This window comes from Equus asinus, chromosome 5, assembly GCF_041296235.1.
Source record: "Equus asinus isolate D_3611 breed Donkey chromosome 5, EquAss-T2T_v2, whole genome shotgun sequence".
NCBI classification, from domain to species: Eukaryota; Metazoa; Chordata; class Mammalia; order Perissodactyla; family Equidae; genus Equus; species Equus asinus.
Window position 1 is genome coordinate 25,612,457 of NC_091794.1, and position 268,648 is coordinate 25,881,104.

Here is a 268,648-nt window from a genome sequence, read left to right on the forward strand (position 1 = left end):
ATCAGCTAATTAGGGGCGAGTGGAAATTATGTTTCATAGAGAATATCATAACCATAGCCTGGGAATAGTGACTAGTAGTGTGTGACTTCAACAAATTTAAAATAACATTCCACGAAGACTGTGCTAGAACCTATTAGCATTGGTTCACAGTCAGTTCTTCTACTTCCAGGAAAGCATCCTCCAGCATCCACTTCCAAACCCCCAGTGAGGTATAGGTGACCTTCTAGTGTATTTTTACCCTCAGTTTGTGAATCCCTATAAGCACTAATCTCCCACTCCTGTTATAGGTCAGTTCCTTCTGAATAAAGCCTACGGTCTCATTTCCACAGTCCAGGTTTGAATCCTCTTCCTAAGTTTGGTATTTTAATTAGGAAATAATATTTAACAATGTTCTCTATTTCCACTCTATTGGTCTGTATATATTTCCTATCTTCTGCAACCAATTTATTAAAATGATATTTTCTAGCAAACTATCCTAATATAAGAAATACTACTACTTACCCATTTGTTGAGGAATGACATGTAAATTACTCAGCACAGCACCTAACACATCTTAATACTCAACATTTGCTTTAATAATCTAAATACTGTATGCTGCAATTGATATTAGAAATACCCTTCAGATGCTCAAATAAAGATGCTAGCAGCCTCAACCATCTATTATTTGCATCTAGCACAATGCTTATTACTAAGTAGGTGATTAATGCTGAATGACTGCTACACCCCAGCAAGTAAGGATTTGAATCCATAAAAAACACAATTACTATCACAGGTAATACATTTCTTTGGCCCTCTTCGCCACCTTGACACAGGCATCATAGTTTCAGAATCTTACTAAGAATGGGAGAAGCTAGGGAAAATTAAGACAGTTACAATTTTAAAAGTTCATCTGCATAAATGGGTAAATATGCAAAGACTCTAACGTTCTCTACTTTACAACTCAAGTCCATTTCTAAACCTGAGTTCCTCCAGCAGTTTGAAACCACTTTGAAAATGTCATCCTCATTTACAGTGTCACATTTCACCTCCCAGCTCTTACACATATGGATATACATCTGCAGGAGTGTGTACGTAAAGTTTTACTATAAACGTCCTTTTGAAGGACATTTGAAAACGACAAAAAGAACTAAAACTATGAGACCCAAATTCTACCTTTAGTTCACTTAAACTTTCTGCTCCATTGATTTTTTATCCATCAAAGGGATACAACTTATCCTAATACCTTACTAGGTTCACCAAAGGAGAGGAAAACACACACATACACTCAAAAGCCAGCACTCTGAAAAAAACTTAAAACTCTATCCAAGCATATAATCATAAAAATCTCCATATTCCTTTTGTGCATGATAAATTGTCAAGACTCAAATGACACACATTAATCCAAGTGACTTCAATTTTATTTTTTCTTGTAGTCTGCAGAAGGTGGGAAAAGTATCATGTAGACTGTTTCCCCACCCATCTCCCTACCACTCCTAATCACTCAAGAAAAACTGGGATCTAGGAAATGGATTAGTAGACTATCAGTGGTATTATCACGTGTAATTATAATTGGTTAAAGCACTATGCTAATAAAGCTAGGGTCCTAGGATTAATCTCTGCAAAGGCCACTTACTTTCTATTTGTCCCAAGGACCCAGACTGCACTCCTAACTCCTTTCTTGCAATGGGTCCCACTGGTCACAAGACAGGGGACTGGCAAGGTGGTAAATGGATGAAACGAAACTATCTTCACCAAGGGAAAAAAGAAATTCGTTATGATGGGCTATACAGAATCTTATCTGTAAAAATAAAAAACATAGCACATATATCCTTAGCTCTGTTAAATATGTTTCAAGTCTAAAATATTGGACAACGGTAACATTTGACTCCTGCATCTTAGAACTGCCTATTAAATAACTTTCTACACAAAGCTACAATAAAGGCCCTGCTACTTGTTACCCAATTTGTGTAACAAACTGTTAATTCCACACAGACATCCTTTTCTTTTTAATATTAATCTACGTACCATGGTTTTAAAATTTTTACCATTAGTTATTTGGTTCAGAATACTGTGAAAAATTCAGCTAGTAAATTATTCATAAAACTGCATTCGGTATTTTTTTTATTTTTCAAACAGCCAGTGTCCACATTTAAAATGCAGAATTTGCAAATATAAATTAGTCTAATAATTCAATTAAAAATAAAACAAAACTTCCTTTAGTATCACAATACATAAAATGGTGTTATAAATTCAAAATGGCAAGGTTAACTACAGGACAATAATGCCAGCAGCTGTGAAACTCATTAAACCTCTTGGCGAACAGGTCAGTTTAAAGAACATTTCTGTTCCATGATTATGCATGAAACAAGCTTTCACTGCATGAGAAAGGCTCGGCAATTCATTCATGGCATAATATGGGGTCAAGCAAGATTTTATTTTTACAATGACAATAAAAAATGCATTTAAACAAACCAAAAAAATCCTCCCAATTGTTTAAAAACAATCCTATTTGGAGGGTAAAATATATTGACTTACCGAATTTCAATTGTCAGGCTGCTGACTACTGATGTAAAAGTTTATATTTAAAAATATCACAAATATCTTTTTACTTAACAGTGAAAATTTCAATGTGATAAGTTTCATTGCAAAGCAATTTTCACCTGAGTAGATTTTGAAATTTAGTGCTCATATACTTGAGGGGAGATGAGGAAGAAATACCACTTGTATCAGATACTGAGTTTGTCGTTGATTCTTTCGATATTGATTTCCCAGAGGTTTGAAGAAACATTTGCTGTGACCTTCCCAGGACACATGATGTCCCCCTTTCTTCTGCAAATTTGTTCTGGCATTTTATGAATCCTCAGTATCCATAATATTTCTTAGTTACCCATTCAAACATAGCAACTCAATTTATTCAGTTCTATACAACAGTGTCTATATTATGTACATGTTTAATTATCAATAGGAAATAGAAAATAAAAATTTACAGTGATTGAGAAAGGGTCATAAAGTGAGATAGGAAAAGTAATACTGTATAATCAGAATATCCTATTATCCTACCAGTTCAGTGACAGAGTTTTTCCTTTATTAGTTGAAATACAAAGAAGGCATAGGGGATCCCAGGAAAATAACACTATATGTCAGAAAAGTCAACGTGCTCCACCATCAGGATTTCCATCACACATTTAATTTCTTCTGTACAATTTTTATAAACTTGTTTTTCTTTTCAAAATCATCAGATTTCCAGATTAAATTCAGCACTACACAGTATGCCCTTGAAGTAAAATGAGGTTACCTGCTTTATTTGGATACCAAGTTCCCTTCCAGACAGCATTAAAATAAAGACGAGTAAGACTACACAGATAAAATCCAGTATAATTCAAATCCAACAATGAAAAATTTCCCCCATATTGTTGCAAAATTCTTTCTACTGAAATGCTTTGCTACAATAATAAAAAGCATACATTACATATAAAAGATACCAGTGTACTAAAAAGTGACAGAAGTGGACTAGCAAATCCTTCAAAGCACATTATATAAATGACTAGCATTTAAAAACATTTCTCCTATAAAATGTAGGTCATATACATTTATAAATTGGCGGTTTTATTTCTAAAGCAGTAATGTGTGTTTTCAAATAGTTAGCTGTTCTGTACAGTATAATATCTACTCAATTCAAACTACAATAGGTTTGTCTTTCTTTGTATTGAAGTTGAATAAATTCATCTGATCAGCTGAGAAATCAAGCTTGAAAAATAAGTATCTAAAAATCAAAGTAGAAAGTTTAGAATTATTGAAATGTAGCTATGAAATATGAAGAGAACTATCTATTTCACAATGGAGCTGAAGTCACTTCAAAACTTATGGGCTTGAATCTAAAACAGAAACACATATTAAAATCCAAAGCAAACCACAAAGTTAGGTAGCAGTACAGAAGCAGGAAAAACCCACACCCCTTCCTTCAGTGTGATGGGCACTAAGTTTTGCGGTCTTCCTCCATCTTGCAGAAGAGTGGTAAGGCCATTCAATGCTTAGTGAAAGTGAGTACAGATGAAGTCAGATTTAGCCTGTCTCCCCTGCAACTTCAATTATGCTGTGTAAACAGTGTTATGTTCCAATAGGAGGAACAATGGAATTTGCTTATAAAAACTGATTAAAGATAATCATTATTAAATGAAATAAGGATAATAACTCTGAAATGTTTTTAGAACTTTCCTGATGCTACTTGTAAAGTTAGCACTGCTATGTATTATTGCTTACATACAGTACAACATCATATGCCTTCTAACATAAAGCAGTACTGTGATTTGTTTGTACATATTTACAGATTCTTAAAAACAAGCTGTAAAAACATTACATACTTTCAGACAATACAAATTAGCACATTGGTACTCACTTCAAAACAAATGGAATGCATAACATTAATAAACATCATAAAGGAAGACTCACATAAAAGTCCTTGATTGTCAAGACACGTTTATATATAAACTCTAACTGTGCAGAATTAAAGATTCAATCATAGGTACATCCTTATTTGATGAACCGTATTTACAGCATGGTATTGCATAAAAAAATAAAATAATGTTTACAGGGTTTTACTTTTTTATCCATTGGATTAAAGAAAGCAACAAACACAACAAGAAATGTTTGTCTGCTTTAGTTTGTTTCCTATCAAAGTTTAAGTGAAAAAAGGAAACATACTGTTTTTATTTGCAGAATATAGCAAAAACAACTGGAAAATTATTTCCCTGAAATAAAGTAATTTGAAACGGAAAAAGTTTAAATTAAATTGCAGAGTCAAAAAGTTTCTCATTGATTATAATAGTGCTTCTTCAAGTAAATATACTGTGAAAAAACAAGTTCTACTTTAAAACGCTCTAAGTCTAAGAAATTTAGTACTACAGTAATGCCTACTTTTAAAGTTTCCCGGCTTTTTTTTTTTTTTAAACAGCCCTTTAAAAACTCAAATTAATAAAATGAAAGAAGTGGCAAAAGATCTAACCTAGCTGGCACTTTGCAAGTTTCTCTCACCTGTGGAAACGAAAGCCTACCCTGAGCTCAAGGCCTCTTCTACCTCTCCAAGAGAAAATCACCCAACCACGGACGGTTCTCGGCCAAAGCTAGAAGGATGGATTTCTATGGTATCAAGTCCAAAATTTGCAAGTAGATCCAAAAACTTTAAGAGCCACCCAAATATTCTGAACCAAATGAAACATGTGTGCAACAAGAAGTTTAAAAAAAACAAACAAAACACTTTTAGAAGATGCTCGAGAGAGATTACCTCAACTAATGTGATCTGTTTCCCATCCTCAAACGTAAGGGTAGGTCCTAAGTGGCAAGCCTCAATCACACTGCCCACAAGCCTAAGGGTGTAAGAGCATGTTTTAATCGAACAGTTTGCTCACTGAGAGAAATGAGAAACACAAATTGCAAAAGGATATCTCCTATCTTCAATATGCTGATCTAAAGCAGCAAAAAGGCTAGTTGCTTTCTCTATTAATGCCCAGGTAGAAATTCACCAACTTTCTGAACCAAACAGGGGAAACCCAAACTGATGAGATGTTTACCATATGATGATAATACAAGGTAACTCTGGTAGGCATTTAGAATTTCACAGTAAGAGAGCAATGACTATACTTAAATGATAAGTCAATAAGTTAGGTCAAAGTATCACTTATCTCAAAAATGCTTATAATGTGGTAGAAAAGTCTGCCATTATGTAGATTTAATGAAATGTGTTGAAGACACGAATGCAACACCTGAAATCCTGCTTGCATCACTACCATTTTCAAAGGTCTTCCTTCGCTTACCCTAACTGCTCAGAAATAGAGCCACATTCTAAAAACTGTGCTGGTGATGTTCAAACTAACACACACAAATCTTTATACTGTACCAACAACTGCATCAAGTTCTCAATAGAGCAAAATTTTTGATCAGGCTCAAGAAAAAACAACTCAGGAAATACATGCCTACTATCATCAAATAGTAGTATGAGAAAAATACAAATGCCTATCTAGGGTGAGCACAGTTCCATTCGTAACATCTCACCTGAATGAAGCTTTCTTGCAACTGGGTTGTGCAATGCAATACATGCCACTCTTAAGAGTCAATAATGGCAGAACTTAAATATTTACTTCAAAGAAGTCTAAAATTTTTGAAAAACTTGGCAGCAAAGAAAGCTGTCAAATGGTAAAATTAATATTTCAAGCAAAGCTTAGTAACCAAAGTGTAGAGGAAACCACATTAAACATAATTTATATTCCTTACCATAAAAACACCAATATATTCAAAATAAATGTAAAAGATGTTAAGGGTGGATATTTATTTGTTCCCTTTCTTTATGGGAACAGTCTTGGGATAACATTAAATAAAAGAAAAAAATAATTTAAATGTATAACATTCTATACTGAAACAAAGACTACAGATCTACAAGGCCAATATAAAAGTTAAAATGGAAATTCACAACAATAAAGTTTCATCTTCCAAGGGTACTAATTTTAGAGTATCACTGGTGCTGTATCAGTATGTGCATTGTGACAAAGATGGCGGAAATTTAAAATAAAAAAACTAAAAAGTTGGAACAAATTAAAGAGGATAATAAAATCAATATAACTAATGTTATTTTCAAAAAAATTGAAACTGTCCAACGTGTAACTCAGACCATCATTCTTTAGAAAAGTATATATATATAAGTATATATATAAAAGCACTATTTATTGTACCATGCTGTATTATTTTAAGACAAAGTATAAAAAAAAAAAACATTCGTGGTATAAGGATAAAGTCTGTAGTTTATTTAGATTTTGAAACGCAACAAAAAGTTTCCGATCACTCATCTAGCTGAAAAAGAAATTGTAGTTACTAGAATTAGTAAACACTTTTGGTTTGTAAAATTGTAATGAGCAGTGTTCATTAAAAAGTAACTCAAGATAAAATAAGCAATTAAAATGCCCATTTCTTTAGTTTCTCTGGATACTGTTTAATTATCCAATCTATCAAGATTCTAGAAAGAGAAGGATTAAACCAGGTTTTACAGTTCCAAAGATATCCAATTTCCTTTTATTGCCAAAAATTAAAATTGTCAATTATGAGATGATTATGACACAACCATATCAAACCTAAAAATCTAATTTCTTCTTACTTTGAGAAATCAAAAATACGAAATAGATTCTAAGTGCTCTATGTTAACTGAAGTGTATATGTAAAGTAAAATACAATTAAGCTTTTAAAACGTGGAATATACATTTTGTGTAAGCATTATGTTCTTGGGAATGTAATCTACAGAATATCTTTTTACTAAAACTTCAAAACCTTGATACCTGCACATGAAAAATCATAAAAAATATCTAGGTACAACTGTACAAAGAAACTGACACCAATATGCATACTTCCATAGAGAAGTGAATGCTTCAACAGTTACGTATTTTGGTAAAAGTTTTGAAAGTATGCATATTTTAAAAGTAATTAGCTTTTAAATAGTGGAGTCTTAGACTATCAGATTTTTATTACTTTTTTCTCAAAAAGAAAAAAAACCATGTCAATATAATGCAAAATGAAAATCAAGGGTATATGGCATATCATTCTTTTTAAAAGGTGGTTTCTGGGTTTCTTTTTATCCCCCTATAGGACGCACTAACTTATTTAAGCCATAATCTCTTAACAATTAAACTTTTAAGTTCACTCTGTCTGTAAAGTATACTCAGATTCCCTGCTGAAGTGCAATGACTATGCTGAAAAACTCAGAAACAGTATGAGTAAATTTCACACAATTACTAATCTCCTAAGAATGTACAATGTTATCAGTTAGGAAACAATTGTGCGAAAAGTCTTTTTTTTTTTTCTTTTAAACTTGGTGTAGGTGGAATAGCAAGTTTCTGATCTAAAACAAGTAATGCATTGCTTCTATAAAGGTGACAACATGTAAGGCAGTTCAAAGAATGCTGACTAACCAAACAAAATGCAGTTATTGGATTATCTTGCTATTCATATCAGCTTAACTTGTTATAACACATTGCTCTTAAATCTGTACAGCACTCCATTTTATGCAGAGTAACCCCACTCTTGATTAATCTGTTCTAAAGTGCCAGTATTATTTACATATTTTTTTTAGCCAAAAGTCTGGCCAGTTGTGGCATCAGGTGAAGATGTCATCCCAGCTCTATTATCATTTACATTCACCAAGGGAAATTCTGGAAATTCAGCACTTGTCCCTGGTCCCCGAAGGTTCACCTGTCCATTGGCAGTGCTAAACTGAGTAGCTATTCCAGCTCTCGAACCATGATATGGAGCACGGAAGGGCTGTTCAAAGGAGCTCATTTGGTAAGCTTGGTGGACAGGCTGAGCCTCAGCTTTCTTCTGAGAAGTCACTTGATCCAAAAAGTCTTGCGTTGATGTGGCAGAGGCATGGTTTGTCTCATCACCTGAAAAGGGAAATGAGTGCTGTGAATCACCAACTATTAGTCCAAAGTGGGACTTATCTGGAGTTGTTCTTAGTGGAGAATTCATTCCTGATCGAAAGCTATTGATGGGCATGGCTGCATAGACTTGCTTGTCTATGGAAGAGAATGCTGGCTGATTCGGAAGGGTCTGGTTATCAGTCACAAAGTTAAGGCTCGGGCTATTCAAATAGGCATCATTTTGGCTAGTTCTGTCCAAAGCCTGCTGTAGAAACTTTGAGTATTCCTGCAACATGTTGGCTTTATCTGATGAGGATGCTTGGGAGCTTGATCCAACATTCTCCGACTGGGTGACCTCAGGAACTTCCGAAGAATTTATTGATATGCTAGAAGTCACCTCAGTGTCCGCAACACTGAATGATATCTCATGCTGTCCATTAGCTTTATGGGAATAATGATCCAACAAAGTCTGCAGAACCTCATCTGGAATAACATTTTTGTCATGATTACTCTTTATCTCCACATTCAGTGCCTGTGAATCTAATATGGATGCTGTGGTACTTTCATCAATGACACTTGCCACAGCTGCTTGTGTTACAGAAGGCTGAGAAGCTATGGTACCCACATTCAGTGCATACTCCCTACTGTTGTTACTTGCTGCCTGAAGATATCGCTTCTTCTTCAAAAACTGCATGGCATCATCATAATTAGTACTGCTATGCACAGGTTTACTGGGCCCCTCTTGCAAATTATCAACCTGATCAATGTCAGCATTGCCTTCTGAGTCCAGTAAAGCTTGTTTATCCACAAGTTCAAAAGCGTATTTTGAAACTTTGCTCTCTTCATAGGTGGATAAAGGTGAAATTGTTTGATTTTGCTCCAGTGGCTGTTTCAGACTTCTCTTACTATTAATTTTTTTGAGAACCAACTTAGGTGGATGTATTTCTCCTGATGCATCTTCTAAATGCGATCCTCCAACCGAAGAATGTGGCATTTCAACAGCATACTCTGCTACCATATACTCATCTTTTACTTTAGTACTTGAAGAATAAAGAGGCAAGTAATCATTTTTGTCTTTCTTCAGGTCAGATTTGTCCAAAGCACTCTCTTTGTCCATCCCAGATGATTTTTTCTCAGTTTTCTGCCTTTTCTTTTTTGGCAGTGAGTTATCTTTTGGTGATGTAGAAAAGCCAGAATCTTCCTCAGATGTCAGAAGGCCACCTTTGATGGCACATCTGTTTAGTTTTTTGTCATGATTTTCATGGCACATACGTTTATGTTTCAATACACGATCTGTTCTGGAAAAATACTGTCGAATTCAGAGTTTGGTAGTGAATTTTTCGTTTTAGTTTGTGTTTTTGGCCAACCAAGAAAAGAAAAGAAAAGAAAAGAAAAGAAAAGAAAAAGAAAAATGTAATTAATATAAAGATAGATATAAGTACAATAATATAAGGAATTCTAATTTGCTGAGCCAATAGTCTATTATAAATCTGATCAACAGTTAAGTTCTTCAAATAGTTCTAGCAGTAAGATTTTTAATTTATTAGAATTATTTTATAACAATTTAGAAGAATTTCAATGTTAATCATACTTCAATAAAGTGGTTAAAAAAACAAAAAGAATTTCAAAACACCTCTTACCTGTAAACAGTATTCACACTGGTAAGGTTTTTCTCCACTATGAGTTCTCTTATGCCTTTCCATATGATATTTCTGTATGAATCTCATACCACATTCATCACAGCGAAATGGTTTTTCACCTAGTATGTGATATAGAAAGTTTAAAACAAAACAAATATTGTGAAATCATGAATCATTCTACCACAAGAATCTAAAAAAACAGCTTTTGAAAATTGCCATACTTTGCTCTTCTTAAATGACAAAAGTCTCTCCTATACTAAATACATCTTCCAATTTAATTTGTCAAGAATATTTTACATTATAAAAATCAAAGAGATTGGAGAAAGCTGAAAGCAGGCATACTCAATTTGCTGGCCTTTCTATCATGTGTGTACATAACGTTCTCTTTCCATAGAGACCTGCAGCACCAGGAACTCATAGCAATATCAACATTGTTTCAGTAGAGTAGCTGATGTTTCTAACCTTTTTTCAAATCATATAAAATAATATTTCAGAAAAATTTCTGAAAAAACAAAATGTTACCCATACATAATCCAACACAATTCTTGGGTACACCTTTTCAATTCTTCATTTCTTTTCAAAAATAGTTGTGGTTAAATGAAATCTGAATCCTATGAAAATATTCTTTAAAAATCTAATTTATTAAAGCATAAAAAGAGATTAAACTAGAGACTATGTTTCAAAAGTAAGGTTTGTTTATATCGATTCTCTTTTGCTCAACTCAAACCAACATCCCTCATGCCCTTTTGGGAACAAATTAAATTGAGTACTGTTAATAACCACCCCCCCTCCTTTTTTTTTTAATTTCCTAAGGACTTCTTAGCTATAAGGTACCATTACTATGGAGATCTAAAATAGTTTTTACTGATACAACTACAGTCTAAATAAAGATAAGGGTGTGATGAGAAGTCATCCTGAATAACGCTTGTTTGGAAAACTACTGTTTCTACCTTTCATACAGTCAACAAGGTTTTACTGAATACTTCTCCTCTACCCTTAACTCTACTGTAGGAGGTCAGAAGTATGACATACTATTTGTCTTCAAAGAGCTTATAACATAATTGGGAAAACAAGATACATACATTTTATAGAGACAGCTAATAAAACTATGTCCAGCTCTGGTTTACCTTTAAAACTTTATATCTCATTATTTTCTCCTCTTAACCTTTTCCTCCAGCCAAATAAAAATACCTACCATCTCACACCTTTCTACCTCTGCCTTGATTCACACTGCTCCTACCTTTGTGTGCTCAGGAACTACACTCCCTTCAAGACCCAACCCATCTCCTCTGGGATACTTGGACCTATTCTTCCAGAGGACAGGTATCTTTTTTAAATTTCCATAGAACTTCATCTGTACCTCTCCTATGGTACTCATTACTTTCCTCTCAATAATTATTTTGTACATCTCTATTCTTCTAATAGATTACATTTCTTTAAGTCAGAATCTAGAACTAAATATCTTTATGTAGCTAAAATACTTTGTGCAATTTTTAAGTGCCAAATGAATGGCACAAATGACTATTACAGTGGATTAGTAGAAAAAATGTTACTATGAGCTGGTATGATTTTGAAAAGCTTCTTGGAAGTATTAGAATCTAAGCTAAGTAGCACTTAGACTGTGTATGTGTTTAAATTCAAGGAAAGAAAATTTAGTGGGGAACAACAGAGCAACAAAAGGTTTAAACACTATAAAATGTCCAAGCAAAACAGTGCCTAGGAAGAGAATTTAATTTGTCAACAAGGAAATTATTTGAAACTTTCAAGGATGCAACTTCTGTAATTGCTATGGAGTTACCAAATTTTAGGGCCAGAGGGACTTTGCAGTGGCTTTCAAACTGTGCTCTTGGGGGTTCGAAAGGCTGATGCTGGTATGGCAAAGGGCTCTAAGCTCGCCACCCAGAATTCAGAAGAGAACAGCTCCACTTGTGTATACAGGGGCTCTGAGTAGGGACTCCAAGGGTTGAGAGGCTAGAATGAAAGCTGAATGCAACCAATCTAGACCAATTCACTTATTTGACAAAAAAGAAATACTGAAGTTCAGAAAAGTTAAGGCACTTGACCAGGGGGTTAGTGAGTGAATAACCAATGAAGCAATGAAAGCTGGGAGAGAAGACCACTTATTAAGCATGGAAGTGAAAGAAATGAGAAAAAGGAGATGACAAGTAATAGTTAAGAGGCAATCCATTTAAGAGTAAGTATTACAAAGGATGAGGAGACAGATTTATTTGAAGGCAGAGAGGAAGCAGCCAGTACAGGGAAACTGAATATGAATATTGAACTAAAATTGAATATTCGGTGAATAATCAAAAGAACAAGATTCCAGAGGAACTAGGATGAAAAGGGAAGGAGAATACAGGTAATGCTTTCGGAAGAAGTAAGAATAGGCGCATATTTTGAAACAGAGAATGTAGATGATAGAGCTCAGTAAGGTCGTAAGTTAAAGTCATTTCTCAAAAGTGAGAAACAAAAGAGAAAATTAGTGCAGTGATTAGAACTCAGTTAATTCTGCCTGATATTCATAGATTGGAAGACTTAATATTGTTAAGATGGTAATATTCCCCAAGTTGATCTACAGATTCAAAGGAGAAACTAACAACCTGATCCTAAAATTCATATGGAAATGCAAGGGATCCAGAAGAGGGAAAAACAATCTTGAAAAAGAAAACCTAAGTAGGAAGACTCACACTCCCCAATTTCAAAACTTTCTACAAAGCTACAATAGTAAGTAAGATAGTGTGGTAATGGCATAAGGATAGACATATATATCAAGGAATAGAATTCAGAGTCCAGAAATAAACTCTGACATTTATGGTCAACTGATTTTCAACATAGGTGCCAAGACACTTCAGTGGGGGAAAAAACCAGTCTTTTCAACAATGATGCTGGGCCAATTTGATACCCACATGCAAAAGCATGAAGCTGAAGCCCTACCTCACACCATACACAAAAATTATCTCAAAATGGATCAAAGGCCAAAATGTGGGAACTAAAACTAGAAAATTCTTAGAAGAAAAGATTGCAATAAATCTTGACCTTGGATTAGACAATGATTTCTCACATATGACTCCAAAAGCATAAGCAACGAAACAAGAAATAAATAAAATGTACTTCATCAAAATTAGAAACTTTTGTTCTTCAAAGAACACTATCAAGAAAATGAAGATAAAATGGTGTCACTGCTGTGGGAAATAGTTTGGCAGTTCCTCAAAATGTTAAATGTAGAATTACCATATGACCCAACAATTCTACGCCTAGGTACATCCAACAGAACTGAAAACAGGGACTCATTCAAACAGACACTTTTACACCAATGCTCAGAGCAGCATTATTCACAATAACCAAAAGACGGAAGCAACCCAAGTGCCCATCAACAGATGAATGGATAAACAAATGTGACACATACATACAATGGAATATTATTCAGTCCTAAAAGAATGAAATTCTGATACATGCTACAACAGTGTTGAACCTTGAAGAAATTATGCTAAGTGAAATAAGCCAGGCACAAAAAGAACAAACACTAAATGATCTCACTTATAAGACGTAACCTAGAGTAGGCAAAATTCATAGAGACAGAAGGTAGACTAGAGGTTACCAGGGACTAAGGGAAGGAGGGAGGAAAGGAGAGCTATTGCTTAATGGGTACAAGTTTTCATTTGGTCACACAATGTTGTAAATGTACTTCATGCCACTAAACAGTATGCTTAAAAATGATTAAAAGATAAACTTTAAGTTATGGTTTTCAAAAAAGTGAAAAGACAAACCACGGAATGGGATAAAATATTTGCAAATCATGTATCTGATAAGGGATATGTATAAGAACTCTTACAACTCAACAGCAAAAAGACAAATAATCTAACTTAAAAATAGGCAACGGATCTGAATGGACATTTCTCCAAAGAAAATACACAAATAACCAGTAAATACATGAAAAGATGCTCAACATCATTACTCATTAGGGAAATGCAAATCAAGATCACAATGAGGTACCACTTCACACCCAATAGGAGAGTTGAGTTAAAACAAAAAAGACAGACAACAAGTGTTAGGTGCTGGGGGCGGGGCGGGGGGGAAGTCATAGGATTTTAGGGTGATGAAAACATTCTAAAAATTAGATTATGGTGACAGTTGTACAACTCTGTGAATACACTATAAACTATTAAACTGTACACTTTAAAGGGGTAGGTTTTTGATATTGTGAATTATATCTCAATAAAGTAATTTTAAAAGTTTTGCATGATAACACAACTGACATCATGAAAAATGTGAATGAGAGGACTTCTTCCCTCAAGGAGCTAGCGATTAAACTCAAAATAAATTAACTGGAGAAAATTAATGATTAAGTTATCTGCTACACTCTGATAATCAAGAAGTAACAGCTTATTCAACTAGAAGCAACAAGAAAGTTCCTTTAACAAAAAAAGTATTAGAAACATTAACGCCTTAAAAGATATTTGTACAAATGTTCCTTTGTTGCTAAAAACAACCCTTCACAGCCCCCAAACTAAAGAGAACAATTATGACTGCTATGTCAGCCAGAAAGGAATATAAATGCAAATGCACCTTCCACGGACATTTACTTTTGGATTATCCTTATTTCTAATCCTTTCTGTCTTTTGTTCTTTAGAATGTATTTCTTCCCTTTTTTCACCCTACCATCTTCATATCTTCTTCTCTCGCACTTTTTTTTCCCTCTTCTTCATTTTTAACTAGCCATTCTAGAAATAAGACATTCTAAAATTTAAGTTTTGCCAGTTAAGGATTCTTCTTTGTTTATGGATTAGGTAATGTACTTATACGGTTCAAAAAAATCAAAACAATAGAAAAAACTATATAGGAAGCAGTCTTCTTTAGCCCTCCACAGGTACCTTTATTTGTGTGTGCTTCTTTCCAGAGTTTCCTGACAGAAGCCTAAGTTTCTTGACACAATAAATACATAATCTTTTTTATTTTTCCTTCTTTCTTATAAGAAGATATATTTATTCAGTACTATGCATTTTTTTTTTCCTTCAGTAGCTTGGAGATATTATCTGTAGAAAAAGAGCTACCTCATTCTCTCTAACAGCTGACACCTTTCACTGATAGATAGATATATACACTACAATTTACTTAACCAGTCCCCTATTATTTCTAAACATTTCCTACTATAAATAATATTGTAATGGATACCTTATAAATACATTATTCATATATTTGCAGGTATATTTGTAGGATAAATTCTCAAAACCAGATTTCTGGTCAAATAACAAATATATTTGTGATTTTGAAACACACTGCCAAATTGATCCCTACAGGAGATGTTCATGTGCACCCCTGGCAGCCATGCATGAGGATGTTTCCCTATAACTTTGCCACACCCTGCCATGTGGTTCCTGACGACTGCAAATCTAACAGGTGAAAAAACAGCATCTCAGTACGAGGCTGAGTCACTTTATATGTCACTTTCCGAGAACTGTCTGCACATATCTTTCATCTATTTTTTTTTTCTTTTTTACAAGTTTGCTTGTCTTTTTCTTGATGATTTATAAGAGCTTTATTAAAGAGACTGGTCATTTGCGTGAGTTCCAGGATTTTTTCCTGGCCTTTTTTTCCCCCTTAATAGTAGGGGTACTACTAATGGCTTTAATTTTCATGTAGTTGAATTTATCAATCTTTTCTTTTACAGATATTAGATTTTGAGTGTTATTTAGAAAGGACTTTCTCACTCTAATCTACCCATATTTTCAATGACACATTTACAGTTTTGTCTTTTACACGAAATCTGATACATTTGGCGTTCATCCTGAGGTAGAATGTGAGATACAGATAAAACTTCATTTTTCCAGATGGCTATCCAGTTTTCCCAACACCATTTACTGACAAGTTCAGTGTTTGTTATCACATTTTTTATCACTTCTTTATCATAATCATATTCTATTAGGTTCCACGGGTCTATTTCTAGACCTATTCTGTTCCATTGGTCTGACCCAAATGTTTTCATTATTAAGACTTTATAATACACTGTATCATCTGGTAGGGCTAATCCCCCCAATTGTTCTTCTTTTCCTTTGTTCCTCTGGTTTGTCTTGTTTGACCACTTTCTACATTACTTCAGAATCAGCTTGTCTAATATTGGGGGGGGGGGAGCTGCCTGATATGTTTGTCAATTTATGGAAAATTAATATCTTTTACGATGTTGATTCTTCTCACAGAAAAAAAAGGGACATGTCTCCCCACTTGATCAAATTTCATTTTGTGTCCTCAATGGTGTTTTAACGATTTCTTCTTATGGGATTTTCTACATTTCTTGTTGATACTGTAAAAAGGGTGTTTTCTTCTGTCATAGCTTCTACTGTGAGTGTGTACATGCAAAGTGTATGGATTTCTGCTATTTTTAATGAATTTGCTAGTCTGCAGTAATTTTTCAGCTGACTCTCATGGATTTTCTAAGTTTACAATAATAGTGCTTACAAAAATAGTTTTTTTAACTATAATATCTTTCTCGTCTACTTTTGCCGACTACTGTTCTCAAACATTTTATTAAAAAGTATTGGTGATAATGTGCTTTGTATCCTCTTCCTGACTTTGGTACTTTGATATGTTTCTTGAATGGAAATGAAAATAAAATGACTGACATATATTTCCCTAAGAAAAATAAAAACTTAAATGAAATTTCTTTAGAAGAAAATTCCTTTATTGTTTTTCCCCTTGAGGGCCAAAACCCCTCTACTGGAAAAAGGAAGCCAATCTGTACGACATTTGAGTGATTTTATGATTAACAGAAAAAGCTTACTTGAAAAATACCAAGAACCTTGTAAATACTGTTTACAATTCAAGAAAGCAGTAACATGGTGAGAACAAAACAATCTTAAGGTGTTCCACTAATGGTAATTTTCCAATACCCAAGGGGCCTGGAGATTCTCTTCTAATGGTCATCTACTGAGATCACAAATTTTCCCCACTGTGGTATTTCTCTCTGGTAACCCTGACACTGCACACTCTGAGCTGTTTATGGATAAGAATTCTTACCATACATGGGCAATTATCAGGGGAAATTATATACAAAAAAGTGATAAGGGCATAAGCTTTATGCACAAATTAGCTCACTATGGCTTGACATATTAATCTGATTTTGGGCAGTTTCAACTAACCCTCCTCTTCTTCAAACCATTCCAATCTGGCTTCTGCACCTACTTCATCAAAATAGTTTGTGCAAATCACCTTAAGGTTAGCAAACACAACCAAATCTCTTCAGTTATCTTGGTAGACCTCTCAACAGCACTGAACTCAAGTGATCCTTTTCTTTTTCTTTAAATTCACTTTTCCCTTGGTTTCTATGATATCCATGCTCCTTCAATCTCTGTGACTGCTCCTCAGTGTTCTTTCCAGCTCATCCTCCTCCCTCCAACAATGAAATGTCTTAGTTCTTCAAAGCTTCTTCCTAAGTGTTTTGCTTTTCTCATTCTATATTATTTTCTTTGGCAAGAAGGGAAATATCTTTTTCCATAGCTTTAATTACTCTCAAATTTGAGCTCCAGACCCATACATCCAAACTGCCTACTCAACATATCCACTTCTATGACACTTAGGGATCTCAAACACATCATATCTCACACTAAACTCGAGCTTAGTCCTTCTCCAGAATCCCTATTTACATGAATGGCACTCCCATCCACCTAGTCTTGCAAGCCAGAGGCTTGCATAACTTTTCTCTTCTTTATCCCCTCCCTTTCCATACTCAACCAATAAACAAGTCCTACTGATTCTACCTACTAAATACTTGTCAAATCTGCCCACTTCTTTCTGTTTCCCATTGTTATCACGCAAGTTCAAGATACTATTATGCCCCAGCCTGGACTATTATATAACAGCATCCCAAGAGTAGTCTCTCTGGGATCCACTCCCATCTCCTTTCAATTCCACAACACTGCTAGATTTTCTTAACATAAGTAAATCTGATCATGTTTAAAGCCTATTGATGGCCTTCCACTGTTTTTAGGATAAGGAAAAAAACCCTGGGTCCTCTACTATCTGGCCCCTGCCTTTCGCTCATATCTGATACTTCTTCACAACTCCCCCCTTACTTTCTGAGCTCTAGTCAAAGTGGCCTCCGTTCAATTCCTAGAACTGCCACGCTTCTTCTCTCCTCTAAGATCATTTTCTCCTAAAATCCCTCCCCCAAACCAATTCTTTGTTATGAGAGTGAATGATAGGGCTTTACACTCAAGAAATGTTATCTACTGTTCTTATTAATCAGAATGAAAATGGCAATTTTTTAAGTAAAAATCTAGGCCAAAATATTTATGACGATACCCGTGACAAAGTTCACATGACCTAGTAACATATACTTGACAACAGAAGGGACCGTCCATCTTTAATAAGTCAGAACCAAATGTTAAATGAGATAATCTGTGTGAAGTAATTCAAGAACAAAGCCTAGCACATTTTAATAGCTCAATAAATGTTAGCTATTAAAAATACAAATGGAGAGGTTGATGATAAATGATTACCATTATATTTACCTATTGATTACAGTTATAACCCAGTAACTGGGCTATATATCCCAAATAAAAACATCCTTAACCTAGACAATAAATTCAGGAAAAGGGGAAACAAGGAGGATTATTGAAACAAATACATGGACACCCAGCAATATGCTTAAAACTTCAGAGAATATAAGAAATAGAAGAAGATCACTGGCATAAAGTCCTTCCAGGTTAGAAAGATAATTTATCAGTCTAAGAAGACCCCATACACTGTGTAGGAAACTGTATTCTATAGGAAATCATCTGAGACTAAATCATAACCAATGAAGTATAAATTAGGTTATTAAATAAAAACTGTGAAGCTGTACAGTAACATGAAGACACGTCAGTTAAATCAAACTGGCAAAAAAACCAAAAGGCCTTAAGTTAACTAATGAAAGAAGTAATTTTTCTGGGTAGTAAATTTTTTAAAACCCATCTTTCTAGTAACATAGAATGGTTTTCTTTCCCGAGAATAGAGGTCAGGGAGAAACTTCAGCTCCTGCATTTAAACTTTGGAAACACTGGTAACTTTTGCCCACTTTGAAAAATAACAGGTTGGGGTCACCACCTCCCCCCACAAAAGAAAATTAAGAAAGTTCTTTCATTTTTTCTGAGCTTCTTTTCTTTTGCTGAGCTATGCAATTATACATTTACACTGTAATTTTTCAAGTGGCCTAGTTTCCTTAGGATGAAACAGCGAATGGCAGGTGGGGCACTGTTCCTTGGCTTCTACAGACCAGCTTTTAGACTTCCACTTTATGAGACACACAACACTGAGAATGATAACCACCTCTTGTAAGAGCACCATGCCAGGCAAACCCTATTCAGAATTTTAAAGATTTGAGAGTTGGTCTAGGAATCATATGTGAAAAATAAACAAACAACATTGTCCTAATTCTGAAAATAAGTTGAACACCATATAATTATGGCAATTCCCACATCTCATTTTTCTACCAGCCAATATATGCAGACCATACACAACTGGTACTAATATCTAAGCATATTAACACTAAGTAATTCATGTCCCAACCATGGCACCTAGGCAATACAGGACCTAAATTAAAGTAATAGTAATTAATGGAAATACCATCTAAATGTGACATATGTAACTATTTTCTAATTATTTAAAAAAGTTAATTCAGAATATCTCATAGGTGTATCTTCTAGAGATGTGGATTTAAAATGTTTTTAAAATTAGTAAAATGACTGAATATATGGGTATCAGTGTGTCCCTACCAAAAATGTTAGAACCCCAAAATGTAAAACAGATTTAAACAGTGAGCTAAGTAAACACTCTCCTGACTTGTAAACATTGTTAGTCTATTTTTAACTTAATATAAACCCACAATTTCCAACTACCTCTTGAAAACAAGTGCTCTGAAATAAGAGATCCAAAGTGAAGACTACGCTAAGCACATAAGGGGGTTACCAAATCAAGTGACTCTACATCGAATCCCCTATACTGCATCCCATAAAAGGGAGGAACTTGGCATCAGTTTATTTTCTTTCTTATTTATGGTGTTGTCTTCATATAAGACTAGATAAATGGGGGGCCAGCCTGGTGGCACAGCGGTTAAGTGCGCATGTTCCACTTCAGCAGCCCGGGGTTCGCCGGTTCGGATCCCGGGTGCGGACACGGCACCACTTGACAAGCCATGCTGTGGTAGGCGTCCCACATATAAAGTAGAGGAAGATGGGCACGGATGTTAGCTCAGGGCCATGCTTCCTCAGCAAAAAGAGGAGGATTGGTAGCAGTTAGCTCAGGGTTAATCTTCCTCAAACCAAAAAAAAAAAAGACTAGATAAATGGACATCAGCTTTCCTTTTTTTTTTTTTTTTAATTAAACAGGGTATCAAAGGATGAAGGACCATTCTCTCAAAAACATACTCTTTTCGTCACTAAAATTCTTTTTCCTAATCAGGGTCCCTTGACTTTTTTCCCAGCCTCACAATTGTCTCTATTATCCTGTCACAATAAAATGATTTGTCTTTTTACATTAATTGCAACCTATCCTTTTATTTCATGCATAATGCAATCGAGAAATATGATGTAGACGCTCTAACATGAGCAAGGAGCTTAAAAGAACTTTTACATAAAGAATCCTGGTAGCCTGACTCAGAGTTAGTGACAATTTCAGCAGCTATCTTTTCTGAATTCAGCTGTCAATTAAATAGCTGAAGAGAATGAACAGGGAATACAAGTTCTAGGAACATGGCAAGAAGCAGTCGGCTATAAGCACTCTATTTTTCAAAGTGTCATCTTAAAAATGCAGGTGAAATATGCATTCCAACATAGAATACCTATCTTATTTATGTCTTTTAGCTTACAATTTTATTGAGCACCTACTACGTGTCAAGCACTTGGTGGGTACTCTTCCATTTAAATCAACTCTATTCTTGTCAATTAAATTATCCCCATTCACCAGGCTAGGAAACTCTTGCCCAAAGTCATGGTGCCAATAAATTAGGCCCAGGAATCAACCCTAGCGACCTTCTTTTATCTCCAGAAAAGCCACTTCAGCACCAAATTCATCTACCTCATGGTTTATCTCAAAGTGATCCCAAACTGTGGACCAAGAATATATCAAGTCATAACCCAGGCTTTCATTGATTTGTTTAGCAAATACTAAGTGTTTGTCAGTGTCTGGAAATGAGAGGAAATAACCTGGAAAATGACAGTAGTGGAATGGTTAAAACCTAGTTGTGTGTTTTTTTTTACACTATTTTACTATTTGATAAATTTTCACAAATGAATATACCTTTGAAAGCATCATCACAACCAAGATAATGAATTTATCTGAAACTACAAAGTTCCCTGTTACTCTATATAGTCCCATCCTCCCGCCGCCCTTCTGTCATTCCCTCCCCACTTCTCCAGGCAACCAATTGTCAGCTGTCTGTCCCTATAGTTTATCCTAATTATTATTATAAATATTTTCAGACACAAAAGTAGCAAGGAATATAAAGAGCCTTCATTTACCCATCACTCAGCTTTAATATTATGAAGATGAGGCAAATTTTATTTCATCTCTTTCCATTACTTCTTTCTTCTTTCCTTTCTTATTTTAATCAAGTAAACTTTTTACTGGAGTATAGCAGTGACAGAGAAAAGTAAACAAATCGTAATTACAGCTCACTGAATTTTCACAAAGTTCTCTGACTCATTCAACCAGCACCCACAATCAAGAAACAGAACATTACCAGCACCTCCTGAGTGCCTCTTGAGGCCTCACCTGGTCACTCATCCCTCAGAGAGAACCACCATCCAGACCTCCAACATCAGAGATGAGTTTTGCCTTCTAATGAACTGTTTATTACGGAAATTCTAAAGCACATAAAAAAGTACACAGAAGGTACCCTCGCCATATTTTTAAAACAACTATTGAAATGTAATATACCTACATAAAAGTATACAAAACATAATGTAGTCTGAGGAATTTTCTCAAAGTGAACAATCTCTGTAATCACTATCCCAACCAACCAACAGAGCATTGTGAGCACTGCAGACACACTTCCACTCGCTCTCTGTCAGGAACCACAATCCTGATTTTTAACACATAAGTCATTTTGTCTTGTTTATGAACTTCACATGAAGGAAGTCATATAGTACGTATTCTCTTGTGTCTGGCTTCTTTCACTCAATGTTATGCTTTTAAGATTTATCCACAACATGGTGTCTAGTATTCTATCATATGAATGTATTATAATTTATTCATTTAACTCTTGATGGAAATCTGGGTTGTTCCCAGTTTCTGGCTATTAATAACAATGCTGCTTTAACATTCTTGTACACATCTTTGGTGAATATATGTACACCACATAAGCATACAACTAGGAGTGAAAATGATAAATCATAGGGTTTATGTGTGTGCAGCCTTGGCAGAGAAAGTTTACTAAAGTGGATGTGCCAATTTACACACCCACCAGCAGTATACAAGAGTTCCAATCGTTCCACATCCTTGCAAGTACTTTGTATGACCTATATTTTTCATTTTAGCCATTCTGGGGTGTGTGCAAGTGGTATCAGATTGCAATCTTAAGTAATTTTCCTGATGACTAATTGAGTACCCTTCCACAGTTTACTAATCGTTTGGATATCCTTTTTGTTGTGTGTTAAGTATCTGTTCAAGCATCTGGCACACTTTTCTATTGGCTTGTCTTTTCCTAGATAGATTAGTAGGAATTCTGCACATATTTGCAAGGCTTAGTTTTCACTTTCTTAATGCTGTCTTTAATGAAGAGAATATCTGAAGGTTAATGTAACCCAATTTATCAATTTTTTTCTATTATGACTAGCACTTTCTACATCCCAGCTGAGAAAGGTTATATCTTTTTCTGTTTTCATATTTTTCTCTTGTGATATTTCTGATGTCTTCCATTTCACCAACTTTCTCTTTTACTGCCTCTGTTCTTCCATTAAATCTATATGTTATGCTCTTTATATCAGTTATCATATTTTTCAATTCTAGAATTTTTCATTTGCTTCTTTTTATAGATTGCAATTCTCTGGTAAATTCTCCACTTTTCATCTATTTTCTGTACCTTTTCTAATATTTTCTTAAGCATATTAGTTACACTTTAAATTTTAAAGCTCTTCTCTGCTAACTCTAATAGCTGGATTACCTGAGAAATTGTTTTTATTATCGATTTTTTTCTCTTACCTTTCTGTGATTCTGTCCTATCACTTGATATGATTATAATTTTTGACTGGATGCAAAACATTGTATATGAAAAATTATAGAGGCTCTGGAAGATGTTAAAGAGAGCTCACCCTTTCTTCTGAGCACGTAGTGTGGAGGCTGATAACCTAAATTCCCAAATGGGTTAAGCCCACTTGAGACTGAGTTATTTTATTGCAAGCCCAAGACTCTGGCTTTTTAAAATAAGAAATGTTTCTTTTCTTCCCCATTTCTTGTCTATTCGCAAAAAATGGGCAGTGAGGGGCTGGCCCCATGGCCTACTGGTTAAGTTCGGTGCGCTCTGCTTTGGAGGCCTGGGTTCAGTTCCCAGGTGTGGACCTACACCTCTCATCGGTGGCTATGCTGTGGTGGTGACCCATGTACAAGACAGAAGACTGGCACAGATACGAGCCCAGGGTGAACCTTCAAGTAAAAAGAGGAAGATTGGCAACAGACGTTGGCTCAGGGCAGATCTTCCTCAGGAAAAAAAAAAAAAGTCAGTGACAAGCTAACTGCCTTAGTGCTTTAATAGTGAATACTTAGTACCAACAACTATAATACTTTTACAATAGTATTTCTAAAATTTTATATAACCTGTTCTCTCTAATAGCATCAGGTCTCTACCAATTTCCTTATGTACTTTTAGATTACTCAATGTGAATGAGGCTGTTCTTACTGAGATTACACCATTAATTTAACACATAATGTGGTAACAGCATTTTACATGTTGCAAGCAAAGAATGAATCTGATAAATTATATTCTATATAATTAGAATATAAACACAAATAAGTCATGCTAAAACTATTTTCTAAAGGTAACTTATTTTTCATATGATAGGATGTAAGTTAAATTCTTTTAGTGCTTTAGTTTGGTACTAAACACTTATTTACGTGAAATATATAGTTTAACCAGGTTTTGTTTTGTTTTGGTGAGGAAGATTGTCCCTGAGCTAACATTCATGCCCATCCTCCTCTATTCTGTATGTGGGACACCACCACAGCATGGCTTGATGAGCAGTGTGTAGGTCTGTGCCTGGGACCCGAACCTGTGAACCCTGGCCTGCCAAAGCAGAGCACACAAACTTGACCACTACACTACCAGCCTGGCCCCTTTAACCAGTTTTTTAGATAATAGATGTTATGTAAGAATACTTACATTATGTACTGAATATAAAAAATTATTCATACTGTTCTTTGAAATATATAATAAAACTTATGCTCCATACTTAACAAGCAAAAAAACGAAGACTAATATTTTTGCCAAATTTTTGGTTTTGGACTTCTGCATATTTCAGAAAATACTTACATTAATATAAACTCATTACCATTTGATTTTTTTATTTTGCATTATGGTTAGAAATACAAAGTTAAGGGGCTAGCCCCGTGGCCGAGTGGTTAAGTTCGCGCGCTCCGCTGCAGGCGGCCCAGTGTTTCGTTGGTTCGAATCCTGGGCGCGGACATGGCACTGCTCATCAGACCACACTGAGGCAGCGTCCCACATGCCACAACTAGAAGAATCCACAACGAAGAATACACAACTATGTACCGGGGGGCTTTGGGGAGAAAAAGGAAAAAATAAAATCTTTAAAAAAAAAAAAAAAAAAAAAGAAATACAAAGTTAATATTATATAAAAATGAAATTAAATATGGCATTATCTTGGAAAATACCAAGAGGTCTTTCAAGAAAACAATGCTTTTTTTTTTTTTTTTTTTGCTTTATCTACCCAAACCCCTCCCTGTACACAGCTGTACATCTTAGTTGCAGGACCTTCTAGTTGTAGCATGTGGGACGCCGCCTCAACGTGGCCTGACAAGTGGTGCCATGTCCACGCCCAGGATCTGAACCCTGGGCCGCTGCAGCGGAGAGCGCGAACTTAACCACTTGGCCACAGAGCCAGCTCCGAAAACAATGCTTTTTTTATCAATTTGAAAAAACATGTCTATGGGGAAAAAATTGCAAATCATATCTGATACATAAATAAATATATAAAGAATACTCAAAACAATAAGAAACAATTCAATTTTTTTAAATGGACAAAAGAATTGAAGAGACACTTAACCACCCCCTCCCCAAATAATATATATACACACACACAGATGACAAACAAGCAAATGAAAAGATGCTCAACATTTTTGGTCCATAGGGAAATGCATATTACAACTGCAGTGAGATACTTGCATACACACCTATTAGAATGGCTAAAATAAGGAAATCTGACCACGTCAAGTGCTGTCGAGAACGCAGATCAAATGAAGTTCTCATAAGTTACTATGAGACTTCAAAATGATACAGTCACTTTGGAAAACAGTTTGGTAGTGTTTTTTTCTTTTCTTTTTTTTCTTTTGAGGAAGATTAGCCCTGGGCTAATATCCACCACCAATCCTCCTCTTGTTTGCTGAAGAAGACTGGCCCTGAGCCAACATCCATGCCCATCCTCCTCCACCTTATATGTGGGATGCCTGCCACCGTATGGTTGGACAAGTGGTATGCAGGTCTATAACCGGGATCCGAACTGGTGAACCCCAGGCTGCCAAAGCAGAATATGCAAACCCAACCATTGCACCACCGGGCCGGCCCCGGTGGGTTCTTATAAAGTTAAGCAAACACTTACTATATGACTCAGCAACTCCACTCCCAGGTAGTTTCCCAAATGAAGTGAAAATACGTTTAAAAAAGCTGCATGCAAATTTTTATAGCAAACATTTATACAAGCTTTATTCATAATCACCAAAAACTGGAAACAATCCAAATATGCCTCAACTGGAGAATGGATGAACCAACTGAGGTATATCCATACAGTAAAACACTGCTCAGCAATAAAAAAATAACAAATTACTGATGTATCAACAACATGGATGACTCTCAAATGCACTATAATAAGTAGAAGAAGCCAGACTCAAAAGGCTACGTACTGTAAGATTCAATTTATATGAAATTCTGGAAAAGGTAAAACTACAGAGACAGAAAAACATATCAGTGTCTGCACAGGATCGGGGTAGGCGAGGGGTTGACCTCAAAAAGACACGGGGGAACAAGAGAATTGTTCCATAGCTTGATTCTGCTGGTGGTTACACAAATGTGTATTTTTACATGTGTCCACACATTTGCGCACAGAGTGTGTATGTAGTACACATAGCGTATACACTAATTGTAAAGTTTGCTGCATGTAAATTATACCTTAATTTTAAAAAATTTTAAAAAATATCAAGTCAATAAAACATATTTCCCTTAAGATGAAAGAGATAATGAAAATTTAAGCTTTATGCATATCTATATAAAACAATGGAAAATCCTCAGCTATTTTACAAAATAAAATAAAGCACTACTAGCCCATCTTCCTCCAAAAGATCAACAGTCTCCACCTCATGGATGAACAGATATGGTACTAAGAACTTAATTCAAGTTCGCTTTTGATTATTTCGATTTTCTCTGTGAAACAAGCAAGCAGACAATCAGCTAAAAGTGAGAGGGTAGAAGGAAAGGTTGGAGGTTTATGGAAAGGAGGAAGTATGAAACATTTGGGAGAAAGGTTGGCAAGCTTTTTCAGTAAAAGATCAGGTAGTAAATATTTCAGACCTTGAGGGTCATACAATCTCTGTCACAGTTATTCAGCTCTGCTATTGTAGGGAGAAAAGAGCCATAGATATTATATAAAGGAATGGATATGGCTATGTTCCAATAAAATTTAATTACAATAATAGATAGCAGGTGCAAGTGGCCCATGGGCTGAACTATGGAACCTGTCTAGATGAATGGGAGACTGAATGGACTAAGGAATTAGATGATTTCTAGTAGGCACTCAAGGCCCACAAAGTTTAAACTGACCCTAACTCAGCACAGCTTTCTGTTTTATTCCAGAAATGGAAAGAGTTAAATTTCCCAAAGTTGTAATTTAGCCAAGTGAGTACTATGCATGAGAGAGAGCAACGGGTATGAGTGCAAGCACGGAAGTGATTATGATAGATGACAACAGAATTTAAACTGGGTAAGGAAAGTGAGGAAGATGCGAGAAAAACGAAGGATAGCAAAAAGGAGGTAGAATCAGTGGATTGTAGGTCCCATGGGATACACAAGATTGTTGAAACCTAAGTACTAAAGAGCGTGGGCGGGAATGTTAGGAGGCAGTGCCTGGAAAACGAGAGACTGAAATCATGAAGAGACTGAAGTTTGGTAACCATTAGTCTAAGGTACGACCAAGAGTGAGGTAAAATGAAGGACACGATCACTAACAAAGCAGAGGTCTAACAACTGAGAGACTACGACATTCAAAGAACAAACTTTGACAGGGGTTAGCACACTTTTTCTATAAATGGCTAGATAGTAAATATATTATGATTTGTGGGCCAAGAGGTAAAATCCAGAATATTGTATATATACTCAGATAATGAGAGGAGAAAACTCACAAGTTTTTATTGATGAAATTTAAAATATGATAATTTTCTTTTTTTTTTTTTTTTTTTTTGCTGAGGAAAAAAATTTGCCCTGAGCTAACATCTGTGCCAATCTCTCTCTATTCTATCTGTGAGTTGCCACCAGCATGGCGGCCACCAAGTGGTGTAGGTCTGCACCTGGGAACCGAACCCAGGCCACCAAAGTGGAGGGCGCCAACCTTAACCACTGGGCCATAGGGGTGGCCCCAAGAGAACATAATTTTTCACCATACAGATGTACTAATAAGAAGACTGGAATTATTTTTTTTTTATGAGAGGAGGGAACACTTCACTAAACTGGGGATCAAAGTTAGTGTTTCCTATCATCAAAGACAACTGCAGATGTTTATCTGCGAATGCTGATCTGCAATGAGATTTTACATACTCTCTCTGAAATCGTCTTGTCCCAAAGATAGGTACTGATATCAATCCATGAAAATATAATTTTAATTAAGAATTACCTACCACTTGGAAGGCATTTGTAGAATTCTATTAGATTCTTTTCTTGATATTTACTTTTTAGCATGCCATTACATTGCAGATTGATTACTTCCAACTAAAGATTAGGTGGAGTTAGTTTAATGGATTCTGAAATATGGAAATTGCCTTTGCACTTGCATCAATGTACAAAAACTGATGAAAGTACAGTTTGAGCTTGGAAAATATATCTACCCATATTTGTATGGAAATGGAGATTTTCCTTCTTGTTGTGACTTGTTAACAGGATGGGAAGTGTATAAAGCAGATTGTGTCATTCAACATCAGCAGCTGTCAAAATGACTTTACCACAAAAGTTTCACTATAAGCACTGTTGTCCCCTTGTAATATTAGGTCGAATTTATTATGAAGTGTTTTCAAGTCTTCAGCAAAAACTAATTTCCAAAGACATTCTTCAGTGTTCAATAAGAGTGGTTAAGAGTGGCTCCTCCTGGTCAGAAAAATTTTAACCTTGGCTCTATACTCAAAAACTCCCAATAAAACTCTAGTAATTCTAAGATATGAAATTGCTGTATCACGGGATAGGTCAGGATATTCAGCTTTTATATCAGACAAAAATTCACAGAACCCATGATGGTTAAATCCACTAAAGCAAACAAAGTTTGCTGTTGACACTACTGGTTCAATGACACACAATATACGGAAATGTTTTCCACAAAGTACTCTTCGTATAATATAATGAAATAGCCATAAGCTTTAAATGCTTTACATTTTTTCCAGCTTTGTTAATTAGTCCAACTAAACTTTGTTCTGCTTCACACATATTTCTCCCACCATCAGTTGTAACTTATCTTAGCAGAGTCCACTTCAGATTATACTGAAATAAGGCTTTCTCGTGTATTCTTTTTAAGAAAAGAAAAGAAAAACAGCTTTACTGAAATAAAATTCACATACCACTCAACTCAACCATTTAAAGTGTCTAATTCCACTTTGAAAATATTCTTACTTATAGTTGTTCTACAAAGGCTAATTCTTCAGTCACTTTAAACTTGGGATTGTCTCCTTCCATAAGTAACTGAGTAGTACTGGCAACATCTGTCAACTCAAGAGCCAAGGAACCCACCTGAAGTCATTTGCCTTGTTTTTTAACTGACTTCTGATATTGCTCCATTTAGGACTTCATTTGAAAAGCAGGTTCCACAATAAAAGCTTAAAAACCAGTACTTTATACTAGTTTCACTTCTTTAGTTCCCTCTGCTTAAACTATTATTAAATTTCATCTATATTTATTCTTCCTTTGAAATATCTTATCATATCCATTTCATTCAATTTCTAGTCTTTAATGTCCTATTCATAAGTTCAGGCCCTCCTCACTTAGCTAGAGTATAATAGTGGCATTCCTAAGAAATCTCATTATAAAAGCAATTGTTTCAATGAGGGAGGAAAAAAAGGAAGACTAGGATTAGTTTCAGAAATTGCTTTCCTGCAGTGGAAAAAAAATATTAATAGCTAATTAATTAATCTAAAACGCAAACACTACTGAGCAAACAAATCCAGACTGTTATAGAAATAGTAGCTTCAACTCTCAATACAGTACATAATGATCTAACGTAAACTTCGAGTTTAAACAAAATATTCAGTAACATATTTACCATTCAAGAACTGTCATTCAAAATGTAAAAACAATGGAAATGTAACAGCTTAGAAAAACAAAATATCACATGAACTACAAGGGGAGAAATGACCAAAAATAAAAAATGCTATTATTCTGCTAAAATAGTCTGTTACCATTGTCTATTTCTTGGCTGCAACAATCTTTTCCTTTTTTTTCTTTTTCCAAGGAGGATTAGCCCTGAGCTAACATCTGCCACCAACCCTCTTTTTTTTCTTTTGTGTGCTAAAGAAGATTTGCCCTCAGCTAACATCTGTGTCCATCTTCCTCTATTTTATATGTGGGATGCCTGCCACAACATGGCTTAATAAGCCATGCGTAGGTCTGCACCCAGAATCTGAAACCAGCGAACCTCAGGCCGCTTAAGTGGAGCACGTGAACTTAACCGCTGCACCACCAGACAGGCCCTCTTTTCCTTTTTAATATCATAAACAGCCTAGGTAAGATTAGTTAGCCATTGAGCAAATTCTCCTACTAAGTAGTAATCTAGAAGTCTTGGTAATTATGTAGAGCACCAAGCAACGTTTTTGGCAGGTAGCCTCTACCCCTCCCCGTAACAATCATTCTCCTCTTCTCTATCCTTGCTTCACATCTCATCCCCTTGATAACAGCCCCTCAAATGCCTCCTGTCCAGTCTCTAATATTTATGCCCATGGCTTATACATAAGGGAAACTCTTGCGTTTATCACTGAATCTTAACATTTTAAAATAATACCTTTCAGTTTCAGGTTCCCAAGAGTCCATTGTCCATTTTCCTCCAATTCTCATATAAAAAAATAAAATGTCTTAAGAAAAGGCAGATTTTTCTACAGGGATAAAGTTAGACCTTCTTAAGACTCTAGAGTTATAGCTGGTCAGAATACCACATCCCTCTCTATCCAATGACAAAGAACTAAGAGGCAGATGAAGCTAGCAAGAACATAACTGATTGATTTTGAAAAACAAAAAGAATTCCTCCATTACATAAGCACAACAGGCCTCTACAGAAGATGTGGCTTCAAACAATAGCAGTAAATAGGTTGCTCTTTTTGTGCTGGTATTCATTTTATTTTTTCACAATTACGTTTGCCTTTTTAAATTCTAAATAATCTACAATCTGGTCAATTTCCCAAGTAACTAAGAGTTGACTGAATATATTTTCTATAATAATTAAAAATGCACACTGAAGGTTCTTGCTCAGCAGCCATTCTTCAAGCATCCTTAGAAAGTCAAAATCAAAACAGATAATTAAATGAGGTAAAAAAGAATCAATTAAGTCCTGTAAAGAATTTACAGAAGGATAAAAATATATGGGGGAAAAAGTCAATAAACAGTTTGTCTATCAGCTTCCTTACACAGCTGTGAAGAGGAGGCAATGCAGAGTTCTACGGAAAATAAAAAGTAGGAAGTACTTGCATCAATGACCAATAACGTCAAACTGCAGAAACACAGCATGAGAGATGAAGCTGGACAGATAAATAACCATCCAGTACTACATTAAGATGCCAAGCCTATGACCTACATTTGCTTAACAGTATGAATGAAGCTAAACTCTTTCCAAAAGATCTACAGAACAGCAAAACAAGTTAAAAAAGAGGCAGAAGCTGTTATTATTACTGTGACTGCTTTCAAAGAATGTCCAGACGCTTTCATAAAATTCAAATGGGGGCTGAAAACAGTGACATTTAAGTACTTTCAAAACATAGAAACTCTTCAGGGATAACACCTAAAGATCTTAAAAGTATCCAGAAAAAACAAGAATGAATGACCTTGATAAGTAAGTAAATTTAGATTGCCCTAAATATTCTAAATTCTATTTCTTCATCATGACTGTGTTCAAATCAGACAGTACATTTTGTCAGCCACTCTTCTGCCAAAAGCCCAGATAAAATATATGAATTGTGAGCCTAAGTGTTATTAAAAGTCTGTCAGTCAAGTGAAAAACTTTACCAACAAATAAAAAATATTGTTGTCAGCTAGCCTAGATATCTGAAAACTTAATGAATTCAAGATTTGAAGGAGGATGAATGTTGGTCATCCACTCAACTGGGTTCTGGAACAATAAGTAGTAGCAGTTATCAAAAACGCAGCTTCAAATATTGGAGACTCCTGAAGGTCTTCAGGTGTTCAAATTCAAGTAATTGGGTACTTTTCCAAAAGAACAGGGTGTCAAACGTTGGTAAAACAAAGCATCAGATCTAGACTCAACTGACTTAATGCTTCATCTTCCGCAGAATGTAAAAAGGACGGGAGGGCGGGTGGTGCAGGAAAGAACCCACATTAAAGGAAGCCAAACTGACGAATGAAAGAGTAGAGAAATTTACCTTGTTCTAGACTACTCATGTTTTCTGAAGTAACTAAAAATGATTAAAAAAAGAAAAACAAAAACATCGAAAGTGAGAAACTACTGTGAAGCACCTTAAAAAAAACTAGGAACTGCTATGTGTTGAGATAAATTTGGGTATTCCTTTTTCAGCTCTTTTTCTGAACATTTGTGCATCCTATACTGTTCAAAAATGAAGAGGATCTGAAGTCCAGAAAATATAACTTTCTTTGTTTCACTGTAATATTCAGCAGTTTCCAAGTTTTGCCCACTTTTGATAAACTGGTCAAAACTGAAGTAACACTACATTCCTTGAAGTCGAACAATGTTGTTTCACTTGTTCAAAGAAATTTAATACCTAAAAGTAAACTTGATTAATAAATGTGCAATTATCTGAATAAATTATAATTTTTCATATCAGTTATAAACAGAACAGTTAAAAAAGTAATACATGGGCCAAACTTCCAGGTTTATTCACAAAACAATAATATCCTTCCAACATGGCAGTTACATGTCCTCGTATTTTAAAATGCTTACAGGATAAACCTGACACTCCTTAACTTGGCATCAAGCTATACTGACAAAATACTCCTAAAATCAAGCTTTATCGTCTTATCTCCTCATCCTCACTCTACCCATCCCTTTCTACCCTACTCAGGATGGTCATTTACATGCTGTCCATCTTGCCTTTGTTCACTCCATAGCAGCTGGAATTTGCTTTTACTCCTACATCCATAGACCTCATTTCAGGCAGGGATACCCAATTACCCACAAGCTCTAAGTAAGGCCAGGTCTGGGAATGGCTCTGCTCTTACTTGAACAAAATAAAAACCTCCACTCCATGTTTAAAACCAAGTTTTTTGTCAACTCAAAGTTTCCTTGGTGCATGAACTACCCTTTCAATTGCATGTGGTTAAGGGCACGAACTTTAAAGACCTGGACTGTGTCACTAACCAGCTGTGCACATTGGGACAGGTTACTTAATCATATTAACCCTTGTTCTTTATCTGTAAAAAAAGAATAATAGTACCCTCCTCGCAGGACTGCTGTGAGGATAAAATGAGATAATTTATGTACATTTATGTATTGTGTTTAACACAGTGCTTGGCAGAGAAGAGGTACTCAATAAATTCATTTGACAGTATTATTAGGTTATGATAATGATGAATTTTTAGGAGTTTCTAGCCTTTTTTTTTTTTAAGTTCTTTCTTTGCCAATTTTAAAGTATGCCTCTTTTTTTGGTGAGGAAGATTGGCCATGAGCTAACATCTGTTGCCAATTTTCTTCTCTTTTTTTTTCTCCCTAAAACCCCAATACACAGTTCTCTATCCTAGTTGAAAATCACTCTAGTTTTTCTATGTGGGATGCCACCACAGCATGGTTTGATGAGCTGTGTGTAGGTCTGTGCCTAGGATCCAAACTGGTGAACCCCAGGCCCCTGAAGCAGAGTGTGTGAACTCAACCACTCGGCCATGGGGCCAGCCCCAATTTCTAGTTTTTAACTATCATGAAGTACCTGCCTCCTTCTGGTTCTTTTAAACTAGCGTATCTGACACACTGCTTGTCCTGTTAGCCAGCATCTGCAACTGTCCTGAGATCTGCTTGTCTGATTTTTAACTTGCCAACTCTTTGTATGTTTCTGAATTGATTATTTACGTATCTGTTTATCTATCCTTGCCCAAAGATTCCCCATGTAGCGCACGCCCGATTTTTCTCCTGGTCCTGGCCTCCACCTTGTTTGTGCTCTACCACTTACGCTTCCTGTGATGACACTCGACTCTCACGTAACACACGGACTACAAAGGCTAAATCTAACTCACAGGGCCCTTGACGTTTCACCTCTTCCAGGAAGCCACCAACCTGAACCCTCACTGGTCTATTTCCTCTGAACTCCTACAGCGCAGGTTGTCTGTACTACCTGCACAGGATCTGTCAAATTGTGAGTCACATGATTTACACGTTCACTCATTCAATAATTATGCATAAACAAGAATGAGACCACTTTAAGAGATTCCCAATTTGTTAAACAAGAGACTTATCAAAACGAAAGGTAACCCACTTCTTTTCATTTTTACTATAGACACTACACTAACAGAGAACATTTTATGTGGATTTGACGGGGAGGGATACTCACAAACATATACAAAATATACACACAATTAAAAACTAGGCAATCATCATAAAGCCTCTGATTCTTCATATTCAGTTCTAAGGCATAATGTTAAAATGGAGCTTATTTTCTGGATGACTTCTCCTATCCCCACAAAACAAAAAACCTTTAAAAAGTACGGTATACTCTTTTATATATATGTATGTGTATACATATGTATGTGTGTATGATTTCTTTTATATCTTTACTGAAATGTTTTGTTAGCTAGCATTAAGCTTTTATATGTGTTATCAAATCTTTTAGTGTGAATTATTAACAGTTTTGCAGAGAGAAAAAAACGTGGTTTCTGAAAACTTCATTAAACCAGAGAATGTCAGTCACAGCAATCTGTACTTCCCTGCTGAATCTTTCTTGGCAAGCTCTGTCCATGCCAGCGCTGTCTGGCTTCAGCAATCATAATGCCAGGAGCTCACAGTGCAGGCAGCATTCTCAGGAGCACAAACATTATTCAGTTCCTTCATCTTCACAAGTAAGAATTAAACTCTAATTAGGTCTGTAACATTTTCTTTTAATACGACTGCTCTATTATACCTAATAAACTATAAACTAGGTCTTCAAAACAATGAGAAGAAAACTGAAATTTTTATCAATAACCAAAACATACTAAAGGAAATACGAATATTGAGCTATAACTTAGTCAAGGGTGAATCAACATTCTCTCTGACTCCACCCCACTAGAGCAACTGGTTTAAAAAAATAATAATGCTACTATTCAGCTATTTAATATGATTGTGAATAAAAGTCACGGTCAAGAAGAAAAGAAGATCAACGTATGTTTTCAGGCGTGAAGAATGCTAACTTAGAAGACAGGTTTTCCAAATCTGTTTCTTACTATATTCGTGTATACAGAATTGTATATTATCAAGAACTAAAGCTTTAAATCAAAAAAGAACTTTATGGAAAAAGAAACCTAATGAATATGCATAATTCTGAATGATTTGGTTTATTTTCAAAATCTCTTTTATTTTTGGGAGGAAAACCATTTGAAGTGAAAAATAAATTATGAAAACTACCACAACTATAACAAACAACCTTAATTTGCTATAAGAGAATATCAGGATAGGTATTCTGTGGCTTATTATTTAGAGGAATTTAAAAAATTAATATAAAGTTACAATTAAATATTGAAAATTGTACTTAAGTTCTTTACCTCTCAAATTGACACCCCCTCCTCATGGCAATCAGACTGGCTCCTTAGTTAGAGTAAGGGGTGACAAGGTGACGAGAAAACAACAAAACTGGACATATGCCATTCTAACATTTATTCTATACAAGCATTTGAAAATGCAAAGGAAAAGGCACCTTAGATAAAAGCATCTGATCACATAGTAAATGCAGATTTACTGAGACGATGAATGTTTAAGTTTAACCTTGCAATGTACCTGAGCAGTAATTCTGACCTAAACAAAATGATCGATTAGGATGATTATCTTTAACCTTGGCGTCAAGTCCTCACCTTCTCTCCCATATCCTCAAACACACCATAAGTAAGGGATCCATAACACATATACACAAAAAATATATAAATCTCCCCTAAGTGACAAAAATAGCAGTCCCAAGGATATTTGCATTTTCACAGTTTTCAATGCCTTAGGCTAAAGGAATAAAGCTTTAACCAGAATTTCAGAGATCAGCTTCTGGTGAAAAAGTACTCTCCACTAAAATGATATTTCACAGGCTAGCGCAAATTTAGGAAACAGAATTAAGTGACAGCCTGTCTAGGGTGAGTTCAAAGTTTTTCTATTTGAAAACCAAATCAAGCTAGGTTCTCGGTTTTTAAAAGCCACAGATTTCTTTATTGGTGGCAAGAACAGCCAAGCAGGTAATGATTTTTAACCATATTGCAAATAGAGCAAAGAATAGGCTTGGGGGCTGGGAGACTGGAGGAGACAGGACAATGAGACCTAAAAGGATGAGGGAAGGTAAAAGTAAAACAGAGCTGTAAGAACTGGTAGTTCTCCTCACCACACAGCCTTTAAGGATCACTCATTACCTTCTCGATAATTTAAAAATGGGTAAACATATGCAAAATCTTTTCTACTGCCATAACTATTTCCATGTACTCTTCTAAACAAAGAACCTACAGAGAGAAAGCCCTGACCTGGAAAAACTTTAAGGCACTACCCACCTCCAAAAGTAAAAGCCATTTAAAACACGAAACACAGAACCGTAAGGACTAAATAATAAATGATGGAGAATACATTTGTGGTTCTAAGTATATATTCCCAGATAAAGCTTATAGGTATAATGATTACAAGACAAAAATATCTTACTTTCTTCAAAGAGAGTTATAAAAAGAATTAAGAAAATGAAATAAAGAAGGAAAATCTATTCCCCTCTATCAGTTCCACCTGGGGGGGTGGGAATGAGGGAGACAATGGGGCAAAACTGAGGCTCTCTTCAGAAGAAACTTGACTGTTAAGGAACCACAGCGACTGTTTTGCCCTGGTTCCTCTCAATTCCTTATCTCCTTTTATGAGTATGTATTCTTTATAACATGAGAACTCCAGCCTTTGCTTCCATCCCTTTTAGACCCAGACTAAACCCATTTGAAGGTTAAGTCATAACCAGCTTAGTGGCAGAGCAAGAAAAACTCAAAAAGGCCAAAAGATATTGTTCTGCTCCTAGTCCCATTCTGCACAGTTAGCGATTTCACACGTGTACTGGAGTCACAGAGACCTGAGCTGGAATCTGGCTCCATCATACGCTAGATTATATAAATTTAGGAAAGTTTTTTAACCTTTGTGTGCTTCCTACTACTTTCTCATCTAAAAATTGGGGATAGTAATGCCTCCTCTTTCAAGATTAATGTGAGTACTAAATGAGATATTTAACAAAACACTAAGCACAATATCTGGTCTTAGTGAATTCTCAATAGATGCTAACTATCCATTATAACCTGTTTAAATCCAAGATAGCCCATGGTCGAGCATGGGTCTTTTTCCAAACAGTGAGATTACAAGATTGTGACCAGCACTTCAAAAAAGAATTTACTAGAAGAGAAGAGAAAATAGCAGAGTGCAGTAAGGGTAAATATTGTTTTGAAAATCTTTTTTCAGAAACACACACACACACACACTCTTAACTGCACCTCCTGTAGTTTCCGTGTTGCCTTCCCTATGTAACCTTCAACAGACAGCACTTCTGGCTCTTCCTCAGGGCATAACAGCATTTTCTATGAAATTCTACAAAACATATTACACTGTGCTCGTTTATATCTTGGTCTCTCCCATTAGAATGTAAACTCCAACGAAACAGCCTTACATTATCTCTCTATTCCCTGAAAAACACTAAAGGCTCAGTAAATTTTTGTTGAATGAATAAGTAAATCATCAAAATCTAATAGGTATTAAAAACACACAAAAATATTTAACTGCTTTTTTTTTCCCCCCCGAGGGAGATTAGCCCTGAGCTAACTGCTGCCAATCCTCCTCTTTTTGCTGAGGAAGACTGGCCCTGAGCTACCATCCATGCCCATCTTCCTCTACTTTATATGTGGAACGCCTACCACAGCATGGCTTTTGCCAAGTGGTGCCATATCCGCACCCGGGATCCAAACCGGCAAACCCAGGGGCACCGAAGTGGAACATGCTCACTTAACCGCTGCACCACCACGCCAGCCCCTTAACCACTTTTATTTATCATTATCTGATCAGGTTTTATTATTGTATAGAAATTTAAATTTAGCTATAAGTCGCATAAAATCGACAACGTTGCTCTTTCTCCCAAAGTGCCTATACTCCCTTCCATCTGGAAGAGATGAATAATATTTACTTAAAAAGTGGTGTGCATAATGATCTTTGAAAAGCAGAACATCAAAACATACAGATGTGCTGCACAGCTGAAGTTTTATTTAAGCAGACCAGCCACATTCATGCTTCTTTGTTAGGGGAAGAAAGTTAAGGAAAGTTATTAGGCAGGAAAGGTTGCTTCTTCTATAAGACAACACATCTAAGGATCTCCTTTCACAAGTACTGCAGGTACCACGAGAACATCTAAATAACAACACCGGGCAGGTATTTGCTTGAGTACTTAAATAGAGAAATATGAAGAACTTTTATTTTTTCAATATTCATATAATAAATTATCACCATCATCCTCAATTCTATTTAAATGTAAGACAGTTATGCAAATTCACCAACTCTGCTTTCTTCCATCACAAAAAGGCAAGACATTGGAAATAAATTCTAAAAAAAACCACTTTTCCCCATGCTTATAGACATCAAAAGTCAAAAAGTTGACAGTCTACTAAATCAAGGTTACATATAAAATTTGGTTTTACAATTTGCCAGAAAAGTAAAAAGAAATAAATGCAAATAAACGTTTGCTGTAAAATGAGACAACTTCTTAAGGTATAGGTTCCTTTATAGCGATCTTCCGAAGTATTTGTTTCTAAACCATTAACAACTTGACAGAAAAATTGGAAATGTCTAACTTAAGATTACAACTCTCTTGATATAGACTCTATATACATGAAATAGCAAGAAAGCAAAAACAGAGTATCACTATCTTGGGGCCCAGCATTTGCCTCCTTCCCCAGACTAATTAATGTGAACGAGAATTTTACCTACGCTAAACTTGTTAAACATCTAAGGAAACAGATAATTTCACAAAAACTTCCTTCCTTTTGTCACTTTAAACATATTTTAAGTTATTATGAAACTCTATTTCAAAGTAATTTATTGGGCTTGGACATTAAAGCCAAGTCCTAACAATTAACATTGATTTATTGAAGGAAGGAAAAAGATGAGCTGTGATACATACTCTTAAGAAACACAACTGATGAAAGTGGCAACAAGTTGTGGCTATTTATTAAAAATTCTCCCCTCTATTTGAAATAGTAATTTTAATAACCCTAGTATGGGTGGCAGCACTCACCAGTATGAATCTTCTCATGTCTCTGTAGCAGGTACTTCTGTATGAAACGCATGTCACATTGACTACATTGAAATGGTTTTTCGCCTTAAAATAATTTCACATCCACAAATTAGTTACTGGATAAAACACAGTTTATAGTTACTATTTCTGAGGAAAGATAAATCTTAGAAGCCCAAATTCTGGAAAATTCCAAATTATCCATAAAAATTTTTTATACGTATGTTCATTAACTTAACAGAATTCTATTTCCTCTCAATTTTTTCCCAAGATTTTACAATTTACATTCTCATAATCACACAAAAATGAGATTAAATCTGATCAATATCCTTCAAGGAAAACAAATAAATAAAACAACTTAAACTAGAATTTAAAAATGACGAGGTTAGAAGGGACGCCTCAGGTTATCGAGTGTGTCTTGAACATCTCTTCTTCCTTTCATGTGGAGGAAGATCCACCCACCTTGTTCTCCAGGGCTAACCATCACTTATGTCTTTTCTCTTATTTTCTCCAGAACCTGCAGAACTTTCTAAACATCCTTTTTTTTTAAAAAAAAAAAATTCTGTCTCTTAGACACTCCTTCTCTGCTGGAGCCTTTCCTTCTACGGAAAGTATTCTTTGGTCTTGCTACATGCAAAGAAACTTTCCAGAAATCCTGAAACCCTCCTGCCTTAGTATTTTCTCTCCTTCCTTTTACCACACCCTCTTAAAAGAGCAGTTGACCCTATGTCTCAAATTCTTCACCACCCCCATGTGCTGTAACCCTTATACTCTGCTTTCTTAAAAGGTACCCATGATCTCCTTGTTGTTTATTCTAACGGTTTTCTCTCAGTTCAGTTCTCTATCCCTTTCGGAAGGTTGTGTCATTGTTGGTCATCCCTCCTTGGAATTCTCGTTTATTTTAGCTTCTGGGACACTCTATTTTTCTAGTTCATTACACCCACCTCATTACTCCGTCCCCCACTCCCACCCCTTAATTCAACCTACATGTCTATGTCTAGTCTGTTTCCCCAAAGATTTGTAATCAGTCTTTAGTTCTCCTCTCTACAACTTCATGTTCTTAACCATCATTTTTCACACTTGATTTCCAAATTCAGATTTCAAACTCCATCTGGATGTCTTGCATTGAAAACTAAATGCCAGCAGGCTTTTTAAGTAGTACATTCTTTAACTGTTTCTCTAGCTTAAAGAACACATTAAGCCAAATAAGTGTCCAATTAAGACTAATTAATTTTCCACATCCATAGTAATTGTTTTCTCATTTAAATTTTTTTCTGGTTTCCTTCTGACATCCTGGCCTATGAAATCTTTGATTTGAAATGTCAGGTTAGCTACGGTCTTAGGAATGAATGACATTTACATAAAGATGAAATAGCAAAGAAAATAATTTTAATGGCCATAAGCCCATTTTAATTCAAGAAATACCTGTATGAATGAAGACATGTCTCTGTAAGTGATAGTTCGTTCTAAAGGCAGCATTGCAGTGCTCACAAACGTGAGATTTAGGGGTTTTCAAACCAAGTGATCCATCCTCATTTATGGTAAGGATCTAGTTAAAAAAAAAAAGCAAAAACAAAAGAAAGAAGTTTTAAAAAACGTAATACTAATTTATAAAAGAGATAACGCCTTTTAATGCAAACAATGGTCACCAGAGACTATGAAATATTTTTTCCTAAATAATCTTGAAAAGGCTATTAGAATAATGTTCTCATTAATTGTAGGAAGGTACAATGTGACTCAGAATGGGTAAAAAATCACTAATAAAACTTTGGAAGCTGGTTAAGTAAGATCTCAGCACTCTCCTCCCTCCTCTCCAAAGCTGATGCCGGTGGAGTCCCTCAGTGCTCTCCACCAGAGTGAGGACAGCTTACTTTCAATTTCAAGTTCTCACACACCCAGGACAAAAGTCTTATGTTTTAGACATGGAGTAAATATCAATCAGTATAGGACTGTTTAAATACATCACGGAAAATGAATACAATTTAATCTTATGTGGTTATAAAAATGAGAAAAAGCTCTCTATATACTTATATATAGATAAATACATTAGCGTGGGTATGGGAAAGGAAGATAGGTGAGAAAGAAATCAACCTTATCTTCCTGGGCTTCCTAAGGTTGAGAATATTGTGGGCCTGGTCTAGACAGTGCCAGAAAAAAGGTCACCTCTCGGCTTCACACATCCAAATTACCAACCATTTGTTCAACATGCAACATTAAACTGCCTCTCTCATCAGACACGTGGCTGAGTGAAAATAATACATGATCCGTTTTTTCAATATTGAGAAGAGAATAAAGATGGCAGAATACGATGGGAAGATAAGAAACAAAGAAAGCTAGCAGGTAAGATCAGGGGGAACATGGCAAGTGAGGAGGAAGTGGAGGCAGGGCACATGGAGCAGGAGCTAAGAAATCGTGTCCCCCACAGGGTGGAGCAATCCAGGAAACATCTTAAGAAACACAAAAGCCTGTGGAAACTGATTAGGCCCTGTAAATACACAGTTATAACCCCTTCTCAAACCAAGAAAAGGGAATTAGGCAAGAAAAAAAGGCTGTAATTTAAAAAAATTTTTTTACTTTAAATTCAGGAAGACAATTCAGCCTATACTGTATGTAAATCAATGGTAATTATTATGCAAATTATACAGGGTATTTGGATTCTGGGCAAACTGCCAAGGTGGTCAACAATGCTTCAAAGTCTATGCACCAAAGTCATAGAAGGAAACATTTGGCAGGAGAGTGGAAGTGGGTGTCACAGCTTCCTGAAGAGAGTCAGTGAAAGTGGAAAGTTTCATCTCTGGCCAGTCAGTTTAAAATTTTTTCAGTCCCTCCAAGTCACAAAATAATATTCAAGTTAACACTGTACAAAATGAAAAAACACAAAAGCTTTTAAAATATGATTTAAAATATTCTAACATAAAACAAATAACCAAAAGATATTAAACATTTTATATAAAACAGAACTAAAAGCAAGATAGCACCAGGTATTTTTTCACTATGTTGATAACAAATAAGAGGATCCAAGTGCCAAAGGACATGGCAGCTCAATAGCTTTCCGTGGCATGGCAACTTCAAGGAAAGGCTTTGTAAGGAGCAAATCTGGCCCAAGTTACTTAATGTGAAACGGATGTAATCCTTAACTGTACAAAGCGCTTTTATGAAGAGCTGGGGAGTTCTAGGTCATTGTTTTCTGGCACTGGAGGTAACGCTGCCTTTCATTGTGGATTCGAGCCTTAATTCAAGGCGGATTTTATGGATGAAACAGCTAACAGTGACTTGTGAATAAGCAGACTGAAAAATCTAGTGTAAGTTCAAAGACAGAAAAATCAAATTCTTGGACATTTTATATTTTTCTTTTTCAGGCCAGAGTAACAAACACCTTTGCATGAAGGACAGAATAAAATTCATCTTGTCTCAGAAGAGCAGTGGCTCTTCCAATTTGTAATCTGCTTTAAATATAAGCGCCTGGTATTGTCTGTTTCATTCACTACTATAACCCCAGTATCCAAAACAGTGTCTGGAACATAGTGAGACCCTATAATGTCTATTGACATGGCTGCCTGCTATCCATACCAAACATCCTCACAGCTTACCACTTTATCCTTTTTTAAAACTTTTGCAGAAAGCGATACTTTTCAATTTTTCAAAATTACTTAGTAGTGCCATAGAGATTAGGGCATGCAAAGAACAAAGTCCCTTAGTGGAACAGAAATGGCACATTAATACAGGCAAAATCTTCTTCCTTGGTATAGACTTGGCTTCTTTTCTTATTCACATTCTTTCAAGATTTTTTAGTAGAATGTGATCTACCAGTTAAGTGTGTGTGTCTTAGAGATTAGGAGACCTACTTGATACTAGTACCATAAAATATTTTAGCTTTTCTTTGGCCCTTCAACATATGAACACCATTACAATTAAAGAATTTGAAATTTCAAAGTTTAAGTCTTAAGGTGCCTGCTATAATATCTCCACATTTATCTTGCCTCCTGTCATTGCCACTTTTGGAGAAATACGGTATATTATAAAGACCAAGCAATCAAGTTTTATAAAGAGTGGAGAAATTAGTAAGTCTAAACAATACTCAACATATTTGATTTTTTTCTTAACTGTTTAATAAACTTAGAACTTTTCGGTAAAAAATTTCAATACCAAATGGAACACCTCAATTAATCTGTTTTCTTAATCTCATGGTCCATTAGGAGATATATTTTTCCAATCCTCAAGAGTCAGTGCCACTGAATAACTGAAACCCTACATCCCTCAGTGAGAAAAAGTTTTGCTCTCTTAAAAAGCAGACATGATTTTCCCCATCCTATACTATGTATACTGTCTACTATTTACTACCAAAATTATTAAAGCATAGTTTAAACTAATGATCACACATCTTACCATAATTCTTAAATCAATCTAAAGCAACTTCTAAACCACCAAAACCAAGACAATTTAGAGAAGATAGTTTAAATTTCTCACCTATTATGAGTTGTTTAATTGCAACTGGGGGTGGGGAATGAGATCTTCTAAAATTCTGTTCACTCTCCAAATCCAATTAGAAATGCAAGAATAGCGCAGCTCCAAAGACACACAACAAAATAACAAAGACACCCGGAGCAATAACGACCACCACATCTTGACCATCTTAGTTATCTCTAATATCCCACACTCACATTGTCACTTTCTTTCATTCTCCAGGATTTTTACTGTCTGTCAATACGAGATTTTACATGTTACCAAACTTCATTTTTAAATGGCAAGCTTTTGACAGTGCCAGAACACGAAATTCACTGTATCATAAGCATGGTACAATAACTGATGTTAAGTATAATAACCCTAAATTTTAGAAAAGGTTATTTCTCTTATGTTTCCTAAATATCAGGCACAGAAGTATGTGATATTTTTTAAAGAAAGATTTACATCAAAATATTTTTTAAAGTTAGGATTCAGTTCTATGGAAAAATCATTTACCCAGAATATATAATTCCCTGGGAAAGTTAGATAAATAAAATACTAATACATTCTTTTACTAATTTTTTTCTTCATTAAGTACTATTCCATATTTCCATCCCTTGTCATAATCAGTTCTTCATCTTTAAAGCCGCTTCTTCCACAATCAAGTTAACACGTAGCAGAAAGTATGACAAATGCCTAGTATTTCCGTTTCTATGCTTCTTTTAATGAAATTTTCCTCATATCACTTAATTTTAAATGTTTTGTTGTGTTTTTTTTTTTTTTTGAGGAAGATTGGCCCTCTGCTAACATCCACTACCAATCCTCCTCTTTTTGCTGAGAAAGATTGGCCCTGAGCTGAGGTCTCTGCCCGTCTTCCTCCACTTTATATGTGGGATGCCACCACAACATGGCTTGACAAGCAGTGCTAGGCACCCCCACCCAGGATCCGAACCAGCAAACCTCAGGTCACCGAAGCAGAGTACATGAACTTAACTGCTACACCACCAGGCCAGCCCCAATTTAAAATCTTTTTCATATCAAAATCACAAATCTTTACTCAGAACCAATGGTGTACAATAATTGCTGGGAAACGATTCTCTACATAATGTATAATCTATTTGACTTGTGGAATATGCTCTTCCTTCCAGAGTTCACCATAACTTTGAATAATCAATTTCTACTCAGACCACTTGAGGTGTTGTAACCAACAAACCCAGTTCCTTTCTTCAGCATCTGATAAGAGATCCTGGCACATAATAAGCACTCAAATTATTTGCTGAGAGAATGAAAAAGGAAATGCATTTCAGAATAAGAATTAAGTAATAAAACGTATGCTGTTCTATCTCATTTAATTACTAAGGAGTCTGAAAAGACCTATAAAATGTACAGTACTGGATTAAGATAACATTGCTATATTTTACTGAAAGGATTCTTAGAGATCATCAATGTTAACTCAACAACCCTCATAAAACCCTTCCATTTGGAAAACATTATTTCCTAATTCACGCAAGTCAACAGTAAAGTCATGCGGTAATACATCATTTATCCAAAAACTTCTAGTATCAAGACTTGAGATTCTCAAGCTTAAACATAAATCACAATCACCTTGGACTCTTAAAGTATAAACAGAAATCCCCTGAATAAGAATTTCCAGGGATGGGGCATGGGTGTTTATAACTGGAAAAGCCCTATAGATGACTAATGCAGAGCCAGGAGAGAGAACCACTGACATGAACGCACTTAAGCCTACTAAGACTTTTCATACATTACTAATAACTTTAGTTCTCTGTAGTCCTAATCCACAACAAAACAAAAAATTCAAAGGGGCAATGCAACACGGTATTAAATGGCCATATAGGTATAACACTGTAAAAATGAACAGCATGTCATTAAGGAATGAGACAGTGAAGCAACGGCAAGCGGTCAAAAACACTTAAAGTCTAGCTAGCAGTCAGGAGTTTACAGGGTGACGAAGGAAAAAAGCCCTAATATCTCACTCCATCCAGAGGACTTCATTACAATACATATGATTTTTCTTTAATGTTTACAACATCACCCCCAAGACATTAAAAGCTGAATCATGCTCAAATGCACTATATTTAAAAAGAAAACAACACATTAAAGATTTCCAACAGAGCAGTTAAAATTTGACATTTAAAAGGGACAAGCTCTTATTATGTAGAAAATTTACTTTCATAAAACAGCTTATTCCATGACAGTATCAAATAACTTGACCTAGATAAGCATTCCCTAACTTGATTACCTTCTTCTTCTTCAGACATGTTGCCAAATGTATTCTGGCAAAATCTACTTTAAGATGACTAGACTTTGCCATAGGACAAAGGCTCAGAAAGCAATTATTGCTTAAAATCCATGGCAGCTAAAGATGATAAAACAATACAGTACTTCTCACCACAAAGCTTAGCTTGAAGGGAACCACATTTATATAGATGTATAAACTCTGAGATTCTTAAAAAGTCTATCACATTACTTTAGTTTCATTTCCTGTACAGATCCCCAATCTAATATGACAAAATGGTGACACATACTCAAAATATTCATAACGGCAAAATTCAAGATTGGGGAAAGGTGTTGGGGGAGAGTGGAGTCCTCTAAGCATAATAAATTATAATTCTTTGAGAAATTTAAAGTTGCTTTTTAAGGAATTTAAAACAAGTAATGCATGGATTTATAAACGTGAGATAAGCTTTTCTTTCTTTTCATACAAAAGGGCCAAAAGAGTTACTTTAACGAAAAATCTGACACATGTCCAAGAGAATGCAAAATAACTCACTGGTCACACCACAAAGTTCTGACTCCAGACACAGACACCATTCATCTGGAGACTGCAGACCAGTGTTAACAACAGTCCACAACAAGCCCCTGTCCTGTCACATGTAATACGCCAGGACAAGTTAAAAATAATTGTTTTTGTTATTCTCAAACCCCTGTCTGTCATATATTATTTCTAGGCATTTTACCCTCCCAAGAATTCCCTAAAAAGATGGCCCCAAAACATTTTCTTATATACAATAACCTTAGAATAGAACAAATCTTTCATCTAGCAACTACACAGATATATAAATACTTAAATAATACTTAGAAATATTCTAATACATTACAAATGAGTTTAACTAATCAAATCAGACAAGCAAAAGAGCTTAAACCCTGTAAAAATGTGACCTGTATTAATAAACACCTAGAACATATCAGCAAATAAAGATTCCAAATAATACCCTACTAGAAGATTATAATCAGAGTTTTAGCCAAAAGTTTGGAATACATTACCCTCAAGAATAGAACCAGAAAAACATGGCAATAAAATATCAAGGAAAATGCAGAATTTATATATATTATGTTGTTTTTAAAGATATGAAATAGATTCCCCATAGACCAGCAGTGAACCCAAAGTAACATAATCAATCACTATGACAATTTTTTCAATAATTTTTTTCTGTAAAACCTGTTATTGTGCTATATATGAAGAATTTGATTTGTCAATATAAAAAACAAACAAAAAAGTATCATTTAAATCACTGAGAAAAACCTTAACCCCAAGAAAAGGGAGAAAAGGAGGGAGGGAGGAAGGGAGGAAGGGATTTCACAAAACACAAATAATTATGAAAAAAACCAAACAAGTTTAGTATGACCAGTAACTAAAGAAACTCAAATTTAAACTATAATCAGATGTCCATTTTAAGGTACAAAAAAGCAAAACCTCACACTCAAGGCTGGTGAGAGTGTGGACCTTAGGTCCACTGCAGGTAGCAATGTAACTGGTTCAACACTTCTGGAAAGAGTAACATTGTCAAGAAACCTTTTTAAAAGCTCATTCCCTTTGATTCAGTAATGCATGAAGATCTATATACAAATATTTTAAGAGTAGCATGATTTAAAATGAAGGCAAAGAGAATACAACTTCCAACAACATAGCAATCATTGAATATATCAAAATACAACATATTATGCAGCTAATAAAATCTTTATAAAAACTTTTAATAACAAACGTAAAAATAGCTTACACGTACTTTAAGTGTTAAAAATCAGGAAATTCAATCAATGTACCTATCCAAATATACAAATTTGAAGATAGAAAGGGAATATAGCAGAGGATTAAGGTAGTTGTCTCTAGGAAATGTGACTATGGGTTACTTTAGTCTTTACAGTTTTCAAAATTTTCTATATTAGGCATACTTACATATCCCAAAAGCAGTGGTGTGCTGGTGAATGCTAAACAACAGGTTAAGGCATCAGTGGCTTGCAAAGTGTTTGCTGATTTCCATGGTGCAAATATTCTCAGCATGGCTAATTTTAAGCTCTCAATGGTTTTAGTACTGGCTTGCAAAATTCCTGAAAACTTAGTTCTGGCAAGCCAGTACAAGCTGGCTCCAACACATCATTGAGTCCAAAAGTATCCAAAATATACAAATAATGATGATGATTATGATTACGATTTAAATCACAATGCAAATGCAAAGCAAGTAGCCATCAAAATAAAAAAGTCATAATATGATCTTTTTAAAAAAGCCGCCTTCACTATATGAGGGGAGAGAACAAAAGACGAAAAATAACTATAAAGATGTAAATACACTGCAAATGGTTCAGAGACCTCCTAGGAATAACCAAAATGCTACATATAGTCAACTATCACTGTACTGAAGGGGGGGAAACAGGAAATTCCTAATAGTATCTACTGGGTTACTTGACTATATCCTAATCCATTCATTCACTCATAAAGTATTTACTGAGAGTCTATTATGCTTACTATTCCAAGCTCCTGGGAAACAGCCATGAATAAAATGGGGTCCCTGTCCTCATGGACCTCATATTCTAGTACAGGTATCCCACAACCTTTTCTTGATGAATAAATGGTAGTGCATTTTCCTGAAACCATAATATTAAAATAAGTAAAACTAATAGAAATGAGAAGCAAGGGCACTACATACCATCTGTCAGTTTTTTAAAGAAAAGAGAGACATGGGGCAAGAAAAGTTTATTTTTAGAAAAAAGACACGGTAAAAGAGAAGTGGGAAAATTGAAAGCAATGGCCCACTAGCTCCCTGCAGGTATGCATCCTCTCCTTCCTTCTGGTGAAGCTGATCCAACATTCCAGCTTTACTAAACCAAGTGAGACTTTGATGTCTGCCTTACGGTCCAGCCAGGTCCCTGCCCTTAAGATTGACCAAGAGTTCGGGATTAACAGGTTAGGGACCACCACCTTAATATATTCTCTTACTTTTGCAGGAGAACGTTGTTTCCGTTTCTTCTTTTTCTGTAAGTCTACTGGCTCTCTGATTTGTTTTTTGTCTCTCATCAGTTGCTCAGATACATCAGTAAAAGTAATTTCCTGCTTTACACTTATCTGTTAAAAAAAAAAAGCCAATTTTAGAAATAAACAAAAAGTTCATTGTGACAAAAAGCCATTGCATGTTTAATCCTTTGCTAAAACTACATATAAGTGCTCCCAGAATGATTATGTGTGTGTGTGTGTGTGTGCACGAGCGTGCACGCACACCCAAGTCAGTAGTACGTGGAGAATTCATTAATAGGCAATTGAAAAATAAGAACCAAGAGCACATAAACTGAGGGATAAACTAAGATTTTACAAAAATCTATCTGGAAAAAAGACTAAAGATGTCCTTACAAAAGACAAACAAAAGACCTAATGGAATAAAGCAAAAGTCAGGACACAGTAACATCAATTTCATTCCCACATTTAAGGAAACTGATGTTGAAGTTAACAGCACAAAAAAACATTAAATTCCAAAAACCAACAAAACACTAAGGGATAAAAGGGGTATTCAGACTTCACAATGGGCTTTCCCTCTATTAACAAAATATCATGAAACAACACAAAATTCTAAAAGGTAATCACATCAAAAGAAAAGAAAGACAAACTAACAATGAAAATGTAATTATCTTTAAGCTCAACACTTTTGACAATATCTGAGCCAGCATTTTCCTGGCCTCTACAATAAACCATCACCAAACATGTGCTTACAGAATTGCACATGGTTTTAGGCTGCTGCTATGTATAACACACAATGGCAAGTGCACCATAAGTAGAGAAATACTATAAGAAACATTCAAATGTCAACAATTTAGACCTCAGTTCTCACAGATATGAAAAGAATTGTCTAGGACTCCTAAAAAAATACACCAAGGTTCTAAAGCCACTAATGGTAGTAGTGTCACTTCTCATCACAATTGATGGTGCTCAGTCAGTCATCCACTCCTCACTGCCACATTTTCAATCCATCCTTGAAAGGAAAACACAAGAATCTTAAAACTAAGAAACTTTCAACTGAACAGGCTATGAAATACATTAAAAATCCTTGACCCGTCTACCATATGAGGACACAATGAGAAGTCTGTAACCCAAAAGAGAGCCCTCACTCTACCATGCTGGCACCCTCATCTTGCACTTCTAGGCTCCAGAACTGAGAAATATTCTGTTGTTTACAAGCTTAAAAACAAAAATCCTTGATAATAATCCAGGAAGTACAATGTGCTAATGGCTACATTTTTAAAAATATACTAAAAAATATGGTGCAAAGATTATAAACATCTTATAGATTCATAGCATAACGTTGGAGGACACAGCTGTGTAGAAAGGGTTCATGAGGAAAACGCAACATAAGCCAGAGATTTCAGACTGACAAAATAAGGAATCAGAAGCTTTCATAAATTCCTGAAATGTATGCAGTGTGAGAATTGCAAATCAAGGAGACTCTTTGGCACAAAAGCATAATGTAAATGATTATTTAGCTAATACATAATTCTTTCTCTCAGGTTACAGAACAGCACTAGTGACCACTCTTATGGTTTCTTTTGGTATCATTATTTGGAACATAAAACAGAATGGTAAATCACCACCAAAAAGGCTTTGGAATGCAGACATGTTACCATCTCTGAAGTAATGTTTACTGGAATACAACACCTTGGGCTCGGTATGAGACAAAGAGAAATAACAGACTATCTTAGCAGCTGTTGAATTGCTCCGTCCTATATTTGCAGGGACACCAAAAAGTAGTTCCAACATTTCTGTCAGCTTATAAATTGCAAAGAAACCATGAAAATGTAGCATGCAGCAATAAGAAACAGAGGAACTCTTTTTAGCAAGTGTCAAGTAAAGTGTAAGACAGATTCACAAATAAGTTCTGCAATTAGCAGCTATTCAAAGTAAGGAAGAGCCTTTATGTGCAAACAGTGAAAAAGATTAATACATGTACCGAACCTTTTAGTTATTTCCACATACACGGAAAGTGGTCATATTAGCCCTAGCATTTTCCAATATAAGGCACTTTAAACATTATGAAAGCACAGACCCAAACTTAGAAGTATCAAGGAATTAAAGCATTGTGAAGGTCAATAAGCACACAGCAAGTTACCTTTTTAGAATGCCCCAATAGGCTGATCACTAATAAATGGAACACAGTAATCTCCTCTATAAATCACATGACCACACACTAACATATATGGTCCAGCCTAAGGTGCTTAGAAAAGATGTTGGTAAATCCAGACACTGTGAGATGGGTATGATGATGATAAGACAGCTATAAAGAATGAGTTGCCAAAAGTTTGGGAAAACTTAAGTCTCCTTTGGCCCAAGGAAAACTACAATAAACTATAAAAACATGAAAACTTCTTAAGCATAACTAAAGAGACAATACTTCATCCATAAGTTGTCTACTGTTTCCTTGAGGAATGATTAAAAGAAAATCAAGTTCTCAGTGTTACTTTTCACCTAAAATAAACCAAAGTATAATTAATCAAAGCAGGCATCTGCTGATGTGTGATATTTGAAAAGACTGGTTTGCTGGATTTTAAAACATATTCATGAGAGTATCAAGAAAACCAACAGACTAGGAAATACATCACATATTTAAAAAAAAAAAAAAAAAAACCTCTGGTTTCTTCTCCATCACTTAGGCTTTACCATTTCACCTAGGCCTACGTGTTACCTCATGCCTAAACTTGAGCGCCTAAATTTCAACACTACTCTCACTACCTACCCAGAAACACCATCAATACTGTCAATCACCCTACCCATCCTTCTGTCCTAAGATTTGACTAAACTGAGACATTTCTCTACTAAAACTCTCAGACCCCAGCTCATCCACCAATTGACGCTTCCTCTGGGCCTCTCACTCTGGGACTAGGGAAGCCATCAGGCCTGACTCCCTTGTCATATCTACCTTCTATACTCATCTAACTTCTTCCCCAACATCCTTAGAAGAGGCAGAATCCCATAGTGTCAAGCTTCCTCACCCCTTGCCACTGCCCAAGCTGGTTCCTTCTTGCTAGTTCTAAAATCTCTCTCTGAATTATCTTGATGTTTTTCTCATTTTTGATCTCTCTCTCTTTATTTTTCCAACCTTAAACACAAAGAAACCTCCCTATATTGTAAAACTCCTTCCCTCGATTCTAGTCACTAATAACTCAAGCCCAGAATCCAAAATGACTTTCTTTTTCAAGACTTATTTCATTTCTGGCCCCAAAATAAACCAACTATCCTACTTTCTTATTTGCCTATTTAATGTACCAGTATCTTATCTTGATATCTGAAAACAGGATATTCTTCTTTGGTGTTTTCCATAATAGCTTTCACTTATGTATCCATTCAATAGCTATTAATGCCTGCTATACGCTAAACTCCAGTCAGTCTAAAATAATACAACAAAAGGTTTAAATTTAGTGAGATTCTAATATGTGCAGAGCATAATTCTAGATACTGAGAATACATTCTAAATATAAGATGTCCTTTTAAAACGTAGATGGGGAGTTTTGATGTATTACCAAAAAACACCCTAATAATTCAAGATAGCACACGTCAGGCTCAGCCTAAATGAATGGTACAGGGACTAAGGGCAGGAATCAAACGGAGAAGTTAATGAGATTTGAAATAACTGCAAAAGGCTTCATGGATGAAACAAGGGACCTAATCAGAGCTGCAGGTTTATTGTATACCCCCCTTTTATTTCTTTCTTCCAAATCTGGAAGTGGTCTGGAACCAAAGTCACATTATGTCTAAGTATGCCTGTATTCTCATTCATCTTCCCACCCCAGTTTGAGTAACAAGAAGGTGTCCGTGTTCTCCTCTATTCTCTGTGCTACTGATTCCACTCCTACCCTTTCCCAAGGCTCTACTGCTTCACTGACTCTCCAAAATAAATCTCCCTCACTCCACCAGCTATTTCTTCTCTGCCTAAAAGCACACTTAAATTTCCCCATCAAACAAATTCTTAAGGATCAAAATTTTCCAACAACTTCCTTCTTCCTATGGCCAATCTTTTTGAAAGAATAATCTGTAGTAAGCGTATAGATAAAATAACAGCCCCCAAATTTAGAGAAATAGTTATTCTGAGAGTAAAAGTAGTATATAGCCACACAAAAAGGATCTGTTTAACTATCACTAGAAGGAAACTGTTCCAAAATATTGCCTAGGAAACAAGTTGAATCAAGGTGACCACAAGGCTAACAGGTGTTTGAATGTAAAAAGAAAGATATAACACAATTAACCGTAGTGCAAACGTACTGTCTAAAAAAAGACTGTCAGCACTATTTGCGAGTATTCAAGGAGTCCAGAAAAAGAGAAATTTAAGACTAAGTGTGTATCTGTGTATATCCAGGCTAGTTTGGCAAGAATAGTTAAATGTAACCAGTCAACGGGAAGATTTCTAATTCCAAGCTCAGCAAGCCACAGAATAGGGCAGGGAGCAGCAAGCATGCTGATGGACAGGCCTTTGAGTCAACGATGAACCATAACCCTCCCCGCTTCTGCCTGACCCGTGACTGCATGCAAAGTTTTGAAGGGAGCTACATTTGCTAGGGTTTGAGAAAGCCTATAGCTACTCTCTGATCTGGAAAAGGTTCAGGGATCCACAGTTCATAACAAACATTCTAGCCTACCTCCCTGTGGTATTCCTCACTATAAATCTGCATTTTGGTTGCTATATCAGCATCTTATAATTTACATCACTATAAGACCAGGTGGACAAAGTGATCAAATCAGGTTTTCTTAATTGAAATAGTGCTAACCACCCCCACCCTACCCATCCTACCTGGAAATTCTATTCTTTCAGACTTCCACAACATCATGATTTAAGTTCTCTCCTATTCCTCTTGGTAGTTCTTCTGGATCCAACCTTCTAGTAAACACATACCTTCATTTTGTAAGAGTTTATCAGTGGTTCTCAAAGTGTGGTCCAGGAACTCCTGAAAGTCCCTGATACTCTTTCAGGTAGTCCATGAGACCAAAAGTACTTTCATAATAATACCTGTTTTTGTCACCCTCCTCTCATGAGTATATAGCGGCCTTTTTCCAGAAGCTAACTAACATATGATGTTAACATACACTGAATGTATTAGCAAACATGAGAATTCAGTTTTCTTATATTAAGTCAGACAACAAACAGATCTGTAAAACTGTAAAACAAATTCTCAGTAAAGTTTTTGTTTTAGAAAATAGGGTCATATTTCATCAAAAATATGTTATGTGAGATTGGCCTGGTGGCATAATGGTTAAGCTTTCACGCTACGCTTCAGTGGCCCGGGGTTCACAGGTTTGGATCCTGGGCATGGACCTACACACCACTCATCAAGCCATGCTTTGGCAGCATCCCACATAAAATAGAGGAAGATTGGCACAGATGTTAGCTCAGTGACAATCTTCCTCAAAAGAAAAACAAAAAAGAGGAAGATTGGTAACAGACGTTCACTTAGGGCCAATCCTCCTCAAACACACACACACACACAAGTTATATGTTAACATGTAATGGAATTTGTTGTTACTTATAAATTAATAAACAAGTTTTTAAGTTTCTCAGTTTTAATTTCTAAAGTGGTAAATGATACATATAACCAAGAGCTACTGGGAGTCTGTAGTATTTTTTAAGAGTAAAGCGGTTCCAAGACTAGAAATTTTGAGAACCGCTGATCTCAATACATCTCCACCACACTTTTTGCATTCCCTTCCTCTTCTGCATTCACTCTCTTTTAGAACAGAGGCCTGGGCCCCACCAACATAAAGAAATTAGTGTGTGTGTACATGTGCAGGTTAGTAGACATTCATGTATTTCCTAGCTCTGTCTGCTGAGAGCACCAAAGAACAATGAGCACCCAGAACCTAGTTTCCAAATACTATTATCCAAATAAAAGGATCTGAGGCTCCTTGGAGAAATGACTGATTCCAGAGCTGGGGCAGGAGAAAACAGAAGATGACCCCAGAACATCTCGTGGTGCCAGAAGCTAAAGTGCCAGAAAAAGGATCAGTGCACGTCAAAAGAACTCAAGCACCAGTGTGAAAGAGCTCCTAATGGGCAAAGCTGGAATGATTTGAGCAACAAAATAAATAATGACAGTTGTAACTCACGGAATAAAACAAATATCCATACTCATATAAATTGCAATAATTGAAAAAAATAAAGGTGGGAGAAGAGAGAGCCACAATTAAATAAATACAGAAGGAATGGGGAAGATACAAAATCACAATTAGGCAAACACCACATTAATAACTACAGCCAGCAGAGTCCACCAATGGATGCTAAAATCAATAGGTAAAAATGTGAGGAGAAACAGGATATTTAACTAGACTCAAAGAATTTCCTCCAAGATAGGTTACAAAGGGAAAAACAGTGACTTTACCGAGGGGAAAACTGGCAGATACCACCTTAACAAAGGGTCAAGGTTAATATCACAAGTAGTAAGACATATCCACATTTTGTTCTCCCTGATATGATGCACTGAGAAGATGACAACATCACTTCTATGGGAGCGTCAAAAAACTCAGAGCTTCAATCTAATCATGAGAAAACATCAGACAAACTCAAACTGAGAGACACCATACGAAATAACTGACCAATACTCATCAAGTGTCAAGGTCATAAAAGAAGGAAAGACTGAGCAATTGCCACGGAATGGAGGAGACTTCAGAAGAAACAACAACTAAATGGAACAAAGGATTCTGAACTGAATCCTGGAACAGAAAAACAACATTAGGGGATAAACAGATGAAATTCAACTCAAGTTTATAGTTTAGTTAATAGCATTTTACCAACATTAAGTTCCTGGTTCTGATACCAACATTAAGTTCCTGGTCCTGATAACTGTACTACAGCTGAATGAGCTTTGATGTTGGAGGAAGCTGGGTGACGGGTTTATGTAAATTCTGTACTATTTCTGTAACTTTTTTATAAACCTAAAATTATTTCAAAATAAAAGTTAAAAAACTATTCTCAACTTTGACTTTTCTAACTACAAAAATACTTAGCATCCGAAACTTATCAAATTGTATACATTAAATATGTGCATATTTTTGTATATCAATTATACCTCAATAAAGCTGTGTTAAAAAAATACTTAGCATTTATATGGTGTTCTATAAATTTATGATTCCTCCTCCTGAGCACAGTAAACTAAGATTTAGGTAACATTTGCTATGTGCCAGGCACTGTCCTAGGTGCTGAGCGTACAATGGTGGGGGGGGGGGAGGGAGGTGTCACAAGGTCTCCAGACTGTATAGTCTGTTACATTTAATCCTACAAACACTGTGAGGTTAGTATTTTCATCTCATTTTTAAAATAAGAAAACTAAGGCCCAGAAAAGTTACTTGTCTAAAACCCCACTAATTAAGAGGGGAAACCAAAATTTAAACCCAAGTCTTCCAAATTCAGTAACTGAGAGCCTAGCTACTGTGATCTACAAATTATTTCTTATCCTCATGCCACTAATAAGGAAACTAAGACCTCAGAGAGGTAAGTGTCTCACCCAAGCTATTAAGCTTCAAGACTAGGACTTAAACCAAGATCTTGTCTTTTAGTACAGTGTTAATTCCATTACTATAACTGCTTCTTGATAAATCTAAATTTTTCAAACATTTAAAAATGATTTTTACATGAACACATTTTATTTTCCCATTTATGAACTACAGTTTGATTGCTGCCAGAATATGGAAAGAATTTCCAATGGTTCTAGAACAACTACCACTAAAGGGAAAGAAAATAATTTTAAAAATAACAAAGTGAACAAAATGCCAAGAATATCCAGGTGAGGCATAAGACTTGAGTTTTGATCCTATCTCTTCCAATTACTATCTGGGTAAACTTGGCTTCCAGAAGTAGTATGAAAAACAAGGAAAGCGTAGGTTAGGAGTTAGAAGAAATACAATCTAATTCCAAATAGTAATACTAGCAGTGTGAGACTGAACACCTAAAATTTAATCATTTGGAATTTTCTTCATCTGTAAAATGGAGGGAATAATCCTCAAGAATTTCTGTAGTTAAAAGAGATTATATATGTAAAGTATCAACTACAGTACAGAGCATTATATAGCAGATTCTTGATGCCACTCATTATCATAATCATTTCAACTGTTAGTTAATTAGTGCTAGTAATAATATCCAGCTTATACACATCAAATGAGATTACATAAAGAGCACCTTGAAAACATTCAAGTTCTAAACAAATATTTATGGCTATTAACTATTATTATACAATTACACATATGTAATTGCTTGGACAGAGAGTTACCAATTTCTACAGAACATCTCCACTTAGATAGCCTATTATCTAAAACTTAATATTGCTAAAAATAAATTAATCTTTCCTTTCACATCAGAACCTTGTTCCAAACTCCCTGCCTTTTAATATGCCATACAGTAGTCCCCCACTTATCCACAAGGGATATGTTCCAAGGCCACGAGTTGATGCCTGAAACCACGAATAGTACCAAACCCTATATATACTATGTTTTTTCCTATACACACTTATGGTAAAGTTTAATTTTTAAATTAGGCATAGTAAGAGATTAACAACAATAATAAAATAGAACAATTATAACAATATACTGTAATAAAAGTTACCTCGAGAACTTTCACCTTTTCATTTAAAGCAAGCACTTTACAACCTCTCTTTGGCATATCCAAACCGCCAGGATCACCACTGTTGAACTTCAGGGCCATCAGTAATTAAAATAAGGATTACTTGAACACAAGCACTGCAATACTGCAACCAAGACAGCTACTAAGTGACTACCAGGTGGGTAGCATATACAGCAAGGATATGCTGGACAAAGGGATGATTCACGTCCCAGGTGGAGGCAGAGCAAGACAGCTCAAGATTTCGTCGCACTACTCAGAACAGCACGCAATTTAAAACTCATGAATTGTTTATTTCTGGAATTTTCTATTTAATATTTTCAGACTGCAATTGACTGTGGGTAACAGAAACCACAGAAAATGAAACTGCAGATATGAGGGGACTACAGTATTCTCCTAGCCTCCCGTCTAAAGACATCTTTTAATTTTCTTCTCCATTTCCAACCCAAGACCAAGTCCAGGTGTCTTTTTCCCCACAACATCATATACAAATCTAGAAATTATATTTCACGAAGATTTCCTACTCTAGATCATCTATAAAGATATTAAGTTTGGAATCTCATACACTATTAGAGGGAGAACGAATTGGTCAAATTGGTCAACTTTTGTGGACTACAAATTGGCCAGTGTATATCAACGGCCTGAAGAAATCTATACTGAAGAAATAATTTCACATGACAACAATGTCTACATATAAGATCACAATATTAATTATAGTAAAAAAAAAGTGCAAGACTAATATCCAATAATAGAGAGAAATTATAATACAGCTATAAGATATTATACAATTATTAGAAATATTACTTTTGAATAATACTAATGACAAAGTGAAATGCTCATGTTTAAGGTTAAGTGATAAATATATATATAGATAAACATATTTTTACAATTTTACACAAACACAAATGCAAATGCAGCAAATGTTATACCAACACAAATACATACACAGAAAAACAAACAAAAAAGAAAACACTAAACTGCTAATGAAATGTTAGTAGTTATGATCCTGGAGTAGTAAGATTACAGCAATTTTTATCTTCTTTATAGTTTCAAATTTTTTACATTTTTCTCAACAAGTATGTGTTACTTTATAATCTTAAAAAGATATTAAATTCAGTCTTAATACAAATCCCTAGTATTAGTCACAGAAAAATCTATTTATCATTATCTTAATATACTAAAGTTGTTTGTGATCATGGTATCTCCCCTGCCAGGTTAAGTATAAAAGTTGTTATAAGAACTGAAAGATTAAGCCTGCAAAGTGAAACTGAAAAAATTTCTGAGTGAAAGAAAAAAAAAGAAAAAGCCCTCAAAGAAATCTTGATCCTCATCTCACATCATCAGCAAAAGATCAATTCCTAATGGATTGTTAATCTAAACGGGAGAAGAAAACCATAAAGCTTCTAGAAATTAACAAGAAAAATATCTTCATTACCTTGGGGTAGGCACAGAATTCTTAAACAGGATATACAAAACACTAACCAAAAGGAAAAGACTTAAAAATTGGACTTTATTAACATTAACTTCTGTTTATCAAAAGAGTAGAAAAGATAGTTGACATATATACACACACACACACATACATATATATATCCAACAACAGATAAAGAAATACAAATCTGTAAGAGAAAGAAACAACCAAACAGAAAACGGGAAAATGGACAAAAGGCAAAGGTGAATATGCACCTTACAAAAAAATATTCAAATTGCCGCTAAACATGAAAAGGTACTCAATTTCATTAGTCATCAGTGAAATGCAACCTAAAATCATGTTGCAATACTGCTACTGAACCACTAAAATGGGTAAAACTGAAAGAACTGACAATACCACATAACAAGGACATGGGGCAATCAGTATCAATGGGCAAAACCACTCAGAAAACCGTTTGACAGCATCTACTAAAGGTGAACATATGCATAGACAGCAAATTGAATCCTAAGTATACAACCAAAAGAAATGAGCATGTACATGCACCAAAAGACACATCCAAGAATATTCACAGCAGCACTTTTCATAATAGCCAACATCTTGAAACAATCTAAATGCCTATTATACTAGAATGAATAAATTTTGATATATTCACACAACTGACGATTATACAGAAATGATAATAAACTACTACTACGTGCAACAACATGGATATATCTCATGAACAATGTAAAATAAAGAAATCATGGGGGCTGGCCCAGTGGTGTAGCGGTTAAGTTCCCATGCTCCGCTTTGGCAGCACAGGGTTTCCCGGTTCAGATCAAGGGAACGGACCGACGCACCGCTTATCAAGCCATGCTGTGGCAGGCGTCCCACATATAAAGTAGAAGAAGATGGGCACGGTTGTTAGCTCAGGGACAATCTTCCCCAGCAAAAAGAGGAGGATTAGTGGCAGATGTTAGCTCAGGGCTAATCTTCCTCAAAAAAAGAAAAAAAAAGAAATCAGATAGTGCATGATTCTATTTATAGTGAATTCAAAATCAGGTAAGACTAACAGTCCATGATGAAAGTATCAGGGTAGTAGTTATCCTTAGGAATCAGAGGAGGGTTGTGACTAAGAGGAACAGAAGAGGCAGAGGGCCTCTGGGATACTAGCAATGTTCCATGTCTTGATCTGGGTAGTGGTTACACAAGTATGTTCACTTTTGAGGAAATTCATCACTTAGAATTTGTGCACTTTTCTCTATGAATGTTATATTCCAATAAAAAGATATACACCCAGAGAAACAGTGTTAGAAATGTATATAGATATAAGTAACATGCTTGCATATATAGACATCTAGATCTATATATAAATTTATCTATACATCTATAGATACAAGCATGATCTTTTCAACACTATTTCACTCAAACAAATCTAGCAATACTGTAGATATTCATCAATAGGGGAGTGGTTAAATAAAGTAAGGCACACCATTTAATCAATCATTAAAATAAATAAGCCAGTTTTATATGCAATAACATTGAAATTTCTACAAGATATGTTATTAAATGAATAATGCAAGTTTCAAAAGCATACAAATAACATCTAATTTACATAAAACAAAATATTTGTGTATTTTCATAAAATATATACATTTACAAAACATAGTATATAGAAATAAGTACACATACACTCTATATTTGTTTCTAAATTAAAAACTTCCAGAAAGATATCAATATCAGTAGTTATCTCTTTGGAATTAGAGTAGACAAGTGTTAGAAACAAGGAACTTTTACTTTTTACTTTGTTCTCTTCTGTAGTATTGTAATTTTTACAAAGACTATGTAGTCTTTTTTATAATAAACTACACCTACAATTATGAAAAAAACAAAGTAGCCATCTCTGAGACTGATCTAGCTAGAGTGATCCCATCACAGCCTTGTCCATAATGATTTCCAATTTGTGATCTACTGACCTAAGCGAGAGAGTATCAGTCTCATTCAGTACCACTGTCTCACAATTCCAGATCAATCAATTACACATCAAAGATCAGACAGCACTATATTAAAAAGTGTTAGGAGACTGGCTTTGTTATTAAAGTCATCTAGAAAGAAATCTTCTATTAACAATTTATGTTTACCTGAGGGGAAAAAAAGATAAATTCAGTCAAACAACTGTAAGAACATGGGAGGATACTGAAAAACAGATCATTCTAGGTTAGCTCCCTAAAACAATCCACTAGAAGAGATACCTTGATTCATCTATTTACCAGGTGAGCTGAAATCAATAATAATAAGCAATAACATGACTCTTACCAGGAAAAACTATGAAGCATGATTATTCACTCCATGTTTTCTGCTCAAATATTAATTCCTATTAAATAGGACACTTTCTAAGAGTGAGACGGCAGGTGAGTAAAATCTTGTTAAATAAAAAAAACAGGGCCGGCCTGGTGGCGAAGTGGTTGAGCTCATGTGCTCTGCTTTGGCGACCCAGGGTTCACGGGTTTGGATCCCAGGAGTGGAGCTACACAACACTCATCAAGCCACACTGTAGTGGCGTGCCACATACAAAATAGAGGAAGACTGGCACAGATGTTAGCTCAGGGCCAATCTTCCTCACAAACACACCAAAAAAAACTACAGAGTTGATATAAATTATCATCTATTCTCCTTAAAATGAGCTCAATTAATAAATCTACTTCTGAAAATGATATCCAAAGAGTAGACTGAAGTAAAAAGTATTTGAATCGGGCGGGGTGGGGAGGGACATTTCTTAAAATATACACCCCCAATAAAAACCAAAACAATCACCTCAAAAGATAAGGATCCAACGGTCAAGGAACAAAACAAGACTACTCCTGAATCTCTCAAATAAACCCTAAAACAAATGCAACGGTAATAAGAATTGGCCACAACCAATAAATGACTTTGTTGAAAAAGTATACAATGTAATGGGGATAACAAGTTGAAAGTTAGCCAGAAAGAAAGGAAGAAACATATCCTACCAATGACTATTTAAGCAAATAAATACAAAGGCAAACAGATTTGTCACCTTCCAAGACGATTGGGAAAGATCATCTGTCACCAATAAATGCAATCCAATTCTGCAATTAAACCAGAGCATAAAATATGTGGTAAAAATAAAAGTACCTTAAAAACATTGAAATGGGTAAAATGATTCCTTTCTTTTTTTAAAATAGGAGGGAAAAAGTTATCCATTGTAAGATGTATATTCAAATTCTTACCATCAGAATATTACGATTTTATTGACTGGAGCAAGAGGTATTTGGGAAAATATCTAAACAACCCTCCTTAAAGTAATGACAGGATTTAAGGATATTTAAAAACTAAAAAACAAAACAGAGGTCTTATAACAATGGCCAAATACCTTTTGAGTTTCCTAGGCCATTAAACAAAATAATCACAAATACAAAATGCATAGAAGCTGACAGTTTTATTCACACTGTTTTATAGCACAGAAATGTGTGACTAAGATAAAATGCTAAACGAATGATACAGTGTACTTTTTCAGGAATTATAAATATCTGAAATATTTTACAATTTATATCATTATATGACTAGAATATGATTTTTATAGCTAATTTATAAAATCTTGTTGTTCAAGTGATAAATCCAATAATTTTCCAGAAAACAAATGCGGCATATATCATTACGAATTACAATTTGTTCTATCTTGTCAACACATACATGTCTTGACTCTTCAACATGCTTACCAACAACGTGGAAAAATAAAGATATAAAGAGTTATGATTTCCCAACTCCTCTTGAATGGAAATAAGAATAAAAAAGATAAACCAAATACTATTTTCAAACTTCTGAAATAAATTCAGTTTCTGGGAGCTGAGAAGCTTTCTCACATAGTGCTATCCAGTGCTATCTAATAAAATTTTCTGCAATGATGGAAATGTTATTTACCTATGCTGCCCAATACAGAAGCCATTAACCACATGTGGCTACTGAGTACTTGAAATGTGGCAAAGGAGACTGAGGAACTAAAACATTAATTTTAATTCAAATTTCTACCGTACTAGAAAACAAAGTTCTAGCAAATAAACTACAGACATTCAAAAGCTGGTCTATAGATTGCCATTGAAAACGTAGGTCCACAGAGTTGAATTTGGGTGACTGATTTACAGTGGTAAGGTCAAGATAAATACTGGAAACTAGCAGTTATCACAAATGAAGAACTTTTACTTCAACTGTCACAAAACACTATTAAGTTTACATAGGTTACAGAACCTAAACGATTATTAACAATTTAAGAAACCTTGAAACTCAACCTTGTGTTTTGAATTAACAAAAAAAGTTAATATGGGGGCTGCCCTGGTGGCATAGTGGTAAAGTTCACATACTCCACTTCGGTGGCCCAGGTTTGGATCCACAGCACAGACCTACACACCACTCACCAAGCCACGCTGTGGAGGTGTCCCACATACAAAATAGAGGAAGATTGGCAAAGAAGTTAGCTCACAGACAATCTTCCTCAAGCAAAAAGAGGAAGACTGGCAATAGATGTTAGCTCAGGGCCAATCTTCCTCACAAAAAAAGAAAAAGTTAATATGAAATAAAGCTCTTTGTGACCTCCAAGCAAATGAGCAAATAAAAGGAGAAAACCATTAGTATGTTCAATATCTGGTTTTCAAAGGTTTTAAAAAAGCACACAGACTAGAAAGGGTGAAAGGCCTGGTAACTTAAGTTTTCACACTTTTGGGGACCTAGGGACATATATTCTAGATCAATGTCCTCCCTTTAATTCAAAAATACAGATTCATGATACCAAGACCTGCCCTTCACCACTCTGCTTTATCAGCAGGAATGCATAAGTAAGAAGTAAGGGATATAATTTCTCATGTCTATTATGTTCTACTATAAAGCAACGCTACACAAATCCTAAATTCTGCCCATTTGGTATAAAGTATGAGACAACTTTTCATTGATTCATTCTCAGAATGGACTCCCACTTATCATTATTTATTAGGAGTAACAGGACTCAATTATGGATTATCCACAAATATGGACTATCGAGCAGACGTTTAAGAAGGATTAGAAGAATAAGGAGTTGAGAAAAGTTCAAAATATGCTGGGAAGTGAAAAGAGTAGATAAAAAGCAACATGATCTGATGCATGGTATGTGTATCTAGAAAGCACAGAAGTACGTATACCAAAATGTTAGGTGTGATTATATCTGGTGGTATGGGTATGATAGGGTATTTATCTTGGAGATATATGCAACTATGTTCACACAAAACCCTACAGATGATATTCATCTGTAATCTGTAGCTTTATTTGTAATTGCCAAAACACGGAAACAACTAAAATGTCCCTCAATAAGTGAATGGTTAAACTGTGGTACATCCATACCATAGAATACTACTCTATAATAAAAAGGAACAACAATGTCGTGTGCATTATTGATATACACAACAATTCCTATGGCTCTCAAGGACATTATGTTATGCGAAAAAAGTCAATCTCAAAAGGTCACATACTGTATGATTCCATTGACGTAGCATTCTCAAAATGAAAGTTACAGAAATGGAAAACAGATCAGGGGTAAGATAGGCAGGGGTTAGGATTTGGGGTGGGGGGGAGAAAAGGTGTGACAACAAAGGAGTAGCACTAGAGAGATCTTTGTTATCACAGATTAATTCTGTATCTTGATTGTGGTGGTGGTTACACACATCTACATGTGCGATAAAGTATACAACATTGGACATACTGTAGCAATGTCAATTTCCTGATTTTGAGATTGCTCTATAGTTATATAAAATGTAACCACTGGTGCAAACTGGGTGAAGGGTACATGGGACCTCTCTGTACTATTTTTGCAACTTCCTATAATCTATATAATTTTTAAATTAAAAAAAAAGTAAAAGGATAAATCTTGTCCCTTCCCCTTCTCATTCCTCCCTATCCACTTACTCTCCATGAACCATTCACTCCTAGAGCCATAAGCCAGAGGAGAACAAGGTATCAAAACCCAGACAGGATAAAGAGGGCATCTGTATGGGGGGGGAGGGGCTGCCCAAAACAAGATGTCAGAGTCTAAACAGGGAAGGAGGTTCTCCACATAGAAGGGCAGCTCAGCATGAGGTGTTGGAACCCAAGTAGCCTAAGGAAGGGTCTATGTTGTGGGGGGTGGGCAGCCTGGAGTAAGGTGCAAGAAGCTAAGTGGGGTGAGGAAGGCATCAAATAGTGGGCGTGGACAAGCACACGGTATAAGGAGGGCTCCAAGTGGTGATGAGGGCCAGTACAAGTGGTCACAGTACATGCAGGGGGAGAAAGGCATCCATGTAGGGGACAGTGAGTGGCATGCACTGCCATGGAGTACAGAAACCTTGGTAGACTGAAGACAGTATCAGTCTGGGAAGGGGGTGGCATTGAAAGAAAAATGGTTACACATGGGAGGTAGGGGTGGAGGGTCTGATCAAGTAAGTAAATATATTAAGAATAATAGAAGCCAAGTTGCTCATTGTCTAACAAGGGAGTTATAAAACACAGAAGGGAGAAAACTAAGATGTACTCTGTGGTAACAGACTGTAATGGGAGGTATCAGTGGGAGCTCATGGTTTTCAATACTGATACATATAGAGATAATTATAGATGTAAATGTGTGTACACATATATATATAAATGTATATAATTACACATATACATATATTCTCTGGCTTTGTCCATTGACAGGTCTGGGAACAGCTATACCCAAACAGCAATGAGCAGCACAGTGAGCACCCAGATTTTGGCTTCTAAATACCACTCTCCACTAAAATGAACTAGGGCTCCTTAAAGAAATGGATGATTGCAGGGTTGAGGCAAGAAAACGTAAGATAAGCCTAAGATATCTTATGACAGAAGGCAAGAAAGTGCTCAAAGATTGATGGGGCATGTTAAAAGAACATAGAAGCCAGCTAAAAGAGGCTTCAATTTGGCCAAATCTTAAACCAAGCATTACAATAAGGATAGTAATAAATTTTAACCCAGTGAATAAAACTTCTAAGCACATATTAATACAAATAAATGAATTAATTAAAAAGTGTGATGAGGAATGAGATTAACTTTACAGTGGCAAAACCTGGCAGATATCGCCTCAATCAACTGATCAAAGAGAACCATCAGAATGGGGCAAAAAGAAATCACGTGCCACCTGTTAGAATGGAATGGGGAGAGAACAGAGCATTACTTTTTGCAATATCCCTGCCAAAGACAATAACTTAAATCTCATTAAGAGGAAAAATCAGATAAACCCAAACTGAGAGACAGTCTACAAAACTAAATGGTCTCTAACTTTCAAGTATTATGATCATAAAATTTTAAAAGTGTGAAACTAACCCAGACTAAAGAAAACTAAAGAGACACAACAATTAATGCAACATATAATTTTTGAACTGGGTCTTTCTGAAAAGAGACTTTAACTATTAAAGAACAAGTAGATCAGTAAGGACATAAAAGAGTTAAAGAACACAACTAGGCAATGACTTAACTGACACATACAAAATAACCCACTCAACAACAGCCAGAATACTCATGTGAATATAGAACATTCACAAACTAATCATTTGTTGGGCCCTAAAATAAGTCTCAATAAATTTAAAAGGACTGAAATCATACAATGTACATTCTCTATTAATGACAAAAAGATATCTGGAAAATTTCAAAATATTCAGATATTAAACAAAATACTTCTAATTGATTCACAGGCCAAAAAGAAATCACAAACGAACTTAAGAGACTTTTAGAGCTTCAAATGCTTACATTAAAAATGCAGAAAGGTCATCTAAACCTTGTACTTTAAAAAGCTAGGAAAAGAAGAGCTAATTAAAAACAAAGTAAAGTAGAAGGAAGGAAATAACAGAAAGTAAAGACGAATGAAATTTTAAAAGAATAGTGAAAATCAACAAACCAAAACTTGATTCTTCTAAAAGACCAGTAAAATTGATAAATCTCTACTCAGTCTAACCAAGAAAAAGACAAATTACCACTATCGGTAATGAGAAAGAAGAAATCATTATAGATCCTTTAGACAATAAAAGAATAAGAAAATATTATGAAACATTTTGTTCAATTAAACAAGAAGAAATGGACAAATTTCTTGAAAAATAGAATTTATCAAAACTGATTCAAGAAAAAAACTTAAAATCCGAGTAGCCTTATATATGTTTTAAAAATTAAATTTGGAATTAAAAACTTTCCCAACAAGAAAACTCAAGGTAGAAATAATACCAATCACAAACTTTTTCAGAAAAAAAGAAGAAGAAATACTTCCTAACTCACTTATAATGAGGCTAGTACAACTAAAACAAAGATACTACAAGAAATCTAATATCCCTCACAAACATATACATAAAAAATTTTTCTAAAAATTAGTAAACTGATTCCAGCAACATATAAATAGGATGACACATCATGATCAAGTGCAGTTTATCCCAGGAACACAAGGTTGGTTTAACATTTGAAAGTCAATCACTGTAATTCACTATATTAAGATAAGGGGGAAAAAATCATATGACCATCTAATCAATACAGAAAAAGCATTTGATGAAGTTACACACCCTTTCATAGTTAAAAAAAAAAAAAACCTTATCAAACTAGAAAGAAAACTCTTCAACCTAATAAAGATCATCTATAAAAAACCTACAGCTAAAACAATTCTAAATGGTGAAAAACTGAACACAGTCCCCTAAAGATCAGGAATAAGGCAAAGATATCTACTTCTATTCAGTATTGTACTGGAGGCCCTAGTTAGTGCAATAAGGAAGGAAAAAGAAGTAAAGGACATATAGAATGGAAAGGAAGATGTAAAATGTATGGACAATATGATCAGACAATACGACCATGAATAAACCTAAAGAATTTACAAAATAACTATTAGAATTAGTAAGTACAGGAAACAAGGACACAGGATGAATGGTCAATACAAGAAGAATCAACTGTATTTCTACATACCAATCATGCAAAATCAGACAATGAAATTCTTCAAAATACCATTTACAACGGTATCCAAAGCATGAAATACTTAGGGGTAAATTTAACAAATTACGTCCAATAACTTTATACGGAAAACCACAGAACTGTACTAAGATAAACTAAAGAAAACCTAAACAAATGTAGCAATACACTATGTTCATGGATTGGAAGCCACTATTGTTCAGATGTTGATTTTCATCAAGTCAATATATAGAATCAATGCAATCCCAATCAAAATCTAGCTGGCTCCTTTTATACAAACTGAAAGGTTGATTCTATATTTTATACCAAAATGCAAATGACCTAGAATAGTCACAATAGTCTCTCAAAAGAATAACAAAAGCGGAGGACTTATACTACCTGATTTCAAGATTTACTGTAACAGATACAACAATCAAGATACTGTGACACTAACACAAAGACAGACACTAGAGCAAACAAAATGAAAACACAAGAAAAAGTATTTAACTTCTATAAAAATGTACCCAAAAGAAAACAGACTTGTACAAGAATGTTCATAGCAGCTTTAATCATAAAGGTTAAAAACCAGAGATAACAGGGGCTGGTCCCGTGGCCGAGTGGTTAAGTTCGCGCGCTCCGCTGCAGGCGGCCCAGTGTTTCGTTGGTTCGAATCCTGGGCGCGGACATGGCACTGCTCATCAAACCACGCTGAGGCAGCGTCCCAGATACCACAACTAGAAGGACCCACAACGAAGAATATACAACTATGTACCAGAGGGGCTTTGGGGAGAAAAAGGAAAAAAATTTTAAAAAAATCTTTAAAAAAAAAAAAAAAGAAAAAAAACCAGAGATAACATAAATAACCATAAAAAAGGGAAATGAATAAACAAATTTTAGGATAATAAAACAACAGAATTTTAACCAACTATGAAAAGGAATGAACTACTTACTGATACACGCAACCAACACAGATAAGCTGCAAAAACGGCCAGACACAACAGTTACATATGATTCCAATTACATGAAGTTCTCAAGGGACAACACTAATCTATGATGGGGGAAAAAAAATCAGAACAAATTGTTGTGGAGGGGATTGACAGGGAAGAAACACAAAGAAACTTTCTAGGATGATGGAAATATTCTGTATCTTGATGGGCTGTGGGTTATACACATTTATGTAGTTGTCAAAACTCTGAAATAAAAGCTTAGGATTTGAGAGCATTTCACTTTAAACTTTTCCTAAATTTAAAAAAAAATGTATTTTCACTCAAAAAATACAAGTATTGCCTACTATATATAGCCCAGGTATTGAGAACACAAAGTTAAAAGGCAGGATCCAGAAAAGAGACTTTATAGTCTTTCAAGTAAAGAAGTGCAAAATAAGTTAGTTACCATAATCAAAATTACACAAAAGAGAAAGTTTTCAAGCAGAGAAGTGACAAACAGTAGATTCCCACAAAGAATATTACAGGTATAGATAACACATACAGAAGTAATAGAAAAAATCATAGTGGACCTGGGCAACTAAAGTAATTTGAATTGCTTAAAGGATGAAGCGGGGAGAGGGGCTTAGACTCCTGTGTTAAGGGGCTAGATACGAGGGGAGCTGATTAAGAAGGCTCTTCCAGCCCAGGCAAAAGAGCACATTTTAGTTGTTTGGCAACAAGGAACCTCTGAAGAGGTTTTAGTAGGGGAGTGAGAAGTACAAATCTCATTTGTGAAAGATCACCATAGAAACTATCTGAAATATAGATTGGACAAGGCTTACTACAGCCAGTCCAATAAAAAGGCTACTGCAATCTACAGACTGCTCATCCAACAGCAGAACACACATTCTTCTCAAGCTCACATGGAGCATTCACTAAGACAGATCACACTCATGGCCATAAAACACAGCTTAACAAATTTAAAAGAATAGAAATCATACAACATATGCTTTCAGACCACAACGAAATTAAACTAGAAATCAATAATGGAAAAATAGCTGGAAAATCCCAAAATGCTTGGAGATTAAACAATACACTTATAAATAACACATGAATCAAAGAAGAAATCTCAGGAGAAATTAAAAGATATATTGAACTAAATGAAAATAAAAATACAACATCAAAATTTGTGGGACACAACAAAAACAGTGCTTAGAGGGAAATTTATAGCACTGAATACATATATCAGAAAAGAAGAAAGATCTCAAATCAATCATCTCAACTTTCACCTTACAAAACTAGAAAAAAAGAAATTAAATCCAAAATAACAAAAGGAAAGAAATCATAAAATTTAGAGCAGACAGGCCAACCTAATGGCCTAGCACTTAGGTTTGCACGCTCCACTTTGGTGGCCTGGGGTCTGTGAGTTCAGATCCCTGGCACAGATCTACAGACCATTCAACAAGTCCTGCTGTGGCAGCATCCCACATACAAAACAGAGGAAGAATGGCACAAATGTTAGCTCAGGGACAATCTTCCTCACCAAAAAAAAAAAAAAAAAAAAAAGCATAAATGAATGAAATTGAAAATTGGAAATCAAGAGAGAAAATCAAAAGCTGGTTCCTTTAAAATATCAATAAAATTAGTAAGCCTCCACTGTGGGGAGGGTAAAATGGAGAACTGTTGTTCATTGGGTATAGAGATTCAGTTTTACAAGATGCAACAGTTCTAGAGAGCTTTTGTACAACAACATAAATATAGTTAACATTATTGAACTGTATGCTTAAAAGTTGTTAAGATGGTATTAAAAAAAAAAAGGTGGGGGAGCAAGCTTGCAGCCAGGCTAAGAAGACACAAATAATTAATATCAGAAATCAAAGTAGGGCCATCACTACAGACCCCCTGGATATTAAAGGGATAATAAAGGAATACTATGAACAACTCTATGCCCAGAAATTTGATAACCTAGATGAAACGGACCAATTTCTTGGAAGACAAAATCTGCCAAAACTCACTAAGAAGAAAGAGACAATCTAAATAGGCCTGTTATCTATTAAAGAAATTGAATCAGTAATTAATAACCTTCCAAAAAAGAAAGCACCAGGCCATATGGATTCACTGGTAAATTCTATCAAATACTTAAGGAAGAAATTATACCAATTCTCCACAATCTTCCAGAAAAGAGAAGCAGGGAGAGTACTCTTAACTCATTCTACGAAGTTAGGATCACTCTAATATCAAAATCAAACAAAGATACTAGAATAAAAGAAAGCTAGACCAATATATCTCATGAACACAGATGTAAACATCCTCAACAAAGTATCAGCAAATTGAATCCAACAACGTATAAAAAGAATTATATACCACAACCAAGTGGGATTTATTCCGGGTAAGTAAGGCTGGTTCAACATTCAAAAATCAATTAACATAATCCATCACATCAACAGGCTAAAAAAAAAAAAGACTACTGCAATGGGCTAGGTAAAAGTTGGTGAGAACACAACTATAAGTAGTTAACCATTCCTCCACAGCATGTGTCAACATCCGGGATAGAATGGAAACTAAGACACAATTTACGCTCTCACAGAGCCCACAATCTATCAGAGACATAGGACATGAACAAGTAATCACAAGTCTCTATTGCAAGGACTCAATCTAGACTGGACAGAAGTGGCAGGCTGACGATGATGTACTAACTAGGTTAAAAAAACAGGGAGGGGGGCTGGCCCCGTGGCCGAGTGGTTAAGTTCGCGCGCTCCGCTGCAGGCGGCCCAGTGTTTCGTTGGTTCGAATCCTGGGCGCGGACATGGCACTGCTCATCGAACCACACTGAGGCAGCGTCCCACATGCCACAACTAGAAGGACCCACAACAAAGAAGATACAACTATGTACCGGGGGGCTTTGGGGAGAAAAAGGAAAAAATAAAATCTTAAAAAAAAAAGGGTGAATTTAAAAAAAAAAAAAAAACAGGGAGGGAGTATGGCTGAGGAGAATATTACAGGCAGGATATATGAAGGTCCTGAAGCAAAAGAAAAAGTATAGTATATTGGATGTGCGGAAAGGAAGCCAGGTTTAACATCACAGAAAGAATAGAAAAGGATTACATAACAGTTACAATTTGACCGGTCATTAGGTAACAAAAAACAAACAAAAACAAGAAGCCAAAAAAGTTATAGGTGCCTACAAAAGAATACCTTAGGTGACGAACCATGATATGTCTAGGGTAAATAGGAAAGACTAAAGGGCTGGTATACTCTAGAAAGATACTGAAAAATATTAAGAAGGCAGGAATTGCCAAGAGTTACAGAATTTGAAGGAAAAACTATGGAATGTATGATCTTTTGCTAGTTATGCTCAAGGTTCAATCTTTCTACTCTTTAAGGAGAAACCCAGAAGTTAAAACAAAATATATTTTAAAATTAAGCACTTAAAATTTAATAAATAGTAATCTTGATAGAGAAATAAATGTTATCCTTGAAAAGATAAGCTTCTAAAATGTATGTAATACAAAAACTTAATTTTATCTTTTCAACTATGATTTCTGTCAATATTTAGAATATCTATTTAAGAACACCCATTTGAACTATTTAGCCTTTAAACATTTTCTAAAATCTTTTGAATGACTTGTAGTATTACTGAAAACAACATTAATTACATTTCTAACTATAAGTTTAATATCTTTAGAAAGAAATTACTTACAGGGACATTAAGTGCATACTGTAGTCCTTGAGGAAGTCTTTCATGTGTTTCCATCTGCTCTTCATCATTTTTCACTGTCTCCTCATGGACCATGAGTTCATCATGTGATATCATATCTTGTTGTCTCATTTCACTTTCCTGTAACACTTCATCTGCAGCAAGGATCTCCTGGTGAGGCATACTCCGATCTTGAAGTACTGAGTCCTGCAGTTCCCCAGACACGGTAGACTGGCCAGACACTCCACCCATTACAACCATTGCCCTGGAAGACTGCATTTCGTCTATGCCGCCACATTTAAGAAACAATCCTTCCAGTTTGTCGTCAATGTTCATGCTTAAGTATAACTGCCTAGAAAGACCAAGTTTGGCAACAAAGCATAATAAATTAGTTTTATGTATCTATTTGATATTTAAAATTTCAAATTATGAAAGGTACACACTTTAACAGAAAAATTTTATTCATGTAATTCAGTAGTGCCTCCAATTTAAAAAGTACCAAGATAGGTTTCCAAAGGCTGGTAGAGTAAAACAAAAATTTTCATTTTTGACATTAAGGCATAAAGTCCTGGTCAACTTCATTATGAAAAATAAAGCAAATTGGGGGAAAGAATTTATTACACCAGTCAAAGGATCCATATCCTTTAATATATTAAAATTTCTTAAAAATAAAAAATAAAAAGAGATGCATTTGTTAAGAAATAAACTGACAAAACCCTATCAGGCAAATCATAAAGAAAACTTAGTCACTAAATATATAAAATAATAGTCACTTACAGTAGTAATCAAAGAAATGAACGAGGTACCATATTTCATCCACCAAACTGGTAATGACTCTTTTAAAAATTACATCCAATGTTGAAGTGGTGGGGAAAAAAAAAAACACATACTTATCTACTGACAGTGGGAATATAAATTAGTTCAACTATTTACAAAGGTAATTTACTACTATGTACTGAAAGCCATAAAAATGCACATATTCCCTGAACCAGTGATTAGACTTTTAAGAACCTATCCTAACGAAATCAGAAACGTATACAGAGAAACATATGGAAAATCACTACAGTAGAGTTTACAACAGTGAAAACCTGGAAATACACTATGTATTCAATAAAAGAAAACTGGTTAAAATATATTCATACATATTTTTTAAAACTATAGTGATGGTTGTACAGCTCGGTAAATTTACTAAAAATCACTGAATTGTACACTTAAAATAGGTGAATTTTACTGCATGTAAATTCTATCTCTGTACAGTTTTTCTTAGAAATAGAATCAGAATAACGGCTCACTGGGAGCGGGACCAGGGGAGCGTCTGGAAGCTGGCAACGTTTCCTCCTGCCTTGAAGGCTGGCTGCACAGACGTGCTCACCTGGTAAAAGTTCAAGATGTGCATCTGTGATAGGTGCACATTTCTGTCACTTACTACAGTACTTCAACAAAAAGTTAAAGCATGGTGAAACTCAAAAAAAATCCATACGGTCCTAAGAAATATTCTTGAAATATATTTGAAAATTTGGGGAAATATTCCAACATATTAAAGGAAATATGTGAGTGTGTGTGTTTGAACGTACAAGGGTTTATCTAAAATATTAACAATATTAACACTAACACTGGGTGGTGAAATTACCAGGTTTTTTTCATATTTATATTTATCTCTAATTTGAAACTTTCTATGTTATTTATTTACAAATGTTTTTAAATTTGTTAAAATGAAATAAAAGTAGTATTTCCATTACTAATATATTAAGTAGTTGCACATGATTAAATAAATTTAATAGGTCATAAGAACCAAACACTATTAAATAGTTACATGATTTTATTTTCTCCATTATTATAGAAAAGACAGACAATATTAAATCTGCCCTTCTAACTTTGGTTGCTGTAAATTCATATTCCATTGTGTTACTCTAGGAATTATAACAAAAATCATGAATCAAAGAAACCATCTCAAAGAAGGTCAAAGTGCTGGTACCAAATTTGTTTTTTAAAACCAACTTCTATTATCAGACTGTGTGAAACAGACATACATATCCTACCCAATACGAAGGGCCCACAATTAGTAAATGCATTCACTGTGTCTCAGTTTAGTCACCTCTTTCCCAAATCAATCAGGTAGGTAATGGTTACTACCTTGATCACAGCTTTCAGAGGTAAAATAAACAATCAGTTAAATTCAAACACAATACTGAAATCTAAATACTCTCATTTACTAACATTATCATCCAGGGAGAAACCTTTACCTAGACAACAGCTCAAAAAAACAGCTTATATAAACAGCAAAGTAAACAAAATAAAATATAATTCATACTTGATAATCTGGTCTTCCCTGGTACCAGATATTATCAGTTTAGAATATATATAGGACAAAGGACCAAGAATCTGATTTCATTTTTCAAAATCTTTAAGTAGCAAACTTGAAATCTAAAGGACAAAGATTACAAATCTATCACCAAATAACTGTTGTCTTCAAATATTCTATTTATCACAGTTCTTACAGAATAAACTATCCTACAACTAAGTGAAACAAGTCTTTTAGGGCTACAATTTGCTTATTCTGGCCATTTCCTTGGAAATTCTTACCAAATCAATTACATTCTTCTCATCTATTTACTGTTTTCTTAAAGAACCTGGAAAGCCTCTAACTTAAAAGGGATTTATACATACACAAAGCCACCCTTTACTGCAATTCTTTGTTGCTACTAAAGCTGCTATTGCCACATAAGTCATTATTTTTTAAAAACAAAAAACTTGGGGCTTTTAAAGAATATGGAGGATGCAGAAGAAGTTATTAAAAGATCAACTTAGAGAAACTGACCTAGGACAGAACTTAGTTTTTAAAAAAAAAATAAAAAGTAGCAGGGCTGGCCCCATGGCCTAGCAGTTAAGTTAGGTGCACTCCGCTTCAGCAGCCTGGTTCCAGGCACAGATCTACACTACTTGTCAGCAGCCATGCTGTGGCAGCAACCCACATATGAAAAAGAGGAAGATTGGCACAGATGTTAGCTCAGGGCGAATCTTCCTCAGGAAAAAAAAAAAGAGTAGCTAAAGTTGAAGCTAACTTATTAACTCAACACAAGGTCTACATTCCCCTAAAGCAATGATCACCAACTCCAACATTTTTGATCATATACCTCATTAATTTTTTAAAAATTTAGCATATCCTAATATATGCATACTATTTAAAACTATACTCCTATAATATATTGTTAATATGTAAATTATAATTTTTTTTTACCAACCTTATACCTAACATCAGGCTGAAGTAATAAATAATGAGGAAGTCAAAGTCCTTTGGGGATTGAGAATATTTTGGGGGAAAAGGCAGGTTTGCATAAAGTGCCAGAGTGAGGAACTTGGAACGGGAAGAGAGTACACCTCAATACAGAGGTAGTAAATGGAAAGGAAGCAGAAATACTGTAAAGGGAAGACAAACTTGACTTCTTGGATAATTTTCTTGAAAACAGGCCATATACACACAAACAGGAGTCTTCCTTTCTTACATACAGTTTCTTATTCCTATCACCTCAAATTAAGCCATACATTTCAAGTTATTGTCTAGCCAGAAACTGTTTTTGAAACAATTTCCCTGAAATACCAGAAAATGCTAAGATACCAACACAGATTTTGCTATCAATGAACACTGTTCTTACAAGGTTTTTGGTGAGCCTTGGAAATACCTATCAAAATGAAAACTGCACATACCGTTGAGTCAGCAACCTCACTGCTAGGGATAAACACAATCCTGTGGGCTTATTCATAGAAATTAACCAAAGATACATGCACAAGGATGTTTGGTGCAACCCTTTAATGGGAAAAGATTGGAAACAACCTAAGCACCCACTAAGAGACTTGTCAAATTAATTACGATTCAACCACACAATGGAATCTACGCAGCTGTTAAAAGGAATGAGGTTGCTATGTGTGCTGGGTGAAAAGTTCTCCAACATATACTAAGTGGAAAAAATCAAGAAGACACACAGACAAAGTGAGCCATACTTGTATCACACACCTCAACTGGTGTCTGGGCAGGGTAAGCTGGACAGGAAACGAAACAAGCCTCTCAAACAAAAAGTTAATTTCATCAAGCCTATTACAAAAGGGAAAAGGGCAAAGCTACACTAAGAAAAACGATAAAGTAAAGAAACTACTTTTTTACTGTCCTTGAAGCTCTCTGATAAGTGCTTATCGTCTTCCACTCTGCCCCTTCTAACTCCTACACACTCTCAGTCAGAGCTCTCATAGGCCTCACTGCACTTTCACAGACCGAATACGACAAAAGGCCCGTGCTCAGAAGTTAACACAGGCTACTCCCCTTCGCTAACTTCACCATTTTCAGGGAGGATCAGCCAAGTGTAAGAAAGGAAACCGATGTAATCAATCCATACTAAGATGTGAACAGTTAAATGTCTCTTCCTGCTAAACCTTCCAAAAGCCAACTGCTTTTTGACCCAAATGTCTATACAATAAATGGAAATGCAGGAGTTAGATATATTACACAGCAGAGAGGAAGAAATAATGCTTCAAGTCATGTCAATTAAATGAAAGACTGCTCTGGAAGAAAAAAGAAATAAAAAGAAATAAAAGAAATATGCAAATTAATAAACGCAATTAATTTGCACTGCCAGGAGCCTGGGGTCCAAATTGGGAAAAAGAGGGACGAGGTGGAGTAACGAGCAATAAGCCACCCTGAGCTCCTTGTGGGGACCCATCATTTTGTAAGCAAAGGGACCCTGGGCAGTTGACAAAGGGTATAAAATAGCAGAGTTGTTAAGAGCCAAGAGAGGGCTGACAATGACGTCCTAGGGCTAATTCAGCTAAAGGTGGGATGGCACTCCTTCTGGAACTCAAGTTACCCAGAACAGAGATTGCTAAAAACTAGAACAGAGCCGGAGAGAGGAAGAAAAGGAAGGGGCCCAGCTCGGGCCAATTTCTCCTAAATCTCCCTTCAATGGATTACTTCAAACTGCATTCTTTTCCCTCTTCCAAGTTTTATTCTTCCTTCATCTCCAACCCTCTGCCAGAAAAGCTCAAAGTTACAACAGGGATATTTAGGAAGCCACAATTCCGCTTCCTGCCCCATTCAATTCCCTCTCTTGCACACACACCCCTACCCATCCTTTTCTATTGAAAAATGTTTGGTTCAGCTGTGTGAAAGTAATCCCAACTGTAGCCGATTAAGTAACCCCAGTCATTCAAGCCTAATGGCAATGACGTACTTAAAGAGAACATAAATTATCAGCCACTACTCTCTCCTGTCTTCCAGAAGAGACAGCTGACTCCTCTTATTGTCACCTTCTAATTTAATGCTTCTAATCAACTGTGTGCAAACAATTAGAAACTAAGCTTTATATATTTGCAAGTTGAAATAGAGTAAATAAGCTCTGAATCAGGGCTTTTAATACAAGTATTTGTGACAATTATTTCCTAAGCTGTGGAGACTGTTAGGGTTTGTTTTCAGAGGACAAAGTTAACAGAAGCATAACACATGGACAAGTTGGGCATTACTACTTATTTTTAATCAACTATACAAGGCACTTAGGATGCTTACTGAGTTTTTTTACGGAAATTCTATGCAATTAATGAGGAAACTATCTTTCTAAATTTATTAATAGGTTTGACTCTGTATTATAAAGTTCAGAGATTATCATAACCTGGAGAGGAAGGACAACTAACACGTGTTGAGGACCTACTAAATGCAAAACCCTGTGCTGGGCACATTTATACACGTTACTTCATTTAATATTTACAATAACACTCAAGACAGTAACAGTATATCCCCATTTACCAGATGAAGAAACCGGGTTTACCCAATGTCACATAGCTAGGAGGCAAGCTGGGATTTCAAACCAGGCTCACGTGGTTTAACACACTTTCTATGAGACCATACCATCTCCTACCTTGAAAAGGCCCTGGACACAATATAAGAACTCACTGAATTCTCTCCTCATCCACCTATCTGAGGCCACCTGTCACCACTACTTGGCTTGGTAAAGCAATCCAACACTCCTTAGCTGGCTACCCCCATCTCATTGCTACCACTGGAGAACTTTGTGACACAGAATCCCTTTTTCTCCTTCAGGAGGAATGGACACTTTCTACATTTCCTGTTTTCCCACTTCCATCTATTACTCACATCCGAATTTCTCCACATTCTTTTTTTCACAGGTTTAACATATACCCTCTTAATCCTTCCATTCTTCAAATCTTGAAGAACCTGAACTATATGAGTCAAAACAGATTATAGTGGGCAAGCTTAGGAACCTAAATATCATTCTTTTCTATAAAAAGAATAATTTCCAACTCAAAATATTCTCCCAAATCAACAATATCTGCCTTATACCAGAACCCATTCAACCTATAAAGAGACTTCACTTGTAGACAGAAGAGAAGTACTCAAAAGAACCTATTCTGAAACAGATAAAAACAAAAAGCTAGATTTCACAAATTACTTCCAATTCAAAGCATTTTCAGCAAACTCCTTGTTGTCTGGAGGACGCCAATTACATTAATTTGGATATTTCTAACCTATGTAGGAGTCAGTAAGAAATTACACCTTAAAAGTATCAGCATTAAGGGCCGGCCAGGTAGCTTAGTGGTTAAGTTCACGTGCTCTGCTTTGGTGGCCTGGGGTTCACAGGTTCAGATCCTGGGCATAGACCCACACGCTGCTCATTAAGCCATGCTGTGGCAGAGATCCACATACAAAATAGAGGAAGAATGGCAACAGATGTGAGCTCAGGGCCAATCTTCCGCACCAAAAAAAAAAAAAATCAGCACTAGAAATACAAGTATCAATCAGCCTCAAGATCAACTGGTCAGACAAAGCAAAAGACAAAACCACGATCAATACAGATTTAACAATCTGCAACTTGTCCATTCCTAAGAAATTTTCTATTCTCTCTCATTTTCCAAAAGTATAGTTTCGATCTAAGCAAAAAACTGCTTCATCTCTAATTTAAAAACAAAATCTACTTCTTATCTAGGCATATTCTACATTCAGAAACCCCTTCAGATATACCTTCGTATAACTACCATTTTGCATGTGTAACGCATATTTTGTAAACTATGCTCCTTGATGATTTTTAAATTTCTACTATTTCAAAACATCCTAATAGAAGCATCATTTACAATAATGGCAACTGGAGAAAATAGTCTTTCTGATTAGTGCTAGCAACAATAAAAGATGTTTAATAAGAGAATTTACAGGCTAAGATCAATCATGTTATACAATATAGTAACTAAAGAAAACCTGGGATCATTTTTTAACAACAGAAAGATAATTTATAAATATTTAAGCCCAAGTTAACAGGCATTTCTATATGCCTGAAGCCCCCCTCAAATAAAGCGGAATCTAAGCATAGTCTCCAAATATTTATCACCCAAGTCTTCTAAAATAACAACAAGAAAATAGTGGTATTTAGAAACATTAAAACATCAAATTTATGGCAATTCAAACTGTTAAGAAACAGCTATATTTTATCTTAAAAAAGAGAGGGAGAGGGAAAAGGCAAAAAAGGTCCAAAGAAAAGAGAACCCTACCTTCTGCTGGATCTAGTTGTTTCATCCATCACATTTTATGCCAATACCAACAATTCAAACATTAATATTATAAACACGCATTCTATTAGGAAACTATGAATTTTCTACAGTCTTGTGTAATAAAAAAGAATATCAAAAATACTTCTTAAAACTGACTTCCCTGTACATTATGTGAACAAACATTAAACACCTAAGTTATTTTTAATATGTAGTATATAGTATCCAAGACTCACTGAAGAATAGAAAAGCGTTAACTATTTAAATCAACATTTGATTTTTTCAACATCAGATAAATGCTCTCACTTGAATGGCACAAACCCGACTTGGGAAGTACAATAGAAATAAAAATGTGCTCATCACCTTCAACGCCAAAAACATCTATGATGTCTTATCACCATTTATTAATAAACTTAAATCAACAGGCCTAATATAAATATGTATACAAGTACACAAATTTATCAAAACTAATTGTTATCTCAAGTCTCTCAAAAATGGTACCAAGGTTTATACATGTTGAGGTTGACATAAACTATGGTGGAAAACTGACAACTAGTTTCCAATCCTTTAATAAATTCTCTAATGGAAACATACACTATTTGATAATTGTTTCAAAGTACAGGATTTACAAAAAGACAAGAACCATAAAATGTAATGTACAATGAAATACTTTTCATCTAAAAAGAACTACTTAAAGTATATAATGTCTTTGAGAATAAGTTGTTCTGATCATATCTAAACATTTAGAATAAACATTTGGAATTAGAAGGATCATTTAGCTTTATGAGTAGCTAACAAGATCCTCCCACCCAAACCCCTTAACCTTGCCTTAGAGTCTAAAACGTCACACAAATCACTTCAACCTAATGGCAGTGAAAATGTGGAATTATCTCAAGTCAATTTTAACTTTTAATATCTTACTCCATCTTATAACATCAAGACTAACAGTGTTTAGTCAAAGAACCATGATGACTAGTTACAAAATTAGAATTGTGTCAGAACTTAAATAAGCACAATTTCCAAAGTATTGTTCCAGGTCCAGAGTCAATATGTCTTGAACAATAAAAATTATATTTTAATTTTAGTCTAAACTAGAAAAGTGGAAAGTAAATCTGACACTAACTCTAATGTGATAGACAGCTAGCTGTACCCCCAGAATCTGTTCTCTCCTTCTTGCCCAATAATAAAATATTAAGTGAGACACGCCGCCACCTAGCTAAGACTCATTTCCCAATCTCCCTTGCAGCTGGTTGTAGTCATGTGACAAAGTTATAGCCACTGGGATGTGAGCAGAAGTGATATACACAACTCCCCTTAGGGGAAGGAGAGGAAAATGTTCTTCCCTTGTCTTTCCCCTTATTGGCAGACAGGATGGTAACCATCTTGGACCACAGAAGAGAAGCCACATATTAAGGATGGCAGAGCAAGACAGAGAAGCCTAGGCCATGGTGACTCTGGAGGACTCCATACAATCTCAAGATTGTTCACATGGACTTTGCAAATAAACAGACATATATTTCTACCTTTTTAAGCCTCTGTCACAGTAGTCAAGTCTATATTTTAACTAACATATCTAATATAAGTGATTACTGAATTATCTACATGACTGCTTCTTTATATCGGTGCAGGCAAACATACATTACATACCAATGTACAGTTAACAAGTACCCTTTTTCATTTTAAAAATTATATGCCAAACACCATTAAATTTGATTAATAGGTCTAATTTTCCCACATATGAAAACAGAGTTTTCCTGCAAATTCTGGAAAATTTAACGGGGTATGTATGTGTCAATGACAGGCAGGTGAAAAATGCAATAACTCTGCTGAGAAAAAGGATTAAAGAAGAAAATACCTTCCCACTGAAATTTCACTTCAGATTACATAATAAGCTAGACTTATTTTTCTGTGCTAAACCAAACTTAAAATCTAAAACAATATCATTATTCACTGATTTTCTTTTAACAATATTTTCTCAAGAAAAAGATTAAACCCCAAGTTTCTTCCAGATATAAATGCCAAAACATAAAGAAACTATTATATAAACTCAACATGAAATTCTAGCAGACAAAAAATGGTTTCATATCTGAAAAAGTTTACTTATTCATGATTATGAAATATAAGTATTGAAGTTACCTGAGACTAAAGTAAAAATGAAGACTTCAAGGAAGGAAATGCTGTAGAGTTGAAAAAGAAATCATGGTTGAGTTTCTACCTTTCATAAGCTTCAGAGACCCTCAATACCACCTTAATCACTTATGCCATCCAATTCCTACAAAAAGAAAAATGGAAAACAACAAACAAAACACATTACTCATGGAGGGAAAAATACTGTACAAATACAATATGGAGAAACTGGTATGAATAATGAAGTGATCACTTTTTGTAAACAGTTGACTATGCCTGAATGCTCAGTGCAATGACTTGTTTTTAAGTCTCAAACCGGAAAAACATAATAGTGGTAAGTAGTTACTGTGAAATAAACCTGGCCTTAAAAAGAACAATTTGCCTAGATCTGGAATCTATGGCTTCAGAGATATGAGACTTGGTAGGAAATTTAGATGGTTACAGACCTAAAAGTTTAGAAAAGAGAAAACAAAGATTAAGAAACCACTTAATAACACTATTCATATCTGCTTTTGTAAATTCTGTGAAGAGAGAAGCAAACACAGTACTAGGCCTCACAAATAATAGACAGAACTAGTCACGTACAGGCTACATTCTGTACAAGTCATGCACAGATTATGGACATACTATGGAAAAAGGATACACTATGGAAACAGTAACCATAAGAAAGCTGGAGTGGATATACAAATATCAGACCAAATAGACCTTAAGACAAACATTACTAGAGACACAGAAATGCATATGCATTCACAATAGAAAGGATTACAGCTATAAAATCATATTAAATACCTAGCTACACAAACATAATCAGCAAGGTCATCTCGGACAGGAAAAGCTGACAAAAAGATGAAAATAATCATAAGGAGACCATGTATCATATCCCAAAAAATAAAAACAAAGAACATATGCTATACATAAGGGGAAAACTTCCTGACATGAAGTATTTCTGAGCAAAGTAACAGACTAAAGAGTTTATGGAATTTCCTACCATGAAGGTCTTTAAAAATTCTAGACTCCTATCTAGCAAGAATAGCTCATACATACTCCTTTCACTGGAAGCTTGGAGACCAGATGATATATGAAACACCCTATGATTTTATATCAGTTTTCACAACGGTACAACGGTAGGAAGAATAGTCTTTCTCATCTAGAATAAACCAGTAATAATTCCACTTTTGAACTTCAGAAAGTATAATACTAATTCACTTTTTAAAATATTTCAACATTGTACCTATATTTTTAAAAAGTTTAAATTCTGATGGAGCTATTCACCCCTCAGTACCCTTTCATTTCAGAATTTTCCTGGATAATCATGCATGTCTATTTTTGCAGATAAACTTTTGTCCAAAATAAAATTTACTTTTTTCCAACAGGATTATATTATACATAAACAACAGTGAAATGACAACACTAACAATAACCTGGGGGGTGGGGGAGGCAATCACAATCCAGAGTTACTCCAATATATCATCTAAAATGCCTAATTGTCAACAATAAATTATGAGGTGTACAAAAAAAAAGAAAACGTAACCCATATTAATGAAAAATAGCAGTCACTACAGTTTCTGAGTATCCTCAGACACTGGTTTAAGCAACAAAGATTTTAAAACATCTATTATTAATACATTAAAAGAAAAGAATAACCCATCTTTTAAATTTTTTTAATTATGAAAATAATCAGCAAATAAGAGATTCTCAATAAAGGTACAGAAATTATGCAGAAGAACCACATGGAAATTCTGAAGTTGAAGAATATAGTAACTAAACAAAAAATTTAATAGAAGAGCTCAACAGCAGATTCAAGATGGCAGAAGAAAAATCAATGACCTTGAAGACACATCAGTAGAAATTATCTGATCTCAAGAATAGAGAGAAAAAAGGTTGAAGAAAATTGAACAGACCCTCAGAGACCAACTTACCAACATTTCTGGAGTCCCAGGAGAAGAGAGAGAGAGAGAGAGAGAGAGAGCAGGAAAAACTATTTTTTTAATAAAATACCAGCCAAAAACTTCCCAAATGTCATTTTTTTAAAAGAAATCAAATCTACAGATCTTAGTAGTTCAGTGAATCTCAAGTAGGATAAATACATAGAGACCCACACCTAGGCACATCACAGTCAAACTGCTGAAAGCAAACACAAAAAGAAAAATCTTGCGAGCATGAAAAGAAAAATTACTCAGTATGTGTAGGGAACCACCACCAAGATTAACAGTCAACTTTCAATCAGAAACAACAGAGGCCAGAACATGGTGGAATCACATATCCAAAGTGCTGAAAGAAAAAAGCTGTCAACTCAGAAGGCAGCAAAATTATCCTTCAAAAACGAAGGCATAATAAAGATAGTCTCAGATAAACAAAGACTGAAAGAAATTTTTGCTAGCAGACCTGCCTTACAAAAAGTACTAAAGGAAGTCCATGAAGCTGAAAGGAAATGACACCAGGCTCAAATACACAGCAAAAAGGGAAGAGCACCAGAAATGATAAATGTGGGAGTTAAACTAAAAAACTCTATAAATATATTTTTCTCATTTCTTCTCTTAATATCTTTAAAAGACATAAAGATGTACAAAGCAACGATTTTAACACTATATTGCTAGCTTTACAGCATATATAGATGTAATATTTCTAACAATACAGCACAACAGGGGAGGGAGAAAATGGAGCTATATTGGAGCAAAGTTTCTATGTTTTACTGATATTGAGTAGTGTTGATATTAAGCAGGTTGTTAAAATGCATAATTGTAAATCCTACAGCACCTACAAAGAAAATATGTTAAATTATATTTAGCAAAAAAAAAAAAAAAGGAGTAATTAATAGGGCACACTAAAAAATATTTAACACAAAAGGAGGTAGTAAAGGAGGCAGAGAGCAATATAAAACAGATGGCAAAATGGCAAACATAAATTCAACCATACCCATAATTAAATGTGAATGGTCTAAACAGCCCAACGGAAAGGCAGAGACTGTCAGACTGGACAAAAAAACAAGATTCAACCGTACACTGTCAACAAGAGATGCACTTTACACTCAAGATTGAAAGTAAAAAGGTGAAAAAGGATACACTATGGAAACAGTAACCATAAGAAAGCTGGAGTGGATATATGAATATCAGACCAAATAGACTTTAAGACAAATATTACTGGAGACACAGAAAGATATTTCATAACGATAAAGAGTCAATAAACCAGGGAGATATTATAACAATTATAAATGTTTATGTACCTAAAAACAGAGCCCTAAAATAACAAAGCAATAACTAACAATATTGAAAAGAAAATAGAAAATTTAACAATTATTGTTGGAGATTTTAATACTCAACTCTAAATAACTGATAGAGTAACTAGACAGAAAATTATAAAAGATATAGAAAACCTGAACCACACTCTATCAACCAGCTAGACCTAACTGGCACACACAGAAAATTCCAGCAAACAACAGAATACACATTGTTTTCAAGCACGCACAGAACATTCTCCAGGACAGACCAAATACTAGGCCATAAAACAAATCTCATAAATTTAAAAGGAGTGAAGTCATACAAAGTATATTCTCCAACCACAACAAAATTAAATTAGATCTCAAATAAATTAGAAACTGAAAAATCCTCAAGTGCTTGGAAATTAAACTTCACACTTCTAAATAATGTATGGGTCAAAAAAGAAATTAAAAGAGAATATTTTTAACTGAATGAAAACAAAAACAAACATAAAATTTATGGGATGCAGCTAAAGCAGTACCTAGAAGGAAAGTTATAACTTTAAATATATATTTGAAAAAAAGAAGAGTCTCAAATCAGTAACATGAGCCTCCACCTTAATAAGCCAGAAGAAGAGCAAACTAAACCCTGAAGCAAGCTGAAAAAAAGGGAATAAGGATTAGAGCAGAAATGAAATACAAAACAGAAAAATAGAGAAAAACCTAGTTCTTTTAAAAAGATCAACAAAATTAACAAACTTTTAGATAGACTGACCAAGAACAAAGAGAAAAAAACACAAATTATCAAAATCAGAAATGAAAGATGGGACATTACCACTGACCCCACAAAAATTAAGAGAATTATAAGGGAAGGAATATTATAAACAAATTAATGCCAACAAATCAGACAACTTTCATGAAATGGACAAATTCCTAAAAAGACAATAATATTATCAAAACTGACTAAACAGGAAATATAAAAATCTAAATATAACAAATAAACAAACTGAATTAGTATTTAAAAATCTCCCCACAAAGACCAGGCCCAAATGGCTTCATGGATGAATTCCATCAAACATTTAAGGAAGAAATACCAATCCTTCACAGACTCCTTCACAAAACAGGAAGAGAATATACTTTGCAACTCAATCTATGAAACTAGAGTTACTTTGATACCAAAGTCAGACAAAGAGATCACATGAAAACTACACACCAATGTTTCTCATAAACAGATGCAAAAATCCTTACAAAATATTAGCAAACTGAATGTACCAACATATAAAAAGGCCTATACACCATGACCAAGCAGGATTTATCCTATGAATGCAAAGGTGGTTTAACATCTGAAAATCAGTTAATATAATAATACATTATATGAAAACAATAAAGGACAAAGCCACATGGTTATCTCAATAAACACAAAAGACATACCTGACAAAATTCAACACCCATTCATGATAAAAACTCTCAACAAACCAAGATTAGAAGAGAACGTCCTCAATCTAATAAAAAGTATCAACAAAAACCCACAACTGACATGACACTTCATGGTTAAACACTGAACACTTTCCTCCTGAAAATCAGGATGTCCATTTTCACCACTTTCATTCAACATTGTACTGAAGGTTCTAGCTAGTAAAATAAAGCACGCATAAATAAATAAAGAAAGAAACTAAAGGCATCCAGATTAGAAAAGAAATAAAACTGTCTTTATTCTCTACCGATACGATCCCATATTAGAAATTTCCCAATGAATCCACAAAAACCTAGGAGAATAAACGACTTTAGCAAGGTCGCAGATATCAGATCAATAAACAAAAATCAACTGTATTTCCATAATGGAATGACAGCTTTACAGCATATCTTCCTATCAAAAATTTGAATTGATCCTAATTTTCTTTCTTATCCATCAGCAGTTTCAAAATTTTCCTCAAGTAGATTGCTACCAGATATTTTCTTTTTTAGTTGTTATTCTGAACGCATACCTTTTCTTCCTTTATTAGTCCAAATGTCTATTATTTGTATAAAAAAATTATTTATGTATATTAATTTTATAAGCAGTTCCTTTACTGAATTCTTTTAATACTGTTTGTTTTGTTAGTGCCATCGAGTCAATTCTGATTCCCAGCAACCCTGTGTACAGGAGATCGAACCCTACATGGCCTTTTTGTGCCATCCTCTCACTTTCTGGTGCTCTATCAGACAACACTCCACTGCTATTCATAGAGTTTTCATGGCCAATTTTTTCACAAGTGTGTGGCCAGGTTCTTCTTTCTAGTCCGTCTAGTCTGAAAGCTCCGCTGAAACCTGTCCACCATGGTGACCCCGCTGACGTTTGAAATCCCAGTGGCACAGCTTTCAGCATCACAGCAACATGCAGCTGCCACAATATGACAACCAACAGACGGGTGCTGGGATTCCCTGACCAGGAAACAAACCCGGGTCACAGTGGTGAGAATGCCAAATCTTAACCAGCAGACTACCATCTTGTAATACTATCAGTCCAAAAATAGTCAAGTAGATGAATTAAACAGAACTGATTTCAGAAACAGGCCCCCCCAAAACATGGAAATTTAGTATATGATAAATGTGACATTTCAAATACGTAAAAAAAAAAAAAAAAGAATCATTCAATAATTGGAATGAGGACAACTGGTTGGCTATCTGGAAAAAAGTAAAGCTGGATCTCTACATTTACTGCTTATACCAAATATATTCAATATAAATCAAGATTTTAAACAATTTAAACCATAAAAAGTAACAGAAAACCTGCATAAGATTTTTTAAGGTAGCACAGTTCACTGAATCTAAAACTACCAATCTTAAGATACGAAATTATTTTATGTATCACTAAGAAAGAAAATAACAATGTCAAACTATGACAAGCCAGCGATTCATGTCATTCAGAGATTTTATAATGTGGAGGAAAAAGTGAGTCCTACAATCAATGGCGAAGACCTTTCAAACCTCACAAAGAAATCCCACCCCCACTCTTAGCCATGAAGAAAAAGATCGCTAAACTCAACCATAAAAAGTGAAAACTTCTACTGCGGGCCCCATGGTCCAGTGGTTAAGTTTGCGCGCTCCACTTCGGTGGCCCAGGGTTTCGCCAGTTCAAATCAGGGGCATAGACATGGCACTGCTCATCAAGCCATGCTGAGGTGGCATCCCACATGCCACAACTAGAAGGACCCACAACTAAAAATACACAACTATGTACTGGGGGGCTTTGGGGAGAAAAAGGCAAAAATAAAATCTTTAAAAAAAAAAGTTAAAACTTCCATAAGGCAAAAACAGAATCAAAACATAAGCAAAAGTTGAGTGAAAATAATTTGCCTAACAAATGATAAGCACATGATCAAAGAGATCACTGAAAATATATACATGGCCAGTACTCATAGAAAAAATGCTCAAACTCACTCATAAGGAAATTTTGAAAAGTAATGCTAAACAACAAAAAACTGATAAATATTAAAAAGTGTGACACTAGCTACTGTTGTCAAAGAGATAAAGAAATCCCCATTTTCCTACACTACTGATATTGGGGCAATCTTTTTAGTTATGCAATTTATCCACCAAATTACTAAATATATACACTTTTTGGCACAACAATTTTTCCCTTCTGAATTTATACTGCAGATATATTTTAAAATATGTGCAAAGATGTATCCAAGAATATTCATTACATTGTCATTTATTACAGCAGAAAAACCCTAACAACCTAAATATCTGTAAATAGGTAGTTAGTTAAAATAATTACGTACATCCAAATATTGGAATACTACACAGAATGAAATAAGAAGGAACAATATGCAAAGACACAGAAGTTAACAACAAAAAGACGTTGCTAAACAATATGTATGGTGTGATCCCATTTGTGTAAAGATTATGTAAATACAGGTATACACACAAATGTTTGCATATGTATAGAAAATGTCTGGAAGGATACACACACACACACACACACACACAAATGTTAACAGTGAATGGGAATGGGGAGTCTTTTTTTTAACCTTATAACATTCTCTACTACTCATGTGTACTCCTCTTATAACAAACCTGGGTAAGGACTGAGAAATGTTAAACATGACAATTGCCAGAAAATGTGGAAAAAGAGGGAAATCTTGGAAAATGGCCACTAAAACTGCTAACAGTTTCACATTCTCACTTTAAAAGAATTCTCAAAACAAGTGAAGTTTACAAGAAATTTTAGAATTTTTATGATCATTAATTGATATGAGAATATGTGCCACTGACAGATACGTAAATACTCTGAAAATTGTTAAATATTTAATTTTCTTTCACTTTGTTTGAAAGATAAAAGCACAGGTCTCATATATGTACCAACATAGGCCAACAAGAAAGGATCACCTGTCTTCTTAAAATAAGGGAACTGTGGCCCAAAAAAGAGACATGCAAGTAACCTACTTAAGTGACAAGAAAATGGTCTTCATCCTATAAAACTAAAAACATTAATTCTTTTCAATGTACAGATGTTCATATCTACAGAGTGATATCATGTTACGTATATGTAATACTCATGGTATATACAAGTGAGAATTAAAAGGAAAAGGGATTGTCCAGTAAATGCAGAGTACCACCCAACACTTGTGATAGGTGTGCTCATGTTCAAGCACATGGGGATCTATTACAGGTAAAAATTAAAGATTGAATAAAACAGTGTTAAATTACCTCTATAAAATATGCCAGGCAAATGCCCATCCTGCCAGATCACTTGGCTGAATTTCCAAGCTGTTGATTCCTCTCTCTACCCTACAAAAGTACAAAAATACAAGTTATCCCCCCAAAAATCAAGATTAGACGTATTCTTAAAGTCAAGTAAAATAGCTCTATCTAAATATGCTAAATCTAACAAAATTATTTCCATGGTAGACACTGTTGGATTAAATAAAATTAGTAGCAACTAACACTCAGTTCAACCATAACGACCCATCAGTATGACAAAGATAAGAAATGATCCAGACACGAACCGGACTTTTCCAAATTTAACTTCTAGTTGAGAATTAAGACGTTTAAAATCAGGGCAATAACCTAGAATTATCTTAAACAACTTAAAATAGGAAACAGGGTACGAACTGTATTTCATTAAAATCATATGTTGATACTCTCTATTACTCAAATAATACTTGATGAATATTTCCTGATGAAATCCCACAGAACATTTCCCTCAGCTCAAAAGTCTAAATATATAAGAAGACAGTTACTGAAAACACAAAAATATTAAGTATTTAAAATTTTCAAGGTAAAGGTATTTATTTAATAAGACTAAAACGGTCCACAGATATTTTGTAAATGTCATGCTGTAATCAACCTTTCAGCAGAGACTAGTAGGGGACATTAACAGCCCATGTTGATATTGCATTGATATTGGACATACAACATTTTCTTCGTGTATCTAGGATACTTTTTCCTGGTATATGAAATAGAAGTAATGAAGACTCAAAGCTGAAATTTTATTAGAAACAAAGAATAGGCCAAATATAATTTTTTATTCAGAAATAACAAAGCATTTTATATAACAGCCCTGACACATTTTTAGGGCTCAATAAATAACTTACAAATCAATAAAAGCTATAAATGTAAAAGCAGAACAATTAATCTTTAGAAAATAACCAAATATATTAATTCAAATTTGTGTTTACATAATTTTATCAAGGAGTTACAAACAGTACCTTTCTGATAATTCAGCATTTTCTAGTCCTTAGCCAGTCAGTAGCTTTGTTACTAAACTAGTTACAAACAAAAAATCTCTTTTAAAATAACTTCCTTCTACTAAGCTCTTAACTGCCTCACAGTTTTGTTCCCAAACATTCTAAAGAGCAAATATGCCATTCCTTTCAATTACGTAAAAGCATTTTTAAATATCTACTTCTATTGCGATAGTATAAAAAAAGATAAAAGCTGTAAAACTCCACTATTATGGTAGACATTATTAAAAACGGGTAAAGTGAAACTGTATCTGCACTACACTACTATTCACTATTCTATGTTCTTTACTGTATTCAACTTTTAGAATTTGTAACAGATTTGCAGGAACAGAGTAAAGGTGAACAGAAAAAGCATGGCAAAGTCTATATACAGTACAGGAAATAAAAATGTCTTCAAATTAGACATTTTAGTATTACATTATGACTCTTCTTAAAAGTTGACTGGAAATACATAGTCCACAATCAAGACATTATTACAATATATCATCACATAATATGGTAACATCTACAGACTGGACAAATGTTTTTGAAATGTTAATATCCTGTTGAACACATTTTCACAAAAAGCCTACTCACCTTCTTGCATCACCTTTTATTGAAAGCCCTAAATTAAGCCTGTCATACTTCAAAGAATATAACTAGATACGTTCAAAGAGAAGGAAACAAAAATAAATAGTGAAGCAAGAAGGGAAAGGAAACATGCCTCTCTCCCACATACACACCCCCCACACACATGAAATCATAGAACCTCAAAGTCTCAATCTATAAACAGAAATTCTGGAATATCTTTCCCAGCACCACCTTTCCTCTACACCATGGCAACCCACAACTTCCCCTAACTCACCTGCCACATAACCTCTGTTTTTGGAACCCTAATTAATTTAACCTCATCTACCAATTTCATTCCTCCTTCCAAGTCTCTCTCCTTCTTTCTCCTCTCCCTCTCCTCTCCACCAAGAACCCACCGAGCTAGAAACTAAGATCCCATAAGCACAAAAAGAAAAGTATAAAGTTACCTGACAACCCAACCACCCAATGGTCAGTTAAGACGTTCTTCTTTCCCTGCCTGACTCTCCTACTTCAGGAGTTACTGAATATTTCTGCTTAGCAATTCCTCTGATTTAAGACTTTTGCTGGCTAATTAGTCCCTCATTATAATCACTTATGTAGACATAAACAGTCAGTTAAGACTAAAAATATATATTAAGAAAGGAAATAAATGAAATATTTTGTAGAGGCTATTAGCTACTGTCCTTCCATTATTTGGTTTTGATAGATTGGCAGTATTCCAATATATTTACCAGCAGGTGGTCTGATTCATTAAGTCAACATCTTTGATCACCTGTTATGTACATACAACACACTACCTAAGATTCCTAGACATGCATAGCATCTCTGTCCAGAGGAGCTCATAATTTCACAAGGATGGTTAAGTACACATACAACAATGTTTGTGATGATAATGTAATGTGATAGCTGCTCTAAGTTTAAGCAATTTATCATAGAAAAATCAAAAGCAGGGATCAATTAATTCTCCCTTTGCTACCTTTCCAAAAGAAAAGGAAGAAGTGATCTTTTAATACTGATTCTAGATTCAAGAATGCAATGAATATATGTTCTGGAGTTTGCTTAGTAGTGTTCCTAGGACTTTGCAGGTATTAATTCACTTAATACAAACAACAAACCTGAGAGATTGGTGCTATTATTATTCACATTTTACAGAAGAGAAAACTGAAGGGTTAAGCAACTTACCAAAGGCTATAAAACTACTAAGTGGCAGAACTAAAGTCCTTATAATGATCTACAAGGCCCTCTACAACCTATCATGCTATCCCTGTACCCCCACCCTCCCCCCATCTTTCGGATCTAATCCTCTATACTCTCCCCCTTGTTCATTTCACTCTGACATTCTGACACACTGACCTGACCTCCTTATCTTCCAGCATGCTACCGCCTCAGGGCCTACTGGACTGGTGGTTCCTGGGCCTGAACACTCTTCTCTCAGAGATCCTCATAACTAAATCCTTTACCCACTTAAAGTCTTTGCTCACTTATCAACTTGTTAAAGAGGCTCTTTCCTGCCATGGTATTTAAAACTATAACCTGCCCCTACACAGATTCACCCAATCCCCCTTTCATCTGTTATGCATTTTCCATTGTACTTACTACCTCTTAACATATTACATAACCTACTTATTTATGATGTTTACAGTTTTTCTGCCCCGAACTATAATCTCCAAGGGCAGGAATTTTTCTTTTGTTCACAGATACATCTCAAGTGCCTAAAACAGCGCTTGAACATAGTTGATACTTAATATTTTTTAAATAATTAAAGCTGAACTACAACCCAAAAAATCAAGCTCTAGAAGCATAACCACCACACAAGACTCTGTCTCAATTATAGAATCACAGATAACAAAACTAAGGCACCTAGAAACATCACATTATCCGAATGAAAGAGCAGAACCGGGTATCGAAACCAGCCTACCGGGGTTTTAGCAACATTACCCCTCAGCTTGGAAATTTTCCTAAAGCGGCTCAAAGGTCTCAACAATAAAGAGATCCAACCTACTGATGAGTCTACTATAAACTTTATGAAACATTGTTACCAAACAGAAAACAATAATTCTTAGCAATGTAAACACTAGTTTAACCCTACCTAACATAATTTCCAGTCTTTGTTTTAAAAGAATGCCAATAAATTTCAAGAGTACTCTTAGAAAAACTATAAAAACTGCATGCACTTTACAATAAATAGGAAGAGGTTCTTTAGTTTTTTTTTCCAAATATTTCATACTCTTCATGTTGGTTCTAAGAACCTAGATAACGTCTCCCTCATAAAGTATTTTCAAAGGATATCTTTATGTTATTTGCAGGGTGTACTTTCAGTCTACCAAATTGTTTCAAATGTCATCTTTGCCTAGAAAAGATTGCAAAAGATGAAGTTTTATGAATAATTGTCTCAATAATCCAGAAGAAACCCCCACAAAAATTGTCAAGAATATGAATTTCTAAGGCAATAAATAAAATTTAATATAAAAAGGAATCTAATCAAAACATAACCATTTTATAGTTATTTCATTATACCATGTACCTTAAGGTTACTTCCAAGTACAACCGTTCTAGAAAAGCCATGCATTGATAAAGAACACAATTCTCATTTAACTAAGATTACCTTTTTTAAAGCCCCATTTTTAAAGTTTCATTGAAATGTGTATGCTTACAAATGTTTGACTGTTTATGCTCCCATAGGCACTGCCTAATAAAAAGGCTACCTAAGCCCTTAAACGTAGTCAAGAAAAGCCCAAAGCAATGGAAGAATAAAACATAGCAAACATGAGGGCATAAAAATCTGAAATAAAAAATGCTTCAAGTCCTTTAGCATCTTTTAACTAGATCAGGCTTTCAGTAATTAGTCAAATCCAACTTTTACACTAGTTCTTCCTTTTGTGATTTAATGATGTTTTCTGAATGATGTTTAACTGCTTTGAAAATTAAAGTTACTAGAATTTTCTCTATCTAAATGATGGTCTAACGGTCTACTTTTCATGACCAGATCTATCCCAGGGAGGAATGACACCCCAACAAATTCAACCAACCACCCCAGAAACTGCACTATACAGGTCTTTCTAGAATATTTTTAGGCATTTCTAATTTCACCAAAAATCAAGCCAAAATCTTATAAACTTCGCTATTAATGTAGTTAATCCACTTAGTTGAGAAAGAAAATCCTACAAAGGAGTAATGAAATTCTTAAAAGATAGTTGACAAAAGTAAGTAAAATAAAGCCACCAAGTGAAAATTTCACCTGCCCTTGACCTTTTCAAATCACTTAACCAGTAAACATTTGTCAAACAAGAAACCGACCGCCTACCCACATTAGAAAACACAATAGTAAGTATTTTTATAAATTTCTTAAGACTATAAACCTCTAACGAGATAGAATTAACCTTTAAATCACCTGCCATGGGGAGACACCTTCCAAAAAATAACCTTATCACAGTGGGGATAACAAACTATCAAGCAACTATGTAATCCTTCCGCAAATTTACTAATAGAAATTAGTTTCTAATGTCAGTGAGCCACTAAAGGAAAAGCTGCTTTACTTTTACATGAATTTTTACTGAATACACATTAATTTTGTAAATAATCATAAAATATTTTGCACTATGATTATCAACATCACTCAGGCAAATTTTCAAATGATCTCCTCAAAGATGTCACAAGCATACTCTGATAAAGTACTTCAGTTTACAAATTGCTTTCACATGCCACATTTCATTTGACCTCCTACAATTACCTGGGCAGGTACTATTGTTTGCCTCTGTTCCATAGATGATGAAACTGAGGTTCAAGAGGTTAACTACCCAAGGCTACATAACACCTAAGTGTCAAGGCAAAGACTTGAACCAGATCCTCTGTCTCCTAACAAATGTCTATTCTAACTTAGAACCACAGGAAAAGGTCATTCCCAAGTTAAAATATATTTACTGTTACTCTCAGCAATGTCCTGGGAGTCAAAAAAAAAAAATCTTTGAAGTAAGTATAACATCAATGAACATAAAATCTGACATTAAAATGCTATCTACAATAATAGTTAACATGTAAATAAATAGAGAAAATTAAATTCAACTGATTTTTATAAGAAAAATTATTCTACCATGTTAACAAAGGGAACCCTAGGAAAGATTATAGGAATACCCATTTAAAAATTAAAGTTTATTTAAATTTGACTTTTTACAGTATCAATTCTTTGAGAACAAAAACATAGTGTTAAAAGATTATTAAAAAATAAGAGGGAATTGGAATTATTTTAATATGAAATATAAATACTCTCATTTAAGAACTTGTAAATGATCCATAAAAAGCCAGTTTATCTTTTGAGAGTTTTTACCTTATTCAACACTAGAGTCAATCATTCCTATCTCCTCTTCTAGAATACATGCCCAGAATTACACTAGGCACTAGACATAATGTAGAGATGTCGCCACACATAAAAGAAATCATTTTTAATCTGATTGGGAAACTGAGATTTGCCATCAGAGTCAATCTGAAAACACCTCAAGAAGTGGGTGCAAAGGAGTCCAGCAATTTCTCCATAACTGAACTAGCTGTATTAAGTTTGAACAATTCATGAAAAATGTTTGTAGTGAGATTATTTTTTTAAAAAGTAGAAGTCAATTTACCAAGTTAACTCAGTATTTAGAAACACCAGTTTCTACTAATGTAGAATGGACATTTTCTTATTTGAGGCCAATGTATTCTATTAGAAAACTAGAGAATGTAAAAGCAGGACATTTTATCTTATCTTTCCTTTTCAACCTATGAATTAGAAACAGATTAAATTGGCTGCATAATACAAAGATTTTCAATATTGTTTTGAAAAATGTTTATTAATATTAAAATACAATTATATATTACTGGAATTATTAAACATCTTAAATATAAATAATCTATTAAACAAAGAAATCTTTAAAGACAATACCCAGAATTCATAACCTCATTTTAATTAACTACACATCAAAATTCTGTTTATGTGATAAATGCCTAGTAAATAGAACGCATTTATTCCTTGATATCCTTTTCAACTGGTTATGACTGACCTCCCAAAAACTTCCTAGGTGTCCAACACTGTGGTTTATAACTGAAGCAGACATTTATATAGTGCTTAAAAGTGTATAAGCATATATCCATATACCACTATTTTCAAAGCTGAAATAACCCACAAGATGGAGATGATGCAGGTTCACAAAAACTAAGGGACTTGAACTTCCAGTCTAGATAAGATGACATAGGTCTGTTTTTCCCTACCCCTCCTTACTAAGCACAACTATAAACCATAGAAATAACATAGGAGACAACCAAAGGAAAATTCTGGAAAGTACTAAGAAGGCAGCAAACTAGTTTGGGACTCCAGTACTGGAAAAACAAAAGAGCAACAGGGTGTTTTTCGTCCCTACACCCAACAGAAGAAGGCAACCCAGACTGGCATTTCCCAACCATCAATTTAGCAAAAGAAAGCAGACCAGAGAGTCACATTCCTCCCTCAAATTAAATGGGAATCTCTCTGCAATATCAGGCAAGGCAGATCAACTGGAAGGCCGGCCAACAAAGACTAAGGGAAGCAACTCTCCCTTCCCTGCCTGACCTGAGACTCCTGTTTTCTACCTAGAGGTAAGTGGGCAAAACTAAGGGACCTAGACAGAGCAAGCAGCTCAGTCTGAGCCAAGACTCTCCTCCCTCACTCAGGGCTGTGAAGACAGAGAAGAATGGGGCAGGGGGGATACCAGTAGGAGGATCCCACCACAATCCTCTCCCAGTAAGAGAAACCCATAAGCTTGGCATGGAAAAATCCCTTCTGCTGCTTCAGGCAGCACCAGCAAGGACCAGTGGGAGTCTCAGCAGAATGAGATAAATCAAGCTGACCACAAAGGCTGTGAAAATTAAACCGCCACTGGAACCAGCCCACAAAAGTGGGCCAAGATTTGTATGCTAAACCTAAACAGGGTGACTGCTAAAACAAAAAATGTAAATAGGGCCCAGAGGCTCCCAACATAATAGGTAAAATGAAAATTACCCAAGAAAATAACAACATGATTGAGAAAAGATAATCAACTAAGGCCAACAGAGAGATGAATCTAACGTTAGAATCATTTGATAATGGAATCATTTGATAAAGCAACTATAACAAAAATGTTTCAGCAATCAATTTTACATTCTCTTGAAACAAGTGAAAAAGTAGAAAATCTCAGCAAAGAAACAGAAGTTTTAAAAAAAAGCAAAGAGCTAAAAAGTACAACAGAAAATTTTAAAACTTGCTGGATAGGCTCAATACAAACATGGAGATGACAGGGAAGTGAATCATTGAACTGACGACAGAAAAACAGAACTCACCCAATCTGAACAACAGAGAAAACAGACTGAAAAAAACTAACAGAGTCTTGGGAAGTGTGGAGCAATAACAAAAGAGCCAACATTCATATCACTGGAGCCCCAGAAAGAAAGGAGATAGAGAGGGGGCCTGAAATAGTGTTTCAAGAAATGATGGCTGAAAACTTCTCAAATGTGGTAAATGCAAACTTACAGATCCAAAAAACCGAACCAACTCAAAACAAAGTAAATCCAAAGAAATTCTACACCAAGACACATCATAATTAAATGTTCAAAAACTAAAGACAACGAAAAAACTTTGAAGGCAGCCAGATAGAAATAATATATCACCTATAATGGAACAACGATTCAAACAACACCAGATTTCTCACCTGAAATCAGAGACCAAAAAAAGCGGCAGAGTATTTTTTTAATACTAGAAAAAAAGAGAACTGCCAACCAAGAATTCTATACCCAATGTAATTATTCTTCTGGAATTCCTTAGTCGGTTCAGGCTGCTATAACAAAATACCACAGAATGAGTGGCTTATAAACAACAGAAATTAACTTCTCACAGTTCTAGAAGGCTGGAAGTCCAAGATCAGGGTGCCAGCATGGTCAGGTAAAGGCCCTCTTCCAGGCTGCAACTTCTCTTTGTATCCTCACATGGCAGAAAAGGGGCAAGTGAGCTTTCTCTGGCCTCTTTTATAACAGCACTAATCCCATTTGTGAGAGCTTCCCACTCATGACCTAATAACCTCCCAAAGACCTCAACTCCTAATGCCATCATATTGGGCATTAGGATTTCAACACATGAATTTTAGGGGAATACATTCAGACCTCAGCAAGGGACAAAGGGAAACTTTGTAAAAGCATTCTCAAAAGAAGAAAAACTAAAAGAATGTGTCACTAGCAGCCCAACACATAAAGACTGGCTGTAGAACATTTCCCAAACAACAGGAAGAACAGAAATATAGGTATACACAACATACTATCATTTCCATCATTAGTCTTATAGATCATACTTGATGATTGAAACAAAAATTGTAACACTGTCTGATACTCAAGACAATTATATTTAAAACTTGAGAAGGTAAAACAGAAGTTTCCACACTTCAGTCAAAGTAGTAAAATGTTGATATCAATACATTGTTTGAGTCACATATGCATTCTGTAATAACTACAACCACCACTACAAAAACTTTACCAAGACAGGGGGCCAGCCCCGTGGCCGAGTGCTTAAGTTCGAGGGCTCTGCTGCAGGTGGGCCAGTGTTTCATCGGTTCGAATCCTGGGTGCAGACATGGTACTGCTCATCAAGCCACGCTGAGGTGGCGTCCCACATGCCACAACTAGAAGGACCCACAACTAAGAATATACAACTATATAGCAGGGGGTTTTGGGGAGAAAAAGGAAAAAAGTAAAATCTTTAAAAAAAAAAAAAAAACTATACCAAGACAGACTCAAGAACATTATAAATAAATCTTTTACAAATTATAAAAGATGAAATCGTAGAAAATGTTCTAGTAATCTCCAAGAAGGTAAGAAAAGAGAAACAAAAATGAAAAGCAAAGAAAATAAACAAAAAAACAAATAATAAAATGGCAGACAAGTGCTAATTACCTTAAATGCAGATTGTCTAAATAAAATAATCAAAAGACAGACTAGCAGAGTAGATTTTTCTAAATGGCCCAACTATACATTGCTAACAAGAAATTCAATAACATGTTGAAAGTAAAAGAATGGAAAAGCTGTAACAATATTTTTATATATTTTTTTTTTTTAAAAAAAGCAAAGTGGCTATATTAATAACAGTAAACCAACAGGGTCTAATTGATCTATATAGAACACTCTACCCAACAACAGCAGAACACACATTTCTTTTCAAGCATCCATGGAACACTTGCCAAGACAGACCATATTCTGGGCCATAAAACAAACCTTAACAATTTAAAAGAACCAAAATAACACAGAGTGCATTCTCTGACAGTAATGGACTCAAACCAGAAATAAGAGAAAGACAACAGGAAAATCTCTAAATACACAGAAATAAAACAATACACCTTTAAAAAATTCCATGGATCAAAGAGAATCTCAAAGAAAAATTTTAAATATACACATAAAAATGAATGAAAATAAGAACATGACGTCAAAATATGTGGGATGCAGCTAAAGCAGTAGTTAGAAAGAAATTTATAGCACTAAGTGCTTACATTAGAAATGAGGAAAGATCTCAAACCAATAACCTAATTACCTGCCATAAGAAACTTAAAAAAAAAAAGAGAGCACAAATAAAAACCCAAAGCAAGCAGTAGGAAGGAAATAATAAAGAGCAGAAACCAATGAAATTAAAAATAGGAAAAAAATCAATGAAGCAAAAATTTTAAAGCTTCTAACATGACTAACAAAAATAAAGAGAGACACAAATCACCAATATCAGGATTGATATAGGGATATCACTACAGATCTTCCAGCAACTAAAAAGTTAATACAAGAATACTACAAAATAACTTTACACTTTTAAATTCTACACTTAAAAGAAAGACCAATTTCTCAAAATCATGCTACTGAAACTAAACCAAGATAAAATCAATAATCTAAATAGCTCTCTACTTGTTAAAGAAGAATGTATTCTTAATTTAAAAGCTCCCAAAAAAGAAACCTCCAGACTCAGCTTCACTGCAGAGTTCTACCAAAAATTTAATGAAGAATTAATACCAATTGTTCACAAACTCCTCCCCAAAATAGGAGTTTTTGGGGGAACATTTCTCAATTCATTTTATGAGGTCAGTATTACTGATACCAAAATGAGATAAAGACATCACAAGAAAAGAAAATGGCAAGCCATTAACTCTTACAAATACAGACACAAAAATCTTCAACAAAATACTAGCATACTGAATTCACTAACGCATAAAAACAACTATGCACCAGGACCAAATAAGACTTATCTCAGGAATGAGACATTGGTTTAACATTTGAAAATCAATTAATATACCATATCAATAAAGGACAAAAACCTTTTTAATAAATCATCTCAGTAGATGCAGAAAAACATGTGATGAGTTCCAACACCCTTACACAACAAAAACACCCAACAAATTATGAACAGAAGGAAATTTCCTCAACCGTGATCAACGAATAGAAGTGGGAGTCCAGAAATAAATATCTACATTTATGGTCACCTGATTTTTTTTTAAGATTTTATTTTTCCTTTTTCTCCCAAAGCAACACCCCCCCTCAATACATAGTTGTGTATTTTTAATTGTGGGTCCTTCTAGTTGTGGCATGTGGGACGCTGCCTCAGCATGGCTTGACAAGCAGTGCCATGTCCGCGCCCAGGATTCGAACTGGCAAAACCCTGGGCCGCCGAAGCAGAGTGCACGAACTTAACCACTCAGCCGCCAGGCCAGCCCCTATGGTCACCTGATTTTTGACAGGGTGCCCAAACAATGCAGCAGATAAAGAAAAGTCTCTTCAACAAATAGTGCTGAGATTAACAGATATCCACATGCAAAAGAATGAAGTTGGACCCCTTCCTAACCATATACAAAAATTAACCCTACATGCCCAGAAACTGATGATTGGATAAAGAAGATGTGGTATATATACACAATGGAATACTACTCAGCCATAAAAAAAGACGAAATTGGCCCATTCACAACAATGTGGATGGACCTCGAGGGCATTATGTTAAGCGAAATAAGTCAGTCAGAGAAAGACGAACTCTATATGACTCCACTCATAGGTGGAAATTAGTATATTGAGAAGGAGATCTGATCGGTGGTTACCAGGGAAAAGGGGGGGTGGGGGGAGGGCACGGAGGGGGAAGTGGTGTACCCACAACATGACTAATAAAAATGTACAACTGAAAAAAAAAAAAAAAAAAAAAAAAGCTTTGTATAATTTGTGTTTTTAATTTTGTAAACAGCATCTATGTTGTAATGAGAGGTACTTAGAAAAATCATTAAAAAATTGTTTATTAAAAAAAAAAAAAAAAAAAAAAAAAAAAAATGGGCAAAAGATATGAACAGACATTTTCCCAAAGAAGATGTACAGGTGGCCAACAGGCACATGAAAAGATGTTCAACATCACTAACTATCACGGAAATGCAAATCAAAACTACAATGAAATATCATCTCACTCTGGTCAGAATGGCTATAATTAACAAGACAGGAAACAGTAAGTTTTGGAGAGGACATGGAGAGAAGGGAACACTCATACACTGTTGGTAGGAGTGCAAACTGGTGCAGCCACTATGGAAAACAGTATGGAGATTCCTCAAAAAGTTAAAAATAGATCTACCATATGATCCAGCCATCCCACTGCTGTGTATTTATCCAAAGAACATGAAAATACAAATGAATAAAGATATATGCACCCGTATGTTCATCCCAGCATTATTCACAATAGCCAAGACTTGGAAGCAACCTAGGTGCCCATCAAGGAAAGAACGGATAAAGAAGATGTGGTATATATACATATGGAACACTACTCAGCTGTAAGAAATGATGACATCCAGACATTTGTGACAACATGGATGGATCTTAAGGGCATTATGCTAAGTGAAATAAGTCAGAGGGAGAAAATCAAATACCATACAATCTCACTCATAAGTAGAAGATTAAAAAAAACGACAAACACACACATAGAAATAGAGATTGGATTGGTGGTTACCAGAGGGGAAATAGAGAGGAGGGAGAAAGGAGTGATCAGGCACATGTGTGTGGTGATGGACTGTAATTAGTCTTTGGGTGGTGAACATGACGTAATCTACACAGAAATATATAATGATGTACACCTGAAATTTATATAATGTTATAACCCATTGTTACTGCAATAAAAAAAAGAGTTTAAAAAATCAAAAAAAAATTTCATATGGAAATTAAAAGGACCCTGAATAGTCGATCATGAAAAGAACAACAGAGTTGGGGGTGTCACACATCCTGGCTGTAATGTTACTTTGTCCTGACACCTCTTTGGAATTGTGGAAGAAGAGAATACATGAGAAACTTAGAGTTAAATTAATTCAGCTTTGGAGGTACAAAGGAGCTACTCATTTCAATGAAAGAAGTAACAGGCTGTTTGAGACTGCTAAAAAAGAAAACCTAGACTCTACTCAACCATCTATGCGAGACTCTCTGGGCTAAATCGGAACAGAATCATCAATTGAGATGAGACAACTTTCTATTTTAATTTCACTGACCTGTTAATTTCTTTCTGGGGAAAAGAAATTTTATTTTTCACCGTAAAAACAAAAACTACAAAACATCGATGAAATAAATTAAAATACAAATAAAGTGAAGGACATCTCATGTTCATGGACTGTTAAAATGTCCATACTACCCAAAGAAATCTACAGATTCAATGCAATCCCTATCAAAATCTCAAGGGTATTTTTTCAGAAATACAAAAAGCAACCTTAAAATTCATACGAAACCACAAAGAACCCCAAATAGCCAAAACAATCTTAAGAACAAAGCCGGAGGCCTCGCATTTACTAATTTCAAAACATATTACAAAGCTATAATAACTAAACAGTATAACACTAGCATAAAGACATACATACAGATCAATGGAACCAAATAGAGCCCAGAAATAAACCCACACATATACAGACAACAGATCTTCAACAAGGGTACCCAAAATACGCAATGGGGAGAAAATCAGCTGTTCCACAAATGGTGTTGGGAAAACTAAATATCCACATGCAAAAGAATGATTATACTACACACAAAAATCAACTCAAAATGGATTAAAGACTTGAACGTAAGACTTGAAACTCTAAAACTCCTAAAAGAAAACATAGAGGGAAAGGTTCATGACATTGGTTTTCACAATGAATTCTTGGATATGACTCAGCAATTCCACTCCTAGGTTTATACCCAAGAGAACTGAAAACGAATGTTCACATAAACACTTACATATGAATGTTCATAGCAGCAATATTCACAATAGCCAAAAAGTGGAAACAAACCAAGTGTCGGTCAACTGATGAATGGACAGACAAAATGTGATATATCCATACAATAGAATGCAAAGGAATAAAAAGGAATGAACTCCTGACACACACTACATCATGTAACATTATGCTAAGTGAAAGAAGTCAGACATAAAAGACCACCTATTATATGATTCCATTCATATGAAATGTCCAGAATAGGCAAATCCATACAGGCAGAAAGCAAATTAGTGGTTGCCAGGGGCTAGGATGAATAGGGAATGGAGAGTGACTTTTAATGGATAGAGTTTTTTTCAGAGTGATGAAAATGTTCTAAAATTGATTATGGTGATGGCTGCACAACTCTGTGAATACACTGAAAACCACTAAATTGCATACTCTGGATGCATACATCATATGGTACATAAGTTATATCTCAATACTGCTGTTTAAGAAAAACTACGATGCCTAGAATTTGCTTCAAAACAATATGGAAGACCTAAATAAATGGAGAGACATCCCAGGTTCATGGACTGAGAATCTCTATATAATAAAGAAATTCTCTCCAAACTGAATTATAGATTTATACAATTCTTATGAAAATTCCAGCAAGATTTATTTTTGCATAGCCAAGATTATTCTAAAATTTATAATGAAAAGACAAAGGAACTACAATAGCTAAACTAATCTTGACAAAGTGGAAAGAATACTCTATCCAATGTCAAGGCTTACTATACAGTTATAAAAATCAAGACACTGTGGTACTGACAGAGGGAAAGACACATATATCAATGGAACAGAACAGAGAACCCAAAAACAGACCAACACAAACATGCCCAACTGATTTCTGACAAAGGGGCAAAAACAATTCAATGGAGGAAGGATAGTCTTTTCAACAAATAGTGCTGCAACAATTGGACATCCATAGGCCAAAAGAAAAGTCTTAACCTGAACCTCACAACCATATGCAAAAATTAATTCGAAACAGATCGTGAATTTAAACATAAAACTACAGAACTTTTAGAAAGAAACACAGGAGAGATCTTTCGGTACCTAAAGAAAAGGGTTCCTGGACGTGGCACCAAAAGCATGCTCCACGAAAAAAATAAACCATGCTTCAACAAAGTGCAAAACATTTGTCCTGTGCAAGACAAATTGTTAAAAAGATGAAAAGATAAGCTACAGACAGAGAGAAAATGTTTGCAAACCATGTATCTAAAAAAGGTCTTATATATAGAATATATAAAGAACTCTAAAAACTCAACAGTTTTTACCAAATATTCTGATTAGAAAATTAGCAGGGGCCGGCCTGGTGGCACAGCAGTTAACTGTGCATGCTCTGCTTCGGCAGCCCGGGGTTCGCGGGTTCGGATCCCGGGTGCAGACACGGCACTGCTTGGCAGGCCATGCTGTGGTAGGCGTCCCACATATAAAGTAGAGGAAGATGGGCACGGATGTGAGCTCAGGACCAAGTCTTCCTCAGCAAAAAGAGGAGGATTGGCAGCAGATGTTGGCTCAGGGCTAATCTTCCACAAAAAATAAATAAATAAAATTAGCAAAAGACAAAAACAGACAGCAAATAAGTACAAATAAAGATATTCAATATCATTAGCCATTAAGGAAACACAAATTAAAGCTACAATAAGATATCACTATATACTTACTGGAACAGCTAAAATAAAAAATAGTGATAATAAATGCTGGCAGATGCAGAAAAAGTAGATCTCTCATACATTAATGACAGGTATGTAAAATGGTCCAGCCACACTGGAAAACAGTTTGGAATTTTCTTATAAAACTAAACATGCCCTTGCCATTCAACCCAGGAAGCTCACTCTTGGGCATTTATCTCAGAGAAAGGAAAACTTTCGTTTACACAGAATTCTTTACACGAATGTTCATAACTGCTTTATTCTTAACAGCAAAATACTGAATATATCAAAAGTCCTTCAACAGTTGAATGGTTAAACAAAGTATGTATTAATATATTATTATACATCATTTTTGAAATGATGAAACTACCGAGCTGGAGAATACGTTGCCGGGGACAGGGAGGGGTTCAGGGTAGAGTGCAAATATAAAGTAGTGGGCAAGACGGGTTTTCCTTGTGGTGATGGTACAGTTCTGTACTTTCGCTCTGGTAGTAGTTACATGAATTTATATATGGGAGAAAACTGCATAAAACTATGTATATATACCAATGAACGCAGGTTAAAAAAAAGTGATGAAAAATGAGTAAGTTCGGCAGTTTAGTTAACAGCAATATAGTAATGTCAATTTCCTGGTTTTGATGTCTTATGAAAGCTTTATAAGAAGTCATCATTGGGGAAAAGCTGGGTAAAGGATACAAAGGACCCTACTAATTTTGCACTTCTTCTGAGTCTATAACTATTTCAAAATAAAGTTAAAAAAATATATGAGAGGGGAGAAAAAGGGTAGAGGTAAAGATGAAATAAGCCTGGCCATTAACTGCTGACTTGAAGGTAGGTCATGAGTACATGGAGGTTCATAATACTATTCTAACTATTTTTTTATCTACTTAAATTTTTCCAAAATAAAAGGTTAACAAAAATATAAGGAAGCTACATATCAAAATATTAACAGCAATTTCTCCAGTTGATTTTTTCTTTTTGCTAATAATGGATTTTAAATTTTTCCTATAAATTTCTTACATAGAACAATTTTTTTTTAAAGATTTTATTTTTTCCTTTTTCTCTCCAAAGCCCCCCAGTACATAGTTGTATATTCTTCGTTGTGGGTCCTTCTAGTTGTGGCATGTGGGACGCTGCCTCAGCGTGGTTTGATGAACAGTGCCATGTCCGCACCCAGGATTCGAACCAACGGAACACTGGGCTGCCTGCAGCGGAGCGTGCGAACTTAAGCACTCGGCCACGGGGCCAGCCCCAATATAGAACAATTCTTAAAGAAACCTTTGCCCATATGGTCTTCTATCTTGTTTTACTCATTCTTAAAAAGTAGCACTACAGAAAAAAAAATTTTTTAAATAAAAAGAACCCCATTGATACTTCTTCCTTTAACAACTCACTGCTTAATTTGAAAATTATTTAATCTAAATACCCAATTTGTATTTCATCCAATTATATTTCACCTGAAAGTTCCAATATCTTTTTCTAAAATTAACCAAAAGGATCTTGCGAGAATAGATTTACAATCAGCACAATAACTCACCATTATAGTCATCCTCACACAACAGATGTCTATATTCAAGACACCCTAAGACATTTTAACTATTCCAGTTGGGTTTGAATTTGAAATGTTACTCAGGTTATCATAATTAACTTTAAACTGTTTTGTTTAAAAATTGTGTGTGATCATTTTAAATTTTTCAAACATTTTTTTAAAAAGCAGATGCTGGGGGCTGGCCCGGTGGCTGAGTGGTTCAGTTCCCGTGCTCCATTTCGGCGGCCCAGGGTTTCGCAGGTTCGGATCCTAGGCACGGACACGGCACCGCTCATCAGGCCATGCTGAGGCAGTGTCCCACATAGCACACCCAGAAGGACCTATCACTAGAAGATACAACTATGTACTGGGGGGATTTGGGGAGAAAAAGGAGAAAGAAAACAAAAAAAAGATTGGCAACAGTTGTTAGCTCAGGTGCCAATCTTAAAAAAAATAATAAAAATAAAAATAAATAAAAAGCAGATGCTGAAAAGTTTACAGTGGTTACAAAACCATGCTGAAGAATTCAACAAACACATGTGAACCTGAAAAAGTAACAATAATGCACTGAATACTGAAAAGAGATTCGCATGACAATTATTTTTTACTTTGATTATTTAAATTTATTTGTATATCAAGCAACAATATAATATCGTTCCCCTCAGTAATCATTAAAGTTAATTTTAATTAAATAAGTAAATTAAAATTAAATTATAACAGAAATAACAAGAGACCTGAGCTCTGCACTACCTGTGGGACCTTGGGTAAATCACAATCTCTCTGAAACTCCTTATCTACATACTGAAAGAGTCATACTTGTTAATCTTCCAACTCCAAAATCCTGTGTACTGATGCTCTAAAATATACTTCATAACCTTTGACCCATGATCATCGTATGACAACTTTGGAGAAAGATTTATAACAGATGTGAATAGAGATGCCAATTACATTATAAATAACTTTCATAGGTAGAATATTATTCTCACCAGATCAGATCAGGGTTTCTCAACATCAGCACTACTGACGCTGTGCACTGGATAAGTCTTTGTTGTGGGGGCTGATCATGTGCATTGTAGGATGTTTAGCATCTACCCACTAGAAACCAGTAAGATCTCCCAGACTGACAACCAAAAATATCTCCAGACATTGCTAAAATCACCTCTGGTGGAGAACCATTGTATTAGATTAAAAATTTCCAGGGTTCTTAGGAGATGGGAAGGAGAAAGAAGACGGATTATTTTTGTGATATAAGAGGAAAGGCTAGGAATGAACAAAACAAAAAGGTCCAATTTCAACTCAGGTACTATAAAAAGAAAAGGTACTCTTTTGTACTAGGCCTACTGAAAAACATGTTGACAAAACACTGTTGTGTATAACTAATGTAGTAATAATAATGAGAATAAGAGTACATAAAGCTGAGGAGAAAATCCACAGGTATTCCATCTGTACTTTTTTAGGCATGGTCAATAAAAAGAGCCAAAGGTTTTTTAATCAGAGATTAATGAAGTTAACATAATTCCTCTTCTCCCTAGCACTTGTGAGGACGCTAAACATTCTCAAGTTACCTGCTATTCTCTAACCACTGAGAATACTCACTGAAAAACACATCCACTAGCAGTTAAATATAATAAGCATCTATCAGTTTTAATCAAGTGTAAAGCGCTACAATTGCCGTGAAAAGTAACATTGAGGACTATCCTCAAATCCTCTAGTAGTTAAAGGCCAAAGACATTCAGTGTGGGGAAACCACATTTAAATGTTACAAAAGAAAATTAAACATTCACACATTCACTTTTTGGCTCTTTAATACTCACTATAAAATCAACTCAGCCATATTTTCCACCAAACAGACAAATACCCAGTTTCCTTAGTCTATTCTTGGATAGGTCACCAGACTGGGAATAAGAGACCCAGATCTATTCCCAGCTGCAAAACAGACTGGTAATCTCAAGCAAATTATTCACTCAGGTTAAGGTTCTACACCCGTTTCATGCTGACAACACTGAAAATCTGCCCAGAAACAAGCACAGAGAAACCCAGGACTTCCTCCTGCACCCAAAGGACAACTGCAAACGTATTTTTAGATTTATTAAATCTAAAAATCTGAATAGGATTTTATTTATAGCAACATTTAACATACTTGAAATTTCAAAACCGTGGTGCCTTTACCATTGCCCTCTATAAAATTAATAAGAAACGCTTTTTTCACATCACGCCCAATTTTGCAAAACTCCATATGCAAACTACACAAATCATAGTTATTATGTAAAACAAAAACAAAAAGCTCTTTTTAATTCAAGCTCTTGGGAAGGGCTTTAACTCTTGCATTTCCTAACTGTATCTTTTAGTCTACTACACGAGCAGCCTTTCCTGGCACTGTGAAAAGTGCTCCACAAAGTCTGGAGAGGAAAAGTTTGCCCCATAGCCTAATTCTGGAAAGGCCTTAGGACCGTTCTTACCACGCAGGTTTTACCAGTGTAACCTATGTCCGGGTACACGCGGACAGTTTTTGCTCTTGATACCAAGTGAAAAACTGTCTAGTAGACCAAGTTAGCCGTCTGACCTTTTCGCACACCACAAAACTGTAAACATAACGCAGTCCAATAGGAGATTTGGAGAAAACAGGGTTAGGAGGGAAAGGGGGTGTCAGTTGACGCTCGGCGGCCCCGCGGTCAGAAGACACTTGTTAGCGGCCGAGACCCACTCACAAAGTTTGCCATCGCGCTGGCGAAGGGGCCCGACTGCGCCGCGGCCCGGACCCGGAAGACGGGTGTCTGGGAGGCCCAGCACCCGCCAAGGCCGGGGCGCACCAGCCGCCCGGACAGGACCAGCCCCGGCTTCTCCACGCTCCGCCGCCGCCTCCCTGCACACGGGCGCACTCACGCACGCGCGCGCACACTCACACACGTACACACACAACAAAAGGAAGCCGCGCGAGCCGCGCGCGGAGCTCTGCTCCGGGCGCTCAGAAAGCCCCTCCTCCCGGCCCCCAGCGCGCGGCCCGGGCCTGCTCACTCGCTGGAGCGCCCCCCGAGGGCCCGTGGGTGCGCGGAGCCCGGAGGCCCGGGCCGGCTCTGCTCGGCCGCGCTCGCGGGCGGCGGCGGCGGGACCCTGGGCCCACCACCCGCGCAGCTCCGCCCGCCGCCGGCCGAGCGCCGGCAAATCCCGCCCGTGCGGCTGCCGGACCGGCCTGGGCTGCAAAAGCCCAGGGAACAGGCAGGCTGCTTGCTTCTTGGGGTCCTTGAGAAAGAAAACTATTACGCTTCGGTATCCGTGGTAACGTTCCCCACCCCTACAAACCAGGCGATGTTTAAGCCCCTTTCCTTACCGAACCACTAATCAAAAGTAGTATCCAACACAACACTCCTTACAGTAAGAAATCTTTCTGTAACCTCTTCCTTAATCCTTCCTCTCACTCAGACTTCTCCACACCTAAATGCACTCATTTCAGCTTGCCCTTGCCTTCTTGTTTTTAACCTAAGAGCTGCATTTTCCCAAAAGAATAATCTTCCCTAAACCATCTTTCCCATTTTACTCTTTTGAAATTTACTTTTCTAATAGTAACAAGCTTCCTCATAAATAAATCCCTTCCATTACATCTCCCACTCACCTATTCAAAACCTCTTACAACTAACTTTTATAATTTTTATCAGCTGCTACCAAATCACTTCATAAATAACTTTCTCGAACACTGCATCTTTTGTCTGTTCCCTCATTCCCTCAAAGCTAACATTCCCCACTTAACACACAAATTTGCCCCAAATTGCCCTCAAATTTTGTGAACCTATTCCAGAGTGGCCACCACAGTCACTGAAAAATCCATTTCCTAAGCATACCCCCAATAACTCGACGACCTTTTCGAATATTCTCTACCAATTCATATGAATCACTCATAATTCAAGACTACCATGCCCATGTCAATAAAGACTCTAATTGCAGAACCTAATCAAATTAATACATTATCTCTACCATTATATGTATCGATACATGCAGGTGTGTATGTGTTGACAAGCACACATATACAGGACCCTGCAAAACGTTAAGTGGGTATTTCTTTCTAACCCCTTGGATATTGGCTATTCTCGAGTTTATAAGGAAAACTCCTCCATGCCAACCAAGATTTTCAGGCAACCAACCCCTATCTTGTGAAGTCATTCATCTATGTTAAACTAATATAATCATCACTTAAAACATACTCTCTCCGTTTCTACTATAATCATTCCCAACACTTGCCTTAAGATAACCATCAGTAGTCTAACCTGCACAATGCACCCAAATAATCAGAACATACCCCCACTCGCCAAGGCCCAGCTATGTCTGAAGCAGGTCCTGGAAACAGTCCTAGATGAATCAGGCAGGTTAACAGCAAAGCTGTGAGTTAGGCAAAGTGACATCCTAGGGCCTCTTAGGCCTTCGAAGCTCTGGGTCTCCACAGGTTCTTCATCAGTAAATTTGGTGACTGACTAGATGTAGAAGGAAGGAAGGTGGAAAACAGTGACGAATGACCCAGGGCTAGGTTCTGAAACTAATCCTGAAGCAAAGCTGCACTGGGATGGAACATCAATACTATGTATTTTGAGCCATCATGTATTTCTTACTGCCACTTCACGTTTCTGCCCTAAATAGGCTCTCTGAAAGATGGAGTAACATCAAAATCCCTGATCTGAACAGGGAAGGTCAGAAAGTATTCTTTGCTCAGAGGCTGAAAGAGTTAGTTAATTATGTGAGGAATATAATGCAAATACGAAGGGTTGGGATGCATATAGCATTGGTCCCTTAATGGTTTAAAATGACAGTTACCAGAACCACAGCAAGGCACTGATGGATAATCGCAAAAACCACAGTTCAGCAAGCACTTGAGAGTCAAGACTTTGATAATACAAGGGAAAAGTTGACAGAAGACAAAGTCTGACAAAAATAACTACTACTGCAGAACTGGTCAAGCAAAAGTCTGAGAGCAGAGACACAAGCCAAAGAATAAGAGGCCTGGTCTAGGTGTTAAATATCATCAGTGGAAGATGATGAAGGTTTCAAGTCCTGAGGTCATAATGGTCAAGATTTCAAAACAAAAAAAGGAGCAATGTTTCAGTTTTAGCTGTATTTATGGAACTGGCAAGACAGCTCCTTTAGAGATATTCAATAAATGATAAACAACTAGAAATAAGACAAGAAAACATATTCAGAACTGTGTATCTGGGAGTAATAAATGAAATGAGAAGACAGAGCAAACCAGCCTCCTCAAAACACTAAGAAATATGAGATAAAAGTTATTACAATAGGTGCCAGCCCCGTGGCCGAGTGGTTAAGCTCACACGCTCTGCTTTGGTGGCCCAGGGTTTCACCAGTTCGGATCCTGGGCACGGACATGGCACCGCTCATCAAGCCTTGCTGAGGCGGCATCCCACATGCCACAACTAGAAGGACCCACAACTAAAAATACACAACTGTGTATCGGGGGCTTTGGGGAGAAAAAGGAAAAACAAAATCTTTAAAAAAAATTGTTTTTAAAAGTTATTACAATAAATGACAAACACATAGAAACAGAGATTGGATTAGTGGTTACCAGAGGGGAAGGGAGGAGGGTGAAGGGGGTGATTAGGCACGTGTGTGGTGATGGATTGTAATTAGTCTTTGGTGGTGAACATGATGTAATCCACACAGAAACTGAAATATAATGATGTGCACCTGAAATCTATATAATGTTAGAAACCAATGTTACCACAATAAAAATAATAATAAAATAAATAAATATTATTTCCTGCAAAAAAGGGAAAAATTATAGAGGCTATTTTGGATCCCTTGGGACACCTCCTTCCCACCATTCACCCCATTCTTTCCACTTTTTACTTGAACATCTTTACATACACAAATTATTAACACACAATTTTTGCAAAGTTTGATGTGGTTTCGAGGCATACAAATAGAGATCAAAGATCTCAATGTTTCCATCATTTATGCTATTTTTTTAAAAAAATAGTTATGCATGATGTACTATCACCTTTATAACATCATGGGTGGCAAGGACTATTCCTATATGCACAGAGAAAGAGTAGGCTCCTGGCATTAGTTATTTCCTAGGTAGCATTATGTTTTCTCCATATTTCCTCTGCTACAAGCTACTCGCTCTCCTCTGCATCTTACTCATTCCTTTTCAGGTCAACTCCAACTCCTCATTCATGTCCGTTCTACCCATTTACTAGCTTCTATCAGCTTGTCTATGTTCTGTTGTCATCCATTCTTTTGCCTTTCATCTTTTTTTTTCTTTCTTTGTCTCATTTCTAATCCACAAATATCTCTCAGTTGAATTTATATCAGTATATTACATATGAGTGGTTACGATTTTGCAAGTATAATTTAATTATAAAGAAATTTAAAGAACTGGTGAATGTAACAAAACCATCTATTTATCTCCATCCCTATGCCACAACAATTCAGATGACTGTCATCTCTTGCCTCGATTATTGTGACAAATTTCTCATCTTATCTCAAGCTTGGCCTTTCCCTGGACAACCTGCTTCTCTCATGACTTAGCCATCCCACTCTCCAACTCCTCCAGCTTGATAAAAGGACTGCTTCTCGCTCCCCAGGGCCACTCCCACTGTTCTCTTATCACTAAAAAATCTCTTCACAGTTCACATTACTCATTTAAACCATTCCATCTGCAACATCTATCAAGTTCCAGAATACCCTCCCTCACCTTCCTACCCCAAAATTTCAATTCTACTTTGTCCCATTTTCTGCCATTATTCTCAGCGACTCCAACAATGCTGAAGAACTTTCTATACCCTGTCTTCCCTCAACTCCTAAAATCTTCATTTGCACTTCAGCCACCACACAAATATACTAAAAACAGGTTATCAACTGAAAGGACTGTAATTTCGGAGTCCTTGTATTTTTTTTAACCACAACTACTTTATTTTCTAGTTCTACACCTGCTCTTCACCTCCTTTTCACTCTGCTTATCTCCCTACACAATTTAAATCTGTCCATCAGCCATTTAAGTACTGCCCTCTCCAGATATCACGACTTTCCATCATATTCACCATGTATCTCCCCAGTGATAGACAATCTTCACCATCTGTTTTCTCCACACCCACACACTGAGGGTTAGGCACCACCAGAAAGCTATGAAATCTTCCACAACTGATTTATTCTAAATACAAGTCTCCATCTCATTGACTAATCCAAATTATTTTCATATTTAAATTCTTAATCCCATCAAATACCTAATCTCTTCCATAAAATGCTCTCAAATCACACCTTCTCCACCTATAATCAAATCCTCTTTACAGCTTCTAAAATGCTGTATCTTCATCCATCTGTTACTTCTTGCCTCCAGTTTTGGAAAAAGAGTCATTCTTCCTTCCTGAAATAAACTTCTTAATACAACTCCTACAGTCAATGCTTCCATATTCTCCCAACCCACGCGGTCCTTTACCCCCATGCACTCTGGTCTCTGAACTGCTCTCTTGAAGACCAAAAAATTCCATATATCAAATCCTATGACCCACCACACCTGTCCTTATCCTTTCTTTGGCAATGACACTTGAACTACCTCCTTTGGTTTGTCACCATACCACTTGATTCTACTCTGGTCTCTTTAGTTGCTTCTTCTGTTTCCAATGACTCCTGGTCCTCTTCTTAGCCCAAATAAGTAGGTGTTTTCCCAAGTTCTGTCCTGGGGCTTTCTCTAATTCTCTCCCCCTCCGGGTCTCATCCCTTACCATTGCTTCTACATTTTCATTCCTCATATGGGTATCTTCCCTGAGCACCCCAAAATAAACTTTAAACCATCATCTTCTGCCACAATTTATTTACTCCTGAGGAATTAGAATATATAATTATTTCCTTTTAACTAGATTCTTCAACTATTGCTTCAATTAGCACCGCAATTATCAGTCCAAATAATTTCATAGCCACCAGCACCCTGTCAAATCCAGAATTAGTAGCTTCAATTATCAACTCTATGTACATATTCCCAAATCTCTAGTGGACCTCTTTCCTCAGCTGAATCCAGTATTTTTAACTCTAGCTAGGTAATTCCCCTTGGATTCTTCCACTGGTGTGTCACACACCGGTCAATGTGTCTCAAAACCAAAGTAGCCATTCTCCTCCACCAAAACAGTTCTACTAACTGATCCAATAATTTGCTAATGGTACCACCATTCTCACAGTCACCTAGGTTGAAAGTCCCACAGTTTCCCTGAACTTTTATGTTTCTGTTTCCCAAAAGCCCATTTGCCACCAAACCTTTCAATTCTTTCTTTGAAGTATTTCTTATATCTATCCCTTTCCTTTTATTCCTACTACCACCATCCCAACGTAGATTCTCAATACTTCGCACTTTTGTCATAGCCTTCTAACTTTGTCTCCTAATCACTGGGTTCTCTTCATTGCAAACGCCAACAACAAACAACAACAACAAAAACAAGTCACCAGATTAGTATTCTTGAATCCACTTTATTTCCCCACTCAAGAATCATCCATGGTTCCCCACTGGATATTGGGTCAAGTTAAAACTCCTTAGGTTTCCAAAAAATAGCAACTTCCCAATTTTCCAACATTTAGAATGGATAAATACACTGTGGTATATTCATAAGAATGAACTAGTGCTATATGTATCATGGATGAATCTCAGACACGTATTGAGTATACGAAAAGATACAAAAGTATGATTCCACTAATATGAAATTCAAAAACAAAACAACTCTGTTGCGACAGAGGTCAGAATAGTAGTTACTTTTGGTTGGAGGTGACATGAGGGAGCCTTCTGGGATGTTGGAAATGCTCTATGTATTGAACTGGGTAGTGGTTACATAAATGTATACCTAAAAAAATTCACTAATCTGTATCCTTAAGATTTGAGCACTTTATAAAAGTTATTTATAATTTTTTTTTTCAGTGAGGAAGATTGGCTCTGAGCTAACACCTGTGCCAGTCTTCCTCCATTTTTGTATGTGGGATGCCGCCACGGTATGGCTTGATGAGCAGTGCATAGGTCCGTGCCCGTGATCCAAACCAGTGAACCCCGGGCTGCCGAAGCAAAGCACAAACTTAACCACTACGCCACTGGGCTGGCCCCTAAATAAATTTTTTTTAACTAGTTTAGTCTGGATTTTCAGATGTTTTATATCTACTTTACAGCTTTATTTCCCTCCATTCATGAGCACGAGCCCCAAATTCCAGCTAATCTAGACCACTAACCCCTAAACATATCCAGAACTTTTCTCACTGTCAGCCAACCCTCATCATCTTACTACTATAATCCTATTTATCCTTCATGGTCTAAACTACACACCAATTCCTCCACAAAGTCAAGATGGTGATAGCACTTCCGTCATAGACAGATGTGTACACATTTTTGTCCCTGGATAAACTCCTGAAGAACATATCATATGTACACACGTATCCTTCACATTGCCTACCATGGAACCTTGCACGCAGTAGTAAGTACAGAAAAATATTCCCTGAGTTAACTAATTCTGGCAGTCCATCAAAAGCACCCTTCAATCTAACCCCTCCTTCTCAAACCCATCCATCACTGCCTCCACTCACAATTCATTCCTCAGTTTACATATTTAATCATTCAACAAATAACTGAGAGCTACTATATGCAAGACACTAGAACTACCTACTCTAACGTAGGTAAACTAAACTACCCAAAAACATAATTCAGTTTCAGCTGCTGCCATTTGAATCCTTCCACAACTCTACATTTCCAGTCATCTTTCCCTCCTCTCTCCATCCAATCACATTCCATCCCCTCATTTCTAATCCTGCTGCTATTAAACTAATTCAAGCCCTTCTTGGTTCCTCCAGCAGCCTCCTAACTGGCCTTCTCACCTCCGATCTTACTCCACACCACCACACTGCCCCCCATCTATTCCATATCGTATAGCTATTGTCAGATTAAGTTATCTAATATACAGTCTTTGATTCAATTCTCTACTCAAAAAAAATCCAATAGCTATAATGATATTTGTTAACTTATTTTAATCCTATGTTAACACACTTTAATCCTCAAATCTTTGCAACAACCTTGCAGGAAGGAATGATGATTATCAATTTCCTGATGAGAAAACTGAGTCTAAGAAAGGAAGCAATTCTCTCCATAATCATAGCGCTGGTAAACCGAAGGGCCAAGACTAAAACCTAGCTTCTGTTTGCTTACTAAGCACAACATTACGTTATATCAAATACAAACTACTTAGTTTTCAAGGCCGTCCATTTTCTACCCAACCCCAACTGACTCTTCCTACCTTATATCATATTATGCCCCATTCATGAACTATTTCTGTGTTCCAAACTACAGGTTGTGACCAATTACTTAGTTAATAGTGAAACCAGTTTAATAAGTGAAGCCATCTTTTTTCTTTTCAGCCAAACAGAATAGAACAGAAAACATCTGAGTGTATCCAATATGGTAAGGACAGTTACTGTAATTGAAACTTTCTGTTTTATACACACATACAACATTCACATATGCATATATTAGTTGAAGATGTGACATGCATTTCTTACTGTGGGTCACAGTAAAAAAAATTAAAAACTAACTCACTATTCCCCACATATCCTTGGCTTCTCACCTCCAAGCCTTTGCTTTTGCTAATGCCTCAGGTTGGAATGCTCTCTTTCCAGTAATTTCTGCCAGTCAGAATCCTATCCACCCCTTCAAAGACGAGCTAAAATGCCAGTTCCATGCCACTAAATGCAGTCCCAGGTTTTCCCCTGGTCAAATGTTTTTTCCTACCTTTTAACTTCAGTTACATTTGGTATTTTTCTTATGATACATTTGTGATCATGATGTAGTTACTTGTGCACAAGTCCAGCTCCTCTATTAGAAATCCCAAAGCATTTATTCTTGACTATATCTCACAATGCTTTCGCATATAACAAATGTGCGTTATCTGTTGAATAAAGAAAATTCATCTCATCATTTTCTGAAACCTTGGATATAAATCAACATAATTTCTACTACATTCCCAACTTCTGTTAACTCTCATCCTTCAAATAGTCTTACTATCTTCCTCCCCAAAACAGCCATTTCAAATAATCTTCTTTACCTTCAATCTTCTCTTGCTTTCCTCTAAACATAACCTGTCACATATCAATCTTTTTCGTCTTCCAGAATCATACTTTCCACCAGATAACACCTTTCCCTCTCCATCTGCTTATCTTCCACTTTATTTCTAGGTCTCTAACATCCATAATGATAGATCTTATATTCTTTAAACAAATTCTTCTCTTCAACTAGACTTCCTCAACCATTTCAATTCACTTATAGTGTATGTATTTTTGTCAGCCCCATTAAATCCTTTGTAGAAAAAGGCAGGTTATGAATAAATAAATTGAAACAAACAGAAAACATACAGATAATTTAAATCTCCTAAATTGTCTCAGATACTTTCTCATTCATTCATTTATTCAACAAGCATCTGTCTACTGGATATATGCCCTCAATTCTCTGTCTATTCTATTCTGTAATTCAGAAAGCAGCTTTGAGAAAAGCATGCAGGAAAATGCCAGGGTAACAGAGCCAAGTTGACTCATGCTTTTCACTCACAGAGACCAAGTAATTTGTGGGGTACAGGCGCAAAAAAGGAAAAACTAAAAGTTACACTAGACATATATAGAAATAGATCCCCTAGTTGCTCCAGGGGGCTCAAAACCTACTCAGCAAACGTGAATTTGAAAAAGGAACCAGTAGGGGTACCTAAAATGAAATAGACAGAAAGCATTCAGACAAAAATAGATCCAGACTCTAGGTTCACTCTAGGGCTGCAAGAGAAATTTGGAGCAATTTAGTTCCTCTCCTGAGATCCCTAAGGAATTCTTTCAAATATCTAAGCTGAAGAATGGTACACTTAAATCCTTTCCCTAAACCTTAGCCAATATTCATTTCTCCATTCTCTGAACTCTTTCAGTACTTACTGTCTGTAAAACTCATTTGGGAACTTAATCATAAACTATCTTGTTCACGGTAATGAAACAGTTAACAAACATACCCAGAATTTATCTACATATTAAAATCAGTGTGGTCCTCTTTAAAAGAGTTACCTTAGGAGGCTACTATTTACTCATTTATTCACTCCATCCATCCAATCATCTGACGCACTTAACCAATACTCCTCTAGTGCCTAACCAACTACAAGCAAAGCTATCACCACTGTCCAAAACATTTCCGACTGCCTCTTTGGGAGTGTTTTCCAAAGTCAGTTAATAAGTCAACCAAGAAAATCATTTCCATTTCTGTGACTAACTGAATTTAAACCAAAACTATTCTTCATTCACTCTACTTGATATCATTTCTAAAAACCAAATCTTTCAAATTGAAAAGATTTGTCACCAATGAGACTATTCAGAATAACATTACGCCTTGTATTATTTGTAACTGTGCCATTATGGAGGGATTTATGAACTCCTAGAGGAAAGGGACTATGATTTACTCACCTTTATAGGCATCCCCTCCCAACAGCACACAATAGGTACTCAATAAATAGGTAAACAGTTCAGAAGGTGCTAGAGGCTCAGAACGTGTTCCAAAAAAGTTCTGAACACTACTGCTAAAAATAAGTACCAAATACATAAATTCTCATCTGGAGGTATACTTTTGATATTTGTTTTAAAAAATCCACTTTCTGAATTCTTACACTGTTGCTGAATTACTTCACAACTGTCTTTCTCCCTCTAAAAGAATATAAATGAGGGAAGAAACTTCATCTAACACTTTTTGATTATCCTAAAAATGAATTAAATCAAATCAGACAGATTCTTAAAACAGCCAAAAACTTCTAACCAGTAATTTCAGCCTGAGATTAAGAAAATCCAAATTAAAGCAGCCCCCAGCTCCAGACCAGATTTACTCAGATTAAACTAGCCTCAGATTAGAAGAGAAGCTTTGGTCCCAGCCCTTTGATGTTTCTGCAGGAACGTTATAGTTCCATTTTAATCCATTCTGTCTTCTTCCTTTAAATCTAAAGGCCTTCCTCCATCAGATATCCCTTTTGTCCTTCACCCTCTCAAAAACATACACATACATACAATTTTGTCTATAATACCCCCAGAGTGCTCTCAGAAAGTTCACACAGTGCCACTATTATCACTAACAGTGAACACTACTTTCCATCAGTCATTCAACAGGTATTTAAATACTTAAGAATGAAGCTGTTGTGAGTTTCCCCCGAGATTACAGAAAGTCTCAGCTCCAGAGCAGGTTACAATCCAGCCACCATTTGCAAAACAGAGAGAGAATAATTCCCATAAGCAAATACAAGATTTAGCAGTACATAATCTACATGTGAATGCTGTTCTTATGCAAAGTAAGGAAGATTCTCAAGAGATGGGGCTACTTAAACAAGACTTCCGAAAAGAAGGGGAGCAAGATCTTTCTATTCGCCCCATATCTGTCATGCTGACTTGGTGATGTTGCGCCTCACACACAAACTCCAAAAGTGCCAATATCTTATGAATCTATCTTAATATATGAGCAGCACAGTTTTTTCTACCATATTCTCCACATACTAGTGGTTTAAATATGCTAATTTTCTTATAACTGCCACAAATCTCAGTCTCATCAGTGTAACTTAAATCTCCTTCTCATCAACTATATCCAAACGTCCCCAGAATTCTTTACCTTTTCTTCAGCCTCCTAAAAAATTGTCACCACCTCCATCATACCTTGTCCCTCACCCTCCTCCCTCGCTTTACCACATTTCCCCATCCCTCCCTCCCTCCTCCACAAAGAAGAAACACATAGCTACATCAATCCATTCCTTCCTAAAAACATAAGAATTGATATAGAAGCCTGGAAGGACAATCAAGGGTCATTTTAATCCATGCCCAGATTCCCCACACTAAAACTCTCCAGAAAACTGTCAAAGAATACTGCACAGTTGACCTGGTAACTAATTCCAAGATGAACAACTATCACTGCCAAGCAACAACTCCTCATCTCTAACTAGCAACCCTTATATTGCAAAGATGCTGTTTCCTATAACTTGGTCTTTCTTAGAGGTCCATCCATCTAACTCCCTTTTATCATCTCACTCGGTATTTCCAGTCTAATTTTAAAGACTTTCTCACTTCAAGAAAGCCGTTCCTAATCTAAAGCCTCATCTAACATAGTGGGGAAGTCAAGAGATACAGCCTAAGGTTGTTGGACTCTAAAATCAAGGTTTAAGTATATTACTTAAAGATACAAAGACATCGAATAAAAAAGCTAAAATAACTTTCAAAGCTTGGAAAGGAGAAAGAGGATAATGTCAGTGACACAAATACTTTCCATTCACAGTAAGAAGTCTTTCGACTCCTTCATAACGTCATTTTGATCAATTACGAAATAATACATACATATTACTTGGAGACCTGGAGAAAAGCATGATAAGAACTACTAAAATTAATGCTTAGAAGTAGTAGCGTCTGGAAAGTGGGACTGCAATGGACAGGTGAGACAGGGCTTACTGATTTTCATTATAAGTTCCCTCAGGACAATTTTATTTTTTAATTATGTGCATGTGTTATTTCATAACTTAAAGGGGGGGAAACAATAATGACATACTATATTTAAGTCCATTAACTTACAAAAATTAAAAGAACTGATAATATACAGTGCTTGTGAGGGGGAGGAAAAGAGGCTCTCACATACTACAATAACAAGAAAAATGGGTACGTCACACCAAGTAATATATTGAAGCCCTTAAAAAGAATGAGTAAATCTAAATGTACTGACACAGAAAGTTTTCCAAATGTTTTTAATAATCCTGAGTCATTTCTATAAGAAAAATTTTAATGAAAGCCCCTCTCCGATCTTATGTTAAATTATCCTCCTCCTTTAGAGATATTTGCTAAATGAATGAATGACTGAATTTCCCATCCCTCTCCCAAATTTCTTTCCATCTTCTCCATCATTAACCCCTCCACCCTCTAGTTCCATAGAAAGATTTTTCATACTACCCTCTCCTCAGATGAATGTAATATGTAGAGCCTGTCTTAATAACAAAAGGTGAATAATTTTCAGGTAAATTTTAAAAGCATGGTTCTAGCCCAGAGTTCCCTCTTGGAAATCAGGTCTGATGTGAGCTCAGCAAATCCAATAGGCCTTGGTTTATTTCCTGATATGGAAATGCTAATGCTCCCTCTAACCTGGCTCTAGAATCATCCAGTCTCTTCAGGTTCCCCTAGACCTCAAGATAAGCAGTGCTGACCTCCTTGCAACCTAAGACTAAAACAGATATTCCAGATCCTCCATTCTGCAGGCCCACACCTTGCAGGCTGATGCATTTTCTTCAATGCCATCATGTCTCAATGAGGGTGTATCAGGAACTGAGAAAGGCAAAAGGTCTCCCACCAGCCCGAGTTAACAGAATCAATCCAGTCAATTAGATTAATTTGAGCCACAACTGGAGCCTCCAAAGAAGGGCCACCATGAATGAACCCCCCCCACACACACCACTAATTATAACTGTGTACTGCAACCCAGGCTGAATAATACAGCATCAGCTCTCCTGGACCAGATAACTGGACAGTGAAGAAGCAAACCGCCAAGTCAAGTAATTTCCATCCCAGCATGTGCCAGTGTAGTGTTAGTCCGGCCTCTACTAAGTGCAAATTTGCTAAAATCGAAACTCCGTGGCATAAAGAATCCCTGTAGGCCAGGTCTTTTTCTTAAAGTCTATTACAGACGTTCTCGTATTCACTGGTGCACGTCTAAAATGCCTCAGACCAAACCACAGACTAAGGTCTAATTCTCAGTGACCCCAACCACTGCCGGGACCCCCACTTACCAGATGTCATCTACAGAAGAGCCCGAACAGGTTCAGAACTAGGCCATCCTGGCCCATCTGGAATAACTCTTTAGTCCTTGGGCCAACATTTATTAATTCTACTACATCTGTCTATTCTATCATGCATTCTCTTCATAGTCTCTAGTACTGAGCACTCCCTCTCGCTGCAAACGCTATCCCTTCTATTCACGGAAACTCCTCTCTTCTTTCCTTTCCTTAGAAACGCTTCAGTTCTTTCCATAACGAAATACCTCATGTATCTGCACAATGAACACCCCCCGGAATCCTCAAGACTCCTCCACAGCCACCCCCTGCATTCCTCCACCTATCCGGCATCTTTCCCTCCGGCCTCTCTCCCTGCACACACTCCCACTACGTTTCCTGCAAGGATTCCCTTTTCTCCAACCCCTGCCCTTCCCTCCTCTCAAAGAACACACTCCGGCAGCAACAGTAACTGAGGCCTGCGGTGCATAAAGCACTGCACCAGGCACGGTGGACAGAGCCCTGGAGTCTCCCCAGCCCTTTCACACCCACACCCAGCACCCTCTGGCCTCCCCGTGCAAACATCCCACCTCCTTCCCTGCCCCTGACACCCCCCCCTCAGGCCTCCGAGGCCGCCCGCTCGCCTCCGCCACCCCCGTCATTATCCTTTCTCAACCCCCCAACCCACCCTCCGCGCCCTGCTTCCTCCCGTCCCCAGCCCTCTCCCGCATTTCCCTCGGCCTCGGCCGGCCCCCGGGCCACCCCCCGCCTCGCCACGGCTCGCTCCCCCCGGGGTCAGGCCGTTACCGCCGCGCGCTCCCCCCGCGCGCCGCCCCCTCCCCCTCCCCCGCCCTCCCCCGGGCCCGGGCCTGCCAGGCCGAGCGCTTTACCGCGGGCGGGCACCGAGTCGCGCGGTCACCGACTGCAGGCGGCGGCAGCTCCAGCCTTTCTAGGGGCCTTGAGAGGAGGGGAAGGGGGGAGGGGGGAGAACTTTTGCTGTGGCAGCTTCGGCAACAGCTCCCACCCCTGCGCCTTTCTCCTCTTCCTCCCCCTCCTCCTCCTCCTCCTCTTCCTCCTTCTCTTCCTCCTCCCAGGGCAGTAGAGACGCAGACATGCCGCGGCTAGAGCGCCGCCGCGGTCGCCGCCACTGCCGGCGCGGTGCATTGTGGGAAGCCCCGCACACGGGAAGCGCTCGGCGGCGCCGGCCCTCCCTGGCGCGGACCCGGCTGGGAAGACCCAGCGTGGCTCCGATTCCGGCGCCTGCGTGTCACCAGCTCGGCGTGGCCGGGGAAGCTGGCCGCGAGCTGCGGGTCCCTCGGGCTGGGCCTGGGAGGAACGCAGGTTGAAAAAGATCGGAACTGAGGAAATCTCTTTGCGGGGGGGGGGGGGGTCCCTCTACAGCCTTAATCAGTGCCTAGCGCCCTGAGAGCGGCGGAGGACTCGGGGGTCGCGAGCGCTGCAGGCCCTGGGGAAAGGAAGGGGCGGGGACCTAGGTGAAAGGTTATCGGCCGGAATTTCTTGGTTTTTTTCGTTTCTCCTCTCTTACCTAGCCCCCTCCTCTCCACCTCCAGTTGTTGGCCTCTAGCACCCCAAATGCCACCTTTTCCGGAAGCGGCAGCCCCGCGCCCTTGAAACTAGCAAACCCTGTTAGTGTCTGCGGAGTGTGGGTATAGAGAACTATGAAGAGCTGCCGATCTGGACACTGTTGGGCAAGGTGTTACGTGGTATTTCCCCGCTCGCTTCACCTGAGGCCCAAACCTTCTCGGTCTACTGGGCAAAGACTTGGTAATGATCTCTGTAGAGCTGGAATTGCACACTTCTGTCTCATCCCTTGGAGTCCCTTTAAGTTACCTTAGCCAAGTTGTGCCTTCAGTCAACTGACATTAGGCGCCCTGAGGTGCTGGTGCATACTGCGATGGTTTACAATTACTCATCTTTGTGTCCCCACTCTAGCACAAAGTCTGCCGTGTAACCTAAAAGATGCTCAGTGAATGCTGAGTGATTAGGAGCATCAGAAATTTGCCATGGGATGAAACACCTTCATTAGGATTTCTTCCTAAGTGTCTGAAGATTTATTCAGCGTCTCTCAACAATACTTGAACATAACCTCTGAGAGGAGAGGAAAAGGAAAGGCGTTAAAATATCTATAGTATAAGCATTTCTAGAGTTCTTCCCTTGTCCACACCCGCCTTCCCACCCCTTGCCAATGGAATGTTCATTTGAATAGTGCTTTTTGGCGAAACTCCAAACCCTGGCATTATGCACTTGTGATGGCACTGAATTAGATTAGCGTCTGCAAGGTTAATGTTCCCCCAGGCATTAACCTTAGTAAATCGTGATGCCTGTTTAGAAATAGCTGAGGGCCAGAGGTTCAGCTTAATTTAGACACAGGTAACTAAAAAGAGCAAGGATGAGCCACAGCTCCAGGATCGACTCTCCATGTGTTTTCTCCATCAAAAAATATAAATTTTAATAGGTGACAGTGCATATTCTGAATGCTAATTGCAAAAAAACAGTGATACAAGCTAGAGCAAGAGACAGTTATCTGGAGGACAGCCTTCTGGCAGCTTCTAGCATCTGCAATGGCATCAAATTCAGATGTTAAAATAAAAAACACCTCTGACAGCAAAGAAGCAGACTCAATATTAAGTAATAGGAAAACTAATAACTGAAAAGGTTTGAGGTTCTGGAAATTACACCCAATGGGCTAAGATTGATTGGTTTGCCATTAGGAATAGATCTAGTTCTCTACTCAGCACCATAACTAAGAAGCAATGGAGAAACAAAATAAAGAGCAGAAGTGATGACAGGGAGCAAGTTTAAGCATTTTGTAGGTTAAACTCCTGGAAATATTTCTAAGCCGCGGGTTGCCTCTCCATGCTCTTTTTGCTCATCTTCCCAAACACCAGCCTACTTTCAGTACACTTTCAGCCTACTTTGCTTTCCTGTGTTTTATAATTTTTTATTTTGAAATAATTTAGACTCACAAGAGTTGCAAAAATAGCACAAAGAGTCTCATTTACCCTTCACCCAGTTTCCCCCAATGGTGACATCTTACAAGGTTCTAGTAAGACAGCAAAACCAGGAAATTGACAATGGTACATTACCCTTAACTAGAGTACAGAATTTACTTGGTTTTCACATTTTTTTTAAACCTGCATTTATGTGTGTATGTGAATGTGTGTGCAATTTTATTCCATGTATAGATTCGTGTAACCATCACTACAACCAAAATATAGAACTATTCCATCACCACGGAAGAACTCCCTCATGCTTCCTTTTTGTATTCACAGATCCACCTCTTCATCCCAGCCCCCTACTCCATCTCTGTCCCCTGGTAACCACTAACCTGTTTTCCATCTCTATAGTTTGTCATTTCAAGAATGTTATGTAAATGGAGTTACAGAGTTTGTAACCTTTTTGTTTTTTTGACTGGCACCTGAGCTAACATCTCCTTGCCAATCTTTTTCTCCTTCTCCTTCTCTTCTCTTTCTTCTCCTTCTCTCCTGCTCCTTCTCTCCTACTCCTTCTCATTTTCTCCTTCTCCTTCTCTCCTTCTTCTCTCCTTCTCCTTCTCCCCAAAGCCCCCCAGTACATAGTTGTATATTTCTAGTTTTAGGTCCTTCTGGTTCTGCTATATGGGATGCTACTTCAGCATGGCTTGATGAGCAGTGGAAATGATGCAGGGTCGGTGAACCAAGGAGTCGAAAGAAAGATTTCTTGGACTCTCAAGATCTGGCAGTAGTGCTCTTTTATTTAGAGAATGGTGTGGAATAGCATGGGGACAGGACTCATGGGCAGTCAGGCTGCTACGTGGGGACAGGGCTCACGGGCAGGAGGAGCCGCTGCTGCTGCTGCTGGCATGGGGAGCTGCTGCTGCCGCGGGCATGGGGACAGGACCCATGGGCAGGCAGAGCTGGTGCGTGGGGACAGGGCCCACGGGCAGGAGGAGCTGCTGCTGCTGCTTCTGCTGGCATGGGGAGCTGCTGCTGCCGCGGGCATGGGGACAGGACCCATAGGCAGGCAGAGCTGGTGCGTGGGGACAGGACCCACGGGCAGTCAGAGCTGCTGCTGCTCCTTCTGCTGCCCTGAGTTGAGGGTTAGGGCTAATTTTATAAGCCATGGGTATGTGAGTTATCTCTTTACGAGACAAATGAAAGAATATGAAAAAAGTTAAAATGGTATCAGTGCAGGTGGGGTCTGGTTATTGGGTGATCCCATGACTTTTAGACAAGAATCAAATCGGATTAAGAAAAGGTCAGAAGCCACCACCCTAAATCAGTTACATGAGATTGCCAGACAGCAACCAACTTAAGTTCTTGCCTTCCCCATTAAGAGTTTCTAGGGACAAGGTCATCTCTCTTCTTCTTCCTGATACAGAGAGAGAGGCACCTTTTACAGATAGAGATTTACCTTACAAATGTAAATGTGTCCCAACAAGGGCAAGTTCCATTCCCCAGAGCCTCCCTCCCTGTCCCAGTTTATCAAAAGCAATCAGCCCCAAACAGTCCCGATGCCAAAGAGACATATCCTGGGGTGGCCAATTTCAGGTCCCTACAAGGTCATCCCCCCTTCCTTCACAAATGCAAATATCTCTCAAAGAGCAAGCAAATTCCAGTCCTCAGAGCCTGCTTCTCATCTGCAGTTTTAAAAGTAACCAGCCTAAAATCCTCATCACTAGGTCTGTGCCCAGGATCCAAACTGGCGAAACCCTGGGCCACAGAAGCGGAGTGTGTGAACTTAAGCACTCAGCCATGGTGCCATCCCCAGTATGTAACCTTTTGAGATCAATGTTTTTACCTAAATATAATGCCTTGAGTTCCATCCAGGTTGTTGGAGGTATCAAACTTTCGTTCCTTTTTATTGCTGAGTAGTATTCCACTATATGGATGTACCCGGGTTTGTTCGTCCATTCCCCAGGTGAGGTACATTTGGACTGTTTCCAGTTTTTTTGCTGTTATGAATAGAACTATTATGAACATTTGTGTACAAGTTTTGTGTAAACTTAAGTTTTCATCTGTCTGGGATAAATGCCTAAGAGTATGATTGATGGGTCATATGGTAAGTGCATATTTAATTTTTTAAGAAAGTTCCAAACTGTTTTCCAGAGTGGCTGTATCATTTCACATTCCCACCAACAATATATGAGAGATCCAGTTTCCCCCCATCCTCACCAGCACTTGGTATTATCACTCTTTTTTATTTTAGCTATTTTAATAGGTATGCGGTGATATCTCATTGTGGTTCCTTCTCTTTTAAAAAGCGGTTCTCTCTCTACAAAACTGGCTCCTGAATAGGATGCATGCTATCTGTCTAACTCCTACTTTCCTTGATATTGTGGGGGAGGAAGACATTTGCTCTACTGGCTCTGGGTCCTTCTGGCCCGAAAGCTAGTTAAATTCACATGAGACAGAATAACAGGAGAAAATTAAACGAAGCTTTATAACATGTATACACAGGAGAAACTCAAGCAAACTGAGCAACTCAGCCAACTGGCTGAGGCTACCTGTTTAAGTATCTTCAGCTACAGACAAGGAGGACATTTAGGGTAGTAGTTTGGGTCTTCAAAGGGGAGGAAGGCAACCCACATCAAAATGGAAATGCAAATGTTTAGTAAATAGAACTTTGATAAGAGGGGCTTAGCAAGGATCCTCCCAGTCTACAGAACCCAAAGTTATCTATGGTGATGGCCTATCCTGGGGACAGGCCTTTATTTTAAATTTCTTCTAGGCAGTTAGGGGGGAAAGGTCGAATGTTCTTGCTGAGTCTGAGCCTTTATTGTCTTCAGCTGGAAACCATCTGCATACCAGAGTGGCACATCTTGGGGTGACCTGCCCTGAACCCCATCAGTATGCTTTTTAACAAGCTCACAGGCCCCTTTTGTTGAAGGATTTCACTACTTATCACTGTAGAGAAACACAACTCTCATGGGTAAGTTATGAAGTTTCTTGAAATGTTAAGTTTATATAGTTTATGTCTTTTTTTTACTCCCTTTTTGAGATGGCTCCAGGAAACATCTGTGAGTGAGCCTAGAAATTTCTTTTGGGAGATAATATACATTAAAACAAGCTGCTCAGGATGCAGTCCACAGTGGCAAACTTTAATGCCCAAAAAGTCAAACAGTTAACATGAGTAGGTGAAGCAGGTGAGATGTAAAGACAATTGCTAGTGGAAGGGGACTATGAAGAGCCAGAGAGCTCATGCCAGTCTAAAGGGCACAGCCACTACTCATTTTCAGCTGATGATTTCCAAATGGGAATGTGAAGACCAGGAAATCAAGAGAAATCAAGAATCTGAATTTTTGGGTGAACTCTCCCAAATATTAATGTTGGCAATGAATTCCATCTCTTTAAAACAGGAAATCATGTCAGACAAAACATGTCTGTGGGCCAGATTCAGCCTCCAGCTGTCTATCTTGTCTGGCGTCGCCTAATTCATAGAGGGCCAGCACCACCGCTCTGACTGGTGGAATTTTTGGTGCCTCCCAAGCCCTCTCTGCTCTGGCTCTGGAGTGAATTCTCTTCAGTTATGGTCTTCTGGCATCTTTAGGAGAGGGGTGTACTTCCATCTGTTGTCCCCAAAGACTTCTCCAGGCTTCAGAACCTCTTGTACTAACCATCTTTCAAGCTCCCTGGACTTCTCAACCTCAGGAGTAGGTGGAAGTACTATCTTCTCTACCCATGTAGTTGCCTGCAGCACAAGCCATTTGTCGAGGCTGCTTCTACCTTAAGGAGAAAGTTGGCTTCTTTTTACAAAGCTCTAAATTCATAGGCTTGTCAGAGATAGATCCACAGGAGCCTTTTCCACTACATCTTGTTGCTCCTACTGGACCCAGGAAAATAGGGCTATTCCTGTCCCCATGGGCCATCTTCTGGGACACTTACCCCTGAGTTCCTGCTTCAGATCTGAAGGACACTTCCAGATCATTGATAGATTCTAAAACTAATGACCAAGACAAGGAAACAACTCGTGTTCATAAACAGATGAATAGAGAGAGTTGGTGGTGTATGTTCATAAGGGAATATTATTCAGCTTTTAAAAGTTAGGAAATCTAGGCATTGGTAACAATATGGATGAACCTAGAAGACACTGTGCTAAGTGAGACAAGCCAGTCACAGAAGGACAAATACAGCATGATTCCACTTATATGAGGTATCTAAAATATTCAAACTCATAGAAGCAGAGAATGCAATAGTGGTTGCCAGGGGATGAGACGCAGGAGAAATGAGGAGTTGTTATTCAATGGGTATACAGTTTCAGTTATGCGAGATGAAGTATTTCTAGTGATCTGCTGTACAAGATAGTACCTATAGTTAACAATATGGTATTGTGCGCTTCAAAATTTGTTTTCTTAACAAATCTCATGTGACATGTTCTTACCACAAAAGAAAAAAAGAGAGAGAGAGACACACATACAAGCAAACTCCGGGAGGTGTTAGATGTATCTATTACCTTGATTGTGGCGATAATATCACCAAAATTTGCATATCTCCAAACCCATTATACACATTAAATATGTGTGGTTTTTGTATATCAATTATACTTCAATAAAGTTGATTTTAAAAAGACAACTAACATATGGCCTACTCTCTCCTACTTAGGATATAGAGTTAAGATAATAAACTCTTTAGTTTACGGGGGCCAGCCCTGTGGCCAAGTGGTTGGGTTCGTGGGCTCCGCTTCAGCGGCCCAGGGTTTCCCCGGTTCGGATCCTGGGTGCGGACATGGCACTGCTCTTCGGGCCATGCTGGGGCGGCATCCCGCATGACACGGCTGGAGGGACCCACAGCTAAAATACACAACTATATATCGGGGGGCTTTGGGAGAAAAAGGAAAAATAAAAAAATCTAAAAAAATAAAAAATGAAAAATAAATAAAGTCTTCAGTTTAGGAAGACAAATAGTCCTCGACCTCTTGGGAGCATCTAAGGGAAGTATGGGGTTGCACTAAAGGTCATCAGCGATGAGATGACTGTGGTTTGGAAGGATACAGAGGAAGACCTGAGTGAAAAGTCAAGTTCACAAGAGCACAAGACTGGATGAAAACAAGGTCTTGGACCAGGATGATATCAGTGGGAAAGGAAAAAATAAAATAAAATAAAATAAAGCACATTACAAGGATAATATCCTATTGGGACCTAGAGATTGGCCTGGTGCTTAAGTCCACAGACTGACTACAACTAAACCCTTTTGGGTCTGAATCCTGCCTCTACCACTTACTAGCTTTGCATCCTCAGTTACTTAACCTCTCTGTGCCGTCAAGTGCCTCATTCAGAAAATGGGGCTAATAATAACTTCCTCTTAGGGTTGTTAAGAATATTAAATATCAATACACAAAGTATTTAGAACAATATCTGGCACATAGTTAAATGTTCTATGTGTTGTGGATATTATTATTGTTGTTGTTGTTGCTGTTGTTATCGTTACTATTAAAAAAGACTTAGAGATGGTGCTGAACAAAATTTCCAAAAAATAGAATTCAATATGGAAAAGACATCAGTTCCTGCAAGTGAATTGAGGCAAGGGAAAAGATAGAAATTATACAAGTACAAAAAATGATTTAAGTGGAAAAATGTCTTAGAGAATGTTTAGCGTGGGGAATAAAAAGGGGATATCAGAGCTAGATGGAGCTAGGAAAAAATAAGCAATTAAGCTGCAGAAGAAATATGTAACATTATTCAGAGAATTTATTTCTGAGTATAATCTTTGCCTGAATACTTTTATTTATAAGGCTGATGAAACTGGTCTCTTGTAAAGATGCTTGCTATTTTCTACTCAGCAAATGCCAGTGAATCACGTTCCTACCTCTTCTTCCCCAAAGTTTAAGCAGAATGAAGACAAGTTAACTACTCTAATATATATATTTATGTATTAAAGCTGTGGGTTTCCATAAAACAGAAATAATGGCAATTGAAAATTTTTATCATTCTAGAGCTTTCAAAGATTTCATGTATTTGCTTATTGCCAGATAGTGCAACTTAATGCAGAGATGAATTTCTTCTTTCTTGTTTTTACTACCTTTTTACAATGTAAATAAAAAAGCGTGTCAGAATTCTAGACTTACTAGAGAATATTAAAACTACCCTGTTGATAAACAATTGTGTAGATCAACACAAAAAAGGAGTCAACTTCCCCCAAAATGACCATCTTCCTACCTGCCAGTGTTCAGTGTAAACATTTATTAAAAGCCAGTACAAGATTCAACAAAAGAGGTAAAAGAGATACTGTGTTGCACAAAAGTTCACCAGCTGTGAGATGACTATGGTTTGGATGGATTCAGGGAGCGACATGACTGAAGGGTCAAGATGCACAAGAACACAAGAATGAAGTGCTGGGGTGGGGGCTGTGTTACCTTTTCATTTGCTATTTGATTTTTCGTAAAAGCAACCATTTTACACTTTCCTGAAGATTACGCAGTTACATAAGAACATATTGCTGGGGTTCAAAGAAGGCAAGGATCTGGTCTAAGCTCATGAGAAGCTCTTAGACTAATGGAGGAAACAGATAAAAAGTGAGAGAATTTCAGCATAATAGGCTGTGATAACACAGAGGTGTGTAGAGGGTTCTCTCATTGATGGAGACTATGGACTGGCTTATCATTCTGATACCAAAAGAATACTTTCCACCTCGTTCGTACATCTAAAAACTTACACGTGAGGTTCTTGGCAAATATCAAACATTATGCAGGACTTTCTTTCACCTTTCAAGAAGCATTCATTGTCTGATAATTTAAAAATGTGTAAGCTCTGAAACAAGTCATTTCCATCACACACACACACACCTTGAAATAATTGCAGAATAATCCTCCATACTCCGTGAACAAAATGTGAACATGTGAGGCTGAAAAGCACATGCAAGTTGAAAATTAGGTGAAAGTGATCTACAGCAGTGGAAGCGAGGGGACATGACAGCATCAGTGATCAAGCAGATAATCGTCTGGTGGGAAGAAGCCGTTTTACCTCTTCATTCACTAATTGATATTTCATAAAGATAACCACTTTACACTTTCCTGAAGAAGATTATACGGTTATATAAGCTTCATTCTTCCCTCATAAAATAACCAGGAAGGGGGCACCCAAAAAATCAGCTGATTTGGCGTTTGATTTGGTTTGTAACAAATTTCAATGTCACAGCTAAGGTCATCACCCAGTTAGCCTCAGGCCTTGTATCATCTAAGTCTGCAGGTGTGCTCCCCAGACCACTAGCACAGACAGATGTCACATCCAATAGCTGATGTCCATAGGGAGAGCACCAACTCAGCATGGAACTGTTACTATTTGGGGCACTTTGCTTAAAAAGCCAGGGAAGTGTGCAGTATATTGGGAAAGTGCCCATCTTTTTCCTTTTTTAATGTTTTGGTGTTTATGCGATTAAACATCAGTTGTTCAGAAGTTCTATTCATACCAAACACCACATTCTCCAAGATTCCAGATAGTAGAGCTATTATAGAAAAGAAAAATAAAAGTCTTTAGTACAATTTAGTTACTGTAAAACCTTTATTATAAATCCCTATGGCACACACATTGTAAAAAACAGTGTTACCATCAGTCTTAAAAATCACATAGGTTGTGTTTTGAAACTCAGAAAATGAGGATAATGGCATAAAAATCTGGATATATAGTAAAATAACAAAATATACTGAAAACATTCATGAAGTACGGATTTTAATATTAATTCAAACATTTATTATTTACCTTAGGGGGTCAGCCCCGTGGCTGAGTGGTTAAGTTCTCGCACTCCGCTTTGGCGGCCCAGGGTTTCACTGATTTGGACCCTGGGCCCGGACATGGCACCACTCATCAGGCCATGCTGGGGCGGTGTCCCACATGCCACAATTAGAAGCACCCACAACTAAAATTTGCAACTATGTACTGGGTGAATTGGGGGAGAAAAAGCAGAAAAAAATATACTTTACATTGAGTAAGAAAAGAGTGTACAGATACACATCCCCACTGTGCTGTGGCTTTCCCGACAGACCCTGTCCTCTGTCGTGACAGGCTCATTTACCTAGAGACCGAAAGTCTCTTAGGCCACAGATAGACATTTTGACCTCTTTCTGGACAGAGAGGAAAGAATAATGTCACATGGAGCAAAGACCTTATGAGACCACCTCTCAAATAAAAAAAAAGGTAATGCCACTAGGGTGAGGAAAAGGCTTCATTTCCTTCAATCACTCATAAGCGTCTTTTGAATGCCTAGTATGTGTCAGGCTATGGGCTGAGTGTTAGTGAGAGTTAGTTAGGCTTAAGAAATCCATACATCTGTCCTTTTATTCATCAACCAAATCATTATTGAATGTCTGGCACTATCCTAAATGCTAGAAATACCATGGTAAATAAAACAGTGTTCCTCCCCCAAAGGAGCTTGCAGTCTTCAGTTGGAGTAAAACACATGAAAAAGCTGCCTGAAGTGAAGCAGGGTGATACGCTGTCAGACAGGAATAAGCAGGGATCCTGGGGGGCAGGACACAGCCCAGCCCACGGGCCAGGAAAGCTTCCCCCAGGCGACATTTGAGCTGAGACTGAAAAAGAGGTGGGTGGGCATTCTGGTAGAGTCCTGGGCAGAGGGAGGAGATGGTGCCACAGAGCCCTAGAGCCAGGGAGGGCTCCGTGTGTGCAGAGACCTGCTCGTTGTTCAGAATGAATGGGTGCAGGAAGTGGTAAAAAATGAGATGACAGCGGAAAGCACCAGCAAACTCGAGCGCCTCGTGGGCCAAGCTGAGGCATCTGAACTTTATCCCGAAATCATGTTTCCCCAAAGTGAGGCTGGGTGGTAAGCAAGAGGATTTTAGAGGGTCCACAGACCAACGTTCTTTATTTTGGTAGTTAATGACTTTAATATGCACTAGAAAATTATATAACTCATGCATCCAACATATTACTGCTCTTATATTATTGCTTAAAATGAAGCTGAGGAACAAAAGTGATTCAATTTAGAGACAAAATATTAAATATATTGTAGTTGATATATAAACAACCTAAAATGACTGATGTTTTGGAAAAACTGCCTGAGACCAACAGATTGCCATTGAAAGATTCTATGCAGGGAAGTAACGTGACAAGACTTCTGAGTTAGAAAGGACACTGTGGGGGCTGGCCCCGTGGCCGAGTGGTTAAGTTCGCGCGCTCCACTGCAGGCGGCCCAGTGTTTTCTTGGTTCGAATCCTGGGTGCAGACACGGCACTGCTCATCAAACCACGCTGAGACAGCGTCCCACATGCCACAACTAGAAGGACCCACAACAAAGAATATACAACTATGTACTGGGGGGCTTTGGGGAGAAAAAGGAAAAAAATAAAATCTTTAAAAAAAAAAAAGAAAGGACACTCTGGTTGTGGAGAATGCATTAGGGCTATATTTGTCAAACTTCTGGTTAAATTTCATTAGTGGATTCTGAAATCAAATTTAAAGTTGTAACTGGCAAGGGCTGGCCCAGTGGCGTAGCACTTAAGTTCACATGTTCCACTTCGGCGACCCGGGGTTCACTGGTTCAGATCCCGGGTGCGGACATGGCACTGCTTGGCAAGCCATGCTGTGGTAGGCGTCCCACATATAAAGTAGAGGAAGATGGGCACGGATGTTAGCTCAGGGCCAGTCTTCCTCAGCAAAAAGAAGAGAATTGGCAGCAGATGTTAGCTCAGGGCTAATCTTCCTCAAGAAAAAAAAATAAGCCACTGGAAATAGACCAGTTAGGAGGCTATTGCCATAGTTTTTTCATTCATTCAGCTAGTATTTATTGAGCACATATTATATGAAGGGTGCTGTTCTAGGCACTGAGAATACAGTTGGTGAACAAACTAGATAATGTCCCTGGTCTCACAAAGTTTCCACATTGGTGAGGAGAGGATACAATGAGCAAGTAACCAAGTAAATACATAAGACAATTAAAGAGATGGCGAGCTTTTATTTCTATTTATTTATTGCTGAGGAAGATTCACCCTGACCTAACATCTGTTGCCAATCTTCCTCTTTTTTGTATGTGAGCCACCACCACAGCATGTCCACTGACAGACGAGTGGTGTAGGTCTGCACCCAGGAACTGAACCCTAGGCTGCTGAAGTAGAGTGTGCTGAACTTAACCGCTAGGCTGGGGCTGGCCAAGATGGCAAGTTTTTAAAAGCAATAAATCCAAGAGAGAAAGGTAAGCTCTGCACAGACTGCCTGTTCACTACTGTGCCCCAAGCACTGAGACTAGAAATAGCACCTGGAACAGAGTAGCTGCTCAATAAGTATCAGTTGAACAAACGAATGAGGGATGTTGTTGTTTTGACTCAGGTAGTGACAATAGAAATTAAGAGAAGCAGATGGGTTCAAGATATGTTTAAGAGATAAAATAAACAGGGCTCAGTGAGAAAAAAAAATACCTGGGGCTGAGAGATAAAAAGAAGAGGAATGATTTTTCTACATTCTATTCTAAATATAGTAACCAGAGTGCTCACGTGATTTCTCCACTCCAAACCCTCCTGTGGCTCCCTATTGTACTGAGGGTAAAACTTTTAAATTCCTTGCAATGGCCAGTAAGGCTGCACATGATCTGGGCTTGGGTACCTCATTGACCTCATCTCTAATAATCTCTCCCTGGTTCTCTCTACTCCAACCACACTGAACCCCCAGTTAAGTTCCTGGTCAAGGCCTGAACTAGCTGTCCCCTCTTCCTGAAATGCTCTTCTCCCAAATATTCATGTAGCACAATCTATGCTTCCTTCAAGTGTGTCCCTCTTTGTGAGGTCTATTCTGACCACCCCTGTCTATTACTGCAATTCCCTCTCCATGACGTTCATTGTAATTTATTTATCTTTATTGTCTCTCTTCTCACAAGAGTCTAAACTCTCCTTGAGCCTAGAGCACTGCTTGGAACATTATAGGTACTCCATAAATATTTGTCGAATAAAGAATGAAAGATGACTCTCAGGTTTCTGGTTTGAGCAACTGGGTGAATGGTGGGTCATGAGGCAGAAAACACAGGAGGATGCAGCATTTGGTGGAAAATAACAAGTTCAGTTTCGGACATGCTGAGTCTAAGCGTCTGTGAGACTAAGATCCAGGTGGAAATGCCAGTTAGGCAATGGAATATATAGGCCTGGCACTCAAAAGAGCTGGAGATACAAATCTGAGGGTTACTGGACTACAGATGGCATTTGAATGGATGACATTGCCAAGGAAATGTATGTAGAAAAGAACTTTGAGAAACACCAGGAGGTGAGAGCAAAATCAGAAGAGCTTATGAAGGAGAGAGAAGGAGGAGACAGGGTGTTAGGAGCAAAACCAGGAGTTGTGGAAGTCCATAGGAAAGTAGTTTTAAAAAGGAAGATATTAAAAAAAAAAAAAAGAAAGAAACAGGGGCCAGCACCGTGGCTGACTGGTTAAGTTCGCACATTCCTCTTTGGCAGCCCAGGGTTTCACTGGTTTGGACCCTGGGCCCGGACATGGCACTGCTCATCAGGCCATGCTGAGGCAGCATCCCACATGCCACAACTAGAAGGACCCACGACTAAAAATACACAACTATGTACCTGGGGGCTTTGGGAGAAAACGGAAAAATAAGATCTTTAAAAAAAAAGCCAAAAAGAAAGAAGATTGGCAACAGTTGTTAGCTTAGCTGCCAATCTTTAAAGGGCTGGCCCAGTGGCTGAATGGTTAAGTTTGTGTGCTCCACTTCGGCAGCCTGGGGTTTTGCCAGTTCGGATCCTGGGCATGGACATGGCACCACTCATCAGGCCATGTTGAGGCGGCGTCCCACATGCCACAATTAGAAGGACCCACAACTAAAATATACAACTATGTTCTGGGGGGATTTGGGGAGACAAAGCAATTAAAAAACAAAAGAAGGAAGATCTATTAGTCATCTATTGCTGTGTAACAATTACCCCAAAACTTAGTGGCTTCAAACAAAGCACATTTGTTATCTCACTCTTTCTGTGTGTCAGGAATCCGCACTGCTTAGCTGAGTCCTCTGTTTTAGAGTATCTTGAAAGACTGCAATTAAGGTGTTAGCCAAGGCTGTGGTCTCATCTGAAGTGTTGACTGGGACATGATCATCTTTTGCACTGTTGGCAAACCGTTCCTTGGTGGCAGGATTCAGTTTTCGAGGGCTGTTAAGAGGAGAGCCTCAGCTCCTTCTCATGTGGGTCTCTCCATAGAACACCTCATAACCTGGGAGCTTGCTTCAACAGAACAAGCATGAAAGAGGACTCAGAGAAGGAACGCAAGCAAATCTTTTATAACTCAGTCTCAGAAATACCACATCATCCCATCTCACTTTTGTCTTACTCTGTCCCTTATAAGAAAGTTACTAGGCTCAGCCCACACACAAGGGAGGGGATTACAAAAGGGAGTGAATACCAGGAGGTGGAGATCACTGGGATTCATTTTCAAAACTGCCTCCTACAGAAGATGTGTTGGCAGTGTTAAATGTCATAGAGTGATCAAGTGTCCAGGAGATTTGGCAATGAGGGGAACCCATTTGTTGTTTTAGAAAGAGCTGGCTTAGGAGAATGTGGAAGCAAAGGCCAGACTACGATGGATTGAAGAGTGAGTTAGAATGGAAGAAGTAAGAGACAGCAATACTAGACAATACTTTCAAGATGCTTAGATAGATGGGCAGGATAAAGACAGGGTAACTAGAGGAAGGAATGGAACCAAAGCCAGGTTGTGGGCTTTTTAAAAATTGAAAGAGATTTGAATATGTTTGGGTAGGCATGAACAGAAAGAAAGAGACTGTGGTTAGAAATAGAGATGAATCACTCAGATGGTTTTATCAAGGATGGAGAAGACCGGCAGGAAGTCCAGGGGAAAGATGATGAGGACCTAAATAACCACCTTTCATCAAGTCTTTATTTACCCAGGCTTATTTTGTTAAATACTTAGCTGTCTTATCTCATTTAATTCAACTTCCAAAGGTAAGACTTTAACCAGCATTATATAGGCCAGGAAAGAAACCAAGAGAAACTAAGTAACTTTCCCAAGGTCACATAGTAAATAAGAAGAGTAAAATTTGAAATCAATCTCTAGGCCAGTGGGTCTCAAAGTATAGTCCCGGACCAGCAGCGTCAGCATCACCCAGAAACTTGTTAGAAATGCACATTCTCAGGTCCCATGACAGTGATTCAGCAACTCTGGGAGTAGGGCCCAACAATTTGTGTTTTAACATGCCCTGCCCTCCAGATAACTCTGAAGTTTGAGAAGCACCGCTCCAGGTGTTACTGTCTCGTAGGGCCCAAACTAGAGCAGGTGCGATAAAGATAAAGCGAAGAGGACAGACTGGAGAATTATTCAGATGGTTAAGGGAGAGTGGGTGAAGAAACCCAAGATGACTTCTAGATTTCTGGCTTGGGTGACTGATAGAGAAATCACCGGAAGAGGGAGGAGGTTTGGGAGAGAAAAACGACTTTGTTTTGAACAGGCCGATTCTGAGGTTCTTGTGGGCAAACAGGTGGAGCTATTGAGCAGGCAAATAAATATATGCGTCAGATGGTTGAAGGAAAGGTCATGCCAGGGACAAGCCCAGGCCGTTTGCAGGGCCTCGGGCAAGAACACAAACAACCACACACTATAGACCTAAATATTTAAAAGTTATAAATCAAACTAAATTATTGCTAACTAAGATACACTGTCTCTTTTTACCTTGACAAACATATCTTCATAATGTGAAAAATTTTAAAACTATGTGCAAAACGATGGTTTTTATATGATGGAAAGTTGGCAAAATGGCAAAGACGACTTGGGAGTTCTGTTGATGGGTTGGCGATTGGGGTAAGTCATAAAATATACACATAATTCATGAACGACTGTTTATTTCCTCCATGAAATTTATTTTTCATGCCTTCATTTCAGCAAAATTTTCAATAACGTTCTTATAATGAAGATTTTCACATAATTAGTATTCAATTGACAGTAGCAATTCAAAGAGTTAAAAAATAGATGTAACTATTCAAAGTACACAAAATTTTTAGTAAATTTTCATAAAAAATGTAAACTAGTTTTTGGAGGACTTGGCTGGCTGCTGATTGGGAGTTGATGTTGAGCTGAGATTTTTTTTTTTTTTCCTGAGGAAGATTAGCCCTGAGCCAACTGCTACCAATCCTCCTCTTTTTGCTGAGGAAGCCTGGCCCTGAGCTAGCATCCGTGCCCATCTTCCTCTACTTTATATGCAGGACACCTGCCACAGCATGGCTTGACAAATGGTGCCATGTCTGCACCAGCATCCAGGCCGGCCAATCCCGGGCCACCAAAGCAGAACGTGCGAACTTAACCGTTTCGCCACTGGGCGGGCCCTGAGCTGAGATTTTTATCTGACTCAGAAACTGGCCGAACCCCAGTTTGACTTCTCAGCTTCAGGAGATGGACAGAGCAATTCCTACGTGCACGCATCAAAAAGCACTGACCCCAGCGTAGCTGTTTAAAACTGGTAGGTGCTATTTTCTCCCCACTGATCATATTCCTGATACTGTGTTAAGCACTTTTTTTTTTTTTTTGCAATTTTTGCCCTCTCCTGACACCTTATGAAAGGCACAATGATTTCCATTTTGCAAATGGAGATACTGCGGCTTAGAGAGGTCAAGTAACTTGCTCAGAATCAATTATTACATGGCTAAGAGCTAGAAAATAAAGTAATGGGCTAGTATTTCCCATGTCTCTGGAGAAAAGACACCACGACCAATAACAAAGACAAGAATAATTCAGGCATTCATAAAGCAGAGGACGTAGAGATTTACTTCTGGGGGCCCGATCAAGGACCATTCATTTTACCTGGAGAAAAACACCAAATCCCAGCATTCTAAGACTAACACTTATTAGAATTCTTATACTTTCAAGACATTCCTTAAGACTAAAAAGTAGAAATTGTTGACAAAATACCTGCCAATATTGCACAGCACAATATTACTATGCCATATTTCACGGAGGTAAAGCACGCGGAGGTTTTCTCTGGTTTTCCTCCTGGCCGCCTCACTCACCAGTTCCTCTTCCACCATTTGTCGTCCAGGGTTCTTCCTCCCAGCCCACTTTTCTCTTCCACAAACTCACCCTATGGGAACCTAATCCACTCCCCAAGGTTTCGAAATCCATCTCTCGGCTGATGACTCCCCATATCTAGACCCACCCCAGAGATCCAACAGCCACCAGCGGAAGACTCCGCCAGCACAGCCTGCGGGCGTTGGCTACTGATGAGGCTGTCCGTGGAAGGGTTATTAAAAATAAGAAGTTTGTTTTCCCATCAGAGATGTAATAGTCCTTATCAGGGAATATTCAGAAATTATAGAAACATAAAGAAGAAAAAGTAGCCATAATATCATCACCCAGAAGTAATGGAGTCTAAAGAAGGTGGAGATGTCTGCCCTAATCCTAAAATGGCCTGTCCTAACAGAAGAGGCACGATAGCATAGTGTCGAGGGGCTTCAAGCACCCGATTTGTCTGGGTTCTTGATCCTGGTTCACTAGCTATCTGGCCCGATTTGTGAAATGGGCACCGATTAAAGTAATGCGTGTAAAGTGCCTCCCAGAGAGCAAGTGAGTAACACATGCTCATTCAAAATTCTGTTCCAGGGGCAAAGTAAGAGCAAAGCAAAGGCAGGCAGGGAGAATGTTTCCGGCTTTTTCTTCTTGAAAGCTGTTTGGTTTTGGAACTTGCATCCTCTCCTGTTCTGAGGCTCCCCAGGTCTACCTTCCTTTTGGTCCAGCAATTAACTGAGCTGGATATTCTGCTCAAACGGGCAGGAAGCGGCAGAAGGGCCTTGTAGGGGTGACAAAGAGTTCTTTGCCCTCTGAACTCAGCATTCCTGAGCTCAGGGGTTTCCAGTCTTTTTACCACTAAGAACCCTTTCAGTCATCTTCCCCCAAAGTCGTGGAGGATTTGTGTACACAAAAGTGCATTTCTTAACTAAAAAAAAGTAAATCAAAGAACTGTAAACATTTTTTAATTATCTTTTATGTTTTGTAAAGTTTTTTTCTTCTAAACTGTTAAAATGATTAAAGTTAAAAAGCAAAATACAAATTATAATTAATGAATATCAACAATTCACATCAAAACTACTTAAAGTTGAAAGTTTTAATTCTTTGACAATTTAAAATCTTAAATTATTTTTTATTTTTTAAGATTTTATTTTTCCTTTGTCTCCCCAAAGCCCCCAGGTACATAGTTGCTTTTTTTTTGTTGAGTTGTGGGTCCTTCTAGTTGTGGCATGTGGGATGCTGCCTCAGCATGGCTTGATGAGCAGTGCCACGTCTGAGCCCAGGATCCAAACGGGCGAAACCCTGGGCCGCCAAAGCGGAGCATGCAAACTTAACCACTTGGCTATGGGGCTGGCCATTTAATCTTAAATATTTTTATAAAGATAAAACTATTAGCAACTCTAGCAACATCCATGTTTTTGTTAGCTCTTTTTTTCTTTTTTTTGGCAAGGAAGATTGGCTCTGAGCTGACATCTGTTGCCAGTCTTCCTCTTTCTGCTTGAAGAAGATTGTCCTGAGCTAACATCTGTGCCAATCTTCCTCTATTTTGTACGTGGGATGCCGCCACAGCATGGCCGGGTGGGTGATGTGTAGGTCCATGCCCAAGATCCAAATCTGTGAACCCTGAGTCCCCAAAGTGGAGCATGTGAAAACCACTATGCCATCAGGCTGGCCCCTTTAGTTATCTTTTGCTATATAACAAATCACCTCAAAACTTAGTGGTTTAGAATAATGATCTCCCATTTCTCACCATTCTGTAAATCGCCTTGCTGGTTCTTCTATTAGTCTCTCCTGGGCTCATTAATGAGACTGCAGTCATATGGCGGCTCAGCTGGAGATGGAGGGTCGAAGAGGGCCTTATTCACATGTCTGGGGCCTTTGAGGGGACGGCTAGGAGGCTGGGACCTCTCCCTCCATGGTTTCTCATCATTCAGTAGTCTGAATGAAGGTGGCTTCCTTACTTGGTGGCTGGATCCCAACAAGAAAGCAGAAGCTGCCAGGCCTAAGGCCCAGGCCCTGAACTGGCACAGGCACTTCCGCCACATTCTATTGGTCAAGGCAGGTGGTGAGGTCATCCCAGATTCAAGTGAGAGAAACAGACTCCACTTTTTGAGGGGAGAAATGGCATGAGTGGACAGGGAGGCGAAGAATTATTGACAGCTATCTTTGCAAACAATTTACCACAGTCCATCTGGTGGCCAATGCAAAGAATTGGTTATTTACATAGCTTCACATATGTTATGCCTAGACCTACATACATATAAATTTAAAATAATATAATATATTGAATAAAAGGATATATAATTAATAATAAGAGTATTGTTTACCATTACATAAACAATATTATTTGCTATTATAATGTTTTTCCACCATTCTGTGCAACTGTTGTAAATACCAGGAGAGTCATGATTTACAACATGAAGAGAAGCAAAAATATGAACGCTCAGCACTACTGGGAAACACTTTGTTATGCAATAATCTATTATACTCACGCCATCATTTGGCAAGTTAATTGTCTAAATACTCCCCCTGCTCAAATCCTCTCCAGACTCAGAAGCAGCATCTGTCTCCACTGTCGGCAGCACAGATTTGGAGGCAGCTGCCTTTTATTTTGGGGACATAGGGCAAGAGTTGTGAAGTGTTTCCCTGCAACGTAAGCAGTGTTAGTTAGTAGAGCGGATGTTTAAAGACATGGGCCCCACGGTACCTGTGCTGAGTGCTGGATCCTGAATGACAAAGGTGCCCAAATAGTCCTTAATTAACTTACGCTTTGTATGCTTGCATATGTAGGGGACTTTAAAGTACACAATCTAGGGCAGGACACTCTTGTCTAGGTCTAATGGTGGTACCATTGGATGCCAGTAACTTGAGAACGGAGGAGAGATAATCCAGGGAGAGTGGGTGGGAGTGAGAAGAGTAGTGGCCCAAAAAGGATGGAACTCTGGGGAATAAACACGTTATTTACTGGATGGACTGAATGGATGGACTGAAATATCCATCAATAGGGGAAGTGCTTAAATACATTAGGATGCATTCATTCTATGAAATACTAAGGAACTCCTTCCTCTCGTTCTCTGCCTCTCTGGTTTTGTGTGTGTCTCTCTCTCTAGCCCGTATCATGGACTGATCTCTAAAGTAAAACATAAAATAAAAACAGCCAGCAAGGTGTAGAACAGTAAGTATAGCATGACTGGTATTATATTTATATCACACACACGCACTTGTGACTGCATAGAAAAAGTACTAGAAGCAAATACACCAAACTGTTAAGAGTTTGGAGGTACAAGGGGGAATTTTCACACTTTGTTCAGCCTCTTAGAATTAGAGTCTCTGAACACGAGTTTTCTGTTACGTAAAATAGAGGTAATAATAGTAATCACTCGCAGAGTTCTTTTTAAAAAATTGAGATATAATTCACTCACCACAAAATTCCTCCTTCTAAAGTATACAATTCAGTATTTTTTAGTATATTCCCAATGGCTCCATGTGGGTCTTTCTTTGGGACAGTCCTGCTGAAAGCTCAGTGTTTTTAATGGGGAGAGAGGGAGACTTTGCCCCTGGGGTACATTTGGCAATGTCTGGAGATATTTTTGGTTGTCATAACTGAGGGGGCACCCCTGGCATCTAGTGGGTAGAAGCTAAACATTCTATAATGCACAGGACAGCCCCCCCAAAACAAAAACTTATCCAGCCCGAATGTCAGTTGTGCTGAGATTGAGAAACCCTGACTAGATAAATGCGAGTTGATTATGCTTACACCTCGAACCAGGGCAGCAAGATGGGATGGCTCCAGAGTCAGACAATCCTGGGTTCAAATCTCAGCTTTACCACTTACCATCTGTGTGACCTTGAGCAAGTTCCTTAACCTCTCTGAGCCTTAGTTTCTTCATCTAATAATCACTCTCATATATATGCATACATATAATCATCTGATATATATAACAATTCTCTAATGTACGTATGTTTAAAATCATCCGATATGCATATAATGTACAGCATAGTGACTGGCATATATTAAATACTCAAATATTAGCTCACATTAACACAGATGATAACAATATCCTAATAAAAATAATACCTCAGGATTTTTAAAGTCAGGTTTATTGAGTTAATTTATGTAGAGCAAAATCATCTTTTTAAGCATACAATTCAACGAGTTTTGACAAATGTATGCAGTTGTATAACTACCACCATAAGCAGGGTATCAAACAGCTTCATCACCCCCCAAATTCCCTCATACCCCTTGGTAAAAAGTCCCCATCCCACTGATCAATTTTCTGTCCCTATCGTTTTTTTGCTTTTTTCAAAATGTCATATAAATGGAATCCTAGAGCAGGTAGCCTTTGAGTCTGGCTTTTTTCACTCACATAATGTTTTTGAGATTCATCTGTGGTTTTATACGTATCAGTAGCCTTCTTCCTTTTCATTGCTGAGTAGTATTCCATTGTTTGGATGTGCCATAGTTTGTGTACCCACTTACCAGTTGACCGACTTTTGGTTGTTTCCAGTTTTCTGGCTATTATGAATACAGCTGTTACAAACATTAACGTACAGGTCTTTGTGTGGACATGGGTTTTCACTTCTCCTGAAATAAACAAGTTTAACACAAGGAGTGAGATTTCTGGGTATTATAGTAAGTGTATATTTAGCTTTGTAAAAAAACATCAAACTCTTTTCCAGAGTGACTGTATCATCTTGCATTGTTGATCTGCAACCTGGCTAGCGCTTGGTGTTGTCAGTTGTTGCTTTGTTTTGTAATTTAATTTTAGTCATTCTAGAAGGAAGGTAGTGGTATCTTATTGTGTTTTTCATTTTTTGTTTTTGCTGAAGAAGATTCATCTGAGCTAACATCCATGTCAATCTTCCTCTTTTTTTTAGTATGTGGGCTGCCAGCACAGCACGGCCACTAACAGAGCTGTGTAGGTCTGCGCCCAGGAACCAAACCCAGGCTGCTGAAGCAGAGTGTGCTGAACTTAACCACTAGGCCACCAGGGCTGGCCCCCTTATTGTGTTTTTAATTTGTATTTTCCCTAATAACTAGGGATGTTGAGCTCCTTTGTTTTGGTTTCATTTTACAACATACAGACCATTGTGGATGCTTTAAATATCACAAAAACTATATTAGGTAGGTTGAAATAAACATGTTCATACTGACGAGAATTAAATACATGCCTTCTCTCCACGCCACCATCTCCAAAGTGACTGCTTTCCCATTTTCCATGAGAAAAGCAATGTCTGGTTTTATACACTCTCTAGCAACCCGGGGCTGCAGCCAGTCTGCGTCATCCTCACTGTGTAATTAGAGGCTGGAGGTGCCCACGTGTCTCATTTTTAGGATGCTGTGGGCTACATTTGGCCCAGATTAGGTTATACTTTAGGCATTTTACTGCGTCTCCACTTTTTCCCCTCAGTGTTCCATTTCTCAGAAGGCTCTTAGCAGAACAAACAGATCGGGGTTGGAGTGAAGAGTCTCGCTGTCTGAGGAAGGGCGGGTGGTAGAGACCTCCACGGGGCACTCTCTGTAGAGCAAGAAAGGAAAGAATAACCAAACCCACCAGCCCTCGAGGGCGCAGAGTCTTGGACTCCAACCCGGCGAGAGCGGACTGCTTCACCGACTGAGATCATCTGTGCACGAGAACTCTGTCTGTCTCACCGAGTGGGCATTGGCCTGCCCACGTTGTCCGTATTTTCCTCTCCCTTCTCACACAGAATCCATCGCCTCCAACACTTTTCCTTCCTCTCCTAATTAGGGTTGCCAGATAAAATACAGGATCCGCAGTTAAATCTGAATTTCAGATAAACAATAAATAATTTTGAGTATAAGTATATCCCATGCAATATTTAGAGCTTGCTTCCACTGCCAGTATTGGAGGAGCTAGCTTATTTTTGTTAAGGGAATCAAGCTCGCTCTTGGGGAAAGAGACAAGAACTTGCTTGATTTCTTTTAGACCTAGCCTTGTTGGTTTTTTTTTCCTCAGAAGCAAGGTATATAGACAACCACTTATTTTCCCCACTCCTGCATTTGTCCTGAGACTTCAGAAGCCTGAAGAACCAGGGGTGGATGGCAGTGACCTACCTTTCGCTAACAATTCCTGTAAAAAACAGAAAAGCAAAGCTTCGTCTGGGCAGACTCTGGGTAAGTCAGATGAAAAACTGACTATGCCTCCTGTTCAACTCGGCATGGCTGGGGAAGGAAGCGAGCTAATCTGTATGAAAGGGTCACTTAAACAGATTTCTGGAATCAGCCTGATACAAATGCATTCATTTAGCTTTAAAGTTTTTTGAGTTATTGTCCTGCTAGCAAACCCACTAACAGTGAGCTTCCCCTGCAGAGAAGGGCACAAGCAAATTCAAACCCTCTGGCCCCTTGCTATAAGGTTAACAGGAAAAGAAATGCAAAATATAAATGCAAAAAAATAAATAAAATAAACTTACTTTTAACAGAAGAGAAAAAATATTTATTGGCTGCCTCCTATGTCCAAGTTCCCCGTGTGTGTTATCTGAACGTATCCAATTTTACAGAACGTACTTGTTGTGTTGCAAAACCATGCATGTTTAATAATTTCCCCAGTGCTGGTGGAGTAGCTTGGATTTGAATTAGAATCAATCTGATTCTGGAATTGGGTGTTCCTACTACTAATCCACACAAGTCTGACACCGTAATTATCCCGAAGAAGAGAGAAATTTCCCAGTAAAAATGCTCAGTAGCGTGTGGGAATTATCACAATGGATCAGCCCCAAAGGACGAGGCCTGTGATTCCACCGACCAAGCAGAACCCATCCAGGCGGCTTTGACGGTGACTGAAGGATGAGTTCAACGTGCTATGGCCACGGCTGGTTTCAGAGGCAGTACTGGGGCTCCAGTGAAGGATCAGGGCTAGAGACCGGTGTCCAAAAGTCATTGACACAAAGGGGAAGAAAACTATCTTGTAATTGCCAGAGACCAGAGCAAGGAGGAGATCAGGAATCCAGGCAGGCAGCAATATCCGATCACGTTTCTTGCCACCAAAGCACCTGAAGTGACTGTGACTCTGAGGTAATGTCTGGGCCAGCCACGGCTTGGTCAGGAACTGGGACCTGTGTCCTCATGTGTGAATGCCAACAACAAGAGTTAACACTTAGATAGCACTTTCCGGGGGCCAGGCTCTGGTCTGAGTCCCATCCATCTATTAACCCATTTAATCCTCACAACAACACTTTCAGATAAGGGCTCTTGTTATCCTCCTGCTGTCCATGAGGAAACTGAGGCAGAGAGAAGTTAAGTGACTTGCTCAAGACCCCATAGTAAGTGACAGAGCTGGGATTCCAAGAGGAGCGTCTGGCTCTGGAGTCCGTGGCCTTCACCTTCACGCCATACTGCTATGTGGAAAGCATCAGCACTGTCCGGGAGGCAGACCAAGGCAGAGCTGGTGAGGTCTGAAGAAAGAATTGAAATAGTGCATTGGGGGATCAGCTTACCAAAGAAGGGCACTGAGTGTAGAGGAGAAAGTCAGTGGAGAATCACCATTAGAGCAGGGATTAAGAAGGGAAAGCCCTGAGGTAGACAAAGAAGGGACAGTCAGAGGGGTGGGAGGGGAATCAGGGGGGAACAGGAGGAGGAGAAAACTTCATGAAGAAAGGTTATCCATAGTGCCTAGTGCCGCAGGGAAATCAAGAGGCGTAGTGCCTGGGAAATGGTCATTAGAATCGGCAATTTGAAGCTTGTATTGATGAAGATGTGGGTTATTCTATAAGGATACAGATTTAGCTGCTGTAATAAAGGCCAAAATAGCAGTGTGAAGTGTATTTCCCCTCACACAACAGTTCAGGGCTGACATGGCCAAGCCATCTCATTGGGGACCCATGCTCCTTCTATCTTGTTGCTCTGCCATCATGAGCATGAGGTATCTATCTCAGGTCTAAAGTTACTGCTCCCATCATCCCTCCACAGTTAGCCAGCATGAAGATAAAAAGCAAAAGTGGATATAGCATGTCCCTTCCTTTTAAGGGGATGATCCAGAAGTTACATACACAGCCATACCCAGCTGCAAGGAAACCTGGAAATGCAGTCTTTGGCTGGGCAGTCGTGCTCCACTAACACTGATGGGTTCTACTTCTCAAGGAAGAAAAATACGACAGATATGGGGACACACCTCTCTACCACAAAGGCCATTGGTCACCTTTGCAAGTAGTTTCATCTGGTGGGCTGTAGGGAGTTTGTAGGGAGAGGATGGACTGACCGCAGAGGAGGAAGTACCATCTGAGAAGGTTGGTGGTCACTGAAAATAGAGAAAATTCTGGTAGTTTGAGGATTAGTAGAAGAGCGAGCTTGTCTGTACATGAAGGGGAGAACTAGGTGTGCTTGTGGAGAGCAGAAAAAGTCAAGAGGGAAGAGAAAGACCAGATGCTGGCGAGGGTGAGGACAGCTGGAGAGGTCAGCCTTGGACACTACTTTCCTGAAACAACAGGGAAGACGACAGTGAGTAAAGATACAGAGACATTTTAATGTGGAGAGTAGGGAAGTCGCGCAAGCTTGGGTTCAGGTGGCCCCAATCCCAGTCAGGTGGGTGAGATCATCTGCCTCCATAACTGTGTTTCCAAATGTGAAAGCTCCTGGGAGCTCACAAATGTAAGGGTGATGCTCCATGTCTCTGACCAGCATCCCATCGCCTGGGGCCACCCTGCCTCTCAGGAGGAGACTAACGAACATGCACTGTCTTCCTCCTGCAGAGTCAGAACCCTATGCAGAGCGGCGTCCAACCTGGAAAGCCAAACAGACAGATACAGAGATGACTGCCAATAAATATTTGCTAAATACATGAATACATGAATGCATGAATGAATGAATGAATGAACAAATACTTTTCACACTCTATCTCTCTGGATAGGTGCACATGTTCAGGAGATTTAAATTTCTCTTCAAGTAATGTAACTCCTTGCAGGCTGACATTCATTTCAGCAGATTCCATTTCCAAACCTGCTTCCTTCTTCTCTAAAACAGGAGAATAATATGTTCCGTGGAATTTTTGAGGTGTCGTGGATCGTACCAGGCAGTATCTGGGTCTTTTGTTTGAGTTGTTAGAGGAGCTTTTGAGGATCCACTCAGGCTAAATGTCGACTCCCTCCAGTTTAAAGAAATTGCATCAATAATAGGTTGTTTTTTCCATAAAAGGAAAATAGCCATTCATGGAAGTTCTTTGTGTGTATTTGTTTCCAATTACCATAATGTCACATCGTTTCAGATGTCAGGCAAGCCATGACAGACTCAAGAATCCAGGTATTCCAGACAAAGAAAACCACCTCTCCCCTATTCCCCCACCCTCAGTTTATGTAGTTCACTGTCTCTTGTCGCTTCTTTGTATTTCAGAAGATTATATCCAGGAAGACGGTGAAACTAGAAGGCGAAAATCGGATCAGATGTGGTATGTCAGTCATCAACCACCCACCAAATCAGAAAGGCTTGTATTACGAAGGATTGTGTGTGGTGATGTGTTGAGGACTAAACAAACAAAATGACAAAGAGCTAGTGGCTGCTGCCTGGGCTGGTGCCAACATAGGTTCGGAGGCCCCTCCTGGAGGACTGTCCCCAGGACTGCTTAAGACCTTAGCCCACCCCTGAGCATCTTTCTGAAACAAGCCCATTCTGTTGGTGAGACACAGAACATCTTCACTGCAGAGGGAGAATCTCCAGGTTCAACTATTACCACTGCAGAAATTATGAGCAAGCGGAATGATTACATCATTTCTAATTACAATTCTTCTCTCTGGCTCCAACATGAGGAAACTGCGCTCGCTTTCATCCTCCCCTCCAGACTGCCAGCTCTCCGAGCAGCCTTCACCTTCTGAAGGACAAAGCTGCCTCTGGTCTTCCACCCTTGGAAAGCTCTCTGAACTTGTCTGTTTCCAAGATGAGACATTCTTTAATGCATCCTTTAAAGCGCTGGCTCTCCGGCACAAGACAAAAACAGGTGTGCAAGGGAGCTAAGACAACTCTTCTCTTCCTTCTCCAAGAGGAGTGGCTTCTGATGCATACCTTCGGGGCACTACCTCTGCGTCTTCATGCTCTCCTGGAACGCTGAGCTTCCCAGTGTTCTCGGCAGGGGAGCAGAGCACTAAACACCAAAACCTACCATTGGTCTCAGTCCCTCTCTGCACTCCAGATTATTCCACTAGCTTTTGCCTAGGGACAACTCAGTCCTCCCATATCACTGTTGCTTGACATCAGATCCTCTGACTTCTCAGCCGGTATCTCAGAGTGGCCAATGGAGTTCTTCCTGCCCAGTGCACAGGGAGCATCTTCTTCCTTGCTCTTCATTATTTTCCATCTGTGATCTCTCTCCTTTCCACACTACAAGGACAACACACAGAGCAGACCACACAGTTTCAAGATGTTTACTAAGGAAAATTAAAAGAGTAATTGTACTAAAGTGACAAAGTAGAATTTGTGTCTAATCCTTGGTTAAAGATTGGCGCTATATCTTGTTCCTCCTTCTCTGACCAGGTGCTTGTGGTCACCTGAGATTTGCGCCTCTTCCAGGTCTATCTCAGACCATGCCAGAGGCCCCACGCTGACCCAGCCAGGCCCTTTCTAATTACAGAGAAACAAGACTGCGGTGGTTTTGTGTCTGAGTCTTGCCACTGCACTTGTTGATGCCTCTGATATTTTATACTCAGTGTTTGGTTCTGGGTGTCATATTTTAAGAAGTACGTTGACAAATCTGAGAGAATAATCAGGTAGTGAGGGATCTGAAAACCATCTTACACCAAGAATGATCAGAGAAACTAAGGACACAGGCTAGAGAAGCGAGGACCTGGGGAGGGCGTGGACATGGCCATCACAAAACCTCCAACACTGGCTGAGGGCAGAATCCAGACAAACGAGATACATTTGCTGTTTTCAGCCCAACCCAGCGATATACCTTTCTTACACTAATGAAGTGGTGCAGACTCTTCTAGAAAATGATAAGCGCATCTTTATCTAAATTGTTCTAGGAGAGATTAGCTGGCCTCCAGCAGAGATGTTCCAGACAGGATTCTTTTGTTGGGTAAGGGCTTGCCTTCCAACTCCATAATTGTCTATCTCTATGAAGAAGACAGAGAAAGGGTCCAGAAGTTTTTGGTAACTATGATCCTTGTTAAACCTCACTACCTGCTCGGCTCTAGACATCAGTCAACTCTCACCTATTAATATTATCCTTTGAAATTCTGACGTGAGCTCCAGGAATTTAAAATATTCCCTTCTGCAGGATGACACAGCTTGCCAGCTTTAAATTTCAAACTTCAAAGCTGCTTTGGAAATAAAAGTCTGCTTTTACAATTTTAAAGGTTTCCAGCCGTAGGAGAAGTGAGCTGAACTTTGGAAATTTGCTTTTGAAATTTACACCTATTGACCAACTTACCAGTGAGCTTGAATGTCCCTGTGGCATGTGCAAGCAGCCTGTTTAACTTACCTTTGCTCTCTGACAGCTTAGGCCTGCCTCCAGTCCAGAGTAGTCTAGAGAAGAGGTGCCCAGCTCTGGCTGCACATCAGCGTCACCAGGAGCTTAAAAAAACAAAGGTAAGTGCCCAGACCCCCTACTCAGAGCTACTGATTTAATTGGGCTAGGATTGGGCTCAGGCGTGGATAATTTTTAAAATTCTCTAGGTTGTTCTAACATGTAGCTAGAGATAAGAAGCTGTTCTTGAAGACTTGAGAGACGCCATCTGACCCAGGTGCCTCTCAGACATCATTTCAGATCAAACCAGTTTGCTTGGGGTCTAGAGGTTCAACAGTGCTGTCATATTCCAAAACACCATTCAGGAATAAACGGATGAATTCTCTACATCTGTGGTTTTGATTCCCGGTAGACCTTGTGCCTTGAGTCCACTAGACCCAACTATGATGGTGGAGTGCCAGTGGGGTGAAGGTTGAGGGATGTTTTTACATCTCTAATGACAAAATTGGTGGGGTTATGGTCAGGCTAAACTCACCTACCTACAGGCGTTTTGAGTTTCTCTTGGCCGACACACAGCTTCCCCATGCCTGGACGAAAACATCTTTCTCTGAAGCTTCCAGAGACTCAGACAAGAGAGAAGACTCCTTTAAGGAGGCTTTTTTGACGTGCTGATTCACAGCTGTTTATATTCAAGAATAGCTACCCACTGGGAAAATCACATCTGTGCTGACTGTTGGAATAGTAACTGCCCACAGGAGTTGATGAGCCAGCAGACTCATCCTTTTGGATGGTGCTTGACCCCTAACATCCCCGCACACACTCCACGAAGGCACAGACTTCATGGGCCTCCCCCACCCTCGAACCCTCAAAGCCTAGAACAACATCTGACGCCAAGTTGTTCTCAAGAAGCATATTCAATGGATGAACACGTGAAGAAATGAATCAAATGATAATCAGGGCCCAGATAGGACTCCAGAGGCTATCAAAATTACTTAAGAATAAATAATTGTTTATTTCCAGAATCTGGTTTCCCCAGGGCTTCTCAGAAATGCTCAGATACCAGCAGAGGAAGACCTAGACCACTCCACACGTTGACACAGGGAGGAAGCGCATGGCCAGGACAAAGACGGGTCAGTCTATGTGAAGCTTTGGATCTACTTCTAAAGGACCAGCCTAAACTCTCTCATTGTCAGAGTTTCCCAACCTCCTTCCCCTTCAGCCTGAGCATCATGGAAGTCCGCCTCCGCAGAGCTGCCTCCCCAACCCAGGGCTTCCCTGCTATTAACTATACTAACTAACCCGCTCCCCTGCAGGGAAAGCCCCTCCCAGATCCCTTCTTGTACTGGGTCTTAAGCCCAACTCCCCACACCCTTGCATAATTCCGGTTTTACCCATCATAGCGCACCCCACCCTGCCCAGCTGGTGATGCACCACCAAGCCCTCCTCCTCCTCAGAGAGAGCAGCTTGGAAAATCTTTTTTTTGTGCCTCAAAAAATTAGAACTAGGCTTGTCCAGCCCTGGCAGTGTTAGCAATCATCTGCTGGAGACGCATACAAATTTGAGTAAAAAAAAGCCAAGCAGCTGCATTCTCCCAATCCCCAGGGCCCTAGAACACACCCCACAAAAAGCAGAATCCTTTCTTGGAATATGGAATGTGGGATTCAGTGAAAAGCTTCTGACCGAACCACCTTTCTCCTGGGCTCTCACATTATCCGCCTAGGAGAGGCCTGGGTCTAAAGGGAGGTGTTCACATCTATTGATTCTTACTTTCCCTGTCAGCCTGGCCGCCGACAACATGACTTGGCAGAGCCTAGCAGTTCTCCCTGAGCCTCTGACTGGTACAATCAAGAATTTTTACTTTGAGGCTCAGTCAGCTTTCTGATGAAAGGAATTCACTATGTCTCAGCGTAGGTATTGCCTGTGTCAATGCGCATGTGGAAAAAATCAGAAGCTGGAAGCCAATAGTTAATGCGTTGAATCTCTTGTATTTAACACATTCTCTGGCTGAGATTCAAAGTGAAGGATTAAATGCTGGTGACCTAGGGGCTAGCATCATCAGTGGCTCTAGAAAAGTCCCCTCCCTCTATGATGCACCATTTAGACTGGGAAGATTGTTCCCTGTGGACCACACCTCCCGGGATGTGCATCTTAATTGAAGAGCGAAATATCAAGCAACTTGATCAATAACAATAACCTGTGATTGATAACTACAGGTTAATGTTCTAAGAAGAGCAGCATTCAAATTTCTAATCAAGGGGCCATTGTTACTGATAAAAATTACCCCCTCTTGGCTCATCCCTATCTTTGAAACACTCATCCTACACAGGTTGGAAAGTGATCACTTGTTTAGGAAACTTCACTCTGTCTACATGATCACAACCACTGAGAGGTTTACTTAAACCGATAGTGGAATTAGGGACTGAGAGGCAAGGCTAAGAGAAAGACATTACATTTAAAGCAGCATCTAGTTAGCAGCTGCCTGATGTAGCTTTCCCCAACTCCCCACTAAAATACATACAGACACAGAAAAAGATTAAAAACCCTAAGTCATTCAGTCATGCAAAAAATATTCATCTGACAAGCACTGAGTAAATAGTCACTGCTTTCAAGGAATTTCTGGTGCAGTCACTGAACCAAACTCTGTCTTAGTTAACTATTGCTGCGTAACAAATTACCCCACAACTTGGGAGCGTAAAACAATATTTATTCTTGTGGGTCAGAGTCCAGCCAGGGCTTAGCTGGGTGCCTGGTTCTGGGTCTCTCACAGAGCTGTAGTCATCTCAAGGCTCAAGTGGAAGGATCTGCCTGCTTCCTCGCTCATGTGGTTGCTGGTGGGATTCAGCTCCTCAGTGGTTGTTGGACTGAGGATCCCCGGGTTCTTTGAGGTATGGGCCTCTCCACAGAGCATCTCATGACGTGACAGCTTTTGAGGAGCTGTAATAATGAAACAGAAGGGAGTACATCTGGAGACAAGCAGGAACCCTCCTCAATTCTCCTCCCATCCCCCACTCACTGCTGAGCGTTGGGGGGATCTTCAAGGTTTCATGCCTACCCATCTGTATCTAGACTTTCTTCTTGTTCCTCCCTTCATTGATTTAATCCATTCAATTACTATTTAGCGGCTCTCTCTATGTGCCAAGAACTATGCAGTGGGAATATAGCAGTGAACAAACACATTTCCGATTCTTAGAGAGTTTACATTCCAGTAGAGAAGACAAATGATAAAAAAGAACTGTTTAGTATATCAGAGATAAGTGTTATAGAAAAATAACGTGGAATAAGTGGGAGAGGGAGTGCTAAGAAATGTGTGTGTGTGTTTGTGTGTATGGGCCTGTGTTTGTGTATGTGTCATGGTGGGAGGTAATAATGTGAGAACTGGGCAGGGGACTAAAGGAAGGTAGAGGTCCTGGGGTGGCAGTGTGCTTGGCATGTTTAGGGGACAACAGTGAAGTCAGTGGGGCTGGAGCAAAGCCAGTGAAGTAGAGAACAGACAGACACAAGGTCTGCGGGATAGTTGGGCAGCGGAAAGTAGTGGAGTTCACTGAGCAATAATTTGAAGGGTTTCGTAAGCCATTTTAAGATTTTAGATTTTCCTCTAAGATGGGACACAATGGGTGGATTTAGAGAAAAGGAGCAACATAATCTGATGTAAGACGACTTGGCTGCTAGGTTTAAGAAGAAACTGGCAGCGGGGCAAAGGTGGAAGCCAGGAGACCAGTTGTAAAACTACGGAAATAATCCAGGCAAAAGTAAGAAGTCATTGGATTCTGGATATATTTTAAAGAAGAACAAATATGATTCAATGAAAGATAGAACATGGGATATGAGAAAAAAAGAGGCATTAAAGATGATTCTAAAGTTTTTGGTCTGAGCAACTGGTGCCATTTATGGGGAACAGGAACACTGGAGGGGGAAAAACAATGGGGAAGATCCGGAAATCAAGTATTCTGTTTCAGGTATGTTAATTTGAGATGTCTATTAGACAGCCAGATGGACATGTCAAGTAGGCAATTACATAAACGAATCTGGAGTTCAAGGGACCGATTCCGGGCTAGAGATGGAAATCTGGGAGTCATCAGTTTACAGACGTTATTTAAAGTCACGAGACTTGATGCATTCACTGGGAGGTTAGAGTAGATAGAGAAGAAAAGAGATCCAGGGACTGAAGCCTGGGACACTCCAACACTGAGAGAGGCGTGACGGGAAGGAAGCAAAGTGGTTAATGAGGTAGGAGGAGAATCAAGAAAAAGTTGTGTCCAGGAAAACAAGTGGAGAAAGTATTCCAGATTATTGGAGCTTCCTTTAGTTTATCTTAGGGCTTTTCACATGCTAACATACATAAGAATCACTCTACAAGGTGATTTTATACACAGTATCTTATTTATTTATTTTGCGGGAAACTTAAAGGATTTTCAAGGTTATTTTGACTTGGCTCGAATTTAGCTGTAGATGCTGACTGAAGAACGTACCTGTGGTGGGATGGGATCCACTGTAGGTCCTGAGGTGCTAGGAGGATTCCAAGTACTGTAAGGACAGAGGCAGTGTTTACCAGGGACTCAAGTGTTAGAGTTTTATGTCATTGAACTTTTTTTGATAATTGCAACTTTTAAAATATTTTATTATATTGGGGCCGGCCTGGTGGCACAGTGGTTAAGTGTGCATGTTCTGCTTCGGTGGCCCGGGGTTCGCCAGTTCAGATCCTGGGTGTGGACATGGCACTGATTGGCAGGCCATGCTCTGGTAGGTGTCCCACGTATAAAGTAGAGGAAGATGGGCATGGATGTTAGTTCAGGGCCAGTCTTCCTCAGCAAAAAGAGGAGGATTGGCGGCAGATGTTAGCTCAGGGCTAATCTTCCTCAAAAAAAATTAAATAAATAAATAAATAAATAAAATAAAATATTTTATTATAGAGAATATCAGATGTGCAAAATTAGCAGAATAATATAATGGTATAATAGCCTCTGTGTTCCCATCACCCAGTTCAACAATTATCAATTCATGGCCAACCTTGTTTCCTTTATATTCCATCACTATCCCCCATACATTTTGAAACAGCCTCCAAACATCATATCACTTCATCAGTAAACATTTCAGCATGTATCTTTAAAATAAAGACTTTTGGGGGCTGGCCCCGTGGCTGAGTGGTTAAGTTCACGTGCTCTGCTTCGGTGGCCCAGGGTTTTGCGGGTTCTTATCCTGGGTGCAGACATGGTACTGCTCATCAAGCCGTGCTGAGGCAGCGTCCCACATGCTACAACTAGAAGGACCCACAACTAAAAACATGCAACTATGTACCGGGGGGCTTTGGGGAAAAAAAGGAAAAATAATATCTTTAAAATAAAGACCTTTTTACATTAAGACAATATCATTATCACCCCAACAGTTAACAGTTTTTTACTTTAAGAAATCCAGTAAGAACTCAAATTTCGTTTGATAAATATGGTTTTTTTTAACAATTTTTTTTTGAATCAGGATTCCAATAAGGTCCATACATTGAGAATGGGGTTATATCTTTTAAGTCTCTATACATTCTCCCCTTACCATTTCTTATATATGTATGTGAGAATATTATATTATAATAAACATATATATTATTTTTTGTTTTTACTGGCAAATTATTTGTTGAAGGGAGCAGGTAGAGTTTCCCACAATCTGGGTTTCCGTGATTGCATCCTCGTGTTGGTGGTGAAATGGTCAACATGTTTCTCTATCCTCTGAACTTCCTGTAAAAAGGGAGTTGAATCTAGAGGCTTGATCAGCTTTGTTAGATTTTTTTTCTTTTGCCAAAACTACTTTATAGGTGTTGCTGTTTTCTTCCACCAGGACTCCTTTAATATCGGGTTCCATTTCTTTGTTGTGGTGCTGGAGGCTCTTCGCGATCAAAGCCTAGGTCTGAACGTTCTAACTCTAGCCTTCCTTCTTCATTTACTAACCGTAGCACTCCTACGAAGAGAAACTTCCCCGCAGTCTGTATTTGGTTTCTCAGTGATAGAGTTCATACAGGAAAGGCAACATAAATGCTTGATTTCTTACCTTTATTTATCAATTTTCGAAATAATAATTTGGTCTCTAGTGTCCTCCCACAGAGACCAATCAGGGCTTTGGGGTGGGTTGGGGTGGGGGATGTTGTGAATGCATGAATTTAATTATTTGATGTGTTTCAATCCATTGCAGTTATCCCCACTGATGCTCAAATTATCCATCATCAGCCAGTGGAAGCCCCTTCCATTGGTTCCCGAATCCTTTTAATGCATAATCCTCACTACCTAGTGCCAAAAGATGTTCAGGTTGATCTTGTATATTTCCCACTCAGACCTGGACTCAGCCATTTCTCCTCGAAGCTCTGGTTCTTTTTAATGGAAAAGGAATTAAAGTTGTTATGTACCATATGGGGTCACAGAATCAAAGACCCGGGCCGTAGGTGTTGAAGGAGATGTCACCTTGGTGAGCAAAGCTATACTAGAATCCTCTAGAACTCAGAATTCCACTGGGCACTATTCACACCAACCTCCTCTCAAGCTGTTGATCTAAGAAAAGGATGCTATTATCTCCCAAGCAGACAGCGTGGGGCCAAGCTGACGGCTTTGTTTCATTCAATCCAAGTAAGTAAAATGAGAAAAAAATGGAGCCCATGGAAAAAGGCTACTGAGTAAGAGAAAGGACAAATCCTTTCCTCCCTAAAGAACAAGAGGAAGGGACAAGTCCCTGAAAATGCAGATCACTGCAGGAAGAAAGTGCCGGGACGTCGTTCAGCATCCTAAATAGGGTGGAAGGAGAGACGTCTTTCACAAAACACGAGCAGACAGCCGCAGGATGAAAACAAGCTGAGGAGAAAAAGAACAAAATAAATAGAAAAGTAGATGCATGAGATAAGGAATTCTAAGGTAAAATTAAAAACACAAGAGCAAAATTACGATCAGACTCTGCATCGACATATATAATACGGTTGTTTTCACGTAACAATATATGAGAACTATCTTTCCATATGTCATTAAACATTTTTTTCACTGTGATATTTCCAATGACTGGACTGCATAGGTAATTCAACATAGGAAGGGCCACACTCCCTTGAACTCAACCCCTCATGTTAGAAAATTCAATATTTTCCAGGTTTTTCTGCCGTTACGAGTAATATGAAGAGGACATATTCTTGTACCTCTGTCCATGTATTCACCAACTATTAATCGAGCATCTAATGATTACTGGACATGGTGCTAGGTGCTGGGGTGCGAGGCGGTGAAAAAGATGGACACAGTTCCCGTCTTCATGGACCTTGCAGTACAACAGAGAAACAGGAGAATTAAGTAAGAAATTTCAACACTTTTGTGATAAATGATAGAAAAATTGTATGATGAGAAGGAAACACATGGCCAGGAAGCCTAACCTATTTTAGATTTTCCTGAGAAAGTGACATTTGATCTGAGAACTGAAGAATGAGAAGAGGTAAGCTAAGAAAAGAATTGCAAATAATGTTTCAGGGAAACAGAAGAGCATGTGCAAAGGCCTGAATATGAGAAGAGCAAGGCATACTCAATGGCAGGTCCCGAAGGGCCTTGTCACGGAAGGATGTTAAACATGGGTGTATCATAGTCAATTTTTTTCTATAGAAGACACACTCTGGAGCACAGTGGACACTGGATTGTAGCACAGCATGACTAAAGGCAGAGAGGCCATTTAGGAAGCTGTTCAAAAGCCCAGGCAAGAAACGGTGGTGGGACAGAAGAGGGTGTTGTCAGTGAGCATGCAAGGAAGCCAATGGACTCAGAAAAGACTTACGGGAGGCTGATTCATTTGATGTGGGCGGTAAGGGAGAGGGGTTTCAAAGCTAGATCCCAGGTTTCTGACTTTAGCAACCAGGGGGTGCCCTTTACTAGTAACGGGAGAAAGAGAAGAGAGAAATTATGAGTTCAGTTGGGTACTGTTGAGTTTGAGGTTCCTACAAAGTTCCTAAATGGAAATATCCAATATGCAGTTGGATACACAGATCTGGAGTTCAGGATCTCTCCTGAGACCTGGACTGGGATTCCAGATTTGGGATCCATCGGTGTATGGGTTGTCATCAAAGCTTTGGGAGTGCCTGAGATCTTATAGAAAAACTATATAGAGGGAGAAAGAACAGCACCTGGGGCAGCCCGCTGAGGAACAGCACCAACGCTTAAGGGATGGGCAAAGGAAAAAGACACTGAGAGGGAGCAGCCAGAGAGAAAGGAAGAAAACCAGAAAACATGCAGCTTTATAGAAGCTGAGGAAAGAGCTGTGTTATGAGGAAGTGTGGCTAACAGCATCAAATATTTCGGAGAGGTTAAGAAAGACAAGAGCTGAAAAGAATCCACTGGATTTAGTGACCATCTATAGGACGTGACAAGAGAAGCGACAGTGGTGAGTTGGGCAGGATGACCAGATTTCAGAGTAAAGATTTAGCTGAAGGTGAGGAAACAGTCAATGGATCTCTCCTTTGACTTTTGACCCAATTTGAGCAACACTGTCTTTTACTCAAGACAAGTTGAATTCATCTACATTTATTTTCACAATGGTTTTATTTGGGTTTTCTTCTTTCATTTTGTTTTATGCTTTCTTATTTTTATGTTCCATTGCTCTTTCTTTTCTATTCTATTTTTTGCTGGGTAGACCATTGTGTTTATCATTATCTCCTGAAGTGAACCAGAGGGTAAACAGCCTGCTTTTAATTCTACTCAGTAGTGGAACCTGAATTCGAACCCAGGCCATTCAGAGTCTGCACTCGCAGCTGCTGTGCTATACTGCATCTCTTGTGACCCAAAGCATCATAATAGAGATAGCAAATTAGTTTGCCCTTGAAAATAGTTACACCATATGGGCAATAATTTCACTTCTAAAAATATACCTTGCACATACATTATGAGAATTGCACATAGGTATTCATTGCAGCATTATTTATCATAGCAAAACAATCCAAATTTGTATAGGTTTTCTCTTTTTAAAAAATAATATCCATAGCTGTCCCTCTCTAGTGTTTGACTTGTCCTCTGGTCCGTGTTAAAAGTTTTTGTCTTGTATCTGAATTTTGTTTGTAAATTGATCACAACCTTTTAAAAGCTGATTGAAAAAATTCACATTATAATTTGTACCCTGTTTGCTCCCCGAGTTTGCTGACTGTTTACGACACAGAACAAGACTTGACATACAGGGATGGAGCAGCTCAGAGTCCATTTGAAGGAGGCAGAAGGGGTAGCATTTTCTGGCATCAGAGTCGAACACATTACAAGACCTAGGAAATTTGGCTCTAAGATGTCTGGCAAAGAAGCAGAAAGAAACACAGTAAGTTACATAATTTTCATTGTCCAATAAGACAAAGAATTCTAACATTCTTCGGTGGAGGTAGCTTTTTCTGAGGTCTAAAATCAAGCAGGAATTTATTACATGAATCCTCGTATAAAGGGTACTGAGGGACACTGAAGACTATCTGTGATACTGTGATTCATAAGAAATAGTATACATTTGGTTTTTGTCTAGTTTCTGGCATGGAATTCCTAAAACCATTGGAATTTCCTGAGCTATAAGAGCAATGGCAGCATCTTTTGTTATAGTATTTGGTCTCTTGTCTTCAGTTCCTGAAATCGCTTCAGAGCCATAAAGGTGAAATGGGTGTCTTGTTATTCATAACAAACTCCCTTCAATCACAACTGAGTTTATGTTAATGAGGTGACTTTTGGAAACGCCCTAAAGATAGGAGGGGGCTGGTCACCAAGGAAGCCGACCGCGTGATTAGAGGGTTGGAACAGTCCCACCCGTGATCTCCGGGGAGGGGAGAGGGCTGGAGACTGAGTTCAGTCATCAATGGCCAATGATTGGATCAGTCATACCTATGCAATGCAGCCTCCATAAACATTCAAAAGGAGGGGCTTCAGTGAGCTTCCAGGTTAGTGAACACATGGAGCTTTGGAGAGACTGACACTCCTGGAGAGGCATGGAAGCTGGGCTCCCCTCCCCCATACCTTGCTCTATGCGTCACTTCCATCTGGCTCTTCCTTTCCTGAGTTATAGCCTTTCATAATAAATGGGTAATCTGTAAGCAAAATGTTTCTCTGGGTTCTGTGAGCCGCTCTAGCACATTAATTGAATCCAAGGAGGGGGTCACTGGAACCTCCCATGTCTAGCCAGTCGGTCAGAAGCCAGTCTGAAGTCGGGGGTGGCGCGGTAGGGACAGTCTTGTAGGACTGAGCCTTTAACCTGTGGGATCTGACACTATCTCTGGGTAGATAGTGTCAGAATTGAGTTGAACTGTAGGACACAGCTGGTGTCGGAGAATGGCTTGCTGGTGTGGGGAAAAACCCCCCTCCGCACATCTGAATTGGGTGCTCAGACCCCTTACTATCTTTAAACATTTTATAAAGAAATCCTATTAAGCTCATTTGCCTGGATGGCTCTCTATGAACTTGCCATAAAAGCCCCCAGCAAGGTACCTGCTCCTAACCTGGGGAAGGTTTTTATGCAAAGAGCTGAAAGGTGGGGTCTGGGTCTCTGTCTCCTGGTCATATTTCTGTCTTCCTCTCATTGGTGGAGCTCTGCCACCAGCAAGGCACTTTCAGATCCCTTGCTGCTCCAGCTCTGCTGTGAAAGCCCCCTCACGTGAATACGAGCTGGGGGTGGGTGAGGAGAGGTTGTAGCCCAAAAAGGCCAGCTGTAAGCTAAAATTTCTTCGAAGATTTGCAATTTATATTTAAAAGCCATGTGAATTTTACAGTCTGTTTCATAATGTGTTATACATAAAAATGTGTTTCCCCCTTAAAACTTCTAACAAAATTGGTGCTCCAGGAAGATGGGCTGTATTTATCCTACTTGAGTATCCCTTGGCAATCCGCCTCGGACCTTACTCCTCCCACAGACATGCTATGATTTTAATTTGATGTTGGGACAGTACTTCCAGGGTCTAGATTAGTAAACTGCTTCTGTCCAGTATTAAATGTCTTAGAACAGAACATCATCTATTAGTCTAAGGTATCGAGAGGAGGGTCTGCGTAGCTCTGGCAGACAGGTGTTCAAATACGAGTTGACACTACCTTGTGAATATTTATGAGTTGGACTTCCTGTACAGCCGGCAGAGAAAGCCAGTGTTCCACACAGGTCCAAACGTCAAGAGCAACGACATTAGGCAAGAGCTAATACTTATTTCTCAGGAAAGATATTTTAATCTGTAGAATCATGATTGATCACGACCTACCTGAAGGCCCAGGGAGAAGATGCTTGGGTAGTGGACACTTGGTGGGGCTTACAGTAACAAGGCTCTAAGGAACGGTTTGAAATCTCCAACTTGGCACAGGCCCTCTGTGAGAGGAAGAATGCTCTAAGCACTTTGCACATTGAGTCATTTATTCTGTAAGCTCAGTCCCGTTCAGTTGGCCCTTTTTCCGGCTAGGATTCCTGGGTCTTGAAAGCCTAAGGTTAGCTAAAGCAACTCTGCAGGGAGGGGTGATGTGCAAATCCTCTAGCTGCGTTTAGGGTTGGGCTGGACCATCATCTATGTTTACAGAACGGTGGAAGGCCCAAGATCAATTGGAAAAAGATGTATCCTCCTAAAATGGGAGGCCACAACCTCCATGAGCAAGACTCTTGGCGTGCAGGTCATGGGTAGGCCAGTAGCCATCGGAAAGCTCCGTTTAACAAGGAAGAAAATACTTCATTGCGAGAAAGTATCTAAAACAGATGCTGGCCACCTCTTCCATAGAAGAACCTCAGAATGACCTCAGCAGTACAGCTATTTCAAGAAAAATTTCCTCTCAATGAACCATCAAATGAGTAAGCTACAAATTGCATCCCAAAAGAGCTAAAAGATTGAACTCTTTGGTACCATTTTTAAAGAGTCATTTAAATACTGGCAAAACTGCTATTTCAGACTACACAGGTTAGCCAGTGGGAAGCACCAGCAGGAGGTAAGGTTGGGTGTTTACTCCTCCAGAGCCCTCCTTGCAGGGCTGTTGGTTGGCAGTGGCTGCATTTCTCTACAGAAGGCTACAGTCCTGTTGAGGAGCCCTCTCCTACAGCTACAGCTCCCACCAAATTCTGGCAACTGCTCCCTCCCCCGCCCCTTCGGCTTTAGGGGTAAAAATGCCAACCTGAGATGTTTCACCACCCCTTCCCGGTTTCTACTAAGCCTGACCACACTGCTGCGGATGGTCCCTTCATTAACCTCTATTCAGCTCCCCTTTGGCCTGTGTCTTCTTTCCACTGCTGGCACCCTGACCCAGAGACACTCCTCACTCCAGGTCCGGCTGAGGAGGCAGCCACCATCTGCAACTGACGAGAAAAAGAGCACCGTGGACGGTACCTTGTTGTAAAGGCTTCTTCTTGGAAATGACACATGATACTTGGGTCCATTCTTCATAGACCAAAGCAAGTCATAAGGTGTATTCATTATGTATTGTTGTATAACAAATAACCGCAAAACTTAGTGGCTGAGAGCAATTACCACTTATGCTGTCACACAGTTTCTGAGGGCCAGGAATCTGGGAGTGGCTTAGCTGGGTGGTTCTGGCCCAGGGTCTCTCACAAGGCTGCAGCGAAGATGCCAGGGCTGCAGGCATTTGGAGGTCTGACAGGGGCTGGGGGATCTGCTTCCAGGGCGGTTCACTAACATGCCTGCAACTTTGGACTGGTTGTTGGCAGGAGGCCTTGGTTCCTAGCCAGTGGACCTCTCTAAAGGGCTGCTTGAGTGTTCCCATGACATGGCAGCCGGCTTCCCCTGGAATGAGCAAGTCAAGAGAGAGCCCAAGAGGGAAGCCACAAAACCTTTTATGACCTAGTCTCAGAAGTCAGACACTATCACTTCCAGAATATCCTATTCATTCTAAGTGAGTTATTAACTCTAGCCCATATCATATGGGCAAAGCTAAACTTCATCTCCAGAAGGGAAGAGTATCAAAAAACACATGGATATTTTAAAACCACCACACAGGCCTACACCTAACTTCAAAGCATACAATGTGGCCGGAAGATGAAGCTCAAACATTTGGCGAATAGTACTAATGACTGGAAGAATCCCAGGAGATTTTATTGGCCACTTAAGAATTAAAATCTGGATCCAAGTTTTACCATTGTGTTTGATTTATGAATCTTTGCTATATGAATCTTGGGGTCATGGTGTTGAAATAGAATTTGATCCCAATCCAGAAATCCCTAGGAGTGGGAAGAGGGACAGCCCAACAGCCAGACTTCCTTGAAATGATAAGTAATTCCCAGGGCTAATCCCCTCTGGGAAGAAGAGATTCTTTACGTAAGAAAATGAATTATTACATGAGGCCCTAGGCAGGCAGGAGTGGGGAAATCCAGTTCTTTTCATGAGCCTCATTGTGCTGACCTTGAACTTCCCTGGTTGGGGGAGCCAAGGTGGTGTCCACCCTGTGGAGCTGGGAGGTCTGGAGTCAGAGAGAGGGACTTCTGGAGAGAGTCACAAAATAAACCCTGGCTTGTGAGCCAACTTCCCTCTTCCATATTACTCTTTGTGTTCATTTCTCATTTGTATGTCCTAAGGTTTTGATAAAACCTATTTGAGCGGGCTAGTCTTGTCCCAGAAGTCCAGATCATGAGACAAAGGTGATGTATCAAGGGGGGAGCAGCGTGTGGGAGGCAGGAGTAGCTGAAGAGAGACTCATGGGGAGAAGTCAGGCTCAAGCTCCAAGTTGGAGCCACACGGTCCAGCTCTCCCCACCAAGAGACTCTGCTCTCATGACTAGACATAGAAATTCTGGGTTGTATTTTATTAAGACATCCAGTATTTCCTTACTACCAGCTACCCCCAATCTGCTTGACCCCACAACCTCAGCTGTCAACACAGCAGCCCAGAAATCCAGGCAATACTAAGATCTTGGGCAGTGGGTGCAGATGCCCAACGATTTATTTGTGAGGGAGTTGTGCAATCATTTCCAGACCTAAGACCTGAGGCAGAAGAAATGGAAGAGACTTCCAGTCAGGGCAAGAGGTCCAAGAGAGTCAGAGAGAGTTTCTCTATCTGATGGAGCCGAGGTCCTGCAGGGAAATGAAAACGCTTTCCACCTTTGAAGTCTTCCCCAGGACCTGGGTGAACTTCTGGTGAGCGTCTCTCCCCCCAGCAAAGCAAGGTCATAGGAACAAACAACACAACACCTCATGCCGTGCCTGCTCCACAGCGGCCTTTGGACTGTGGGCTCGTGGCGGCGTTCCAGCCGTGGAGAGGCAACGCAGACCCGGGTCAGGATTTGCTGGGGCACCAGGCATCGATTGTACCTGTATGATGAACAAGCATGGTTTGTGACTAAAACTTTATTTTTCTGTCTCCCACTACCCTTTAAACTTTATTCAGTGAGGAAACTTTTCTTCTGCTACTGGATGAAAACTCAGGAGGCCTCATGATTTTTGGGTGCTCAGTTTTAGGTAACAGAGAGCCTTGCAGTCACTTTAGGTCAGAAGGACAATCTCATTCAGTGGTTATATAATGGACTTTCCTTAAAGACTCTTCAGTCTCCATTTGAAGGAAAGTCTCCCTCTCTCACAGCCGAGGCTTGCAGTTGGTGCTACCATCTCTGGGAAAGTCTTCTTCCAACCCAGTCCCCTGGCCTCCATCCCATAGCGGCTCTTTCCACCATCACCAGATGAGGGAAAGGGCAGGCAATGAGGTAAGGGGTCTGGTCTCACGCTGCTTGCCTGGACAGCTTTGCGCTCTCTGGGCTGACAGAGAATTAAAGCTGACTCCCTGTCGTGGGTGCTTTCATGGATGGCTCAGAGACTCCCACCACAGGACTTTCCTCCCAGTTCCCTTGACCCACGTGATGCATCTGTATTCTGGATGGTCACTTGTGACATCTTTACTTCCAGCTTCTTACTGGGGCCCCACAGGCTAACTCCTCCGTGTGGCCCACTTCTGATCCATGGGAAACACACTTGTCTTTGTTCCAGTGAAGTCTGGGATGACCCTAAGATACCAGCAAGCTCCTAGCTCTGCCCCCAAATCCCTGAATCAGTGCATCTGTCTGTCCTACTCCAGAGAAGGGAATCAGACCCCAGGCTCCAGGCACCCCCTCAACTCAGGAGGTCTTGTGGTATGGTCGCTATCTCCAAAGATGGCCGCCATCAATTCCTTCCCTTCCTTTATATACATGCCCAATCAGCTAGCAAGAAGTGGAGTCTATACTCCTATACTCCACCCCCTAGAATCTGAGCTAGCCTGTGACTGCTTAACCAACAGCATGTGGTGGAAGTGACTCTGTGCCAGTCCTGGGCCTGTCCTTTAAGAGGATTGGCAGCTTCCCCTTCCTCCCTTCCTCCCTGTTGGCACCCAGCCTCCATGCCGTGAGGAAGCCCAGGCAGCCACACAGAGGAGAAGCAAAGCCCTCAGCCAGCAATCCCCACTGACCACGCAGCCATCAGCCAGTGCCAGCTTGCCAGCCAGGTGAGTGAGTCATTTTGGAGCTGACACCATGTGGAACAGAGACAAATTGTCCCCACTGAGCCTGGCCCAAACTGTAAAATTGTGAACAAATCAGTGGTTATTGCTGTTTGAAGGCACTAATTTTTGCAGTGGTTTGTTTTGCAGCAATAGGTGACTGAAATACTGGGTGAGCTCTCCAGCGAGTGTCATGGAAGCCTTTCCTGCTCAGCTGGGGATGAAGCCGATGACACCCCCTTTCCTTCCCACGTGGGTACATGGAGGACTCAGCATGGCAACAGATCTCTCCAAGGAAGACTCTTCACACGTCATCCCCTCTCCCCACGCTCTAACTGATTTTCAGATCCCTGATCTGCCTGAGGCGTCCAAGAGACGTAGAACCAGTTCTTAAAACTCCTTTGTCAATTCAAGATGTTTGAGAATTCTGTCTCACACTCACTTGGAGGCCTAATATCGTTCATATTAATTTCTCAGCTAAAGCTAAGGCCCAAAGAACCTCATCTTGAGGTCCTGGGGCACTGAGTCCAGGCCTGGCTGGGGCATACACTGACCCCTGAGAGCCTTCAGGCAGGTGGGTGGTGCCAAGCAGTGAGTTTTTCAAATTTCTTTTAGCCAGAAAGTCCTGACAGAATCTTATTTGAAGGCCCAAACCAGTTGAAAGCCACGTTATAGTTGAAGAGGGAGTGAGAGGTCTGAGCTGGGCCAGGGCCCCCCCATCCTTGCCCAGATAGTGCCCCTAACGTGACATAAATGGCCTGGGTTCTGCAGAGCACAACTGGAACACCGCTGTATACGGCGATGAGCTCGAGCTTGGGAGCAGCTTGAACTTCTCTGCATCTCAGCTTCTTCACTGTAAGATGCGGGAGACAACACTACCTACCTCACAGGTTCTCGTGAGAGGTGGAGGAGACAGTGGAAGCACATTTGTACCGGGCTGGTATTCCACAAGCATCTGTCCCCTTTCTCCTTTCAGCTGGACTCATGTTTCCAGTCACCAGCACACCGAGTTTCCTCCCTGGTTCAGTGGAGAGCCTGCTGCCGCACCCCGGGGCTCAGCAGGACGTCACTGCGTGGGACAACCCACAGCTCGTCTTCTAAGAGGGTGTCCAGACCATCCTGTGTCCTGTCTCCAGAATCTGACTCCTGGCGAGGGAGGGGTTAACACAGTGCGCCTCCCCCACAGGGTGAACTTCAGTCAGGAGAAAGGCTGATCACAAAATCGCTGGGGTGAACCAAGCCTTTTCAGTGCCCCCCAATGGCAACCCAGGGAACTCGCGTCTCACAGCCCCTGCTGGGTGCTTACTGTAGGCTAGACAGGCGCCCAGTGCTTTACATGCATTATCTTTTTTAATCCTCACAGCAACCTGGTGCAGTGGATACCATTATGTTGTTTCGCAGGTTAGAAAACTGAAGTTCACAAAGGTTAAGCCAGTAATCCCCAAGTTTGGGGGCCTATCAGAATAACTGGGGAGCTCTTGACATGCACGTTCCCAGGCTCCACTTCAGATCAAAAGAATCAGAATGCAGTTTTTTAGGGTCAAAGGTGCACACCTATCCAGTGGGAAGACAGGGCTGGGACGAGGGTGAGACAATCAAGGCTGCCTGAGCCAGGGTGCACCTCCCTCGCGGGTGCCCATCCGCTTTCAGACCCAGCAAGCCAGGGCCTTCTTACAATCTATGCCCCAGGTGTCCCCTGGCCTCATCCTGGTTCCACCCACCGCAAAGCCAGAACTGAGATGCAGGCCTGTCTGTGGACAATCTAGCCATGAGGTTACTACAGTCCCAGGAGGCCTTAGGGCAGAGCTTCTCACACTTGAATGTACATCAGAATCATCTGGGGAGGCTGGTCGGGCTCCACACTGAGATCCACCGCCTTCAGGTGGGAGGAGAAGCCAGCATCTAGGGCAACAGCTTCCTTCTCTAGATTTCTCCCCTAAGGGTCTGTGATGAAGTGCTCAGAGCAGCTTCAATGCCCCACGCTTCGACCCCAAGATATGCCAAACTGGGCTTGATTTCCCCATCGCCCACCTGCCCCCCCAGGCACCTTGAGGCCAGGTGTCCTAAAGCCGCTCCAGTTTCCACAAGAAAGGATCCTAGGGAGAGGGTGTAAGGTTTCAGCGTGGAGAGGTCAGGCCTTACCAGGTCAGGACTGATGGGGGCTCTGGTCTGACCACTCCGTGGGGACCCCATCCATCTGCTTGCGGGCTGCTGGGAGGGCGATGTTACGCTCGTGTTTGTCTCTCTGCTTTTTGCAGCTCCGAGTTTACGGGAAAAGACGAGCCTGATCTTAAAGTTCCTGGGTTCTCCCTGCTCCCTCGTTGAGCAATTGTCCTGAGAGCAGTTGCAGACATTTGCGATAATTAGTTAATTTAATTTTATGTGCGCCTTGTTGGGGACCGAATTCAGTGTATCAATTAATGGCAGCTCACATGCAAACGAGTGGAATTCAGTCCCCAGACTTTAGGGTTTTGGTTTTGGTTTTGAACAGCCCGTAAGGCCCTAAGCCAGCACTGGGTGTTTCCTTCTGATCCTCAAAAAAGTGTTTCTGATTCATTAAACACCTAATCGCGCAGCTCTTGAGGGAAGTTCCTACTAAAAATGAAAACCAGCCTCCAGCCTCCTCCTCACTTCCACCCCCACCAACTGCAGGCTCAAAGGCCCCTCGCAGCTCTCTGAGGTTCCCTGACACCCTGACCTGCTCCTGACCTCTGACCCCGATCTCATCCTCCCGATTTTACTGTTCAACCCTGGGCCCATGGTGGTTTGGGGAAAGAGCTCTGAGTTGGGTGTCAGGACATGTGGACTCAGCCCACTGACCAGCTGTGTGTCCTGGGCAGTCACCTCTCCTCTCTTAGGCTTTGGTTTTCTCCTCACATACAGGGGCAACAGGATGGCGGTTTCTGCCAAAGGAAATAGGAGACCCTGCTGGGAGGATGAATCTAGAGCAGGCATGATGGTGGCCCTGGGGACTGGGAGGGGAAGGACTTCCTCTGGGGTTTTGGGAACCGGATTTGAAGGTGGGAGGGGAGGGCGTGGCGCGGGTGAGGGGGTGCGCAGGTCCTGGCTGGGGGAGGGGCGGTTTGCAGCATCGCTGGGCTGCCCTGTTATCTTTGTCGGCAGCTGCACTGAGGGGCCTCCCCCAGCTTCAGGGGGCTGAGAAGTGCCCTGGGAGCCTCTCATCCCAGGCTGCGGGGACAGCCAGCAAGGGCTGACCAGAGCCTGCGTGTGGACAAGTTCAGAGAGCTCAGGGGGGCCCAGGCTGGCCCTAGGCCGACCATGACCTAAGAGAGAGAAGTCCCCGTCCCCATCCTGAGCCCTGAGAAACACCTGCGGCCTGCGAGGCTGGCCTCAGTGGCCTAGGCCCTTCCTCAGTGGACGTGGCCTTGCACTGCGAGGCCACCCACCTTCTCAGCAGCAGCCGCACAACGAGTGGCCCTTTCAGCCTATTTGCATCTTCTCAGAGGTGAAGGGACTGTGACTGGGAGGCACTCAGGGGTCTCTAGACCCACTATTGGGACGACACTCTCTTTTTTTATTATTAATTTTTTTTTAAAGATTTATTTTTTCCTTTTTCTCCCCAAAGCTCCCCGGTACATAGTCGTATATTCTTCATTGTGGGTCCTTCTAGTTGTGGCATGTGGGACGCTGCCTCAGCGTTGTTTGATGAGCAGTGCCATGTCGGCGCCCAGGATTCCAACCAACGAAACACTGGGCCACCTGCAGCGGAGCGCGCGAACTTAAGCACTCGGCCACGGGGCCTGCCCCTTTTATTATTAATTTTTAATTTAAACATTTTATTTATTCATTTGTTTACTTATTAAGCTTTATTGAAGTATAATTGACAAACAACAGGAGGACATTCTTAATAAGTACTATTTTGGGAGCATGGAATCACTTATTTGGATCTTAAAAAATAGTTCCTTATTTTCATTCAAGCTGGTAAAGCAAGACATCTGGTTATTGGAAAGAACTAGCCTGTCACTCCTTTCGAGCTGCTGTAACCAACTACCACAGAGTGGGTGGCTTATAAACAACAGAAGCTAACTTCTCACAGTTCTGGAGGCTGCAAGTCCCAGATCAGGGTGCCAGCGTGGTCGGGTTCTGGTAAGGGCCCTCTTCCGGGTTACAGACTGCCAAATTCTTGCTGTGTCCTCACATGGCAGAAGCTCTGTGGGGTCTCTTTTACGAGAGCACTAATCCCATTCACGAGGGCTCCAGCCTCGGGACCAAAGGGGCCCCCCCACCCATGCCATCATATTGGGCATTAGGATTTCCACATACGAATTTGGGGGATGCAAACCTTCAGACCACAGCACAGACTATGCTGACCTCTGCGGGCCACTCAGCAGTAAGGGGCCATAAGTCCACGAGCCGTCTGATCCCCTACTTAACTGAGCAATAGCCAACGTTCTTGAGCACTCAGGACAGTGTGCTGGGCACTGGACATGCATTAACGCGTCTAATACAACACTTCTGCCCAGAAGGCACTATACTCATCCCCACTTGGTACCGAGGAAACCGAGGCACGGCACAGTAAGTAGCTTACCCGAAATCATAGAACTTGTAAACAGTGGAGCCAGGAATCAAACCAGGCCTGAAAGTGGACTCGGTTTTGCAGCCCAGAGTCCCACTCCTGGCTGCTTCTCCAGGTCCGGCCCCACCTGGAGGTCCCTGACTCCTGTGACAGGCAGGAACTCACCTGCCTGTGGAGCAGAGAGACCTTCCCCCTGGAGCGAGGACTGGACACTGGGAGGCGGTCCGCTGGCAGGCAGGACACCTGGGAGTGGCTTCAAGTTCAACACTGGATCATCGGGGCAGAACCCACGTGTGGCAGAACGTTTAAAAAAAGTTCTAATGTCCTATTTCTGTTGAAATATAATGCAGCTAGACAAGACGCCTGTGTGTTTGTTCAAATGGTTTGAAAGAGACGCTGCCGACCAGGAGGGGAAACAGCGAGCAAACCCCGGTGCTTGTTCAGAAACTCTAAAAACAAGAAAACCATTTTTGTTTGTTTTTTAAGGAGGCAGAAAATTCTCAAACCGTGACTGGGAGATTGAAGGAATGAGAGGGGTTTGTGGACTCTTAGATGAGAAAGAGGCGCGTCCTTCCTCACAAGCTGGAGAGATGGAAGGGCGGCTGGCTGGCTGGGGAGTCGGGAATTCTCTCCAAAGCCGGGACTCGGAACCCCAGGAGGGCTTTCGCGGACCCCCAAGGTCCCCCTCTCTAACCCCTTGCCCCAGATTCTGATGGCTCTCCCAGGCCAGGCTCGCCCTATAGCCTCGATTAGTGCTAGGGGTGTCCTGGGGCAGGGGGCAGGGGGCAGCCGAGAGTGGGCGGAAAACCAGGGAGAATCAGCCAGGCGCGGACGAGTTAGGAGCAGATTTTCCCCCAGGCGTTGTATTGATGAAATCGAGGCTAGAAAGGTCCAAGTTCAAAGGTCTGTTTACTTTACTATCTTTTTATCCCGAGGAATGTGCCAGTCGAGTTAATGTTTATTTTATTGATTAATCTCGTTTTAGGCACGTCAATAAAGAGTCAATGCTACTTTTATAGGAAAAACGCAGTTTTGCGGCTAATGATTTCACATCTCCGGCGAGAGGTTCTTCCTGGGCCCATTGGCTCTACCGCCACCTGGCGGCCACTTCCTCTAGAGCAGGGTTGGCCATTTGGGTTGCAGGCCGGAACCCGAGTCCTTTTGGGGGTTGTTACGATGATCCAGTGAGTTAATGTATGGGCAGTACCTAGTGCGGAGTAAATGTTTAATAAACTGTAACTATTAGTCTTATTGGAAAAGAACTCGATATCCCTCCGGGAGTCTGTTCTCATCCTTTCCATCCTGAGACAAGTGAAGCTACAGGAGGCGCGGCCCCCACATCAGTGTCTGCCGCTGCTGAATCAGAGGCTGAGAGATATTGCCAGGTTGGGAGGGATGAGCCAAATCTAACAGGCAACGTTTAACAGAGAGAACGTAAGTCCTAAATTATATACGTTGTCTGCCAAGTGCACAAATATGGGGATGCCTGGCTGACAGAAAAGATCAAGCCCAAACCGCTGAGGGATTTTAGGAACAGATAGTTCAACCAGAGCCAGTTGGGTGACTCCACTCTGAAAATTCTCATTTTATCAGCAGCCATGAAGGAGCAACGCAGATGACAAGCCTTTAAAATGTTCATACGCCCTGACCTCGTCATGCCACAGCTAAGACTCTACCCAGAGGAAATCAGAAATAACTGTATACACAGATGCTCATTACAGTATGATTCACGAAAGTAAAAAATAAGAAACAATAAATGTCCAATAATAGAGGACAAGTGAATTAAACTGTGGTTTATCCATAGGCAGTCCTTAGAATTTTTCCAGAAAAAATGCTCATTATCTAAGTCCATAAATTGGCAAAACTTTAAGGAGAAATTGACAAGTAGGTGATTTTAATACAGCTCTCTCCATAGTTGATAGATGAAGCAGATAAAAAATATCAGTAGGGAAAAAGATTTGAGCCCCCCATTTGAAGCTTAACATAATGGCCCTGCGTGGTACACAGCGCCCTACACCTGGAAAGCGTGTTCTTTTCAAACACACACGGGGCATTCCTAAAACTTGACCACATGCACATGTGGAAACTAGCAATTTCAGTACCTGGTGCTAAATTCTAAGACAGGAGGAACGGGGACCTTTGGGATCCAGAGGCTTTTTGATTTCAAGCTCAGGGAAGACCTCCCAGAAGACGTTATGGCTGAGGGGAGTTTGTGAGGATCGTTCTCCAGATAAAGGAGATGGGGCTGGGGGCTGAGCCCGCCTCAGGCGGGAGAAGCAGAAGGTCCAAGGGCCCTGAGGCAAATGCAAAGCGAGTGAGTTTGGGGAGCGCGCAGAGCACCCCAGCGTTCGCATCCCTTGCTCTCCACAGTGCCGTGTTCTCCTAGTCATCCTGCTCCCAGGCGGTGGCCCCGTTGTGAATATCCAGAGGTCCCACCAAAAGCTGCGGTTCAGTTTCCATCTCTAATAGGAGACGGGGGTCTTCAGTTACCTCCACGCCGGGGCATGTCCCCCAGAGAGGAACATGAGCTGGGCCTGAAAAGGAGCCGTCCGGAGCTCAGGTGTCACGTAGGCTTGGTGAGCTCACGGCAGGTGGGAAGGTCACAGGACTCCCGATGGTCGGCGACAACTAAGGAAACCCTCTGCCCATCCCCCAGGGGACGCCTAAAGAGCCTTGGAGGGCCTCCCTGCAGGCGGGGCCAAGCAAGGAGGGATCCAGGACCCCCGGGCTTGGTCTAGCCCGCATTGTGTGACCCGGCTCGCATGGAGTTCTCTGGAGTTCAGGCCACCTGCTAAACACAGGTATCACTGGCTCCCTGCTCACTGTGCCAAGGTGTCACATACACAGGCTCATGTTTAGGAGGGAACTCTAGAGGTGTTGGCAACAGTAATTGTCCAAAGTCGCTGGATGGTTGAAATGTAGTGTTTATCCCAAACCTTCATTTCAGCCAATTGCTTTCTTGTGTCCTCCCCAAACCACTCTCAATGTACCCCTGATCTGGTGTGGGGACTCGCTGGATGCCCTTTCAGTGCCCCTCCCTGGCTGCTGAGCAGGTGGTGAGCTGTGATAGCCAGAGAGGCTTGGGTAAGCCACACAGGCCTGTTAGCTCAGGAGACAAATGTGGAGAGAGAATACTGTCCAGAAGTCAGGGATCTGCTCTCATGGCCCGTCTGACTGTGAGCAAGTCACTTCCCCTCTCTGGTCCCGGTTCCTCATTTTCAAAATGAGGGGGAATCATCTCTAAGCTCATTTTTAGCTGAAAATTCTGGGAACCTATCACTCACTGAAATAATTGGGTCTATTTCAATGGTCAGTTGAGCAAATTCTTAATCAGAGGATACCGTCCCCTCCATTGACTCTCCAGGGCTGCTGTGGGGTGGAAGGAAGCGGAGGTGGGAATGCCTGGGCCTCTGCTGAGCCAGGGACCAGGAATGAAACCTCCCCAGGGGCTGCCACCAGGACTTGGGGCAGTGGGGCCAGTTCTTCAGTCATCCTCACCTAACCAGCCCAGCAGCACAAGGGGAACTCTATCAGGTGTTTCCATCAGGCTTGACCAGCATTTTTGGTATGCTAATAAGATAATCCTCCGTGTGTGTGTGTGCGTATGTGTGTGCGCCCATGCGTGTGTATCTACAGCCATAGATCTACCTACAGGTATAGATATATACATAGAGAAAATTGTGATCGCTCTCTTCACATATATATGAATACACCTGTAAAGTGAATCAAGAAAAGGAGACTTACGTGATGAAACGTGGATTTGGTTCTTGAGCGTTTTTAGGGGTATAAAGGAAACAGTGAAGATACCCAGTTCACAAAGTGGTGATCTTCAGCTTGCTGATGGGAACTCAGTGGTGCCTACATACCAGCAATGTGCAGTCCTCCTGCTTCCTGCTTACGTTGGGCTGACCTCTGGAGGGTCATACTTAATTCTGGGTACTAAGGTTTTTTGGTTTTTTTTTTTTGAGGAAGATTAGCCCTGAGCTAAGTGCTGCCAATCCTCCTCTTTTTGCTGAGGGAGACTGGCCCTGAGCTAACATCCGTGCCCATCTTCCTCTACTTTATATGTGGGATGCCTGCAACAGCATGGCTTGCCAAGCGGTGCCACGTCCGCACCCGGGATCTGAGCCAGCGAACCCCAGGCCGCTGAAGCAGAACATGAACACTTAACCGCTGTGCCACCGGGCCGGCCCCTGGGTACTAAGTTTTGAGAAAGATTCTTCAAACCAGAGGCTTCCAGGTAATATCAGCTCAGGTGGGGTGGGGTCTGGAAAGCATGTGCCTGATGGTTGAAAGAACTGGGCATTCAGAGCCTGGACAAGAGCAGACAGGAGGGATGTTGTAATGGCACAAGAAATGGCACTGGGAATAGATAGATTAGGATAGAACGAGAGTGGAGTTTTTACCAAAATGGAGTAGAAGGAAGAAAGATTAGTTACAACGGTCACACCCATATCCACACACAGTTTCATCCTTCCATTCAGCCTGCTCCTCTCAGTGACTTTGTTCATTCCCAGGGTCCACTTTCCATCTATCTGCTAATGTCTCCCAGCCCCATCTTCAGCCCAGACTCTTCCAGAGCTTCAGACCTGTGCATCCGACTCCCCCCTGCTCACCCTGACCTGGATGTTCCCATACACCCCGAGCTCAACATGGCCTAGAGTGAACTCTTCGCCACATCCATGACCTGGGACCATATTGTGAAAGCCTTCAACTTTTATGAGCTCCACTTGTACTGACCATGTCTGGAAGGCAAGGAAGGGTATGGGGTTGTCATTTATAACTAAACTCCAGAGTACTGGTCATTGTTTCCATTGCCTCTGTCCTTAGAATGAGGTGTTTTCAAGTTGGCTGCTCATCAGAATCATTTGGGAATATTTTTGGAAAATGCAGATTCCCAGGCCCTACCCAAAAAGTCCATGAATCAGAATCCTACGAATTTTAACCAACTTTTTTCAAATTTGGAATCCCATTAATGATATCAATGAAAGTCAATTATGCTGATTAACAAGTCAAATTTCACCACTGAAAATTCATTTCTCACATTTCTTCTCCTCAGTAGGAAAGGTAAGGATTGATTTTGAGGGAATGAATGCCTTGGCCCTTACTCCCACCCTTAACCAGAAGACACACCTACTGGCTCAGTGCTCTCCACCATTCTGCTAAAATTTAGCAACTGTGGGAAGCATTATCCACCTGATTCCTCCGGATGGAATCGTCCCTTCCTTCTGCCTCTCTGGGCATCGGGTGCTTGCTTGCACAGTATTAATTTGTTCTCACAACCATTCTGTCCTTTTGGAGAAACTCGCAAATAACTTTCTCTCCCTTCCTCCAAACTGGAAGCTCAGGAGCTGAGTAGGAGAGGGCAGGAGCTGAAAGGTGCCCATAATGTCCACATTGGCCCACACCAACTTTCAGTGGGCTCAAATCCTGCGCCTTAGCCGGGTATGGCCCTGAGTGTCATGCCTGAGACTTGGTTCTCCCGACAAGAATCTGTCATGTTGGAACCCCAAAGCATTTGTTGGTCAACTTTCAGTGCCTTTGATAACTTTTCTCTTTGAACAAACAAAATAGTTATTTTCACCTCGTGGGCAGGGGGTGAGAGTGGGGGTAAAATTTAGGCAATTTTAAATGGTAGATCGTTGCCAGATTATTTTTAAATTAACATGGGACTGTAATTGGACAGGCATGTGCTAGAATGCACCACCCTGTTCCAGGTCAGCCGTTCCAGCTACCTCCCCTGCCGCCCACTCTTAATCCCATTTTGACCACCGCTGCGCAGAAGGCTCAGCCAGAGTCGCTACGTGAAAATCTGCAGGGGCAGCTCTCTCACAGATAAACAAGAGCTGACTTTGTCTTTTATGAACCACATGTTCAAATTGGAACCAGGAGAACATGAAATTCACTCAAGATTATTGGAAATACACTATGTATCACTTGATGTAGGATATAAAACTTTATTTCAAAAAATCCCCACGCAATTTATCCTATAGATGTACTCTCATATGAGCATAAAGACAAGGAGATTCATTGTATCGTTTATCACAGCCCCACACTGGACACCACTCTCATTTGCGCCAATATGAGGCTAATTAAATAAATTATGGTCTATGTGGAATACCACATGGCCAAAAAGGGGTTGAAGTGTGTGTATTGACGTGGAGCTATCTTCCAGATTACGTTAGGTGTGCGCTGGATGCTCCCGTTCGTGCGTGTGGAGGGGTGCACACACATGTGATGACAGACTATTTCTGGAAGGAATACACAGGAAACGCACAACAGCGGTTACCTCTGTGGAGATGAACAGGGAGCCAGAGCAGTGAGGAATAAGAGGAAGGACCCCACTTTCCACGCACAGGCCTTCAGCACCATTTGAATTTTCTTTTTTTTTTTCTTACCATCTTCATATATTAACTTAAAAAATTTTTAACGTTCTATTGAAATGTCCAGTACGAACCTCACAATCTGAAAGAGACTTTGACGTGTCCTTCATCGTTTATGTTTATAATACTGTGGGGTCTTCTTTCATTTGACCTCTTTTACTTCCCCGGCTGAGGACAGGGGCACAGACTTTGGCTTTCCTTCGCCTTTATGTGCTTATTGTTTAAAACTAGTCTCTACCTGTTTCTCCGCTTCTTATAAATATTAGGAGATAAGTAACTTTTTCATTTTTGTTGCACGCATTTTGAATCAGCCATTGCCTCACACTATGTCGTCATCCTCTGCGTGAAGGAGTGCGGCATGCACACCCCAAGCACATTTCTAGTAATAAGGGGAGGCGGCACATGTGGACACTGCTCATCCATTCGGGGATGCTGTAGCCACATTTTGCTGATAACCTAATTCCTGATATTTGTTTGTTTCAATCTTCTGATGTTAATTTCTTTAGTTAACATTCCCTCGGGAGCCACTTTTGGAGGGAAGATGAGCGCTTCTGTCACTGTGATTGCCCACGTCTGTATCCATTTCCAGTGGATCCCCACGGTCGAGGACATGTGCTGACTTTGATAAAGTTCCTACCGGGCCACATCATCTGAGGCAGTGTTTGTTGCTATTTTTCTTTCGGTTGCAAAGCAGTTTGATGCATAGTGATATTTTTTACAAAGATTATTCCTATCATCTGCAGGTGTGTGGTGTTCTTTTAATAGATAATCTGCTTTGGGTAATTATTTTTTATTTACACTTTAAAAAAATTGGCCTTTTATTATATAAGTAATACATAACGGTGCAAAAATTTCATTTGTACTAAAATACACTAAAAAGTAAAAGGCTGCTGGGGTCAGCCTCTGGTGTAGTGGTTAACTTTGGTATGCTCTGCTTCGGGGGCCCAGGTTCACAGGTTCGGATCCCATGCACGGACATACGCCACTCATCGGCCATGCTGTGGCAGCATCCCACACATAAAGCAGAGGAAGATTGGCACAGATGTTACCTCAGGACTAATCTTCCACAAGCAAAGAAAAGAGGAAGATTGGCAACAGATGTTAGCTCAGGGCTAATCTTCCTCAGCCAAAAAAAAAAAAAGGAAAAGAAAAAGAAAAAAGAAAAAAGTGAAAGGCTGCTATTCCAACCAACTGCCAACCTACACCCTAAATATAACCATTGTGAACCATTTAATGTCTTACCAGGTATTTCCCAAGCATATGCAAACACGGAGACACAATCAACCCTCTTTTTATTAAAAAATAAAATTGGCTCATGCTATACACGCTGTTCTGCTACTTGCATTTTTTGCTTTCTCTATAGGGGACATGTTTTAAAGTCAATTCATTGACTTTAAAATTTTTAAATCAATTATCTATCACACAATTTAAAAATTAAATAGTATTTAAAGGTTCATGATAAAAAACAGCAGCCCCTGCCCCATGGTTCCTATTCCTCAGTCCCTTTGATTCTTTTCTCTGTTTCTATTGATGTTTATCTTTATATTTCCAAACAATGTTTCTAGGGCTGTGTCTTCATTTAAGACCTATTATATGAGCATGTGGCTCTCTTAACCTCCCCCCCCAACCAATCACTAGAGTTGTTAGCACCGAATTTGGATAAGCTGATTGTTGTGTTTCCATTATTATAATTATGTAAATATTTTAACTGCAGAGCCATGTAGTATATTCTGATTATGAGTTTCTTCTTGCAGAACATTTCTTTTCTCCTGAATATTGTCAGAGCCTTGTGTTTTTATTGCTTGGTTTTCTTTCTATCTATGGCTAAATCATCCCACTCCAGTGGCCTCCAAATACAATATTGCACTTGTCCCCATACATCCCATAGACCTGAGCCTACACTTCCAGCTTCTTCCCCGGGGACCTTCCTCCGGGAGCCTTCCATCTCTGGCTCCACTCTGGCCAGTGCCTTCCTGGGACTCCTTTTTGCCTTATCCTGGGCAAACCTTTCCTCTCTCTTCTATGTGAGATCTGTCTTCCGTATCCCATGTCTTCCTGACTTTTAGTCTATGCTCCGGCTTTGGTGAGCCACATCCTCCAGTAGCTTCTGGAGAAAGGGTGCATAGGAAGAGAAGTTTTCGAGACTGCATACCCAAAAACGTCTTTGTTCTGCCTCACACTTGCTTGACAGTTTGGCTGTTGAGTTGGAAATCATTTTTTCTTCAGAATTCTGAAGGCATTACTCTATTCTCTTCTGGCATCTAAGAAATTTTGCTGTTGGGAAGCCTGATGCTATTCTGATGGCAATTTTTCGTATATTAACTGTTTCCTGGAATGTTGTACTAGTCTGGAATTCGTGGTAGTGTGTGTGATGTCTCCTCAGCACATGGAGCCGGGGCGGGACGGGCCATCTCACTGCTCTTGCAACAGACTTTCAACCAACCCTTACCCCACCCTTTTAACTGCACGACTATTTCTTCTTACCAGTGTGCCTGTTTCCTCTCATTCCTGAGTCTGTCTTGGATTCCGTTGTGCCAGTTAGCTTGTTTCTCATTAGCAGCTCCAGCTAGAAGCACGTAAGTTCCAGCTGCCACCATTTTGCTAAGTCAATTAACACTCCTCCATCTTACTCCAAAATTCTGTGAACAGTTCTTGTAAGAGTTCTCTCTTCTTCTCTTCCCTTTGTCCTCAACAGTACTTAAAAAAAAACTTTCTGTCATTTTAGAGGAATTTAGAGAAGGCACAAAGATAACCCCATGTCGACACCACCGTCTTTAACAGGAAGTCTTCTGCAGCGCTGGATAAAAGCCTCATTAATACTATTCTTGCTATTACCATCTTATCGAGTTTGTTGTCACTTTTGCATCATAATTATTATCCATCTACGCATCTTTATCATCAAGGCTTCACATAGTTTTAAATTTTGCTTTTGATACAAACTTGTAAACACGGAATTGTATTAAGAAATTGGTATTACCTATTTTTTTTTGTAAAACTACTACATTTTTGTCTATTTGCTAAGTAACTGTACCTAAAGCGGTCTCAGTTTGGCCAGGCCATTGGCTTAATGGCTAGTACTATTACATATTATATATATATTTTATATATACACACACACACACACATACACACCTCACTACTCAAAGTGTGACCAGTAGCACTGACGTTATCTGAGAGCTTGATAGAAATGCAGACTCGGGCTCCGCTGCGAACGACTGAATCGGAACCTGCACTTTAACTAGATCCCCGAGTGACTCACAAGCACATTCAAGTTGGAGAACCAGTCTAGTCTTTCACCAGAGCCCGCCTCACTCTCATGTTGCCTCTTCCTGCTGCCATTCCCAGTAGGATCCAAGACATTGTCACCTATTTTGCCATCTGGGCATCATGAGAGTTAGCTTTGTGGATCCCTCTCCCACCCTCCTGGCTCTGCCCCAGAGGCTCTCCTTCACGTCTCTGACGCCTAAAGTCCTCTGCTCCTCCAAAAGGGAAAAGGCTTGAAAAGTACAGGCTCTGGAGCCATACCTGGGTTCCAATCCTGGCTCTACCACTTACTAGCTGTGGGCCTTGGGCAAGCCACGTCACTGCACGGTGCCTCACTTTGGGCTTTGGCTTCAGCAGTAAACATTCGATCCATGTTAGCGATATCCTCTGAAATCAAGGCCTCAGCAAACGAGTACTTAGGAGTTTCTCCTTGTCTTCTGCTGAACGGTGCTTCTATCAAATGAACGTTTTATTCATTTGGGCTTTTGCTACTGAATCAGCTCATTCCACCTTCATCTGAGGATGAACTTTCTAACTATCTGCTGAATCCGTAGGTTCCCCAAACCTTTGGACTTGGAGCGTCCACTTGGTGAACATACTCTCCTCCGTCAGGGCTTCAAGTATGGGGCATCTATCTGTTTCAGGGTTCAACGAATATTCTGAGGAAAAGGCTCAGCAGTGAGCACAAGGGACAAGAGGAGAGGGGACAGTTGGAGGGAGGTGGGGGGGAAGCCAGAGGAACGTCAGCATTGGTCATAGGGGAGGGGGACATGGGGGGACACATTGTCTAGTGGGCAGTTGTCTAGTGATGGACTCAACTTTTTCAACATTATGTATGTTAGCTGTAGGTTTTCCATAGATGCTGAAAGTTTTTTTTTTTTTTTTTTGAGGAAAGAAAAATACAATCTTTAATGCTTACACTTTCTAAATACAGTTTTCCATTGAATTCTCAGTTGTTAGTGTCACTATGAGTGAGGACAGTAAAAACAAGTAGAATAAGATAATAATAACAAAAACAATGAGTATGTTCTTTTGAGCATTTTTTTTGGTATCAGGTCTCTGCTAAGCACACCTTCTCATTTTTTTTTTTTTATTAATGTTATGATAGATTACAACCTTTTGAGATTTCAGTTGTACATTTTTGTTAGTCATATTGTGGGTACACCACTTCCCCCTCCGTACCCTCCCCCCACCCCCCCTTTTCCCTGGTAACCACCGATCAGATCTCCTTCTCAATATACTAATTTCCACCTATGAGTGGAGTCATATAGAGTTCGTCTTTCTCTGACTGACTTATTTCGCTTAACATAATGCCCTCGAGGTCCATCCACATTGTTGTGAATGGGCCAATTTCGTCTTTTTTTATGGCTGAGTAGTATTCCATTGTGTATATATACCACATCTTCTTTATCCAATCATCAGTTTCTGGGCATGTAGGCTGGTTCCACGTCTTGGCTATTGTAAATAATGCTGCGATGAACATAGGGGTGCAACGGACTCTTGAGATATCTGATATCAGGTTCTTAGGATAGATACCCAGTAATGGGATGGCTGGGTCATAGGGTATTTCTATTTTTAACTTTTTGAGAAATCTCCATACTGTTTTCCATAGTGGCTGTACCAGTTTGCATTCCCACCAACAGTGTATGAGGGTTTAGATGCTGAAAGTTTTAAATCATGAATCGGTGTTGAACTTCGTCAAATGGTTTTTCTGTCTGTACTGAAACAATCATGAGATACTTCATTTCATGAATATGGGGGATTATAGTAATTGATTTTTAATGTTAAAGCCAATCTTGTATTCTGAGATAAACTCAACTTGGTCATGATGCATTATTATGCTCCACATACTGCTGGATTCAATTGGCTGATAGTTCAATGATTTCTGCCTCTGTGTTCATGATGCATATTGATATGTCACTTTCTTTTCTTGAAAGGTCTTTGGCAGTTTTGCTACTCTGGTAATACTGTTCTCATAAAAAAAGAGAGAGAATTTCTGAAAGTCTGTGTAGAATTGAAGCTTTTTCTTCCTGAAATGTTTGCTGCAACTCGCCAACAAAGCCGTCTGGACCTGGAGTCTCCCTTTGCAGGAAGATTCTTGATAATACAGTTCTTTGATATAAGGCTCTTCAGATTTTCTGTTTCACCTTGTATCAGTTTAAGTAAGCTACATTTTTCAAGGAATTTGTTGACTTTATCTAATTAATTGGTTTAAAGTTGTCCATAATATTCCTTGTTATCTTTTTAATGTTTGTAAGATCTATAACACCCTCCATTTCACTCCTGATAGGGATAATTTGTGCTTTTTCTTTTTCTGCTCAGTTTTGCTCACGGTTTAACTTTATTAGTTGTCTCAAAGAACCAACTTTGGCTTTGTCAACTCTATTATTTATCTGTTTTTAGTATCACTGATGTTTGCTCTTACTTTTAATATTTCCTTTCTTTTACTTACTTTGGGTTTAATTTGCTCATTTTTCCCTAGCTTCTTCCTTCCTTTCAAATACATAAATATCTAAAGCTATATAATTTAGGAGGCAAGTGTAATTCTACTGATTTGGCCTTACATTACCTTATTTCTGGGTTACTCAACCCTGAAAGAAATTCCTAAATCCTTTTTTAGGGAAAACTTTTTAGGACAAACAGTAAGGAGAGTGTGCATATAAATCGAAAGAATGACTATAAGGCTATAAAAAGCCTAGCATTCCTGTTACATAACTCTTGATTTTTCATTCCATTCCGAGCTGGGTATGTGTTTATTCTAAGGATGCTTGAATTTTAAGAACCCTCAGTTCCTGTTTTGGATGCTACGTTGTAATTATCAGTGACTCATTCATCCACACTCAAGTTTTTGGATGTAAATGAAGGTTAAGTATGACTTCAGTTAATTTTAATGCTTTGACTGTACCAACTGCATCACGAGTACATTGTCAAGATGAAATCTTCCTCTGTTACTAAGTATTTATATCAATGTAATGAGTCATTTTTCTTTAGTTATTGCTTATATTATCTTTTTATATTTATCTTTGGAGATCTAACACCCCCCCCAATAATTCATTTTGAGTTCTGATTTTTAAACTGAAAAGGAGGGGGTTAAGTTCACGTGCTCTGCTTAGGCGGCCCAGGGCTTTGCTGATTTGGATCCTGGGCGTGGACATGGCACCGCTCATCAGCCATGCTGAGGCGGCGTCCCACATGCCACAACTAGAAGGACCCACAACTAAAAATATACAACTATGTACCAGGGGGCTTTGGGGAGAAAAAGGAAAAATAGAATCTTTAAATCCCGAAAAGGGTTACTGCATATACTTATTCTGGATAGTACCAAAATGATTTCCATAATAAAATTCCTTAAGAGTTTCTTTAAAAGGAATGATTGTGCTATCAAATGAAACTTTTTTCAAAACCAACCCAAGTCAAGCTATTTCTAGTTAAATATACATACAATCAAGTGAATATGTGTATATTTTAGAAATAACAAAATATTTTTCCTAATTCATCTTTTAAAATACAGGTAACAACGGCCTTCTCAAATTAAGTCACCCAGTAGAAAAAATCTAACATATTTTACATTTAGTCTAAGGTTAGTGTGGGGGAGAAGGCTTTTGATTTTTAAATGCCAAGTGGAAAGTATTTCATTTCATGAGTCAAGAGATGATTACAATTCAATGGAATGAAATGTGCATCTATACAGAGGACTTTTGCTTCTAATAATTTTATCCTTTTAAATAAAAACCAGTAAAATTAGAAAAATTGTATCTCATTTCAGCTTATTTTTTAAAATATCCAACATTTTGGCGTAAGACAAATTTATACAATTAAACACTTCAAAACATAATATGCCATAAATTATTTTCTCACAGGGCATCAGATACTAAAATGTATAGACCACTTTGTTAAAATAACAAAAATATATGAAAATCAGCACAATACCTCTTTATTTATTGTATAAGTTTGACAAACAGCACAAAAATCCAGCAACATTTTAAACATGTAAAAAAGTCAAACGCTGAACAGTATTGGAAATTTTATTTTACATAATTAGAAATAATGAGTACACATGTAAGATTCTGCAAAGCTAGCAAAATGAGGGTGCTTGGCTTCTGAACATATACCACAAAAACACACACACAAAACAAGATAATTTATCTTTACAAAAATTACAGCCAAGCGACAGAAAAGAAGGATGTTTAATAATGAAGATACTAAAACATATGTTTACTACATATATCTTATACATTGAAATGCTACATCTTGTACCCTGAAATGCCATGTGTAGAGAGCCAAGCAGAGTAAATTTAGGCTCATCACTGAGGTTAAGAATTATTTGAGAAGAATTTAATGCTTATATGTAACACACTCAATTAAAATTTCCTATATAGCAATTCCTACATCATAACAACGTATTCCACTATATATCTGAGAAGTTGAGTCTTCTTTGTTGGCAGTATAAAATTTCTGACCAGTATCAAAATTCTGGTAAAACACAAATTGAAGGCATTTTCTAGTGTATGCAAATGTTACAGGGGGCATCAATGAATGTGGGAGAAAATCTTAGATTTCACACTAAGTTTCTGCTGAGCTTTGTCAAACCAAACAGCTCAACTATAAGGCAAGAAAAAATAACCCCCTATAACAGATTAGTGGGTCTTACCAAGTAAAGATAGGAATTCAATCTTAGGAAAAAACTCCCTACATAAACAGATTTGAAACAGGTGACATTGAAACAGACATCTAGAAATCACCTAACATCTTGATATTCAGTCATTGGTTCAGAAGCCTGACAAACTATCCATTGGTATATTTTATCAAATTAATTTTTTGGAATCAGCACCAGTCCCCAAAACCTGAAATTATAATATTTAATCTCTATTAAAATACATACGTTTTGTGCTATATTAACACAACTACAATCAAATTAAAGAAAGTTGAAGCTACTCAACTTACGTATTTTTGTGTATACTGCGTAGCAACTTAAATTTTTTTTATTTACTTGTGCTTCTGTTTTGGGGCACTTTGATTGAAGAGAAATTCATTTCACAGGATTACATCTTGCTAAAGCATTCCTTAGCATTGGTCCAAACTTGAATTCCCTAAAAAAAAAAAAAGGAACTTTAAAATGATTTTGGAAGGATTCTGAAAGCCCAGGCACTCGGCTTACTGGTGTGCTAAGTCTTACTTTTCGGAAAAATTAACAGCAAGTCCAGCACGTATGATACTGTTTCTGGCAATGGCTAATGTAAGTGAATGTCTAATGTTTCTGACAAAAGCAAGAAAATCATTCGTATGAACCCATCTTCAAAATGGAGAAAGAACTACAACTTCTTGAAAAACTGTTTTCAAGGTTCATAACAAACTCATTTACTCCTATCACATGTTCATATCGTTTCTGTTTGTAAATCAAACAAGTTCTCAAGGAGTTTTTTCTATATAACATTTGAAACAAAAGAATAAACCTTATTAGTCTAACAAATATAAATTTACGAATTATTAAATTAGTCTAAAAACTAATGTTTTGATAAAAATCAATTATGAACTAAATTCTCAAATCCCTCTCAATGGTTCTGACAGACTATTTAGCAAAGCTAATATCCTATAATATACCTAATATGCTTAAATAAAAATGCACGTCTATAAAAATGTCAACAGTAAAACCTAAGGAAGTGGTAGAAACAAAGGTACTTTTTCAATAAAAAAAATTTATATTCTGCAATAACTGCTAATCCATGAAGGAATATTTTCTTTAATACTTAAACATTTAAGTGTGTCAATATTTATCAAGGCTTCAAACAAGAGAAAAAAATCAAGAATCTTTTGAGTCTTTTTCCTTTCTGATGGAATACGAAAAGCAAATAAACAAGTAAATAAAAACAAAAATCCTTTAAAATGTCTCAGGCTGGCTGGATAAAGTACTACCTAATGGAGTATCTATTGTTAGAAAGGCTGAGAGAGATCTCACACACCGTCCTAGTGAGATGTCTGTGAGACATCAAGTGACAAAGCAACTACACACTAGCACATGCAATGCCATCCCATTTCTGAGGGGAAGAGGAAAGTATATTTTCTGCAAGATCGTGTATGTTCAAAAACGTCTGCCAGGATACACTGAGGGTGTAACAGTGGTGAGTTTCAAAAGGGGACTTGAGGGAGGAGGGAGAGAATTTTTACTTAATACGCTCTGGATTATTTGAAATTTTTGCAATGAGCATATATGTTATTGTTATGATAATTTTTAAAATTTAAAAAGATAAAATAACTGGACACTCAATCAAGTATTTCTTAAAAGCCTCAGCCTCCTTGTTCAACAAATTGGAAAATTTACCATTAAAAAGGTTGACCAGAAAAACACTAAGAAGTGATATTTGCTTTTTAAATACTAATATTAATATTTTTTTATTTAAAATTTTTTTCTTTTGGTTTATTACTACTGCAATTTAGTAATTCACTTATATTAAATTACCACTTTGAATAGCTGACATTATAACAAAGTATGATATACTTTAAAAGTTAACACACAAGTAAAAGAACAAAATATAGACACCCATATTTATCCACAAAAACCCTGATGTTAATCTTGACTTCTCATACCTAACTTTAAGTTTCTAAAAACAAGAACACTGTGGATTTCCAAATATACGAATCTGTTCCACGCAGGGAAGAAAACAAAACATGACGAAACTTTACAGCACTGTTCTTGGGAAGTAAGATGAACACCCACTCTTCTCGTCTCGTGTCAGTAATCTCCTGTTCACTACAGTTAGGACCTCGGGACACATGGGTAGGCGCATAAGCTATCCAGCAGTATGTCCAAATATACCTACAGTAAGATCTTTTTAATTTAGAGATTAATTTCTAGCACCCTCAACCACACCACCCTAAGCAAAGTGGGGCAAAAAATCCTTTGAGATATTCTATGAAGCCTGCATTTTACTTGGAAAAGAAGCGAATGAAAGATCACAAGGAGCTTATTAATGAGTCTTTTATAGGAACAAAACAAAACAGAACCAACTCTAAAAGCCTTTGTTTTCTGATCTATGAGACCACCTGAGATTTAAAAAGGCAGGTCTGAAGGAAGACGTAAATGTGAAGCCCCCTGTAAAGCAGGCAGGCAGTGGAGAGACGGGATGACAGCAACAGAGATGGGAACTCCAGAGCACCAAACTACAATATGTTCAGCCATGAGCATCTGCAGACTGACGGGTCATGGTTTTAACTTCTCTTAAGTGACCCCAGAGATCCACAACATGAAGTAACTTAAATCTCACTGAGACATAAATATGAATTTGCCCAACAAAAAAGGAGCCCACTTGACTACTGTGTGGGTCTCGTGCTAACGCCTCAGAGTATCTCTGCTGTCTACTGCTACTGCTGGTGATACAAGTGAAAAGGTCTAGGAAAGTGATGGTTCCTAGCCAGAAAAATAGAAATTTGGGGTAAGTTAAAGCCTGAGAGTGTTTATCTGAGTGTGATTCCTCCCTCTGAGAGGTCTTCATAAATACGGGAATCCGTCTTACTGTATGATCTACTAAGAGAACACAGGTTAAATCGCTGGATAAACTGTGAACTGCCTGACAAATGTAAAGCACTGGCACTAACTGGCGGTCAGACAGGCAGATCTTGGGTTATGAAAAAAAGGTTAAGGAATGTTTTATGTTTTGTTCTTACAACAGTATTTCAGAAAGATTTCCACCATTGTCAAAACACTTATTTTAACCAGAATAAGCTTCACCGTTCATATCTTCTACTGAAGATATCAGCTCCATGAAGGATTTACTCTGACAACAAACCACATCATAACCACATTTCCCCAAAATAACATTTAAGCTATTTTCCAATCAAAGTATACATCACTGTTAGGAACAGTATTTCACCGCCCTGTCCAAGAACGTGATATAATCAAAGTAACATTGTTAGAGTATATTTTCAAATACAAGTTATAAATGGGGCATATAAATTTGGAACTTCAGATGAGTGGAGACTCAGTAATCAATATTTATGTTATGACACTTCTTTCAAAATTAAGTAGAGAAACTGGGAAACTTTCTGGAAGGGGAGAAGAATGGGCTTTAAAAATGAAAATGATAAATACTCTGGTCCAAATAAGAGAAATTAGTTTTAAAGACATTTGTAAGCACTTCTGAATATACCTGTATCTTCACTGAAACCAAAACCTACCTTTTTGCACATACTGATCTGCATGACTGCGTAGCTTATGAGGGCCTCCTTTAAATCACGGTTCTTTTGTTCTTTGAAGCGCTCAATATCAGCCCAAGCATTTTTCACAAATTCTCTGAAATAAAAGGTACAGTCATTATTATTCTTAAATTAATTAAATTATATATTGTAAATTCAAATAACTGGTCCTCATTTGAGTTGGTTTTAATTTCTCTATATAGAGGAAAAAGCTATTGCTTGTATAAAATAGTTGTTTTTTTCTCTTCCTAAAAATTACAGTGGGAGAAAAGCAGACAGTCATACATTCTTCTACATTTTAATAATCTATATTTTTGCCACAAGAATTCCAGCTTCAAATTATTCCTATAAAACAGATGCAGATGGCTCCTTGAAGCTCACAAGCCTAACAGATGCCACATGAAGTTGCCTTCCTAGGGTCACTGGAAAATATACTCTCTTAGTGACAAGAATGGGATTATGTATCACATTTATCACGTCCTTGCTTTAAATGACGAGAGTTTTAAAAAGTCTGAGGCATTTGTCTTTTTAAACTCTATTCATGTAAGTTTACTTTGATTTATTTAGTGCAAGCAGTTCTAAAAATTAACAAAACCACCTCCAAACCAATGACATACACTTGGTCTACTCACTGACTATCAGACAAAAACCACAGTAAGAAAAATGAGCCAAACAGTGATGGCATACCTTTGAGAATTAAATTTCTAGAAATATTTATGGAATAATTACATGCCAAGCCCTATTCGAGGTTTGTTGCTGTTAATGCCGCTGAGTGAATTCCAACTCCTAGCGACCCTGTGGACAGCAGAGCAGAACCCTGCCTGGTCTTTTCGCCCCATCATCTCACCCAATGGTGCTGTATCAGACAATGCTCCCATGCTACTCATAGCGTATTCACGGCCAGTTCTTTTGGAAGTGGGTGGCCAGGTCCCTCTTCCTAGTCTGTCCCGGTCTGGAACCTCTGCTGAAACCTGTTCACCATGGATGACCCTGCCGGTATTTGAAATACCAGTGGCAGAGCTTTCAGCATCACAGCAACATGCAGCTACCACAGTGTGACAAGTGAAAGGTGGTGTGGTTCTCTGACTGGAAACAAACCCGGGCCTCAGTGGTGACAGCACTGAATCTTAACTACTAGCCACCATTACACAAAGTGTTGGGACATAAAGATGAAAAAGATGCAGTCATTGACTTTGAAGGGCTCATAATTTAGCCAGGGACAGTCATAAAGAACAACTAAGCACCCCATACAAAACTGCTACGCTACAGTGGCCTGAACTCAGTGCTACACAGTCTGCGGGGATAAGAGAAGACTTCGCAAAGGAAGTAACACAGGGGAGAAGAGCCAAGATGGCGCCGTGAGTAGTCCTCTTTGTCTCTCGCCCTTCGAGTCTACAATTATTTGGACACTTATCACTTGACAAAGGATATCCAGACAGCATCTCAGGACGTCTGAGACACCCACGCGACTATACATCGGAAGGTGGATGGACTTTCCTCCGGGAGGATGTGGAAATAGGTGAAAACTCTCCGACCCCGACGGGCAGCCTAGTACCCGCAAGCAGCTTTCTTCCAACGGACGCCCCCAGAGGATCCACACACATCTAGGGCAGGAGCGAGAACACAACAGAGGAGCGACGGTGGAAACAGGTGACCAGAACCCTACCTAAACCCCCTGCAATTACTCCTAAACGCAGAGGGAAACTTTGGAGTTGCACACCTGAGCCCGCGGGGAGAGTCTCTCCCCGCCATTGGCGGGGAGACCCAGCCTGGTGCTCGGGGCTCCCGGAGGGTCCCAGAGAGAGACACGGAGGGCACGGAGATCTCCCAGCTGCCGTTGCCCGCCCCGTGGGACTAGGGATTGCCGGAGATCTCGGAGAGGACCGGGGCCAGGGGAACTTTCAAAGGCCGGTTCTGCGACCCGGAGGGGAAGCGCCGGAGCTCCGCCCGGGCAGCAGACAAAACTCTCTGTCTGCCGTTAGCAGAGGGGCCACGCTGAGCATTCACGGCTCCGGGAGAGGCCCGGAGAGAATCCCAGAGGGCGGGGCGACCCCCAGCTGCCGTTGCCCGCCCCGTGGGGCTAGGGATTGCCAGAGATCTCGGAGAGGACCAGGGCGGGGGGAACTTTCAAAGGCCGGTCCTGCGACCCGGAGGGGAAGCGCCGGAGCTCCGCCAGGCAGCAGACAAAACTCTCTGTCTGCCATTAGCAGAGGGGCCACGCCCAGCATTCAGGGCTCCCGGCAGAGGCCCGGAGAGAAGCCCTGAGGGCAGGGCGACCCCCAGCTGCCGTTGCCCGCCCCGTGGGGCTAGGGATTGCCAGAGATCTCGGAGAGGACCGGGGCGGGGGGAACTTTCAAAGGCCGGTTCTGCGACCCGGAGGGGAAGCGCCGGAGCTCCGCCAGGCAGCAGACAAAACTCTCTGTCTGCCATTAGCAGAGGGGCCACGCCCAGCATTCACGGCTCCGGCAGAGGCCCGGAGAGAAGCCCTGAGGGCGGGGCGACCCCCAGCTGCCGTTGCCCGCCCCGTGGGTCTAGGGATTGCCGGAGATCTCGGAGAGGACCGGGGCCAGGGGAACTTTCAAAGGCCGGTTCTGCGACCCGGAGGGGAAGCGCCGGAGCTCCGCCCGGGCAGCAGACAAAACTCTCTGTCTGCCGTTAGCAGAGGGGCCACGCTGAGCATTCACGGCTCCGGGAGAGGCCCGGAGAGAATCCCAGAGGGCGGGGCGACCCCCAGCTGCCGTTGCCCACCCCGTGAGGCTAGGGATTGCCGGAGATCTCAGAGAGGACTGGGGCTGGAGAAAGTTCCAGAGACCCAGCTTAGTAGCCTAGGGGGAAACCCTACAGGCTCACAGCAGCCTTAGGGAAAGCCTCTGCACAGCACCAGTAGAAGGCACCCAGCCGCCAGCCACAAGGCTGGAAGACCCCAGGGCAAAAGCAGCATAGCTAGGTGTACTAACCACAGACTGTAGAAGATGCCAATAGCTCTCCTGCGACCCATAGAGGACAAGTGAGATTTGGTGGGTGCCGACAGCAACGGAGTGACAAATATAAGTGATCCCACCCCTGGCCGCTGGAAAAGCCCATAACACCGTTGCAGACCCCAAGGAGAGAGCACATCTAGGTGGGCTGCAACAGTAGGCACCTGCAGCCTGAAGCCCCCCTGTGACGGCCCCCACGGCAGAGGAGGGAATCCAAAGGGCCACTGTGGCTACGAAGAGGGGCCCAGGCCCAGTTAGCAACTACGGACAGGGTTCCTGGTTGGTGAAGTATAAACAGCTGCTCCCCCCACCGCAGCAGCTGAAACAAGTGAAAGGAGCAACTAAACTCTATCTCCATGCGGAGGCACAAATCAACAACATCAAGCAATATGAAAAAATACATTAAATCTCCAGAACAGAAAGAAAGCAACAAATACACAGAAAACAATCCCAAAGAAAATGAGATATATAACCTAAATGACGATGACTTCAAAACAGCCATCATTAAGATTCTCAATGAGTTAAGAGAGAATTCTGACCGACAACTCAACAAGTTCAGGAGCTATGTCACAAAAGAGTTTGATACGATAAAGAAGAACCAAACAGAAATATTGGAAATGAAGAACACAATAGAGGAGATTAAGAAAAATCTAGATGCTCTGAACAGTAGGGCCGATAATATGGAGGAAAGAATTAGCAATTTGGAAGATGGCAATATAGAATTGTTGCAGGCAGAGGAGGAGAGAGAAGCAAGACTTAAAAGAAATGAAGAAACTCTCCGAGAATTATCAGACACAATTAGGAGATGCAACGTAAGGATTATAGGTATACCAGAGGGAGAAGAGAAGGAGAAAGGGGCAGAAAACCTATTCAAAGAAATAATGGCTGAGAACTTCCCAAATCTGGTGAGGGAGATGGATCTTCAGGTGACAGAAGCCAATAGATCTCCAAACTTTATCAATGCAAGAAGACCAACTCCACGGCATATAGTAGTGAAGCTAGCAAAAGTCAACGACAAGGAGAAAATATTAAGGACAGCCAGGCAAAAGAAACTAACCTACAAAGGAACCCCCATCAGGCTATCAGCAGATTTCTCAGCAGAAACTTTACAGGCTAGAAGAGAGTGGAATGATATATTCAAAAATCTGAAGGACAAAAATCTACAGCCGAGAATTCTCTACCCAGCGAAAATATCCTTCAAATACGATGGAGAAATAAAAACTTTCCCAGATAAACAAAAATTAAGGGAGTTCATTGCCACAAAACCTCCTCTTCAGGAAATCCTCAGGAAAACCCTCATTCCTGAAAAATCCAAAAAAGGAAAGGGGCTACAAAACCAAGAGCAGAGGAGATAAGTAGAAGGACAACAACAGAGAGTAGCAGCTCTACATCAGAACAGATTAAACCATGGGACGAGAAACAAAGGAAACTGAAGAAAACCGGAAAACAAGACACAAAATGGGAGTGGTAGGCCCCCACGTCTCAATAATCACTCTAAATGTAAATGGATTGAACTCCCCAATCAAAAGACACAGAGTGGCAGGATGGATCAAAGAACAAGATCCAACAATATGCTGCCTCCAGGAAACACACCTCAGCCCCAAAGACAAACACAGACTCAGAGTGAAGGGATGGAGAACAATACTCCAAGCTAATAATGAACAAAAGAAAGCAGGTGTCGCTATACTAATATCAGACAAGGTAGATTTCAAAGCAAAACAGATAAAGAAAGATAAAGAGGGACAGTATATAATGATAAAAGGGACTCTCCACCAAGAAGACATAACACTTATAAATATATACGCACCCAACACAGGAGCACCAAAATTTGTAAAGAAACTCTTAATAGAACTAAAAGAAGACATCAACAACAATACAATAATAGTAGGGGACCTCAACACACCATTAACACCAATGGACAGAACATCCAGACAGAAAATCAACAAGGAAATAATAGAATTAAATGAAAAATTAGACCAGATGGACTTAATAGATATATATAGAACACTTCATCCAAAAACAGCAGGTTACACATTCTTCTCAAGTGCACATGGAACTTTCTCAAGGATTGACCATATTTTGGGAACCAAAGCAAACATCAATAAATACAAGAGAGTTGAAATAATAGCAAGCATCTTTTCTGATCATAACGCTATTAAACTAGAAATCAACTACAAGAAAAAAGCAGAGAAAGGTGCAAAAATGTGGAGACTAAACAACACGCTTCTCAACAAACAATGGATCATTGAAGAAATTAAAGAAGAAATCAAATATTATCTGGAGACAAATGAAAATGAGAACACGACATACCAAATCATTTGGGATGCAGCAAAAGCAGTCCTAAGAGGGAAATTCATCGCAATACAGGCTCACCTCACTAAACAAGAAAAAGCTCACGTAAGCAACCTCAAACGACACCTAACGGAACTAGAAAAAGAAGAACAAACAAAGCCCAGAGTCAGTAGAAGGAGGGAAATAATAAAAATAAGAGCAGAAATAAACGATATTGAAACAAAAAAGACAATAGAAAGGATCAATGAAACAAAGAGTTGGTTCTTCGAAAGAATTAACAAAATTGACAAACCCCTAGCCAGACTCACCAAGAAAAGAAGAGAGAAAGCGCAAATTAATAAAATCAGGAATGACAGAGGAGAAATCACAACAGATACCAATGAAATACAAGAGATCATAAGAGAATACTATGAAAAACTATATGCCAACAAATTGAACAACTTGGAAGAAATGGACAAATTCCTAGACTCCTACAATCTCCCCAAACTGAATCAGGAAGAAATGGAGAATCTGAATAGACCAATCACAAGTAAGGAAATAGAAACGGTAATCAAAAACCTCCCCAAAAACAAGAGTCCAGGACCAGACGGCTTCTCTGGAGAATTCTACCAAACATTCAAAGAAGACTTAATACCTATTCTCCTCAAACTGTTCCAGAAAATTGAGAAAGATGGAGAACTCCCTAACACATTCTATGAAGCCAACATCACTCTGATCCCCAAACCTGACAAGGACAACACAAAGAAGGAGAACTACAGGCCGATATCACTGATGAACATAGATGCAAAAATCCTCAACAAAATTTTGGCAAACCGATTACAGCAATACATCAAAAAGATTATACACCATGATCAAGTGGGATTTATACCAGGGACACAGGGATGGTTCAACATCCGCAAGTCAATCAACGTGATACACTACATCAACAAAATGAAAAACAAAAACCACATGATCATCTCAATAGACGCAGAGAAAGCATTCGACAAGATCCAACACCCATTTATGATAAAAACCCTCAGTAAAATGGGTATAGAAGGAAAGTACCTCAACATAATAAAGGCCATATATGATAGACCCACAGCCAACATCATACTCAATGGACAAAAGCTGAAAGCCATCCCTCTGAGGACAGGAACAAGACAAGGGTGCCCACTTTCACCACTCCTATTCAACATAGTACTGGAGGTGCTGGCCAGAGCAATTCGGCAGGAAAAAAAAATAAAAGGAATCCAAATAAGTAACGAAGAAGTAAAACTCGCGTTGTTTGCAGACGACATGATCTTATACATAGAAAACCCCAAAGAATCCACAGAAAAACTATTAGAAATAATCAACAACTACAGCAAAGTAGCAGGGTATAAAATTAACGTGCATAAATCAGTAGCATTTCTATACACTAACAATAAACTAACAGAAAAAGAACTCAAGAACTCTATCCCATTCACAATCGCAACGAAAAGAATAAAATACCTTGGGATAAACTTAACCAAGGAAGTGAAGGATCTATACAATGAAAACTACAAGACTTTCTTGAAAGAAATAGGCGATGACATAAAGAGATGGAAAAACATTCCTTGCACATGGATTGGAAGAATAAACATAGTTAAAATGTCCATACTGCCTAAAGCAATATACAGATTCAATGCTATCCCAATCAGAATCCCAAGAACATTCTTCACAGAAATTGAACAAACAATCCTAAAATTCATATGGGGGAACAAAAGACCACGAATTGCTAAAGCAATCCTGAGCAAGAAAAACAAAGCCGGCGGAATCACAATCCCCGATTTCAAAACATACTACAAAGCTACAGTGATCAAAACAGCATGGTACTGGTACAAAAACAGGTCCACAGATCAATGGAACAGAATTGAAAGCCCAGAGATAAAACCACACATCTATGGACAGCTAATCTTCGACAAAGGAGCAGAGGGCCTACAATGGAGAAAAGAAAGTCTCTTCAACAAATGGTGCTGGGAAAACTGGACAGCCACATGCAAAAGATTGAAAATTGACCATTCTTTTTCACCACACACCAAAATAAACTCAAAATGGATCAAAGACCTAAAGATTAGGCCTGAGACAATAAGTCTTTTGGAAGAGAATATAGGCAGTACACTCTTTGACATCAGTTTCAAAAGAATCTTTTCGGACACTGTAACTCCTCAGTTGAGGGAAACAATAGAAAGAATAAACAAATGGGACTTCATCAGACTAAAGAGCTTCTTCAAGGCAAGGGAAAAAAGAATTGAAACAAAAAAACAGCTCACTAATTGGGAAAAAATATTTACAAGCCACTTATCCGACAAAGGGTTAATCTCCATAATATACAAAGAACTCACACTGCTTAACAACAAAAAAACAAACAACCCGATCAAAAAATGGGCAGAGGACATGAACAGACATTTCTCAAAAGAAGATATGAATATGGCCAACAGACACATGAAAAGATGTTCATCATCGCTAATCATCAGGGAAATGCAAATCAAAACTACACTAAGATATCACCTTACCCCCGTTAGATTGGCAAAAACATCCAAAACCAAGAACGACAAATGTTGGAGAGGTTGTGGAGAAAGAGGAACCCTCATACACTGTTGGTGGGAATGCAAACTGGTACAGCCACTATGGAAAACAGTATGGAGATTTCTCAAAAAGTTAAAAATAGAAATACCCTATGACCCAGCCATCCCATTACTGGGTATCTATCCTAAGAACCTGATATCAGATATCTCAAGAGTCCGTTGCACCCCTATGTTCATCGCAGCATTATTTACAATAGCCAAGACGTGGAACCAGCCTACATGCCCAGAAACTGATGATTGGATAAAGAAGATGTGGTATATATACACAATGGAATACTACTCAGCCATAAAAAAAGACGAAATTGGCCCATTCACAACAATGTGGATGGACCTCGAGGGCATTATGTTAAGCGAAATAAGTCAGTCAGAGAAAGACGAACTCTATATGACTCCACTCATAGGTGGAAATTAGTATATTGAGAAGGAGATCTGATCGGTGGTTACCAGGGAAAAGGGGGGGTGGGGGGAGGGTACGGAGGGGGAAGTGGTGTACCCACAACATGACTAACAAAAATGTACAACTGAAATCTCACAAGCTTGTAATCCATCATAACATTAATAAAAAAAAAAAAAAAAAAAGGAAGTAACACAAGAGCTGGGCGCTGAAGAATGAGCAGCCTTTTGTCAAATGACAGAAAAGAAGGGTAGAGGAAATGTGCAAGGGGTAGAAATCATGCAAAGTGAAGTGAAAAAATATTAGGAAGCTGAAACTCTTTCTTCTTTTTCCTTCCCACATTAAAACAATGCTTCTATAACATGATTTTTGATAACTCAAATTAGGGATTCAATCATTGCATTTGACAAGAACAGGGTATATTCAGGGATGCTAATGAAGCTGGTTATAAAGATTAGAAAGAAATAATCTGCCATGTAGCCTACACGTCCAGCTTTGTTAAACATCTCAGCATTTTTACCTGCCTTCCAGATTTTTAGACTTTAGCTGTTGTTCTCCTTCATTTATTTGTTCTTCTAGCACCTTTATTCTGGCTTCTCTCTGCTCTGGAGTTTCTTGACCAAAGAGCTTGGTAGTCATTCCCTTCAAAGAAAATGTTCTCACGGTCTAAAAGGAAATAGAAACAGATGAATGGATAAGCAAAATATGGTATATACCTATAACGCGGTATTATTCAGCCTTAAAAAGGAAGGAAATTCTCACACATGCTACAACATGGATGAACCTCGACATAATGTTAAGTGACATAACCCAGTCATAAAAAGACAAAAACTGTATGATTCTGCTTCTATGCGGTATCTGGAGTAGCCAATTCAGAAGGAAAAGGTAGAATGGGGGTGGCCAGGGGCTGGGAGGAGGGAAATTGACGGTTGACGTTTAATGAGTATAGAGTTTCAATTTTGCAAGATCAAAAATTTTTTTTTTAAATATTTATTTTTTTAATGTTTTTTTCCTTTTTCTCCCCAAAGCCTCCCAGTACATAGTTGTATATTCTTAGTTGTGGGTCCTTCTAGTTGTGGCATGTGGGACACCACCTCTGCATGGCTCGATGAGCAGTGCCATGCCTGCGCCCAGGATTTGAACCAACAAAACACTGGGCTGCCTGCAGCGGAGCGCACGAACTTAACCACTAGGCCACGGGGCCGGCCCCCAAGATCAAAAAGTTTTTAATGTCCTTTTTAAAAAAATTTTTCATTATGGTAAAATATAAAGTTTATCATCTTGACTATTTTTAGGTGTTATGCAACAATGTGAATGTACTTACTACTACTAAACTGTACACTTAAAAAAAGGAAATTAAAAACTTTCGCCCTGGCTCAGACAGAAGCACCATAAGCTTTACAACCAGGGGCTCCTCATATGATTTCTAACACTGGAATAATATAGAATAGTCAAAAAGGGTAAAATTCTAACTGACCTTCTTAATAGAATGGAAAACTTCTAGGTGAAGTATTAGGTAAGTTATTTCTTCACATTAGTGGTCATATTTTTAAAAATTATCCTATAGCATAAGAAATAGATAATATTCAACAGGCAACAACGGAAATAAATCAAACTAAAGAAACATATTTAAAATCTGCATAACTCACACTAAAACTTGGGTCTCTATTAATCAAACAGGATGCCTAAACCCAAGCTGTGCTGCTCTTACATTTCCTCACTCTCTGGAGTGTACTGAGGGAGCACCTGTCCCTTCACATGCCGGCGAAGAGAACCAAGCTCCCTGAAGATGGCCTGGGACCTTCCCCTGAGTTTTAAAAATAAATCAAGCCTAACATATACCTGCCTATGGTCACAGGTCTTCTCCCACATAGGTGTGACTTTTCATACAGGTATCAAGTGGGTAACATACAAACACTTTTAAAACTAAAGTGCTTGTTAACCAGTAAGTGACTCCTAAATGCTGGCACTGTCACTGCTTCACTACTTCCAGATTGTGTGCTCTCACGACGACAGCTCATTATTCCAACGAAACAGCTGGACAGTAGAAAGCTGGTTATTCAAATGATCTAAGTTTAATACAATAAGATATGGAATTTTCTTCGCAAGTATTCACTAAGCATTCAAGGATAAAGCACACAGAAAGCTCCTTGTTAGGAGAGAGGCACTGATTCTAACGGGGGAAGGATTCTTTTTTTAACTGATAGAAAGTAAAGTAAAATTTCTATAATATACCTTGTAAAATTAAACCTGACAAAGGCCATTATTTCAATCCCAAAGAATAATGTCTTTTCACTCAGACTTAATCAGCAATGAGATGACACTTATTACACGGGGCAATGTCAGCAAAATGTCTTACAGTAATATAGTACAACATTTTAATGGCTTACATCTTTTTATAGCAAGATCACAACCCAAACAATTATAAAGCTGCCCACAAATTATTCCCCTGTGAAAGCTACAGATCCCCTGGTTATTATAACTGCACTCGTCCCACATAAGGCTCGCTGCAATAATCCTAGAGCTCTAAATGAGAAACACTCACCCCTGTTGCCAGCTCCTCACATTGCTGCTTCTTCGACGCTAAGTCCTGAGCAGCCATCTCCAAGTCATACTGCATAAGCTCATGTTTCCTGCACACAGCCCTAGGGATGAAAAAGCCCTGCAATTTAATTTTTGTGTCTTTCCATTTAACATGTTAAACAATTTTTCCAGAAGTAAAGGGGAGGCATTCACAATGTCTTACTCGGGTCAGAACTTGTGTACCCAGAATTTTCAATTTTAAAGTGTAGTAGCCCAACGTTGAAAATTAAATCTAGCAGAAGCTAAGCATAAAAACTTTATGTATGTTTAAAACAAAAAGGTTGTTTTCTAGATACTTGCAACATTTTTTCAATAAACGTACCATTATCACGTACATCTTTTGTGGCCAACAGGCACATGAAAAGATATTCAACATCAATAATTACTAAGGAAATGCAAATCAAAACTACAATGAGGGGCTGGCCCAGTGGCGTAGCGGTTAAGCTCGCATGTTCCACTTCGGCAGCCTGGGGTTCACCAGTTCGGATGCCGGGTGCAGTCATGGCACCGCTTGACAGGCTATGCTGTGGCAGGCGTCCCATACATAAAGTAGAGGAAGATGGGTACAGATGTTAGCTCAGGGCCAATCTTCCTCAGCAAAAAGAGGAGGATTGGCAGCAGATGTTAGCTCAGGGCTAATCTTCCTCAAAAAACAAAACAAAAAAACCTACAATGAGACAGCACCTTACGCTCACCACAATGGCTATTACTAAAAATACAAGAAATAACAAGTATTGGAGAAGATGTAGAAAAAAGGGAACCCTCTTACTCTGCTGGTGGGAATGCAAACTGGTGTAGCCACTATGGAAAACAGTGTGGAGATTTCTCAAAAAATTAAAGTTAGAAATACCATATGATCCAGCTACTCCACTTCTGGATATTTATCCAAAGAACATGAAAACACTAATTCAAAAGGATATATGCATCCCTATATTCACTGCAGCATTATTCACAAAAGCCAAGAATGGAAGCAACCCAAGTGCCGATCAATGGATGAACGGATAAAGAAGATGTAGTGTATATATACAATGGAATACTACTCAGTCATAAAAAAGATGAAATCGTGCTATTTGCAACTAAATGGATGGACCCTGAGGGTATTATGCTAAGCAAAGTTAAGTCAGACAGAGAAAGACAAATACCATATGATTTCACTCATATGTGGAAGATAAACACACAGATAAGGAGAACAGATGAGTGGTTATCAGAGGGGAAGCGGGTGAGGGGAGGGTGAAAGTGGTAAAGGGGCACATATGTATGGTGATGGATGGAAACTACACTTCTAGTGGTGAACACAATGCAGTCTATACAGAAGTTGAAATATAATGACGTACACCTGAAATTTACATGTCATAAACCAATGTGACCTCAAAATCAAATAAAAAAATCTTCTGTATAACATAGGAACTAATGCTATAATCTCACATAGGAACTGAGTATTCTTTAAAAAGATACCTCAGTCATTTCTCAATAAAAAAGAAGAAAGCTTTATTAGTTTTTATCATCAAAGTAATCCATGCTCACTATAAAAATAAAAAAAGATTCCAATAAGGAATGCACAAAATAAAAAGTTTCAAGAACACTCTCGTTTCCCTACTCCCACCATCCAGACACAACCATGTTAGAAGACGGTGTCTATCCTTCTGGACTTTGGCTGGGCATCTACAAATACACATGTCCACATGCCCCAAGCGATTCTACATCTTTTCTTCCTTATATACACTATGGACATGTTTCCATATCAATACACATTAAGCTTTTCTAAAATTTTTAAGAGCTGCAGAGAATTCCACTGTATTCAGTAACTTTCTTTTGCTTGGTAACTCGAAAATACCTTGGTGAAACTTCTTACCACTCAAAGTTCTAGAAGGAAAAAGGCTAACAATGTGATGTTTTCATACCAGTTACTGAATAGCTAAAGGAACATTGCTCCTCTGTTTTACTAACAGAATTCTTATAACTGCTTTTAAAAGTGACAGGAAAATGACCAAAAGTGACTATGACCAAAAGCCATTATAGGAAAATGATTCATTTTTCTAAATTGGACAGAAAAACTATAGTAACTTCTTAATTAAATAGGACAATCTACCAGAGATTTCTGTCTGGCTCTGTAGGTAATAACAGAAAAACAGAAGACAAAGTCCTGATATCAAGAAGTTTTACAACTGTACTGAGGACAGAAGATATGCAAGTGTGAAAAAAATCACAGAATCAAAATAGCAATATACAACCTAGTGACAGATAGTGTGACACACACACAATCTGTACTTTGCTTCCAATCTTCAAACTGAAAAAAGTAGAAAGAACAACATACAGACAGATCTGATGCCTTAGATAATGGGTTTTATCAATATGTTTCAAGCACAGGGCTCGTCTTAAATTTCTGTGCCCAGCACTCTGCAACACAGAGGAATACATGAGACCCCATCCAATATCTGAGGGAATAAATTCATTTCAACATGACCTTACTATCCTTATTTTAGGGTAGCATAAGAAGAGAGTGGTGACCAGCCACAGAGCTACGTCTGGAACATGTATGGTACTTACCGCAGTGCTTCTGCATAAAAAAGATACTCCTTTAACTGATCTGCGTAATGTTCTTCATCTTCTAAAATATCATCAATAGAAGACGCATACCTGTTTAAAAACCATTGCACAGAGTGACTTTTACCAGGACACAAGTATTAACGCTCTAAAGAAGTTCTATTCAAAGTCTAGTCCACAGATCATTTCCTACTTAAAAAGTTAAGTACAGAAAGTGAGAACAAGTATATGGAAACATTTATAGCGTTTTTAACTACCATGACTATTTTATTGAATTTTACCAAAATGTTTTGATCAACAATGGCTTAGAAATAAAAACCAAAACAAACAAAAAATGGTCCTTCTATAGAGTGCTTAAGCACAGTATGACCAGTATCTTTTCTTCAAAGATAATACAAAAGGGCTACAAAATCTGTAGAAAGAATAACAGTTTAGTATAATTGGTGCATGAGTGTTCCTGGTAGCAACTACATACAGTAAGGCCAAAAAGCTAAAAAAGGAAAAGTCAAGCAAACAAAGATTACAGAAAATTGTATAAGCCTTATTTTATTCGAATGCTCACTAGCAACTTTTGCTTTGATGCGGACGAGCTCCTCACTGTCATGTTATTCTCATTCCTGGAGCTCAGTCTGTTCCTTGTACAGAAATGTGATGGCTCTCCATACTCCTTCTCCAAATCCTACAAGCATATATCTCAACAACTCGTGGAAATCGTCCCAGGCTACTTTAGTGCTCATTTAATCACTCTATTTCTGATCTCTTATCAACAATTTAGAACTTAAACTTTATCAAAGTAACGTGTTGCGCATTGGTTTTATTTCTCTGATTGCATTATAAATTCTGTAAGGACATGGGCTATGTTATTTACTACTTCTTACCGGTACAATAGGCATCCTTTTTTCAAATTAGTTCTGATTCCTTATAGCATGAGAATAAAAGAAAAACACACTTTATGTCTCCAGGCCTGCTTCATGTAGGCATGTAAACAAAGTTTACTGAAGTTCTAAAAATAATTAAATAAATGAACCTATGTTAAGGTCATTGAAAAGTGATGTGCTTATAGGATTTATAAAAGTAGGTGAAGTACATATTCTGTCATTAGAAATTTACATTTGTTAGAGTGTGGAATTTCCTCTATGTGACTGAAAAAAATCTTGAGAATCATCATAAAGAGTAGGAAAAATTGCCTTTAGTTCATAAGTCTAAGATTCTGGAAGAGTTAATGTTAAGGAAACAAACCAAAAAGAGGAACCATGGGGTTAGGGGCTCAAAGATAGGAAACACAGTGTAGGGATAAATGGCATATCCTTGGGTAGAAAAGCGTAAATGGCAAAGATTTTTAGATATCAGTACCGAGATTAATTTTCCTTAATACAACTGAAGGGACAATCCTAAATTCCTGCAAATACTGAAAATAAGTCAACAGAATGAAGACTTCTTAATAAAGTGGTTGAAAAGTACCCAGTTAGCTTGAATATGGCCCAAAGAAAAATAATATTTAGATAAAATAAATATTTCTTTTTATTCCTGAGTTGTAGGAGTTGTTTATATATTATGGTTAGAAACGTTTACTCCCAGTCTGTGGCTTGTCCCTTCATTATCTTGATGGTGTCTTGTGTTTGTATGTGTGTGTAGTAAAATATACATAATATAAAATTTACCTTTTTAACCATTTTTACGTCATAGTTTAGTGGCATTAAGTACACTCACATTGTTGTACTACCATCACCACCATCCATCTCCAGAACTTTTTCATCTTCCCCCATTAAAACTGTACCCTTTTAACAACTCCCACGTTCTTCCTTTCCCCAATGCTATCCTTTGATAAGCAAAAATTTTTAATTTTGATGAACTGTTTGCCATTTAAAAAGTTTTTCTTTTTTCATCTCCTAAGAAATCTGTGCTTACTTGAATGCTGTTGGCTACTCAAGGTCTTTTGAATTTCCATATAAATTTTAGAATTGGCTGATCAATTTCCACAAAAAAGTCACTGGAATTGTGATTGAGAGCGCAATTTGGAAAGAATGGTCAGACTAACACAACTCAGTCTTCCAACCCATGATATGGTTTCTCTCTCCATTGATTTAGATCTTTAATTTCTTTCAGCAATATTTGTATATAAAGATTTCAGGGCAGAGGTCTTTCAATCTTTCATTAAATTAATCTCTATTTTGTTTGATGCTATTATCAACAGTACTGCTTTAAAATTTTGATTTTCCAATTGTGTTGCTAGTATCTAAGAAGAATTGATTTTTTTTATACACTGATTGTGTATCCTGCATCCTTGTTAAATTCAGTTGTTCTATAACATTTTTGTTCTTTTTTTTTTTTTTTTTGGTGAGGAAGATTGTTGCTGAGCAAACCTCTGTGCCAATCTTCTTCTATTCTGTATGTGGGACACTGCCACAGCATGGCTTGACAAGCAGTGTGATCTGTGCCTGGATCCAAACCTGCAAACCCCAGGCCGCCAAAGCAGAGCGTGCAGACTTAACCACTATGCCACAGGGCAGGCCCCTTTGGTTGATTCTTTATGATTTTCAATTTAAGAGATCCTTTAACTGCAAATAGACAGTTTTACTTCTTGCTTTCTGAGGTTTATGCCTCTTACTCGACTCACTTGCCTCAGTGCACTGACTAGGACCTGTGGAAGTGGGGAGAGCGGGCAACTTTGTCTTGCTCTTGACCTTAGGTGAAACCATCGCTATTTCACTATTGAGTGCAACATTACCTGTAAGTTTTAGACTGAGGAAATTCCTTTTATTTCCAGTTTGATGAGAATGTTTACTGTGAATGGATGTTGAAATGCTTTTTCCACAGGTATTGAAATGAACATATGGGTTTTCTTCTTTATTCTGCTAATACATGAATTGGACTGATTGATTTTCGAATGTTAAACTAACCCTGCACTCCTGAGATAAATGTGAGTCAGATCTGCATACACAGAGCATGATAAAAATGCCAGTAAATGTGACAAAAACAGAAGAACGGCAGAATCACCCAAGTTTCCCCACTGACCTTCCCCTCAGGCTCTGCCTTACATCCTCCAGGTACTTACACATCCATATGATGACCAGCACTCTGCAGTCCATCACCCATTTCTTTTTCTATGGCGCTCCATTCACTAGGAAGAAAACGATAAACCAAAAACATCACAAATTAGCTATGGAATATTATTAAATGGAATCTTTAACAAGGTTTTTTTCTAGGCAACGTATAGTATCTGTATTTGGATTTATTTTCTATGACTCGAATATGCTGCTTTCCCCTTAAGTTTAACAACTAAATGCAAATGAGGCTTTAAAATGTTAGTTCAAAAGTTGACACCTGCTGCTAAGTGCAAAGTATCACACAAAACAGCTTCTGCTCACAGACAAGTTTCTCAGCCGGTGCGCCCAGTCAAATCAACTATGGAGCTTCTAGAAACTATGGATGCTGGCCCTGCTCTTGATCCACGTCATCAGAATCACTGCGGTTGAGCTGAAGCATGTATATTTTTAAACACTGCATGGGTTATTCTGATGAACACACCTGATTGCACGTCACTATCGACAGCTAACAGAAAAAGACAACTGTATGGAAACATCAGGTGCACAGTAAAGCTTTAATAATTTGCACTAAAGTTGCAGGAGAAAGTCTACTAGAACCACAGATCACTCTGTTGTCATTTCTGTGAAATGCTTCAAATAAAAATTTCTTTCTATGGAAGTTATAAATGTATATTATAGTAAACAGGGAAAATAATCTATAATCACAAATACCAAGAGATGACATAATTTGATCTATTTCCTTCTAGTCTTTTCATTTACTCATTTAATATGGCTGAGATTATCCAGTATATGCAATTTTATATCATGCTTTTTCCCCTTAACAGTATTTGCCCACATTATTAAAACAATTTGTTCTAAGCATTATTTCAGATGGCAACACATAATTTTTTTAACCATTTTCCTGGCCGTTCAGGTTGTTTCCAATTTTTCTGCTATGTAAAGAATGTATAATAAACATCTTCAATTGTACCATATCATAAAAGAAAAGAATTTAAAACATGATTATTCTGTGAATCTGTAGTTTTTACACACTGTTCTTGAAATATCAGCTTATATGCTTATACTACCAGAAGGAAAAAAACCTCACATGGTTTTTAATATTGTCAAGGAAGCAAAACGAACATAAATCACCTACGTAACAGTATGGTCATGACTAAAGAACAAACAGGTAAGACGTCCTCTGATAATTTTCTTCTCCTGTTTACTCCCAAAATAGTAATAGCAAGAGTTAACCTTTTTTTCAGTGCTTTGCTGTTTACAAAATGGATTTTTAACATCTCTAGCTGTACTGTCTACACTCTAAAGCCGTATTTCTAATGCCTACAAGACAATTCTACGTTTACACACCTCTATAATTTCAATTCAACATACCCAAAGCCCAGTTCTTCACATAAAACAGACACTCTAGGGATGTGGGGAGATTAGAGCTTAACTAGCCAAATATGTAACGTAGGGATTACAGTTAATGTAACTGCAGGTCATGGGAACAGAACAAACGGGCAGTCCAGATCAACTGTCTATTGGACGTCCCACAGGTACTTCACCCATCTAACCTTTGAGTACCTTTTCCTGTGCTACTGTCACAGACTAATTGCCCTGAGGAACTCAAGGGGGGTTTCGGAAGCACTTAACTCTTTCTCCAAATTATTTCTGCTGCTGTTGTTATGTTAAGAGATGCAATCACCAACCACCCCGAAACCACTAAGTCCCACTGCAGGAACAGCACCTGCACAGATGAGTGGTCGCACTTTGCTTCATTTTAATACTAAGATCTCCACCCCAGGAGAAGCCGAAGGCTTTTCACCATAACATGTGGGGTATGTGGAAGAATGTTTTCCAACTGAGCCCGCGCAAGCAAATACTCGCCTCTCCCTGAATATTCATTCCCCATCTGAAATAAAAGACACCTGCTTTCCCGTGTTTGGGGAGCCATGGCTTTGGGAATTAATTCCCTGTGGGCTCCTTATTTGCAGCCAATAAACTTTAGTTTGTTTGACAACTACTTCTGGTGAAAGTTCTTGATTTCAACTCAAGAAGAATTGGACCCACTTTGGTTTGATGACACTACCAACTCAAGGTCAACATTACCAAATTTAATTCCTTTGTTTACCACACAAGACTAAAAACTAGTTCAAGGAAGATAGGACTTACACTTAATCATCTATGTATTCCTATTAAATAGTTTAGTGCCTGATAAATACTTGGCATTTACAGTTCATAGGCAAAATGAAAGAATGAACCAATAAATGAACTAATAAATGAGAGGAGGGAAATATGTGCCAGGTTCTATGTATCAGCCCCTCTGGGCACCAGACCTCTCCCCTCAGGGCACACAGAGTCTAGCCTTTTTTTGTTTTTTGTTTTTTTTTTTGTTTTGTTTTGTTTTTTGGAGGAAGATTAGCCCTCAGCTAACTACTGCCAGTCCTCCTCTTTTTGCTGAGGAAGCCTGGCTCTGAGCTAACATCCGTGCCCATCTTCCTCTAGTTTATACGTGGGACGCCTACCACAGCATGGCTGCCAAGCAGTGCCATGTCCGCACCCGGGATCCGAACCAGCGAACCCCGGGCCGCCGAGAAGCGGAACGTGCGAACTTAACCGCTGCGCCACCGGGCCAGCCCCCAGTCTAGCCTTTTGCTCCCCAAACTGTGGTGCAGCAACTGCATCACCTAGAAACTTGTTAGAAACACGGAATCACAGGACCCATTCCAGATCGACTGAACCAGGGCAGTCATTTTAACAGTTCTCCAGGTGACCGAGTGCTCATTAGGTCTAGGACTGGAAACAGAAAATGTTAACCAGTGGAGTGAGGAGAGGAGGAAACCATTAACATACAAGGAACTAGAAAGGGTAGAAGGACTTAGCATCAACTTTGTAAGAGGTATAATGGCTATCATAAAGTACTTAATCGATGAGTTATTGTCACAGATGAACCAGATCAAAGAGAGTCATAGATCTTTCGTAGCATCTGATGAAGACTATGGACCTTTTCCTTAAGGGGGAAAAACTGCAAACACAAAATTTCCCGTGTAATTGCAGAGACTTCAGACAAGCTGAAGTCCATCCTCACCTCTCTGATTAAGAACTCTGAACTATAAAACCACCAAGATCCCTCCTGCTTTAGGTTTTTACAATTCCATTAAAGAAGGAAAGGAAAAGACTCCAAGAATGCCCAAGGATCAGGATTTTGGACAGGAATAAAAAATATTATTAGGAAAAAAATAGAGGTTTAGAGCTAAATTTAGTCACCCAATCTGGTGTTCATCAGGGATGGAGGCATGAGAGGGAAAGCGTCCAGTCCCAAGCAGGTCTGCGGCAACAGGCTTTACTTGTTTATACTTCTTGCTGAGGAAGACTGGCCCTGAGCTAACATCCGTGCCCATCTTCCCCTACTTTATATGTGGGATGCCTACCACAGCATGGCTTGGCAAGCGGTACCATGTCTGTACCTGGGATCTGAACCGGCGAACCCCGGGCCGCCAAAGCGGAATGTGTGCACTTAACCGCTGCGCCACCAGGCCGGCCTCTATTTGTTTATACTTCTGCAGAAGATTTCATGTAGACAAAGTTCCATGCTAAGAAGGGGTTTGGAAATCACTCTCCCCATTTAACTCCACAACTGAATAAAACTTAAAATCAGGCTCAGAGATCTAACACTGTTTACTCAGGCAGCTCATCAGAGTCAGAGCTGAGACTAGAACTGACTGCCAATAGTGTTCTATCTAATAATCTCAAGCTCCAACACTTCTTTTTGGTTTGCTTAGTCAAAAGAGTTCTTGACCCCAACCCACCATGCATATGACCAAAAAATAAGGTGTAGACTCATTAGACAAAATACATCCTGTGCCTCTGAGGTACACAATGACTTTTTTTTTTTTAAAGATTTTATTTTTTCCTTTTTCTCCCCAAAGCCCCCCGGTACATAGTTGTATGTTCTTCGTTGTGGGTTCTTCTAGTTGTGGCATGTGGGACGCTGCCTCAGCGTGGTCTGATGAGCAGTGCCATGTCCGCGCCCAGGATTCGAACCAACGAAACACTGGGCCGCCTGCTGCGGAGTGTGCGAACTTAACCACTCGGCCACGGGGCCAGCCCCATGAGGTACACAATGACTTTTGCGTATCCTTGATCATGTGCCTTTGCCCATGATTTTTTGAAAGAAATTTGCTTGTGTATTTTCCTGGAATCCCTTGAAAGGAATTATACCAACTGAATGGGAGAGATGGGTTTTTTTGGTTGCTTCTATATCGATTCACAATCTATGAATTAAAACGGGTATTCTGAAATGTTCAATTAACAGAATACAACACTTAAGGCTATTAGCTTCTGATAGCTTTCATTCACCACAAATGCATAGTTATGAGCACTTAAAACTCTTTCCCTTTTTTTCCAAGTCTTCTGCAGGGTGAATCCCACCTATGTATTCAGTCCAGTTCTGGACCGGTAGATCTGAAAGTTCCTAGGTCAGTCTGAAACTAGTGAAAATACAGACAAGTCCTATAGGCACCTACGGGGAATGGCCCTTCGGCCTATCCTAAATTGGATCAGGTGCGTAATCCAGGAGGAATCCGCAAAAAGCCTAGGAACTCAAGAAGAGAACAAAATGAACTCCTGTACTCAAAAAAAGAAAAAAAAAAAAACTAACAGCAACGTGTGACATGAACATACTACAAAATCTTCCCTGTTTCTTCTCTGTGCATCTAATTCCTGCTCATTTCTTAACATACACGTTTATGTTTTGTCCTCTTTCCTACTTTGACAGCCCTTTTCCACTCATAGCTCAATCTTTTTTTTTCTTTTTAAAGATTGGCACCTGAGCTAACATCCGTTGCCAATCTTCTTTTTTTCTTCTTCTTCTCCCCAAACCACCCAAGTACATAGTTGTATATTCTAGTTGTGAGTGCCTCTAGTTGTGGCATGTGGGACGCCACCTCAGCATGGCCTGATGAGCGGTGCCATGTCCTCGCCCAGGATCTGAACTGGTGAGACCCTGGGCTGCCGAAGCAGAGTGCGCAAACTTAACCACTTTGCCATGGGGGTGGCCCCTCAATCTTTTTTTCTTAGACCATTCTCTCACTACAATTTCCAATTTAGCAACAAGTCATAATTTTACAAAATTACTTGAGGTATATATTGAAAAAATTTAAATTAAGAAACAAAGCTGAGGAAACCAGCTTTATATTTCTTCCCCTCTTAAATTTCAAATCAAAGAATAAGAACACATTAAGCTTTTTTCCAATTATGTGACCGTCAACGTTCCAATTTCTTCAGTACTCTTACAGGTCAGCAGCTCTCAAAAGATAAAAACACTCCCCACCAACTGGCACTGCTCCGCTATCCTTTTCCACATTCTTAACTGATATCCTCACTAGCGCTTCTCAAACTGGGACACTTTATCATGGATACTTGAAGCCCTATGATAAACATGGCACAATTTTTACGAAGAATGAATTTTACTTTTACATTTGAGGAGAAAAAGCTTTATATACTTAACCAACTACGGATGTTCTACAGAATAAAATGCAAATTTTGCATGAATTGATAGAACTCGAGCCTTCAAAGAGATTCTGCCACAGCTGCTTCCAGCCCATCCATCCTTCACGGGGCTGGTGAGGGGAGGTGAAGAAGGGTATGCCGAAGGACAAGCTGAGGAATCCTCTTCTGCACTAGTTTGAGACAGACGGCCTTACAGCACTTCCCTCAAGTTCCCTAACCACACGAGTACCCTACTTGTTCTCAGGAGAGACACCTGCTTCCTGGGACAGAGGCCAGTTAATGTTGCCTCCTACAACGTACTACTCCTTGGCTTTAAGACGGCTCTCTACCTTCCTCTATCTTCTTTCCCACTCACCCTCCTAGCCCTGCTCCTCTTGCAAAAAACAGTAACAAACAGGCCTTATTCCCCTTCAAGGAGAACTTCAGGGACTTTCTTAAAAGACTATCAGTAACCTGCTTTCTTTCCTTCCTTAATCCTTTCCTCTCATTCCTTGGATCACTGCAATATCACATACCACTCAAACCAAACTGCTCTCCAAATCAACACCAAAGATTTACCTACCCACTTCCCCCCTTCTCATTGAACTCAATTCCTGTACAGTATACTCCAACTTCTTCTTGAAATGCTCCCTTTACTTGCTTGACAATGCACAAAGCTGGATCCTCATCAATTTTCCAATGTCTCCTTCACTGGTTCTTTTTCTTTGCCTGATCCCTGAACACAGGTATTCCCCAAGGTTTGGCCCTTGAATCTCTCGCATACTTACTATAACCCTCTAACATTATCACCTAACCCTACATTTTCAAAAATCCCTCCATTAGGATACATCTTTTATACACCACTCATAATCTCACCAGCCTCTTAAATTGCTGATCCAAATTTCCCATTGCTTGACAGAAATCTTTCATTCAAATGCAATCTATCCAAAACAGAACCCTTTTAACTCATCCCGCAAACTTGCTATTTCTCCTACATTCTCTATCACAATCTTAATCATTCAGCTGGCAGTGAATTAAATCTTGGTTTCCTTAGCACCTACCATGGTAGCAGGAACTCAGCAAACGTGTGCTGAATGCGTGGAAGAATCCATTGGTGAGTCCTACCATTTATACCTCCTTCATAGTCCCTCCTGGCAACTGCTATGGTTCAGGCTGCTGATCACCTGTTTAAATTAATTACCTCAGCCACTCTGGTCTCCCTGGCTCAATTGTCATGAAATATTTTAGATGTAAAATGGTTTTCTATTAATTAAATTTTTTTTCTGCTTTATTTCCCAAACGCCCCCGATACATAGTTGTATATCTTACTTGCAGGTCCTTTTGGTTGTGGGATGTGGGACGCCGCCCCAATGTGGCCCGACGAGCGGTGCCATGTCCGCGCCCAGGATCCAAACCCTGTGCTGCCACAGCGGAGCGCGCGAACTTAACCACTAGGCCATGGAGCTGGCCCTCTATTAATTTATTGAGTTGGCAAAAAGACAACTCTGTACCTTTATCATGAGACATTAATGCAAAGAATTTTCTTTAAAATTTTATTCAACCATGTGACCTTGTATCTACTGCATCTCAAATTAATACAAGTCCATTTATTAATTACAATAAATGTGCTACCTTTGGGAGTGTCTGATTTATGTTAATTTTCAAGTGACATATTCCCAAGCTTAACTGGAATTCCACTTTGGGTTATATTCTAAAAATCAGGACTAACTCATGCATAAATTTTTAAAAAATTGTAGATATGTCAAACATCATGCCATAGACTTCAGAAAATTGATCACTATTTGCCTTTCTTCCCATTTATACTACTCGTTTTCTATTTAGCCATATATTCCTCTCCTAGTAATGAAGAGTTTATGTTTACAATATCAATATGCTTCTCTTCATTAAAAATTGTCATATAATCCTGACATTGTCTCAACCTGCATTTAATTTTAATGTATTGATCAATCAAAGATATTTGGATAACCTGTTATTTAATAAATAAATTTGGATCCATATCTCACACCTGATATGCAAATAAATTTCAGATGAATCAAAAATTTATGAAACCACAAAATTGTGGAAGAAATGAGAAATTTTTTAAGATTTTATTTTTTTCCTTTTTCTCCCCGAAGCCCCCCAGTACATAGTTGCACATTCTTCATTGTGGGTCCTTCTAGTTGTGGCATGTGGGACGCTGCCTCAGTGTGGCTTGATGAGCAGTGCCATGTCCGCGCCCAGGATTCGAACCAACAAAACACTGGGCCACCGGCAGCAGAGCACGCAAACTTAACCACTCGGCCACGGGGCCAGCCCCAATGAGAAATTTTTTTTACACTCCATAGTGGGGAAGACCTTATTAAGATATACACAAAAATGAGAGGCTATTATTTTAGAAAGGAGAAAAACTAATCATTTATATGTAACTGAATTTAATAAACAGAATATATTTCTGCCTATTAAAAGCCAACATAAGAAAAGTCAGGGGCTGGCCCCGTGGCCAGTGGTTGAGTTCACGTGCTCTGCTTCGGCAGCCCAGGGTTTCACCGATTTGGATCCTGGGCGTGGACATGGCATCACTCATCAAGCCATGCTGAGGCGGCATCCCACACGCCACAGCTAGAAGGACCCACAACTAAAAATACACAACTATGTACTGGGGGCTTTGGGAGAAAAAGGAAAAATAAAATCTTAAAAAAAAAAAATCAAAAAACACACAACGAATGAAAAAAAAATGCAATTCATTTTACAAATTCCTCATTTTCCTAAAAGATAAAGAATTCCTGCAAATCAATTAAGAAATCAGACTACCAGCCAAAGAGAAAAAAAGGTGAAATATATATACAGACAACTTATGAAATAGAAAAAAACTGGCTGTTAATCACAGGAAGAAAAGTCTGAGTTCATTCATAATTAGAGAAATGCAAATTATAACTACAGTGAGAAACCATTTTCCACCATCAGTCTGATAAAGACAAAAGTTTGCTAACACATTCTTAGGGTGAGGGTATGAGGAAACAGATGCTAATACCTTGCTGGTGGGAGTTTAATATTTTCTATACAGGACAAATTGGCAATATCTACCAACACTACAAATACAATTATCCTTAGACCCAGTAACAACACTTGTAGAATTTTATCCACCTATACTCATACGTGCGTGTGAACTGACACACACAAGAATAGTTATTGCAGCATTGACTGCAATAGCAGAAGACTGGAAACAATTACCAAGAAACTGGTTAAATAAATTATGACACCCTTGCTCAATAAAGCCCAATCCAGGACTGGTAACAATACATCTTGGAGAGCAGTTCTTAAGCGAAAAAAGCAAGGTAAAACAAGTGAACACAGCAATGCATACAACATTCTCCCTTTTCATGGTAAGGAAAAAAAAAGAGGAAAATGCATTTGTTTGTATGTTAATATATTACATTTATAGTGTTACATTTTACTATAAGTATACACAAGAAACCGACATTAGTTGCCTCAGAGGAGAAGACTAGGTGGTTGGCACACAGGGGTAAAGAGAGTTTTCACTGTATATAAGCTTTAGTTTTTGGTGAATTTTGTGCCACATGAATGTATAACCTATTCAAAAATGTAAAATGAGTCATATTTTTAAATTAATTCAATCAAAAGGACTTACAAGGGAACATTAGCAAGGACATTTTTCTTATAAAAAGATATAGATACTAACTTCTAAAATGTCACAAGCAAAATAATGAACACACACAAAAATTCATAAAAGAAACGTTCAAAACTAGGTTGAATAGGAGTGGCAAGAGTGGGCACCCATGTCTTGTTCCTGTTTTCAGAGGGATGGCTTTCAGTTTTTCACTATTAAGTAAGATGTTGTCTGTTCGTTTGTCATATGTGGCCTTTATTATGTTGAGGTGACTTCCTTCTTTACCCATTTTATTGAGAATTGGATCTTGTCAAATGTTTCCTCTGCATCTATTGAGATGATCATGTGATTCATGAGGTGTATCATGGTGACTGATTTGCGGATGTTAAGCCACCCCTGTGTCCCTGGAATAAATCCCACTTGATCGTGGTGTATGATCCTTTTAATGTATTGCTGTATTTGGTTTGACAACATTTCGTTGAGGATTTTTGCATCTAAGTTCATCAGTGATACTGGCTCGTAGTTTTCCTTCTTTGTGTTGCCTTGTCTGGTTTTGGTATCAGGGTGATGTTGGCCTCATAGAATGTGTTAGGCAGCATTCCATCTTCTTCAATTTTTCAGAATAGTTTGAGAAGGATAGGTACTAAATCTTCTCTGAATGTTTGGTAGAATTCTCCAGAGAAGCCCTCTGGTCCTGGACTTTTGTTTTTGGGGAGGTTTTCAATTACTGTTTCAATCTCTGTACTTGTGAATGGTCTATTTAGATTCTCTTTTTCTTATTTATTCTGTTTTTGGAGGTTGTATGAGTCTAGGAATTCATCCATTTCTTCTAGGTTATTGAATTTGTGGGCATATAGTTTTTCATAGTATTCTCTTATAATATTTTGCATTTCTGGAGTATCTGTTGTAATTTCTCCTCTTCTATTTCTAATTTTATTTATTTGAATTTTCTTTTTTTCTTGGTAGTCTGGCTAAGGGTTTGTCAATTTTGTTTATCTTCTATTAATCCTTCCTACTGTTTTTTTAGTCTATTTCATTTATTTCTCCTCTAATTTTTACTATTTCCCTCCTTCTGCTAACTTTGGGATTGTTTGTTCTTCTTTTTCTAGCTCTGTGAGGTGCATTTTAAGATTACTTACTACTAGGTGTTTTGTGTTTTTTTTGATGAAGATTAGCCCTGAGCTAACATCCGCTGCCAATCCTCCTCTTTTTTGCTAAGGGAGACTGGCCCTGAGCTAACATTTGTGCCCATCTTCCTCTACTTTATGTGTGGGACACCTACCACAGCATGGCTTGCCAAGCAGTGCCATTTCCACACCCAGGATCTGAACCGGTGAATCCTGGGCTGCTGAAGTGGAACGTGCGAACTTAACCTCTATGCCACCGGGCCGGCCCCTACTTCTGGGTATTTATCCAAAGAATTTGAAATCAATGATCGAAAGAGATTTATGCGCCCCTATGTTCACTGCAGCATTATTCACAATAGCCAAGATGTGGAAGTAACTCAAGTGCCCTTCTACAGATGAATGGATAAAGAAGATGTGGCATATATATCCAATGGAATATGACTCAGCCATAAAAAAGGACAAAATTGTCCCATTTGCAACAACATGGATGGATCTTGAGGGTATGATGTTAAGCAAAATAAGCCAGAAGGAGAAAGATAAACACTGCGTGATTTCACTCATATGTGGAGGATAACAAATACATGGATAAAGAGAACAGATTAGTGGTTACCAGAGGCGAAGGCGGCTGGTTGGTGGGCGAAAGGGATAAAGGGGCACATATGTATGGTGATGGATAAAAATTAGAGTACTGGGGGTGAGCACGATGAAGTGAATTCAGGAAGTGATAAACAGTAATGCACACCTGAAATTAAACAATGTTATAAACCATTATAATCCCAATAAAATTACTTGGGGGGAAAAAAGAAAAAGAAAGGTGCAAAAACCACCAAAATATACAACTTATATATACAAGCAAATATTCTAATTTACACTAAAATTATCCTAAGACTGAAAAATCCATCTTGCAAAAAAGCCTTCAGAAATTATAAAGTGACACAAAGAAAGAAAAAAGAAAAATCACTAATTAATGAGACAGTGATTTCCAATGGAATCTTCTTGGGCATTCTGCCAAGAAGGTAAAAGGCACTGCTCCCTGCTTCAGAGCAGTTTCACTTTTATTTGCTCAATATATTGGACTTCCTCACTATTTTTTATTTAAAGAAAGGCTTTAAAATGAAAACTTTAAAAACCACTACTACAGGACATCATTTAAAAACATAATCTTCTATTTTCAAGAATTATAGTTCTCAGGCAAAAAGTGAATTAAAGCTAATCTTTATTTTTAAAGTTTGTATAATGCTTACCTGAAAACTCGCCCATAATTCCCGTGTACTTTATATACACCATAGAGTCGATCTGCTACTCTCTGGAAGAAATATTTAAAAGAAATTGCTATTAGGTCAAAGTTATATACAGACTACTTTAAAAAAAATATTTCATCCTCATAAAAAATGCATACTTGGGGCTGGCCCAGTGGTGTAATGGTTCAGTTTGCATGCTCTGTTTTGACGGCCTGGGGTTCATGGGTTCGGATGCTGGGTGTGGACCTAAACACCACTCATCAAGCCATGCTGTGGCAGCATACAACATACGAAGCAGAAGAAGATTGGCATGGATGTTAGCTCAGGGCCAATCTTCCTCAAGCAAAAAGAGGAAGACTGGTAACAAATGTTAGCTCATGGCCAATCTTCCTCACAAAAAAATTAAATTATAAATAAATAAACAGTACAATAAACTTGGAAAACATGGAAAAGAAAAAACTTAAATCTTCCAGTTTCATCACAGGGAAAAAAACCCCAAACTAGTGTTTTCATCATATTTATCGAATCGCTTTCATACTTCTTTCTATATATACAAGTTTTAATTATTGCTTTTAAACTTCCTATATCAAGAATGGTAATATTTTTATCCAGCAGGTTATTACTTTTAACAGGTACCCCTTTAAACAGTTTATAACATTCAAGCTAGTAGTATATAAAATATATAAGCATTTCTTGTTGAATATTTAGTTATCCCTAATTTCTTCAGTATTATAAATAATGTTGTAATAAGTATCTCTGAGAGTAAGGCTTTTTCCAAATTTCAGGTTGTTTCCTTATAGAGTCCCCAAAGTGTAAATTCCACTAAAAATATAAATTGTCAATTCTATTGATAATTTTAGACAAACGCTGAACACATGCAACAGACTTCTATGCTACTTTATTAAGATAACTCCTTCTAACCAACAAACACATTAGACAGTTTAATAACAACAGAATTAGAATTTAGATCCCTCAGATGAAATACGTACTGCCCAGTCATTCACACAAACTTTACGAAAGACAAAACAAAACACCACACGTGGTAATTTGCTTTACCTTCCCCTAAAGTGTTACAGACATGAACTGGAAGACCAAAAGCTAAACCCACATAAAACCCTTGAAAAAAACTCCTGGTATACAGTTTCTAAATGTAAATCCTGAGGATAAATTACCTAATCCCTTACTCAAACTTCAGGAATTTGAGGAATTAGGCATTAACCATACAACAAATTTTTTTGTCTTCTTCTCCCTAAAGCCCCCCAGTACATAGTTGTATATTCCAGCTGTGAGCGCCTCTGGTTGTGCTTATGTGGGACGCCGCCTCAGCATGGCCTGATGAGTGGTGCCATGTCCATGCCCAGGATCTGAACTGACGGGAAACCCAGGGCCTGCCAAGCAGAGCGGGTAAACTTAACCACTCGGCCTCGGGGCCAGCTCCCCATACAACAAATCTTAACCCTTTCAATACTTCAGCTGCAAGTGAACAAACCACCATTATAAATACCTGGAGCAGGTGTGAGAGGATCATAAAATCTTTTCCACCTCTCCTTGGCCCGCTCTGGAGGAACACATACCCACTGGACTAGGGAGCAGCACACTGCAGGTCTGCAGATTGTTTCTGTGAAGTCTTATTGAACACAGACATGCTCATTCACGTTAGCACTGTCTACGGCTGCTTTCATAGCAGGGCTAAATAGATTCAACAGGGACCATATGGCCCAAAAAGCTGAAAATATTTACCATCTGGCTTTCAGAAAAAGTTTGCCAGTTGCTACACTAGACTCCACTTTCAGGACAAAGTTCAGTCTTTATTCTGCAAGAAACTTTCTAAGGTTGTTCCCAAACTTCTATGCTAATTTCTCTAGGATATTATTTCCCAATTATTTTTTGAGAGTCCTATAGCGTGTCAAAAGTTGCTTGTTTTTTTTTAAAGTGGTTTCACCGTCAAGTAAGTTTGGGAAACCCTGAGATAAAGTTTAACAGGTTTCTTTCCTGCAGGACTTTTTAGATGTTTAACACCACGTGTGAATCATGACTGTTGAAGAGAGAGATGGTTTGCAGTAGGGAACATCTTACAGGAGTGGCATTCCAAGGAGTATAAAATGGAAAATGCCATTCTAGACCACTAACTTTTCTAGATCCTCATACTTTTAAAGATAAAACCTCCTCTTGAAAGCTGAGCATTTTATCATCCATTTAAGATATCAACGATGAAAGAGAAGGAGAGAGCTTATTAAATAACCACGTAAGAACAAAAACTAGAAGCAACATAACTGCAAAATGCAGATTCAAAATAAATGTCCAAAGAAAAAGTGTGTGAATTCCAGGTATTTAAAAGTTTATTTCTTTAAAGTCTATCACTCCTGGCAGCTAATATAAAAGGAGCTTCTACCATAGTAATTAGAGCTCTGGAAAATATTCTGGTCCATAGAGCATGACAAAAAGAGGAACAATCACATGAGGAACTACTCTACTCATGAACTGGGCCACAAAGAGACACTCAGCACTTGTTACTGGACCAACAAAGTTTCTGGTATGAACTATTCATGGAAACAAATTCTTCTAGCAAACTAAAACATGAAATGACTTCTGTCTAGATCATCAGGCAGTGAGAAAGAAGATGAAGCAAAAAAACCTCTATAAACCAAAAATGATCATTTCTAGAGAAAAGGAAAGACAAAAGTGGCAGAGAAATAAAACATGGATTATGAAAACCTGAAACCAGATTAATTCAATGATCGTTGGTAATCAAAAATATTCGTGCCAGGGGCCAGCCCCATGGCCAAGTGGTTAAGTTTGCGTTCTCTGCTTCGGCGGCCCAGGGTTTCGCTGGTTCGGATCCTGGGTACGGACATGACACCGCTCATCAGGCCATGCTGAGGCGGCGTCCCACATAGCACAACTAGAAGGACCCACAACTACAACACACAACTATGTACTGGGGGGCTTTGGGGAGAAAAAGGAAAAATAGAATCTTAAAAAAAAAAAAATTGGTGCCAGGAAAAAGGGGCTGTACCTAATGACTTAGTCTAGACTGCTATTCAATTTCATTTCTGTTGACAAGTCTTTCTTTTTGAAAACTGATCATCTGACATTTGGCAGTGGAGGACTGACACTGAGCAAATTCTATGACAAGAGAAGAAATCTGACAGACTCATTCAATGATCCCCCCAGTTGTGTATGATTTGGAACTGATGAGAATGCCTTCTCTATCCTCATTGAAGTAGTAGGTGTTTAAATGTTAAAAAGGACAAAGTTTTATGACATTCTATGAGATGACCTTATTTTGAAAATCTGGACTTGACTTTTCTTTTGAATTATCTCCTATGGAGTCAAAGATTATGAGATTTAAGACTCTTGATAGTGAACTGCCAAAAGGGTTCCCAAAGGAGCTGTATGTGATACTTTATACTGTCACCATCCCCAAACAGTTCACAAACATTAGATATTACCATCTTCAGAAATGACTACAAATTAAATATACAGTATCTCAATAACTATAATTTGCATTTTTAGAGTACTAGCAAAGTTAAACATTCCCCCCTCCCTTTTAAATTTGATTTCTCCTAGCGAGGCAGCATACAGGGTGGAAAAAGTAAGGGATTTGGAGTCAGACAAATGTGAGTTCAAATTCCAGCTCCTTCTTACTTTAGGTTTTGACTTTGGAGAATTTATTAAACCACTCCAAGCCTTAGTATTATGTGTTTCTCTTGGAAATGTGGAAATGACCTTCATCATATTACTTTGTGAGCATTAAATAAGATGACATTTGTAAGGTTCCTGGGAATAAGCAAGGGGGCTTAACGAAAATGAACTCTCTTCTCCCTCAATCTACTTGAATTCACATCCTTTGTCAAAGCATCCTTGAAGGCAGTTAAGAGCATGAGCTCTGGAGTCGGATAGACAAAGGTTTAAATTCTAGCTCCACATATCTACAGTGTGATCTTTGACAAATTACTCAACTTCATTTGCCTTTGTTTCCAAATCTATTAAATGGTAACAGTACATGCCTTCAAAGGGCTACTGTGGGAATTAATGAAGAAAAATATATAATATGCTTGAGCACCGTGGCTGAAATACAGTGGTAAATAAAAGTTAGATATCAGTATTATTTTTCTTTTGTTTTAGTGTATGAAACAAATTATCTCAAGTCTCATAATTCTACGAATAAGGCACTCATTCATATAACAAATATTTATTCAGTACCTAACAATGTGCCAGGCCGATATTCTCATTTCCCAGCAAAGCAAACAAACTGAAAGGTTACTGGATTTGCCTGAATGACCTGAGAAATGGCAGAGACAAGTTTCAAACCCAGCTCCTCTAGTCTAAGGCCATCCACCCTTTCTGGTTGATCTGTTTTGATGTCCTAAATATTTAACTCTTTAATCTGTAAGGTATTTTTTGCCTTTTCTACTTTTGAAAGAATTCTCCTTGACAGAAAAGACAATCAAACAATTCTACTTTCCCTTCACTGTTAACAATTCACCATCGTGCATCTAAGCAGCCTTCTCTCGATGCTCTGAATGGTCTCCCTGTGGTGCCTTCTGCGTTGTGTGCAGGCTTCCGTCAGGGTAGGGCTTTAACCTGCCATTTTTACTTTTCTGTTACTGTCCATGACTAAAGAGCCTTTCTCCCAATTTTAGAACAATCAGAATTTTCACTCATCAGAAAGCATTCCGTATTTTTCATTGGCACTTCTCTCACTTGTACAGACTCACAGATCAATGCTGCCTTTCCCTTGAAGAGCTCATGCTATCTTTCATGTTAATAAAGTTCTGAAACCTGTTTTCATAAAGTTCAGGATAAATATCTACACCCAGCATTCTCTTACCTGTGCATCATAAACTCTTTGTTGACAAGGTCGTTTTCTTCAAAGTGTCTCGTCACATATACATTACTAACCAGTTCACCCTGGTTGGTTATAATTAAGTTAAAGAAGCAATTTATCTTAGTGCTTTCTCAAATCTTTTAAAACATAACCCTGTCAGCATATACATTCATTTATTCATTCATTCAATGCATATATGTAGCGAGTGCCTACTATGAGTTGAGCATTATTCTAGGGATTTCACAGTGAGAAAACAAAGCTCCTGCTCTCGTGGAGCTCACGTATACTAGGTACGGGAGATAGTTAACACAAATGAGTACAGAATACAACGTCAGACAGTGTTGCTATAAAGACAACAGCAATGACAGAAAAATGACAGAAAAGTGCATCTTATTTTATATCTCATATGTTTTATGAAAGCAGTCATCCATAGCCTCTCTCAGGCTAAATGAGCTGTAGCACAGTTTCTCAACAACGACAATCATTTCCCCCTCCCTTAAATCTCACTTAAATTTACTCCCTATGTTTAACAGATTTTCTGAGAGTTTAACTGTTAGAATTTGTTCAATTCACCACTCATCTGAGGTTTCTGATAAATCTGATTCTGGCTGGTTTTTCTGCTTTGTCCCTTAGTTTCTTCTGGGTATGAAAGACTGTGAGCCTCTGCCTACCCGAGACTCCCAGATCTGTTAACCCTCCTGCCAAACAACGCTTTCCACAGTGTCCCCCTCTTCCCTGTGTTTGAAGGCCTTTTAGGAGAACACAATTTTCATACTCAGCCAGATCTCTAATTTAAGTAGATTCTCCCACTTTTCTGGCACAGAAAACAAAGCAGTATGAATTATTCTTCATTTTCTGCAGCATCTCTGTGTCCCACCTCCACTTTCCACAAGAACTGTTGCCTAATTTATTTGGGTAATTTCAAGGCCATTAAAGGCCTAGAAATTTTATCTCATTAATCCACAGTCCTTTCCAATACCCAGTTTGTGACTGTAGCCTAATACTTCTCACAGGTACTTTTTCTTTTCCTAGAAAGTATCTTAGAATTTATTTAAGGAGTCCACTGGTACTCTGAATGGTTAAAAAGAAGACTGGGCCAATATGAGGATCTTTCATATTGTCACATATACATTACTGGATTTTTTTCCCCTTGTTCTACTTTTTTATACTTATTATGGACATCGTCAAACATACAAAATGTAGAGAACAGTAGGATATACTTCCATTTCCCAATGTTCACCTTCAATAATTACTATATGGCCAATCTAGTTTCATCGAAAGCTGTCCCCAGTCTCTACTCCTTACCAGTAGACTCTTCCATTAAAACAAATCCCAGATAATAAATGTCATTGCAAGAGGATTCCAATCAACACAAGATATGATCCTGAACCTCGTAACCCACTGTCTTTCAAAGCCTTTAAGGAAAGTTCTAAGGTTTCCTCTAGGTTACCCCAAAGGGTCAGAGAGGATGATACAACATTTTACAGGTACATTAATTTACCCAAAAGCATTTTTCTCCATGTCTGCTATAGCCAAACTATATGGCTAAATACAATGATTATTCCTTGATTTCTAGTTCCTTTTTCCATGGCAGACCGTTACCTCACATAAGTTTCTTTAGTAGAATTTAGGAGCATGGACACAGGATGGCCTAACATATGTAAACTATTTCATAGACCCTACAAAAAACCTTGAAAGAATAGGATATTATCATATGTAGATCTAAAATTCCATACTTACTTAATTATATTCCAACACTGAAATAGTAGGTCTTTTGACAAGATGTCAAAACAACAATATACAAACTGCCGAGAAGACAACAGGCTAAAACACTTTGTTTTTTATGTCAGAAAACATTTCCCATTTTTTTAAAAAGCAGTTTGGATGATGAACACACTAAATTTGAATGTAAAAATCAGTTATTCATCATAAATAGTATCCATTACTTAAAAACATGATGATTAAATGAGAAGCACGTCCTTATAAATGTGTGTCAAAAAGCTCTCGGTGACTACTTACAGCTCTAACTCGAAGAAGGTGTGAGATGACGGACTGTAGTTCATCACTGTAGTGTTTTAGTTCAGTAAATCTCCTGAAACATGAAACAAAACATCATTTTTCTCATGAAAACAAGTCAAAAACTGAAAAATCATTAGTTCCTGAGAATAATAAAACTGATTCTCTTTAACGACATGCTGGCCTTGAACATTTACACACCAATACAAATTTTAAAAATTCTAAAATAAAACAATCAAACTTTCTTTTGATATTTTGAGAGCCAAGAAAAGATGTCATACTTCATAATCTACACTGTGGGAGTGAGAGAGATAAAATTTGTTGGTATGAGAAATTACTTGAAAACAAACAACAGGAAAAAATTTATGGTGCTAATACAATCTTACGCTGCAACCATAAACTCCTGGTCTCTAACTTCAACTGTAATGCTACTCAGTGATCTTTGCTTCCCTAATCTAATAACTGCTCTTCTCCGTAAAGACCGGAGACTTCTGATACCACCACCCACCACTCTCCAACTAAGCTTCATAGATTAAACAGAAGCCATCAGATAGGAACTCCCTTCACCTCCTGCCAGTAAACTTAGAAACTTTCCCATACCTACACCCTTCTTCCCATCCAACACTAGATTCTATCCCAGCTACACCCCATATTGCTATTTTCTAACTTCCTCTCTCTACAAGCTCCTCACTAGCATATCAATTTATTTAGGGTCTCTCCCAGATTACAATACACATACATATTCCCTTAACAACACAACCAACTGTTAACACCTTCTCAATACCACCCCTTTCACAGCCACTTTTACAGGGCACTCTCTCTCTAGCAACACTTTTATCTTCCCTTCCCATTCACTGCTCAGCTCACTACAATCCAGTTCTGCCTCCAGCACAATAGTGGAGAAATATTCCTGACAAAGTCACCTACTATTTTCATGTTGCTAAAATCCACTAATGTACGTTAGTCCTCACCTTACTTGATCTTTCCAGCAAAACTGGAACTTCACCCTCCTCAAAACTTTGTTCCCTTGACATCAGTGCTATTTCCCATGATTTTCCTTTTACTCTCTGGTCACTCCTAAAGTTTTTTTTACAGTGCTCTCTTTCTTCACTCATCTCTTACGCCTCCAACTTTAGTGTGCAAAGAACTCCTGAAGTGTTTGTTAAAACACTACTGAAGGTGTCTCAGTAACAGACGGCTGTAAATAACCACAACAACCGTACACAGAGGTCCTAGTGGGACTCAGGAATCTGAATTCACTACAAGCTTGCCCATGGGATTCAGATGCTGGTAATCCTAAAATTACACTTTGGATAAAGTGCTGGCTTCTTTAGGGTGCAGTCCTAGGTCCTTATCCATTTTACAACCAATCCTTCAATCTCCACACTCCATGTGACTTGTCATTCACAAGTCTTCACAATTACGATCTGCATGCTGCTGAATTCCAAATTTCCACCTCCAGTCCAAATCTTTCTCCTAAATAGCAGATCTATAGATGAAGCCAACTGACTTGGAGACATCTGTAAGTACTTACATGTCCAAAGTAAGCAATTTATCTTTCCCTATTCCCCAAAATCTCTCTCCTCTGTATTCCCTAGCATTTTAAAGAATGAAACCTGGGAGCCATCTGTACTTCCTTCCCCTCTCTTTCACCCCATACATTCTACTAATCCCTGGGTCTACCTCCTAAATAGCGCCCATATATTGTTTAAATATTGCCACATAAAAGTGGAAGACTCAAGGTCTTCCTCCTCACTGCTCTTAACAATCTAGTTTGAAGAAAGCTAAACATGTATGAAGCAAGTATTAATTTGGTAATCCCTCTGAAACAATCTTTCTGGCTTTCTAGATCTTAAGAAAGGACAGAATAAAACTATTTTACTGATATCAACTATTTTAGTAATGGTACAAAATAATTAATCTATTGGGACAGTTAGACCTAGAACAGAGATTCTGTATATTAAGAATCTGTTCTAATAATGACTGACGTAGACAATTCTCTTACCTAGAACTTAAGGCAAACAAATCCTATTAGTAATTACACATTAATTATACACTTTAACAAGGACTAGGGGCAAAACACTGCCTTGGTTATGTTGTTGTCATATCACATTTAAAATTCTATATGTAATATGGATATTAAGTAAAATTTAGCAATCTAGAAAATGAGATTAGGTCAGAAAAGGGAAGACAAATATTCAACTGGGAAAGTATTTTTCATTAAATTGAAAAACATTCAACTAATAAAATGTTAATATTAAAATATTAATTTAAAAATAGTCTCATCTACATGTTCCTCTAATGAACGTGTATCTACTAATGTCATAAACTTTGCTTATTAGGTTTTCCAAAGCATTTTCTGGAGGGTGACATAATTTTAGTTCTTAATCTAGAGAACATCTCTTTTATACCATAGATGTCATTATAACTGTTATAAAACCTTAGTGGAACCTTAAATGCATATTACAAAGTGAAAGAAGCCAATCTGAAAAGGTCACATACTATACGATAGGACATTCTGGAAAAGGCAAAACTATGGAGGCAGTGAAAAGATCAGTGGTTGCCAGGGCTGTAGGGAGGGAGGGATAAATAGGCAGAACAAAGAGGATTTTTAAGGCAGTGATAATACTTTGTATAATATTATAATGATGCATACATGTCATTATACATTTGTCAAACTCATATAATATACAACACCAAGAGTGAACCCTAAAGTAAACTACAAACTTGGGATGACAATGATGTGTCAATGTAGGTCCATCAATTGTAACAAATGTACCACTCTGGTGCGGCATAATGATAGTGGAGGAGGCTGTGCATATGTAGGGCCAGGGGGCATATGGGAGCTGTGTACTTTCTGCTCAATTTTGCTGTGAACCTAAAACTACTCTTAAGAAATAAAGTCTATTAAAAAAAACCCACATCTCAATGGTTATCATCACAATTTCCTAAGTCCCAAAACTTTAAAATATTTCTATTTTATATTCAAAATTTACATTAAAAACCAGAGGCATTATGGTAATGTGTTATTGTTTATAAAGTCAGGCATAATAGGCTATTAGACTATGCAAACTTGGCCTTTGTCTGCTAAGAATTTGCACCGTGTAGAAATTAATGCGGAAGGCCTAACTAGAGAAATTCTAACAGACATCATAAACTTGGTCACCAAAAATGGGAAAGTCTTCTCTGCCTAAGCACACTTCTAACTGAAAAACTCGGCTGAACCAAACACCAGGTAAAGGTCCACACAGTGAAGAGTCTGGACAATTATCCACCAAATTCAGAGAACGAACAAGCCAAAATCTTAATACCCAAGTCCCATCCTATGGAAAGATACTTCTGAATACACTGGCTTCCCATAACACAGAAATGCTCTCACAAACACCAAACTAACATTAATGAAGTCAAGTAACTGTCATATAAATACACCTCCATGAATTATACTGGTATGCATTTATCTATCAAGTTTTCTTGGTATACAAAGTAGAAAGTTTATTATCAAAATCTATATATAATATATAACCTTCTCCTCTTGAGCTCTGCATATATTTGACAAGCAAATTCATAAAACTATTTTGTATGAAATTACTTTTCTCATTTTTCTGATATCTTCAACAACATTTAATAAACCCTCCTAGGAAAAGGCAGTGGCTTAATTTTCTAAAACTTCAGTTACTCACAACCTTAAATCCAATTAAGTTACCAAATTTCAAAATCAGTTTTAGACTATAAAAGGATTTCACTGAATGTGAAGTACTATTTAAAGTATTTAGCAAATAAAGTGCATACATTCAGAAATGAAAAATTAAATAGATTGATAGGCATCATTCAAAACAACATTGTAACTGTTATTAAAACAAAACCTTACTTGTCTGGGTTTTTCACTCTGAATGTTGCATTAAGCGCTTTTAACCTGGAGTCTGCCTGGAAAAAATAATTTATTCACTTAATACAATTACATTTCAGGGTATAAATCCAAACAGTTTTACTTTCCCTTTAGAATTAAGATGCTCAAGTACAGTTTTCTTCATAGCATTTGTGTCAAATACATTAAACATACCTAAAAAACCAGCTTAGTAGTTATTTTTGAAAACACTACAAAAATAATGTTATAAATTAAACTGAATACACGGCATTCAATGATACCAAAGTAACACAACGGTAAACACCAACACACTAACAGGCACGTAGCTCTGATTATTATAACTCAGAATAGGTCGTGTGAAAAAAAATAGTTTACTTTTTCTTTAAATCAAGAAAAGCAACGCTCTGTATAACCAAACTAAATAAAACTACGGCTGTGACACCTGTGCATTACTGAGGGTAGTTCTCAGGTGGAATCCAAACCAAATGTATATTGGTTTTTCTCATTTTCCTGATCAGTATTTTAGAAAAAAAGAAATATGGAAATACCTGTATTAAAGTAAAACAAGCTAGATGACATCAAATTACTTACTAGCTGGCATAAAATGTTACAGCAAAACTTAACTATCTTATTTCTAGATAACTGCTCTCAAAGGAAGGACAGAGGGATCAACACTAAATAATTTCCTTGCATAAATTTATACTTAACGTATCTAAATCCTATCCTAAGTTCTCATTTAAAAGAAAAAACCTCACTAAATTACTTTTCTGACCAGGGCACAGAAACCAGGGTTCATCAAAGGAAGCTCAATCAGGAATCAATTTCACTATCTGGTTGGTTTTGAAAATTCCAATCAGTTCGAAAATTTTACATTATTCCATCTTCCAATCTATAATTATAAATACTCCAAAATAATAAAACAAACAAACAAAACAAAAACAGGAGGGATCCCCAGATTACCTGGCTAAGAAAATAAAAACAAATGCAACAAATATGGTCCTCCATCAACTCAGCCTCCTAGCACTTCAGATCAAAAGAAATTCTAAGAGCTGTCAAGAGGTAAAGAGGCTTAGTTTGTCACTGATCTCAGGGGATTCTCTTATTTCTCAAATCAGTGTTTCACCAATTCTTGACCTTTCTTACATCTCCAGGGCAAAAAAGCTAATACATGTGAAGTCCTTACAAATAAAAGCACCAATGAATTTAAGGCATATATTACTTCCTAATGTTCTTTAAGTTAATTAAAATCACTAAACACTAAAGCGTTAATGACTTAATAGTCACATGAAAATGTGATTCTTTAAATGAGGATGAAATTACATAAAAACGAGTAAAGAAGAAAATTTTCATTTGTACCTTTTCTTGAATCTCATACTTCTTAATACCATCAATTTATTTTTTACTTTTAATATCACCTATTTACCAATTTAGAAGTCATAAAAATGTAAATTGTCACCATCTTAACCTTTGCTTACCAAATATTCTGTTAGGTCAGGTCATTCACAACATCCAACTCAATCTATTCATCATTTCACAAGATTCCATAAAAAGAGAAATTGCCTAAATTGTACCAAATTAGAGACTTCTGCCCAAAGCTAGATCTCTAAAAAACTACTTGGACTCTTCCAAATCTGACAAGTAACCAACCATCGCATCAGATTTCCCATTAAATATCTAAAGAAGCCCTTACATCATTGTTTCATACCACTCTATTTCCTTTAACGCAGCACTATCTGAAATCATCTTAGCTGTTTACCTGTTTCTCAGCAGCCCACTAGAATCTAAGAGCCATAAAAAAACCACAATGTGGATGGTGCCCCTGGAGTTGCACAGAGGCTGCTATGGCAATATTTTCATCTGCTTTGTTCATTGCTGCATCCCCAATGCCTCACAAAGCATGGCACAAGATAAACATGTAGTAAATATTGATTGAATGAAAAAAATAACCTGACTATTCTATAGCCCCAACTTACTGCCTTTCCCACAGTCTCCTTTAACCTCCACCTCCCTCTCCCTTTCCAATTCCTATTACACACTTTGCTTTCCTTATCTTGGACCTTGTCTTTCCTTTATTTCATTTTCTGATTCTTATTGTCCCCCAAACCTTGAGGAGTAAACCACTACCCAGCTTGGCCTCTCTCTAACATTCTTCTTCCTTGGCCCCTAGGTTGACTCCACTGCAGATTTCTTATTATTCCGGTCTTAGCTCAAACATTATCTCTTCAACCATGTGACCCAGTTTGCCCAGGACAGACCTGGTATTACGCCTGTTGTCCCAATCTAATTATTAATAGTGCCCCTTTTTACTCTCAAAAGTGTCCCTATCTGGACAATAAATTTTATGGTCACTTATCTCAAAATAACCCCTGGAAAAAAATCCCGGCTGTCACATGCTTTCACAATGATGATTTATTTCCTTTCTATCATTTCTAAGTAGTTTAAAGTATCTTATTTAAAGGTTAAATTAATGTCTCCATCTAAAATATAAGCTCCGTAAGAACACAGAGCTTATGAATGGTTCCAGCCCATTCACTACTGTATCCACAGCACCTAGAAGAGCACATGACACTCTGCAGGGCCCCAGCATTTGGAATCTCCACGGTGGCTCTCTTGGAGTTCCTGTGCGATACACAGATTAGCAGAGATCCTGTGGGCCCAGATCTTGTCTCTGGTAGTCCTTGTTTCAAGCAACAGACAGAGTTCCAGATTCTTCTGAGTCAGTCTAAATTCATTTAAGGTTTGGGCATATGGATGGCACTTACTTTCATGTAAGTAACTTTCTGAGTTAACTGAGTTCAAATGATATTACTTTAAACTAAAGTATCTAGTGTTTATGTTCATTACTCTAGAGATAAAACTCTTTGCTCGGCTTTCACTGAATTGAGTAATATGAGTATTATATAAATGTAATATGAGTATTATATGAACGCTAATCTACAGCAGTGATGAAAAGATCTGTTGCTCACGTTTATGGTAAATAGAGCATGGATAAAAAGAAACTAAATTTTTATAATTATCTTGCTGGACATAATAATTACTCTAAAAAGATTTAAGAAAATATTAATCTAGTAGGCCTAAACTATAGATTAAATTAAACATGTCTGAAAAAAGGAAAATTAAAGTAAGCTGACATTTCAGTTTGAGGATGACAATCTCATAGCCAAGGTCAAATTTTCCTATAAAATACAAATATTTGGTCTGATTTGAAATGATCTCATTTTCACTGAAATATAGTTTCCAACACTTCATCAACTATATTTATAAACATCAATTACATAACTAAGAAGTGAATAGAGAGGTAATATGAGATGCTAATTAAGAAGGGCTTTGAGTTAGGCCTAGACTTGGATTCAGCCTCCATCACTTGTAACTATGTGACCTTGGGTAAGTCACTTCCTAGAGTTCCTCATCTAAAAAATGGGAGTAATACTGAACTAACCTCAAAGGTACTGAGGCAATACTCAGGAAAAAAAGAAAGAAACTACAGTAGATTACAGTACAGTGTTTAGTACACAGTAAACATATAATTATAACGTTAATGATATCAGATAAGATACTGCTTTAAGTTCTAAAAAACTTTTTTTCTTACCATTTTTGACAATCTTACTAAAATTATCTTCCTAAAAGTATCCTTATCTTTCACCTTACTGCAATGTTGTTAAGTTTTAGGCTAGTGGGAATCAGTATGTCTAGGATGAACTCTAGGATTCAGGATTTTAAACAAACAATCCCAACAAATTTAGATGCACAAAGCCCATTAACTGCATTTTAAGAAACACTGAATTAAAAAATTTTTAAAGAACTAGCTGCATGCTAAAAAATAAAGGAAGAAAGAAACACTGAATTATGAGTACATAGCAAGCATAATTCAAACTTTTCTTGAGGCCCCAAGGTAACCACTATAAACAACTAATACTGAACCCTTCTGTGACGCAGTGAAGCCCTAGGGGCTACACAGGTGTGTGGGGATTTGGCCCCGGGCCACATGCCCCCATACTGCGGCATCTGCCTCTCCTATCATTGTTATCCTTCTTTTCTAGCAGGCTCTGCTGTCAATTATCACTACTGTCATAGCGTGCCTGTCTCCAGTACTATTCACTTTTAAATTTCTTCTAATATGTTGTAGTCTAGAAAATAACCAAGTTGCTTTGAATAACTATAATAAAATTAAGTAAGTCTTATCTGAAAGGACCAAAGTATTTCTATAAGTATAGCAGTAAGCCTGGTTCCGTCCATTGGAACATCTCAGAAGTCAGTTTTCCTTAAATCCCAGCTTTCAGCTGTGATCAGGTTAGTTGTGACTGCCAAATACACGACCTCTGGATAAGTGAAATGTTACTATACATATATATATATATATATATATATACACGTACGCATGTGGACAATCTCACATACATGTTTGTATGTATGCATGCAAGCACATGTGTGTGAGGTGGTCCAAAAGGTCCCATTTCCTTGATGGAAGGAAGGACTTAAAACAAGAAACAGCCACAATAAAATAAGGAATACCTCAAGACACATAGGTTTCCAAATTTTCTCCATACGTTTATTTCTGGTCCATTTCATTAAAATTCTGACTTTTCAAATTATTATTTTTTATTTTTTTAAAGATTTTATTTCTTCTTTTTCTCCCCAAAGCCCCTCGGTACATAGTTGTGGGTCCTTCTAGTTGTGGTATGTGGGACGCCGCCTCAGCACGGCTTGATGAGCGGTGCCACGTCCGCACCCAGAATTCAAACTGGTGAAACCATGCACTGCTGAAGCAGAGTGTGCGAACTTAACCACTCGGCCATGGGGCCGGCCCCTGACTTTTCAGATTATTAATAATGTATATTATTACCTTTCAAAGACTTTATAAAAGTGAAACCAAGGTTTCAGCATAAGCCTACCCAAATACAAAACATTATATCTTAACTCTTAAACAGCACCTACACACAAGATTCAAAGCACTCTGTAAACAGCATAGTCTATATGGATGGAGAAATCCAAGAGTTTTCTCATGGTCACCAAAGTTATGGCCAAAAACTGGGTTCAAGGACGAACAACTGAGAACCAGTTACTAAAGTAATGACTAAATAAATGACTAAAATTTTAAAAATTTTGTATTATATAAATAGATATCAACAAAACAATTATAATTTAGTTTGCTCTTTTTCTTATTAGTTCCTAACATATCTCAGACTACTCAAAAAGACTCTATCAAAATATAAATAACTTTTTAAAGTCCAGAGTTATTTCAAATCCATCTCTAAACTAAAATTCCAGTATTCTCTCGAGTGCCATAAATTAATGAATTGTGGCCAAGATAATTCTAATTTTTTCATGTAATCTTCCAACAAAATATTTACAAATTAGAATCAGTTTATGATAGAATTAGATACCTGATTATATTTTCTGTGCAGAAAAATTTTTTCTCTTCCTAGTTTTTTTCTTCTAAATTTCAAATACCTATATATCAATGCATAAATCCCCAGGAGATGTTTTTAAAATTACTGTAAACACATTTTGTTCTTGTTGCCTAGACCTACTGAATTTTTGTATGGCATTATCATGTGAATCATTTTAACAATTTCTATTATATTTCTCTACTTACCTATTCAGTTTACACAAGAGATGAAAACTTTCAAAAATCTGCAACAACCAGTGTTATATTACTTTTGGGGACAATAGGGAGAGTAGAGTGGAATCAGAGTGCCCACCTGCATCACCATTGTGCTCTTCAATTTTTAGAAAACAATTTCATTCCTGAACACTAATTCTAATGACTAAATTGAAAAGCTGTACAAAAACTAAATAAGCCTGTATCATTAACAGATGCTAACTGAAAACAACTCCTGTGATCATTCAAAATTGGCCACCATGCCCCAGTAGACAGAAGCAGCATGACTGATGGCTCAATGTTTAGGCAACTAAAATGGGAAACTCAGGTTTGATTCTTCCAAAGTGTCTTTCTTCTCTGATGACGAGGGAGCAACTATGAGGGGCACCACTGTGAGTGGCAGTGGTGAGCACAGAGGGAAGACAAAAAGGATGCAAAGTATAATATGAGCATACTGTAGAAAAATCTACAGCTTGTACCTAAACTACTGCTTCAAAATGTTCTCTCCCAACAGAATTAAATTCGTAAGTATACCCACTATAGTCTCACTAGTAACTAAAATTACACCAACCAAAAGTAAATTGCAGTGTTTCTTTGAAAATCTTACCAATGATATTTGACGCAAAGCTTACTTCCAACATTCACTCATTCAATAAATATCAAGTACCCACTAAATGCATGGCATCTGCTGGGAATTGTTAAGGAACAAGGCAAATTACTCCATACAAATATTCTTACCTTTAGCTGAAACCCAGTTTCATTCACAGTCTCCTTCCAGTTACCTTCCTAAAAATTTAAAGTTAATTTTAGAAATAATTGCAAAATAGCTCTTTACTGCCCATGGGTCCTGTCCCCATGCTACTCCATGCTATTCTCTGAATAAAAGAGCACTGCTGCCAGAAAAAAAAAAAAAAAGAAATCATTGCAAAATAAAACAACCCATAAAGAATATTCTAAATTAAATAAATTAAATACCTATCGTTCTGTTCTTCTTTCAGGGGAGATGGGACAGAGAGGTTAAAAAAAGAATTCTTTTCACTTCACAATTAACATCCAATCCAGATTCCAAAAGATTACCCAAAGATGGACTCAGGAGTTTATAGATCTGTGCTTCAAAAAACTAATGACTAACTTCAACAGCATTTAAGTGATAGCAAAAGTCCCATCTTTAGTATCTTTAAGTAGAAAATTTTAGCCAAAAGAATGATTTTCAATAATTTTGAAATTCAAAACAAACCAAAAAAACCAATGAAATACATACTAATTAACAAAGTTGCTCCAAAAGGATTCTTAAGAATAAGCATTCCACAATTTAAAATTTAAAAAATCCTAAGTCAAATGGATTTTTGAAAAAGACCAAACAAAAGAAAAATACCTGTGTTAAAAACAAATAGAAGATTTTGTCTCTACAAAGGATGGGATGTGAAGCAACTCTCAAAAGGAAGTTTTCTAAACCAATTCGTCGTCTTTCCACAAAATCCGGGTCCATGTTGTCAGCAGACAGCTTATGCCAAACAAATTCTGCCTAGGTAAACAAAACAATCATGAAGAATACTCTCGATGCTAAATACTTCTAAACTATACTGCCATTTCACTTCTTACCCTTTTCTCTGGTAGAGGGGGCACAACAACATGTGGATAGTAAACTAAAAGGTAGTTTCTCAACAGCTCAAATTCACTATACCGCCTCCACAGCGAGTCTGTTAGGACACTCTGACCATCGATATGTTCAACTGACCTGAAAAGAAATAGAGTAAGATTTCTATTATTTTTTAAAAATACAAATACATGCATCTAACCTCCTTTAAAATTTATAACTCCATTTACTGAATGCTTATGAACCAGGCACTGAGTAAAGAACTTTTCACGTATTGTCTTATTTAAGCCTCACAACAACGCTGTGAAGCAGGAACTGTTGTCCCCATTTTACAGACAAGGAAGCAACAGCGCAGCACACGCTCTTCCGACAGTCACAGAGACCTGTGGAGAGAGCACTCAGATCCCTGATTCCAAAGCCCTCACTCCTAACTAAGCACTCTCCTTCTGTTACAGAAAATCTATCTGAACTCAAGAGAAATAGTCATATTAAGAACATTCGAAAAGCCTCAATGTATAATAATTCAGTTAATATATAATAATCGATTTTACAATATAGTAAAACCTGGTTTAGCTAGTGTTTCATTAAATAGAAGGTATTTTTAACTGCACTTCTGCCACAACAAGAGAACAACATTCATGCTGAAGACCAAGATACCACAAAAAACTTGATTTAAGGTTACAAATGAATCAGATGCATCCAAGTACCACAAAAGCAAAATGTTAATTAACTCCAAAAGGTTGGGGGAGAAGGGATGCAAAAATTCATCTCTAGGGCCAGCCCTGTGGCCAAGTGGTTAAGTTCGCGTGCTCCCGCTTCGGCAGCCTACAGTTTCACCAGTTTGGATCCTGGGCATGGACCTAGTACCACTCATCAAGCCATGCTGAGGCAGCGTCCCACAAAGCACAACCAGAAGGACTTACAACGAGCATATACAACTACGTACTGGGGGGGGTTGGGGAGAAGAAAAAGGAAAAAAGATTGGCAGCAGATGTTAGCTCAGGTGCCAATCTTTAAAAAAAAAAAAATTCACCTCTAGTCTTACCTTTAATATAAAGAGTTGCAGCCAATGCCATGTCTCATCCATACGAAAGTTCAACTTATAGTTGGGGAAAGTTAGGATAAAATCATATAAACGATATTTAAAATTATTTTGACAAGATTTCTGCTAGCATAATCACTATTAGAAATCATTAGTCTTCTAAACATTATCAGACCTTCCTATTTTCCAATTGCTTGCTTGACAATAACTTACAAGCCCTCCAAGAAACACACATATAACCACAATGTGCATTTGTATATTAGGGCATAAAGGCACAGAAGCTAAACCAGTCTTGGAATAAAGTCAAGTCTTGAGAAAGTATATATACTATCCCATGCTCAGCACAAGAGATGCTCAATGCTTAATTATTTATATATGAGTATGCCACTAAATTTATTCATTGCATATTAATAAAAAGGAAACAAAATATGAAGTTCAAATGCACAATGGCTCCCATGGCAAAAATATAGGAGTATTAAATCTTAATTCATTTTAAGGAGTTGATCTAACCATTAGCTATGACTAATACCATTCCAATTCTGATTCTCAAGTTCAGGTGAAAAAACATCTGGGTTAATATCAAGTTTCAAATTAGTCAAAATCATTACCAACAGAAGCCACACCTTGCTAATAGGAAGGTCAATATAAGCAGTATACCTATACTATAAGCAGCTACAGTATATAGTATAGTATAGCTATTGTATATAGCAACTATATATAGCCTATAAGCAGTACACCTACAAGGCTGTTCTTCGAAGACCTGCTAACGGTTTTTAAAAAAAGGCCACGTGAGGCAGGGGCTAATCATTGGAAACTGACCAAAAGCATACTGAAGACTTTCAATGGACCACAAAACAACCTCATTTGTCCAGTCATTTAACAAATATTTAACAGCACATAATTGATTTTACATGCAACATTTAATTTAACCTTCACAATAAAGTAGATAGTATCATTAGCTCCATTTTACAAATTAGAAGAATTAAGTAGCGACATCATCCTGCCTCCCAAGGCATCGAGGCATTCTTACCTACTCTAAAAGAGGCATATTCTCATCTATTTTGAAAGGGTTCATATTCTATGAACAAGAAAACACAAAATCTCTGGAGAAATTAAAAACCAGGGACTTCAGCCTTATTCAATCATACCTTACTAAAGTATAACACTACAGGCAATTACTAAATGGGCTTTCTACGTGCATCTAAAGAGTAGGTGGGTAAGCTACATGATAAAAGTTAAACTTTTAGTTAATATCAAGGCTCAATAACATTTCATATTGCCCCAGATTATCTGCGTAACACTGAATTACAGAAAGAATCCTACATGATCAAATTAGGAAATCCGATGGTTCTGTAGTTGTGGAAGGTCAGTTAACCTTAGGGGTACACTACTTATAAAATAATCTATTCAAAAGCAGTACTTCTCAAAGCGGATATCTATTATACGGGCAAGGCAAGAATTTCTGGGGAAAAAAAGATTTTCTAAGATAGGAAAAACAAAAATCATTAGGAAAAGATAAATTTGACTACCTTAGAATTTAAATCCTTTGTACCTTAAAAGATAATCAAAATGATGGTCCATGGCCATAATTTTCTGCTTCAAAAACACATGGAGCTTCTGTTAAAAAAAAATGGAAATTTCTTGGGGCTGCCCCGGGGCCAAGTGGTTAAGTTCACGCGCTATGCTTTGGTGGCCCAGGGTTTCACTGGTTCGGATCCTGGGCGGGGACATGGCACCACTCATCAAGCCATGCTGAGGCGGCATCCCACATGCCACAACTAGAAGGATCCACAACTAAAAATACACAAATATGTACCAGGGGGCTTTGGGGAGAAAAAGGAAAAAATAAAATCTTAAAAACAAAAACAAAATGGAAATTTCTGGAGCCCACCAAAAACCCTGCAGCTTAACAAATTCTCCAAGTGATTACTATGTATTTTAAAGTGTGAGAACCACTGTTTTAAAATAAACTTAGGGCCAGCCCCAGTGGCCTAGTGGTAAAGTTCAGCTCCCTCTGCTTTGGGGGCCTGGGTTTGATTCCTGGGTGCAGACCGACATCACTGTCTGTCAGTGGCCATGCTGTGGTGGTGCCTCACATAAAAAAAGAGGAAGATTAGCAGCAAATGTTAGCTTGGGGTGAAACTTCCTCAGCAAAAAATAAACAAATTTAAAATGAAATACAATCGTGAAAGTAAACTCAATAATCCTTTTGTATACCACACATTTACTGATGATCCACTTAAATATTTATTCAGAGTCTAGCTATGCTACCCAAGTATGGTCACTTCTAACTCCCAGTTTCAAATTATGATAATTTACTCATTTCAAAGTCAAAGAACAATTATAAATTATTCTAGATTATTCAAATCAAGATTTTGTTCCAGCAGTAAAAGTAATCAACAGCTAATTTCATTGCTCAATTGGGTGAAGAAATAGGCATATACTAAAAATACCCTTTTTATTTTTATTTATTTTTTTTAAAGATTTTATTTTTTTCCTTTTTCTCCCCAAAGCCTCCCAGTACATAGTTGTACATTCTTCGTTGTGGGTCCTTCTAGTTGTGGCATGTGGGACACTGCCTCAGTGTGGTTTGATGAGCAGTGCCATGTCTGTGCCCCGGGATTCGAACCAACGAAACACTGGGCCGCCTGCAGCAGAGCACACGAACTTAACCACTCAGCCATGGGGCCAACCCCCAGATTTTTTTTTTTTTTTTTTTTTGAGGAAGATTAGCCCTGAGCTAACTACTGCCAGTCCTCCTCTTTTTTCTGAGGAAGACTGGCCCTGAGCTAACATCCATGCCCATCTTCCTCTATACATGGGACGCCTACCACAGTATGGCTTGACAAGCAGTGCCATGTCCACATCCGGGATTCAAACCGGTGAACCCCGGGCCACCGAGAAGCAGAACGTGCGAACTTAACCACTGCGCCAGCGGGCCAGCCCCCCCCCTTTTAGTTTTAAATTGAAGGATTTATTTAAAAAGCTAGAGCTAATACTAATTTCTAAAGTATGATCTTTTAAGTGGCTAACTGACCTTAAAAAAAAAAACAGAAACAAAAACTATCTCATGGGACCATATTTGTTTTTTAATCACTTTAAAAACCTCTGTGATACATACACATAAATATGTATAGCACAAAACAACCAAATTTTGTTTTATTTATTTTTTTAAAAAAGATTTTATTTTCCCTTTTTCTCCCCAAAGCCCCCGGGTACATAGCTGTATATTTTTAGTTGTGGGTCCTTCTATTTGCGGCATGTGGGACGCCACCTCAGCATGGCTTGATGAGCGGTGCCACATCCCCGCCCAGGATCCGAACTGGCGAAACCCTGGGCAGCTGAAGCAGAGCACACTAATTTAACCACTCGGCCACGGGATGGCACCTACGACCAAATTTTAAAAAGATCCACCTGACCTCTCTCTTTTCCTAAAATTCCTATTGTATACAAATTTTCTCTTGTTTTTGGAAGATTCCTTTTTCTTTTCTTTTTGGTAGAGAAAGGAAAACTATACTTACAAAAAGGATTTTCAGAACTGTGTTTAGATTAAACAAGCTTCACCAAGATTTTAACTTTCATTTTGGGTAGAGCCACAGACCTGGAGAAAGTCTTGAAAAGACACCAGGTTCAGCCTGAAGGCAAGCTCAGTGACTTTTGGTAAAGTCTACAAAAAAGGAGGGTTTAAAACTTTTTTCTTAAAAATGTATTCACCTCAAACATGATTATAACTCCTTTTTTTTTTTAAAGACTTTTTTTCCTTTTTCTCCCCAAAGCCCCCCGGTACATAGTTGTATATTCTTTGCTGTGGGTCCTTCTAGTTGTGGCATGTGGGACGCTGTCTCAGCATGGTCTGATGAGCAGTGCCATGTTTGTACCCAGGATTCGAACCAACGAAACACTGGGCCACCTGCAGCAGAGCACACAAACTTAACCACTCGGCCACGGGGCTAGCCCCGGATTATAACTCTTTATCAACTAAGTCTGGTAGTTCTACTATTCTATTTCACAGGATACTAAAAAGTTCTCTCATATCCGGTTTTAATTGAAAGTATTTCTGCTCAGTCTGCAGGGAGAAAAGAACTAGTCAGAACAGTCTTCATATAAACTGTTTATAACTGGCGAAATAAATTGAGTCTTCCCTTGCCTTTCTCTAGACAAAACAATCTAATTCTTTTAACTTTTTCCTTAAGAGGTAAAAGACAACTTTTCTGGTAAGTTTTGATTTCCTACTCCATGATTTACTTCGTCTTTTCAATTTTATGCCAAGGTCTAAAGCTCCAGTCTCAATTTTTTTCCTGTTAATTTCTCTATAACTCCCAACTCTCCTAAAATAACTAAGACCATACTGCAGCTCCTCCCAGACTTCTTTGTTAACTATCTCCACTTACCTAAGTCCACTTCATACACCGCTGTTAACCTGGTAGCCCCTCCCAAAACTGCACAGAATTGTATCTAACACCAAAAGCGGAACCAAAGCATGTGTCAGGTAACATTCCAGATCCCAAAACAATTCCACTAACCTTCCCTCTCTCCCTAAAACAAGTACATTAGAATACAGCTATCAAGAGTACCACAGTAAATGACAGACCTGTTTACCTGTTAAAAAGTAAAGAAACAAACAAAATCCCTAAAAAGACAACAATCTGTAAACAATTCTGTTACACAACAGCATTTGCATCAAATAGCTACCAAAGCTTTTTCCATCTAACTTGAGGCCTAATTCTCATCACCCACCTTGTCTCAATGAGGTAAGCAGTGTATGTTTCTTGCATGTTCATGGCATTTCTTCCAGTTCGCTTTTCTGCTTCTGAAACACTAATTTCTATCTTCTTCAACCAAAAATTATTTTCTGTCATCTGGGCAAAAACAAATGGAAGAACAACAAAAATACCTTTAAGATGGACAAAAACCCCAGCTATTATAATAAAATCCATTATTGGTACATATTTCAAGCTACTTCCTCATATTTCTTGAGTTGCTAGGGGTTGCCAAATGACAGGCCCCTCGTTATCAGCATACACAGTAAACTTTTCCAGAAGCTATTTTAACAGGTATTATACATTTAATTATTAAAACATAGGCAAGATAACAGCAGTAAAAAAAATAAAAACAAAACATAGTCATCTCATATAAGTGACCAAGAATAAATCTATATAGAAATGCATAAGAAAAAATCTAAAAACACTTTATACAAAGACAAACGATCCTCAACACTGATATCTAATTTTTTATTTTATCAAAGTCAAATCAATCTCTCTCAAAAATAAAATGCTACACATATGCCAAAAGTCAAGATTTTCAGCAGGCAGATTAATTTAAAAAAAAAGAGTCGATCTTATATTCAACTTTAAATTTGCCTAAACTTTTCGGCAGTGATTAACAGGCTCCACCTGTGAGACAGCAGCAGGATGTGACTAGAGCAGACTCTTTTCTTTTCCCACTAGAACATCCCCAGGTCTACATCGAAGGACCAGAAAGAACGACAAACACACCACCAGTGGTTCACAGGCTCCATGTGAGGGAAGTGCGCCACTAAAGAGAGGTGTTTGCTGAATACAAGATAATCCAAGTCTAAACAAGGAAGACAAAGTGAAACCACGTGATAACTGCTGTACTTTCTTTTTTTTCTCCTTTGTTCACTCTTAAAGTTCAGAGGTGGGTTTTAATTAAAAACACCAGACTATATTATAATTGGGGGCAGTTCGTGAAGAAGAGATGTAAGTAGAAAGATGGATAAAGGAAAAAGCTATATGCAGTAAAACCCATGGTGATGCTTTACACAGAAAATTAAACCTATGTGCTTTGAGGACAGAAAAAGCTATGTGCCACCACAAAAAATAAAATCAATGATGAATAAAGATGACATAGAAAGCGTCCCCAAAATGTTAAAGAAAAACGGAGAAAAAGGTAAAAATGCTAAAAGAAGATAACGAAAAAGGATACAGAACTAAGGGCCAAGCCAATGGAAAAGAACTGTTATTAGTCAACAAAAGCAGTAATCACTCAGTCATTAAACAAGACATTTTTATAAAGCGTAAGTTGTACGTTTATGTACTAAGAGGAGGAAATCATCCAACTAAAAGAAAGCTCAAGAAGTTACATAAGCACAAACCACTCAACATCAGGATTATGAAGCCCTCATTGGTTGAGATATACACAGAAAAACTCATACTTTTGGCCCACAGCCAGATTCACCACCATCTACTCCAGTGAAAAATTCCCTGAATTCTAGAAGCACATGACTGATAAAGCAAATTATCTCTTGGGCCAAAAAGGTAAGCATGAGTCATGAATTTACCCTGTCACGCCATGCAATTACAGAAAAGTAAAAGAAAAGAATAAAATCAGCTATCATCAAAACTAAAGAAAGGCACTATACAATACCAGCAGGGTTTGGGAGATGATATAAACTTGTTTATACTGTTTGTACTGTCAATATTAAAGCATAAATAGTGCCAAGAATAACACAACTGATACCATAATTGTTAAAAGGATACATTCAATACATTTAGAAATGGATTGACTGGATGACCAAAAGATGAGACCAGCGACATGTTTTAAAGAGATACAATATTTTACCTGTATTCAAAGTGGACTTCTCATCAGAGTGAAGAATATCATTAGAGCGATGCTACACTCATATCCAAAAGGAACAATGTCCCAAATGCAGACGCTTGATGTGTGAATTGACGTAAGACTAATAACTACCTAAGACTAAATAAACATAGAAGATGGGCATATTTAAAAGGCTGATGAAATTCTTTATTTCCAAATCAATGAGTGAAAATGAATATAATCTATTCTAAGTTTTAAAAATGTTGCAAACAGTAAAAAACAGTAAAAGTGAGCATAAAGCAGATAACAGTGATAAAAGGAACAATAAGAAACTACTAATTCAGTAACTAACTATGTCTTGAGTTCTACAATGCCAGTCATTAGGAATGCGAGGATAACTGAGACCAGATGCCTGAGTCCACTGCTTGTATGAGCAATTCTCAATCCTCCAGTGAGCTACCGTCCATGTGTGGTGCTCTTTAAGAGTAAAGACAAAATGAATTAACCTTAATATAAGAACTTTTAGGACTGTGGATGAAAAGAGTTAGAGTGTCTACAGCACTTAATTTACTTAATCTTATTTAAATCACACACTAAAGAAAATACAATGTTTATTATTATATTGAAAATTATAGGAAAAAAATTAAAAGAAACCAGGCCAAAGAAAAACCCCAATAGGCAGACTGAGATGAACATGGAGCCAACTCAAAAAAGAAAGAATGCAAAGAAAGAAAAATAAAATAGCAAAAATAAAATATACTCTTGGCAGTAGAACTTACACTGCAGGAAATCAAATCAGTAAGAAGACATAGTCGGGAAGCCCCTCCAGAATGCTGACGAAAGAAAGACCAAAAAAAGTGAAAATGATGAAAGATGATAAAAGAGGAAAACTAAGAACCAAGGTTTAAATAATGGAAGTACTAGGGGCTGGCCCCGTGGCCGAGTGGTTAAGTTCGCGCGCTCCGCTGCAGGCGGCCCAGTGTTTCGTTGGTTCGAATCCTGGGCGCGGACATGGCACTGCTCATCAGACCACGCTGAGGCAGCGTCCCACATGCCACAACTAGAAGGACCCACAACGAAATATATACAACTATGTACCGGGGGGCTTTGGGGAGAAAAAGGAGAAAAATAAAATCTTAAAAAAAAAAAAAAAAAATAATGGAAGTACTTAAAGAAGAAATCAGAAGAAATAGAAATAATAATCATCGATATAATTAAAGAGAAAAAGAAACAAACAAAACTCTTTCCTGGATTGAAAACAAAATTCTAAGCCTTCAAATTGAAAGGCATGTGGTCCATGTGTAATTGATTAGAATATTTAAACATTTTCAACTTAAAGAAAAAAATACCCTAACAAGATTAATCCAGAAAAATATGAAACAAGACCACTACAAAAGAATAAAGACCAGATTTGCCTTCAATTTCACAATAATAAATTACAAATGACAAAGAAGCATCAGGCATAGAATATAAGTGAAATATTATAAAATATACTAATATACTGTTTCTTCAAAAATACTTAATCCAAGCAGGACTTTTTGCAGAAACTGATAAACTGTTCCTAAAATTTAAATGAAAATACAAACGATCTAGAACAGCCAAAACAAGTTTGAAAAATAACAACTTGCAAGATCTACACTATCTGATTTTAAAACTTATTAAATAACTAACGGACTGAAGACAGTGTGCTATTGGCAGAAGGACACACATAGAGATCAATGGAACAGAACTGAGATTCCAGAAATAAACTCTTACATTTAAGGTCAACTGATTTTTTTTTTAAGAATTATTTTGAGGGGCTGGCCCCGTGGCCAAGTTGTTAAGTTCACGCGATCCACTTTGGTGGCCCGGGGTTTCACTAGTTGGGATCCTGGGTGCGGACATGGCACCGCTCCTCAAGCCAAGCTGAGGCGGCATCCCACATAAGTGGAAAGACCCACAACTAAAAAACACACAACTATGTACTGGAGGGCTTTGGGGAGAAAGGAAAAATAAAATCTCTAAAAAAAAATTATTTTGAATGCTTTTTTTGTTTTGTTTTGTTTTTTTGAGGAGGGTTAGCCCTGAGCTAACATTCACCGCCAATCCTCCTCTTTTTTTTGAGGAAGATTGGCCCTGAGCTAACATTGATGCCCATGTTCCTCTATTTTTTTTATATGTGGGATGCCTGCCACAGCATGGTTTGATGAGCAGTGCATAGGTCTGCACCTGGGATCTGAAGCAGCAAACCTTGGGCCGCCAAAGTTGAACACGTGAACCTAATCGCTGCACCACCGGGCTGGCCCCAAGGTCATCTGATTTTAACAAACACACGAAGGCAAGTAAATAGAGAATGGAGAGTCTTTTCAATATATGGTGCTGGGACACCGGAATATACATACCCCCCCCGAAAAAAGGAAAAAAATTTAGACCCTTTACTCATACCATACACAGAAATTAACTCAAAAAGGCTTATACACCCACATATAGGAGCTAAAACTGAAATTTACAGCATCTTCATGATCTTGGGATAAGCAGAGAGTTCTCAGATACAGCACCGAAAGCACCATCCATAAGAAAATTGATATACTAGACTTATCAAAATTAAAAACTTTTGCTCTTCAAAAGACACCATTAAGAAAAAGAATAAAGCCATAGACTGAGGAAAAAAATCTGCAAATCATATTATCTAATAAAAGACTTGTATCCAGAATATCTAAACAACATATATAACTCAATAATAAGACAAACCACCCAAAACATGAGCAAAAAAAATCTGAATGGACATTTTACCAAAGAAGATATACAAATGGCAATAAGCATATGAAAAGATGCTCAACACCAACAGTCATTAGAAAAATGCAAATTAAAAACACTTCACAACCCAATAGAATAGCTATAATCAAAAAGACAGACAATGCCAAGTACTGGCATGGATGCAGAGAAAGGTGAGCCCCGTACACTGCTGGGGGTGATGTTAAATGGTACAGCCACTTTGGAAAACAGTGGCAGTTTCTTAAAAAGTTAAACATAAACTTACCATATAATACAGCAATTACAGTCCTACAAATCTAACCCAAGAGAAATGTAAACATACATCCACCCACAGATTTGCATGTAAATGAATGTTCACAGCAGTAACACTCAAAATAGCTAAAAATCGAAAATAACCCCAAAGTCCATCAAATGGTGAATAAATAGAATGTAATATATTCATATAATCGAACATTATTCAGTAATAAAAAGGCACTATTAATACATGCTATAACATGGATAAACCTCAAAAACATTATAAGGTGGCAGACTCAAAAGACAACAGCCTATATAATTCCATTTATATGAAATACCCTAAAAGACAAATTTATATAGAAAGGAGACAGTGGTTGCCAAGGGCTAGGGATCGCAAGGGGGATTAACTACAAAGGGGAATGAAGGAATGTGGGGGGATGACAGAAATGTTCTAAAACTGGGTTGTGGTAATGGTTGCACAACTCTAAAAGTTCACTAACAGTTACTGAATTATGAGACGAACTCTGTATGACTCCACTCATAGGTGGTAGTCAACATATGGACAAAGAGAACTGATCGGTGGTTGCCAGGGGAAAGGGGGGGTGGGGGGGTGCACTAGGGGTGAAGTGGTGTACCTACAACATGACTAATAATAATGTACAACTGTAATTTCACAAGGATGTTAACTTTCATAACCTTAATAAAAAAAAGTTATTGAATTATATACTTAACAATGAATGAATTTTATGGTATATAAATTATACCTTAATAAAGTTGTTAAAAAACAAAAATTCGTGAGTCCATACTGAAACAGACAAATAGAAAGCTTGATGAGGAACAAGATATTTTCATACTTTCAAAGTATGTCCAAGTACCTCCCCACAAACTATTACTTAATTACAAAGTAATTAAGTCACAAAAGTCACAAAAGTAAAGACTGAGGGGGCCAGCCCGGTGGTGCAGCAGTTAAGTGTGCACAGTCCGCTTTGGCAGCCCAGGGTTCGTTGGTTCAGATCCCGGGTGTGGACCTATGCACTGCTTGTCAAGCCATGCGGTGGCAGGCATCCCACATAAAAGAGAGGAAGATAGGCACAGACGTTGGCTCAGGGCCAGTCTTCCTCAGCAAAAAGAGGAGGACCGGCAGATGCTAGCTCAGGGCTAATCTTCCTCAAAAAAAAAAAAAAAGTAAAGACTGAGACTCTTCCAGACTGGAGAAGACTAAAGAGACCACAACTAAACGCAATACAGGAGTCAGGACAGGATCACTGTGCTCTAAGAACACTATTGGTACAACGGGCAAGACTTAAACGAAGTCTGAGAACTACATAGCAGTAATTTATCAATGCTATTTTCCTGATTTTGATGGCAGCATTGTGGTTATATAGGAGAATGTCCTCGTTTGCCCTTGAAATACAAAGTTTTGGGGATGAGATCAGGGAATATCATGATGGCAGCTTACTCTCAAACAGTTCAGGGCAAAAAGGTTCTTTGTACTGTATTTGCTTAGAAATTTGAGATCATTTCTATAAATGGGATTATTTCAAAAGTTTTTTAAAATGGTCATTACGTTTACATAAATAATTTTTGTCTCAGTTGTTTTGGAGAAGAAAAAAACAAAGATACATACCTTCCAAATCATTACAGAGGATAAAACCAAAGAAATTATCCACAAAGGAAAACTCAAAATCAGAAACCAAAATAAGAAAGTATGAAATAGGACAGAATAAAATCAACTAAAAATAAAGCCAGTTTGGGGCCAGCCCTGTGGCCAAGTGGTTCAGTTCTCGCGCTCTGCTTTGGTGGCCCAGGTTTCATCGGTTGGAATCCTGGGCGTGGACATGGCACCACTCATCAAGCCATGCTGAGGCGGTGTCCCACATGCCACAATTGGAAGGACCCACAACTAAAAATACAGAACTATGTACCAGGGGGCCTTGGGGACAAAAAAAGGAAAAATAAAAGACTGCAACAAGACAAAAAAAGCAAAAATAAAGCCAGTTAAAGTAATAAATGCAAATGTTTTAAATTCCCTATAGCAAACAAAGACAGACTTAACACAAGGCATAAAAATTATACAATGGACAAACTCAAACACAAGTAAGGTACACTCAAATCAAAGGAAACCGCTACAGCATCAGCCCAAGCAGGTGGTCAGGAAAAAACAGAAGTTTGTAACTACAAGATCAATTCTCCCTCAGATTAGTAGCCAGCTTGCCAGAATCTGAATCCCATCTCTGCCATAAACAAGCTGTGTAACTCTGGGCAAATTATTTGCCCTCTCTGCCTCAGTTTCTTCATCTGTAAAATGGGGATAAGAATACCTAATTCATAATGTTCTTGGGAACATTTAATGAGTTAATGCATGTAAAGAGTTTTAAAAGTTGCCTACCATGTAGCAAGTACTAGCTATCAGCTATCACTTGTAGGTTAAAATTTTTCTTTAATCATAAAAATCCTACATGATCATAAAAATTAATACATGCTTAGTGTACAAAAATGGAAAAATTAAGTAAATATAAATCACCTATATCCCACAACCCAGCACTAACCATTGTTGATATATTAGTGTACTTCCAATGTTTTTTTCTAGGTGTGATGCTACTGAAATAGGTCAGAGATATGGAGTTTAAGAACCATCCAGGGGCCAGCCCCGTGGCCGAGTGGTTAAGTTCACGTGCTCCGCTTTGGCGGCCCAGGGTTTTGCTGGTTCAGATCCTGGGCGTGGACATGGCACCGTCTGTCAGGCCACAGTGAGGTGGTGTCCCCCATGCCACAACTAGAAGGACCCACAACTAAAATATACAACTATGCACTGGGAGGATTTGGGGAGAAAAAAGCAGGGAAAAAAAAAATTGGCAACAGTTGTTAGCTCAGGTGCCAATCTTTCAAAAAAGAACCATCCACTGACTCTACCTCTCTTAGGGGATATGTCTACAATGGTCAAAGGCAGCTTGTATTACGTAAAAAAATAATAATATGTCTACTTAAGCCTAACAGTGAAGTTGACTTCAGCTGTATTTCTTAGATAACTAAGAAAAATAGGTCACAATACATGACCTGTGTTCTTGTGCTTTTTATCTATTAAAACATATATTTAAGAAAATAGCACAGCTATTCAGAAAACATTAATTTTTATTTAAAATAAAACAATATGGGGCTGGCTCCATGGCCTAGTGGTTTCGTTCGGTGCACTCTACTTCAGTGGCTCCGGTTCAGTTTGCAGGTGCGGACCTATGCCACTTGTTGGCAGCCACGCTGTGGCAGTGACCCACATACAAAAAACAGAGGAAGACTGGCACAGATGTTAGCTCAGGGTTAATCTTCCTCAGTATAAATAAGCAGAACAATACGTAAGTTTGAACAGTTTTCCAAACTGAGTCACAACACATTCATGGTTCATGAAATTAACCTGGCGGGTTGTGACCAATGTTTCTTTTTGATGATGAAGAAAAGAAAAATATCAGAGGGCACTGCATGAAGTAAAGGTTAAAGTACTGCTTCCTGAAACAACACGTATGTATAAAAGTATATGTATGCTGATTATGATGTAAAAATGTATTTGGTACCATGAGTCACCTTCAAAAAAATCTGAAAGCTGCTAAGGCAGAAAATAAGGCAAACACTCTTAAGTATGATTTAATCAATGGGTGCTAAACTGATAACTTCTCTAACTATGCTGAAGCATTTTCTTTTCCTTTTTTATGTTATCCTCACCCACAAATGCCTCAAACCCCACTCACAGTTCTCGCCTACTCCCCTCAGCAATCTGCAGCAATCAGTGAAGGAGCAGACTGTGTACAGGCGTCTTCAGCAGCAGCTGCTCCAGCACTCCGTGCCCCCACCTGCACTCCCAGGCCTAGAGCGCTCTCCCTAAAAAATCGCTCATGAACCCCTCAGGCAATGGGTCTTCTCTGGGCAAATACTCTTAACTGCCAACGCGATGGAATCTTCCAGCTTAAAAAAAGAAGTATTCTTTCTTACCTCCATGCCCTTGCTATTTCCTCCCGCTTCTGCCAGGACTAATTACTACTCTCGTGGAGACTGGATTCCTCTCTCATTTTTCCATTTTCTAAATTACTTTAAATAGAACTGACAACACTTAGACGAAAAAGAATGCACTCCGCCTTACAAGGAAAAAATACAAAAGGAAAAGAAAGGAGACTTCTAACTAGATAATTGGAAGGAAGAGGATTGAAGACTCATAGAAAAGCAAGAGATTACAGAATAAGAGCTTACAGCAGAATTTAAAGAATTTTTTTAATTATATTTTATTTATTTAAGTTAAAGAATCTTGATTAGCGATGTTTCAAACCAGAAGAGACCTGCGACTCCTGGGCAGTGCTGGTTTCCACCACCCCGAGGTGTAGGGCAATGGGCACAAATTGCTCTCCACTCACAGTCCGCAGAGTCAAAGATAAGGCTGATGACGGGACCTTTTGCCATCTCTGCACACTATCTGCACAGATATTTTTGTGGTGAAAACTGCTTGATAAATCAACACGTTTTACATTTTTTTCTTCTTAAAATTACAACAATCTTAAATAAAAAATTTAAAAACCGTATTGGAGCAATTTACAAGACCATTTTTTTTCTTTTTGAGGAAGATTAGCCCTGAGCTAACTACTGCCAATCCTCCTTGTTTTGCTGAGGAAGACTGGCTCTGAGCTAACATCCATGCCCATCTTCCTCTGCTTTATATTTGGGACGCCTACCACAGCATGGCTTTTTGCCAAGCGCTGCCATGTCCGCACCCGGGATCCGAACTGGCGAAACCCGGGCCACCAAGAAGTGGAATGTGCGAACTTAACCGCTGCGCCACCAGGCCAGCCCCTACAAGACTATTTTTAACTTTTTTTGGAATAAAGCTGCCTGGTTTAATGGACAAAGCACTGATTTGAAAGCCAGGCAGGCCTGGGCTCAAATCTCAGCCACGCCACTGACTAGCTGTGACCTTCACCAAATCACTTCTCTCTCAGTCTCTGCTTCCTCATCTTTATCTGTCTTTTGGGGGTAATCTGGAAAATTAAATGACAAGCAGAGCCTTACTGTACATAGCACACAAACAACAAATCCAACTTACCTTTCCGCCCAGACCACATTCCTATCAGTAACAGTAGCAACTTGTTAATTGTGGCTATAATCACTGCAATACCTCTCAACTGGGTAGACTGGAGTGGGGGAGTGGACAGGATAAGGGAAAAGAAGTAGATGACCCTCTAAGGACGGGCTTGGGGAGTTTTCTTGGGGGGACAGAGGACAATGTACAGAGTATATGTGAATGTGTGTGTGTGTGTTTAAACCGGTGATTCTGAAACATTTGTCCAAATGGCTTCTGTCTCTATGAATTACTAAATTAGGGAGATGTTTTGCAAAACCCCCTAAGTTTGGTCACTAACAGACGGTCTCTTATAACACATATTTACAAACGTTTTCCTAAGAAGTCGGGTAATATTATATAACTACAACTTTTACTGTATGATAGCATCTTTGGGTTTTCAACTATCTTAAACTTAATGAGATAGTTATAATCACTTTTAAATTAACATAAATGGATTTCATACTATAGTTTCAACTTCATATTAGTTAACTACCTAAAAGCTTTCACAAAAAAATTACCAGAATTTTTATCACCATAATCATAATTAAACTCATGAGGTAGCCAACAAAAGATATGATTCTTAACTTTTGAAACAACCTAAAATTGCTTTAATACATATCCACAAGACTGGCAAATATTTTAAAGTCTGAAAATATTAAGTGTTTATAAGGATAGAAAGCATGAGGCAGTGCTGATGGGAGTATAAATCACTTGGGAAAACAATTTGGCACTACCTACTGGGGTGGAACATGCGACTACCCTCCAAACCAGCAATTCCACTCCTAAGTTTATATTAGACTCTTAGACACTTGCACCAGGAGATATACAGGAAGAAGTTCATGGTTGTAGTAATTTTTTAGAAATAGCAAGAATCGTAACAACTCCAATGTCTGTAAAAAGAAGAGAAATCAACTAGAGATTATGTATAAAATGGCATACTATAGAGCCATGAATATAAATGAACAAAGCACATTTTGGGTGAATCCCAAAAACATAATATTGAGAAAGAAAGGAAGTCATAATAAAATTAGGTAAATTTCAAAATCAAGTAAAATTAAACAATATATTCTTTAGGGACACATATGGTAAGATTATAAAGAAAAGCAAGTGAATTGTTAGTACAGAATTCAGAATACAGGTTATCTCCGTGGTGGAGGGAGTGAGCTACACCCCAGGAGAGCATATCACGGCTTCAAAGGAATTGACAATTATTTTGTGGGAAGCTTCTCTCCATTAATGATACAGTTCACAATAAAAGTTTTTATTTTTAAAAAGAAAACAGAAAAACTAAGTCACAAACGGGAACCTGCATAAAAAGCAAATCATATAAGAGCCAAATTTTATGCACTAAAGAATACACACACCTCTCTCACATTTAACAGGACATCCTGACCTCTCCACAAATAATACTAAAAGTTAGGAAAAAATTAAATGAAAAACTTAAAATTCACCCCCAAAAATCTTCATGCTAATGTTAAAAAAAGAGACAACAGGCACAAAATGGAGTCACCTATGCTAAGCCCCATGTCACCAAGCCGAGACTTAATATCTACCTTAATTACAGTTTCAGCCTCTCCCAGGAATGGAATCTTAAACAGTCAACCGGAACCACCTGGTCAGCACCAGCGATGTAATCTGCCTGATGGACTCCTATCGTCCCCTAAAGGAAGGGGATCTTGACATAACCAATTCACTCTTTTGCTAGTATAACTTCCTTGTCCCGCTCCGATCTGCCTATGAAAGCCTTCCACTTTGTACAGCTCCTTTCTATCTGCTGGGTGAGAAGCTGCCCAATTCATGAATCATTGAATAAAGCCAGTAAGATCTTTAAAATTTACTCGGTCGAATTTTGTGTTTTACTACTACCCTATATATATATATACCTTGACATTTCCCTAAGAAGGCAAAACCTTCAACTCCTGTGTTGAAGTTCCTGGTTATCAGGTCTCTGAACGTAAAGTTGAGTCTTTCTAATCGCATCCAGCAAACAACTCTAACTACTCTTTATCCGTCTATCATAAGGATAGGTAGTTTTATATTAACAGTAACACCTGTTCCAGAAAAAAAGGAAGCAAAAGGGATGAGCAATGCACACTGGGTAGCGCGGTATGATGTGGAGCGCTAGTTTCTGAAACGCTTCAATTTAACCTGGTCTACACACTTGGGAATGAAATCAATTACAAACATAAAATGATGCATTTTCTCCTTTCCTCCAGCAAATGAAAATCACTAATTACCAGGGGCTTCACAAGGCAGGTCCAGGGGATCCTGATGACAAGTCTCCAATGGGAACTGCGGCACTGACCCCCAAATGAAGAAATTACAGCCAAATAAACAGTTTTAAAATGTTTTTTTCACTTGTACCTCTTCTTAAATCAGACACTTTCTTCAATTTCCTGACGGTGGTACCAGGCCAACCATCCTTACTGCCCCAGGCTTGTTCCTCAAGTCCCCCATTCTCCTCCTTTTCAAACACCGCTGTCCACCCGCCATGGTGTCCCGGTTAAGCCATCTCCCCTGCACAACCCCCTCCCAGACTGCCAGAGACATCAGCGCTCCTCTTCAGGTCAAACCTCCGGGTTCCCCGACCTCTGAACACTGCACCTGCTCCAGCGTGGCCTGTCCAGGGCCCCCACCTCCACGCCCGCGGACGCGCACCCACAGATGCCCTCCCTCCCCGGCCGCCGCCCTCTCCACCCTTCCCCTTGGTCCCGCGGCGCCCGCGCTCGCCCCTACCCAGCACCCCTCCTTCCACTGAGCCTCCCCCTCGCTGCACCTGTGGCCCCGGCCCTTCCTCGTCACCGCGGGGCGCCCCTGGCCGAATCGCTGGCCCCCGCCAGACCAGCCCAGCCCGCCCGCTAGGCCCCGACACAGGCCCCGCGGCCCCCGCCGACCCTTCTCCTCACCGTGCCGTCCCCGGAGCCCTCGTCCCGGGCCCCCTCCACTTCCTCACCGACCACAGCCTCCAGCCCAGCGTCGGGGTGACCCAGCGGCTCCAGGGGCGCCGGCTGTAACCGCCGCTCGGGGTCCGGAGGTGCCTGCTCCATGGCTGCAGTTCGGCGCAGCGGACTCAGTGCGCCTGCGCCGCCGCGCCCGGCCCGCCCCGCCCCTCCATCCGCGGCTGCCCCGCCAGGCCCCGCCCCTCTGCCCCGCCCCGCCCCGCCCCGCCCTGCACGCGGCAGCGCCCACCGAGAGGGCTCCCAGGCTACGGCTGGGCTTGGAGCTGGGGTTTCCGGGGAAAGGCGGGTCTGCAAAGGCACTGATCAGCTACTATCCGGGAGACCCAGAAATTCGGGCGAACTGATGGAGGGGGAGAAGAGAGAGAGAGCCAAGGGGAAAGTGAAGACCAGAGTAGGTATTGGAACCATTCAGGTTGGTGATCACGTGAAGGAAATTTGGAGCTTAGAAGAAATCGGAGGCCGCGGTCTGACCTCTCTCTTGGCCTCTTGTTTTGCCTGCCATTATTAGTTCCATTTTTTACCCCCAGAAAGATCAGAACGGCATAAATTATTAACTTTTATCAGGTTGAGTAACACAATCAGCAAAAAGTAACACTTGCAAGTGTTTGAGAGAAGTGAAGCGCTTGGCTGAAGTAGTTCTGAGTATTTCAAGAAGCCCTGAAGATGTCTGGTAATTTTCTACAGGCGTCTCGTTGAATTATCGGAACCTAGTTCCTTGACGAGCATTCATTATGGTAACCTGATGGGAAACGCTCCCTGGGTGTACCAGACTGTGGTACCTGGAGGTACCTTCTATACAAAGTGTGGTCATCAGTTTTTCAAGGAGAGAAACTGATCTTTCTGCCCAAATACTTAGCTTATTTCAAGCTGTGACACAATTTCCTCCTCCTCCTGGAATGCTTTCTCTGGCCTGGTGGGAATTTCCCCTTCATCTCTAAAACCTTAACTTATCAGGTCCAACCGCTAATATCACTTTATTCATAAATTGGTTATGACCTTTCTCCTATTATTTTACAATTATTTATTTATATGCCTGTTGCCCCAACTAGACTTTGGACTCCTTTAAGGCAAGAACCCTATGTTCTTATTATTTTCTCTTACCAAACCTAGGACATTTACTCAATAAATGTTTAAAGGTGTTTTATCCATTTGTGAGGGATTATTCATGCTAGGCAAATCTCAGGAGATACATTTTTAAATCAGAAGACTATTTCATTAATTTATCACAGAAAGGATAGATCTCTTTCCAGGGACAGATTTGTATCCATCATCCTGTGCCCTTTCCCAGTTTTGAGATACCCAGGAAAGTAGGTCCTGGAGCCGTCAGGACAATTGCTCTGGCCTGGTGTCTTGAGTATCTCACTCTGCAGTGAGGAGAAGCAAAGAAAAGGGCACAGGGCTTTACAAAGCCGTCACTGAGGGGAGGCCATGGTGCTCTCTGCGGTTACTAAAACACGAAGAAAACTGAAACAGAGTAGGGGCATCTGTTTCCCCTTCATTCATACCACTTTCTTATGGGGAAAAAAAATTCAAGACTGCCTTTAATATCCATTTTAAGTTGTTCAGCTGGATTTAACTTTGTCCCTATATCTTCTTAGGAGATGACCTTGAGTAACCAAATCTGAAAAATCAAAAGGGTGCTTGAAGAGTCTAAAATCAGGGCAAAAAGGATCAGATGATCATTTTCCCCTATTTTATATTTATATAATACATGTTCATTGTGGGAAAATTAGAAAATAGTTATGCCTAAAAATAAAAGCTGTCAATACTCCCACACCCAAAGATAAGCACGTTAATATTTTGTATATAAATATCACTTCAAATATCATACATAAATATAATAAAAATGAAATCACACTATAATGCTGTTTTAAATTTATTTAAAATACAGCAAGAACACCTTTCTTGGTGATTAAAAATATTTCTACAGAATCTTCTTAAAGGCTAGACAGAGTTCTACTGTAAAAAATTACTGTAATTTATTTAACCTTAGAATCCTCTAGAGTTATAATTTAAGTTGATTCTAAGTTTTACTTTTATAAACAACACTGCAGTAACCATCCTTCCATATAACATCTTTGTATACTCAGCCAGGTATTTCCTTAGGCTAAATAGGAATTGGAAGATTTTAAGCAAAATTTCATTTAACCTCTGATAGTACCTGAGAAATTATTTCTGCTCAATTACAAAATAATACATCTCTCAAAAATTGCTATTTGTATCCACTAGATAATATGTCTTACCCTTGAGGCTGCCTTCAGGCTAACAGAATCTTTTTGATTACAAGACAATAACTAGTGTTTATGTAAAAAGCCTGGGGTGGGAGAAGAGTATCTTGAACTTTTTAATGGGTCCACCTCTTGGACCCCCTGCCCTGCAGGTTCTTATGTGCTTGGCACTTTGCGTACATTTTCATGAAATGCCCCTGCAAGACAGGCATAATTTTCTTCCTTTCATGGATGAAGAAGCGGGCCTGAGTAATATTTGACAAGGTCGTACAGCCAGCAAATAAGGAGAAGACCTGAGATTCAAACCCAGATTTATAGGACACCCAGAAGCCAAGCTCTTGGCCATACTGCTCTGCATGGGGGGAGAGGAAGAGGAGAGATTCTTCTGGAAAAGGAGGCAAATAATTGGCAGAAATGGAGAGTTGATTCCTCACCTGAAAACCCAGGGAGAAAGGCACATTGCCTTGGACTATGAAGGCCAAGTCACCCCAGTCTGGCTAAATCTGGGAAAGCCCAAGGCTAACTCCATGGAGATTTTGGATACAGGTTCTCCCCATTCTTCTGATTCAGACAGGGGAAGGCCAGAGGTCACCTGCTGGGAGTGAATGGGAAAAGTCTCAGGAGCAGGGGTGACTAGCCAGGCTGGCTCTAAGGATGTCACCCTCTGTGGGGACACTTTCCCCGCTTCAGCCAGCCAGAGGAACTTCAGCCTCTTACATCTAAATAGCATGATTTAGGTTTCCATTTTGTCATCAATTTAACAAATATTTATTGAGCTGTGTTAGCCTATGAACTACATGAAACACCTATTCTCTGCTCCCCACCATCCAGGTTCTGTTCCCCCCTCCCCAGGATTCTCCTCCTGTGCCTGGCCAGCCACCCAGGATCTGTGAAGGTGACATTCTTCCATTTCCTGTGAAACTACACCCTTCTCTTTCAACCTTGATCAGTGACCATCTCCAGCTCCACTCCCTCTCTCATTTGAGTTTCAGTGTGGATGACATCTGTCCTAGTTCACAACACAATATGTAATTTGCCCCCTTCCTGTTGGTACCACTATCTTCCTTTTGGGCAAATTCCCCATTGTGTGAGGCCTTGATTGGAGAGCAATTCTTTTTTTTTTTTTAAAGATTTTATTTTTTTCCCTTTTTCTCCCCAAAGCCCCCCGGTACATAGTTGTATATTCTTTGTTGTGGGTTCTTCTAGTTGTGGCATGTGGGACGCTGCCTCAGCGTGGTCTGATGAGCAGTGCCATGTCCGCGCCCAGGATTCGAACCAACGAAACACTGGGCCGCCTGCAGCGGAGCGCGCGAACTTAACCACTCGGCCACGGGGCCAGCCCCTGGAGAGCAATTCTTAGTGTGTGCTTTCTATTGCAGCCTCCCATTATAGCTGAAGAGCTCATATCCTTCTTTTACTACCTCTGGACAAATTATTTCAACTCAGCCACTCAGACTCTAAAACTCACAGGATTTTGAATCTTGAGTCAGAACAGATGCTGGAGGTTGGAGACATCATTGGGCCACTGGTGGTGCTAGGGCCAGATTGTTTGCAACCCATGAATTTCCTGTGGGTTCTGTGCCAAGTCTCCAGAATTACCTTGATTCTGCGACTTTCTGTGCTTGCATCACCAGCCTTAATTCCGTAAACTCCTGATATCCTTCCAGGATTTTCTCTATTTGCTTAATATGACTAGACTTGGTTTCTGTTCTATGTAGCACAGAGCTGTAACTGACACAGTGAAACTCTCATCTATTCAACTAAACATGTAATAAATATTAAGCATCTGCCCTGTCCCAGGCAGTCTCAATGTCTGCCTAGGAGATCATCAAACTGATTCATGGTTGTCCACCCGCAGAGAAGACTGGAATACGCACCCAGAATCAGCAGAACCCCTATGGCTTGGGAAACTCCCCCAAGTCCTACAGCAAGCCAGCTACTGGACTCTTCAACAGCCCAAAATCCAAAGAGCCACTACAGGATAGATATAGTTCTCCCCTCCAGATGACTTAAACACGCTCTGATAGAGGTCTTCCGAAGCAAATAGTTGTTTACAACTAGGAAACTCAAACCAGATAGGTTGGGAGCAAGCACTGTGGCAGGTCATTGGCCAGGTATTTTGGGACAGATGAGTCTTGTGGCACCTTTCAACTAATATTGTACATATGGGTAACAGCTTACCTATAAGGGTACTTTGCACCCTGGCAGTTGACACTCTAGAAATGGAGAATTTTCTTTGGTATTCATAAGAGGTCAGACCACCCGATCTTTCTTGGAAAGCTAGGCTGCCTAAAAGTTACGAAGGATTTATTACATGATTCTGAGAGGTATTTTGTTTTGTTTTTTTTTTTAAGATTTTATTTTTTTCCTTTTTCTCCCCAAAGCCCCCCGGGTACATAGTTGTGTATTTTTAGTTGTGGGTCCTTCTAGTTGTGGCATGTGGGACGCTGCCTCAGCGTGGTTTGATGAGCAGTGCCATGTCCGCGCCCAGGATTCGAACCAATGAAACACTGGGCCGCCTGCAGCAGAGTTCGCGAACTTAACTACTCAGCCACGGGGCCAGCCCCTGAAACGTGTTTTTATGTGTGTGTTTTTGTTTTATTTTCTTCTTCAAAATCATTTTAAATCCATTTGGGTGTTTTATTTTGGAAGATTTTTTTTTTCTAGGAGTTCACAGTCATAATTATTCTTCTTCCGTGCCCCCTTCCCCCTAAACAAGTATGTAGAGACTCTGCTCTGAGAAGGATAAAATGGAACCCATTTGGGGGAAACCGGCCTATGGGTTATAGAGTTCCTGCCAGAACAAAATTTCATCCAATTATGTTTGTTTATAGTGAATGAAACGAGTAGTAGAAGAGATCTAGAGACATACATATATATTCACTCTTTTAAGCGTAGTCAGGATTTGTTTTGATCATCTATGGTAAGACATGCAGACAGGGAAATGACTGTTATGAAGGAAAAAGGTTTTTTGTTGTTTTTTTTTTCTGAGGAAGATTAGCCCTGAGCTAACATCTGTGCCAATCTTCCTTTATTTTGTATGTGGGTCACCACCACAGCCTGGGTGACAAGTGGTGTAGGTCTGTGCCCGGGATCTGAACCCACAAACCTGGGCCACTGAAGTGGAGCCTGCCGAACTAACCACTACGCCATGGGGCTGGCCTGTGGAAGAAGTTTTTATACTCATAGATCCTTAGAAGCAGGAAGCTTGGTGTACCAGGCATGGGGACCACACAGGGAAGCAGAGTAATAGGGGAAAACATGGGCACAAGCCTTTACTGTGATCTCTGTGGGAAGAAATGGGCCAGGGAAGGTAAGCAGGGTTAGGATTGGCTAGTTTGAATAACTTCAGCAGGCTCTGGGTGTAGTGGCTGTCCCTAGTTGTTTGGTAGCTGGCCCTGGGGTGGTTAGAGAAGGGGAATTGTGGCCTAGAGTGTAAGATCCCATAAAGGAAGTGGTTGGGAGTATGGGCTCTGGATTGGTTGGTTTGACTATGAAAGGTGTGCTAGGAATTAGCTAGCCCTGGGAGGGGCAGTCTCTCAAGGATCAGCAAGACCCCAAGATCTCAAAGCATCAAAAATATAGACTAAAAAGACATGACTAACATATTCACAGACACATAGACTTGTACCAACATATACAGAATCATATATGTAGTGATGTGTATATGCACAAAAATATAAAATCACAATTAGATGATTTTAGTGACTTCAGAAGTCATCAAGTCCAACTTTCTACCTGATGCTTAAACTTCCTGCCAGTACACCTACCACAGGGTCATGAAGACTAGTGTTTGTAAACAATACCATGGACGAGAATCACACTATGTTAATGACTTTTAATGTCTTTCTTGCTACAGAAACAATGTGTCTCATCATTTTTTAAATTCAGGAAATACCAACAAGCAAAAAGAAAAAAATAAAAATCATCCAGAATACCAAGATCAGAAACAATCACTATTTATATTTTTGAACAGTTTTCCCCCCCATGGACATATAGATAATTCATAAAAATAGGATCATGTTTTATACAATGTTTTGTATGAAACCTGCTCTTTTTCATCCAGTACTGTACTGTGAACATCAAGCTCGCTTGAACTTGCCCTTCTCCTATGATAGGAAGCTGGGTCTGAGAATGGAAGATGCAAGGCCTGAATCCCTACTTTTAATAGGCATTGCCAGACCATCCTCCACAAGGTTGTGCCGGGTGACATTCTCACCAATAATGTTTGAGAATGCACATTTCCCTTCGCTAACAGCAGTCATTGTTTTTAAAATCTCTATCAGTTGGAGAGGGAAAAAGGTCATCTCATTGGTGTTTTAATCTCTTTATTTGTTTTTATTACTTGTTCTTTACCACCTTCTGAGAGAACCATTTCTTCTTTGCTTAGTTTGGCTTCTTCCATATATTGAACTGAGTCTGTCTCCAGAAAAAATTCAACTACTTCTAGCCCATCTTTTAACAGACCTAACTAATTAAGTATTCTGCATCTCTATTCACGAGGGATATTGGTCTATACTTGTCTTTTTCTGTAATTTCTTTGTCAGGTCTTGATATTCAGGTAATCCTGGCCTCATTAATGTAGGGTCTGTAACTCCTTTTTTTCCCCCTGATATTTGTGTTCTATAACTTATGTTCTCTTCACTTTTTCTTGGTCCATTGAACTGGGGCTTAACAATTTTGTTGCTCTTTTTACAAAGAACCAACTTCTGGCTTTGGTAATTTTCTCTCTGGTTTGTCTGCTTTCTCTATGTTAATTTCTGTTCTTTATTATTTTCTTCTTTTTGCTTATCTTGGGTTTACTTCTTTTTTTAGTTTCTTGAGGTGGAACCTTGAATTACTGACATTAAAACTTTCTTAGTAATTTAAAGAAATTTGAAGCATTTACAGGTTTAAAATTCCCTCTAAGAACTGCTTTACCTATATTCTACAAATTTCCATATGATGTTTTTCTTTATTATTTTCTTAGAAACATTTTCTAATTTCTCTTGTGATTTCTTCTTTGACTTATAGATTATTTAGAAATGTGTTAATTTCCAAATATTTTGAGTTTTCCTAGATATCTTGTTATTGTTGTCTAATTTAATTATGTTTTAGGAAGAGAACATAATCTGTAGGAATTCAGTCCTTTTAAATTTATTGAGACTTGTTTTATGGCCCAGCAAGTATCTAAGTTGGTGAATGTCCCATGCACACTTGAAACCCTGTATTCTGCAGTTGTGGGATATAGTGGGCAGTAAATATCAATTAGGTCACGGAGATTGAGAGTGTTGTTCAGGTCATGTATGGCTTTACTGATTTTTTTTTGTCTGGTTGTTCAATTGGTTACTGTGAGAGGAGTGTTAAATTTCCAACTATAATTGTGGAATTGTCTATTTCTCCCTTTAATTATATCAAGTTTTCCTTCATGTATCTTGAAATTGTATATTAGGTACATGCACATTTACAATTGTTACGTCTTCCTAATGGAATTGACATTTTTATCATTATTTAGTATCTACGTCTGTTAATACCCTTTGTCTTGAAGTCTATTTTGTCTGGTATTAATATGACCACACCAGCTATTTAATGCTTATTGCTTGCATGGTAGATCTTTTTCCATTCATTTACCTTCAACCTGTCTGTGTCTTTATGTTTAAAGTGTGTCTCTTATGGATGATATAAGCGGAGGCGAGAGGAAGGCTGTATTTGTGAGAAAACTTAAATCACCAGGAATCAGTTTTAAACACTTATGTCTTAGATGGAATCTTCTACTCGAAACTTCTGCTACCATTTGCCCCATGCTATGCTGACTGCCACAGGGGAACCCACCTTTGTTGTCACTTATCAGAGGCACAGCTCTCCTGAAGGGATCCTACTTCAGCCAACCAGCCAGCCACCCCTCAGACAGCAGTGGTTCCCAGGGCAGCAAAGCAAGGCGAGGGCAGGGCTGTGAATGCTGACACTCAGGAGCAGGAATTAAGTGGTGGCAGGAGACAGGGAGCGGCACCCGGGATCTTACCTCTGCCCGAGAAGCGGCCTGTGCAACACATTCAGAAAGGTGAGCAAGAAATAGGCAAGAGACATGGACTGTGACTGATCACTTTTGGAGACCTTTTAAATTGGTTTTTCCTATTTTACATTTTTTATTGACATCTGTAGAACAATAAACGAATTTCTAAATCCTAGACATAATTTTAAGTAAATAAACTTATACTGAATCTACTTTGCATTGTGTTGAGACCAGTTCTACTTTCCCCTGACTTGGGGTTTCCTGTGCCCTCCTTCCCACACACTCATTAGCCCCCTTCATTGAAGGCTGGCTTTGTTCTGTTCTGGCACTTCTCATTTTGTTTACTAACTTGATGAGTCAGTGTCCTCTCCTGGGCCAGGGAACTCAGTGAGAGCTGGGGCAGGGCCTTACTCCTCTTCATGTTCCCAGTGCTCAGGATACAGCAGGTGTGCACACAGGTCTGCTGAATTAATGAATGAGTGGGGGGAGGGGCAGAGCATACAAAACAAAACAAGCAAACAAGTAATAACAAACGGCACTTTTATTTATTAAAGCCAGTCAGGCAAGAGAGCCAGGCTCCTGCCCACTGTAGCTCTTACTGTACCAATCAGGCCAAGAGAAACCCTGTCCCCCTCCAGCAGGAGTTACTGTGTCCCTTTCTACAGCCAGGCCCTCATCAGTCAGAGCTCTGCTTCTACCAGGGAGCGGGTGGCTCTGAGCCACCGTACCCTCCTCAGCCCTCCCCTTTGTTAGGTCGGAAAAGTGCTGAAGCTGCAGAGGTCTGAGTCAGCAGATTAATTCCAGAAACCACCCACTTCAGACCGGAGGGGAATGGGAGTGGAGGCCACTTCTTTTTCCTCTTGAGTTGTTTTCCATTATAAATAACCTAAACTGGAGATCACAGGTATGGGATTATCTCAGAGATCCTCTAATCCAACCCCCTCATTTTTCTGATGAGGACAGAGAAGCCCGGAGAGGCAGTCAACCTTGCCCACAGTCACTACTAACAACTGGTTAGCAGCAGAGCAGTGGTTGGGACAGAGCTCTAGCACCAAACTCTCACTGAGGCGCGGAGAGTGTCTGACTCAGCTTCTTCTGAAGGCCGGCGAGCAGAAGCAGATGTTCTTTCTCTTCCACTTGAGGGAGGAGGGGCTAGGGACATGGCTGCAGACATCTATCAACCAACCAGTGAATGGAAAAACAAACTGTGGTATAATCCAAATAATGGATCTATTCAACAGTAAAAAGGGATGAACTATTGATACATGAAACAACATGGATAAAATAACTATGCAAAATAATCAGCAAAGTAATTATGCTCATTCCTTTATTCTGAGAGAATAAGCCAGACCCCCTCCCCAAATAGACAATACTATTTGATTCCATTTTTGTTTTTTTTAAAGATTTTATTTTTCCTTTTTCTCTCCAAAGCCCCCCGGTACATAGTTGTATACTTTTAGTTGTGGGTCCTTCTAGTCATGGCATGTGGGATACCAGCTCAGCATGGCTTGATAAGCGGTGCCATTTCCGCACCCAGGATTCAAACTGGCGAAACCCCAGGCCGCTGAAGCAGAGCACGTGAACTTAACCACCTGGCCATGGGGCCGGCCTATTTGATTCCATTTTATAAAATTCTAGAAAACACACACTAATCTACGTGACACAAAGAAAATTAATGACATAGTGGGTTAAATGATGGTCTCCAAAAAGGTATGTCCACGTCCCAATTCCCGGAACCTGTGAATGCTACTTTACTTGGAAAAAGGGTCTTTGCAGATGTAATTAAGGACCTTGAGATGAGATCATCATCCTAGATTAACCAGGTGGGCCTTAAATCCAATGTGAAGGGTAAGAAGAAGGCAGAGAGAGATGTGAGACAGACAGAAGAGAAGACCCAGAGAGGAGGAGGCAAGTGATCACAGAGGCAGAGATTGGAATACCTGACCACAAGTCAAAGAATGCCAAAAGATACCAGAGGCCAGAAGAGGCAAAGAATGGATTCTCCCCTAGAGCCTCTGGAGAGAGCGTGGCCCTGCTGCCATCTTGATTTCAGACTTCCAGCCTCTAGGACTGTGAGAGAATAAAGCTCAGTTGTTGTAAGCCACTCAGTTTGTGGTAATTTGTTACAGCAGCCTCAGGACACCAATACAAGTGGTTCCCTGGAAATGGGAAAGACATGGAGAGAGGAGAGAGATGGGAAGGGGAGATTAGAAAGGGGTCAGAGTAAACTTTTGAGAATGACACATATTTTCATTATCATGACTGTGGCGATGTTTCATGGGTGTAGACATGTGTCAAAACTTAAATTGTACACTTAAAAATGTTTACTTTAAGTCTATTACACATTAACAAAACCTTTAAAAAGAAGAAAGACATATGGGTCTAAAATAAGACTCCACTTGCAATATTCTGGCCTTCTGCAAGTAGTCCACAGAACACCGATATATGATGCATTCTTAGGAAACTGATGAGATGAAACACTACCATATGAAGAACAGCTGAGTAACTCCAGAATATTAAAATTGAGAGAACTGATATTCAAATACATGAAGTACTGCTCTGTACAAGAAAAAAGATTCTACTCTTATATGAACTCCATTGGAATCGAGACCAATGACATCAGTTATAGTGAGACAGATGTTGGTTCAAAGAACTTCAGTCAATGCTGTCCACAGATAAAATAGCTGTGGGAGGAGCTAGTTCATGGGAGATTATTTGTCTAGATATTGTAGAGTTGATGCCTGTCTTTGACTCTTTTCTCCAATTCCTGTTTTTTCCCCTCCTCTTATGTTTTGCTGGAGCATCTACTTTAATAGCTTCCAGAAAAGGAAATGCTGGAATAAAATTTTTTTGAAATTTTGCATTCATCTTTTGGCTGGGAATAAAATTCTAGGCAAAATTGGAGGTATTGCTCTTTTGCCTTTTAGCTTTCAGTGATGTTACAGAGAAGGCTGATGGCATTCTGTTTTTAGAATCTTCTCTTTATCCTTAGTCTTAAGAAATTTCACAATGATGTGTTTTGGTTTGGGCTTTTATTTTTCCCCGATTGTGTGGGGTATGCATGGCATTTTCAACTGGATTCACGTCATTCAGTTCTGGGAAATTTTCTTGTAAATATATACATATTTTTAAACTGCATCTTCCCTTCCACTAGTTTTCTTTTCCTGGAACTCCCACTGGTTGTATGTTAGACTTCCTGGATTGTTCCTCTAATTTCTTATCATTTCTCTCCTATCGTCCATCTTTTCTCCTTATGTTCTATTCGCCAAGAACTTTTTCTTCCAGAACTTGAGTGTTTAATTTGAACTATCATATTTTTAACTTCCAAGACCTGTGCTTGTTCTCTGAACAGTCCATTTTAAAAACAGCATTATGTTCGTGCTTCAGAGAAGCAAGATCATCTCACCTGTCTGAAGACTGAATTTTTTCTGCAGTTATCTCCCCTCATTTACTGAATTATCTGCTTCCTCTAACTTCTTTTTTTCCTGTTTGCCTTGATCTCTTTTTTTATTCATGTTGGAAGCTTTCCTCACGTCTGCTGATCCTTAGATATTAAAATGAGACGTAATGTGTTTATATATGTAGCGTGTTTGTGGGAGACTGGATGTGTGTAGTGTGATGTGAGAGGATGGAGGGTTATATTGAGGGAGTTGCTGTACTTTAAAGTAATTAACAGAGTTATCAACTGAGATTTTTTATTGGCAGATCCTTCAAATATATCTGAAGGACTTTTTGTCCATAGTTTTTCTCCCAAATAGGATCTTTTAATCTCTTGCCTGAGGGTATAAGCCTGACTACCAATATTTTGGAAATGGAATAGGGGAAAGTGCTAGAAAGTCTCACCTTTAAGTATGTAGACTTTAACTTGTTCCCCATTTTCAGTTTATCAATTTATTTGTGTTCCTGAATCAGGACCCTCTCTGGTTCAATTTCTCTAGAGTCTCTTGTAGGGTGGAACAAGGGCTAGTCACCTGGCTGCACTGTTTGGGGCTCTTTCTGCAGACTTTGAACCAATCCTCTTGTTTTCGACTCACTGCTCAACTCTGCCTTCCATAGTACCTAGGTACCACGATGCCCTTCTGGGGTTTGGAAAGACTAACAGCCTTGCTAGTGTCAATATCTCATTCTCGGGAATTTAAGTTTTAGTTTCTTCTCTCATCTAAGTCTGTAGGAATAGGATCAGTTATTTGCCACAACAGAGTCCAATGCCCCACCCGGCCCCAAAGCAATACTCAACAGATGTTTGTTGAATGAATGAAGGTCTAGCTAAGCTCACTTGCTTAGCTAGTGAAGTGAGCACCAAACTTTCTGAGCAATAATTTCTTCATCTGTAAAGTCTGAACAGCCATCCCTGACTTTCCAATTTCACAGGGTTGTTGTGAACGTCAAAGGAAAACAATGTGAAAAGCCTTTGTAATATGTTAAGAATCTCTTGTGCAGCTTGGTTTTTGGACATAGTAGGGATTTTATGCCACTAGAACATATATTTTATTAGAATTTTCATCTTCATGCATATGAGCTTTGTCTTTTTGATCCCCATTTGGTAGAATCACCTTTTCTTCCCTTTCCTACTATCTCTGGTGAATCACCACTCAGCTTGCAGTCACTGCGGTAGCTATAAAGAATTCCTCCAAAGTGTAGATTCTGGAGTAATCATACCAATTTGCCTTTCTCTAGTGGAACACATTAAATAGAAGTTAGCCTTCATCTTCAGGCAGGATTTTTAACAAAATTTTAGGCTTACCTAATTAATTAATAAATCCTTTAAGAATCCATTTGTAGAAGTTGGTTCAAGTACCAGATATTTATAGTGAGAGTAAAGTATAAGTGCTAGAATTATGAGGAGGGAGAGACTCAATACTTTTCTTCTTCTTATTTTTGGTGACAAGTAGGATGTAGGTCACAACATGCAGAACTCATTGAATCAATATGTAGATGCCATATTTCACCCAATACACAATCTAAAATTACCTTTGGCAACTTAAAAACTATTTAAAATGCAATCAATCGGAACATGATTATGGGCTTAAACACAATTTTTTTGTTTTTTGTTTTTTTTTGAGGAAGATTAGCTCTGAGCTAACTACTGCCAGTCCTCCTCTTTTTTTGCTGAGGAATCCTGGCTCTGAGCTAACATCTGTGCCCATCTTCCTCTGCTTTATATGCAGGACGCCTACCACAGCATGGCGTGCCAAGCGGTGCCATGTCTGCACCCGGGATTCGAATTGGCAAACCCTGGGCCGCTGAGAAGCGGAATGTGTGAACTTAACCGCTGTGCCACAGGGCGGGCCCCCAATTTTTTTGTTTTAACTGCGGAAGATCTTATCATTTTTTTAAAAAAATCTTTATTTATTTTTATTTTATTTTTTTTTTGAGGAAGATTGCCTGAGCTAACAGCCGCCACCAATCCTCCTCTTTATTTTTTATTTATTTATTTTTTAAAGATTTTATTTTTTCCTTTTTCTCCCCAAAGCCCTCTGGTACATAGTTGTATATTCTTCGTTGTGGGTCCCTCTAGTTGTGGCACGTGGGACACTGCCTCAGCGTGGTTTGATGAGCAGTGCCATGTCCGTGCCCAGGATTCGAACCAACAAAACACTGGGCCACCTGCAGCGGAGTGCGTGAACTTAACCACTTGGCCACAGGGCCAAGCCCCCTCCTCTTTACTTTTGCTGAGGAAGATTGACCCTGAGCTAACATCTGTGCCCATCTCCCTCTACTTTAGATGTGGGACACCTGCCACAGCATGGCTTGATAAGTGGTGGGTAGGTCCCAGGATCCAAACTGGCAAACCCCAGGCTGTCAAAGCAGAGCATGCAAACTTAACTGCTGTGCCACTGGGCTGGCCCCTTAAATACAAATATTTGACAGAAGGTATAGGGTAGTAAGTGTCATCACCACAGTAAAAAAATAAAAGCCTAAATACATGGCCAGAACATGTTCTTTCTGTCATTTCTAGTCTTGGACTTCTTAACACAATTCCTAACAGCCAGAAGGAAAGTGTACGTTTACAACTTTGGCCCAAAGAAAGAAATACAAATCTGTCAACTGCTACGAAGGCTCATTTCCCTGGCCAAATATAAACAAAGTATAAATAAAAAGAAAGCAAAACA

General features: G+C 38.7%; 2 protein-coding genes and 1 long non-coding RNA gene across 21 annotated transcripts; 1 reads left to right on the top strand and 2 right to left on the bottom strand.

The window, feature by feature from the left end:
• Positions 1-4,880: 4,880 nt before the first annotated feature.
• On the bottom strand, positions 4,881-123,905 carry ZNF148 (zinc finger protein 148). Of its 18 annotated transcripts, XM_070509097.1 has the most exons (11): positions 123,632-123,826; positions 117,728-117,884; positions 89,949-90,029; positions 82,070-82,205; positions 73,172-73,230; positions 72,398-72,746; positions 48,771-48,896; positions 40,517-40,640; positions 39,095-39,178; positions 10,016-10,134; positions 4,881-9,684 (listed from the first exon to the last, which is right to left on the bottom strand). In XM_070509097.1, exons 6-11 carry the CDS (start codon positions 72,728-72,730, stop codon positions 8,086-8,088), a joined length of 2,385 nt encoding a protein of 794 aa, XP_070365198.1. In that variant the 5' UTR covers positions 72,731-72,746; positions 73,172-73,230; positions 82,070-82,205; positions 89,949-90,029; positions 117,728-117,884; positions 123,632-123,826; the 3' UTR covers positions 4,881-8,085. The 18 variants fall into 18 exon arrangements, with proteins under 18 accessions (XP_070365198.1, XP_044627354.1, XP_044627352.1 ...); XM_044771419.2 differs by lacking the exon at positions 117,728-117,884 and having other exon boundaries at positions 123,632-123,896; XM_044771417.2 differs by lacking the exon at positions 73,172-73,230 and having other exon boundaries at positions 123,632-123,838.
• A 28,196-nt stretch (positions 123,906-152,101) lies between these two features.
• LOC106847515 (uncharacterized) lies at positions 152,102-168,370 on the top strand. 2 transcript variants are annotated; one of them, XR_011503198.1, is made up of 6 exons: positions 152,133-152,224; positions 153,123-153,232; positions 159,213-159,406; positions 161,227-161,399; positions 167,393-167,502; positions 167,647-168,370. It is a non-coding gene; the product is annotated as an uncharacterized lncRNA (long non-coding RNA). The 2 variants fall into 2 exon arrangements; XR_011503199.1 differs by lacking the exon at positions 153,123-153,232 and having other exon boundaries at positions 152,102-152,224.
• A 17,222-nt stretch (positions 168,371-185,592) lies between these two features.
• SNX4 (sorting nexin 4) lies at positions 185,593-254,462 on the bottom strand. Its single transcript, XM_044771415.2, has 14 exons — positions 254,262-254,462; positions 241,449-241,570; positions 235,675-235,810; positions 235,448-235,597; positions 234,811-234,858; positions 228,474-228,529; positions 224,609-224,681; positions 217,762-217,823; positions 206,302-206,367; positions 203,250-203,339; positions 200,665-200,764; positions 198,640-198,785; positions 189,853-189,967; positions 185,593-186,770 (listed from the first exon to the last, which is right to left on the bottom strand). Exons 1-14 carry the CDS (start codon positions 254,400-254,402, stop codon positions 186,723-186,725), a joined length of 1,353 nt encoding a protein of 450 aa, XP_044627350.1. The 5' UTR covers positions 254,403-254,462; the 3' UTR covers positions 185,593-186,722.
• Between the last annotated feature and the right edge of the window lie 14,186 nt (positions 254,463-268,648).

Bases quoted from the DNA above. Each gene is read 5' to 3' on its own strand.
- ZNF148 (XM_044771416.2), bottom strand. From the start codon at position 72,730: ATGAACATTGACGACAAACTGGAAGGATTGTTTCTTAAATGTGGCGGC. The intron at 48,897-72,397 runs GTAAGTAATTTC...TTTTTTTAACAG, and splicing joins AGTATGCACTTAATGTCCCT to ATAAGTGTAAAGCAGGAAAT. The intron at 39,179-40,516 runs GTATTTCTTGAA...AATTATTTTAAG, and splicing joins ACATGTCTTCATTCATACAG to GCGAAAAACCATTTCAATGT.
- SNX4 (XM_044771415.2), bottom strand. From the start codon at position 254,402: ATGGAGCAGGCACCTCCGGACCCCGAGCGGCGGTTACAGCCGGCGCCC. The intron at 235,811-241,448 runs GTGGGTGATGAG...ATTTCTTTTCAG, and splicing joins GCTTACCTCATTGAGACAAG to GTCAGTTGAACATATCGATG. The intron at 224,682-228,473 runs GTAAGGTTTTGT...TTCATGTTTCAG, and splicing joins AGAGTGAAAAACCCAGACAA to GAGATTTACTGAACTAAAAC.